At 47.8% G+C, this 288,358-nt stretch overlaps 5 protein-coding genes across 13 annotated transcripts in view; 3 read left to right on the forward strand and 2 right to left on the reverse strand.

The window, feature by feature from the left end:
* The first annotated feature begins 6,592 nt into the window (after positions 1–6,592).
* LOC144125848 (lamin Dm0-like) lies at positions 6,593–36,938 on the forward strand. Its single transcript, XM_077659571.1, has 9 exons — positions 6,593–7,226; positions 10,064–10,175; positions 13,162–13,311; positions 16,641–16,937; positions 22,531–22,768; positions 26,734–26,930; positions 28,277–28,381; positions 29,854–30,081; positions 33,823–36,938. The coding sequence occupies exons 1-9, from the start codon at positions 6,763–6,765 to the stop codon at positions 33,859–33,861; spliced, it is 1,830 nt and encodes a 609-aa protein (XP_077515697.1). The 5' UTR covers positions 6,593–6,762; the 3' UTR covers positions 33,862–36,938.
* A 9,513-nt stretch (positions 36,939–46,451) lies between these two features.
* vap (RAS p21 protein activator vap) lies at positions 46,452–79,007 on the reverse strand. Its single transcript, XM_077659572.1, has 25 exons — positions 78,542–79,007; positions 77,579–77,728; positions 75,574–75,709; positions 74,937–75,007; positions 73,709–73,826; positions 72,314–72,398; positions 70,834–70,978; positions 67,378–67,453; positions 66,822–66,969; positions 65,538–65,620; positions 65,247–65,320; positions 63,457–63,544; positions 62,443–62,619; positions 59,472–59,539; positions 58,783–58,859; positions 58,492–58,664; positions 56,777–56,936; positions 53,653–53,795; positions 53,091–53,206; positions 52,426–52,512; positions 51,184–51,251; positions 50,371–50,459; positions 50,229–50,306; positions 49,128–49,250; positions 46,452–47,972 (listed from the first exon to the last, which is right to left on the reverse strand). The coding sequence occupies exons 1-25, from the start codon at positions 78,742–78,744 to the stop codon at positions 47,895–47,897; spliced, it is 2,814 nt and encodes a 937-aa protein (XP_077515698.1). The 5' UTR covers positions 78,745–79,007; the 3' UTR covers positions 46,452–47,894.
* A 224-nt stretch (positions 79,008–79,231) lies between these two features.
* Positions 79,232–117,418, forward strand: LOC144125850 (lon protease homolog, mitochondrial-like). The gene is given in 25 exon segments (XM_077659573.1): positions 79,232–79,886; positions 81,360–81,448; positions 84,126–84,245; positions 84,471–84,499; positions 84,590–84,801; positions 86,123–86,255; positions 88,155–88,213; positions 93,225–93,308; positions 94,649–94,780; positions 95,428–95,516; positions 96,309–96,447; positions 98,040–98,162; positions 99,422–99,477; positions 101,845–101,932; positions 102,020–102,142; positions 102,447–102,563; positions 103,334–103,474; positions 107,641–107,806; positions 109,966–109,994; positions 109,997–110,153; positions 110,156–110,181; positions 112,126–112,147; positions 112,150–112,188; positions 112,191–112,288; positions 117,122–117,418. Coding segments are annotated over 25 exon segments (3,042 nt in total). The 5' UTR covers positions 79,232–79,262; the 3' UTR covers positions 117,269–117,418.
* Positions 117,419–117,487: 69 nt separating this feature from the next.
* On the reverse strand, positions 117,488–215,343 carry LOC144125851 (arrestin domain-containing protein 3-like). The gene is made up of 8 exons (XM_077659574.1): positions 214,548–215,343; positions 129,921–129,993; positions 128,650–128,797; positions 126,187–126,289; positions 123,433–123,689; positions 122,418–122,607; positions 121,866–122,011; positions 117,488–119,902 (listed from the first exon to the last, which is right to left on the reverse strand). Exons 1-8 carry the CDS (start codon positions 214,804–214,806, stop codon positions 119,846–119,848), a joined length of 1,233 nt encoding a protein of 410 aa, XP_077515700.1. The 5' UTR covers positions 214,807–215,343; the 3' UTR covers positions 117,488–119,845.
* Positions 215,344–225,661: 10,318 nt separating this feature from the next.
* The window catches only part of Ndae1 (Na[+]-driven anion exchanger 1), a 217,230-nt gene continuing 154,533 nt past the window's right edge, over positions 225,662–288,358 (forward strand). For 2 of the 9 annotated variants that reach the window (XM_077659597.1, XM_077659600.1), the window contains exon 1: positions 225,671–226,201. Coding sequence is in view for 4 of the 9 variants with exons in the window: in XM_077659593.1 (XP_077515719.1) it covers positions 268,462–268,481 (20 nt within the window). In the remaining 5 variants the exon portion in view is untranslated. Of the gene's footprint in view, positions 226,202–267,487; positions 268,482–288,358 lie in introns of those variants that run through there. The other 7 variants (XM_077659586.1, XM_077659589.1, XM_077659583.1 and 4 more) reach the window with 5 other exon arrangements.

The following is a 288,358-nucleotide window of genomic DNA, read 5'->3' on the forward strand; positions in this document are numbered from 1 at the left end:
TGACCTTGACTTGTCGCGCTAGGAACTAAAAGCCATGATATATAAAACACGAAGCGTATAGCGAGGGGAGATGTGCGTTGCTTCGTTGACCAATCCCTTGTTGCCATGGTCGCTGAGGATGTGCAGACAGAAATGACCGAAGTGTGAATAAGTCGAAACATAGAAGCAGCTGCTCTTGGCACGATCCCGACTTCTCTTACCCTTTATTTTTTTTCGTTTTTCTCGTTTTTTTTCTCTTTCTTTTCTTCGGCAGCTTCTTTGACGCTCCGACAAGCGTGCTTGCGCAACACGAGTTTCGCGTTCTTCCCCTCCTCCTCTGCAAGGAGCCCTCGCACCCAACCCCTTGCCTTTACTTTGCTTTTTTTTACGCTTGCGCAGCTTTGAAGGCCACACCCCCCTTCGCGGTTCACTCGCGCTCTCGCTTCTCTCCTCCTCATTCGAACACACCGTCTGAGCGCATTTTTCTTCTCGAGTGCGCTCTACGACGGGTTTACGCGGCGATGGCATCATGCATCGTGCAGACAGCATGGCTGCGTTTCTGGCCGCATCTCTCGATTTTCCTCTTTCACGCATTACGCAATAGCAGCGTAGGTTGGTAAGGCAGTAAGTGTGTGCGACTACTGCAAGAAACGATACCGGTTTCGCATGGGCGACCAAGGCGCATAAGGTCAAGTGGCTACATATTTATTCCAGCACGCCTGCGCTGGGTTAGTGGGTCACATATATGTGTCAGTTCAGTATATATATGGTACACGCAAAATCTAGTATTGGGGCACATGTGTTTTTGCAAGATGTAAATTTCGGTTTTATCGGGTTATTTACATAGCGTGTGTTATGACTGAGGACTCCGATATGACGAAACCGCGATAAAAGGCGTCTCGGCACAGCAGAGACCATTCTGCTTAAGTGATCGCTGTGCGGGCGACCAGTTTTGCGCACGGATATAAGAACAGCCGAGGGTTCCTGCTATCAGACACGGACGTTCACCGCAAGTAACAATTTTAATGAAACGATGTCATGTCACGGACGACGTGCAGACGGCAGATGCGCAACCAACCAATTCATCATAGTCACGTGACTTGTCACGCTCGCCTGTTGGAGGCGCACGGGCACTCCCACCCACCTTAGACCTAGTGCTTGCTCCAGCGCTGCTATTTTTACTGTTGCGAGAGGGCACTTGTTACCGTAAGCGGTTTTCGGTTTATCAACGGTGCTTCGGCAGTGAACAGGCTAGATTCTGGTTGAAGAATCGAAAAAAAGATTGCTGTGGCGACGTGGATCATGCAATCTGAAATTCACTGCCCAACCCATGACTATTAGCTTGGTCCTGTAAGCGCACAAATTTATTAATATTGCAGAATAAAATTAACGCGTGGTCAGTAATGCGAATCTGCGTAAATAGCAGACGACGACTGGAGGAGAGTACTTGAAACCGGAATTTTAAAAATTGATCGAACAGCTTACTTTTTCAAGGTATTATACTGTATATTTGTGTAGCCGCAAACCAGTTGTGTGCATTTTCTTCGAAGAAGCATTCAGGTCCCTGGAAAAATAATAAAAACGAGAGACTGCTTTGTTTAAGCTAAATGAATTCCTGGCTACAGTAGGCTACAGACGGCAAATGCGCTCTCTATGGCGATCACCGAGAATACGGGCGTCGCAGAGGAAAGGGAGAAAGGCTGCGTGTGTTGGCAAGATCGCCAGATGCGCGGCGCGCTATCCTCCAATCAACGCTTTCAGAATTCCTGCTTCTACACGGACCAAACAACCCCGCGAAATAGCACGAGGTCTTTATTGCAGGCGGACTCGACCTAATCACGTGATAACAAAAGTGACGTCATTATTGCATATTGTCTTTTCCGTTATTTTTCCGGCTGTTCCTTTTTTCGCCGCGCATCATGGAGGAAAAAAAAAATTTTTTTTTTCCATGCCGCGCATCTTGCCGTTCTCCTCTCCCGTTTTCTTTCGCGCTGAAGTTGGAGCACGGCTGCATGCACGGGGAAACCCCATGCACGGCTGGGAATCGTCGGAGGCTGAGGAGGGACTCGGAGCAGCGAGCTGCTTGCTGGTGTTGCCATGCGGCGAAGTCGCGTTCAAGATCGCATCTATTCGAGCGCTACATACGGTGTGGTTGACCAATGGCATATGGTGCTCGTACAACGAAACTTCAAGTGTCTGGAAGCACGCGGACAGCGTCATGGAGTTAAGACGCACCTGACCGTCACACCCGTTTGCGAATTCTTGGAGTTTTTATTGTCCCGAAAATTTCCGTTCAGGACTATCGGAACGTACTGCCGATATCGACGCGGTTATTCATGTCTAACCACATTTCGGTTTGTCCTTTTTTTTTTCCCATGTTGGATAGCTTTGTTCGCGGTTCGAAATAGCAGTGGGCAGACTTTCTGACAGCCTGCTAGCTGCAGAATGTTTTATCAATATCATTTTGCATTTTAGAAACCTTGTGTGTTCCTTGTTATTGAAATGAAATTGGGCAACGTTGCCATGCTCCACTGGAACGTATCATTATTGATAAACTGCAACGACAACGAGAGAACACTTGTCTGTATTCCGTTGTTTCTTCTCAGCTGCAGTTTATTATTATGATTTATTATTAAAATGTTGTTTTCCTATACGTATGACACGACGGTTAGAGAGTAAATATATACTGCAGTGTTGGCGTCTTTTGACAGCTGCCGCTATTAGCACTTCGCAGTTTCGCACGATTGTTTTTATATGAATATTCGCAGAACGTATGTAAGGGATCGATGATGCGCGGGGTCATTAGGACCGGTCGCCCGGTCTCGGCGCCCCACCGTTGCAGCCTCCCTTTGAACCCCGGCGACGGGCGGCGGCGGGACGCGCTGAAAAGAATTAAGCGCCCGTCGGGTCAAGCACCCATGACAGCGGCGGCCGCGCGCTTTGTTCTCGCCGCCCAGGGCTGTTTCCCTCGTATTGACAGACACCAGACGCGACGCGACCTTGCGAGAAACGTCTTGTTTGGGAGATTTTGAAAAATGGCAGTCTTTTTGTCAGGGGCAATAAAAATGACGAATGGGCTGCGAGGGCCAGATTTGAGATAACCCCACCGATCGGGTATCTATGGGGCGTTTGCTAGCCGCTAGGCCTGGGGCAAGCCCGAGCGGGCAGTCGCGCACAGCCGAATTAAGCACCCCGCCTAATTGCGGGACGGCGCCAGGGTTGACGAGCTTCGACGAAACCGATTGCACGTGCGGGCACGATTGTGTGTTTGTTTTTGCTTTTCTTTTCTGCGGGAGGGAGTGTTTTGGTAATACTGAAGAGGCTGCCGGGCGGGGCAGGCAAACCAGTGAACCAATGGTTGTAGCGCCACCTGAGAAAATAGGGGTTTTCTTTTTTGGCCGTGAATTTGATGTCCATTTTTGTGTTGTTTACCTTAGGGAGAGGGTTATATATATACTGTGGGCGCTAGATGCGGCCCCACATTTATTGCCGATGGCCCCTACGAGCGGCGACGGCCAGCGAGCAACACGTCCGCTCCGCCACTCAGCCTTCAACGTTCTCCACGGCGCGTGCAGGCACCTCTTCCAGTCCATGTGGTGGCGCTACTATACATTACGGAAATTGGAGGGCCGGCCATACGCTTGTTTAACCAATCATGTTAATAGTTTGACGTGATTGGACGCTACCGAATATGGGTCGGGCGTTTAGGTTTTTAAAACCAGGGCCCGGGGCCCTTGAAAATTGTTCTGGGCCACGGTCAGATGTAATGCATCTTCGGCTACGCCGAGTAGGGGCCTCCCCTAGTGTTAGCCAGTTCCCCCTTTTTGTTTAACCTTTTTGCTGTTTTAATTGTCTCTTGTGCATCCACTTTTATTAATGTAATTTTTTGTATATATATGTAGCAAGACCGTCTCTAACGGGGTAACCCTGGTGGGAAGAAAGCCTTCGGTCAGTCAAATCAAGCAGCCGTCTCTGGCGGTGGGCACTTTTGGTGCAAGAAAGAAGATAACGAACCGAGTAAGCCTGCAAGCAACCAGCACACTTTACTGACGCAGTCAAGTAGGCCAGCGGAGACGGCACACTAACTACTTTACGACGTAATAGTCGTACAAATATTCGATTCGGTTCTGTCGCTATTCAATTCGCCAGCAAAGCTATGCTGTTTGCGTTCGTGTTACTGTCGAGCCTCGTTATAACGAAATGGTTTATAACGAAGGAATAGCTATACCCCTTGTATGGTCCTGCACATATCCGTGCATTTGATGTCTCGTTTTTACGAAGCAAATTTTTCCTACAACCGAATATTGCGAACTCCACGGGTCATTTCGCGCCGAGTATGTCATTTGTAGCAGTGCCCAACATTTCCCTGTCGATCCGGAGTGGAAAATTGCAGCTCCCCGTTCACCAACCACAACGCTGCGCACTGCCCACTGCGAGGAAAATGAAAATTGGTTTGGAAATGGCGCAGTATCTGTCTCCATATCGGCGGACACCTGAGCCGCGCCGTAAGGGAAGGGATAAAGGAGGGAGTGAAAGAAGAAAGGAACAAAGAGGTGCTGTAGTGGAGGGCTCCGGAATAATTTCGACCACCTGGGGATCTTTAACTGCACTGACATCGCACAGCACACGGGCGCCTTTGCGTTTAATTGGCCTCCATCGAAGCGCAGCCGCAGCGGTCGGGTTCGAACCCGGGAACTCCGGATCAGTAGCCGAGCGCCCTAACCACTGAGCCACCGCGGCGGGTGCGTTTTTGACCGGATTCTTCAGAACGCGTTCTTTCCTCTGAGGCAAGGACGCTGACAAGTATTGGCGCATTATTTTCTTTGTGCCTTTGATATGCTACTGGTAGGTCTACTAATAGACACCTTTAGCATATATCGTGTTGTTACCGGAGTACCGAAGCCCCCATACCGGCACTGCTCACGCTTTCATTGGTCCCGATGCGGCGTTCGCTTAGCTGCCGAGTACCTGGTGCCCTCAAGACGATCTGCGCATGCGCACTGATGGCGCACGAGCTTCCGGTACTCCGGTAGCGGTAACACGGTACGCTAAAGGTATCAATAATAAAAAAAAATGGTGAGCTTTTTAACAAACGGACAAATATCTCAAAAAAGTAGGTAAATCGCTCCTCCGCTCACCATCAAAGAAGAAAGGAGCACAACAAGGCGGTAAAGAGCGAGAAAGAACTGCGATCAACGATCATTATATCGTGACGGACGCCATGTCTATTTGCTCTTCATTATCCACACCCACTGAGTATCGGACATTACGCCTCTTTAACCCTCCATCTAAATTCGGTACGGTTGCTTTGGGTACCGAGACACATGGGCTCTCACTTCAATGAGGTTGCAGATTCCTTAGCAAGAGCCTCTCTCTCTGCGGCCCAATTATATTGCTGTCCTGCCAAGCTGTGCATATGCAGCTACGGTGGGGTTTCGAAGCTGCACAATATTTCAGGAATTTGCTGCCTCGGCTCTTACATCATCTCTCGAATATCAGCATCTTATGCATCCTTGGAGTAGCAAAGACTGGCGCTCGCGCAGACTGGAGATCTCTTTCACGCGTTTGCGTTGCCGGGTTCCTCTGCTAAATTTCTACCTTCACAGATTTGGTCTCGCTGTCTCCTCACTGTGCCCATTTGCTGAACCAGGCGCTGAACCTGAGACAACAGATCATTGCCTGTTGTTCTGCCGCCGATTCTCACCTTTGAGGAGGCGCTTATTACGAATTCCGTTTCACCAGTTGGGTCAGCCTGTGTCTACTGCGGTTTTTCTTTCGATTGGTGCTTCTTTGCTTGGTCGAAGCAACAGGAGTGTGCGCTCTGCTATGCAAAATTTCCTTCTGTAAACACAGCGACTCCCATTCTGAGTTTTTTAAATCTTTTTTCCTCCCCGCTCAGTCAATGCGAACTCGAATTTGCACATAAAGCCATTGTCCTGTCTTCGATCTCCTAGTTAACAGGTCCCCTGTCGTTGATTCGTCCAATCTTTCAGCTTGTACCCTATTATTACCCCCCCCCCCCCCCTCCGTTCCCCTAAACGCTCCTGCACCGCCTGTGTCTTGGCCACTCCACCGTAGCGGTTACATGTGCCATCTTTACTTGAGGCCAACCATTTTAGCCAGAGTCCTTCAATGGTTTTGTGCCTTGTGATTGGATTGCAAAACATTTATTTCGTCAGAAAATGCAAATGGAGATGATCCGTGGCTATCAGCCCACGGCTGACAGCGGCCTGAGTAGTCCGTTCAATGGCCCGATTTGAACGCCCAAGTCTGAGCTGACCAACACGGCCTCCCATTGCTCGGGAGTAGGAATTTGTATTTTAACAGATTCCGGTGGCGGCACCTCTTTACATTTCCGCAATATGTGATCGTAAGTGGCTATTTCGCCTCATAGTGTACGTACATTCCGAGTCGTAATCACCGGGACAGAATCGCGTCTGGATCGAGTTGCCTTGCGAAGCGACGCTTTTTTGAATAGGTTCAAATTAACCGCGCGTAGTGGAAAAGGTGAAGCGAGAAGGAACGGCAACAACGACGTCACCACGGTGGACGTCACAACGTCACCGCTACTCTCACGTGACAGAACCGAGTCGTACTGCGGATGAAGTTCTTTGGCTCTCCCGCGAAATCGAGCGAGCCATTCCCGTGGCGGCTGGGCGTTAGTTCGCCATCTTGATTTTGTCTGTGCCGGTATTCGGGCGAGGCAGTGGAACTAGGAACTTTGCGCACGGTCTACGGAACGCAAACCGCAGTGCTCTAGAGCCGTGATACCGGCCGGTGAAAATGTCGTCAAGGAGTGTTCGCAAGACTGTTGTCACCACGACGACGTCGAGTCACAGCGCGTCGACATCGCAGGACCGCGGCGACAACGAGGAGAACCCAGCCGGGTTTCAGACGCCTTCCGAAGGTGGGCGCAGCAGCTCACGCCACGACCGGCGTTCACGCTCGCCGTTGAGTCAGTCTCGTTACACCCGGATTCAAGAGAAGAATGAGCTGGCGAACCTCAACGACCGCCTCGCGGCGTACATCGACAGAGTCCGTGAGTTGGAAACGGAGAACAGCCGACTCACGCAACAAATCGAGACGAGCCAGGAGACGCGGACCCGTGAGGTGACCAGCGTCAAGAATCTCTACGAAAGGGAGCTGGCCGATGCCCGTCGTGCAGTTGACCTCACAGCTAACGAAAAAGCGAAGCTTCAACTCGAGGCCAAAAAGTGGCAGGCTGACGCCGAAGCGCTGCAAGCCAAGTGAGTCCCGCCGTTTTCGTTGACCATGTGTGGTCGGTACCTTTCTGTATTTTTGTATCACCGTTATTTTGGGACGCATCCAAGTAGGTCGGCCTCTGCGCCATCTTAACGACTTCAGTTATGTTTGAATAGTACGAGCTGACGCGTTAGCCTGATTTCGAAATAGACACGCTTGCGTGGGCGTTGGGCATCGTTTACTCCTTTCCAGGTTGAGCTAGCATTCCAAGCTCCGCTGATCGGGCATTCCGGTTGGCGTCCGGAGAAGCCGGCCCGGAAATGATATGACGCCAGCGACGCTGCCAGCGTCGCTTCCGGCGCTGCGCACGCTGCCTTCTTCGCTGTGCCTGTCAAATAAAGAAACTATAGCTGGCTATCTACCCGCTGATAACGTGTTAAGATACCGCCGTGGCGACTGAAATCGGGAAATGCTTCAGTGGGAGGCGTTACTGTCATGCCGCATGCGTCGATTTGGCTGTCGCGAATAAAAAGATCTGGTAGACATGTAGGTCCCGGCTACTCTTGGCAAATTCATCCTAATTCTTTTGATGTAACAAGTAGTTTACATATGGCTACACTGTTGTGAAGTTCCGATTCGGTGTAAATACGTGCCTACTTTTTGCCAGTCAAATGTGGGCGCTAAGTTTCTCTGTTTTCAATTTGTGCATGCAGTATTGTAGAAGCGCTGTATATTCGGTTATTTTTTTCCGAGGCTAGGATCTTTCGTAGAGGTTTTGCAATGCATGCTGAAGCACTTTTACTCATGATATTGACTTAAATGTTTGTTTTAGATTCTGAGATAAGTGTTCTTGTTCACTTTAGAATAGTTGTTTGCACTATCTGTTGGGACAGGCATTGAAAACACAGAATATAACAGACGGGATTTAAAAGTTAACGGAAAAATGCAGGCTTCTTGAAGGACACAAAACAAGTGTTAAGTGCTGTGGATATTAGCCCCTACTTCAGGAACAAATTTTTTTATGATGTAGTAGGAAAAGTACAGATGTGAGCAAGCTTTTCTAGAGCACTCAAGCGGCCCTCTGTAAAGCAACCAAATCTAAATTTTTAAGCAGATACTTGGAGTCAAGGACAGTTGCTTGCGCTCATGGGAAGCTGCAGAGACGTGCAAGTGATAAGAATGCTAGCATTGATCCCCTAAGAAAGCGGCTGCAATGTTTGTTCCACAGCACACCGCTCCAGACAAGCCTGCTCATGTCTGTACTTGCTGGTAGAAGTCTGCCGCTACAGCGTGACATGCTGGTCTAGGTGAAAATGAAATTAAAAAGGGGTTACTAGAGACAGTTGCCACCAACTTGTTTTCATTTGGTCCCAGCTCTGTCTATTCATTTTTCTACAAGGTTACTTCTCACATGCATGAATGTTATTTTCTGTGGCACTTAACAGTTCTTTAATCTCCATGGTGTCGCATTGCTGCATTTCACATTAGCCTATCCATAACAACGTGTGTGCTTAGTTGCTTAGTTCATCAAACTTAGCTGTCCATGTCTAATTTGGGGCAGGGATGTAATTGTGGCTAGTTGCTTGGTGAAATTAAAGGATGTGCCTTGTCCAAGTACTTATCTCTGACCTTAATTTGCCATGATAGCCTCTTCTTTATTGGTTACCTTGTTTGTGACCACCTTTCGCTATTATCGACAGGTACCATACTTTACGCGCAGCCACCGCTATGGCTGAGTGGTTATGGCGCTCGGCTGCTGGCCCGAAAGACGCGGGTTCGATCCCGGCCGCGGTGGTCGAATTTCGATGGAGGCGAAATTCTAGAGGCCCGTGTGCAGTGCGATGTCAGTGCACATAAAAGAACCCCAGGTGGTCGAAATTTCCGGAGCCCTTCACTACGGCGTCCCTCATAGCCTAAGTCGCTTTGGGACGTTAAACCCCCATAAACCAAACCAAACCATACTTGACGCGCACAGATTACACTACCTCTTCTAAGTTACCTGCCTGCTGCGAGAGTCATAGTACTAGAAGTGGTGGCATAGCACTGTCATAACTGATTACCGTTAAACGCAAAAAAATTTGCAAAAAATTTGCTCTGACCTGTTGCTGTTCTCGCACTTTTATACTCCCATGCTTTCTCCGGGTTAAGTGCACCACTGTTTTGATAGAAATCATTTGTGATTGATTACAAAATGCTGCCAGAATAAATGTAACTGCCAGTTTTAGTGCCTCAGAAAGGAAGGCATAGGAGTGACAGGTCATTTCTGACACAAATCAAGCATGCAGACTTTGCACAGTTCGAACTTGCATTCACACATTAGCTAGTTGTGTGAACATTTTTCTGCACTAATACTGACTGCAGTTGAAGCTTTTGTGCATGGGTTTGAAGCATGTTGCTCCATTTAGAGTGGCAAAAAGTGGTGAAAATTCTGAGTTGATTTTATCATAGCCAGTTGGTACATCAGCTGTCAGCTGAAGAAACTGGATGGATATGAGAGAAGCACACAGGACAATGCTGCCCTGTGGGATATCCTTGAGTCTGTCCTGTACCTTTGGTCGGCAGTTCAAAGGGAGATGTTCATGAAGGTTTTTTGATGTTATGGAGGTTTTGCTTTTAAATTATCCACCTCGAACGGCTCACGAACAAGTTAGCAGTGTCTCTTTAGCAGCATAATGGCAAGAGACAGTTGACGCATGTTATTTCATGGGAGTTTCTCTTGTACTTTGGAATTTTCCATAGTTCTTGATTTTGCTGCATTTTGGCTACACATAGGGTTAAAGAAATTTTCACAAAAATGACAACCTTTTTATGAGCAGTTTCAGCTGTGATTTTGTGCTGATTCATTGGGGTTGAGTCAAGGCTCAAATTTTTGTGTGTGCAGGCTAACCAAGCGTGACCGAGAGTGGTCGATTGCTGAGCGACGTGCAACAACCTTGGAGTCTCAGGTTGTCGACCTGCAGGGACGCCTGAACCAGGCACTTGCGCAACTCAAGGTGAGGAATCTCGAATGTTCCCTTTGAGGTGCTTTTTATTATTTTTTTTTACAAAGGGCTCAAGTTGCTGTAGCTTGACCTCATTGCTGATGTTGACAATATGAAAGTAGGAAGGATTGAAGGGTTGTGATTATTGCAAAACCCGTAGGGGCATGGGCTCTGCACTCCAGTTTTCAGCTGGTGTTTTAGGGCCACTTAGTATCCTGCTCTGTTGTATTGTGAAATGGGCAGCAGGAAGTGAGCATTTAGATGGCTTTTTTCTTAATGACAAAGTTACTTAATTTCATTGGATAGACGATGTTCTAGAAGATAGCAAAGCTATCGAAGAAGATGTTCTGTTTATGAGAAGAATAACATTAAACTAAACATTTATGATTACCCTCTCATTAATATAGTAATGAAATGCCTGAAACGAGCTGTTTGTTTTGCTCTTCTGATGTATTAATTAGCAGGTTTGCTAGGGAAAGGGATAGGTTCTGTCCTCAGTGCTTTAATAATTCTGGAAAATGAACATTTTCACAGAAATTTGTCTAATCGAGAGGTGAACTAGAAAGAAAAGAATGCAACACTGTTTCGCATTCTGTAATAATTCTATAGAGCAATGGCACTAGAGGTAGAAGGTTTGTTTCAGTTTTAAAAGGATTTGATTTTTAATGTCATAGTATTAAGAGGGCCAGGAGAAGATGTAAACTGTCCGTCGGCATGTATGAAGCCTCCACCTGCTAGGTATCGTTTAAGCGGACTTGCCTCTCGCTACCTATCATCTATCTCCCTCTCCTCTTGTAAGGGAGAGGATGCAGACGATGGACAAAAAATTACTCATAAAAGTGAATATAACTAAGAAGAAAATGACTGACAACAGCAGGCGTACATGCAAAATGTACAGCCTCCTGAAGAACTATGTGTGCAAAAATGAGGCTTGCGAAAGCAACTCCTTCTCGCATTGCTCATGAAGAGAAACCCGAGTCTCCCAAGCCCAACCGGCCACCTGCCAGTGCAGTGGCGCTTCGCTTAGCTCTTTCGCTACCTTGAAAAAAACGAGATTTTGATGGTTTTAAATTCAAAATTATTTTTTCAAGAAGTGCCAAATGCACTGCACATTGTAATGCATCAAACTGCAGCTTATAGATTATACTTGCGAACGAAAGAAGCACCAGTTTTGTGAGCAAAACTTTTGAATGATTATTAGTTCAATATGCTGTTAAGCAAAAACAAAACAAGAAAAACAAAAATAAGCCGCTGCACTGAGCCAAAAGCTGATTATCAAAAAAATTGAAATATACAAAATGTTGCACATGTTCATAGCTACCAATCTGTCATCTTCAGCTGCGTACATTATACACCGCACTTTCAAGCTAGGGAACATTACTGTTGTGCCAATAGAGAAAGCAGTCTCGTGAGAACTCGTGAGTGGAGATTTATCTGGAATATGCTGCACAATACACTTGTGCTGAGTTCTGTTCATGCTTTGATTGCAGTTTCTCCTTTTCTCCTTTCTATTTTCTTTTTGTGAGTTGGTAGGGAATTGGTTCTATGGGTGAAAGGGGGCTTGGCCTTCCTTGACATCATCACCATTGAAATTCTGCTGGCACATTTGGTGAAGTATCGTGGCAGTATGTTGAGGATACCCTAGAGCACCGAATAAAACGACCCTTATTATGTACAAATCAAGCGCACTAAATGAAATGAAACATGAACTGTAAAGCTAAACATGTGTGAGCATGCGCTGATCTCCCGCGCCTCCGAGACGATGTCTCGCTATTGGAACTGAAATCCGATCATTTCCTATCATTGTCTACCTCACCACTGCTGCTATGCACTTAGAAAATATGACTGCATCAGAGCTTACTAAAGTGTTCGTGTAGCCTTTAGCCTTTGAGGAGTGCGCGCATGGAGAAACGGATGTCATGATCTCCGACCTGCGGACTGCGTCCGGTCGAAGTTTCATTTTTGACATCACCTCCTCATGTTAGAAAATGAAAAAACAAAACTGAAACCAAATAGTTGTGTTTTAAAATAAACTAGGTGGCGCAGCTTGTCCAGGAGTGCAGAGTTTAATTTGTGGCAGCAGGTTCAAAATGTCAGTCATATGTGACCGATGGCCTATGGCATGGTAGCGAAAGAGTTAACCTCTGCGCCACTGCATGAGGATTCGCTGCAGTCTAACAGTGTGACACATTTTGCATAGTCTGAATTGGAATAGAATCAGATTTGGAGTAGATAGTGAAGTAGAAAACAATGGACCAAAATTGGAGTATAATCTTAATTGGATTAGAATCGGAACTGAAATAGATTGGCGAGTGAAAGAATGCTCTCATATTTCCTCCGCATTGATCCAATTGATCAATTTTTGCGTTGTACAGCTGAACTGAAGCACCCTGTACACATTTTTTTTTTTCTTCCTTCCTTTAATGAGTTTTGTGCACTCATAATAAAAACTAACGATAACAGTGTTTAAAGCTTGGCATGATATTGTTACGGAGGCTAAGAAGACGTTCTGTCGCTGCGCACTTGGATGAGGACGAGGACGCTGCGGCTAGTGCTTGGGTGACTGGTTTTGGTGTGCCTTGTAACTGTGGCCTGATGCGCTTGCTGCTGTGCTAACCCCCGTAATATTATTATTGGCCACGAGTACAACAAGCAGCTCTACTATTATTGTGTATCATGTAGAGATAGATGACTGGTTCTCTTTATACTTGACATCTATGGGTTCAAATTTTTGTTGAGTCATCGTAAAATTTTTTTCCACGCCATGCTTGTTATGTGACATAAAAATCGTCTGCCTCGTGGTAATGGTGAATAAGTCAGATGAAGGTTGAGTGTATTGCCTGTTGCAAAGGAAATTGCATACATTGCAGAAACTGATGTTCTGTGCTGTTTGCCTTGCAGCACTGCATTACAGAATCTCCCTATTATCTTTTTTGCCATATGAGTTGTTTTATGTTGCAATGTCTCACTAAGGAGGCAAGTTTGGATGTGTGTGCAGGATGCTGAAAACGATCGGGATGAGTTGGCAAAAGAGCTGGACAAGGTCAAGAAAGACCTGCAGAATCAGATCCTGCGTGTGACGGACCTGAGCAACCAAAACAAGACATTGAATGAGCAGTTGGACTTCCAGAAGTCTCTTTATGAAAAGGTATGTTTATTTCTGCATGGGCCTGGCTTTTTCATGAATACATGGTGTGAGCCAAATATTAAAAACTAGAATCCGACAGAACAGGGAGAAGTGGCACAAGTATCGCAGGCAGTTCGCCATGTAGCACATACAGAAGGGATTAAGATTTGTATGTAATGGTTGTGTCTGCATATATGCTTTTAAACTTTTGTATTTTTTGTATGTCGTCTTATATGTTTCAATTAACAAATTGATCAACTACTTTAAAATTTTCTTAATTACCATCATAAGCATTGGATTTTTCATTGTTTCATTGTTCGTTTTGTTCATTAATCAATTAATTAATTACAGTAATTTCATTAACTCATCAGCACTTATCATACAGCAATCAATCATCAATCACAAAAACCACAAATTACCATGATACGATTTTTTTTACGCAGCCCCCGATTATTTCCGACATGCGGCGCCGCCTGCTACTATGCCGACGCCTAGAGTCACTAAATAAAGACTTAGAGTACCGGCACTCTTTTCTCCTATTGTTCTGTGCCGCCGCCACGATCATTGGTCAGTTTGCATCACGTGATATTTGTTTACACTGCGACGGTTCATGGGGGGCTGCCATTTTGTGGCTTATGCTTTTTCAGTCGGGCAACTGTGGTAGTCCGGTGACCGACTCAGTGACCAGGGATTCCGCGCCTCGCAGCATTTCAGCTGCACAAGAGCATACGAGGATGCCGTTTTGCTGCGTTGTTGGCTGTTTCAACTCGCAGAATGATGGAAAACGCTTACCGTTTGCATCTGAGCGGCTCCATGCCGTACGGCTACGATCCCCGCTGCAGCGCAGGGTGGCTAACAGCGTTGTTTACAAAATGGCCAGGCCAAAGTTAGCGGCGAGGTCGCCGAAGCGGCAATCTGGCAACAATGATAAACAACAAAATGGCCGCCCCTGCTTACCGCCGTGCTGCAGTGACGGTACTCTAAGTCTTTATTTAGTGACTCTACCGACGCCTTTTCGACTGAACGAGCTGTATACGCTGTCACTAAAAAAAAATAAATAAAAACACGAGAAGCATCTTAGGCTGATGGTGTGCCACCTAGGTCATGTTACTTTGTGATGTCATTACAACCTGCCCACTAGGTTGTGAGCAAACTGCCCACTGTGGCAGGTGGCATTTAAATTGATTGGTTGTGAGAGTGAGAGGTTGCTTCTCAAGCCCCACAGGTGGCAGCCCCTGCCATTGCAGGGAAGTAGCACATCGCTTTAACTGCCGCACCAGGGATCTATGATTGTAAAGTGGAAAATGACCGATTCCGCATATATGGGCATTAACCCATTAGTGCTGTTGCCTTATACCGTTAAAGTGGATAATAATAAGGCTAAAACAGTCTACCTGCACAAGGACAAGGGAAGATGAGACAAGACACAGCGTTATGTCTTGTCTGATCTTACCTCGTCCTTTCTTTAGCCTTATTATGTCATACCAACTCGCCTAACGGCCTGCGTCTGCCTATCAAGATGTGAAAAAATCGTGAATAGATTGTTTTCTAAAAATCCCATTTTCGGCATGCTTATGCATTCACCCTTCTCTGTAAAAATATCAGTCCTACTCCATCTAAAAGTACAAAAAAAAAGAGGTACAAAGTTTTTTTGGGCCTGTGCCACTAAAAAATGATCGAGAATGGCGAGACGAAGCTGAACTTCATGGCGCTCGCTTTGGTCCTGCTCATCCGAATGCGATCATTTTGGTGTTGTTCAAAAGCTCGCTTCCTCCGCTACGTTTCTTCCTCCTCCAAAAGGACACGCGTCAAGCAGTGTGCGTGCCCATCGCTGCCGCTGCGTGGTTGCTCGTGTTATTCCGACACCGACAGCTTTCGCGCGTCGGGAAAGGCGATGCAACGAGAAGACTCCGTTCCTTGGTGGCGGGCAGGCAGAGAGAGTGTACATGTGGGAAGAAGCAGGTGCCTCCGTGGCTGTGCGTGCTCTCCTCTAGCCCAGCTGTGTTACCTCACTCCCCCACTCTCTCGAAGTGGTGGCAGCTGCTGCTGCAGTCGCGCTATGAGCCAGTGCGATCGGGATGCATTCTGGGTATTTACTGTGAACATTTGCAAGGTTATTTCACATACATATTTATTTCTTATTTTGGTTTCTGTTGTGCACTGACATATTGAGTCTTCACACAAAAGCTGCATGTAACAAAAGCCTGGATGTAACGAAAAATTGTGGACTTGTTTCAGTTTCGTTTTATCCAGGCCAAACTGTATTAATATAGTACTGCTATTGCATTGGCTAGATTTGAAATCCCAAATTTTCCTGAATTCCTCATGGTATACACTATCTTGTCCTCAGGTAGCCTGTGTTATCTTCAGTCTTCGTTGACATATTCAGAATCCAAAGACAGTTTTGACAATTGGAAGGACATGTCATCATTACTGGGAAATATCACAATGAGGCTTCCAATTGTTCATCTTTTAACATATGGTCAAACTTCAAATGCAATCATTCTTCGTTGACATATTCAGAATCCAAAGACATTTTTGACAATTGGAAGGACATGTCATCATTACTGGGAAATATCACAATGAGGCTTCCAATTGTTCATCTTTTAACATATGGTCAAACTTCAAATGCAATCTTTGCAGCCTTTTTCCCTTTTGTGAAATGTTTGCCTTACGGACGTTTTGATAATGTTTGCGTGAACAGATTTTAGTGAACTTGGTTTCATGTTTTGAGCAAGCAAGATGTTAGCTACATCCTAAAGCTTTTCTTTAAATCTGGTAGACTAGCAGTTAGGCCAAATGCAAGCTAATTACTGCCACCTTTTTTTTTAAACTTTGTTATTCATTCATAATCTCTATGATGACTTCCTAAGGATTTCCTTAGCTTCAGGATGCGCTGTGGACCTTTGCATATGACTGCATATTTTTAAAACTAGCTTTTTCAATTATGAAGTTACCATAATGGCGTAAGAAAGAACTTATGTAGGATATATTATTTTGCCGTATCTTCAGTTCCAGATGAAATATTTAAATTCTGGGTGTATATTTCGAATCAACATTCAAAGGTATACCTGCATGCAAGTTTCAGCAAGGTATAACGAAAAATTGAAACTTTCAAGGCCCTCACACCCTCCTTAGCTTTAGTGTGCCCTACAGTTTTTGTGTTTTGTACTTTATACTGTTTTGCTTGAAATCTTTAAGGTGGTGTTAGCATTTTCTCGCATGGACGAAATTTTTAAATTTCCAGTTTGATATGTCTGCGTGACTTGGCTAGTCTGCATCTGTGGTGTGCTGCAAAGCGCCGTGGAAAATGTTCATTTTTCGACATGATGTTTTTATTGTTCCAACAGGAGCTGGAGGAAGTGCGGGTGGTGAAGCAGACGGAAATAACAGAAATTGATGGGCGACTCAAGGAGAACTACGAGCGCAAACTAGCCGACACACTGCAAGAGCTCCGCGAGCAGTACGAGTCACAGATGCGGCTGAACCGGGAGGAAATGCAGAGCATCTATGAAACCAAGATGCATGACCTGCAGGACCTGCTTGATCGGCGCTCCTCAGATTCCTCTGTTACTCTGGATGAACTGCACACCTACAAGACACGCCTGGAGGGTGTCAACTCACGCATAGCAGAGCTCGAGTCCCTGGTAAGCTGCTGAAGCACACCTTATGCTGGCATAATTCTTCCAGCACAAGTGCTAAGTGTCGTTACAGCACACGTACTAAAGCCCATAAACTAAGGGTAAGGGCCCTAGTTTCCTGCAGCTGCACGAAAAATCGCGAATTTAAGCATTTTTTGCCGAATTATTGTTAACAGCCGCATTATTCTTTTTCAACACTATTGTCGTCACAGACAACAGTGAGACAACAATATGATGGAAAATAACTATTTTACCTTACTTCAACGAATTACAGGTAAATCTGGATGTAATGAACCTCTATATAGTGAATTCCTTGATACAGTAGCCGACCAATTTTTCGGACCCAAATAATCCGGACTTGCGTGATATTTTGGACTTTGTTGAGGAACCGTCGCGCACCTCATAGGAACGTGTACATTTTCTTGACCAATATTTTGGACATTGGCGGGTCTAAAAGTTCAATTTTTTGTACTAAGCCAACAATACTGTGGAGATAGTAAAATTCGTTATGTCGGCCTAATATAGACGCAAGCGGGCATCGCTGTCATAACCAACCCGTTCTCCACCGCCGTGAAAGGCGCAACCTTGGATTTAAACGGAATCAGCAAGGCGGCGGTCGCTGACGGAGTGAATCGGATGGACTGGCTTGGATAGGCTTCGCTGTTTGTTCGTCATCCCCATCTAGATGACCTACAAAGAGTGCACGATCGCATTGAGAACAGTGCAATGGCACAGTGGGACAGCTGCACCATCCGCTGTGGCTTGGACGATGCCGCCCGCGGTGCGGGGCAGCAAATGCGGCAGAGGGTGGGGAGTGCATTCGGAGGTCTTCCTGTGGGTTACCTCTCGGTCTTCGCGAGCGTCATTGCCCTGCGCAGACTGACTGTGGTTCGAGCGGCAGGTGCATTCGTTCGTGGCATGACTTGCGGCCGCGTCCCACTGGTATCTGCGGAGATGACGAAAGCATGCCTGTGGCTCAGATACAGTCTAATATTATCGCTTGTAGGTGGAACATGGGGAGCGGCGATTTTCGAGATTTTGAAAGCCAGTTTTTCGCAGAAAAGTTTTTTTTTTTAAGTTCACGGGATTTTTCGACTATTCAGACCATTTTCCGGGTCTCATCACGAGTCCGAAAAATCGGCTGGCAACTGTATTACGAAATTCCTCAATTCACCTCACACTGCCCCCATTGGAGCACGTGTATTTCAGACCCCCATGTAACAAAGGTGTTGCGACGGTTGACCTTGTTATAACGAATTCGCTACGCTGACTATCAGTTTGCTTGTGCTGAGTTACGGAATCTGAAAAAGTTTCATGACGATAATAAAGCACAAACTGACATAGAGGAACGCCTACGATTGCAACGAGTGACTGCAGTTGACACAAATGTGCTGTGCACCAGCGCTGTCGTTCCATCTCCACTGCTTTCGCTTTTGGAAAATCATACCATGTGGCACTACAACAGTTCATGCTCAAAAGCAACGAAAAATAATAGAACATAGAAAAGCAGACACGGCACAAGCAGTGTGTGCCAATTGCCTCCATGCAGTTGCTCGCGTGATTCCGGCGCTGATAGCTCTCGTGCATTAGGAGTAGGGACGGCGGTGTGCCCCAGCGATGCAAAGTGTAGTCCGTTTCCTGGGGCAAGAGTAGCGGGCAGGCCTAGAGAGGGAACATGTGGTAAGACGCAGGTACCTCCATGGTCGGTCTGGCAGCGGCGCAATCGTGCGTGATCTCCTCTTGCTTGGAGCGGTGCACTGCCTCCCCTCTCTCCACCCTACTTGTAACGGCGCTTTGCAAGCCGCGGTGGAGGCGTTGGCAACTGCTGCTGCAGCCGCGCTATCATCATGATCGCAAAACATTTTTCCACGTTTATCACTTCGAGTATCAGGAATTTACTGTAAACATTTTCAAGGTGACTTCACCTACATTCATTTCTTATTTTGGTTTCCAGTCTGCATTGTCCTTTCTAGTGTTATTGTGAAAACTGCATGCAATGAAAACCTCCATATAACGAAAAATCCCGAACTTTTGTTAGTTTCGTTATATTCAAATTTAACTAACGCACGAGGGGGATTCGGGAACACGTTTAAGAATGTTAAAAGAAATATTATGAATGTAATGCAATCTCGTACTGTTCAGGCCGGCCGTAGCCGAGGGTGCGCATGCATGTGTGCGTGCACCTGCATGCACCCGCACAGACATGCACACACAATAAAAATTGACAGGTGATCATTGAAAGTTGTGTGGCAAAGCCACTTTCCCCTTTTCACTTCTATGTCGCACGCGATGCCCCAAGGTCATTAAAAAGCTGGCTTCTAGCAGCTCTCAAGCCTGGTTGCAGTGCCGAATGCCTCTTAACTAACCTGGAAAGCTTGTAAAAAAAAATTGCATTCTATATACACACACCTTGGTTCTGAATATAACAGTGTGTGTATTCTGAAGCATTATTTGATACAGTCAAACCCGAATATATCGAACCCGCAAAAAAAACGGAATTAGTTCGATATATCGTAAATCGATATAGAACGTTTAAAGAAATTGACAATGTACAAAATGCACCTCATCAAGAAGCGTTCTTTAATTCCTAAAGACATGTACGCCGTGCATATTAGCGCGAGAAATAGTAGCCGGTCGTCTTCTGCTTTTTCGCTTTCAAAGAATTGTTTAGCATGCACTTTTCATTGTTGTCGAGTGACTGGGAACAGCCGAGTCCACAGCCTTCTATGGACGCGCAGTGGCGACAAACAACGCTCAGCGCATGAAGTGCTTCAGAACACGTGGGCGGGTGGGAACTCGTTGGGTCCTCGCAATTACCGTCGCCGGCGAGATCCCTAGCCAGATCGGCAACAATATCTTCGTCAGCGAACTCTCCGGTAGTTGCAACATCGTTGTCAACGGAGACAGTTTGTAGCTGCAGTCTTATCACAAACGGCACCTGGGAACTCTGACAGCTATGGTAACAAATCGTCAGGTTCCTCGAGTGGTTCGTCGATGTCGAGGGGTGTTGAGCTGGCGCCAAGCCTCGCCCGAAGCAGAGTCCACAGTGGCGGAAACAATTTCGAATTGTTTCTTTTTTGACGTCGTTTCATGATGCATTCAACATTGTTATTGCACCCAGGAGGTCAATTTTCATCTCCCGGCCAGTGCGGAGATTTAGCAATAATCGTTGCACAAGGCGCTTTCTGTAGCCTGCCTTCAGTGTACGAATGACACTTTGATCCAAAGGCTGCAGCACCGACGTTGGGTTCGGTGGCAGGAAGCGAAGCTCTATGTTGCTGACGTTGACCTTACAATGGTGAGCAGAACAATTATCAATGAGTAAGCAGACCTTTCTGCCTTTGCTTACCAGGTCGTCGTCCCAGGACTTCAGCTACTTGCCAAAAACTTCGCTTGTCATCCAAGCTTTTCCGTTGGACATGTAGGTCACCGGAAGAGAGAGTGCATTCTTCAGGCACCGCGGCGATTTGCTTTTGCCAATCACAAGTGGTCGAAGCTTGCTCGATCCATCGACGTTGGTGGCGAGCAAAACCGATATTCGGGCTTTGTTAACTTTCCCGCCGTGGGACTTATCATGACACGCCAGCGTTTTGTTGGACAGCATTCACCAGAACAAGGCTGTCTCATTGGCATTAAATATATCGCGGGGATGATATCTTGTCGTGATGTCGCTCCAGTTTCCGTTTATTCATTTCTGCACGCTGCTGACGTCCACCGCGCAGCTTTCACCGGTGACAGCCCGGTCGACAATGCTGTGGCGCTCTTTGAAGCGCTGCAGCCAACCTGAACCGTCTTTGAAGTCGGGTCTGTTCAGCATGAAAGCAAGATCCTTCGCTTTCTGCTCAATTATGGGGCCAGAAACAGGGATGTTCCGCGACCTGACATCAAGGAACCACTTGTACACTGCTGCCTCCACGTCTTCATATGCAGCCATGCATACGCGGCGGGCGCTGGTAGCACCAGGCCTCTTGTCCGCCTTAGCCCTAATGTCGGCCTTATTTTTCAAGATTGTGCTTCTTGGGATGCTCAGCGTGCTTCTTGGGATGCTGTATGCTGCGGCGACATCCGACTTCTTTTCTCCACGTTCAGCTATTCTGATAATCTCTATCTTTGCGGATATTGTCTGCCGTTTCACGGCAGCCATCTCGTTAAACAGCGAACGAGCACTACGTTCCGAGTACGCAACTTACAACTGAACTGTGTGCAAGTGCACGTGCCACGTGTTTGTGACAGAGCGAGAGATGGGCCGAACCACTTTTTCTAGGGGGTGGCTGTCTGAGGGAGGGAGAGCTGTGCCACACACACGCAGTTGGGCTAAACCACTTTGGGGGGGGGGGGGGGGGGGGGGGGGGGGGGTGTCGGCAGCTGGCACGGCTACCGCGCGGGAAAGCCAACTTCTGGGGAAATTTTGCGGTGTTGAAGTTCGATATGTCGCGTGCGGCTGCTATTTTGTTCGATTTAACCGTAGTTTTTCCTATATGTTCTCATTGTAACATTACGGTGTTCAGAAATTGTTCGATATACGGGGTAATTCGATATAAACGAGTTCGATATAGTCGGGTTGGACTGTATCTCCCATGGAATTTCTTGAATAATTTCTTCTCGTTTCACGGAATTAAAATTTTACATTGCTTAAACTTAGGGTCCTTAATCATGGGCTAGCGCCTTCATCTTCAAAATTGTGCGAAAAAACAAGGGCAAAAAATTGGCTGTGGTTTAGCTCTGGTTAAACCTGATTGAATTGTGAAAGACGTTTGGCCCGTTGTTCTTCTGTTTCCTCGGCACGTCATTGTCTCAGTTTCATTCCGTCTAGCACGACTAGACTCGCCTTCTAAAGTGGCTCGCTTAGCTGCTTCGGCTTCCCGTCGTTTTTGCAATCGTTCTTCTCGTTCTTCTGTTTCCTGGGCACGTTGCAACCTCTTTCTCTCATTCTTCCTAGCTTGCTTAGCTTTTGCCTTAGAACTTAACTGTTTTGACGCACTAGAGCAACTAGATTCAGATATAGACTCTTCGTTGGTAACTTCCATGGCGAGACTGATCAGCCAACGCGTAGCGCACCGCTATATATCCCAGTGAAGCCGCCACGGAGCGAGCGCAAGGCGAGGAGGTCGTCATGTCAACGGAGAGACCACCTGTTAGGTGCGGCGCCGGCTCGAGGGCCACGGCACACGCGATGAGCGGCTCTCTTCTAGCTGCGGCAGGGAGCAAGCTGACGTCACGCGTCGTCATAGCAATGGAGAGAGCTGACGTCGCACCCCTGCGAAGCGCAGCGCCGGCTCTGGAGAGGCCACGGCATACGCGACAAGCAGTTAGACCTGGCGTAGTATTGCTTTCGCAATAAAAGGAAGGACACGTAGGAGCGCTTGCTTCTGCAGAACTAGTTAAGACACCTTTTCTGATAGTTTTTCTTTTTTTGTTGTTGAAGGCGCAGTCTTGTACAAGGGGTTTTTTGGTGAACGCCCGCTTGCTAGCTTTCCTTTTAAGATGGTATAGCCTTTGTAAGCACTATTGGAGTTGCGGGTGCCTGAAGTGCGAATGTGCGTTTAATGCATATTTAGTCGGACCAGTTCCTAATGCACCTGACTGTCCATGTGTGCAGAACCAGTCGCTGTCTTCGCGCGTCCGAGATTTGGAGCGGCTGCTGGAGCAGGAACGTGACTGGCACACGAGAGCGCTGGGCGCCAAGGAAGAAGAGATCCAGCGACTGCGAGCTGAGATGGAGCAGCAACTGGTTGAGTACCGGGATCTTCTGGACATCAAGGTGGCCTTGGACCTCGAGATTGCTGCCTACCGCAAGCTGTTGGAGGGCGAAGAAACACGCCTGAACATCACTCCATGTACGTGCTGTTTCTCACCATTTTAATGAGTTAGCATTAGAATGCCCATTATTGCGAAGTGTCTGGCATTGTTGTTGGTGTTTGGCCATGAGGCCTCGGTCGGCAGTAAGCAATGTGGAGAGGGGTTAGAATTTGTTTTCCCATTTATGTCATTGTGGCTGGCTATTTTCTTTTAAAGGGGCTTATGCAATTCATTTTGCAGCCTATATTAAGCAGTCATGACTGTAGACAAATCTGTAGAGCGGAATATAGGCTTGACAAGGGGAGCTGGTCTTGGGAAAAAGATTTTTATTAATGAAGTCAGAATGCTGAAATTTTCAGTAAACATGTATTTGTGTGTGCTGATTCTAAATGTCATTTAACTTCATGTAAAATATTTCCTTGTGCACTTATATGTTATGTTAGGCAAGTTTTTTGCTGATAGCTTTCAAGAAACTTTGCTCCAGGGAACTTGCTGAAACGCATGCCATTAGTTTGTCTTGACATCAAGGAATGCATTAAGGGTAAAATTATCATCCTGCCTACTATAGAAGTTGAGTTGTGGTGTTCTGAATTTGCTGCTTCAGGAATGGGGAAAAACATTTGTACAGTAAAACCTCGTTAATTCGAACTCGAGGGGGACCGGAAAATTGTTCGAATTAAGCGGAGTTTGAATTAACGAGCGGGCGCTAAAAAAAGCGACCATCACGCCCGGCAGCACGGGCCGAAGCTAAAACAGGCATATCTGAGATCGTTATCTCTTACTACGCGCTACTACACATTTGCGGCGGGTGATTGCGCGAATTAAAATCATAGAGCCCGAATGTCGAAGGAAATAAAGTTAATTTGTTTATGCGGTTGGAGCTAACATCAAAATGCATTCGCGTAAGCAGCAAGCTTAATGATTAAATATGACACTATGCTTCAAAAACATGTTTATTAACAGCAGATTGGCAAAGCATATCAAAGAGAAAAATAATCGGTGATGCGCATTTGTTTTGTTTTCTTTGCCGTGACTCGACAAGCATCGTCTGCAACTTGCCCAACAGCTCCAACGCAGCGTCCAAATTATCATCGGCGGAGAAGTAGCGCGCAGCCAGATCGAGTGCTGACGCTGTTTCACATGCACTCGGGGGTGGCAATGGATCGTCGCCTCCGTCGGACTCGTCGTCGCTGTCAGCTGTGCTCGCCGCGCCCGAGTTGTGCGGCATCTGGTCACCGCAGGCCGCTTCAATAATCTCGGCATCGCTTAACGGCCCCGATGTCTCCACGCCGCTGTCAACGTCTACGAAGCTCTGGAAGTCAACACCCTCCGATAAAGCAGCGCAGGCAGGGTGCAGCGCGACGGAGTCATCACACTGAGCATCCAGCTCTGCCGTGCTGCAGGCTTCTGGGCCTTCAATGAAGCCGCACTTTCGATAACAGTTCGCGACTGTGTCCGCCTTGACAGCATTCCACGATGTTGCCAGCATGTGGCAGGCTCCGAGGAGATTGACGTCGTACGATTTGCCGCTGTCCATACACACAAGAATCCGCTCTAGGAGGTGGCGCCTGTACAGTGTTTTGAGGTTTTTAATAACCCCAAGGTCCATAGGCTGCAGCACAGCCGTAGTGTTTTTCGGCAGAAATGCCAGACGGATCGCCTTCAGTCCGCTGATGTCACAATGGGCTGAACAGTTGTCGACGAACAACAGAACATTCCTGTTCTGTGCCGTGAACTTCCTGTCGAGTGTGCGCAGCCAATCCGTGAAAATTGCTCGCGTCATCCACGACTTTCTGTTGAAAGTATAATCAACAGGGAGAGTTTTTAGCCCTTTAAAGCAGCGAGGCTTCGCTGCTTTGCCTATAACTAGCAAGCGGCACCGTTCCGTGCCAGTCGCGTTTGCGCACACCAACACCGTCACTCTTTCCTTGCTTCTCTTGCCGCCTGAACACGTGTCGCCTTTGTAACTGACAGTCTTGTTCGGCGGCAACTTAAAATAAAGCGCGGTTTCATCTGCATTGAACACATCTCTGAGCGAGTAATCGGCAAGGTAGTCCTTTAGTTGACCTGAGATCCAATTTTGACACGTTTCTTCATTGACTGCGGCTACCTCTCCACAAACGCTTTTAAACGTAAGTCCGTGACGGGCCTTGAAACGCGACAACCAGCCTTCCGACGCGCTGAAGTCACTTATGCCCATCTGGCTGGCGAAGTCCACTGCCTTTGCGGCAATTATTGGTCCACTTAGCGGAATGTTCCTGCTGCGAACGTCCTTAATCCATGCCATTACAGCATCCTCCATCTCTGGATGAGCCGATGTTCTTAGTCGTTTCCGCGAGCGCTCCATCTCCTTTTGATACGCATTGAAGATTGAGTCCTTGTTCTTGAGGTATGTGGACAGCGTGCATTTCTTGACTGCAAACTTCTCTGCGATCGCTGTCTTTGTTAGGAGATTACGTTCGACCTCCTGTAATATCTCCACCTTCGTCTTCAAATCCTTTGCGGAGTACTTTCCTCAGTTTGCCATGATTGGCACAGTCGATGAGACGTCACCAGCGAGACACCAAACAAACGAGGAATATCACGCAACACAAACTTCGCTAGACACCGTGGCAACAAAGACTAGGCGCAAGAGGGGCCGGGTGCTGCGTGCAGGATGAAGGAAAGGAAAGAGTCTTCGCTTCCCGAGCTGCACAAAAAACGGGTACCGGAAGTCACGCGTTCTCGCAAGGGCTACTGGGAGAGTTTAGCCGACGGCGCAGCCAATAGAATGCTGGGCGCAGCGGCGTCGTCTGCTGCATGGGCAGGCGCGCTGGGACGGCGCCCAAGTAGAGGGAAGCGGGGGAACGGGGAGGGGAGGCCCGCTTGATTGAAACGTTTATTTCCATCAGAAAAAAAGCGCGACTTCAAAAAAATGTGACGTAACTGCCTCTCCCGGGTACTTCCTTCCTCCATGGTCGCGTGCGTCTCCAATGGTCACGACCGCCTCGGCACAGCGGAAACCTGCAACGGCTTGCGCCGGAGCCACCGTGGCCGGAGCATAGGCGGCGCCCGCGGTAGGGTGGCTACCCGCGTGTCCGCGCGTCAGCCAAAAATAGACAAGCCAATGCTTCGACGCTCCGGCAGCGAAAACCTGCTACGGCATGCACCGGAGGGTTGGTTCGGGCAACGAAATTCACGTCTCACCTCGTGCGTGCTGACATGCATGCTGGCTTATTTTTTTCTCATCATTCTGCATTTTTTTTTTAATTTTCAGCGCATTGTATTTGCTACGAGGTGACTTCTATATGCGAGGAGCAATGCCAGCCATCGGCGCCTAGTTCGAATTAACCGACGTGGATACCGGCATATTCGAATTATCGGGAGTTTTGACCCATTGAAATACACAGGGCTTTGCCGGGACCAGCCGTCAGTTCGAATTAACCGGAAGTTCGAATTAAGCGATTTCGAATTAACGAGGTTTTACTGTATTCCTGTTTCTGGAGTGTCAGCCTCAAAACTGTAAAACTCTAGTTCTAGAATAGGCAGAATGATAACTTTACCTTTTATCATTCCTTGATGTCGTGAAAAAAGCTATATGCACTTGAGCAAGTTCCTGATCGGAAAATTTCTTGGAAGGCTCGCAGAAAAAAAGTTGCGTAGGTGCGTAAGCGCTAGCTTCACATTGAATTTAATAGCATATTTGGGATCAGCACGCAAAATCTCAAGTTCCCTCAAAATTTTGTCGTTGTGAGTATATTAAAAGACAAGATTACCCCCTTAGTGTGGTTTCTATGTTCCTTGCATATGTCCATGCATACAGTTCCTTTTATGTTTTACATTAGCCTTTGCAACAGCTGTCAGCTATGCAGCACTTTCTCTGTTTACAGTGCTGTGGAGTAAAAAATAAAAATTAGGAGAGGCGTAAAGTTTGTTTTGTGTAGAGTTATTGACATGCTTTGCTGTCTACTCAGCTGGCAGTGTTTTTGACATCGTCTGTGCGCTACTTTCCTTCTGTACCCAGCTTCCAGCCCTGCAGGCAGCACAGAGATGTTCGTGACACCGCTTCGAGGCACCAAGCGTAAGCGCACCTTTATGTCACACCACGAAGAACAGAGCAACACTGATGCCCAAGTGACTGCATCTGCAAAAGGAGACATTGAAGTGTCAGACCACTGCATTGATGGCAGATACGTTACCGTCCACAACAAGGGAACAAAGGTCAGTGTTTCCGCCTTTCTGCGCTATTTTCCAATTTAGATATCTCTCTCGCCCCCCCCCCCCCCCCCCCCCCCCCCCCCCCCCCCCCCCCCCCATAATCTTTCTATGCATGGATGGAACTTGCATTAGTTTCACAAGCCTTTTATTGCTTTTTCTCATCTCTATAGGACTATTAAAAGTTGGAGTGCAAAAAATTGCTGAATGCTTAACTCTTTCCTTATCGCAAAAAAATGACCAATTTTGAGTTTTAAAATAAAAATTATTACTTCAAGAAGTGGTAAATGCACTGCGCTCTGTAATCCATAAACTCATATTTCCGAACAGAGTGGCAGAGTTTTGTGCAATACTTTTCGAAAATTTATTGCATAAATATGCTGGTAGCACAATAAAAGAATACAAACAAAACAATACTAAGCCACTGCACTGAGTCAGAAATTGATTACAAAAAAATTTAAATATTAAATATACAAAGTGTTGCACATCTTCTTGGCTACCTTTCTTGCGATCTTCAGCTGCGTAAATAATACACCGCACTTTTTGTGGCCTTTCAAGTTAGGCAGTGTGACTGCTGTGCCACTATGGAAAGCAGTTGCATGGGGACATGAAGTGGCGGTAGGTGTGGGATGAATGTGCATGTTACATTTGTTCTGAGTTCTGTTCGTTTTTTTATAGCAGAGCTTGCAGTTCCTACTTTTCTATCTTTTTTTTTTTTTTTCGGTTGGTATAGTCTGATATAACTAAAAAACGCTGTGGCTTTTCCTCATCAAAGGACCCCTTTCCAGCCAATGGCATCGGTCGATTCTCATGGCCTTGCTAGCATGACAGTGCAGGGAGCAGTGCCACAAGAGAGGGCCCTATCCAGGACCGTAAAGAGAAAGGATTATCCCCTTTTATCTACCACTTCCTTCTTTGTCGCACTAGCAGGGTCATGAGATTCGGCTGACGCCATTGGCTGGAAGGGGTTTTTTGACTGGGATAAGCCACTGCATTCTTAAGTTATATCTGACTGTAGTGAATGGGTTCTATGAATGAAAAGGGGGCGTGGCCTTCCTTGACATCATCATAATCAAAAATCTGCTGGTGCATTTTGTAAAATATCTTGGCAGTATGTCGCAAACACACTAAAGCAACAAGTAAAACCATTCTCACCATTTACAAATCAAGTGCACTGCATAAAAAGCAACGTGAACGGCAAAACGAAACGCGCGAGCACGGCGTCCCTCATAGCCTGAGTCGCTGTGGGACCTTGCGAAACCAAACACACTCGCTTTTCTTCATGCCATGCCACCTAGTGCATCTCCCACATGAGTAATTTTTTTCCCCTTTCTTTTGGGAAAACTACTCAGGAGGTGCCTCTGGGCGGTTGGAAGGTTCACAGCAAAGCGGGCAATGACGAGTTCACGTTCAAGTTTCAGCGCACCTACACGATCAAGCCGGGTGCCTCCATCACGGTATGTACGCCTATTGTCAGAATCTCCTTGTCATTTTTTCATTCCTTATTATACGATGGGAATGACTAGCACGGAGAACCACTGCTGTGCCTAGCCATCTTAACATGTTCACTGCAGCAGCAATTTTCGAGGTTTTAATTTCTGTATGTCGTGGCTGGCCCCACCAGTGGGTCACCCTTTATTTTCAAAATGTATGAGTGACAAGGGCACAAATTGTGCGCTGTTTACCTGGCTCGCTCGTGCTGGCGGTCACTTTCCCAGACAAACAGTTGTGTCCAAATCCAAAACTACCGAACCGTTCGCTGTTTGGTTGGCCACTAGTCAGTTGGGCCGCACGCGAGGCCACCGTTTTATCGCACATTATCTCCTTTGCCTCCCACTGCTGGCTTCACGATTGTATCGTTGTGTGTTGATTGCTTTGAGCTAGCACACGTCATGCCATCCCGCGGGGAGCTACATAGCGTGGGGTGGGAGGGGGTATGTGTTTTATATTTGGTGTCAAATTTTTTTTGGCCAGCGAGGGGTGCGAGGGGGGGGGTGTCTATGTAAAGGCGGCAATATACAGTATATATTGTGCATAGGTATTTTAGGACATGTTCAGAAGATTTTCGCTTAATTTGTGAACCCCCTTTTTAAAGCCTTAATTTAAAGAAAAAAATGTGCTGATTGTGCGAGTAAATACAGTGTTACGCAGTTCTGCGTGCACTGGGTCGTGATATTATCCATGGTTCGGTCAAAACTACATTTTACTGCACACATAGGTCAACTTTGAGTCAGTGTATAGGTCGACTGTGATTATAAGTCGACTCCCCACCTTTGCAAAGTCATTTTTTGGTGTGTGTGTGTGCGTGTGCGTGCGTGCGTGTGTGTGTGTGTGTGTGTGTCGAGGATATTCTATTGCACTTTACCTTTGTGTGCTAGGAACCATACTGCGGGTTCACATTGACCAGGTTTACATTGCAGATTGGTGATGCGGTATGATTTGTGCAGTGCTTGTTTCTGAGCCTAAATAGAGGTTACTATGAGAAGCTATTTAAAGTGAACAGAAGTCTCATTCATGGCAAATTTTAAATGCATTTCATGGCCTGTCAAATCAGCATAAGTCTATTGATGTGTAGTTTGCGCTATGTTGTATGGTTGCTTATGACGTTTGTTATGCTGTCTGAATTGAGAGTTTGTTGACTTCACTCTGGTAGCTACACTCCGGTAACTGCACTCCGGTAACTACACTCCGGTAACTTGTCCAGGCTCTGTTTTGGTGTTTTGGCAGGACAAGTTGCCGCACCAAGTTATCATCAAAGACTTAGCTGCATTTTGCTTTTTTGTAAGATGTCATGTATTTCACTGAAAGTGTTGTAGGTGTGCTCTTTCTACTTGCTTGACTTTTTTTTTTTTACTTAGTAAAGTGGGCCATTAAATGCATGAAACATTTGCTTTGGCTTGCATGACGAACTGCCTTCATGCTGATGCAGATCTGGAGCTCCGACTGTGGTGTCACGCACAATCCTCCAGGAGAGCTGGTCATGCGCAATACAAAGTGGCCCAAGGGAGAGCAGAAGCGCACAACCTTGATCAACACAGATGGCCAGGAAGTGGCCCATCGGGAGAGCCGTCGGCACCAGTTCAGCCGCCTCACAGAGCGCAGCTCGGGCATTGGGGGTGCACCAGGCTTCCGCAGTGACCACATCTTCCACGACAATGTAAGCCTTCGTTCCGGGGTGTCTGGTTTTGGTGGTCTATCCTTGAAAAGTTGTGTGTGCTAAGCTGCTACATTCGTGAGCGATCGTCTAGCATTGGAAAGCTTCAAAATTTCATTTTTCATGTGATGAGGGCTCAGTCCTCCTGGAAAAAAAATTATTCTCTGGATTAGACTTTACTGAGATTCTGTTGATTCGTCACATGTACATGTCATAATAGACTGAATCCCATTATTGTATTCGCAGCTGTTTTAGCAGTTTCAACAAGGCAGGCAGAGTTGAGCCAACTGAAATGGTCATACGCTTATTATTAAAATGAGTGGTGCTACTTTCGAAATATAATACATGAAACAAACAGTGGCTGCCAAGAGTGGCTGCCATAAATTCACCTCTGCGGTTGAAGAGACTTGTGCCTCCTGCAAACATGGAGAGCAAAGAGCACCTCTCAGCCCACTCCTGCCCTGAAAGAGTATGGCACCAAAAAAACAATGAAAGAGGATGGCATTCAGGACTGGGGATATGCGTTGGCCAGGTGTGCATGGATATGCTACGGGGTCATTTGGCCTCCGTGTGTGCTGCGGCTGGAAACTGAAAGGAGAGGTGAGCGAGAGTGCCGGAGATCAAAACAACAAACTGCACACAATCTGCAATTCCCTAATGAGTGAGGTGCATTCCTGGAGACAACTCAGATTCATTGGCAAATTGTCTGTTAATTACTTCTTTCTGGTTTCTTAGCAGTGGCTTTGCATGCTGGCTTCATTTATTGACTAATTTATTTGTGCTACCACATGTGATTGCACTGTGTCACAAGACCAGCGCGTGTTGCGTATTTGCATGACGTGAGCGCAGAAATGATAATCCTGAAAGGTAAGCTTGCACTCTCTCATGGTTAATATGCTGGCGTAGGCTGGCCATTGCGCACATGTGCTGCGAGCAGTTTCATGTGTGTTTGAACCAATTTGACATGTGCCATCATATACAGTAAAAATTCGTTAATATGACAGCAGGACGCCGAAGCAGTTTGAATTAACCGAAGTTCAAACTAATGAAAAATAACAATAAATGAGGTACACTGGGATCGGCAAGCAGTTGGATGGTGAGACTGTCCTATTTTGTTCTAAAAAATTTCATGATTGCCTTCTGCTGTTTTTGCTGGAAAGCAGCTGCCAACATCTTCTGTTCTAGGTGCTTTGGCATGTACCATAAAAACCGGACTATAGGTTGGACCGGAATATAGGTCGACCCTCCAACTAAGCAATTCTAAAAATGAAAAAAATCTTTTTCAATGGAAAAAGTACCAAAAGACACCCTTATCTTGAAACAAATGCGACTCGACAGGTTGCACAATGGCGACAGCATTTATTTTCATTTAAATGCTGCTCATATGTACACCTGGCCAATTTTTTAACAGTATCGCACGCACATCGACCCACGTGTTTGTTTCTGGCACACAGAAGTACGGCGCCGTAGAGCAAAGCCTTTCCTCTTCATGAATTGCCGCGCCCAGGATGGCGAGCCCTTGAATTGCGCCCTCGTGAGTCTAGAGGCATGCGCGATCTCTACCGCTTTCATGCGTATGCATTCGGCAGTCACAGGCAGCGATCTTGCACGCAGCGCTGCATTTCCTTCCAATTCTGGATACGCTGCGGTCCGCCCACGAAATGATGTTTTCTTCTGGTTGCTGCAAGTTGTAATACACAGCTTCTGCCTACGCCAGTACTGAATGCTCTTTTCGGATACTCCAAATTCGCGCTGTGCTGCCAGGTTGCCGTGAGCTTCCGCGTAGCCAATCGCGTTTTTCTTGAAGGCGACGGTGAATTGTCGCCGGCTTCTGCTCATTTTGAAACAAAATGTGAAAAGGCAGCCTTTAACCAAACAACGGAAGCTCAAAATGGCGGTGCAACGACGTCACCATGCCACACTGCTGCTGATGGCGATGGTGATAGAGGCTCTTGACTTCAGCCGCCCATTGTTGCAAGACTTCCGTAGTTTTTCCGTCAATGACCGGTACATAAGACGGGGGTCGACTTTTAGTCAAAGTTCGACCTATATTCCGGTTTTTACGGTAGGCACGGAGGCACGCAGTTCGAATTATGGATGGCAAAACCAATTCACGTTTGAACTAACAGGCTATATTTTAGACAGACTGTATTGGAGCATGGACCGACCTAGTCGCAAAGTTAGAATTATCTAGAATTTCAAATTCAAGTTTGCAATAATGAGGTTTCATTGTATTTGTTTTTGTGCTGTCCCACGAAGTGATGAAACATGTACAGTTGAGCAGACGATGGATGTATTTTCCTCATAGCGTAAAAAGCTGTCAGTGGGCTTGTAAAACTGACCAATGCGTGCTGCTAAGTTCATCGCATGTCTGAACACATGAGTGATGTGCGCATAGAAAGCCTCATTCCACTTTTATTTTGGTTGCACTACAGCTTGCATTTCATTTGTGAGCATACCTCAAAGCAGAGTCGACGTCGCGTTGATCTTTAGATGACTCAGTACAACCAATGATGTTGCAGCACAAGTAAATTATTACATTAGCCGATTTTAACACAGCGACTGCGATGAAACAGTTGGAGAAAGTTACTATGAACCTTGGATACAGCAGATGGAGTCCACGCGACCATCAGGTTCGTTATAGGCGAGCTCGACTGTAGTTGTATCATGCCGTTAAAGCAGCTCGTCAGCAGCAAGGGCCTTGGTGAGGAGCACATAAATGCTCTGGAAAGCGCTGCCAAAAATTATGAAAAGCGCTGTCATAGGGTCTGCTTTGACGAAGCAGACATGCATAAGGGGCGTTTTTTTATTATTAAAGAAACTCCGCTTATGTTTGACATATTTTTGTGTTATATGGGAAGTCCACTTACTACATTGTTTGTATGCAGTGGATAAACCCATATGACTGTCAGGCTTGTGATAAGTATCTGACTGTGTTTTGTCAAAATGGCACTTCTGCTTCAAGGCTACCATGATCTATTGTCATTGGCGAAAAAAATTCTCTTCAGGACCTCTTGTAAAGCATGAAAGCGCTCACTGTATTTACTGCAGTGCTCCCTTTGTTTAGATCCACGCCTCAGTGGCTCAGTGGGTTTGGCATTCAGCTGCTGATCCCAAGGTCGTGGGATCGATCCCGGCCGTGGCAGCCACATTTTGATGGAGGCAAACATGCAAAAATGCCCGTGTGCTGTGCGATGGCCCGTGTTAAAGAATGCCCGGCAGTCTAAATTAATTCAGAGCTCTCCACTACGGCATCTCTCATATCACATCAGGACATTAAGCCTCGCATAGTACACCACCTTTGTTCAGAGTTGTTTTGGACAAAGGTAATTGCACCTCCTGAGCACCGTAATATTTCCAGACAAATCTCACACCATTCGTTGTTCACTGCTGTGCACTGCAGAAGTAACGTAAGATACATTGACTTTGTTGACACTTGAAGTGATCCATCCTCCTCACCGTTGTACTACTTGTGAGCAAACATATGCAGAGGCGCTGTTTGCCTGTCAAATCCCGATGTGAAGGCAGTATGAGGCAGTTTTAGATTTCCCAAGGCCACTTATGGCAAAGATTATTATGTCTACGAAGTCATCAGATGCCAGTTTTTGTCTGCGATGTTGGTGTCTGACATGTTGCCTTTGCCATGTGGTCAAATTGTTTCTGTTGTTACCCTTTTATTGGGATGAGAATTTTTCCAGTGCCTGGAGCGGAACTCCTCACTCACTGTGTGTATTACTCTTGTAGGTGGACCCAAATGACCCAAATCGGTGCAGCATCATGTGAACTGGCCGCTTTTGGAGGAGTATGTCATCGCATCCAGACAACAAAACTGTGCCATCAGTTTCATCACTGCTTTTCTTATCCTTTCTCCTGTTGCTTTTCCTTTCCTTTCTCAAGTGTGTCCATCATGGGATTGCCGAGTGCATGTCTCATTTTACTTGTTTTCACTCTAAGCATTTGTTGCTTGTGGAACTGTTTCTTGTCTAGTTTTAACTACATGTGTCCCTGGTCTTTTATCTTGAGGAGAAACCACACTGAAATGGCTTGGCATACTCGAACTTTTGCATTTTGATTTTTAAAAATTTGGAAAAAAAAAATTGGGATTTCTTACTGTTCTCTTCTGGCTCTCTCCTCTGTGCTGCTATTTTCTTTGTCCTCTTGAATTTTTCCGAATTGGTGCCACCTGTACAAAATCATATTTGTTTACTATTTGTTGACATCAGCACAACTTTCTTATTTCGTTGCATTAATATGTATTTTTTTTTTTTGCAACCAAAAAGATCATATCACATATATCCTGCCTTATTTTGTCTACTGCTTTTTGTTGTAGCATTTGCTGCTTGTTTTTGTACTTGTGAAGAAAAAACGAATACATATAAATATTTTCTTTGCTGATAGCTGGGAGAGCTTTATATACTGTTTGATATGACAGTAATTTCCGGCCTTTTAGCTGTTTTTGCGTAGCCATTGCTTGCATTTATAGAACAAAAGATATGCTATGGTAGAGAATAATGGAAGCCTCCTATCTTTGTTGCTAATTATTGACTTGTGCACATACATGCTGCTATGTTGAACCATCCTTGTTTGTGTGTGTTAAATCCGTGACAATTGAATCCACTGTTTTTATGAAAGAAAGCTTACATTATGCTCTTCTTGTCAGCTGTCTTCAGCGCGCTTTTAATTGGCTATGCTTATTTATGTGAACATCCCAGTCCCGGTGTTCTGTCCCCCTGTTTACCTTATGTGGTAGTGGAATTTCTCTTTTTTCTGTTTTTTTTTTGTTGTTGATTTCTTAATGACATCAGCAGTGTCCTACATGTGGTGCATAACTTCTTTATTGCCTGTTGTCAAGAGGGAAGAGCTCTTCACTTAAGTGTGGGTGGAAGCTAGAAAGGTGATGACAACCTTTCAACTAAAGTTTCATATCATTTGTGCACACAATCCTTCACAACTGGTCACATTCGTGTGTTGAAAACTATAGTTGAGAAAACTTGTAGTTCGTGGTTTGAGCATGAGCCATTTGTCACCACTGAAAATGAATACATTAGAAAACCCTTGTGTACCTCCTGCATATTTCTGTTTCATTACTATTCTTGCGAGTGTGTGCATGTGAGCACTTGTGTAATCTCCTTCCTGCATTATGGAGTGTTCTCTCCAAAAACCTGCCTTTCAACATTAATGCCTTGTTAACATTATGTGGTTTTAAATGGAGTCACTCATAGCCATAGATCAGCACACAGACATCGACGCACTTACTCTGATAATGGCAGTAGTACTTTCATTTAGCACATGAACATGGCAGTGTTGTTGGTAAACCCCTTGCACCTGCTGCATCTGCAGCCCTTGTTCTTAGTCATGCTTGAAATTTCTTGTGTTCTGTGCATTGTGCTTGGTATTGGCAGTGTGTGTGGCTTAACATCTAGCGTAGTGTAATCCGACTAATGCTCCAAGTTGCCCAATTAAATTACAGATGAAATGGTGGTGCATAAAGCTGACAAAGTTGCAACATTGCGATTCATGTGAGCAGTCTGATGGGGTAATGCAAAAAATGTGCCGAAATTATGTTTGGCCACCAAACGAAACACTGTGTGCCAGGCGCTAGTATGTACCATGCTTGTTCCTGGGCATAAGAAGTGTTTCTGGCACTGTTATTGCTGTTTATATTAAACATCAAGCTGCTCTTAACAACCCGTTCCACCAACCACAAACTCAACAAATCTGTGTGCCTGGTAACAAGGTGAAGCTTTGTAACGTATTTCTACTTGGCTATAGGTCAGAGAAGGTTCACGTGGGGTTTTTTTTGTTTTGTTTGCTGAATGCTAGCAGCTGTGGAGGTAATTGTTGGCAGAACAGTTCTTTTTGCATGGACTGTTGTTGTTGTAATCAGTGCCATTCTTTCTGGCACTGACCTGTGGGCATTGTCAGCTGGCATTTGCTGACATTGTTGCAGTAGTTTCTGTGAGCTGCGTATTGTGTGAAGGCCAAAGTTTGTAATTACCACCGAAGGGAATGTTTCTTAGCGAGCACACAAATTACATTTTTGTAAAGCACTTGTGGTGCAAGTGGAACGTGCTTATCTCCGAAAGGCACATGAACTGCAGTGCTTTTGGAAATTTTAATGGGTGCAGGGTTTCCCGTTGAGTGCAAAGCATTCAAAAATTGCATAAATCAAACTTTATATTATGTTAACTAGGTGTCTGGGCGTCTTTTCTTGAGTTGTATGTAGCTGCTTGTTCTCTATGACAATGTTTTTATGTTATTTGTTCGTTTATGTTAGGTAGCATTTCTTTAAAGAAAGCTAAACCTACAGTGCCAGTGACCACTGCCATGTTTCATCCCAGAGTGCACGCTGTTAGCAAGTTGCATACTGCATATGCACTACTATTTAACCTCGTGCACAATGCTGCTGTTAACATTATAATAGGAAACAAGGTTATTTCTGTCATGAGGTGCCCATGCGGTGTTGAGCATGCGTTCACGCTGCATTCCACAAAAGTGCCTAGCTGCATATCCGTCGAGCATGCAGTTGCAGACTGCTAGCTATTTTGCTTTTTCACAGCAGCCAAGCCTGTTAACCTTTATGTGGCCCTACATTTTCTCACCTGTGCAGTGTATTAGTATAGTCGGTCCTGCTGCCACATTTATGTCCTTGGTACAAAGACACAAGATCACTTGATTGTGTGCTTGTATTCAGTAATACCATGCACCACGTAAACTTAAACGCATTATTTGAAGTTGCTTTACTTTTCAGGCCTTAGTTCTACAAGAATGGTCTCTTTCAATTTGGAGATTTCTTGCCTGGCTGTGGATTTGCATTTTTACGGTGTACAAAACATGATTAAAGGTTGAATCAATTTCTATGCTGGTTTGGTGTTTCTTATTTAAAACCACTGTGCTCAAATAAGAATTATGGGCACCACCTCAAAGCACTTCAAGGTGTTCCATGTCTGCAGTGCATGATGTGTGCATACCTGCAAACTCCGAATTTTCCATAAAATGTACGAATTTGGATCGATATTACGATTTTACGAATCTTGCCTCAGATTTTATGGAAAATAAACTTTATTTGCGAAAACTTGAGTTTTTGTAAAAAAAACTGCACCGTTGCCCGTGGTACCTTTCGCCGTCACGAGAGTGGAATATAAACCACCTGTGAAATTGGCAGCAGCAGCGGAAACATTGTACAGTTTTAGTACATTGTTAATTCGACCCAATTAAATGTTTATTCCTACTCCTCAGCCCCCTTTCATTCAGATAATCTGGACTGCTGCCATAGTCCCGCCAAACGCCCGTGTACGACTGGTCTCCGGAGCTCGTTTATTCGTACGCCTGGGGTCTGGCATCGGTCAATTTGGACCGGCTTCCTAAGTGGTGTCCATGTATTCGTCTCCAGGTCTGAACTGCTTGTTACATTGCTTCCGGCACCCCTCTGGCATGTGCACAACTGCAGGTGTTTGGTGATCGGTAGACCCCGGCGATAGGCCGATGGAGAGTCTGGCCGCGTAGTTTCGTTTTCGAAGCTTCGCCGCTAGCTCGGAGCGGCAGCGGCTATCGGCTGTGCTTATCAGTCAGCCAGCCAAGCTACACACGGTTTAGAAGCCGATTGCTTTGTCACGGACATTTTGTTTGTTGAAGGAAATTCTGTGCTTGTAACATGCTGTTTGTGCGTTTCTTCACGTGCGACGCCACATGTGAGGAAGCTCTAGCGCTATCGCGTCGTACACTGAAGCGATGCAACAAGACATTTTTCTAAAAACGTGTACTGGCTACACCCCCCAAACTCGGTTGAAAAGGTTTTACGAATTTGAAAGCCTTCATGTTGGCAGGTCTATGCGTGGCATTTCAGTAGTTAACAATATCATTAAACAGGTTGTCCATACCTACAGATGCGCAAACTGCAGCCTTTTGTTGCTCTGCTCAACATGCGTCTGTGAGCATAGCGATGCCAAAAGCTTAGATGACTGTGATTCCTTGCAAGTCCCCCAAATGGTGATGTGCCAAATATCGGACCTGAATCTGTTCAAGCTGGTGGAAAATGAATAGTGTGTCATTTGAGAATTTTGCTGGTTGAAAGCTGTGCTCGTGTCGAATGCTGAATATTGCTTTGCATGTCATTATGGGCAACAACCCAGAGCTAGAGAAAGTGAAACCCCCGCAGGGGCGTCTGCAACATACAGGTGTTGGAGAGTTGCGACACAACGGGTTCCTGAGCATCCGGAGGGACATCCCTGCAGGGGGATGTTGGTGAGCAATGCATCACCACGGACCCGAGCACCCGCGCTTAGCTGTGCGTGGCTCAGCCATGTCCGAGGAAAAGGGGTTCCTGGTGGCTGAGCTGATGTCGAGCGTTAGGACCTTTAAGGCCTTTTGGTGGAGGCAACGCACCACTTTGGCCCCAGCTTCCTGTGGACAGTACCTCCGGCCTGACCCGATCGGGGAAATTGGCAGTCACCTTTTCCTATCCTCCCCTCCATCTTTAACTTTTCTATCTTCTTTCTCACAACTCTCCTGTCTCCTACTCACTTCGTTTTACTGCGATAGCTGTTAGCCACCAGTCCCTGGCTTGAGCATCGTCGCTGTCGGCAGTGGGTGGATGTCATTAATGCACCCACCGGTCATTAACGCACTCCCCTTATATCACGGTCAACCTGGGCCGCATAAACCTACAGATGGCTCTGTTTGGAACAGCTGCCCGCCAGTGCAGGGGTGCATCACTTGCCCACTACACCAGCTATCGCTGAATCTGGCGTTACCTAGTCGAAACCGTCCTGTGATTTTTTTTTATTCTTTCCTGGCGGCGAGGGTTAACCTTGTGTGGCCAACTACCCCGAGTTCTGTCATATTGGGTTATAGTTGCGGTGTACAGCTGGCATGGGCAGGACTTGCCCGCAAGTTCCTGTCTTGTCCCCTTGTTGAGCTCCGTGCTGGGCGGCTAGCACCGTGGCCGAACAATACACATTTCATGGCTGCCCTTCCCAACAAACTGATCACCCTAAAAAAAAAAAAAAAGAGAGTGCGGAGCGATTTGACTGCTCAGTTCTTAGAAGGAAACTTTCCTGGAATTCCATGTTCTACACAATGAAGAGACAGAAAAAAAATTGCCCGAACAGTATCCCCATTCTTGGTAGCAAAAAGCCTGACCGATGCCTTGGGTACAGGTTACAAACTAGAAAAAAATGCCCAGTAGCGACCTCCTACTGGAGCTCAAAGACAATGTCCAACATTCCACACTCTTGCACCATAGTGTAAATTGGAGAAACTCCAGTCTCAATAACTGCACACCTATCCCTGAACACCGTCCATGGTGTCATTTCCAAAACAGACTTAATCCACCTCACTGAGGAAGAGATCCGTGAGGGTGTCCGAGACCAGAATGTCATAAATGTGCATCGCATCAAAATAAGGAAAGATGACAAATACCTACAAAGCGTCTAGTACTGACTTTCAACTCGAGCACACTCCCGGTGTCCATAGAAGCAGGGTACTTGAAAATAAATATGGTCGTGGGTCACAAAGCTGCCGTGGCCACAAAACTTGTGCTAAATGCACCTCAAAAGAGCTTGCTTATGAAAACTGAAGTAGGAGCACTCCGTGCGCAAACTGTGAAGGTGATCACCCCATATATTCAAGGTCATGTCCCTCATGGAAGAGCGAGAAAGAGAATTACAGCGAAGACAACACATAATCACTTTCAAGGAAGCGAAACGACTCTTCCACACGAAGAACATTTCACCTTCTCCGCAAAAACAAACTTCACTGATGTGGTGTGCAGGGGCGGTGCACAACATAGCACTCCGGCATCTACCCAGGCCACTTTCATTGAGCCTATGACAGGGCCATCCACACCCCAGGCAGAGACAGTGAAGGCTGCTCTGCGATCTCCAAAGCAGGGAGCACCGGCCTACGGGTCGGCACCTCGCAGGACTTCCCCCGCTGCAGTACTTCCCCCGCTGCAGTAGGCCTGAAACTCGCGCATCCGCGAGTTCGTGGTCCTCCAGCACCTCTGGCAAGTTGATGGGTGCAACTCCCAGTCTTCCTGCTTTGCAGGGGCGGAACAGCTATCTGGAGCGAAGAAAAGACGGAGCCCTGATAACGGGCCCAGAAAAGAAGTAAATCCCTTCCCTTCCATTCCCACCCAAAAACACAAACATTACTTTTGCGGTTCAATGGAACTGTAGAGGACTGCTGAGGAATTACAGTGACTTACAACATATTCTAGAGTCAATGTTGCCTCTAGCTTTGTATCTTCAGGAGACCAATATTGGTCCACATCTTAAAACAAAACTTTTCGATGCGATCACGAGCAGGCAAATACTCTCGGGAGGCGTCGCAATTGTTATTCAAAGCGGTGTCCCTGCTCAAGAAATCAAACGCAGAACTTGAGGCAGTTGCAGTTAGCGACGTTACCTACAAAACAATAACAATATGTTCTGTATATCTTCCCCCACACATCACATTAACAATCCAAGATTTAGAAGGCCTGATCGATGAACTGCCGGAGCCATATCTGGTAGTTGGCGATTTTAACGCTCACCCCTGTTTTGGGGAAGCAAACGCTGCTACTTTAGGGGCCAAATATTCAAAGACTTTATCCTCTCAAATAATGTCTCTTTTAAATACGGGAAAAGCCACATATTGTTGCCCAAGCTCCGCAAAAACGAGCTTCAATTTAGCTTTCGCATCACCATCTCTAACGATTTTAAATGGGATGTGTTAAATGACCCGGTGGGAAATGATCACCTACCTATTGTCATCAGGATCTCGTCATCTACTCCAGTGTTCCCCACAAGACCACAGTGCTGAAAGGTTCACCTCGCTGACTGGTCACGTTTTACAGCAACTGCCACTCTAGAAAAAGAATTTTGTCGGGACCTCATCATAGATGAAATTAATGAAAAGTTTACTACATGCATAATATCAACCGCTACACAAGCTATACCACAAACAACAGGACTCGTACAAAGAAAAAGTATGGTGGACACGAGTGCACATTGGCAAAAAAACGGCAAAATAAAGCCTGGGCACTCTGCATTGGTATCCGACTGCTGAGAACTTGCGTACTTTTAAGAGGGCCAAGGCCAGAGCGCAGTATGTTGAAGAAATGCAGAGGAATCCTCGTGGCAGAAGTATGTGTCCTGAATAAACAGCTCAATAACCTCGGAGAAAATGTATGAAAAAAGTTCGTAAATTCACTGGTGACCATACTCCTTTCACACTTCCACTGACAGCACCCGGTACACAAACATCATTAGAAGAACAGGCTAATATATTGGGCGAGCATTTTGCTGAAGTCTCAAGGTCGTCCAACTACACAAACACATTCCAGAAGTACAAAGCAATAGCAGAAAAACAAACTTTCATCTGGAGCAGCAAGCATGAGGACTGTAACCAGACTATTACAATGCAAGAATTAAATGAATGAATGAATGAGCTGTTTATTTAGAAAGGGAGGCTCAAGTCCATTTGTTGGGGAATTTTGTTCTTAAGGAAGGGAAAAGTAGGGGTCTTGATATATGAAGGGACGACATGGGTGGTCTAGGCACGCTTTACACTACTTTGTAGAGGCCACTTAAGAATTAAATACGGTATTATCTTCCGGTAAAAAGACAGTACCAGGCCCAGACAATGCGCATTGCACTATGCTTGCCCATATTTCTGATGCTGCCATAGAGGCACTGTTGAAATTTAAAAGAAATGTGGATAACTGGGAAAATACCTGAGTGGAAAAAAGCAGCCTTAGTAACTTTTCTGAAACTTGGAAAACCAACAAGTCCTAGCAGTTACAGACCAATAAGCCCTCACCAGGTGCATTGCTAAATCTTTCAAATGTGTAATAAACATGAGACTAACCTTCATACTTGAATTCCGGCAACTTTTATACATGCATCAATACGGATTTAAAAAAGCATGTTCAACCACTGATCACGTTGTCTGCCTAGAAAACACAAACCGGGAGGCGCTCATCCACAAGCAGCACTGTATCGGTGTCTTCGACCTGGAGAAGGCCTTTGCTACCACGTGGAAGTTCAGCATTGTCCGTGACCTAGCAAAGCTAGGTATCCACGGCAGGATGCTGAACTGCTTGAACGACTTCGTGGCTGACCACACATTCAGAGTCCGCCTAGAAGCAACTCTCTCCATGACTTTCATCAAGAGAATAACGTACGCCAGGGATGTATTCTGAGCACAACACTCTTCATAGTAAAAATGAATTCCTTAGCTAAAGTAATACCCCAGTCCATAATGTATTCAGTTTATGTAGATGACCTACAGATAGCATGCACTTCCTCCAGCATATCTACCTGTGAGTGACCACTATAGATGACACCAGATAAACTGGCTGCTTGGGTAGAGAGAAATGGATTCAGATTTTCACTTCATAAACAGTAACTGTTCTGTTCTCATTGAAACAGGGCCTACAGGTCGATCCTAATCTATACTTGAACCAAACTGTACTACCAGTTAAACAAGAAAATAAATTTTCAGGGATCACTTTTGACAAGAAACTCACATTTCTACCACACACTAACAACCAAAAAAAGAAAGCTTCTCAAGCCCTCAATGTCCTAAAAGTGCTCTCACGAAAACGGGGGCGGTTCTGATAGAGCATGCCTTTTACAAATCTATCGCTCTCTCGTACGCTCTAAGCTGGACTATGGGTGCGTAGTCTATGGATCAGCAAGAGCATCCTACCTTAAATGATTAGACCCTGTTCATAACCTTGGTCTGTGCCCATCATCTGGAGCATACAGAGCACCCCCAGTAACCAGCCGTTACGTTGAAGCTAATGAGCCGCTCTAGAGGATTGAATAATTGCGTTCACATGCACATGCCTTAAAAATCCATTCTTTACCGAAGCATCTCTGCCATCCCATTGTCACCAAGTGCTCATCCAGAAGATTATTCAGCAACAAACCACATTTTATCAGGCCAATATTGGTGCATTTTGCAGATAAATGCAAAGAGTTAGCTGTACTATCAGGCCAATATTACTGCGCTTTGAAGATAAATGCAGAGTTAGCTATACTAGACACTCTAGAAAACATACTGAACAAGTTGGCACGGAAAAATGAGGGCAAGCGTAGACAAAGACGAGTGCTACTCACAACTGATGGTTTGTTCCAGACATATGCTCGAATAAATAGGAAAACCAACAAGAACAGAACAATAATGTCATAAACATCACATGTTACTCCCTATCAGAGAAGCAGACGGAAGTCTGACTAATGCACTCATCTCCACTGATGCGCATATGGAAGGCTTCCACGAGCTCACGTGTGAGTTGATCCCTGTGCCTGAATAGGATGGTCGGATGTCATTGAAAGATTAGGAGAACACTGAAGCGGGGGAGATTCCCTTGAAAATCTCCCTAAACATTGCCGCACGTGTAGCACAAACGAAAAGGAAAAGAAAATCCAGTGTAAACCGCTTTTCGACAAAACGACCATCCTATTCAGGCACAGGGATCAACTCTCATGTGGTCTCGTGGAAGCCTTCCATATGCGCATCAGTGGAGGTAAGTGCGTTAGTCACGACTTCTGTCCGCTTCTCTGATAGGGAGTACCTGTTCTTGACCAAATCATTGGGATTCACGGAGTAACATGTGATGATCATGACGGTACTGTTTTGTTCTTGTTGGTTTTCCTATTTATTTGAGCATATGTCTGGAATAAACCGTCAGTTGTGAGTCTTTGTCTACGCTTGTCCTCGTTTTTCCGTGCCAGCTTCTTCAGTACGTATATCAACCAACTAGCCCAACTTTCTGCACTCTAGTAAACATTACATCAAGACAAGATCATCTGCCGCCATGGTACAGCCTCCCCACAGTATGTGACTTCACACCGATACGTTTAGATAAAAAGCAAACTCTACACGAGCACAAGAATACTTTGCACTGCAAGAAAAATATGACGCCTATACTGAATTCTACACTGATGGCTCAAAAACAGTCATGTTGGAAGTGCAGTAATGCAACGAAACATGGAAAAAATAATATGACTGCCACAGTGTGCATCGGTTTTTAATGCCGAGTGTTATGCCATCTTCGTAGCTGTAGAACAAATAGTAAGAGAGAACATCCAAAACAGCATCATTTACACTGACTCCCTTGTATGCTCAAAGCACTGCACTCTAGAAATGCTGCTGAACCCATAATAGGAAACATCGTACATAATATAGTTAGTCACAACACAAAAACATAACATTAAATTCTGCTGGGTCCCCAGCGGTGTCAGAATAGTTGGTAATGAAAAAGCAGATGCATGAGCAGCACAGGCACAATTTGGTCAAATAAAACATGTGAACATACCACACAGAGACTGTTTGAAATTAATATACAGTAAATTGAGAAATAAGTGCCAGGATACATGGAAGGAGCAAGTAAACAACAAACTGCATTCTGTAAAGCCCATTTTGGGAGAATGGAAATCGTGTGGACACCAGGAATGTTTTACAGAAGTTGTTTTATATTGTCTACGCATTGGACACATGCCTTACACACAACTTCTTACCAAAACAGGACAAACCTCTCTGCAAAATGTGTGGTGGTGAACTCACTGTAAACCATATTTTAATTTCATGTAAAATGCTTGAACAACTAAGAAAGAAATATTTTACAACATTTTACAATGAATGCATTCTGCTAAGTCCCATGTTGCTTTTAGGTGATCAAGGAATTGTAGATTTGTCATGTATTTTTAAGTTTCTCAAGGAACCCAGTGTTTTGAACAAACTCTATGTATAAAAAGCTTCAACTTTAACAGAAAACTCTAACCTTGTGTTTGGCGCATCGTAGCCACAGTTGCTTTTGCTTAATTAAACTCAATATAACTAATTAAAAAGTGAAACCACCAAGCTTGATTATGGCAGTTGCACTGATGCCATCGGAAGTGCAGTGCCAATATTCTTGGATTGATGCCACCTCACCGTGTGAAGATTGTTACTGTTTGCTCTTTGTATTAGCACCCATGTGCAATCAAAGGCAAAATTGCCAGGGGGCAATGCTGAAAGCCACCCCGAAGTAGGCATAACACTTTCTGGCACTTCGTACACAACTGTTATACAGAGCGAACTCATTTCCGTGTGTGCTGCACTTAGCAGCAATTTATGTTTCAGGTGAATTTAACATCCCTGTGTCGCAAATAAGCTGCTTTTTGATAGCATATATTGAAGACATTAAATATTTCACAGAACAGTTAGTGGGGTAGCATGTCATCGTGCCATTTTTATGCACAGATTTTGGAGTGAATACTATTTGTATTGTTTTCGGAATTTCAAATGTCATTTTGCACACCTCTGTAAAACATTACCGGTTGGTATTTTGCGCTGCCAAACTAGCCAGTTGTCCTTGAGGGCTATATATGCTATCTAAATGAAAAACTAGTAGTTTTCAATGGGAACAAAAAAATGGCACCTGAAAGTGTAACTGAAGCTGACTTAACTGCGCTTGTTACTGTAAAAACTGCAGTAACCTCCTCGCGAGAGAAAAGCTAGCTAGCTAGTGGCCCAAATAACCGAGCTCGCAGCTACTGCGTCCCTTGCACCTTGGGGATAGAAAACTAACCACACACACACACAAAAAAAAATGTCAGCCAACTTTGCCCTTTGTGCAAAGGATGTTTTCGCTGTAGCGGCCTTTGCGGCCAAGTGCCATTCAGCCTGCAACAGTTCCTATTAGAGCAGAGTGTTGTAAACACAAAGCAATTTGCTTGGCGTTTTCTTCACTGCATGCAACTCGCCACGAACGCTGCACTTTGAGCCGAAATTAATTTTCGCAACCGTCCATGCTTTTCATTCACTTTGGTGACATACTATGTGATCATTGACACTACATATTCCATTCTTGATCCCTGTGGTAGGGTCTAAATGCAGCCATTGCACCCCAGGCTTTGCACACATTCAGCACAACTGCCATCGAACCATAGCCACACTTGTTTGCAGAGCACCACCTTGACACAACTGAAAAATAAAAAAGGCCATTTATGATGCCGAAACATTGCTTGTCCTCTGCTAGCAGGGGCAAATTTTTTTGCTAAGCTAACTTGCATCTATCAAAGACTTGTCTTGAAACTAAAGTAATCAAAATACTATCAAACTTGCCCATTACTGCAAATATAATGTGAAATTTTTAGTGCAGGATGCTCACTGAACACCAATTGGCGACTCCTGTGCAGAACTCCAAATCTGCAAAGGAGCACAAAATCTGTCTCAGCCAATAAGAACTTGGGACTTGAGTTCAAATTACCCATTCAAACACTTTTTCCGGTTCGCAGAGCAAGAAAACATGGTCTGGATCACCCATTAGAATACGCCATTAGTGTCACCTTGTGAAACTCCTGCACATGTTGAGCCAAAAGAGTACCAAACAGACAATATAGTTGTAGGGAAGTGCATACGAATGCAATTTATTTACAGGCATTACAAGCACCATCAAAATGTAAGCATGACTTATCTCTGCAGCATCTGTCTTACTGCATGAGTGACACTAAGGATAACTTTATTTTCAAATGCAATAGCTCCAGGTAAAGGCAGGCACAGCGAGCACTACATTCATACAGTAATAATATGGAGCAGCAAAACTTAGGCAGCATCAAGCACCTAGGCATGTTGCATATTCAAAAAATTGGGGTTGAGAATCGAGCCTACATGAGCTTGGATATGCACATATACAGTGAACAAGAGGCAAGGGTTAACAATTCAGCATACTGGGGGAAATAGTGAACAATTAGACATGAGAGGACCAGCAGTGAATAAAGTTCTTTCCAAATGACAAATTTTTTTACATGTTTAGTGCAAGCAATGCGATTTTCTTGAACAAGGTTTTCATTTGTCCCAAATTAGATCACCAGCTGGCACGTAAAAAAGCTAGAATTCACTTTCCACTAATCTCTGACAAAACCCTCTCCTTCAGTGTAGGCTAGAAAAAAAAAAATGTGCACTAGACTTCATCTTGAGCAAAGTATAGGGCCCATAGAAATTTGGCCCTGTTAATACCATAAGAAAAAGGATTAGTACAAAATTATAATACAAAAAAAGTAAATTTACTTTTTTTCTCCTTAAAATCAAAACTGCACACTTACAATAAAGCAATCTTTACTACTCGTTCACAGTTCACTACTCTGTACTGTTATGTACGTAAACATGGCAGCTTTTGCTGTTTCTAAGAGCATGAATAATACTTCCGGCACGACATGGCAAACAGCGGCACTCTGGATAGCACACTTATCACAGTGATCTTTTCTGTAGCACAGCATTTGCAAGGACAGGGATCGGTAAATATTCCTAATCACAAAATGCCTCGAGGTGCAAAATGAAGAGATGGGAAAATGAAAACAACACAGGAGAGGTTAGGTTCAGGTACATTGGCACTTTGGTAAATGGTTTACGGCTACAATTTATTTTTGGCAATTAGCATCAAAACTTACTAGATAAATGTGCCATGAGCAACAGTGTTATGCAGACACTACACTGGTGCAACTACATTATGGGGGCTTTAAATTAACTGAAAAGTATTCAGTCCACTTCACAGAATGCCATAATCTGGCGTCTGTGAGGTCCCGAAGAAAAACTGCTGGCATTTTAAATCTCGCGGAAAGGTGCTCGCCAGTGTTTATTCACACACTTACTGTTCCAGTGGCTGCTTCATACCATACAAGAGGAAAAGTGACAAAACGGAGGCAAGGATGTGAAAAACGGACTGCTGACATAATGATTCCTTTGCTGAAACAAGGAAGGGTCCCAGAGGAGGCATGCCACTGTAGCACGAACGGAAAGACTGGGCAGTAAACCTTGGATGCACAGACGTTGCTGACCCATGGCTACCTTGCAGCATCCATGTAGTGCTGGCGGTGCTTGGAGAGCATATCAGTGACCATGATCACCTTCTTTAATATAGGCTAGAAAAAGAAAAAGAGCTCTATGTACCGTTGTCCACAAGAAGAAGATGACGAGCACAACTTTTGTGTGTGTGGCATTCTGCAGTGACAAAGACTACGAAAGAGGTCAGGTTGGAGATCGAATTTTAGAAAACATCAGGTTTTGTGTCTGTAAGACCTTTATAATTATATCCAAAGAACATTTACCCCCAAAACAGCCCACAGATGACTTTAAAACGTGTTTTTTGTGACTGTAGGTAGCAAAAAATTGGCTGATATCTCTGTGAAAAGACAGTTTCCTCGAAAGTGTTTTTTGACCTCACTGCCCTGCTAGCAGAAAGCACAGCATGACAATGGCTTCATAGATTTCCATGCAGTTTGCTTCACTGTGTTATAAGTAGTAAGCACATATCAGCTCTTTACAGTCTATGTTTTGAGAGAAACAATAAAGTAAGTGCAGCTTAAGTTTTTTTTTACATTTTTTCTGTTGTTTTTCTTTGTCCATGAGATATTTAATATACTATATGATACACAAATCAAGCTATCTTTGGCTATCTAGCAAAGTCGAAATTCCAGTGATTCTATGGAATTTTCAACGCAATACTGTCAACCCCACTCTGCTGAAAATCCGGTGTGCGATTGTCGGCACTGTGAGCGAAAAATCCGCACCCTAGGTTGGCCACCCAGGTCACGTGACCTTGTGACATCACACGTCTCCAATGGATCATGAGCTAAGTGCCCACCATGGCAGGTGGCAGTTACATTAATGACTGGTTGTGAAAGGTTGCTCGGGAAGAGCGACCTGGGTCTCTAAAGCCCCGCCACTGGCAGCACCTGCCGTCACCGGGCAACAGTGCATCGCTTAACCGCTGCATCACCGCACCGGGTTCGGTATGACGGGTCTATGTAAAGTCAAGTATGACCAATTCCACACACTATATGATCATTAACCACTTAACGCTATTGCGGTGGAGCTTAAGTGCCCCCTCCCATTTTTTTTTCGTTATATCCGGTTTACTGCATATTATGAAAAAAAGAACCTAGGGAGCACCTAATGCAGGGACCACATACACAAACACTCAAGCATGGCCTTATTTTTTCTGAAAACTGCATTGAGCTTATGCACAGCATTACACCAGCATAGTTCAGACCCTTTCTAGAGCAGGTGTTAAGTACCTTTTCATTGCTCTGTGCAAGCAGATCTTCCTTGTGCATAACACATATGTGGTGCAGCGTTGCCAAGTCGCGGGCAGGGTCCCCAGCAAACGTGTCATCGGGTTCTGGCTTTTCAGGAACATTCTGCAAGCATATGATGCACACATGCAGCTATGCACCTTGCCATGCAAGAGACTACGACAACCATCCCATTGTGTGCAACCCCTGCTAGAGTGCCTGCAGTCTACAGGTGTCTCACAAAAATTCTGAGGGCAGTTAAGCCTGGTTACGTGCAGGAATGCGAAAGCATGGAACTTTCTAGAACACGGATTTTTTCACGACAGCAGTACGCGTTGTATTTAAAAAAAAATCTGTTGCTATTTTAATTTTTTTATTTTGTATTTCTTATTTTCTATTTTTATTTTAATTTTGTTTTTATTTTCATTCATTCTTAATGTTTTTTTATGCAACCCCCGCTCTCTTTGGAAAAGAATGTGGCAATTCTACAAAGTAGTAATAAAGGCGGAATGTAAACAATGCAGAAGAAGCTATTTACCAGATGCAGCCGTCAAAATGCACGAGTTGGAAGGTGACGCTTGCGCTGGTGTTGAGCGCAGCAAGCCTTGCATTACCGTCCTTCTGTACTTAAGCATGGATGGCTGTCATTTCTTTCCCCTTTACCCCACTCTACAAAGTACTAGTTCCAATGTCAGCAGCTTTTACAGGACGATTACTATGCATGTAGCACATTTCAAGTTTCTTAAGGTTTATAGGGGTTTAACGTCCCAAAGCGAGTCGAGTCAGGCTATGAGGGACAACACAGTGAAGCAAGTGCCTCACTTCTATAATCATTATCACACTTACTGTTTCTTGTGCGAGTTTGCCTGCCACTACTTATACTTGTTGACCTGTGCTAAGTGTGAACCAAAGAGTCTGCACTACTACTCATGATCAGATCCCAGAAAGGAAAAGTGATCAGTGCGGCCAAATCTTCCGTATTCTGCTTGCTCATCATGAAGTAGATCAATGTAGGCCACTGCTGGGAGCGTGCAAGATAAGGCAGCACATCCCTGTGATCACTATTCAGTTGCACTAACAAGAAATAAGCTCACCAGTACTTACAGCTATTTCATCCAGGAAGCGAATCATTCGATTTTTGTTCTTCAGTATGAAAGGGTTCACAACTTCCATCCATGGCTCCTGTTTAAACGAAACCAGAGCAAAAATGTAGGCACATCCCAGTGCTGCCATCTTTCAGGCTCACCTTTGCCCCAAATTCAACAAGGTTGGCCAGATTCTGCAGGCACTTGGCCACCAGTATGAGGCTGCGTGACGCCGTCTCTGATGGAGTATCTATAGAAAGACAAATTTTCACAAGACTGCTCCGAATGGTGCATGAGCAATTCCTCATTTTACATCCCACCAGAGGCACTCAGTTTCTCCTGCCACAGTTGTTCTTTGTACTGCTGACTCGTATCAACTGTGTCAGCTGCATGAGACATGAACACCATCCAACACCGTAATTTATATAGATGTGCTGAGCTAGATTCAACCCTTTGACATGGCAACAGATAGAGTTACACTGATGTTACTGTGCAGAGCTCCCAAAACTTGCAACTGAGCTAAGTTTCAGCAGAAGAAATTAAAGCACGTACCTATGTTTTACACTTACAATTTGAACTGTTTATAACTAATAACAATAAAAAAGCCTACCAATTTTATTCCAAAGTTTTGAGTGAAAAGCATCTGATGTCATGCATTAGCCACCACATGTCTTGCAAATTGTCTTGCAATTGGTGGTATTGTCTTGCAATTTGTGCAAATTGTCTTGCGATTCATGCAATTGGTGGATGTCTTGCAATTGGTTGCATAAAAAAAGCTAAACAATGCTTAATTAAGAACTCCCTTTGCATAATAACAAGAAATATAGCCAGAAATGTAAGCACCATAAAAAGAAAACCTTGTAAAGGAAAGAATGAATTTCATTGTAATTTGATACTCGGTCACAGCACACACTTCTTGGTTTCACGCCACTCATCTGCAGATTCACAGCAATGTCTAAGAAAGTTGAACACACCACTGATAAGGTTGAACTGTCTTGGATTCAATATGGCAGGGCACAAGAGCCGGAGGAAAATGAATCCGCTGCAAAGCAAGCAGAAAACCATGACAGGCAGATTATACATGAAAATTACATGCACACATTACATAAAATTTTTAGAAAGTCTTAATTGGTAAGCACTGTAATTTTGTCATGTAGAAATGATTAACACAGACCACAGTGAGCCACCATTATCTATTACAACATATCTTAACAGGCTCGTAATTAAAAAAACTTGAAAGGACTTCAATAGTTCAGAAATGATGACCTGAAGAGACAGTCTGCTGTCAGAGATGAGTTACCGTATAAGGATATTGGAATATTCTTGTAACCTTTCCCTGCGATGACAATAATGAAGGCAGAACTCATGGTTTTGGCAGGAATTTATATTTTTATTTGGCAAGGCAGTCAGGCCAGAGCCGACAGTGGCGCCGTACTGTGTTCACACTTTGTGACTCTGCATGCAGTCAGGCACAGTACACTTTACAAGTAGGGCGGAGTGCAACACATACGGTTATTTTTCCTGGAATAAACCTCAGATGCATTACTTTTTTTCTCTTGCTATGAGCCACTATTTCTAGGACAGTTTAACTATAACACTGCCTTTTCATCACCTCTCGAGACATTCCGAAAAAGCAGACTTCCAATGTGCTGTAGTGACAGTGGAGGAGCGATTAACAGTGCTGCTACCCGGAAAAAGCTGTATCTGGTATAGATATCACCAGTTTTTTTTATTAGTAATTTAAAACCACCTCGGTGCTTTAAACTATGCATGTAATAATACCTATGCCTCTCACTTAATATCCGCTGACTAGGCAACGGGCAGTCATCACGTAAGCAATGTCAGGATTTACAGACGCTAACTAGCACTAGAATGTGACATGCCCATATTGAAAAAATTACATTTTAAAATGTTCTGCTATGATTCTCTTCCCCACAGCCGGGTATACATTTACGTTTATTTTGGCACGGAACTTTCTAAAGCTGCAAAGAAAACATCATTGAGAAAAGTCAGCAGACAGTTCCTTTAAGCTTAAATTTACGCACTTTCTAGGGGCTGGTGATTATGCGATTATGACTGCTGCACTTGCAATCTGTCCTACTTTAAGATGTTAATAAAATATCAAGCTCTCCTCTGTGGTTTATCACTTTCTGCAGTGTAAGCCCTTGATTGCTTCAAAGCACACAATGCACCCTTCTGACATTATTTAACCTTACCTGACTACTCTGGTCTTCACCATGGGATCATGTGGCCATTTGGATGCCACCTTCTTCTGAAGACAGTAACAAATGTACCTCAATGTACTGGAATAAATATTAAAAAAAAATCTATACATATGCACCAAACAGCAAAGCAGGGGAGCACTGCAAATTGAGAACAGCATGCTATTGGCCTCGGCACAGAGTTAGGCAGAAGGGCTTTAGCGTGAAACAGACAACAAGAGAGAAGGTGACAAGAACTTTCTATTTGAAATTTTATGCTTTGAATGGGTAACCACTATGGCAGCGCAGAATGTAGGGCTAGTTGGCAGTTGGTCATCATGTAATACAGCGCACAAGACACGACACTGAGAAAAAAGCGCTCAAGCTCATGTTCGTCCCGTTTTCTTCTTATTGTCCTGTCTTGTGTGCTGTATTACACGATAAGCACTACAAACTCAGCACGTCTGTGTGTTATTTGTAGCCGAGTAAGGAAAAAAGCACGCAAAGGTTAATAACTGCAACCACATGCCACACTGAACTTTGCCCCAAGCCCAAGAAGGAAACAAGAGAGAAAAAACTGTGTCTAAATGCTCCTGGCCCAAGAAAGGAGCTGTTAGCAAGGCCACTAAAGGTGCAGTTCATAGCATTGCCATTGCAAAAGAGAAAGAATATGCACTCACCGGCAGCAATATTCCACAGATGAAAAGATGGATTCAACAATTGAATCAAGAACAGAGAGCAAGTGTTCAGCATTGGCACAGGCTTCTGAGGGGCTGTCAAGTTTGCTAGGATTCAGCTGGCAACAAGAAAAATAATGAAAAAATGATCAAACTGGGGCTGCAAACAAAGAGAATGGTCATTTGATCATGTTGCCTTTTGACCCCTAACATCTGCTAACAATAGCAAAAGAATTTGATATAGCAAGCTGCATTTGTTCAAGCAACAATGAACCAGCAGATCAGTGCAAATACTCTAATAAAGTGAACAATACACAAACAATTTGTAATAGTTCGGGTCTGGGGGTGCTTAAACCAGTTCATGTTAGCGTGGCTAGTGTACAAATTATTAGAAAACAGCGATATAGCACACTTTTTTTCATTACCATGCTTTTTTAATTCCATTCGCACTTTCAGATTCATGCACTCTTTACTGAATATACCGAACTTCTTAAATTTACATTCACTCAATTTACACCACACATGTCATGCTTCACACACTGAGATACAGGCAGAGCTCATTCACCTCACAGGACTGCCTCCCATCCATGACACGAATGATGGAGTCATAAACAGTGTGCTTTAGAAACTCATGGCCTGTTGAGCGCATGTACTGGTCCATCAGCGTCGTCGTCAAAGACGTCGTGCGAAACAACGTTGATGTCTCCTCTGCGTTACGCAATAAAAGATGCCTCAGTAAAAAAGAAACTAGCACACTTTGCAGATGAAAACCTCATAACACTGGAAAACTTCCAGACTTTCCATTCCATCCCTCAATGGAAAAGCTACAGCATTAACAGTACTACACACTGCTAGGCAAACTGCATGACATTTATTGGTTCAATGTATAATCTGCATTCTCATAATCAGGATGCACATATCTATTCCAAGCTGCATGCAAAGATGGTAATGATATAGTCACCATCATCATCATCATCCTGACTATACCTACTGTAGAACGAAGGCCTCTCCGATATCTCTCCAACCGACCCTGTCCTGTGCCAGCTGCAGCAAGCCTGTCCCCACAAACTTTTTAACCTTAATAGTATTGCATTCCATAAAACTTGATTGTGGGAAAATGTATGGCTCACAGAAATTGACCTTTCCAAGGTACCCAGAAAAGAGATTTCTTTGAGGCAGTTACACATTGGTTTGTAATCAGTTTCTTCACTATATAATCATTTCATAACTGGCTACATGATGAGCAAGCCAACTCTAGAAATGCACAACTACTCCAAACTGCTCCAAGATGCCAGTATAGCTGCTCCAAAGTGCCACAAAACTAAAGTCTTTTGCGCTCCAAAAATTGCTCTGAAACCATGGTCAGGCAGAAGAAATACTGTAAAAGTCGAAAACTTCAAAACAAAATATGATGCCAGAGGTCTTGGAGGATTAATTATGTCAGACTGTGAACCATGAATTATTCTGCTTGTTTTGCCTCCTTACATAAAAATAATCCCTCAGTTTTTTTCTCGGCTAAGAGGTTCTACACCAGTGAACCACATATAAGCCAATGCAAAGCATGATCAACGACTTATGCAGGCAAAGCAGAATGGCGGGTCTAAAAATTAATATGCAGAGAACCAAAGCAACGTTCAACAGTCTGATGCCATTGCCTTGCTATATCACTCAGGGGATGAATTGCAAGGCATGATCAATGCCAGACAGGCAGCGCAGAACAGTGGGTCTTAAAATTAATATGTAGAAAACCAAAGTGATGGTCAACAGTCCCAGAAGGGAACAGCAGTTTACAATTGCTATTGAGGAGCTGGTAATGGTAAGGCAATGCATCTACTTAGGGCAGCTAGTGACCACGAAACTGGATCATGAGACTGAAATAACTAGAAGATTAAGAACAAACTGGAGTGCATTTGGCAGGTCCTCTCAGATCATGAACAGCAGTTTACCAATATCCCTCAAGAGAAAAGTACATAACAGCTGCATCTCACTGGTACTCACCTACGGGGCAGAAACATGGAGACTAATGAAAAGGGTGCAACCTAAATTGAGAATAACACAGCGAGCTATGCAAAGGAAAATTATAGGTGTAACATTAAGAGAAAGGAAGAGGGCAGAGTGGGTCAGGGAAAAAACGGGGGTTAATGACATCCTAGTCGAAATCAAGAAGAAATGGGCTTGGGCAGGGCATGTAATGTGAAGGCAAGATAACCGATGGTCGTTAAGGGCAATAGACAGGATTCCAAGAGAAGGCAAGCATAGCAGGAGGTGACAGAAAGTTAGGTGGGAGGAATGAGATTAAGAAGTTTGTGTGCATAGGCTGGCCACAGCTGGCACAGGACAGGGTTAATTGGAGAGATATATACAGTCGACGACCGATTTTTCGGACTCTCTAGGGACAGTGAAAACGACCGAAAAATCATGCAGTCCGGAAAATCAAATTTCACAGAAAAAAATCACGATCGTATTATCAATATGCCAGAGGAAGGAGTCAGTTGTGTTGCACACATTCTAAAGCTCCTCATGACTAAATTTCGCCGCGCGACATGTGCACAAACGACGGGCGGCAACTGCTTTCACGAGCTTGGCCTGGCTGTGCTGCCCTCTGCAAGTCGCCGATGAACGCACAGGTTGGGACAAAGTTTAATTGGGAGAGCGAACATGCCGCTGCGGGAACTGCGCTGCGCCTGCAGTTCGGTGGGCCCGGAACGAGAACACGAAGACGGCGAAACAATGAAAACCGAGAAACAGCCGAAGCAAGTAGCGTTAGCCTTCGTCATTAGACCTTGCGACTAGAGCCAAAATCGGCACCGTATTCGGCGATATGCACTCTGCAGTGGCTTGCGTATAATGAGAGGCGTCTTGCTTGTCATCGAAACGGCAGTTGTTTATGGTTTTACGATAGAAAAATCAAGGTTGCGATGCGTTTTGCCGCGGGTACGCTGACCTCACTTTGAAATGCACCACCGTTTCCTCCCGCGCTCGCCATCTCCGTGAAACCGTATGCCTCCCACGCGCTTCGCTGCTACCTCTTTCTGTATTCAGGACGAAAGACTTGGCAGAGATGAGTTACGTGAACTCTGACTACTGTTCAAGTTCTCTCCTGCAGTTAGAATTAATGAGGTTCCACTGTACACATTATATGGTGGCTTGGGTAATGGCGGCGAGTGCAATCGAGGTCCGAAAAATCGAGCAGTCAGTTGCGGTGCGTCCGAAATTCCAGGCGCTCTTATACATTGGCTTTATGGGTCATGTCGCGGTGCCACGAAAAAGTCCGAATAATCAAGCATGTCCGAAGAATCAGGCGTCTGAATTTTCGGTTGTTGATTATACAGGATATGGGAGAGGTCTCTGTACTGCTGTGGGTGTAGTCAGGCTGCTGCTGATGATGATGAAGCCAATGCAATGTGCCAGCATTCAGCGAGCGAAATGTGCTTTTGTATTGCAGAAAACTCAGGCACTTGAAAGTGTGCCGATGTGTGTGGCAGTGCTGCTTCAAATAGCTAATACGGCTCAGACCTAATAAAAGGAATGTACACTGAACTTCTGGGCATTTCTTTAGTGGGGCCAAATAACTGGGTGCCATGCAATCATCTTGCTGCTTTTTTGGCATGAAAAGCTGTGATCCACCAAGGAAAGCACGGGGCGAGAATGGAATGCAAACAAGAGAAGCAAAGAAAAATCCAGCGCACCCTCGAGGTCGATCTCCCGGTTGTTCATGTCCCTGAGCAGGAGCGCCTCCTTTCTCTCGTAGCGGAACACCCGGAGCACGGCACTGGCCAGGGGAGTGCGGTCCTTGTGGCACAAGTCTGCCAGAACGCTCACCAGGTGGAGCTCCTCGTCTACCACCAGCTGCCAAACACACACACAGAGAGCAAGGGTTAAGAAGCCAGGCTGCTCCACTGCCAACGTGGACACCACATGACGTGTACATCTTGGCCCTATTAAACAGCAGGTATGTACAGCACATAATATGCAACTTCATTCATTAATGAAGCTCCCAAGCAGTCACTTGACAGAGGTAAGTGACAGGCATCATGAGCAACAAGCTGTTAATGCTGCTGCGATCTTGTTGCTGACACAGTAGCAACTACCAGCACACCACATGCAGCTAGGTACATGCTTCAGAAGCATTGCTTGCATTTACACGGGGCAAAGTACATCAAACTGAACAGTTCAGTCATGTTGCTAGACTATTTACAAAGCACCCCTCTCAAATGCATAGCCATAATTTTCAACAGTTCAGGCGGACACAGAGATTCTCCACTCCAAGAGTTTCTTCTGTCCAATTTCTCACCCCACAAATGCCACTGGGGCCCATGGCTAGAGGCTCCACCCAGTTTTTTTTACGTTGTCATGAGATAAGACGATGAAGTGGGCAGTGGCAACGGGCAAAGCACTTGTGGTGTGCCTTCCAGCCATTAAATTATTTTTTTCACCTTCAGTCGTATACTCATTTCCTGCAGCTTGCCACCACGTAAAAATATCAACAAATATCAACAATATCAACAGCCCCACAGGCATTGTTCATAGGCCACTGAATTCTCTGTTGATGTCGTGACCATTTGAACTCGTGTTTAGGCTAGTTCGTGATTCATATTTAGAGCCCTTTGTTTTCGTGTTTCATTTTTTTTCTTCTGAAATTTGGAAGGCAATAATCGATCAAAATTTTGTGACCTCAAATTCAGGTACAAATCGAGTTACTCAGAAAAAAAATTCCATAATTTTGGTTTTATCGTGCTGTGTTTTGTAGCACAAGGCAATTTGCTATAAACGCTCATTTTCGTGTGGGACATAAACGCTTAATTTTTGCACATTGTTTTGTAAACAATATGAGAATACATACATAGCAGGTTGCACTGCAATTCTATTAAATCAGATATTTTTTTTTTTCTCATTTATTATAACCATTTCGCCATGCACACTATCATCTAGTGCAATAGCACTTCTGTGACAGTGAAATACCTATCCGACTTTGTACACTGTGGCAACATTTATTCAATGTCAATGTGATCACTTTAAACGCAGAAGAGCGCAGGTGTAGGGCGTCGTTAGCATGGGTGACTCTTGATACAGTGATGGCAATGAAACATCTTGTCAGTACCCATGCTTTTGCTTCTTGCTTCTGAAACATATTGCTCGAACTTGGGCTCAAATTAAGCACCATCATAAATAAAGAGCCTGATAAAAGCCTTAAAAAGGAAGTTTAAAATGATCCTTTGAATGAAAACACACCTCTGGATGTCCATATCAGAAACTGACAGATATTGTGTTTTGCTGTGTAGTTGTTCCTCTGAACCTTGAAAACCCTGCCCCTAAGCATTTCATACTAAGAATCAGTGTTGGCTTTCTATCTTTGATGCTCAACCAGCATTACTTCCAGATGATGATCGACCAGTTAGCATACCTCCTTGAATGCCGTGTACTCAGCCAGTGGCATGATGACCTCATGTACGTAGCGGATGCGTACACGGAGGGACCCCCAATCTTCACGTATGGGTGGTGTCAACCCCCCCAAGGAGAACCACTCTTCGGTTTCTTCACAGTTAACCAGGCTGTCCAACTCGACTGTAACTTCCGCTGGAACGAAAGAAGTAGAAGACCAGGCCTGTGGTTCGCACTGTTCCGAATGATGGCTGGCCACCAAAATAACACTGTTAAATGTCAGGCAAGTATGAGAGAACATTGTGGCACTCACCCATTTCCATGTCTTTTGACCTTTTCCCTTTAGTGTAAAGAGTAATGGTGAAAGATGTGACGTCTGACGGAAGGTCCCTGTGGAGGCACAACATGTGGTGACTACACAGATATTTGGAAATGAACAGACTTGTTGAGGATAACAGCAAGATCTCCAGTGCTCAAGCCTTGCACTGTGGTCACGTCTCATAGCACACGGTGTTGAAAGTGTGATTAAAAATAACACCCCTTTCGCTTCATAGATCTACACTGCATTTTAAAGCGATTGAACAGTTTTTTAAAATTACTGTGAAAAACCCATCACTTGTGCTAGAAAATGTTGATAAAAGAGAAAAACACTGGCTTTTTGATTAAGACCACCAGCCAATCAGTAACGAGGGATCGGGCCATGGAAGGAAATCTAGATGATGACAATGCAAGCCGGCAAGCTTGGACATAATGAATTTTCAAACCCTCCTAAATATAACACAGATGTGCATCAAGTAACATCTCAGGATCAAGCATCTGTCACAGGAAATGAGTCGCGACTTCTGCGTGTTCATGTTTTCACCACTCTGCTGCGAGGCCTTTACAAGTTTCCACGTTAGGCTGAACTTCACAAGAACGCTGCAATCAGTAGACTGAGGAGAACAGCAAAAGAAAGGAAACAGCATTAACAATGGAACAGGGAGATATGCAAACGATGCTCACTCGAGCAGAAAGTCCTCTTCCCAGATTGGATCAGGTGGGCACTTGACCTGAGTGCGGCACACCTTCACCTAATGCCAACAGGAGATTGGGACAGAGGGTGTCAAAGAAAAAAAAAAAGACGAAATGGGAATCAAGTGTGATGAACCATCAGCCAATCAGATTGTACAGGTAGTGGGGACCAATATTCGGCGTAAATGCACGCTTGCACAAAGTAAAAGATGTTACTGGTGGATGAGAAAACAGACAGAAAGCTGTCACTGAAATGGCAGGTCTGGCATTCGTGAGATGGTAGGGCCATTTCAGGGGGATAGAGAATATAGTATGATTCAGCAATGTGAATACAAAAGCAGTGAATGTGCATTCAACCCAGTTTTTTCATGTCAAAGCAAGCCAATGAAGTGCTGCCGTAAACATGATAAGTAACAGTCTTTTCATCTCAAGGCCAGTGAACTAAGCTATAAATGACAAAAGGGAACAAAAGAATGCTGCAGCAGAAAATGATGATAGCACAGCAGAACATGTTATACAGCCAGAAAAGCAGACCATGCAAGGCACGTGAAGGAAAAAGTCCACGAATATCAAGCACCAGCTCTTGCTTAACTAAACAGGACAGAAAAATGGTGCAAGACAAGCAATCAAGGAGGAAGAGGCACTGACGGCGTAAAATTCTCTGCGAAACGACCTAGCAAACATTGAAATCATAGGAACATGTGCTGTGGATAGAAACAGCTGCCAGGCCAGAGCCAAACAAGCAAGCAGAACATCCGAGCCCTGTGCAGAGGAACAACTGTGCTGGCTACGCACAGCTGCTGGATCAGAGTCAGTCAAGCAAACAGAATGGGCTCCATATGATGGAATCAGGCATGCGTGTCTTTCATGCATGCTGCCTTCATGGCCATGCAGCTCAGCCATTTATTTGCTTGATGTGTTCTAAAGGCCCTTTCAGGCATTAAATAGGAGAGGACCAAAATTGCGCTTTGCCGCACATGCATACCTATGAAGAGAGCATAACACAATATACAGAACAGAGAGAGAGAGAGATAAAAAAAAGAAACAAAGCAGAACAATTCCACAGAACCTCCTGTAACAAGTCTGTGGGCTCTTTGAGGTGGCAACATATTCAAGGTTTATGGTTTATGGGGGTTTAACGTCCCAAAGCGACTCAGGCTATGAGGGACGCCGTAGTGAAGGGCTCGTGAAATTTCGACCATTCTGGGTTCTTAACGTGCAGTGACATCGCATAGTACACAGGCCTCTAGAATTTCACCTCCATCAAAATTCAACTGCCGCTGCCAGGATCTAGCCCACGTCTTTCGGGCCAGCATCCAAGCGCCATAACCACTGAGGCACTGCGGTGGCTCCACACATTAAAGCAACACTGAAGACAAACTGAAGTTGCCTTGTATTGATAGTTAACCGCGTTCCAATCCCAAAGAGACCACTCTCACCGAAAATGTCATTCGCTTCAAAATAATAATCATAGGAGTCATTTTCGGTGCAGATGTAACAAGTTTGAATTAATAGGAAAAATTTTAAATCTAATTTTCTCTGCTATAAACAGCTCTTCTGCAGCCAGGCAAATATCAACACAGCCAGAAAGAGCCACAGAATCCATCTTTAGCGAGAACAAAAATTGGATGGAGCTGTCCTCAGCATCCCTTCAAGGCAGAGATGAATCAGGATCAAGCAGGATCCAAATTCATCCCTACCATCATATGTTGCAAGGCAGGATCATCACTGATGGAACACATTGCAGATCACTTTACTGTCAGATAACAGAGAGTACCTAAACATGTTTGCTTGTATGTATATGGGGCTCATATACATGCGAGGTATGTGCTGAAATGGTTGAAAAAGGTGTGCTCTGATGGGGAGGGAGCTACGTCAAAACAGTGTATTAAACTGGTTATGCTAGCAAATTATGCCATCACGTCAGCAAGATGAGCTTGGTCAGAGTGGTCAGAGACACTAAATTATACTCATGCTCCGTTACTTCACTAGTGCAGTGTAGGCTAGCTTTGCATCTTAGTAAGTCTGAAAAAGTCTTCGTTTCAGGAAGAGAAGTTAACACTCTGGACCCGAAGGTTTCATGTAAGGTCAACGGTTAGGTGAATCCCTGTCTGGAATATTTTCAATGAGGTCGACCTTCGGAATATGAAGTATATGCAGGAATCAGATGCTTTTCAATGAAGCCTGCAGCTTTTCAAATTTTTTGATCCTAACCCTCATCAATCAAACAGAGATAAATCTGCGCCTAGTCTCAATGAGCCTCACTTAGAGCATGGTTCACACGAGCACACCAGAGATACAGGGTAGTGCAAAGTGCAATCCAAAAGTGCAAAGAAAAGCAGCACTGCCTGAAGGAATAGTCAGCTGCTTAGCCTTTTTAAAGCTGATACGTAGGCAATAAGTGAATTAACTGAAAAGAAAAAAAAAATGATACTACTAAGCAAAACTAGGGCATGCAGTCCTTATAAATGCCAGTATGCAATGTGTGCATTACAATATGCATCACCACACATGCACGAGATGCATCACAAGTGGCGATAACCCTAGATGCATGTGCATCTGATCTAGCCAAAAGTACGTACCTAGGTACCGAAGCAGAGAATCGGCTACAGGCTTTCGCTGAGGAAGTGAATTGGCACAGAAAAACTAACCAGACCTCCGCTTTTCTTTTGCGCTTGCAACCTTCCCCATTCGAAGGTTACAAATGGAAGTACACAAAGAAGCAGGGTGCACGTTTAAATCACTCATGAAGGTATATGCTGGCTCCGATGAAATGTAGATTTTTTCATGGTGTTGGAGCTCTGAGAACTCTTGTAACCATTCCCACGGTTGACAGCCAACACTCAGTGCTTTACACGGGCCATACCAACCCACCACTGTGCTTATGTGCAGTCAACATGGCATGGAAACTTTGCATGAAGGCACTATGAGAGAGAGACAAAATATGCGGAAGGGGGATCACCTGGTTGAGGGAGATGATGCAGAAGGGATGTGGAGCGAGACGCACAGGAAGCCTGTGGGCCTCGAGTAGGGTGAGGCTGAGCGAGCGCACCTGAGAGACGGCTGGAGGGGGGCCTCGGCCGGCCGCCCCCTTGGCCAGCTGTGGCACACACAGCGGGCCCACCGCACTCATCCACTCCTGTGCCAGGAGCGGAATGGGAGCGCCGTCACTTAGCTGCTCCCCATACGTGAAACTTCACCCAGCGGCTATTTGAAGACATGCTCAACATATTACAAACTGTCCAACACACCTCCTACACAGGATTATGAATCACACTGGTAGATGCAAAAGCTTTAAGGTGCTTTACCTCCAAAGCGACAAACTATACAGCTTGTATACAAGCAGCCAACACCTAACACTAATGTTGCATAGGATACTTGAAGTGACATTTACGTCCATGAAACCGAGCAATATGAGAGGCTCGCTAAATGAAAAAACCACAAAGCTGCAAGTTACTGAAAAAAAACCACGGGGGCATTCTAGCACTCTAACTGCAACTGGGATGTGACAGACTATAGGTAAAATTAACCCCTTAACAGCCTGCATTTCCATCTAAAAATGGTACCAGAATGGTCATTGAGATTTAGGGCTTTAGGCCATCTTAATGCCTCCTATGCAGGCAGTCCCATGTTCAACGGGTATATGTGCATGCCAGAATATATACGACCATCTATTGTATGCAATGGGAACTATTAAACTGTTCTATACTCTCAATTCCTCAAAAACCCTGTTAACAGCTTCAAAATATACTTGACGAGGCAGGACTGTCAAAGCGCAAACAAGCGAAAATAACTGAGAATGCCTAAGTCTTTTAAGGCATTAAACAATGAGTAAGAAAGGACAGCACACAACGAGTAGTGACAGAACCAACATCATCTGCATGCTACAAATGGTGCTCTATTAAATAAGCAATGGCACAGCCTATACTAGTAAATGAAGTGCTCAACTCACTTCTCATTCAAATTATGCACTTACCCGAACCAGATCCGAGGAACTGGCACAGAGATAGTATACAGTGCTGATACATGGAAGAGCCCTCTCAACTATCTGAAAGCAGTTGGACCTGAAGAATGAAGAAGACAAAACTTTCACACAGTGGGTTTTGCCTCCAATAAGCTAACATGACTGTTACTGTCATGTCAAAGCTTAAGAGCAAGTGCGAATATAATTGTACGTACACCCGGCCAAATCTTTGACTGGCGTGTTTTTTCATCCCTGATTGCACCTTGTAAAAGGCTTCTCTCACCTAAACCGCTGGCTTAATCATGCTGTAATTTTACGTGTGCGGTGGCATTTAGTGGCCCATTTTTTTTTCATGTCATGCTTAAGTAGAGTAATTGCCTGATTAAATCAGAAATATTAGTAATCTTCGTCATCTGCTGCTACGAAGAGTCAAAACAAGGGGAATACCTAGCAATGGTCGTGGTGGCGCAATTGCGCTTACTCTGGGTAAACGACTTGTCTAGCACAGGGGAGAGGCAGTTTACCCAGAGGAGGAAGCGAGATGAACCAGAACCATTGCTGCAGGGATGATGCTAGGCTGAAGAGTCAACTTCTGAACTTCTGTCAGCTTGGGAAAACTAATTTCAAAAATAATGAAGATATACTGACTGTTTCTGATTAGACAACTTCTAGTTGGTTTATAGTGAAGGATAAGGCAAGTTGCATTTTTGTCATTTCTATAAAGCTCTCATCACTTTAACAACCAAGTTCTTTGTTGTTGTTGTCATTATACATCACGCACCAGATAATTTTTTTGTTATAAAAAATTTAAGGATCTAAAAAGTACCTCATCCTGTTCCTGACAAAATTTCAATCTAGAAAGTACCTTGAAAGCAGGTTTTTGCAAAGCACTTTAGAAATGACAGTTTTCCTAACAGCTTTGTTTTCCCAAAAACTGTAAACTGAGAAAAATAGGTTCAAAGATTTTGGAACATGCTAGTATTTAATTTTATGGTAAAAAATAATTAAAGTGCCCTGCTGCATAGCCTGGACTATCCACTCTCAACACAAGGCTGGTAACTGCTTCAAGTTTACTCTTTTTTTTTCCAGCTTTAGAGCTGTCCAGTGCCTTTGTCTGCGCTTGTGAATTGCTTTCCTTGGTTGCTTGGTTGGTTGGTAAGATAATCAAACAACCAGCGTCAAACAGCCAAAACCAGGTCTGGCTTAGCGAGACTCCGAGTGGCGCGAAAACAGCGTCAGAAGGTCATGTGCTGTATTTCTGATAATCCAAACTTCTGTTTCAGTTTGCTGGCCAATCCGCAGTTGCCATGGCCAGAAATATGCTTTTCTTTGTGGGCATTCAGTTTGCGTTCATTTTCTTGCCCGCTCTGCGGCTGCGTCTTGAAAATAGCGTTCATAGGCGCTTTGATGCGTCTCATGAAAAGAATTCATGTTCTTCTTTTCTAAAGCGCAGACAACAACAAAATTTGGTGAGAAGTGAGAAGAAACAACAAAAATTAAAAACTTTGCTTGGTGAAAATCATGACTTTAGCCCCGCATCCTCCCTTAACACACTGTGCACTATAGCAAAATTCGAGAACAATGAATAAGCTATTTAGTTTTAACTATGCTTTCGAGCTTTTGAATGAAACTCATATGCATATTCTATGCATATATGAGCTAATAAATATTTAACTGAAAGGAAGAGACTGCACATGGTGTGAGCAAGATACATCAAACAAACAGTAGCACTTCGCAATAAGAGCAAATACAGTTTAACACACATACATCACAAAATAAGTAAGCTCAGAAAGAACTCTTACCTTTCTAAGAGGCTGTCGTGGACCATGTACAGGTAGGAGTAACTGAGATCGATCAAACCTTTCGGCTTCGTTCGCTACATGAACAAAAACATGCATGAGATCAGGAACATCATAAAACAGCTGTTTAAAAATAATGCACAGCATAAAAGATAAGTATAAGATGTAATACTATGGTGCCTTGCAACATATCATGAACATTTGGCTCACACTGTGCAAGAAGCTAAATACAAAATGTTGTGCAACCTTTTCTCAGTTTCCACTCATTGAATGTGCCATCAAAATATTACTCACCCTGGGGTTGTCAAAAAAATACAGGTGCAGTTCTTTGGCATTGAGGACAAAGTACAGGTTCTTCCATTTCTTGTTTCCCAAACCTGAGGAAAGCCAGGCCAAAACATTTAAGAACAGCCATGAAACCAACCGTCACACCCGAATCACTCTACAACCTGTAGTCAAACATTAAGTGATGAGTGAAGGGCACGCTACTGCCGCCACACAGTCCCAAACTACTCCCACGGATCGCAGCACAATCTTTTACCGGGACAATGGTTTGCATCTCTACTGCACTGAGCAGTACTTCCACAAAGTGCCAGGAAAGGCACCAAGTAATGGATTGGCGACATCTCCTTTGGACTTTGGGCAAGTGACTCCCTACTGATTGCAAAGCTGATGGTGCTGCCACAGCCAGCTGCTTCAGCACACCTCGACATCTATACGCGCCCACACAGGTTCCCTATGCTCGGACACCGACAAGGTTGCACCTGACATCCCACTAACAGCCAGCATGGTAATACACTGCGCTATGCACGCTTCCTGGCTACAGGTGGAACAACAGCTACTCGTGACAGATTTTCTATTCAGCAAGGAAGCAAGCAAAAAAATGTAGGTGGCCAAAGCAGTTTCTTGTCTCTGCTGCAGGAATGAGTAAAACTGTGGATGTATTCACATACATGCATCCGATCATTCAAATGTTGGACTAGACAGCAATAAAACACCAACCAGCAGATAACCGTGAGGGCTAACAACTGTTAAAGGGACACCGAGGACAAACAGAAGTTGACCTGTTTCGGTCAACTTCTGTTATAAGCAAGAAAATGACCAAAAAATGAAATACAGGTGTCCCTGTATTTCTGATTTTGAAAGTAAAGTGCGCATGTAGACATTGATTTTCGCGCAAAGATCATAGAGACTATGCTATACCGCCATTCACTGCAAAATGGTGAAAACCCATCGTTTTCGGTAAGGACTTCATGACTTTAAATCATCTGGTGGGAAGATTTTGAGGTCTAATTTTCTCGGCGATAAATGCGCATATTGCTGCCGGACAAATGTCAACATAACTGGCAAGAGCCAGAGAATTCATTTTTACTAGCCACGATAATTGGATGGAGTTCTCCTCAGCGTCCCTTTAAGTGACCAGCACCCAAACAACGTAGCTGTATTCCACCCAGCCAAGCACTGTCCCTGGTGCTGCAGTGAAAGTCTAGAACAGTGGGTACGTCACTGCAGCTCCAAGCAGTACACAGAAGGCAGCTGAGTATTTAAATTAAGCATCCGCACAGTAGTGAAGCATACTTTTTTTGGACAGGTAGCCCTGCATGCGAACACCCTTGTTGCGCTTTGCCATGCCAGTTTCCCGGCTCTCCCGTAAAGTGGCATAAATGTCGCGCGATCGATGCTGGAGCTCTTCAGCACGATTTGAGTGACAGGTCTCGTAAGGTGCCTGAAACAAAAGGCCCCAAGGCATCCTCAGCACACTTTGCATGCTTCAAGCTGTGTATGTCAACACATCGCAGCACTTCTTAAAAAAAATTCCAAAACAAAATACACTCACTTCAAGTAAAGCATTTTGTTCTGAGCAAAATGATAATGATAAACCTTGCAATGCTGCTACTCAAATGCAAAGCACAAACATGAACACAACACATGAAAATAATAAGAAAATAGATGTGCTTATTTGTTCCAGCATGAACAATTACAGTACAGTAGAAAAAAGGAAAACTCGACATTTACATCAAGAATGAGCCCTTATGCTAGTTCAATGCTACCTTTTTATCCCTGTGTGGAACCAATAATTATAACTGGTTAAGCCAACAAGTGCCAAAAACTTGTTAACAAGAGGGTTACAGACCTTTAGCACAGGATCTCCCAGCACATGACCTTCCACTATCTGCTCCACCTTGTAGCGGCTCACAACAGCCTCAAGGCTAAAACCATGGCAAATGAAAAGGGAAAGCGTGAGAATGTTGCAGCAGCAACACGAGAAAGCATAACAGGTCAATGCTCTTTGCATGCATAATGAAGGGAATGAAAACAAAGCCAACTGCTGACAACAAAAACCTATCAGGTACGCTGTTGAACCTTCATGTAGAACATGTTGTAGAGATAGCAAAATTATCTGATAAGAAAAGACACATAGTTATTGCCCATGTTTGTTTTGCAAAGAGTTACAATGACTGTAGCAAACCCACAAGCAAGAAATGATGCCTTTGCGACAAGTTTACACAAAGGGTTGACTTTTGCAGCATGTGACGACAACTTTGCAAACAAAGGTTGAGTGGTACAACATGGAGGAGGTACAGCCTTTGTCAAAAATAAACAGCCCACCAGGTATCCTTCTGGGCCATGCAGTTTGGCTTGGTTAGCATCATCAGCATTGCAAATCTTTCCAGTACTCATCCTTCTGGAGCTTTGGGTTTCCTACGGTGCCACAAGAGCCCCAATACAGTAGAACCCCTCGACAGTAAAGTGCCTTGGATTAGCAAAAATATTTACTATGTCAGGGTATTCACTATATCAGTTGTTGCGATGGCAAGGCTCTGAGGATGCTCTGTGCTGATGAACTGGCTACTACTTACTAAACACAATGCTGGTTCATAAAAGAAACATTCACAAATACCTCCCATCCTGCTCTTATTGTCCTTTTATGTGGTAATTAGCTATTTTCAGTTATCACATTTCATGTTATCATGTTTTCGATTTTGTTTACATTTTGAGGAAGCGCTGAATTTGCACGAATATAATGTGAGTTTGATGACATGTGAAAACAAAAGTTTTGCGTAAACATAACGTCATTTTCCGCAGCCTCAGCATCGTTTAAGAGCCAATAGTTAAACGTATGACACAGTTGATTCGCGGCAGTGCCGCTCACGCAGTCCCGCCGCACCTCCATTCGTTGCCGTGCTGCGAATGTTTGCCCTTTTCTTCCCTTCCCTACTCTTCAGTGCGTTTTTACTCTTTCCTTTCTCAGTGACCCGCGCCCCCTCCTTTCTGTGTTCATAGCCAGCTTTACTTTCTTTTTTTCTGTGTGCACCACGTGCATTGCCTCACGGCTCCAAGGACTTTAAGAAGTTGGCTTCTCCTTAATTTCTGAGCTTGGTGGTGAAGCTATCTCAAAGAGCACTATTTTGTTGTCGTCGGTATGTATTTACCTCCGAATGTCGTCCTCGCACTCCGTGTTGTCATCATTATGCGGGAGGTACGTCGCCACGGCCAGACACTCTTTACTATAGCCGTTTTTTTTTAAAGAAATCTTTACTATAACAGAAAAAAAAAAAATGTAGTCGTCTATGGGAGGTGAAATAGGACGCAGTATCATTTTACTATATCAAAGTTTTTACTATATCCAAGTTTACTATAGCGGGGTTCTACTGCACATGGCTTAGAAGCAGGGTTGTGGGAATACTTTAATTTTCGAATGTGAATTGAATATGAAGAAAAAATATCTTCAAATATGGGATTAATTATCTACCCAATATATAAAAAATTTTCAGGAACGAATAAATAGGCAAGTGTTGCTGTCTTTATTTTTTCCAAATATTGTACAGTCTTTGCAACTGAAATAAACAAAACTGTCTGCAGTGAAGCTCCGTCGAACGCTGCCACGCAGAATTCCTACATGACAAAAAAGTAGACCGTTATTAAAGTTTTTCTTGTGACCTAACAAGAAGCATATCTTAAAAATAAATTAAGGTCAAGAATTTTGATGCCTATGGCTCATTTAATACAGCCAAACAATAAAAAGCTGATTTCATTTAGTGTTGTGGTTGGCCAGTGGAGTAATACAGGACCCAGCGGGCCATGGCCCATCGATACCATTTGTACCATACTACAAACTGACTGAGCACCATATTTAAATAAACATGCAAAGGAACGTATACTGCTTGCTTAACACAACAGATACAACCTATAATTTGGTCAGGAAAAATGAGTAACATAATGAAATCCATGATTCACTCATGACTGGGAATTAAAAATGACATGGTGGGCAGTAAAACTTGACTAATTTAGATGTCAAGGGACTGGAACAAATACCAAAATTATCCAGTCAATGCTGCAAATGTGAAAAATGCAATGCAGCATTGTCGGAGGATCTAGTGCACAATTCGCAAAAAGTCCACAACGAGCCCGCAGTTTTGGTGTGCTGGAACAACAAGAACGTAAGGAAGAGGAGCAGTGCCGGTACTTCTACAAAGAAAGAAGAAGGAAGAAAAGACCAGTAACGTGCCGCTGGGTTCGGATGGCTGGTCGCTGTCGGATTGGCGGCGAAGCTCAGAAACTGAAACTATGCGGCCAGGCTGTTTTTAGCCTTGTGACAGGGGTGTCCTTCTGTCATCATGCCTACCGTAACACGCATGTCAGGGGTGCACGGGTTACAATACACCATGCAATAGACGGGATTTTTACACGATCGCTTGCCCAGCTGGCAAATTATCCTGACTGAGCTACCCTTCAGAGGCCGCATGTGAAATTCCGCAAGTGGGTTTTCCCACTTATCATAGCTGACCAAAACTAAATGGCGGAGCTCTCGCCAGAAAAGTTGTAAGGCGACAGGATGCATGGCACAAGCGTACACAATGTGTATGCAGCACATTATGGAAGGATCAACGAAAAAAATCACGTGCTTTCGCGTTGTTCAAAACGGATGGTCAGTCATCTTGTTCTCATCATGAGTGAGATGTAAGAAAGCCCACAAGCAGAATTTCGTTTGCAATCCAAGCCTAGCAGCATCCGAAAGTGATCAATCCACATTATAAACACCAAAGAAAAAAGTGAAGAGGATGCTTTTGTACTTTTTAAACTCTATCTGCAGATAATTTGCCCAGATACCGTGGTTTTGATACGGGCAGATTTATGAAAGTCAGTGTGGTATTTGATTGCTGCCAGACGTTCGGAAATTCTGGAATATAAATTTCTCGAATGAATAAAATGAATAACAACCACATTCTATTTGCATCCTAAATTTCGAATATTCGCACACCCCTACATAGAAGAAAACCCCGTGGGCTTTATACTTTCGACAAAGGCTGCACATGAATGGGATAAGGTTCCCTCCACAATAATTATTTTCACCATGAAGTGCATCATGAACCAAGTAAATAAACTATCCAGCACATGATAGTATTGCATTAGTTCAAGCAGTATGAATAAAATAAGACACCTTGCACATCGCCTTTCCACTCAACCTAAATTAAGAAGCAAAGAGTTCAGTAATAGGCTGCTGGGTTGCTACCCAAGGCAACTATATCCGACTAATTGCAAAAAACAGCAAGTCCTGCAATAAGTATGTAGATTCAAGTCACACTACCTGTCAAAGGTGCGACCACCCATGACGTAGCGGTTTCCCTTGCGCTCTATACGGAACCTTTGGATGGTGTTATTAATGTGGAAGAAGAGAGAAAAGTTCCCTGGTGAGTTGTCGCTTGGCCGCACCAGAAAGCTCCCTGGACCCACTGTACAGGCAAAGGAAGAAAAAAAAAATTGTACAACTTGTCAGCCTTTGAAACAGCAAGAAACCCCTGATAGGCTTGTGCTTTGTAGCTGCCCAATATAAAGAATGCAAAAAGAGCAAACTAGCAAACCTAGTAAGGTCGTTATTAGAAGGGTTAAAAGAATAGTAAGCTGAAGTTTATGGTGCAATGCCTATCATGGCTATATTGCACCAAGAGAAACCATAAGAAAAGTACCATTTTCTATGTACATAAAATAAGATGGGCTTCACTTAAGCCAGCAGTAAACACTGTGTACAACTTTCTTGCTTATAGTAGCAATTATTAACTAAACAACTTACACATGCTAAAGCAATAACATTTTGAAGGAAGAGTAGGAGGTTGGAAAGGAGGGAGAGAGAAACTGTCACATTAGTGGAAGACCATAGCTTAATTTTAACCACCTGAGGTTCTTTAATGTACACAAGCAGCTCCTTTACATTTCCCCTCCACCAAACTGCAGTTGTTGCAAACAGGCTTAACCCTTTCAGATCAAAATTAAGCCTTGGAATAAAAAATTGACACGCTAAGATTAGGGTGTTTAGAAAGAGGAAAATGCCCGAAAATGAGAAAATCAGGGCACAGCCTTATCTATTTTCTTGCATGACTCCAAATGGAATCAGTGGGACATAATGGGTAAGATATGTATAATCGGATGAGCTCAGTGAAGAAAATGTTTCTCCACAAAAAGCATTGGAACAATGCCAGTCTTTGTAGATGCAGAGGTGTGTGCCGCATTTCTCATGTTGACAATATAAGTATAACATGATACAAAGCTTGCGTTTCTGCTTTTCATCATAGCGTGTGGGCGAGTGCATGCTCTTGTCCAAGCGCTGCTTCTGCTGGGAGGCGGTGGTGTGTAAGAAGAAGGGCTACCACAATTTTTTGTTCCCAGTTTTAATGCCTCGAGGAGGGCCTTGACAATTTGAATTCGGAACTGACTGTATCCAACTTTCTGAATAGTGTAATTTTATAAAATGAAATTCTGAAGAACTGAGTCACCGTAGAATTTTTTAAGTATCGGTGTGTCAAAGGTGCATCTCCTTGTTTTTGGGGTTCACATTATTCTTTGTATTTTATCTCTGTAAGAGTTGCCCTGCTGCATTGCCGAGTGATTTTTTTTCTGACCAGTTTCTTGGTGGTTTTCACGATAAAAACATTCCTCTGACTGCAAAAGCCTCCTAGAGTGCATGCAGCACAGCAGCAACCTATGCACTCATTCACACAGTTTCATCATACTCTCTTCTTGTGTAGTGCCAAGAAACCAAGTCACAGTGCACACACATAACACAAAGTTACTTTTTGCAAGCTCGTCAACAGCAGCCTCCTTTGAGATGTCACCATGAAACCAGGGGTAGATCTCGTTCGGGTCTACGTTGTCATCCTGCAAAGCACAAAAAGAAGGGGGAAAAAATGGCTGGTGGTTTAGCATTTCTAAGCACAAAATATTGTGTGAAAGCATGGGTTTTTGCAAGTGGACACCACTGCCACATACCTCAAAGCGCGATTGAGGTGTCCATTGACCCAGGAAGCCAGTTATGCGCCTTTCCTTTCTTCAAAATCAACAGAGCCTAAGCCTTGCGCTGGTTTTGAGAAAAGGAAAAGCGCATAACTGCCTCAATTTGTAGGGGGACGCCAAGGACATACTCATAATGCAGTTGAGGTGTCCAGTGATCCAGTTGCACTTGCTACTCAGGGGCTTCACACAGATGGACAGTGTACGGGGAGTGCGGTTAGAAGTGCTTTCACACCAAAAAGGGAGGCTTGTTTACATCATGGTAAGCTTGTGAAGCCATAAATATAATCTGTCTACCTATTGACTAGGCACTGACAGGGCTAGTCTAATAGACTATTTGTATTTTATCTGAGCCCGACAATGTCTAAAGCACTTGCATGATTTTCCAGTGAGCGGTTATTGGAACAAATCAAACCAGCTCACACAAATTATTTTTTTCATTTTTGCCTTTGCAGTGGTGGGAACAGCCAAAAGCAATATGGAGTAGGCTATGTACCAGGCGATAATTCAATTTGAAGCAGCTTCCTTGTATATTGTAGCAGGAGCTCAATACTAAGAAATAAAGTAAAAATGCGAACATACAGGGCATTTCAGCTACCTCGGGCCAAAGTTCAAGAAATGACAAGACACTGCACGAAGATCTGAAAAGTGCAGGATTTTACACAGTCGTGGTCGAGTGGTCTAAAGCAGCCAGCGAAGCTGATCAGTTCGCGCTGCCATAAGTTTAAATGCCGCTCGAGGCCATAAGTATGGTAAGTTTTTATCTGTTTTCTTAGAAGCTGGTCACTGACAGACGGCCACTGTCGCGGCTGCAGCCCGGTTTTCGTTCGCAGAAGTATTCTAATGCTAACACATTAAAACCAGAATTGCGCCCATGCACATAAGGTGCTGGATCTTGCTCTTGGCTGCTGAAATAGTGTTTTGGTGTAGCACTGATGGCACTGCATCAAAAGCCACCTATTTGTAGCAGCATGTAGCAAGTTTAATGCAATGGCACAGGTTGGCACAGTTGGCGGCAGCATTCCTACCACTGCCTTCGGCTGAGAAATACATAAAACAAGATCAATAAAGCAAGTTGTTCAGGATTCCGGTGCAAAGTCTAACATGCAGGCAATTAGTTGACAGGTAAGGAAACAAGCAAAAATGTCAATGGTGGAATAGGGGCTCGTTCAGCTTACCAGCTCCTCTAAGAGCTCCTTGAAGACCAGGCCGCTTTCCTGAGTACGGTGCAAGGTGCACCAGAGCCAGCCATCACCCATGTCATTGTGCACCACAAAGATGTCCCCTTTCTGGAAGCTGTACAAAAAGAAAAGGAAGGAACGATCAGAGAAAAAAATGCAGCAGAGCTAGCAGATGCATTGCACTTCAGCTAAGTGAACTAATGTGATAGCATATGGATTGCCTGCTGTGGTGTCGACAAGGAGTGTCTAATGTTCTTCTTGCGATGATTTTCCCACCAAAACTCCGCGTGGAACCCGTTCCATTGCCTTTACATGGCATGCATGAATCAACACCTTCTAAAATGTTCGAGCGCCTTCCATTGGATTATCATATGGGATTATATTAATCCGACCCACTAATCCACCTTAATCCATTTTCTGGGATGGGCCTACATCAAAATTTTGGCACCCTTAGGAATTTTTGGGGGTCCATAAGGCAACTTTGGCAGTGCCCTATGGTTCGTCCACTGGTGATCACGTGGTGTACGAGGACACCCAGGGATCTATGAATGTTAGGCAGAGAAAGATCTATTCTGCATGTATGGGCATTGACCCACTAGCTGTCCCGTCATACCCTTAAGGTGGAGCGAGGGCCAGGGTACAATGGCAACTGCCTTCATGAATTTAGCACGCAGATCAGAAGGGCTGCGGCGGCTACGTACAGCCATGCAGAAGTAGAATTGCCAGCTGCGTGGCATCGGGTTACATCATGCCATAGCGTGCGGCGACTGCGCGCACAAAGTGAGGGGGTGGGCTTAACACAAGTAAGCAGTCTTAAAGTGTCTCTGCAGACTTTTTTCTCTCTTTTCTCTGACCAGGAGTCAATAGGCAACTCAGTAGGAAAATAATTACACTCATTTTGCTAGGCCCAGGGCACTTAAAGAAAATTACTTCTATTAGCCGATCCTGATAGGATTTCAGACCTTGTCATGCAATACAGTGGTCATTGGACCCGGCGCAAGGGCCTCTGTGAAACAGCAGTATGTGCCTATCACTGCTCATCCAGCCTGTAGCCCTTTCCTTTGGTCTCGCAACCTGGCAATCAATCTACTGTCAGACACAAGGCACTCATATTCAATCCAGAAACCGAATGCACGAAAGTTAAAAAAAAAAAGAATAACAAATTCTTAAAATAAAGGCCATACAAATATAGCCTACTAGGGATTAGCCTCTATGCTATGCTCACCTGAGTTCATCGGTGTCAGCCATCTTGACATAGGGGAGCACAGCAATAGCCCGTTTCTTGTCATTGACAGGCTGTTATAAAAGCAAAGGAACCGCATCATAAGCAGCAAAAATTTGCATAGCTAATAAAGGCCTCATTAGGCAATATAGCTAAGAAAGCTGTAAGGCATGAAAAACTCCATAAATTAACTTCTAACCTGTCACATGCTTTTTTTCTAGTCACTTCAAAAACCTTTGCCTTCAAATTTAGTTTCAGAATAATCTAATTTTCGGGCATCCTTTTCAACTCTTTCATCCCTATGGTAGCAGTTTGGGCCACTTGGTGGAACAGGCTGCCCTTGTGCCTCAACTTACTATGCTGTGTAACCTTGTTTTATCCCCGACTTTCACAATCATTCACAGCTACCTGCTCTGTACAATGAGTATGCAGCTTCTACACAAGATAAGAATCATGAATGGTCAAAGGACTTTATAAAACAGTAACAGATTCAATAAATCGCATAGCAAAAAAGGCAACAGTGCCTTGCTGCAAACAATCGACAGCTAAGGTTGGCCCACGAAAACAAGAAAAAGAATAATTTCATTGCTAACATGGTAAGGAAAAGAATGAAAGATTGCACGCCAAATTTGTTCCTTGCCTCAGGAGGAGGAACTGGCTGGATTAGGCGCTCCTTCTTGAGCAGATCTGACCAGCCAGTGTAGTAACCAATCAGGTCAGAGAGCGAGTCAAACTGACGGCCACCGATGTAGTAGTCGCCACAGACAGCAGTGACCCTGCACCAACGCAGATCAAGATGTTGTAATGTGCCGTCGCTTTGTCATTTTTTTTTTTGAAAATGGTTTTTCTAAGTACCTACCAGGTTTGAAAAAACTCTGCAGATTTCAATGACAAGTGCCTGTGCATATGTGTGTGCGTGAGGACACACCTTGCAAGGCATCAACAAATGACTGCAATTGGTCACAAGTTACAATGTAAAGTGGAAAATAATGTTTCACGGATGCAGAAATGAATATGGGAGAATTTCCCCACATATTTGGTGACACAATTGCACTCAGAAAGACTATTTACTGGTGAAGCCGATCACAGATCCAACCAGACTTGATCTGCACAGTTTTGAGGGCATGGGTGCACTGTCAACCCTCGCTCATGCAGTCTTCTTTTTGTAAACTGAACAGCCAGCTATTCAGCCAATACATTTTTACTTGAATGTCATGAAGTGACATTACAAAGTAACCCCAGTGGTTCTAATGACCAAATGCACCTAGACAAATAAAGAGGACAATTAACTGGCTTGCAGAAATGGGCCAGAGAATTTCTGCTCGGATAGGACAGATTGAGGCAACCTTTTAGGCAGCAGAGAAATGCAAGCAGCCGAGCGCAAACCAAGGAGTTGCCATGCCTCAGTTTTAGCAGCTAATTCCACATGAATGCTTTTGCCCTCGTTTTACAATCTTAAATCTTCCAACATAACTATATAATGTGAGAAATGCGGTGCATCAACAAGTAAAGCCTGAAGGAGACAGCCAGCAGGATGAAGTGTATGTGAAGCAAAAGCCACGAGTATTTTTTTGGTTTTGATAAGGAACAATTACAGCAGGTAATAAAACATTTCCATTCAGCTAGATTTCTGCAACAGTAATGTATCTGCTATGAGCTCTTGCATAGTTTGACACCATTACTATCCTGGCAACCTCTGGCTTACTTCTTTGTTTCCAAGAGAGTAACCCAATTCAAGTCACACAGTAGGGTTTATGCGGTTTAATGTCCCAAAGTGACCCAGGCTATGAGGGACGCTGTAGTGGAGAGTTCCAAATAATTTCGACCATCTGAGGTTTTTTAATGCTCATCGATATCGCACAGCATATGGGAGGCCACTAGCATTTTACCTCCATCAAAATGCAACCACCGTGGCTGGGTTCAGACCTCTGTCTTTCATGTCAGCAGCTGAGCATCATTACCTCTAGTTTTGACAGAAAGGCACACAGGAACAGAACAGAACAGAACAACAAAGGGTGACCCCAGCACTTGTTACTGTTCTTGAATTTTATACAGAAACCTGGGAAAAATGGTTTACAAATACATTTCCCTAGTTGCCACCCTAAACAAACTTGGAAGATGCGTGACACATACACTACACCAATTTTTATTGCAATTCACCTCGGCCTCATTTCAGTGCAATTATGCAAATTAAATAGCAAACTTTTATTCCCACAAATTTTTAGTTCCCACTTAAGAGAGTGGCAGTATTGGAGGTTGAAAAGAGAAGTGCTGTGCATACCACAAGGCACCAGGCAAGGCTGAATTTATGAGCAACTCTTGAAGAGGCAGTTCAGTGGAAGCCAGTCTTGTCTGCATAAAACATGCATTTCTTGTAACTTTGTTTTTTGGAAATAAAAGATGGGGCAGATGGCTCATGTGGTTTTGCCACAGAATATTTCTTGCTTGTGTGTAGGGGGGGTTCCACCATAACGTTGGTGCTGGCATCAACTGAGTGGCCTTCACAACCTCCCCTCCTGAGTTTCTGTAAATGAAGCTCCCCATCAAAACTGGACTACTGGCCAGACATGCAAGGACAAGGCAAGACTTGACACAAGCTAAAATAACACAGACACAAAGGTACATCAGTGGAAGGTTATGTAAACCTAAAGTGGTTGATGCCGGTGTGGCCGAGATAAGAGAGTACGTAAGAGCCTGGCTTGCGGTCACTCTCTCGAACCAGGTATCGGCCCAGCCCACCAGCGGCTTGGAGGCGCTGCTCTGCAGTGTACCGGTCCAGGCGGCCATGGTACCACCTGAATCGGATATTGAGTGGTACAATGAACAGCTGAGCAGTTTAAGTTAACAAACAAATGGATAGGATTTGTTGGTATAAGTCCATCCATTAAGTTAGCACATACTTACTCAAGAGTTGGAAATAGAACTCTGCTACTGTATACATCGTGTCTCTTTGTTCGCGTGTCTATTTAAGCGAACTCAATAAAAGGTCTAAATTGTCAGCTGCAACAGGTCTGCAGCGAACTCTCAGTGAAGCATGTGTTACTTTTCATCTTAAAATTACCATGCGCACCTTCATTTTACATAGCTGTGCGGCGTGAATTTGAAATAGAACTTAGTAACGTTCAACAGATTCCTTCCAAAACTTCGTGCTTTAAATTTCAACAAGGCGCAAAACGCACTGCAAACTCTTCGGATTCACAACAACGGCCGCGTTACAACAAGAAATATCTCCCACACGCAAAGCATTTAAATGGACAACAGCAGTTTCTTAGAATTCATAACCTCCGGATCCAGTAACACAAATGCACCCATTAAAAAAAGAACGGAAAAGAATAGGAATATCGAGCAAGAAGCCGCCAAAAGCGTCAGGCAGTCGTAAAGCGCGAACACACAGGTCTAACAAGTGTTGAGCACACGCGCTTTCAGTTAGCCGGATGTTACTCTCGCCACTCAAAAGGGCGCAAGCTAAAAAGGTTTTACTGCCCCTCCTGCGAAAGAACACATGATCGAGGATGCCTGCAAAAGCTGTACGTCAACGATGCCGCAACGTCGAAGGACAATACCACAAACGACTGGCACAAATACGTCGGCATTGACAAGCAACTCACTGCGATTGAGGAGGCGCCGTCAACGAGATGTTCGAGTCGTTCTCAATCAAATCGCCGTCACCAGCGAAAGGGTCGTATTCCTCCTGAAAGCAGCCTTCTCGGTCGTCATCCTGACTGACTGCATTACCGTGGAAGTGCTTTCGATGATGCCGCGGGTCAAAGTCGTGCTCTGCCATCTTATTGCACGACGCGGCTGCTTGCATAGGCTGCCGATCACATCTTGTTTACAGCATCGGCGTCCAGACGGCCCTTCAGGCCGCGTACGGCGCGCAGTCTTGCGCGCGGGTCTCCGTGACTTTCAGCTCCTCCTCGGTGCCTCAAGTGCACGGCCTGATCAAATTTAGGCCGCTAATCTAAATTAACAGCGCAGCAGAACTGCAAACATCGCCACTTTAGCAGTTGCAATCAAAATCCCTCATTGACAGACTGCATGAGTAACGCGCTGTACCGCCCAACACGAGATATCGCGAGAGTAGGTTTAGCGCCTTCATTTGTCTCAACGCTAGTGATTTTTTTGGAAAAATCAAAGCACAAATGTTTTGTACAGCTCAAAAAATTTATGTGAATGCGTTTTAAGTAAAAGCTATATTTCACACTTGTTTTGTTTTTCGGCCAGTGTTAACGTAGCAAGCGCCACTTAGTCCCCAAGTTACGCCCCTGGCGGTAAATAATCTCTCTGATTTGATAATGGTTTCACTACTGTGGCGATTTTAGGACTGTCATGGCGGCGCTCATGAAGGAGCCCATGCGGGCAACTGGACGAAACTTTTTAACTTCAGCGCTTATCGTAAGAACACATAGCTTCACCGGTGGAGCAAGGGCTACTGCAGCGACAACTAAGACAGCGCCATGCAAGTGGTTGTCACAGTGCTGTAGATATTCCCATTCGGTGACCTCGGCGTCGTCTGAAGCACGTAGAAGAAACTCCTGCTACCTGTTGACCATGGCTGGTTACTCGTCTCCTAGGAGATTACTACAAAGACTAGGAGTGTTCGGGAGTAACTGGAGGCACTACAGCAGTGCATCTGCAGTTTCCCGCCTTGGCGGCTGGCGATTCTATGAGAAGAATGCGGCTAACGGGGCGTCATGGCCTGCGCCGTCTGCTAACAAGCTGCAGAGTTTCGCGGGAACTGTTACGAATTGCGTAAGGGCGTACTGCGACCAACAGAAACCTGACGAGCTCCCCGACGATGATGGACCAAAGAACGAAGGAAGCGTAATTCACTACCCTAACCAAGGTGTCGGCGCAGTTGCTGCGCTTACTGTGCCTGACATTTGGCCCCAAGTTCCTGTGATCGCTGTTAGTCGAAACCCCGTGTTTCCAAGGTTTATAAAGATGGTGGAGGTAAGTTCTGTTATTATGTAAGCCAATACAAGCAACGGGATGTGCTGTTGAGGTTTAAACGTTGCCCATTGAACTCTGGTACACATGGGTAGAGTACTCGTTTGCCGATACAGGGTATATTCAAATTACGCATAGTATTTGTACTGCTACCCATTGATGCCTTGACTGTTCACAGTTTCCTAAACTGCGTCTGACCCAGGATTCCAGCGCTGAAAAATAAGCCAGCAATGTGTGAAAATTTTGGGTGTGTAATTTAATTTTTGATGCATGCTGTCGGTGACCAGCACTGTTCGCATCTGACTTATCACAGTTAGCAATGGTACCACTCACACACGCATTATGTAAAACCACATTGCGTAATGTAATACATAAAGGTACCTTTGGACAAGTAACTGGCAGGGAGATGCTAAAAGGTGTTGAGAGATGCGAGCCAAGCTTCGTGGGATATGTAAGCTTAGTCATATCTTTTTTTGTTTATTTAGTTGAAAGATACTGTCAGCCTTAATTCAAGGCCTTAGGCAGGAGTCGGCGATACAAAAAGATTCAAATAGAACAAAGTAAAACATTCTCAACACAGGTTGTGCATACAAAATGGAAAGAAATCAGTGCTACTTGTACACCATGGCTGTGATAAAAAAAAAATAGGACAACATAGTACTGTTTAACCATGGCGCAAAGATATTTCACATATTTGAGTTTTGCTTAAGTATGCTGCAAAATGACTCAACCGAGGGGCTTTCCACAGTGTCTGGATTTAGCGAGTTTGTATCTCTTGCTATTCGCGGGAAATGTGAATTTTCGAAAGCATCGGCTCTGCAACTGTAATCCTTTATTTTTTTTTTTAATGATGTGATCGTGTTGGACGTCTGATGACTCAATGAGTGTACATATTCTTGTCTATTCCAAATTTATTACTGTAGAGTAAATACATGAACTTCAACCTCTCTCTATAGTGTCTGATCTGTAATCTAAGTTTGCCTAATGATAAGATGTAACCTAATGATTCTAAGTTCGCCTGTTTGACAAGTATGCTTGGTGATGTGTGCCAGCTGTAGGAATTGAATATGAATCTTTTCTGATTCATATTCGATGTTTTTCTTAATGCTTTCCAAGTTTTTGATGCTACACTTGGTGTATGGATCCCATATAATAGAGCAGTATGGAAGAATGGGCCTAATGAATGTTTTATATGCTTAAAGTTTAATTCCTTTTTTCTAAAGTCTTTTTTAAAGGCATGCTTTTTCTTATGCACCACACTGTCACCTAAGTTCATTTTGCTTTGCAAAGAACCTGTGCACCTGCCATAGAGACCCATTAGCTATGGATGGAGGCAAAATGCAAGCATGGTTGAAATCTATGCACAGCCCTCCACAGTGGTGACCTTCATAGCCCAAGTGGAACCTGAGGCTCAGCATGCCCATTCTACTCTTTGTTCTCTCATGGTGCACTCTGTCTTCACTTTTAATCTTGCAGGTTTCAAACCCAGCACTTGTGGACCTGATAAGACGAAAGGTTCGCCTCAACCAACCTTATGCTGGTGTATTTCTAAAACGTGATGAAAGGTGAGCTTTTCCTGTAGAGCTCTGTAGCTGTAGGACTATTTTCAGAAGGCAAGAGTTATACTGTTCCATTGTTTTGATTGAAGACTGATAGCAGTGGCTGTGAAGATAGAGCAGCCCTTTTGGTCTGTGGCCACTGGTGGTTTAGCGTTGATGTTTCTAATGCCCTGCTGCGGGAATAAGAAAAGTACCAGGTGATGGCAGCAATGTTACAGATTGGTGCATGCTTTATGTTATTGAGAAGGCCATAGTTATCAGCAAATTGCTATGTCGTGCGGAAATGTGCAGTTGTCATCTTTTGTACATTGTAAAAAGGCCAACGAGGTTGAAAAAAATGCTGCTGTTTTAGACGAGAAAAAAATTATCTACATTCTGGTTTTAAAAAAAAATGCTTGTAAACAGTTGGTAAAATCTTGGTTATTTTTTGTGGCTGGAAAGGGCTTCAAATAGAAGACATCAGACTCCTGCCAGACATGTATCCAAGGGCCTCCCGCCTCCAAAATCGAGCCCCCCCTCTTCTCAAAGCTTCTCGTTAAGCATGCACCCCTTTCCCTTCTTTTTAGGGTACAATAAATTGCCTTGGGCTCGTCTTGAAAAAAAATTTATATCTATGTGCCTGGTTTCTGCTGAATGCTTCCTCAGCCAAATTCCAAACTGCCATGTGCTGCGTGCTTAGTTCTGGGTGCTTCAGAAAGTTCTCGTGGAGGTGTTTTTGAAAGCATCTTGTTTGACATAGTACCATGTAATTCTGCATGTTGATATTGCAAATTCAAGCTTTATGTGCAATGTGGGAAGGTATATAAGAAAGGTAACATTGAGATTGAAGTTTTACTGATAAGGAGTGAAACGTTTGCCAGGGGAAGGTGACTTTTTTGCCACTTGAGTCACGCCTAAGCTCCAAATAGCAAAAGTGCAGTTTATCAGCAAAGTGTGAACATTTAAATATCTTTTGAACTGAAAAGTTAATGAGGAGTATTAGTAAAGTCTTTACGTACAGGCAAATATGCATCTTATACACAGCTACCAAAGTGAATCCATCTACAATGCTACCTTATTTCTGCACTTTTTACATTGCAAAGAGCTTCAAATTTGGGTAGGCTGCTTTCTTTCTTGCTGCTTAGTACGCATGCCCGAAGTGAATGTATTGTGCTACTGGCTGGATTGTCAGGTCAATGAACTGAAATCAGTGTTCTTTTTTGTCAACACAATTGCTCTCAAATCACGAAACACTCAAGTGGTTGTGGTTTTGTGGCTCTGCAAACAGCTGCTCTTGCCTAGCCAAGTGCAGTGGCTATCAGCTACTCAAGCCAGCCTGGTGGCCATAACTAGGCCAGGAGCCAGAGGCCGGTACCAGCCTAAAGAAAAAAAATAGGAGGCACCATATAAAAAGTGGCCTATAAGGCATCAGTCACATTTGAAGATGGGGCTTCAGCCTGGTCCCTCCTCCTGTCTACGCCCCTAGTGAGAGATGTGGAGACCACTGCAGAAGATATGTGAGAGGGGAAGAAGGAACTGCAGATCAGTTATGCTAGGACTTTGTCTTCTTTATTGATGATATCCCCCACTAACCCTTTAAAGGGCAACTACAGGGTTTTTTTCTGACCGCCACGCATTTTAATGAAACTATCACAGCAGGTTCACTTAAGTCTTCTGACCATTTGTGCAAAATTTCACAGGCAGCATTTTGTTTGAACAGAAATAAATTATAAATTTTCCTGGTTCGTGTTGTTTACTCGCTGTTATTTGCTTTGCTTTGCATTGTTGAAGGAAAAAAGTTCTTGGTTGTTGTTGCTCATTTCAGGCAAATAATGATCGAAGCTGTCACTTACAGTAGTTGCCAGTTGAGCCAGTCAACGCTCACACGAGAGGTTTTGTGACAGTACCTGTGACACCATACTTTAGTCAAAACCTAGTTTCAGTTTTGGTTTTCTTTTTTTGCTGTTTTTATAGTTTATTTCCTCATTATTTTGAATAATGTTCAACAAAACTGAGATAGGGAAGTCTAAGAAATATAATGCAGTACTCAGCTCAGAATGTTTGAAAATCCTCCAGAGTGGCCCTCAGAGGCAAAATTACGGCTTTGTCTGAAAGTGTGCTGCACCTAGGCATGATTCTATTGTTTCAGATGAATTTAGCATGCTTCATTCCACCAGTAGGGTGTTTTTTTATGCCAGCTTGCAAGTGCATTAAATATTAATATTGCGGTGAGCTTAGCATGTCCTCTGTCATTCTCATGCAGAGATTTTTCCTCGAGTAACAGAACAATTGCTTTTCTCTGAATTTCAGCCATCATGTGTAACCTTGAAACATTAAAGTGATTCCACGATCCCTTGGGCACTTATTTGACAAATCCTGGCATTTCAGTATTACAATTTTCAACCATTGTAGCACTTTGTATGAAAGTTTTGTACATGCCTCTAAAAAATTACATGTTGATATTTTGCAGTGGAAAACTGAGGCTTTGGCTTTCTCGAGGCCTGGATGTACTTTTTAGGTTCAGAAAACTTGTCTTGAATCAAAATGACGAGTGGTGCAGTAGTTAGCTAAGCATTTGTTCATTTATTTTACTGCACTGTTTTAATGGGGACTTTTGAATATCGTGCTTTATCATTGTAAAAGGCCTTAGACATAATTTAGATGCAGATGGTATATATGGTTCGTTTTTTACGTCTTAATGTAGCAATGAAGCGGAAGTGGTGGACAAGCTGGATGACCTGTACAGTGTTGGAACCTTTGTTCAAATACATGAGCTTCAAGATCTTGGAGAGAAGCTGCGCATGATTGTGATGGCCCACAGAAGGTAAGGGGTTCTTTGCAGACATTACCGGTAGCTTGAACAACGGAAAAAAAAATATTGCTGTGACAGACAATGAAATGCTGACTTGAACTCCCGAGTTAATTAACTACTTTACTTCTCTTTATTTTCTTGCAATGGATTTACTAACAGAAATGTAGTTAGCCAGCATAATTTTGCAGTAGTGAGATGCTGATATTAATATTTTGAGTTGTATTCTTTTTCCTTCAGGGTCAAAATTATTCGTCAACTTGTTGAAGGTAAGTGACATGATTTTTTTTTACGTAGTTGCATGGAATGTAGTTTCTTATTCTAAATGTGGTTGAATGCATTTTTTTTTTTTTTGACAGAAGAGGAAGAGGTTAAAAAGTCAAATCGAAGACGTAGGAGGCCTAGCCCAAATGGGCGTGCCACAAATGCAACTTCAGAAGAGGTGGTTGAGGGTTCTTCCCCTGATAAGGAAGCGCCTTCACCAACTGTGTCGGTTCCCATGGGACCTGTTTTGATGGCAGAAGTTGAAAATGTGCCTCACGAAAAGTTTGCCATCAATGAGGAAATGAAAGTAAGCAGGGCACCTTTTCTTTCTGTGTAGTTAAAGTGTTTAAGTTCTTTCAAATTGAATTGAATTTAAAAAGTTTTTTCATCATGTCAGTTTTCGCACTTTTTATGGCTATTACATAAATATTTCACACACCTGTGCTTTGTAGCGAAATTACTGCTGGTATTGTGAATGCTTCTGCACACGGAACTCATCATTTAACTGATCATTTGGAGCTTGCCATTTGTGTTTTTTTCTTCTATTTTTATTCCCGAGTCAATATTACAGCTTGTAGACGAATGTTCTAGATGCTTCAATATATTACAGCTTTACCACAGGGTGTCACAATCTGGGTAAACATTCAGCTGGCAGTAATTGTTCTCGAAATTCCCATTCAATCGTGTATCTATGGTGCCTTCTACATAAATTTCTCTGCATGGTCTTTTTATGTTTTGCTTTGAAGCGTGTTCATGGCAAAAGGGATGCAATGCATGCCTTGGCAAGCAGAGAATAGCAAAGCCAGCAATACCACGAATCGCTGGTTGGTGCCACAAGGCATGTGCACAAAACGTAGGCATAGCCAAAGCTATCTGAAATAAGACTAGAGTGGTTGCAGGAGCTTAGAAGCCTGTCAGTGATGTGTGTATCTGCACATATGTGAATGACAAGATTCTTGCCATGATGAGCAGCCGTGTTTCCATAACCATTTAGTATGGTGCCCACCTGTGCAGTTCAACTTGCCCATCACTGGATATTTCTGTCACATCCTTGGTAGACTTGCACACCTTCATATGCAAATTGACATTGTGGAGCAGAACTTGGGACTTTTACATCAGTGCTCATGCCAGTGACCCATCATTCCTGGCTGGGCCTAGCCGTCCTGATGATCGCAAACAGTAACAGCTTTCTGTTGTCGTTAATGTGTACACATCAAAATGTGGAGAGGAGTGGGAGGCTGTACACATACAGACAAATGTCTAACTCCTCTGCTGAATAATACTCCCTTTTTTTTCTCCCGCTGCGCCCATTCCCTTCTGTCGGTGGCCACATTTGTGTTTGCTCTTTTAAAACCACCTTTCTTTCACTATTATGCAGACCACATTATAAATGGAGAGCCTGACATGGTTTAATGTCAACATTTTCCTGTGTGACAAAGTGGTTGGAAAGTAGGCTAAATTTTGGCAATCGGAAACTGGGAATGTAAACTGCGGAGATTTAATACTGATGTTTTATGATGCTAGAAGGGCTAGAGCGACTTGTCATTATCTTTAGCCCCATCCCTTCTCATAGACATTGATGCAATGTGCATCTTGCTTACTTCATTTATTTAAAATCTTTGTGTTAGGCCGTTACTCAGGAAATAGTGAAGACCATCCGTGACATCATTGCCCTCAATCCTCTGTACCGAGAGTCCATCCAGCAGATGATCCAGGCTGGGCAACGTGTTGTGGACAATCCTGTTTACCTTTCTGACCTTGGTGAGTCTGTGTGCTTGCGCATGCTGGCACTTACACATGCAGTCCTGTAGCAGTAACTTCTCCAGTTTAGAGCCATTAAAGTTATCTTTGTCCCACATCCTAGGGGAATCCCTCAAGGTGGAGTAGATTTGTAATAATAGAGTAATTACTCATTAGCATCCACCCAAGCGCAGCCATATGGCTACAAAGGAAAGCTACACAGCTTTCAATGAAATGTCTTGCTTGAAGAAAAATTCATCCTGATCCGGGATTTGAACCGGGGATCACTACCTGCCCAGTCCAGTCTTTAACAAATGAGCTAACCAGGATGGCTAGCAGATGGTAGCTCGAAGTAATGTTAGTGCAATGTTTTTGGGGAGTCCCCCAGGATGGAGCAGATTGGGGGATTCTCCTAAACATTGGACCAAAACCGTTCCCACTTTGAGTTATTGATCAGTTTGCTCTCACCCTACCATCTGCTAGCCATCCTGGTTAGCTTAGTTGGTAGAGCGACTGCCCCCGACCAGGACAAATTTTTCTTTAACTATGAAGTTTCTGTGAAAGCTGTATATATTGCTTCTCTGTAGCTGTGGTTGTACTTCATTGAATGCTAATAAGTAATTACTCCTTTATTATTAAAGTTCGTCTTGAGTTTACTTTCTTCTGCTCATCATTATTGATAGTTATGTGATATGATTTGCTAGCCGCTGTCTTCGCTGACAAAGTGGTGATGGCATGCATTCCCCACTTAAAGTGCTCTGTGTGCTGGAGCATCACATTGCTCTCACTTGGTACTGATGAGGTGCAACACAAAGTCAAGTCTACTCTGGCTATACTTCTAATTAAAAAATTTTCATTGGCATCCTCTGAAAATATAAAGTAATGATCAGGAGGGTTTTATAGTCACATCAAAATTTGAAAGTTTTATTTGACTTTATGTCCATTGCTTTTTTTTTTTGTGGTTAATGTAATGTAGAAAGGGTTATTTTGCATTTTTTTTTTTATGGGACCACTGCATATGCACACACTACACAACAAGAGCTAAGCATGCCAATGTTCAGATTTTATTTAAGAGCTTGCTTTTGTAACTGTACAGTCCATCTCAATATAACCTGCAACACATTCACATTTATGAGAGCTCATCTCACATGGCTGTGCTGGTTTGGAAATGATTATGGTTGATGAACCATGGGATAAGCTGCAGCAAGAGGGTTCCCTGCAATGTTCTTGCTTGTTTGGTGCAGCCTAGTAAGTACACTGTGTTGCTTTGAACAGCACTATGCTCTATGCCGAGTATTGTTGCACTACTAGTAATATCTTTTAAATCTCTTTTTAAATGTCTGTGTGTTTAGAAGGAGACAGAGAAAGAATTGCTGCAAATGATATTCGTTTCATGATGAGCGCTGAACTTGTCACCCTTGATTGGATCTTTGAATGTTCAGCAGTTTCATTTACTGTAATAGCTGCACTTCTCACGCTCAGTGTTACTTAGTGTTTTAGGTTTCATCGCAAACTAAGTAATGCTTGCAAAAAAGACAAGGAAAAAAAACTGCTATAAGCTGCAAAGCTTGGAAGTGATGTTTTTACTTTTGGGAACAGTGCCAGAGGTTCAATTTATTTTTCCTTAATACTTTTTTTATATACTTCAAAGCTTTTAGCTGTTATTCAGTGAAAGACATTGACAGCTGAAGAGGGTCTTACTATCAAACTCTGTGCTCTTACTTCTTGTTATCAATTATTTTCTTTCTCGTATTGAAAAGTGCTTCATGACATTTGTTTTTGTAAACTAAGTTCTTGTACAATGCTGTCTTAATAATGTTTTTTTTGTAGAAACTAAATTCAGCAAGAGCCATTTAGAGGTCCTGGAAATGTAGTTTGTGTTTAGTTGCATGTACTTAGCATCCTTGTTCAACATTTTAGGTGCGGCATTGACTGGTGCTGAGTCTCATGAGCTTCAGCAGATCCTTGAAGAGGCTGATGTAAGCATTTTCCACATTTATTTTTGTGATGATGATGTTTTTGTCAATGATGTCGAATAGCCAATACTGAAACCTTTTATTCTATCTAGCATGCATGTAGAGACGCTCTTAACTTGTAGGAAGCTGCAATGCGACCATTCTGAAAAATTTGTCATGCTTGTTTTACTGAGTGGTACAAGCTGGCATTCAAGGAATCTTCCTTTGCACCAATGTGCCTAGGAAGGGCATTTTGCACGTCTACTGCCATTTCACATGTGCCTGGGTCACATGAAGGCTGCGGAGGGAGAAGGGACTAGTAATATGGCTTTTTTCTAGCACCAAACATTCACAGTTTGAACATTGAGTTGGTATGCGGGCGTGTTAGGTTACATTTATTGCAGCATATCTTTTTCTCAGTGTGCTGCCCTCAAGGACGCAGCATCAAATACCAACTGTGTAGCCACATTTTGATGGAGGCAAAATGCAAAAGCACCCATGGACTGTGCAATGTCTGTGTACATTATGTATACTAATGTCTTCAATATTATTACTGAGAATACAACATGAAACCAAAAATGTAGTGTCTGTACTTATTTAAAGTACCCCCAAGTGATCAAAATTATTCTGGAGCACTCCTCTACAGTGTTTCTCATAGCCCATGTGCAGGATTGGAACATTGAATGCTGAATCCCTATTTTTTCTTAGTCAAGGCTGGTCTTTGAGGTCTAGCTAGTTTTGGTTTGCAAACATGGTTATTAAACTAATTTGTAGTGGTCGAAACCAAGTAAGCTCAACTGAGCCTGAAACATGAATGAGTTGAAACTAATATCTTTCTTTTACTGGATGAGTATCTTCTAGGGATATGCGAATATTCGAAATTTTTAATACGAATACTAATATATTTGATATTTGGCTCATATTCGATTCGACAAATTGATATTCAATAATTTTCGAATATTGAAAACTCCCAAATGTGTATCCGAAAATCTCTGAATATCTCTGATGACATTGTGTGGGCAAATCAGCTGAAGATACAATTTAAAGTGCCAGGGAAAACAGTACAAAGGCGTCCTCTTTGCTTTCATCACCGTTGTTTATCGTGTGGACCAATCACATTTGGACGCTGCTAGGCTTGAATGCTATGCGAAATTTTACACGCAAGGTTTTCCACATATGACATCTGATGAGAACAAGGTGGCCAGTCGGCCGGTTTGGACAATCACAATGCAAAAGCGATTTTTTTTATCTCTCCATGATGCGTTACCATATCCATGGCACTCATTGTGTTAGCTCCACAGCTCTTCTGGCGTGAGCTCCGCCATCGCGTTTTGATCAACCATGATATGCGGGAAAGCCCACTTGCGAAATTTTGCACGAGGCTCCCCCAAAGGGGCGAGTAGAGGTTGTGGGGTTGACTTTGGGAGATAAATAGTTTCTCCCCGCTTACTCGCGGCTGACACGGTTCAAAGCTGCCCGGACCCCACCCCGTGATTGTGTACGCTACCGAGCGCACGCCAACCATGGCGAGCCTTGCTCTGAGGGAACAAAGGAACGACACATTGGCTGACACAAAGAGGCATTTATTGCTACAGCAACAATAACGCCAGCTAGCAACACGGTACACTAATGAATCGAGGTCGTCTGACTCACCAACAAGGTTCCGAGCGAATGTTCGCCCACGCTAGGGCAAGGGATACTTCGAAGGGCCTCCCGATCACTTCCTTGCCCCGCCAGCGAAGAGCGGAGCCGCGAGTGGACGTGTCGCTCGCGCCGACGATCCCCGCCGAAGAGCCTGGTGCCCTCTCTCCTGCGCGCGGGCTTCAGCAGTCTCCTGCGCAGCGACACTGGCGCCCTCTCTTGCCGGTTAAGGTAACTGACAAGGGAATGCGTTCCTCCTCGAGTTGAGACTGCTGCTGCACGATGCCTCGCGGGAAAGCAAACACAGGGGGCTGCAGGGCAGGTCCCCACATCCCCCCAAACTTAAATAGACCCACGCACCTGAAAGTACATGCTATGGAGGAGTCTCCTGGTCTTCACGTCCTTGAGGCACGTCTTGCAGTGGAGGTCATGCCGACTTCCGCGGTGTTCAGAAGGCGGCGTGAAGGTCTCCGCTGGGATGACTCGCATGGCCCGCGGACTACCGTGTCCGCAGGCCCGCGAATAGAAGGCTGGTGGGAAAACTGCAGGCCAGGATCCTGCAGTAGTCGCCAGGGTAGCAGCAGCCGGAGGTGACTGCTGACTGGTCTTGCCACAGCTGCCCCGGATGGATGCGGCGAACAGGATACAGGCCGCTCCATCGCAGCAGGTGGCAGCGAGACGATGTGCACCGGACAGCAAGCCACGGTGGCTCCACCGGATCTGCAAAATTGCCGAAACGCTCTCGGCGTGCCTTTAACGTAGGTCACGAGAGGGAAAACGGCATCCGCAAGGGCCTCGTGGCACAATGCCTAACTCGCTAGCAAAACGTGTCGGCGGCTGTGCAAACGCAAAGTTCGAGTGAACAAAGCCCTTTCTTGAGTTGAACAAGGCTGCTCAGTTCGTGCGAGGTTACAAAAAAAAAAACGGGCGGGCAGCAAAGTGCGACCCCTCTCAACACCACGGTCCGGTGGTCGTGCCTCTTCTGACGGGGTGTAGGCAGCTCCGAAAAGCATTAGGCCTAACTACCACTCCGACAACGACCGTGAACACAACAAAGACACGAAACGGGTTACGTGCGCGCAGCCGCAAGGAGACATCAGCTTTGTAGGGTGGTCCTACCCCACTCACTGCACAAAGCAGCTTCTGAGTGGTCGGCGCCCACCGTATCAGACGGTGTCGGAGCACCCGTGGCCCCAGGCCACCCGGCTCCCGGAGCCGCGTTTCCCAGAGTCGAAAAAGAGACAGTAGAGAAAATATATACAGAAACTTGGACCACCCACGCGGCTTCCGTACTCACTCGCTTCGGGCTCGGCAACTCCGCGGGCGCTAGGCCTCGCGCTCCCTCGATGCGGACCAAGTGATTCTTGCGAAGAAACTCCAGGGAAAAAATGTGCTGAGCATGTCGAAAAGTTCAAACATGCTGCAGCGCTATACACCTCGCACTCAAGAAAGCATGCCGCAGGTCCTAGCGATCAAAATTCACTCTAGGCCTAGCACTTGTCAAGTCCGGACAAAGAGCGTTCCTTGAAACGAACCGACAGTCGTCCAATGTTCCAAGAGCGGGCCCCACGTTGGGCTGCCAGATGTGGGGTTGACTTTGGGAGATAAATAGTTTCTCCCCGCTTACTCGCGGCTGACACGGTTCAAAGCCGCCCGGACCCCACCCAGTGATCGCGTACGCTACCGAGCACACACCAACCACGGCGGGCCTTGCTCTGAGGGAACAAAGGAACGACACATTGGCTGCCACATAGAGGCATTTATTGCTACAGCAACAATAACGCCAGCTGGCAACAAGGTACGCTAATGAATCGAGGTCGTTCGACTCACCAACAAGGTTCCGAGCGAATGTTCGCCCACGCTAGGGCAAGGGATACTCCGAAGGCCGGACGGGACGAGTACGGAAGCGGGTCTCCCGATCACTTCCTCGCCCCGTCGGCGAAGAGCGGAGCCGCGAGCGACACGTCCGCTCGCGCCGACGATCCCCGCCGAAGAGCCTGGTGCCCCCTCTCCTGCGCGTGGGCTTCAGCAGTCTCCTGTGCAGCGACGCTTGCGCCCTCTCTTGCCAGTTAAGGTAACTGACAAGGGAATGCGTTCCTCCTCGAGGTGAGACTGCTGCTTCACGGTGCCTCGCGGGAAAGCAAACATGGGGCTGCAGGGCAGGTCCCCACAAGGTGTCGAAGCGGGGTAAGCGATCGTAAGAAATCCCGCCTTTTGCATGGTGCAATACAACTCGCTGACCTCTTTCAGTGTGCGTAACGGCAGGCGTGACGATGAAGGGAGGGTTTCTGTCACTAGGCCAAAAAAATAACCTGCCTGTTTCGTTTCAGTTTCTGAGCTTCGCTGCTAGCCCACGTTTTCACTGATCTTCCGAACGCAGCTGCGCTCTGCTTCCTGGTGCCGGCTGTATGTCGCTAGTCATTTCTTACGTTCTAAAAGCAGTCTTGCCATACTGTGACGCCTATGTGCATTTCCCTGACTTACATCCACGTTGTTCTTCCAGCATGCCGAAACTGCACGCTCGTCGCAGGCTTTTCGGTGTCCGTGCAATGGAGCCTCGCCATAAAGCTTCACCACATTTTATTATTTTTTGGCAGTTTTTGGGGATGGAGGGATTTTACGAATCTGCCTTCGCATAATTCGAGCATTCTGATCTCATGAAATCCGAATTAGCGAGGTTTTAGTGACATCATGTTATTTTTAGTCGACAGTCATGTGCCATTTCACAGATTTCATTTTTTTACTCTTTTTGAAAGACCACATAAAAAGTTGCATACTGTTATGCTGCCTGATCAAGATGTATACATTTCCATGCACAAAGTTTATTTTTATGATGCTGACTCGGTGCTTTAGTTGCAAAGACCGTACACTAGTTTTGAAAATATAATGGCAATAACGTGTGGCTGTTCATCTTTTCTTTTAAATATTTTTTTAATACTGAACAGATATTTGATATTCGAAGCCATTTTCTCTTCATATTTGTATTCAATTCATGTTTGAAGATCTCAATATTCGCACGCCCCTAGTATCTGCGCATTTCTGCAGTCAGGAATTCAGGTTATATTGTGTCGCTTACTGCAGTACACCTTGTTCTCAATGTAGCTCTTCCCTGTACTTGTACCACTTGACCTAATTCTAATGAGAATGCTGTTATGTGTGAGCCCTTGAGTATGTAGTGCAACATCAATTTGTAAGGCAGTGAAGAATATGTGCTTCAGAGGACCCTTTACATGGAAATATAAATCAGATTAATTGCTTACTGTAGCTAACGTAAATGGGCAAAAGATTGTATTCTCCTCATAGGAGTGTTCACATTTTATTTTAGCCTTATAACCTTATGTTACGTGGTTTAATCTCCTGCTTGTACATAGTTCCGTTTTTATTTCTTTTTCAGATATCAAAACGTCTACTGTTGGCCCTCTCTCTCCTGAAGAAAGAGTATGAACTTAGCAAACTCCAGCAGAAAATTGGCAAGGAGGTTGTGACCTTTCTAAATTGCCTTCTTTCCTTATTCTTGCATAACAGTAACAGTGCATTGCATAGCCTTGCCTCCAAGGCTGTGCAATGCCTTACAAGCTATTTCTAGCATGTGTGTAGCCTAGTATATTCATGCTGAGAAGAGCTAATATGCAGTGCTTGAAAGCAGTGGGTGCATAAAAATGGTGCCAAGAGGGCAGCAGAATTGTTACTTTTCTTTTTCTTCTTTAGGAGTGGTACTTGTAACAGTAGAGATTAGCTTAGATATTTTGAAGTAGCTCTGAATTCTTCACTAGGCTTTTTCTATCAAGTGGTTTTGAGCTTTGATCACTAAAACTAGGGAGTTGAATGCGATATCAGAGGCATTTGGTGTGGTAGCAGCTACGATATTAACACTGTTTCAGAAAGAAAACAAAAAGTGGCTTTAAAACTGTTCAGTGCCTTGTGTTCTCCATGTTAGGGTGCATGCATTTTTGCTTGGCATTGAAGGGGCATGTTTTGAAGATGTGATTTTCAAACTCCAGCAAGTTCAATGCCTTCAAGTTTGAGGAAATTATGATAGCAGAGCCTGTGAACCACTTTGCTTTTGATCTGCTTGCAAATTTGAGCTACTCACTCTAGAGCTACAGCAACTGCTGAATAACCCTTTGCATAGATTACATGTTAACATGAAAGATTGCAACATGTTAACATGGTCGTGCGCTAAAAGTTTGAAGACATCATTAAATTTCTGTATGTGCATCATGATGTCGTAATGGGGCTGTCATTTGCTCAAAAACCAGTTTAAGAAACTAAAATTTCGACATTAAAAAAAGCCTACATTGCATATTGTCAAATTCTTTGTTGTGACATGTTATGAATGACTACTTTTGCAGCATTCTAAAGATGAAAACCTAATGCTTGATTTGTCTGCACTTATAAACTGCAATCAGTCTGAGTGCTCAGCACTCAGCTGTTGTTGACTGCCTGTGGATGGTTCTTACTGATCTGAACTTGCTTCATTTTTTGTGAGTTGGTCTTAATGTCCAAAAAAGGCTAATATAACCATCATGACCTGTTAGGGGATGAAGCATATCTTTATGTGTTTTGCTGCTAATGTATAACCTTGGATGTGACTTGAAGTTGTAAAATACTAACTGAAGTGTACAAACTATCTGTACTATTATATCTGTCACTTGAGAAGTTCCTGTGGCCAGTCTTCCATGTGTGGCACAAGGTGGAGCATTCCAGAGTTGTTGTAATGGGCAGCATTGACAGAGGAGAAACAAAAGAAAAAAAAAAGGCATGAGAGCCACTGTTTGTGGCCTGCATTGTATAAAAGCCTTTGTTTTGTCTGGGCAGGTTGAGGAGAAAGTGAAGAGCCAGCACCGGCGGTACATGCTGCAGGAGCAACTCAAGGCTATCAAGAAGGAGCTGGGCCTTGAGAAGGACGACAAAGATGCCATTGAGGAAAAGTTCAAGCAGAGGCTGCAGGTACATAGGCGACATCATTAAAAGTGTCGACAGAAATCTCTGTGCAAGGCGTTCTTATGTGTATAGGAATTAAGTGGCCAGGCACTCATTGATGTCCAGCCAATTTTCTTAATTTGCATTTATGGTGCATTTAAAATGAGCTCATCAAGTAGCGTTGCATTATCATATGTAGCTTGAATGCCCTGCATCTTTTCTATAGTTTGGAGTGTGTCTAGAGGCAGATATCTCAGTATTGCAGCAGTTAGTTTTTTGCAACCAGAATGAGCACATGGTCATCAACACGCCTGCAGCTTATTGTGAACTGATGCAGGGTGGGTGCACCGGTACGAGAATGAAGAACTTGATTAAGAAACTGACTGCCGGAAAGATCACTTCTATACTAGTCCAGAGGGGTTGAAATAGAAAATAAGCCATAAACTATGTGCAATAAGCTTATTTCTTAGGCTCATTGCTATGATGACCTCAAATAAGGGCAAGGACTGATGGCTCTGGCAAACATCCTGCAGGTACCATCACTTTCTCATCCAACACTTGTTGTCAGTTTTTTTTTGCTTCTAACAGCTGGAGGAGAAGTATTTCATTTTTGTGCTTCATTTTCCTGTGGCTTGTGGTGCACATTCTACTGTTTTTTTATCTCTGATAAACAGGATCTTGTTGTTCCAAAGCAAGTCATGGATGTGATAGACGAAGAGTTGAACAAGCTTTCATTTTTGGACAATCATTCATCAGAGTTCAGGTATGTGCTCACTGCATCATTTTTCTTTGTGTAGCATGTAAATATTTACTGTGAGGGAGCGGCGCTAGAAGGCCATGTGTGTGTATATGCGCCCTCGCATGCACAGAATGGCCCACGTGATGCTTATGCACACGTGAGGCAATGTGTCTGTGCTTGCGCGCGAGACATTGCATGTTGCACGACCGCCCGCTCCCTAGGCAAGTGCGCCCCTGCGCACACGCGCTGAGAACTTTCGACAGACGCGTGGGCGCCACACTCTGCTTGAACCCATGCATATACTTTTATATATTGTACACAGTGTCACCGTACCCCTGTTCTTTCTTTCTGTCGCTTCCTCTTTCTTTCCCCCTCCTTGTCCTCTCCCTGACTCTTTTATTTCCTCTAGCTGCAGCTCAGGCGCGTCAGGCTTCAATAGCAGATGCCGATGCTGGCAACATCTTTTCCTTCCAATTTTGTTTTATTATGAATAAACCACTAATAATAATAATTCACTTCACAGCTTTGGCTTGAGAATGCAAGTTTTTTTAGTTTTACGGTTTTACTGATGTCTGACCAGTACTTACGTTCACACTCGCTTCCACATGTACTCTGTGTCAGTCACTTGTATTCACGCTCTTCTCCAGTTGCCTGCCTACCTTTACTCACACATTTGTATTCACTTGTTCTGACCAGCAGTTGCTCATGTGTATCTGTGAATTGAATGCGAGTGAATGTTCGTATTTTCGTGAGTGAGTGTGTTGTTAACCTATGGTTTCCATAGGTAGAAAGCTGTTGTTGCTGCTTTTCATGCAGTGTTACACGTAACTACCTCGACTGGCTGACAAGCCTCCCCTGGGGTAAGACAAGCGAAGAGAACCTAGATCTGGCTAGAGCAAAAGAGGTGCTCGAGGAGGACCACTATGGTATGGATGATGTGAAGAAACGCATCTTGGTGAGTTGTGCTGCCACCTACCTTGTAATAGTACAGGCCGCACGTCTGTGAGGACTTGATGCTATAGCATAAAGGTTGTATGTGTTGGTGCAGTTTTTCTTTGTAACATTTACCATGTGCTGTGTGCTGCCCTTTTTCATGGTACTCACTCTGCGGCTGTTTGTTGACTACTGTGGTAATTACTGTTTTTGTGCATCCATTGAAATCTGCTGATGAATTCAGCTCCCTTTTTTCCCCACTTTCTCCTTATCATGAATAATATTCTCGAGCTAGTATCTTCTCAAAGACAGCATTGTTGGTACTTCAAATGTTAGCCCTTTACTCCACTTTTCACCTTTGTGCACTTCATTTTCCTCTTCTTTCTATTCCCCAATTTTATGACAATTTAACTCTGAACTTTTTTTACATAGACGTGTTTTGCTTGTTCACACATCTTGAACAAACATATGACTAGAAGTATATAGCCACACATTGTGTAGGATAGCAGTTTCTGTTATTCTGTTGCACTGAAATAAAAAAATCTGCAGTTGCTGTAGCTGTATTCTTAAGTGATGTTTGTTAGATCATAATTAAGCACAGTGAAGTGGACAGCCAAACTATTCCATGCTAACCAAAGTGCTCACTGGGAAGAGCATCACATGATGGAAGATGAACATCTAAATCTGGATTTGGTCAAATTTCATTTTATTCTCTTGCGTTCAGCGCGCAGAAAAGCAAGAAAATTTTGTTAGTGTCAGCTTCCTATCAAGTAGCAAATTGTTTATTGATAATTTTCATTTAGATGATGCACCTCTACTGTATTTTTATTCTGAATGGCGCCATTTCGGCTGACACTTCTGACATACTCTCGGCTTGTGAGCTGACACTACTGGCTGACACGCAAGTTTGAGGCCACTTTTTCGGCTTGACAACCAAGAACAGAGGCATTTTGTGCAGAATAATTTGTATGTTACATTTGGACAACTTTCCCAAAATTTTATGCTCATTTGCACTGTTTATATTTGACTCGCTTGCAGGCCTTATCACGGCGTATGTGTAATGACATTAAATCTGGACGTGTAGCATGAACTCCAAAAATAATGGCATTAATAAACTTAAGGCATTAATCATTTACTGGCATTTTTCATGCGCGTGTGACACGGTCACAAGACATGGTGCAGTAAGTTGAATGCTTTTGACATAAAATGCGGTTTATTTGAATTCATTTGTATCAAACTCTCACAGAATAGCTATGAGCTTGATGTTGCCTAATTGGCTGTATAAGTCTGCAGCAACAGTAGAAAAGTGTCCAGAAGTTCACAAACCACACATTTAATTGTCATTGTTAGTTAGTTCAGAAATATTGTAGCTTATTTTCATTTTCATGGAAATCTGTTGATGAAAATTTAATTTAGTTAAAATGTCACAGTTCTGTGCAGGCAGCCCATTGTGTTAAGTTTTAATTAAATTGGGTACTATGGCTTTAGATAAAACAGTTGTGCTTCTGTACCAAAAGTAATTTTTATATTGCATTTGTACTGAAGGGTTGTTTTAAAAATATTACAAGAGTTGCAGAGCTGTCCATATCTAAAGAAGTCCCTCGTTCTTTGCAGGAGTTCATCGCTGTGAGTCAGCTGAAGGGAACAACACAGGGAAAGATTCTCTGCTTCTATGGTCCACCTGGCGTAGGGAAGACTAGCATTGCGAGATCTATTGCACGAGCTCTGAATAGAGAGGTGAGGTCATCGCTGTTCTGTGGCCATTACTAGCAATGTTCAGCTTACTGGGGTTGAAACTTGCTCTTTCATTCTCTGGTTAAATGGCAGGTGGTGGGCAGTGGGCAAAAAACACCTTCCCCTTGGTAGGTGTTTCATTTCTGTTCACACATCTGGCAGCTAGTCCAAGATGCATTCTGGCACTTAGCATAATGTTGTGCAGTGTATTTTGTATTCAGCACAGCTGTTTGTTTATATGCATGGTTGCTGCATCAATTTTGAGATGCTTTGAGAACCAAATTTGAAAATTGGTTCTATTTATTTATAATGTTGAGACCTTGTGGTTTACTGTTTGTTCATTTTTTTTGCATATCAGGGTTGTGATGCACATACAGTTGTGTTCATTAACTGTGTGATAGAATTAGAAGTTGGGGGCAGTGCCCCCTGCATGGCACTTGGGAGCCCTTCCCGTGTAGGGAGGGCCCTCTCACAAAGCAAAGGATAGCCCTTGGAGGGCTATCTTAGAGAGAGCATTAGTAATGGCCTTGCGCTGGTCCCGATCAGGAGTTTTTGGTGTGTACACGCTTCCAGTAATCTAGGGCCACCTCTGGTGTGGGAGGATGTGGGAATAAGGGGCAGGTGAGTAGTATGTGTAGAAAGTCTCCAGGTTTCCCACAGAGGTTGCATACAGGTGGAGGGAAATTGATCAGGAAAGCGGGCGTGGAGGAGGATGGGGTACGGGGTTGTGCGCACTTGTAGCCTGTGCCAGTGGGTGGCTTGTGTGATTGTGAGAGTCGGGGCAGAGGGAGCGTATGTTCTCCTATTTTCAGTGAACTGGGTGTGGCACTTTTGAAGCCGTATGCCAACATCATATGGGATGCGACCGCCCAGTCGCATCCCTGTCCCCTTCGTTCAGCAATGATCGTTCTTCAGCTTACCACCTCTGTGTAGATAGTAGTTAGGTGTTCTTCGAAAGCACTTAAAGCACATTGTGGGCATGTCTATACAGCTAACACACTCTGTTACTTTCACAGACCTGTGACAGCAATTGTGCTGAGACAGGATAAGTTCCCTCACATATCATAACATGAAACAAGCTAGAATGTGTTTCAATAACCTAAAGCAAAATGTGCTGGGAAAATTTTTTTTGTATTTTTGAAATAGACTGTCAACTTGGCCTTCATAAAGGCAGTCTGCAGGGATATCAACTGTTGTCTTTTGCATGACAAAGTGCCAGAATTTTTCATGAAATTACTTTTCTGTTACTTTTTTTTCTGCAGTACTTCCGCTTCAGTGTTGGTGGCATGACTGATGTGGCAGAGATAAAAGGCCACCGGTAAGTACCGTCTCATTAAAAAATTGCTGTGCACCGCCTGCCTTGATGGAGTGCCTTTTTCTTTACAAATTTGTATGGTTTTAAATGTTACTTGCTTACATATTTAATTTAATACTGGATTCGGGCGTCTTTCCTGAAAAAATGAAATGTGCCAGGGTTTCTGTAATCTTCAAGGGCGGCGACCCAAACTTGGCAACAAACTATCGCCCAATTTCAGTCCTCCCTGTATTTTCTAAGGCACTAGAAAAAATCATTTTTGCTCGTATAACTAACTTCTTTAACAAAGAAAACATAATAACAAATGCACAGTTCGGTTTTAGGAAGGACAGATCGACGGAAACTGCTTTACTAACATTAAAAGAAAATATTTTACGAAACATAGAAAGTAATTTGTTCTCGTTGGCTGTTTTTATAGATTTCAGCAAGGCTTTTGACTGTCTGGAACATAACATTCTTCTATCCAAAATACAAGCTTACGGGATCTGTGGCACGTGTCTAGCTTTGCTGAAATGCTACCTCAGCAACAGGTTTCAGAGAGTGTTTGTCAAAAACTGCAGCTCATCCCTTTTTCCGATAAAGAGTGGCGTACCCCAGGGAAGTGTGTTAGGTCCGCTGTTGTTCAATACATACGTTAATGACTTGGTGAATATTGATAATACAGTAAAACTAGTGATATATGCTGATGATAGTACTATTCTTATTTCTGGCCCAAATGCTGATGGCCCAAATGCAAATATTGAGCCCATGGAAACTACAAAGGGTGCATTTGAATCATTCAATATCATAAGTGTAGACAAGTTGTATGAATTTTGCCTATTACAGTCAATCTACTTTTCCTCCCCTGAAGTTACTAACCTTCTAAAGTCCTTGGCATCCTTAGAGCGACGAATTATTAGCGTGCAAACAAGAAATGTTGATGCGTGGGCAGTTCCTCATTTTCGTACATTTTATAAATATCAGTCACTTACCCATAACCTCCCTACAATACTAAACAAATATAGACACACAGTGGGCTTGAACAAAAAACAATTACATTCCTGTTTTGTGCAGTTGTGATCCATTAATTTTTGTTTGTTGTTTCCGCGTATGTGCTTTTCAGTTGTTTTATTTTGGTTTCAGTTCATTACTGGTAGCTTTATGTGAGTGACATCATTATTACCTGTCACAGTAACTGTTTTATTATTTCCCTCTTACTGTCTACCTATGTACTATTCATCTATTATGTTTCTATTCTTTACGCTGCTGCCTTGTAATGGTCTCTTGGGCCTCGTCAAGTTTTTGTGTAGCTTTTAGCCCAAGAGACCATCCAGTTGTCTTCTGGAAATAAAGATGTACTGTACTGTACTGTACCTCAGTTGTTGAATATGTTTATATTGGCAGGGTTATATTGGCAGCCTGAGTTCTAAGTATCAGAGGGTAGGCCTTGGGCTCAAAAGCTAAGTGTGTTGTGTATGTCGTCGAAGGCTGGCATGCTTGTGTGCACAAATGCATGAAGTTGGCTCTCAGCAATCCCGTCAATGTGGCGTACCAGCATTAAGATGGCTATTGCATTTGGCACACTTTGGATGCATATCAGAGGAGTTCCCGTTCTCGAGCGCTTTCATTTCTCACATATACTTATGCAGCCTTGTATATTGTATATATTGGAAGAAGTTCTCAGCCTAATCGTAGCAGAGTAAGAGGGAATAGGAATAAGGGAAATGAGGCAGTTATTAGGGCATATGAGAAAGAAGGCAACAGTCATTGGAACCAACAAAAGCATAGGGGAGGATTTCCTCATTCATTCAGAGAAGGAAAGTAACTGAGGAATGAAAGGACTACATGCTACCGATGGACACTGAACCCACAACCTCTGCATGTAGCATTCTCGCATCAGGACACACTCTTACGCAAGGGGTAACCCTCACATGGGTTCCTGGTTATGCCTCGATCCCTGGTAATCAGTGCGTAAACATGCCAGTGGTCAGAGCTCTCCGTGAAGCCCAGGCCCATGGACTCTTGAACAAGTAGGAGCCCACCCTTGAGGAATTTTTGTTCTTTTGTAAAAATAGAGTCGTTCTTTCTCCTCCCCTTCTGCATGTAGTGTGCAGGGCTCTATCTACGGTATGATGACGCTATTTTTTCTTCTATACTTTCGAGGGCGATATTTTAATCTTTATTTAGCTACCTGCAGCCTAACCTTTCCTTCTGCAAACAAAAAAAAAAATATTCCACTATGCTTTCCTTGGTTCCAAAGGCTGCTGACGTCTTTTATACATTAGTAGAGTACATCAGGGAAAGTATGATTCCAAATTAATGGTGATTGGAACGGCTTGTTTACTATTTCTAATTACCGTTCCCTTACCGACATTTGTCTCTTTTATAAAGCCGCACATATGTTGGAGCCATGCCTGGAAAGCTGATCCAGTGCTTGAAAAAGACAAAAACAGAGAATCCTTTGGTGCTCATAGATGAGGTAGGTTCTGCTCTGTGGTATAATTTTCACCCTGTTAGCATTATTTGCTTGCTGTTTTGTGAGTTGGCTCTTTTTCATTTTCTGTAGGTAGACAAAATTGGGAGGGGCTATCAAGGTGACCCTTCGTCTGCGCTTCTGGAGGTTCTCGATCCTGAACAGAATTGCAGCTTTTTGGATCATTACCTTGATGTCAACGTTGACCTCTCAAAGGTGATTCAAGCGTAATGTGTGTTTTTTACTGGCTCACTCTGTTTTTGTTTATGTCTGCTGTTCTTTATAAAATCTTAAATAGTGTCTGTTTTTCTGATCTGCAGTTTGTGCAAGTTTGCTGCTGTCTTTTGAAAGTTACTTGTTCACCATCTTTAATTTTTTTTATTGCACTTTGCTCACTTGGTGAAATCTACTCTTTATAATTAGGCCTCCTCTGCAAATAGAAGCCTTGCTGAAAACTGAGCAGAAAAAAAAAAATTGAACTTTGTTATTTACTTGTCATTGTGTTTTTACTCTTACGCAGATTTTGTTCATCTGCACTGCAAATGTTACAGACACAATACCTGAGCCACTTAAGGATCGAATGGAGATGATCGAGTTGTCTGGCTATGTTGCCGAAGAAAAGATGGCTATTGCGCAGGTGAGTTCACCTGCTGCCTGCAAGACAGGATGCATTCCTGCGAGTTCAGATTTGCCCGGCAACACCCAGGGATCCTTGGCTAGGCATATGCCCTGCTGTGCAGCTGTGAAGACAGCCCTCATCACCTACCTTGGGTGATCATTTTGAAAAACTTTCAGTGCATAGTAGTTGGCTGGAGCAGCTAGGTTGGACTTCACAAAGCAATTGAGCAGACAGGTGCACTTCATGTCGGCTTCAGTTTGATGCTGTGTACCATCAAGTACATAAATGTTTTGCTGGTAAAAGCATTGTGATGCCACTTTGGAGGCCAGAGTGGGACTAAGATAAAGTTTCATGATGGTTTCATTGTGTTTGACATTTGACAGAAGATGCAAGCTAACACACGATGACATCCATCGATCCTTCTCGCCCATCCATCGATGCGCCTTCTTAGCCAGCAGCGATTGTACAGACATTAATCCTTGCGATTAGGAGTGCTTCACAAGCCAGAGCATGCTAATCTCTGAGCACATCTCTGACTTTAGCCGATGTTCATCTTGGTAGTTGTCATGTTCATTGCTTTTGAACACTGAACACTTACAGCAGTGTTACTTACAACATTTCAGAAGTATACAGGTAGCAGTGATAGTATGATCCACTATTTTCTTCAGAGTGTGAAGACACCATGGGTAGCAAGCAGTGATGACATAGAGCATGATACCTTCATTTGACTTGCTCAAAAGGTTATGGTGCTTTCTGAAACTGACTTATTTTTATCCACAACCTTGCAGCGTTACCTGATTCCACAAGCGAGAGCCCTTTCTGGCATTTCAGAGAATCAGGTGGATGTGAAACAGGAGTCTCTGCAGCAGCTCATCAAGTACTACTGTCGAGAGAGCGGAGTACGAAACTTGCAGAAACACATTGAAAAGGTCAGTGTCTGGAACTTGTTGGGTTATAACATTCTTGCAGTTCTATATCTTTCTTTGGTGTATAACAACATCACGTCATATGTAATGTTGTACTGTTGTTAGTAGCATGTACAGGAAAAGGAACCAGTATAAAAACTAAAACAGTTAGTTGCCAACTTCACCAGCAAAAGTGCGATTGCAAATGTTTTGTGTGCTGTGTCATGCATCTGGTATTGGGCGTTTCCTGATCTCTTCTTGCTGCTGGTCTTTTCATACAGTTACCTAAAGAAGATTAGTTACCTAGAGAGTTTCATACAGTTACGTAGAGGGAAAACTGGCACTGCGATCATTCACCCACGGTGAAAATGCTGGGAAGCATAAACTTTGTATTTGCCTTAGCTTGTGCTTCACTTAAATGGTGGAATAACCTGCAGAAAGTGACCTTGTGTCAACCCCTCTGCAGATTACCCCTCTGCCTAGGCGGTGGGCAGAGGTTGGTTTTATTAAAACTACAGTTAAAGCATTGAGATAGTTTTAAAAACACTACGTAAAGTACGACTGATGATGATCACAGATACCAGCAACCATATGTTTTTCAATTGCAGTGCCACTGTCTGCATAATGGCTATCATTTAAAAACATTTCAAGAAATGATGATCTAGTAAGGTTATACCTTGTAAGGAATGATAAATAGTAGCAAAAGAAAAAACAGTGACATCTGTATATTCCAGCAATAGCCGTCTGTATGGCACTCAGTCCTATTCATGGAGTGTAGTATGTCTACTCCAAGCAACTACATGGAGAGCTGCAAAGTTCGAACGCAGTATGGTGCTGCCGTGGGCTCTGACCTGATTTGCTTTGCCTATTTAATATATAAATTCCTGCCAAAACCACGAGTTCAGTCCTCATTATTGTCATTGCAGAGAAAGATTACAAGATTATGCCAATATTTTTTATATTCGTCCCCCAGAGTACACTGTTCCTTTAAGGGACACTCAGGGCAACTTCGTCCAATTGTTCTCTGTAAAAATTGATGACGTTCGTCTGGTAGCAAAAGACGCATTTATGCCGAGAAAATTGTATGTAAAAATCTTTCTACCATTTGTTTCAAACTCATTACGTTGTTGCCGAATAGGATGGGGTGCCACGATTTTGTAGTGAATGGTGGTATAGTGTAATTTCTGGGATCTGCATTCAAAAATCAGTGTTGACGTATGCATCTTTCATGTGAAATCTGCTGGGTACAGGAACACCTGTATTTCGTTTTTTGGCTTTTTCTAGTTTGTAACAGGTTTGGTTTCGGTGAGAGTGGTCTCTTTGTGATTAGAAGGCGGTACACTATCAATACAGGCCAATTTCTATTTGTGCTCAGTGTCCCTTTAAGAAATTTATATAGACAATGGTGCCTCCTTTCCCTCCAGGTAATTTGTAAAGACTTTGACTTTGGGTATGCAAATATTTGGAATTTGGATGCAAATCAAATATGTTTATTCGGTTATTCATTCAAGCAGTTGACAATCGAGAATTTTAGAATATTTGAAAACTTTTTAGTATTCGGCAGCGATCGAATGATGTGCCGATTCTCATGAATCCAACCATGGGAAAACCATATTATTAGGTCAGTTTATTCAAAGGTCAAGTTTAAAGTCTCAGGAAAGCAGTACTAAGGTGTCCTCTTTGCTTTCTTCTCCTATATTGGACACGTGGACCGATCACATTTGGACATTGCTAGGCTTGGACCTCATGCGAAATTCCGCAGGTGGGCTTTCAACATATCCCCGATGATGAAAACAAGATGGCCGACTTACCGCTTGAAACAGTCACATCAAGAAAGGGCACGGTTTTTTTTTTGCTTGATCCTTCCGTAATGTGTTCCATACTTAATGCCTACTCCCATGGCACTCACACTGTTGCCTTCATAACTCTTCTAACATGAGCTCTGCCATCTCGTTTTGATCTGTTATGATGTGCGGGAAAGCCAACTTCTGGAATTTCGTATGGGGATTCCAGTGCCCGAGTTGCGATGTCACCGGCAGGGCAAGCAGTCGTGTAAGAATCCCACCAATTGCATTGTGCATTGTAATCTGCACACTTCTAACGTGCGCGTAACGGCATCCGTGACGACTATAAAAGGGCCCGTGTCGGTAGGTCATAGCCTGGCTGCATAGTTTCGGTTTCTGAGCTTCGCCACCAGCTGGCAGCAACGGCTGCTATCAGCTGCGCATTCACCAGCCGTCTGAACCCAGCTGCACACTGCTTTCGGGCACCGACTAGGGCATCGCTGGTCTTTTTTTTTTTTTTAAGCAGTTTCGTTCGCCGTATCGATGCCAATGTGTGTTCCATCACTTGCGTCCGCGTTCTTCCAGCGCGCCGAAACTGAGCTCCCATCACAGGCCTTTCGCTGTTCGTGCGCTTCATTTTCACATTTTCGGCAGTTTCTCTTTTTTTTTTTATCAGGGCGGGGGGTGACGATCGTATTTCAGAACTTTACTTTCGGATATAATTCGGGCATTTCTTCCATTCCCTTCAAGTCCAGATTAATTAAGTTTTGCCACTCTTAATATCATTTTTAGCTGCCAGTTATATGTGAATTCAGGAATATCATTTTATTACTCACTTTCCATGACCATATTACAAGTTGCATGTTGTTATGTTGTCCAAACAAGTAGTATATATTCCGGCCGCCGCGGTGGTCGAGTGGTTATGGCGCTCGGCTGCTAGCCCGAAACACGCGGGTTCGATCCTGGCCGCTGCAGTCGAATTTCGATGGAGGCGAAATTCTAGAGGCCCGTGTTCTGTGCGATGTCAGTGCACGTTAAAGAACACCAGGTGGTCAAAATTTCCGGAGCCCTTCACTACAGCGTCTCTCATAGCCTGAGTCGCTTTGGGACGTTAAACCCGCATAAACTAGCATATATTCCTTTGAATGTCATGTTTTTTGTATGGTGATAAATCGATTTAGTTTTGTTTACTTCATTTGCAAAGATCATATACTATTCAAAAATTTTGGGCAACATTTGCATACTTTTCTGAAATTGTTTTTTCATACTGAACATATATTCAGTATTTGATTTGATATTTGAAAGCATTTTTTCTTCATATTTTCATTCGATTCATATTCGAAGATTTTGTATTCACCCACTCTTATTAGAGAGTTTTAGTTTCACGTACGTAGAGGCTTCACGTACGTAGAGCTCTTACGGGTAGCCAGTGCGCATGCGCAGAACGCAAAGGGTATGCGCGAGTCTCACGTACGTACGTGAGATTCGGATTTTTACGTCGCGGTCTTTGCGTTGCCTGCATACGTAGCGTTGACAAACATGGCGGCGCCCTGCCCGCCGCTTCACAGCGATAACAGCTTTGTCGCTAATCCCTCGACGCGATATCATGTTCTAACCTGTTGTATTCGCCTTCGATTTGCCCATTCTTACCCTCGCATAAGGTTTCAAGCGACAAATAGCTTTTGTTTTTCAGACAGAAGGGCGATTTTTGAGCTGTTAAGCCTGACGAAGTAGCGTTGGTCGTCGTCATAGCAACAGTCTCGCTATGGATGGCTTGGCTTAAAGTCTTGTCTTGGATGATTTAGGCTACAACCAGTGTCTGTGTTTCTTAGTAGATGGCGCTAGGCGTAACGCGCGGCGTGCTTCGCGTACGTGCAACTATAAGGGTTTCAAACGACCTGCGTGCAGGCTACGTACACTTCTCACGTTTGCGTATGTGAACCCTCTACGTACGTGAAACTAAAACTCTCTATTAGTGACACATGCTACTCCTGCTGCAGATGTTGAGATGCAGAATGAAGCTTGACAGATATTAGGCAATTCTTACTGCACTCTGTTCTGATGACAGTTTAAATTGGCAGAAGGTTTACTTCCTGCCCAACAATCTTCCTTTCAGTTCTGTGTACCGTTTGCATTTCCTTTCTTTCTCCTGCCTTGCTCTGTAGCACTGTGTGTGTGGTTGTGTATCAGAGAGAGGGAGTGAGAGTTTGAGTGCTATGACTATAAAAATCTTATGGCACTAGAGTAATAGCACATAGCGGCACTGTCTGCAGCGGCGTAAAGTTTTATGTAACGGTGTTGTGTGGCTAGAATCCCATAGCAGCAGGCCTGAGCTGTACGATGTGTAAACAGCTGTGGTAAAAAGTGGCCCAATAATGTTGTGTACTCCTGATGTATTTGGTGCAGATCTTCCGCAAGGCTGCTTTCAAGATAGTGAGCAACGAGTGCGAAGTTGTGGAGGTGCAGCCAGAAAACCTTAATGACTTTGTTGGGAAACCATTGTTCACACATGATAAGATGTATGATGAAACGCCCCCCGGTGTGGTCATGGGACTTGCCTGGACTGCTATGGGTGAGCTATGGACCGCAGCCTTTATTTTCTTTCTGAGAGTCCATGAGGAGACTGAGGGAGTTTCTGTGACAAACTGGAAACTCGTTTTTGCGTAAAGGGGTACAGATACAAAGCTTTGAATGCAAAAAAATGGTATGATTTATTTCATAGGCCTAAAGAGATGCCTTCTAGCAAGTTTGAGTCACATGCATTGAGTACAACGTAATTTGATATCATTTTGAATGTTGTTCTAGGAGCCACTCGGCATTTCCTCCCATATTAACTGACATCAAGATGCATTTGCTCCAATTGTTGTGGCTTCACCAAACCCAGTGGTTGTTCACAGGAACAACCGACGCTTGCCGGTGACGCCAACGTCATCAGGAATGTAGTAGCCTAGGTTAGGCGGTCAATCGTGGTGCCATGGTGCACTTCAATGCTGGCATCGTCCAAGACTGGAACTGCCAGTACAAAATTGTTTGTAGGTAATTATTCATGATGCGCATTGATATCTTGAACTCATTTCCATGATTACTAGGCCCATAGGCCTCTTTCAAGGTAAGGAATCGGACACCCTCTCTCATCGGACACCCCTTTTCAATGCCATTGGTGGTTTTTCATTGAATCTGGGCATATTCTTTTATGTATATACCCCTTAAGGCATGCGATTCGGGTTATTTGTTGAGGAACTAGCTTTTTACCTTGATCTCTGGTTATACTTGTACAGTTGAACCTCGCTACAACGAAACTGACAGGGTGCGCGAAAAATTTCGTTGAAGCGTAAATTTCGTTGTGGCGGAATCAGCCCAAAAACACTTGTCAGGTCGGACAACATAGTCCCAAAACATCATTTATTTCCAAAGAACTCTGCCAGCTTCTCCTGTTTTTTTTTTTTTTTTTGCCACAAGTGTTTTGCCGCGACTTATGCACTCGGTGAGCAGTTGCATCGCGACGTCGTCATTGTGAGCAATAATAAATCTGCGGAGCACATCAAATGCTTCCATCACTTTTAGTGCAGATGGTGGTGCTAAATATTCTGCGTCACTGTCATCATCCGATGATGCGTCGCTGTGGCGAATGCCCTCAATTATGGCTTCATCACTCAGCTCCTCAGAAGAAAGGAACTTCCGCTTCCTAGACAAAGTCGCCATGCTTGTGTCGATTGCAGCGCACAAGCACGAGTGAAAAAACTAGGGGAAACGCGCTGCTCCTGTTGCCAGGCTGCTGCGTCCTTTGGCGACGGATTGGTTGCAGCTCTGGCTTGGAAGAAAACGGGAGCTTGCACCCGCGCCTTGTCGCAAGGCAGCCAGCCAGATTGTCATCACTACCAAGCAATGGCGGTCTTCATGTGCGTTTGAATGCGTAGATCAATTGGTTCCAGCGAAAGTTTAGAGAAACAAAGCAGCGTGGACTTACGGAAGTACACATATGGGCGGCGATATGCTTGTTTTATAGTAAGATAGATTCTCAAACCCAGCTTTGCATAGCAAAAATTTCGTTGAACCGGAAACGCACGCCAAAAATGGTTCGTTGTGATGAGAAATTTGTTCCATTACTTTCTATGGTGAGCTGACGGGGAACTGGAAATATTTCGTTGAGGCGACATTCGTTGTAGCGGGGTTCGACTGTATTTATTTCCTGTTTGTTTAGGTTGTTTTTTTTTCAGCATTATTGGTGCCTATCTTTTTGGACCTCTGTGCAGTGCACATTGCTAAGCTTTGCAGGTACCATTCAGAAATGCCTAGGCATAGCTTTGGCTGACTTGCTTTTTACTGAATTGTGAGGCGCCTCTTTGTACTAGATCACAGGACACTTTTTTTCTTCAGATTTACTTAAGCATAAGGCTTTGCAAGCTTGAGAAAGGGTGCTTTATAGCTTCTCTGTGTATTTAACAATATTACTTTGCCCATATATGGGGAATATGAGCAAGACCTCCCAGTTTGTGATTAGAGAAACGTGGTGGCCCGCAAGAAGTGGCCAAGCACAACTCCTCTCTAGGTGTGTGCTGAGTGCTAAAGTGAAACCAGCCTGAGTCACATGAACTAGTTGGAGAGAGGTCAGGCATATAAATATCATTGACAGTTGTGCATCAGCATGTTCATTTCAATGCCATTGGTGGTTTTTCATTGAATCTGGGCATTAGTACACCATTGCTTAATTTTCATGGGTATTTTTCCTAGGTGGGTCCACACTGTACATAGAGACAGCGATGCACGACCTCTGGAACCTGGTGGGGACAAGAAACCTGAGGGCTCGCTACAGCTGACTGGGCACCTTGGTGATGTGATGAAAGAGAGTGCCAATATTGCCTACACCTTTGCAAAGGCCTTCCTGCTGGCTCAGGCGCCTGACAATGACTTTCTCCAGAAGCACACATCCACCTGCATGTACCGGAGGCAAGTTTCTCGGTGCTCTTGGGTGATATATATGATAGATTCCATAAAATCAGTTACGACTACCACAACATATTCTTCTTGCCTTTGGAAATACATAGTTTAACACTACAGCTCTTTTAAAGGCAGGCACTGGTGAAAGCGCATTCAGTGTGCTAAACGTTTCTTGTTTGTTTTGTTTGTTTTCCTGCTCCGCATTTGCATCTTCATTATGCAGTGCTGTTTCATCTATAGCTTACCCGTCATTTTCCAGAAGTAGCGCCCTTTTTGATTTTCTTTTCTCACACATGTTCAAGCAGGGCCTGGGCTGTACATATGAAACCTCCTAGTTGTGAGCATAGCACATGGAACAGTTGCTTGGGTGAATAGAAGGTAGGGCTGGTTAAACATAACTCTGCACTGTTCCATAAAATTGGAATGATAGCTCACTGAACTGAACCCACTTCTGGAGTTGTCCTTTTGTGTGTTGCCTATGCACCTGCAGGTGCATAGGTAATACATATAGAAAGTTTTCCTTTAAAATTACTTTGCGGCGTTCACTCGCTGCCTGGAACCAGAAGTTCATCGGCAAGGCACGACGTTCTCCGTGTGCCTGCCGCAGAAGGTGACCGAGAGCGTGCGGCTGCAACCGCTCGTGACGCTGCCAGATCCCGAAGAGACTCTCAACGGTTCCGCGGAGCTCCGCTTAGCCTTCGAGGTGTCGCTCCCATCTCTGTTTCCGCTTCCCCCATGAGGGAGACTTCCCTCCTCGCCCAGCCGGTGCTGTCCTGACGCCCGACGATGAAGATGGACCGCGTCGAAATGGAGGGGGGAAACAGGTTCTCCACAACTGTGGGAATGCTGCCACCATTGTAGTACCCTCCCCCCTCCTCATGGGAGGCCGCTCTGCGAGTTTTTCAACCAGCTGGCCAAACGTGGCTAGTGAACAGAGCTCTCCGCAAAGCCCAGGCCCGTGGACTCTTGGACAGTAGAGCCCACCCTTGAGGACCTTCTTTAATTTTTTGCTTCAAAATAAAGTTGTTACCACCACCCGTACAAACCCATGCAATTCTACTGTAGCTACAGCTACAGTAATGCGACAATTGTGGCTGCGTTCCCACATAGTAACACCGGCGAATTCCACCTCGCTGTAGTTCATTACCTTGTGCCGACATTTTGACAGCCTAGTTTAGTGGCATCTCGTGTGCTGCGTTCATGCCGACTATCATGCTTGCTGGCGGCATGTCTTACTGCAGCCGTTGGAGGCAATTCCATCACTGCTACGACTCAAGCGCGAATGACCGAAGGCACAAGAACGATGCCATATTGCGGCAGGCGGCGAGCAGCAGCGCTATACGGGGTGCATTTGCATGGGTTGGCACTGAGGCTATTGTTTCTGTCATCCACATTTTTCTTATCACCTGCAGCTTAAAGGATGCAATTCTAGATTCCGATAGACAGGTATCGTGTAGGATTAAAGTGGCCGCCTCAAAAACAGCAAAGGTGTACCTCAACCTCACCCACTGTTGCTCACGCTGCCTTCCGCTACTGCCTCCTTTCTACTGACAGCTGGTCAGAGAGACAAATAGCCATCAAAGAGCATTTCAGGTGTTCCGCGCATGCACAACACAAGAGCTGTAAAGCCTTGCGAATTCTATAGAAGCGTGTGCTCTTGCACATTTTTTTTTCCCTCATTCCTGTGAAAAAGCTTAACAACGGGGCTGCAATGTATTTACTCAGTTCAGCCTTTTCTAGAACGGTTGCAACAGCCAAAGGCCTGCAGTGTCTGCAGCTATGCCACGCGAGGGCATGTGTTGGGTGACTTAACCTTGTATGCATGTTTTGGCAGGGTTCAAAAATTATATAAAGCGCACTTAGGGACAACAGACAAGAGAGACCAAGTGCGCTTTATATAATTTTTGAAAATGGAAAACCAACTAGCTCAGATGTCAATTCTGCTTTTGGCAGGGTGCTGTGCCAAAAGATGGCCCAGTGCAGGGATAACCATGGTGACGGCAATGTTGTCACTGGCCTGAACAAGCCGGTGAAGCCTGGTGTGGCTATGACAGGAGAGGTGTCCCTCACCGGTAAGGTCCTCCCCGTGGGCGGAATCAAGGAGAAGACAATAGCGGTGAGTGATTTTGCCTGTCCTAAGCTATAAAAAAAATTTGTGTTTTTACCCATCTTCACTAGGTCTCACTAGGTCATAAAAACTAGGCCTCAAGAATGTTCGTTTTAAAAAATTGTTTTTCTTTACTTTGCATTGCAACAGGCAGCAAGAAACATGGATGCAGACAATTTTTTATACAATTTTAGCCCCGCAATTTCAGTGCAAAATACACCATTTTCGCAATTGAAAAAAAATGTAGGCTTCTGTAATGGTCATTTTGAAAATTTCTGCAGATTGTCTGGGACCTTTACGACATGTTAAAATGTTTCAGAAAAAAAGTCCCAAAGTTGCAAACAAGTGCATTTCGCAGCTTATTTGGCTTTAAATTTCACATTGAGATGGTTCAGGTCGAAATGCAAAAGATGATGCGTCAGATTTCTAATGCTACTGGCATCTTGCTCAGCAATTTTTGTTTTCGGTGAGAAAATTTTTAATTTGAGTACCTTTATTGTTCCTCTCTGTTATGTTTTTCTTACTGTTTTGTGGTTTATTATTCAACAGGTTTTAAGCATTTAAACATGGTGGTGCCCATCCAGTTTTGTGTTAAACAACAAATTTTCCTTAATTTACTTACCTTTCTGCCGCTGATGTGTATATATACTAATGAAGCGTTTTTCAGCCTTTGCAGAAACATTGTCCATAAAATATGGCAGCTAACCATAGCCTCCCAAGTTTTTGTTATGCCCGGTCATAGGTGCTAAGATCAAAATATGCCACCCTTCGAGCGTAGTTCTGGTGCTCACTCCAATGAGGCGCTGCCATCCCATACTGCTTGCCCCGCGCCGAGGCCGAGGCCAGCTGTTCTGAGGTGTGTGCACTTTATCAAGACCAGAAATAATAGCCTGGGGCACCGACATGAGAATGTGCACAAAGATGGTGCAGGTACCTGCAAAGGAACACATTTCGCTGGCGGGCAGCGTTTAGAAAAAAAATGACGGAAGCTGTAGATATTTGTGGCTGTAAAGGAGCACAAAAGGAGCATCATGCAAGGTAAAGCGGAAAGTAATCACCTGGCCAGGAACCAAAGTGACCCAAGTGCAACTCTGCTCACCATTCATGGTCTTCATCTGCCTGAGGTGAATTATGAGAGATGCACGGCCAGATGGATGGATCTGATTCCTTGGAGGGACGGGTAGAGGACGGGGCGATGAAGAGAAGTCGTTTTTAAGGGACTAGCTTAACACGAGCACAGCTAGCTCACCAGCACTGTTTTCCATTCTAGAGGCCATACATACATCAGTCCAAAAGGAAAGAAGTGTGGTCAGAATATTCTCACCGCGTCCTTGTAGCTTGCAGAAAGGCACTTGGAGGGCATGCAGGAGTGACCACATAAATATGGCCACAAATGAACTCGGAAGACCTGAACAAAGAAACCTCTAATTCTGATTGTGGCACGGCATTACGCAGAAGCGAAACGGAAATAATTTATTGTTTGATACTTGCCAGTATGCTCAGATCGACCTAGCTTCAGCACCTTTCAGTAAATTGGGTTCATGTCGCCAGGTCATTTTATTCGGTCACCTTCACTTCAAGTTGTTTTGAAGATTGCGCGAGAAAAATCCACTGAAGGCATCTCCAAAGAGCCCTTCGTAATGCTCCTGTATGTTTTGCTGTCTCATGCTATTGTAAAGCTTCAGCATCCTTCAGGATGCTTCAGATTTCACTCATGCACCATAAAACCCAACACAGTGCAACACAACGCACTTCAGATTTGTGTTTTCTCTAGGATAATTTCAGTGCACCCAGTCAGTAGTTTTGGCAGCAGAGGGCGAAGGAGAATTTTTAACCTGCCCTTCAATGAATTAGCAATGCAGTGGAAAGACACAATTGCTGGTGTGAAAGAACATGGACAGGGACAGAAAATGACAGGGCTCCATTGATATTTTAATGTGAAAGCATTAGATGGCTCAATCTCTAGGTCATGTCCGCAAGAAACGGCACCATGTGATATATATATATATATATATATATATATATATATATATATATATATATATATATATATATATATATATATATATATATTATATATATATATATATATATGCGCTATGTAATATAATTATGCACCACCAATGCTAATTAGCATAATTGGTGATGACATCACATGAGTATGACATTATACCAAGTCACATGACAATGGTGTAATGTGGTGTCATACCATGTCACAGGTCACAGGATAACCCATCACCACCCCCTAATCCATAAAGGTGTAGATCAAATCCCAGCGATATCACCGGCTGACTTCAGTGTGCTGGCAGCATTGCAGACTACATTTGCATAAAAATTTTGAGCAACCATTCTGTCGTAGTGTTCCGAGTAGTGTCATAGCATTTCTCTTTGCATATAGTTTACATGTTTTAGTCAAGTTAGAGGCTAGCTTGTGACAGGGGTTCAGACCGATGACATATGCACCTCCAGTTGCATGCTTTGAGGTGCAGGTGAGATGTCCACTAAGATGTCCAGATGTGAGCTACTGCGCCCTTTTCTTTCCTCAAAACACATGCTTAAGCAGACTTAAGTGCCCTCAGAATTTCTTTGCTAGCAATTATGTCCTCCTGTTCGAAATACTATCTAGCTCTGTATGATTTGCTTTTTAGGCTTTTTTTGTCTGCCCGTTGCAAGTTTTGCATTAAACGTAATAAAAAGCATTACCTGCCTAAGACATCTGCCACGAGACCGCTGTCCTGGAAGGTACTGAAACTTTGGGCATGCTATAAAATTATAAAACAAATTATTTCTCATTGACGTCTGTGTAATGATGTGCCTGCCGTAATGTATGTGCATTTGAATCAGAATTAAGAACCTCTTTCATCTAGACTTTTGAGACCGTTTAAGATCAAATTTATGTGTTCATTACTTCACACTCTCCTAATGAGGAATGCCTCTTATTGCATGATGCTGAACACCGTACAGAATTTCCTGATCCAATTTCTTCAGTTATGAGCCAATGCATGTGCAACCCTCAAAATGGCAAGAAAGCTGGTGGTGACATGTGTGTCTCATCAAGCCAGTCCCACTAAAACAACCGACCGCACCCCTTCCACCTCTACCATATAGTGTTAATTGAGAATCATCTGCTTGTTCTTTTAATACGAAAGCATTTCTTGCCTCATCAGTGGCGTGGACAGGATGTGTCACGCTTTCACCAATCCATAGCCAATGCACAGCCATCTAGCAAGCCAGTCCATAATAAAATTCATAATCTAACAAGCCAAACCATAATCCACAATTAAATCCGGAATCCAACTAGGCACGAACTGTCAGTGAAGAACCCTCATGGATGATGCTACCCTCCTTCTCACAAGAAAGGAACACCTCCGGCGCCGCAGACGTGCTCTCGTCCCTCCATTTGCAATAAACCTCCCCGCGGTCTTGCCCGTGCAGAGGAGGTTGTGCTTTGGAGGATCGGGGTCAGAGTTGCCCTCACTCCTGCCATCACTTGGACGTGGCCTCACTTTCACCACTTATATTCCCACTCAGGGCATCCTGTCTGCAACTTGCAAAATACGGAGGCTGATATTCAGCACTTGTTGTGGGTTTGCCCGGCGCTGAAGCCAGCGAGAATTCGGCACCTGGCAGCTGCGGTCTTTCGCTGAAAAATCTGTCCTCATATATTACTTGGATGCAGGGGCCACATCACCACTCCTTCCTCGCCTTCATTAGATCGGCCCATCTTTTCTCATTCCTTTAACACCCTCTCTTTTTTTTTTCTTTCTACCTTCCTAACTACCTTTATGCCCTGAGGAACGTTATCAAAAAAAGCAGCAAAGAAAATTGGGGTCTAGGCGGGAATCGAACCCGGGCCTGCGGCGTGTGAGACGGGACGATTCCACTGCGCCACGACTGGTTGACGTTCACAGCTGAATAATGACGCGTCTAGTGAATGCAGAGTTGTCTTAGAAACGTATCTTTTTGGTATCTAATGAGGCGTACATGTAATTATGAGCAGATAAATTACTGATGTTGCAATTAACCTGAGTACGAAAGTATGTTTCCAGTAAATTTACTTCTTGCTTGCCGTGTTGTAGCGCCATCATGCAGCACCTACTCAAAACCCCGCTCGCAATGTACGACACTGGCCTATTAGATGGCGTGCGTGTAGTAACGCAGCGGACGCCAGTTCGGCCACTTAGCCATGCCCCAAGATGCAAATACGGATGGCAGACCGCACACAGTTTTCGCATTTCCGCTCATAAGGAGATTTAAGTACACCTCATAATTTTTTTCATTCCACCTTTGACACTGTATGGACCATGACTGGTGCCTTACAATAAGTTGCACACAGGTCATTTTGCTTTCTGCTGAGCGGTTGTTTCCCCGCATCAGCATACAAGTTGCACTTCCCACATCTGCTCATAGGTCACGGCACCGCACGTTTTAGAGCTCCCTTCATTTTACTCTTCTTTTTTTCCTGCACACTCCGCTAGCGAAACACACTAACGAAAGCTTTCACGGAATCTTTTTCAGTTAACTTCCTTATAGTGGAGCATATGTCCGGGTAAAGCACTCGAAATGCGGCTGCCTCAGCACATGCACCACCCTTTTTTGCTGGTTCCTTTGTATGCGCATCACTTAAAGAGGTTCTCTGGTGTGAACACCCCTCATGGTCATGGTAGGATAAGTTAGGAGGGTGTGCTGAATGGCCGCGCAGAAGCTATAGCTAAGCTGTAGGAGGCTATAGCTGAGCTCATGGCACACACAGTCAGGTTCATTTCAACAGCTGTCGGGCTGGTGCTCAGCCGTGCCAGTTGCTCACTAACCTTTGTTCTCACCTTCTTCTTGTATGCAAAGGCCAAGAGAGTTGGAGTCACCTGCCTCATCCTCCCTGAAGAGAACAAAAAGGATTTTGCCGAGTTGCAGGACTACATTACAGAAGGCCTGGAAGTCCACTTTGTTGATCACTATTGTAAGGTGTTCGACTTTGTACTGAAAGGCTGAGAAGTTTTTAAATGTGTACAATTGTTTAGTTATGATCAGTTTGCATAAATGCAGAATTATCACCCTTTACGTTCATATGATGCATTATTTTCATTGTAGATTTGCAGGTTGTCCAGAGCTCGGTAGCAAATAAATGGCTTTGATTATTAATTTCTCATCACCATTCTTCAATCCATGAAAATGTAATCAGTTGTCTTTTTTTGCAGTATGCTCAGAAACTTTTTGAAAGTGTTTGACGGTCATTTATTAGTTGTCTTGAAATATTTTGTAGAGCATTGGCATGCATGCAGCTACAAAGCTGTCTACTTATGTAGATGTAACAAACTTTGTTCCACTTATGCATAAAGCTGGCTGTTATGGCAAGAAACAGCAAACAGCTGGGGTCACATGGTTCACAGAACATTAGAGCCAGGTGAAGACGCTTCCATGCTATTGCGAACATGCTCTGCAGAAAGCACAGGAACAATACAGGAGACAGGTATGTATACACAATAACAAAGCAACTGTTCGGTGTGGTACTTATGAAGATAGTCCACACTACCACAACAACATTTATGTGCCATCCTTTTATGCTGGTTCCTCAAACTCGGCCATCCTCTGAAGGCAGGTTTAGCAATTCAAGATTGCTTGCCCAACATGTCATATCTGTTACTCGTTAACCCTGCCAAGCTCCCAGGCACACTGCAGCAGATGATGCATAACTAAGTAGGAGTTGTCACAGGAAATGGTTATACAGTCTCTACTTGCTGCATGGTTGAAGTTTTAATAACAGAATAGCTTACAAAATTCCAAATAAACCTTAAGGTTTGTTTCAGTGACGCACATCTCTACAGCAGTTTTAACATAGTACTTATCACTTCATATGAATAAAACTTGTGGAGTGTCACAACCAACAGCTAGTGCTATAATTTCTGAAACACGTTGTCATTCCTGTAGTTTTCTGCTTATTCTCTTGCCCAGAAAGATATGGGCAAAAGCTTGAAAGTGGTCTAGCTTGCTCCCATGTGCACCGGGGCGCACCTTAGCGACAGTGGGCATACATACCATGTATGTGACAGTGAGATATGGCATTCGTATTGAGGACGTACTGAATTTTACACACTTCTTTTCTATTGCAGCTCACAAAAATTTAACGTTTAACAAAATTTAAGCGTTATGATATTCTGCCGTCATTTCATAACAAAATGGCTAATAGTTTTTGTTATACTTTCCAGGCATGGTGTATGTTATATGGGACACTTCACAGCAAAAGACTAAACATACCTCGGGAATGAGAGTTTCGTTATTGCAAAGTTATGTTCTGGCATGGCTATCTTTTATGGAAACAATTGTGAATGTCCTGATGTTCATTTTTTTTGTTTTAGATAAGGTACAGTAAGTTAAGGTAAGGTAAGTCCTCAGGTCCTCATGAAGCCATTACAAATGAGGAGAGTGCATTGAATAGTCTGCCTTTTAAAACAAGATAACCACCATCATTAGCCTGACTACACCCACTGCAGGACAATTTGGAGAGCACACTGTAATGCATAATTCAGAGTGCAAGAAGCTGTGAAATATGTATTCATTATTTAGCATCGCAGCAAACAAAGCACTAGTCAAAGGGTATCTTTTTATGTACAGGAACACGGTGTTCCTAAAGAATAGCTGTTTGTCAGCTAAACATTTATGAGTCACTTGCAGAAGCTGTGTAGGCTGAAGCAATTATTTTGTCTTCAATTAAAGACACACTCATTGTCAATGCAGTCAATTATCATTTACAATAAAAGCAAGAGTGAAAAAAAATTGCTGGTCCACTATACCACATTCAAGCATGCTTCAAAAGTCGAGTGTACACTGTAATGAAGCCGTTTCTTGAACTTTCTGGCTCTGATGAACCATTACACACACCAGCAAACATTACTGACAGGACAAAGGACAGAACACTCATGAAACAGAGGAATTAAAGCGCTTGCCATTTCCATACCACACAGAATGGAAGCCACCATTTTGTGCAGCGGAACATGCGTCACTGTTTTGTCCTGCGAGCAGGCAGCAGCCTGTGGAAGCGTACTTGTTGACGGTGCCCTGCACCAGCCAATCTGTCAACAGGGCTTGTTGTGAGCAGTTGCCCTGGTTTTACACTTTCACACTGAACACCCTGTTGGCATAGTCATTACAGATCCCATTCATAAAAGATTCAGACGTTCTCCAACGCACAACATGCCACAGACGAAAAATAATGTCCTTGTGGCTTGCGCTGCAATCGAACCCATGGCAGACCAGGCACATCAGCACTTGGCAACGCTGGCAGTGCTGCAAAGAGTGGCACCTTGTTTGAGGGCTAGGTGCATCTATGGTGATGTACTTTACATTTTCCACTGGCATCGTCCACAACTGTCTTTTCAGCTGGGAGCACAGTAGCAGAAAGTGACGAGAGCCACTGCAGGTGCGGGATGAGAACATGAAGCTGTAGCACTGTTGAATCGAGGCACTGCGCTCTTCTCTGCCCGTTTGCCACTCTGCTTGGTCATCTAGCATGGCACGCACAGAATTGTCTCACACAGTCTGCACTCGAATCATGTTTGCCGAGCACAGGCCTCAGTTGGAAACACCGGATGCTGCTCCCTCTGCCTGAGGCGATGGGTGTGGGTCCACCTGCAGAGGAGCCATCCAGAATGGTGAAAATGTGAAAGAAGGCTTAAGTTCTTCATGTGACTTCCAAGGCAGTTTGCATTCTCTTAACTGGGCTACAAAATAAAAATTACCAGAGAGAAGATTGGGAGGTGGTGAGTTACCATGCATGTTACAGGTGCTTGTCATAGCCATTGCAAAAAAAAAAAGAAAACAAAATGTCAATGCAATATGAGGCTTAGTCATAATTTTCAGATAATGTTTTATGCAAGGCTTTCAGTTTTGCATATACAGAAGGGCTGCTTGAAGTATGAAGCCTTAGGAGCTGTTAAGGTGTATACCTGTACACAGACATGCTACTTATATCAGTTATATTTAATTTTGTACCTTTCAAGTGGGAAAGCACCATGCAGAAAAATTTGTGTATTTCTGTTTTATTAAATAAACTTATGATGATTTTAATGCAGAATAACCTGTATAGCTTTGAAATTCTGTTAGTTAGCCCTCACTGATATCTCGCCCTTTTATAGCCCTTCGGCTTGACACACTTGGCTTCACTATAAGCTTTCACTTTCACACAGACTTTTTTAATCAGCATACGAAGATGCGCGCAATAAAGTGAGGCCAATGGTTGGCGTTTGTCCGAAATGGACAAGAAAGGTCACTTTGAGCAGAATACCTTTGTCATCACAAATACTTGTGCTCATTGCTGGTGCCGCATACATTATATGCGCTGTTAGTGCTACAGCTATAGTATGAAGCACTCTTCAGTAATGTAAGAACGTGCACCCAGCTTCTTAAGTGACGACTTGGAACACTTTTAAAAGCAGATGATGGTTTGAGAGCAATGAAATGAAGCTTCTTGTCACCCCTATCTCTTTTCATAAATCAGTCACTAATGTAAGCCTCCTTGCAGTTACTCCCACACTTCATTAGATGCACAGTACAAAGCAGTAAGTAAAACGCTTTAGCATGCTACCACCAGGGAGTCATGCACATGCAGTGGCTATCTGCAGAAAGCACAGGCAAGCATGATCCTGAAATGTCTCTCGTTGAGAGTTGTGGGAAGCAGGCAACACAAGTGGAAGCAAGAAGAAGCATAGTGCGGTACCTTTTTTTTACTCAAGTAGTGTGTACTGTCGTGCACGAAGCGGACATACAACACGCAACACAGTGGATAGCTAGTGGCCTTGCCTCACCTACATGGTGTGGGGTGTAGGGTCACAGGGCGAGGTACAATGGCATTAAGAGCAAGCACTGCAATCGTAGATTCTTAAAAAAAAAAAAGAATGTGCACAGGACGGCCTTCCGCAGAACATTAGCTGTACAAGCTTTTTTGGTCTTATGGGTGCCCATATAAGTGTCCACCCATGGCCTCTGGCCATCGAAGCAAGAAAGCGAGGAAGTTCAGCACTATATTGAACATTCATTAAAAGTATAAGTAATAAAAATATTGTCGCCCGTGGTGCCTACAAATAAGCATGTGCATTACTAGAAGACAGCAGATGCCTCTAGCATGTTTTCAAAGTTGGAAAAAAGAGTCAGAGGGTCAGAAAGCATACGTCTGAAGGTAACAAAGGTATATTCTGTGAGAATGGCAAACATCACTTTGTCCATAGTAGTAGTATAATCAACAGTTTATCAATTGACCATGCAAGTGCAAACCAAATTTGAGCAGTACATATAACAGAACTAAGAACTCATTGGAGGTCCTCTTTACATCAGTGTTATCGCATGACAACCAGTAAGGCAGCATTTTTGACAAGTTGTTGGCAAGAGATGAATAGATATCAGAGTTCAGGATTATTTATTCATTAATCACTTACGAATGTTGAAAATCAGTTGAAAAATCAGCTAAACAGCAGTGTCTAATATGACTAAGAAACTATTGCGTTGCAACACTTTTGATCCAAGATTTCTAAACCTCATTATCATTCAAAAAGGCATGGAAACAGGCCCTTTAGGAACATTTTTGATGTGGACGTACCTCGGAATATGCAGGAGGCGGATGGTACAGGTAGTCTTGTACATAAGCGTACATAGGTGTAAACCGTGTGTCTCCGAGTATCTCACCGTCTTCATCATCACCAATGTCCACTGAACCTTCTATACACTCGGCGTATGTCGGTGGAGCTGTAGCAAAAGAAGACAGTTTTTTTTTCTGTTAAACATATCATACTTTGTCCCACACGGTGCAGGCACAATACGGACATAAACACCATACAAAATGGTCAAGCACATGATAAGCAATGTGTTTAATGTGAACAACCACCTGTAAACAGGCTGAAACTAAACACTGAAACAAACGCCTATCTTTAGCTGCAAGCCTGTGGTTACTCATTGCATCAAAGTGGTTAAACACTTTTGAATTATGCCAGGAGACAAAATGGCACAAAACCTATCGTATAACTGCTATAAAGCACATTCTTTTCTATAATCTAATCAACAAGAAGCTAATACATTGATTATGACTAAAATGCACTGTCTCTGGTAGTGACCTCTCCCTTAGCAGGCTAAGGAGAACACAGAAGCTCCTCACGTTCAACAGGCAATGGGTCATCTGTGTCGGCTTCAGAGTATGGAGGAGCAGCTGGGTAGAAGTGGATCTGGGGCTGACTAGGCAGCCCTACTGTACGATAGTGTGGAGGCCGGGCTCTGAGGGGCACTGTTCCAATGACAATGGGCAGGTCCACAAACAGATTGTATGCTCCTGGAATCTGCAGGGTGATCTGCAAGAGAGAAGTACTTCAGTGGTTGTACGAGAAGTCAATACAAAGAGTGCAAGCATACTGTAATAGCCCATGGACAATGCAACCATCAGTGACAGCTGTGTGCCTCTCAGTACCGACTTCCTTTCTGTCTTGTGCCAGCTGCAGTCAGCCTATCCCCGCGAACTTTCAATATCATCTGCTCACCTAATTCTCTGCCGCCTGCTATGTTTATCTTCTCGTCAATGCGTTCCATTATTCTTAATCGGTTATCTGTCCTCCGCATTACATGTCCGGCCCAAGTCCATTTCCTGTTCCCAATTTCAGGTAGAATATCACTAACTCAGGCTTGTTCCCTAATCCACTCTGCCTTTATCCTCTCTGTCCTGAGCACAGTTAACTGTTATTGATTTAAGGATCTCTACTTGTCTAAATAATACTGTGGGCATGCCCTAGTGGAGATTAATAGAACCACTTGGGATTTTATAATGAGCACCAAAACCTCAGCACACAGGAACATCTTGAAAAATGTGGTGGACAGGCAGTAGCCCTGCGATTTTGTACCTTCAAAAAAGTTGAGTTCTCCTGAAATGTAATCGTACGTCATTTCATGTGCAGAGCTGCTATGGGGAGGGTGTGCATGCACAGCATTTATCTTCTTCTTCTGTGCTTGTAGGAAGAATGAAAAGTGGGAAGACACGGGCTTGTCTACTGGAGGGCTAGCCTCCACGCCCACTGCCTGCGTGTCAGCATTTATGTGCAGTCGAACACTATTTATAGTGCTCAAGGTATGGCAGCTGTGCATGGTATGGACTGACACATCTACACATCCATATAGCTCCTCACCCGAACAGCATACTCGACATGAATCAGACAGCAGTTGGTGATGGATGGTGAGACAGCGGGAATCTTGAGCAGTTGGGCATCCCAATTGGCTGAGCGGCCAGGCTGGAGTGCCACACCAGTGACTGTGGTGAACTTGCAGTGGCGTGACCGTGACTTTCCACCAGCCAAGAACGTCTGCGTCTGGTGGAGTGTTGCGTGTGGAACCACTGTGCGCCCCGACAGGTTCTCAAAGTCAGCTGTGATGGCGATAGACTCACCTGCACAGCATGTACTGCATTAGTACTTGTGCCTTCCCATTCAGATATACTGAGACATATCAAGATAATGCCACCAAAGTTGCCGTCATTGAATGACATAAGTAGAAATCAGTATTTGCACTATGAGATGAAGGATGTGCAGTTTTAGCACTCAATACTCCGGTTGTAAGTGTGAATGGACAGAGCTTCATGCATTTCCACAAGAAGGAGACAATAATAATTATTGTTATCAAGGATAAAAAGCCAGGGGATGCAAAGTTAGCACATCAGCCGTAGGTTAAAACTAGTGCATCACATGAATGATATACCGGGTGGCCCACGTGTGGCTACCAACAGGAACTAGTTCATTGTATGCAGAGTTCAAAACAGCTAAAATTTTTTTAATAAACAGCTTAGTGAATGCAAAAATGAATTGAGGCAGGCCTTCCTTGCACATTTTCGTAGAATTAGACCTCTTTCGATGATGCCTCTTTTCCAACAAGAAAGCAGGGCTGGGAGATGGGTGAGATCAAATACACTTGAATCTTCAAGTGCATTCAGCACAATATTTTCAGAAAATGTTGGTTACAGCTTGTTATTAAACTAAATAAAATGCCTGCATAACAGAGTTCAGGCTTTCCTGGTGCAAACAGTAGTTTGCATCAATGTGCATGCAGCTATGCATTAGAAATGTCTTGTTTATGTGTATGTAGTATAACATGTGTAGCCAGAACACATGGACAGAGTTGAAAGCCCTGTCTCATGCCACAGCAATACAGCTCCAGTATAATCACTTACAACTCAATAAATGCAAAATGTTGCCTAATAGTTGTCTGAGTAGGCTTAATGTTAGTCCATAACATTGTCAAAACATTGCCAGTGTCACCTTTCTATATCACCAGGTAATGAATTACACACTAACTTTAGAATAACATTTGAGTAACATTGATGACATTATCCTGACATACGTTATAGTGACAAGAAGTCCATAAAAAAGTTCGGCAGAGATTGCTTATATGTGGGAACGCAAAAGCATTATTGTCTTTGGGTGCATAGTTTACGCATAATGTTTGTACATGCATTAAAGTTCATTTCTACGAGTTTATGTGTTTGCGTACTGGTTGCGCACGACGTTCGGACCCTCTCGCTGCATGGCAATGAGGTTGGCCGAGTTTGCACATCATGGACGCAAGATGAAGACATTTGGTTGTTTGGGATGCCCACACACACACACGCACATGCAGCCAGAATGCTGTACAACGAACGGTTGCGTCATACTTTTAATACGAATGTCTGGGAAGGCATACAATTGAAGGTGCACATGTCAACGGTTTGAATCCTTGTCGCAAGCTAGCCTCCAACTTGACTAGCACATGTAATCTATATGCAACGAGAAATCATATGACACCACCAGCAGTTGGGCAAACACACACACATCCTGTATATGAAAAAAAATAATGACCCTCTGCATACTCTGTAAACGTGAGGCACAAAGAACTTTCAAAGCCATTATATAGTTGCAAGGTGCCAATTTTTTTACAGTGCATTAATGCATGTAATTAACACAACAAGCATTTCCACGGCAATCAAGTCAAACAATCAATCCATGCATAAAACACTGCACCACAGATAGATTACGAACCAGAATATGCCAACGCACTGTGCACACACACATGACAGAAGCTTTCAGCAAGCTTATATATCCCCTATGTGAGGCCCTCGTTTTAGAGCCAGTGAAACTCGCCAGTCAAGCCAAGTTATCTGTGCATTTCTGAATTTGTAATGGCAAAAATTACAAACACAAGTGAGCATGACCACGTTGCTAATACCTTTTATTAAAAAAGTCATATTGGTCCGCGCTGCCATCTTTGTATGAACATTTTGCAAATGCGTTCAGTCAAAACGCACATACTGATTCTCAACAAGGTGCCTTTCCGAGCCGTATTCACACGTCGCTTCTCCAGTTGCATTGCATTCACTTCACGAGGAGCAGCAGGATTCAATAAACTACATTACCTGTGCATTATTATAGCCCTGTCAATTAATGTTCACAAATTTTGTCTAAACATGGTTTGGTTTATGGTTCATGGGGGTTTAACGTCCCAAAGCGACTCAAGCTATCAGGGACGTCTAGACATGTACTCAGAAACGTTGGCAAAATGTTAGTAAACAACATTGGTGCTTAGTGTACCAATGAACGTTACTGTGGTATAATTCTGTAACGTCATTCTAAATATACCTAGGACAACAATGGGAGAAACATTTTGTTGCCCACTGTTGGCAATGTTGAGGCAATATTCTGTGTTTCTTGGGAATAACCAGTGATCTGCCTCCGCTAAGTACCATGTAATCACTGTAATCAACCGAGTGCCATGCACAGAACATTTTTTTTTGTATGGTTGAAATTTCAATGAGTGCTCTGTGCAGCAAAGGATGGACCCAAACAATTACATTTCAAGGGTCCAAAAGGCCTGTCTTTTGCCATCCTTTGCAAGCTCAAAAAACAGGGGTGCTTTACCAGGGCAGTATCCCTTGCGGTCTGTCCTGGCATACAATGAGATGGGTCCAGATGTGCAGCACCAGCAGCACAGCGTCTTCTCCACACTGCTCTCCACCGCCGTCTGAAGCACAGAAACGGGCCGGCACTCAGGTCCCCCATACAATGTACAGTGTAACAAATCATTATGAAGACAAGGTCTGTCTAGTACAATTTCTAATGCCTAGAGTGCAGAAGCAGGCAGATTTAAAAGATGCACTTTTAAGACGTTGTTCAGAATTCAAGTCAGAAAAAATGGTTTGGTTTATAGGGAAGAAGGATGGAAAGTTGGGCTAGTTGGTAACAGTTCATGGTGGGTGGAACAGCGCGGGTGGAACAGGTTTATAGGGGTTTAACGTCCCAAAGCGACTAAGGCTATGAGGGACGCCGTAGTGAAGGGCTCCGGAAATTTCCACCACCTGGGGTTCTTTTACGCGCACTGACATCGCACAGCACACGGGCCTCTAGAATTTCGCCTCCATCGAAATTCGACCGCCACGGCCGGGATCGAACCCGCGCCTTTCGGGCCGGCAGCCGAGCGCCATAACCACTCAGCCACCGCAGCGGCTAGAGAGGAAAAAAAATGCTTCTGGGCGTTGTCTTGCAGAGGTAGGAGCAAATTTTTGCTACTGGTGGATGTTGGTATATCAAACAAAAGTGGAATTTTTCACTTCGGTGTAGGTGAAAACTTTATTTTTTCTTTATTTTGCTGTCATGCTGACCAAACATGGGGGATGCACAGTCGTAAAAAAAATAGAGATATTATTAAGCAATTGTAGCTCTAAACAGGCCACAGTGACGAGCAATGGAAATACAAATAGCAACACACCTATGCGCAGAACACTGGAAGATTTATTGGCACTTTTTATGGAAAGTGCATCTGATAGTGGCCCTGCCTCATCTTGTTCTCAGTTTCAGTGCATGGTGCCAAGCACAGATTTATATTGCATGCTCATGGTATAGATGGTGCCTATGTAGGGTCGGATGTTCTTTTTTTTTACATTTTTAGGCGCGCGCACCACCTGCCACGGTGCGCAGTTTGTGATGATGCCACAACTGTTATGCTACCTATACGTTATCCACCCGCCTCCTAGGCTGCTCCTCCGGGGATTTTTCGTGGATTTTTTGCTTAAGGTCAACGACGCCGGTTTTTCTACTCCTTAACGCTATCGCGTTAAAAAAAGGCATTTCCGGTTTTCCCTGCGAGTCGGCGGGATGTTTTCTTGGGGTATGAGCTGGCGAAGCTGGCAAGAAACCGGAAATTGCTCAGCCCGGTGTCGCAACTTTCAGCTGCGACACAGGGACCGCTACCATCACCGAGAAAGCGTCGATGCGCACTCATGTAAACGATGCCATATGACGCGCTTCTGTCGCAGACATGTAAATGCCGTTTGCGAGTCTCCAGTACCCTGTTCTTTGCTCCATTCTTTGTTCACCGTAGGCCGCCGTGGTGGCTGAGTGGTTATGGCGCTCGGCTGCTGGCCCGAAAGACGCGGGCTCGATCCCGGCCGCCGCGGCGGTCAAATTTCGATGGAGGCGAAATTTTGGAGGCCCGTGTACTGTGCGATGTCAGTGCACGTTAAAGAAGCCCAGGTGGTCGAAATTTCCGGAGCCCTTCACTACGGCGTCCCTCATAGCCAGAGTCGCTTTGGGACGTTTATAAACCAAACCTATTCTTTGTTCACCGTCTTCTTCCGCTGGACTGGTTTCCTTTCTCTCTCGTTTCCCTTTCCTGCGCCTTCTCTCTCACGCGCGGAGGAAGGGAGAGGGATCGGTCGGTTGCCATAAAGCAGCGCCGGCGCGTCTTCTCGGTTAACTACAAATTTTGCTGTCGGTTTTGTCCGGCATCCCAAGCGTCGCGCTTTGCTCCGTTTTCTCAATATTCTTTCGTTCTCCCTGCTCCTTTCCTGGGCAGCTGTAGGCATTGTAGTGACACTTGGTTATTGGCCCGCTCCCTTTATTCTTGTTCCCTCTAGTCTGTCTACATGTTTCTACGGTGAATAACAATAATACAATATAATTTCGTTCATCTCAGCTTGCTTATAACGAACTTCCGGTTTATCCGAAGTGACGCTTTGGTTCCGTGAATATCAGGTGTATAAAAAAAGGCTCTCCTTAACTCCGCAAAACTGGAACAAATTTTCGGTCCCCTTCGAGTCCGAACGACGAGATGACGACCGTAATAATATTATCAGTAAAAACTGTTATTTGTGTTTTTAGCGATTAGCTGCCTCGGCCGTTCAGTACACCCGCGACGACTTAAACATGGTGAACTATAGAACCACCATAACTTGAAGCAATGCGCTACGGTTTCGTGCAAGCACAACGTACTGTTTGCCTGCAGACAGTGACAGTACCGGCAAGCTCTCGTTTCTTCTTTAGTGCAACTAATAAGTCATGCGCCGGCCTCCAAGGCAGCGTTAATTGGCCGGAACGTGTACGCACCAGGTATTCGTTGCGATTTATGTCGATGGGGCTGATGACTGTGAAGGCCTTCTTGGTCTTGTGGTTGAAGGACCAGGGTTTCTCCACCTCGGCCTTAAGCCAGTAGCGGACGCTGCCGTACTTGCCTTCGAAGGAGGTGGTCACACCGCTGCGCAAATGCGAGGAACGGGCGAAGCTCGCGCGCGCTCTTACGACATGCGTGCAAAAAGAGGCGGTCGCGATTTTCACTGAGCTTTTGAGGAGAGGACAGGGAGGCATAAACGCGGTTGCATCGTAGCATACTCAGAGATACCCATGAAGCAGCGACAACGAAATCGCAGCCGCTAGCTTCGCTAATCTTTATTTTATACTTCACCGGCACTTCACGGTTATTTTTATTTATTTTATTTTTTAAATACCCTAAAGGCCCAATTAAGTGGGCATTACATACCGGGTGGGGGGGGGGGGATGAAACAGCACAATAACTTTTACAAACGTTAGCTAACAAATGCAGTAAAGAAGTATACAAACAAATGGTAAGTACACGGCACTGCATTCGCTGAGGGATACATAGGTTGATTACACAGCACATAAATCTTTAAAAAAAAAAAGTGAAGGCAATATTACGGTGAGTTTAGCAACCAAGGTGCGCTGAATGTTTTGTGTGAAAATGGGACAAATCAGTTTCATTAGTTATGTCAGCCGGCAACGAGTTGCACTCTTCTATAGATAGTAGTCTGCTAATGGCGTGCTGGTCTTCCACTAACTGTTCAAAAAGAGCGTATCTTCACGTGCTTAAACAAGATTCGAGCAAGCAAAAAAGGCAGCAAACCTATTCGATGTACTCGAACGCCGAGTTAGGCTCCTGATGGAAGAGTTTAGTTCGAGGTTCCGGAAATGGTTTCATGCGCAGACCAACACGAAACTAACCTTTATCGCTACAGTACTCTTCTCCGAATGGAAAAACTCTGCTTGCTTTTTGTCACTCCCGCTTTCGGTAGTTTAAATCTACGTGTCGGGGCCAAAATGCGCTTCGGCTAACTCCGCCTCTTTCGACCCTTCAGCCGGCAAGGATCAAGCGTAAAAGATTGGTAGGGTATTAAGGCACCACTTCTAATGCTAAATCCACAGGCAGCCGGCCATTCGATGCCGCAAAAATAACCAAGCGCAAAGTCCGCTCCTGTATCGCTTCCTTGTAGTAGTATTAAATTTGTTGTGCCTCTCTATATTGTTTCCACGCTTTCAACGTGACCCGAAATCAACGCACTGAGTACAGTTAAGACGCAACTCACGTTGCTGGAAGAACGAAGGTGAAGTTGAATTCATGGTGGCCTTCGGCGAGTACGTCCCTGCCGTCCCCCGACTCTGTCAAGGAAAACGAGAAGAAGAGACAAATATATCACGCTGTAGAACTGCCTGGCCAAAATAACATAAAGAACGTCCGTCACTCTGTTGCCTTCGCGATAATCATAGAGCAGCAAACCACAAAGCTATGTGCAAGCAGAAGGGAATAAAATATGAACAGTCAGTGAGAAAACAACACACCGCAACGGTTTTTGAGCACACTGTATAGCAATCTATGGCCGCAACGTACATTTCGCGAACAAAGGTCACAAAGTAAGCGAAACAAATTATTTCGCGGCAATGTAGTGAAACTCGTCGGTTTACTTCGGTCGGCAAACGCGCGCTCTGCAAAGCTGTCTTCTCCTGATGGTAACCTTGTTATGCGGTGAAAACAAGAGCAAACTGAAAGCGCGGGCGGGGACGTGCACGATTACGTGCGTTACGGAAGGGGGCCGCTCAAATGCTCGAGTACAGTTGAAGCTCAATATTAAAAAACCTTATTCTACCAATTTCTCGATATTACTAATAGAAACTGTAGCATTGCCCAGATCGCCTTGTAAAATGCTTCTCTTGGCTAAGTCGCTAGCTTGTTCGCCCCAAAATTTCGCACACAAGTGACATTTGGCGGTGATTTTTGTTTTATGCTACGCTTGTATAGGGTACTTGCACGATTCGGTGATACGTAATCAGAAGTCCACAACGTCAGTAGCGGCGACGAACAACAACAATAACTAAACTTTCGCAACAGCCGTACCAGCAGCGCCACCCCTCGCCCTCAGGAACGTGGGGGGGGGGGGGGGGGGGGGGGGGGGGTAGGCACTTGTGTCGCGTCTCGCCCCATGACCAGACTGCAGCGTCGCCGCCGCTACAGTCCGGACTTTCTGGCTCTCGATTGCTTTATTTATTCTTCCGTCGTCGAGAGATGGCGCTGCCAGTACAGCTGACGCGAAAGCCTTTTCCTTTTTTTGTTTGTTTGTCATGCACCACCGCATGTGGTGTGGAGTTTCCATTAATTCTCATCGACTTAAGCAAGTACCGGACCCAAACACAGTATAAAATTAAAATTACTAACAAATTACACCATCTGTGCGAAATTTGATCGCGAACAAGCAAATGGTTTAGCCGAGAGAAGCATTTTACGAGGCGCTCTGAGCGACGACGCAACTGTCTGTATATGTTTTGGGCTTTCTTTCTTTTTTTCTTTCTTTTGCCGTTTGCAGGTGCATTCAATGCGCCTATTATGCTTTTCCGTTGAAACAACTTTAATTAGAATGTATGAAAGCACCGTTCACTCAATTTCCTGCTGCAAGGCTCTGTGCAACGCGATTTTCATCGGCGGAAATTCGAACGCATATACCTATATGAGTTGCCCGTGCTTCCCTTCTCCTCGCGTCATTCCCACTGCGCCGTAAGATACGCATCTATTCCTGCGCTAGGAGCGGCCCTCGACCTTCCGCCCCGTGACACGCTGCCCTGTATAGTATATTTCATACGTTTCCTCGCGCGCGCACCTAAATTAACCGTTTAGTATCGGTTAAGGCACGCGAACTGCTGAATAAATCCGGTCAGCACCTGTTGCCTACCCGCAGCGACGTGCAAGAGGTGGCGTTTAAGAAACCCTATAAATATGTGGGGGAGGGGGACTTTCGTGCACTTTCGAAGAGCCTGCAGGCTCCTCTAAAGTGCGCGTATTTGGGTGCGGTATAGCCAGAATTTGCTGGACCACAGGGCCGAGGGTAACTGCGTTATCGAAAGTGTTGCTTACGGTGGGCTACAAGCCTCTCAATAAATAGGAGCCTAACAGTAATAGTTATAAAGTTAGCTATTCAATACTAATTCACCAGCTTGCTAGGAAGCACGTCTTAGCTCTCTATTCTGATACGCTACACCGCTGACAACATGCTATGCCGAAGCAAGCGGTCTCTAACTCAAAAAGCCTATTCTATAAAATTGCAGAACAGCTCAGGTGAAACACCCGATATGCGGCATTGCTCATTCTCTATTTTAAATTCATAGATATCTGAGTGGTATGAAGACCCAGATACCTGGGTCTTCATATACCACTCCTGGCAGTGGCTATGCACCACTGCCCTGCGATGACAGGTGCTGTCACCGGTGAGGCTTGTGAGACCCAGGTTGCTATTCCCGAACAACTTCTCGGAGCGAATCATTAATTTAGCTGCCAACCGCCACGGTGGTCCGGTTGCGATGGCGTCACAAGACCACGTGACCGAGGATTCCCAACTTCCGCCTATAGGTTGCCTCTCTGGGGATCATGTGAATGTTTCGCTCACGGGCGAAGTCGCGACAACAACGACGCTTGCCTTTCTGCGATACGGGGTCCTTCACGATAACGCGTTAAAAACTTCCAGGCTACCGTTAAGCCTCACGAGCCGGCTTCAGCATAGTGGACTGCATAACTGCCGCCGACGTGCGCTTCTTGCAAGCGTAAGCCAGGTAACAGAAACAGCTTAACCGACACACGTCACGTCAATGCACACAACGAGACACCGTTCGAAATACACGCTCTCCACGACAACTCAGTTAAAAGCGCCAAATACAAGGTGCAAAGCATTTCACCCTCACCGTAATGGCACGCAAGTATACTGCAGCCGCAAGCATATAAGCATCGGCACAAGCCACCGCTGCAGCTGATTACCGGACCCGCCCGCACTGCTTATCCGGTAATCAACCGTGAGCGGCATTATGCAGCGGCCAGTCTCCATTTGCTGCCAAGGCTCAGGAGACAACAACACGGGAGAGAGATAGTGGGGGGGGGGGGGGGGGGGGAGAGGCGGGACCTGCTTTCCGCTTGACCGCGAGACCACCAGAGCTCACGCGTACCATCTTCCTCGAAGTGAAAAAAAAAAGAAATAAAACGATGGAAGTAGAAGTAGTATCACAGTCGGGAAAGCGCGGCCCGCTAAGTGCGGGGCCAGGCACGCGCGTAGCTCGTGCGCGCGCGAGAGAGTTAATGGAAGCCGAAGTTCACGAGAGCGCGGCCAATCCTCCAAACTAATCGAGGCGACCGCCACCTGGGACCCGCTCATTAACGAGAGTTTCCCCCCTCCAGCCTCGGCTAAATCTCGGAGGCGAAAGGCGGCGTTCGAAATTTGCCCGGCGCGATCGAAAGACACCAACCGCCGCCTCTCCTTCGGTGCAGGCGCGCTCTGCTCTGCAGTGCCCGATCGAAATCGGCCGCGGTAGCAGCGGCTTGAATGCCACTCTGCTCGGGGCGCCGTGCTTGCCTCGTCCGTCGGCTTCGTCGTCGTCTTTTTTTGCCTGACCCGGATAGTGTATTCGCCGCTCGCTGTATCGATCTCGTTCGGCTCCGGCGGCTCGTCATTACAGAGGCCGCGGGCTTACTTTCATATTTGCTTGCGACGTGCGCCGCCCCCCTGCCCTCCAACAATGCGCCGCCGCCGCTCTTCGAGCTCTTGCGCTTGTTTTGGCCGCACTGTTCTCCGCGGGCGCCCACCTTTCTTCTTCTACTCGACCGGACGCTTATCGTCGCTCCCATAACTCCGTTCTTGCTCCAAAATAGAAGCGTGCAGCGAGGCGCCGAGGCTCGAGCTGCGAAGTCCGTTCCAAGTTCAGCGCTCAATTCGCGAAACTGAACCGAGCGAACTTGCACGCAACAAAGCAAGACCGAGCGGCGTGTGCGCCTCGTTATCACGCCGCAGCACAGCCGATCACGAACAGCTGTGTGACGCGCAAACAACCTCGTAGTGCGTGCACTCGGCTCCTCACTGGCTGCGGAAAGCTTCAGCTCCGACAGCGCTGCGTGGCTTTAGCGAGGCGCAGTATCGTTTTATTCCTCTTTTCGCGGGAGCTTTTCCGGTCATAGCAGATCGAATGATCGCTCGAACCCCCCCCCCCCCCCCCCCCCCCCCTTCCCTGCTATTCCGCCTTCGATGTGCGCGCTCCCGTGGCTGCGTGAGCAGAGCTTTCTTTAAAAGCCCGCGTTTGACCTCCGACGAAACAGTTCCTGATCTTTAACCTTTTTTGTTTCTTCGGGAATAAAACGAAGAGCAAACGCGAGGGAATTTGTTCTCATAAATGGGACCAACAAGAAAGGAGGAGAAAGCTTATCAGGGGAGAAAAAAAAAAGAAACGAAATAAACTGAGGATAAGGAAAAGCAAATAAGCCCCTCTCTCTCTCTCTCTCTCTCTCTCTCGCGACGGAAAGAAACTGCAGCTGCTCCACGTTTTTCCACGAGCACGCGCCAAACAAAAGTAAAACGCACGCGCGCATACGTCGCGAGGGGAAACAAAGCCCAGATGCGCGGGAGAATTGCTCGTTCGGCCGGGCAAAGGCTGTGCCGCCGATATCGCTTTGGAACGAAAGGCCGATGGGAAAGAGCCGGACGAACGCCGCGGATAAAACGAAAGACAGCTCTTGCTTTACTTTTCTTCTTCCTTTTTCTGTTTGCACGGCGACGGTAAACGCCGCTATCTGTTTTGTGGAGTGTTCGGAAGAAGACTCGCGCGCTTCGGATAGTCATGGTTATGCACCACTTTGTCTGGCTGCAAATCTGATCGCGTTGCTTTTAGAGCGCAGCTCTTAGGCGCTCGTTCGTGGCTTCCGCGTCGTCGAAGTAGTCGGCGTAACACGGCACCTGACAACCGTGGCAGGTGGTAGCAGAGCGAAACGTCACCTGCCACGGAGAGAACACACAAACCTGCCACCAGTGGTTGGCAGTGGTGGCAGGTTGCATGTGAAGAACAACGCTGAAATTTCACATTTCCGACTATCGTAACGGTATGTCATTTTTTTTTGCTTTGCTTTGTTAATGCACTGCTATCGCTGTCACGTATCATTCGGCCCAATTGGTCAAGACTCAAGACAGGCGTCGTTGCACAAGTCCTGCGCTATATGCTGTGAACATTTTCTAGAGAGGGCTACTGCCACGTACGACTCGCATGCGCAGATCCAGAGAGGCACTTAGCGAGCCCGCAGAGACCCAAGGAGATGGTATTAAACGACGGGGCCACCGATGTTCTGGTTCATACCACGCCCCGGGTGGCCGAACTGGCAGCGTAAATACTGAGGCTTGTAACGTGATTTTTTTTTCTCGGAAGAATCTTGAGCAGTTTCAACACCTCGCCGCGACAAGAACGAGTTGTTTAAGTTGAGGTGAACAACTGTGTGCAACAAAATACCCGGCAAGAAAGCAATGCCCTTGCACCGAACAGGAACAAAGTTACGCCGCCTGTTTCATCACTGTCGTTATCTGTAGACTATGTTCACTGCGGGACAAAGGCCTTTCTCTACGACCTCCAATAGGTCCTGACCTGTGCCAGACGTGGTCCCATATCCCAGCAGATACATTCTGCTACCTTGAGGGAGGTTGCCTGCTCTGCGCATTACATGTAAGCCCCCCTCACCATCACCCCATTTTCAATCCGATTTCTCCTGTAAATCTGCGCTATGATATCACCAATTCAAGATTATTCCTGGTTGAGGTTGCGTTCTTCCTGCCTCTGGATTTTATCTCTATTATTTTCCTTTCGGTAGCCCGTTGCGTTGTGTTCGAAGTAAACGTAAAGCATTTTTGTTAGCCTACATGGCTCCGCCCGCAGGATAGAACTCTTGTATAATATTCTTTTCAGGGACATCGTCGAGTTGTTCACAACATGACAGTTCCTGCCAAATAATGCCCTGTCTGCCCAGTGTTGCCTGTCTATACTTGCCGCGGTTCCTCTTCTATAATTGTTTCGCGCGCTCTCGCTACGCAGAGAACAGTTGGCGCGAGCCGAAAATATCACTGCGCTCGACCGATGGTATTTCCGCGAGGCAGCTGGATGCGCCACACGTATAGGCTTGCATGCGAACTTGACAAACAGGCGCTCCGACACGAAACGTAATGGGAAAAGGACGCACGCGCCAGGCGCGAACCAAAATGCGATGTGCCTGTATGCTAGTCGTGCACAATAACAAAGCAAACAGAAATTCCAGGGGTCACTTAAGCTCCGCCTTAAGGGTATGACTCGATAGCGTTAATGGGTTAATACTCATTTATACGGAATTGGTCATTCTCTACTCTACATTCATGGATTCCTGGGAGTCGTCATACCGTTCCTGGCGCGGAGGTGCAGCTGTTAATGTGCCACTGCCCTGCGATGGCAGGTGCTGCCACCGGTGGGCATTGTGAGACCCAGGTTGATGATAATAATAATAATAATAATAATAATAATGATAATAATTATTATTATTATTATTATTATTATTATTATTATTATTATTATTATTATTATTATTATTATTATTATTATTATTATTATTTGTTTTTTGGGGAAAGGAAGTGGCGCAGTATCTGTCTCATATATCGTTGGACACCTGAACCACGCCGTAAGGGAAGGGATAAAGGGGCAAGTGAAAGAAGAAAGGAAGAGAGAGGTGCCGTAGTGGAGGGCTCCGGATTGATTTCGACCACCAGGGGATCTTTAACGTGCACTGACATCGCACAGCACACGGGCGCCTTAGCGTTTTGCCTCCATAAAAACCAGGTTGATCTTCCCGAGTAACTTCTCGCGACCTATCATTGATTTAACTGCCACCTGCCAGGGTGGGCAGTTTGCTCACAATCAGGTGGGCAGGTTGTGATGACGCCGCAAGGTCACGTGACCTATGTGGCCCACCTAGGTTGCTTCTCCGGGAATATTTCGCTCGAAGTCAGCGACGCAGACGGCGGCTTTCCTGCGACGCGAGCTCCTTAACGCTATTGCGTTAGAACTCTGCCATCCCGAATGACAGTGCGATATGTCGAAGCTGAAACCGACAGCCATCAGTATATCGTAGAATGGCAAGGACTGCTGTGTTTTTGTCCGCATTTCACCCAGGAAAGATTGCAGCGAAGCTCGCTACGTGCGTGTGTGTGGTAATCGCGAATTGATTCAGCGCCACACAGCGCTATAGGAAAAGCGTTGGCCCCAAACTTGGCGCTCGGACGTACTGCTGCGAACATATGGCGCGTCGGCCGAGAACGAGAGAATATTTGTGGCGTACACTTGGCAAGCCGAGTCCGGTAGCCTTGCAGTTAAGCATCTACCGTTACCACACTATAACATCAGCGCGGCCGCTAATTGCGTTTTTCTGCGTTAGCGAGGGAAGTTGCACAGGAACCTTGGAGCACGCGAAGCAGGTCGGAAGTCGAATGAAACAGCAAGCTGGCGTTAGGCAGGGTGTAATCGAAAATTGCCGGGTAGCATTTCAGTTAGCCTACAGAGAAAAGATTCCTGGCCCTTTTCACGTGCACGAAAAAAAAAAAAAACCGTCGGGACACACCACCGATGACGTGTGAAGTGGAGCAATATAGGCTGGTAGTAATGTCGAGCGCAGTGCTCAGTTCAAATTTTATTTACAAGTATTCCCACAGCGTACGCGGCCTGAAAAATCTTCATTCTAGGGACGAAGGCAGTCGTCGATGGCGTGCATTTCTCGTCCACTCTATTTTTTTTCTCCTCTTTCGCAACAGACTTTTTTATTTATATTTATTTATTTAACGTTATGTATAGTACCGCTCTGTTCCAACACCCGAACCGCGCAGTGGCGCAAGAATGCCCTCCACTCAGAGGCGCGTCACAAGCCCGTCGAATAATTTTTCGTGATTGAGCGATGAGCGGCGATCGACGCTAGTTTGTTTCAGCGCAGTCTGGCCTGCAGCCAAGGGCATACGCGTGGGAGCTGTTTACCTGTCAGCGCTAGCCAGACAACTGAAGTAAGGGGAAGAACAGTTTGGTTCCATACGGGAATGTACTCGACGCCACTTGTATGCCACCTGCGTGAATTTCACGTGAGATGATTCACAGACAAAAAAGTTGAATGCTAAACCGAGTATACTGTGGAAGCGTGTGTTCACTCTTCGCCTCTTCTTCCTGGCATCTGCATGTGCACGCAACCGCGTTTCTCGCTCTTCATCTTCACACGCTCTCTCCACTCGGCTGCAGCTGGCGCGAAGCCCTGCTCTCATTGGCTACAGCTGGCACGACGCTGCTCCGAACTAACCCGGGTTTACCCGAGTTACACAGGACATAATAATAATAATTGGTTTTTGGAGGGAAAGGAAATGGCGCAGTATCTGTCTCATATATCGTTGGACACCTGAACCGCGCCGTAAGGGAAGGGTAAAGGAGGGAGTGAAAGAAGAAAGGAAGAGAGAGGTGCCGTAGTGGAGGGCTCCGGAATAATTTCGACCACCTGGGGATCTTTAACGTGCACTGACATCGCACAGCACACGTGCGCCTTAGCGTTTTTCCTCCATAAAAACGCAGCCGCCGCGGTCGGGTTCGAACCAGGGAACTCCGGATCAGTAGTCGAGCGCCCTAACCACTGAGCCACCGCGGCGGGGCACACGGGACAAGACAAGATTCTTTCTCGGGGTAGGTACGTCTGCAGTAGTGATTTGGCTCTGAAAGCAGCAAGTGCATGCCACTGCGCTTCCACACACGGCTCTCGCTGTGTGTGTCGATACTTCCTTCGAGAGTGGTCCTGGTCGCATGGCTGGTTAAGCGTATACGGCGACGAAGCTACATACAGAGGGTGCGCAGGGTGCGTCGTACGTTCCTTGCTCAAGCGGTGGACGCTGACAGGGATTCATCGAAATCGATGCCTGATCGAAGCTCCTGAACCGCCACACTGAGCTCCCGCTGCGTACGTTTCTCTCTGCAAGGAATGCGGGCAGAATCTCATGAGGAAAAGGAGCCATATCTCGCTGCATGACGACGGCGTACATCAGCGTAGGAAGTTCCTAGGACAATCGGGAACTGTGCAGGCCCAACGTCGAACGTCTGCGTCTAAGAAATACGCAACCGCGGTATTTACCTCTTTACTTCGTTGTGTGGACTTTCGTCATACAACAAATGCGCCGCGCACAACTACGACTGACTCGCGCGGGCGAGTGTTCGGCCGGCCCTTCTATATTTACACGAGATTATAACGGAGCAGCCGCTGCGTTTTTGCCGCCGCTGTGAGGACGGCGGTGGAGCTGCAGCACCTTTTACAATCGGCGCGTCGTCACCTCGTCGATCACCAGGGTGAGACCGGTGAATGGAACCTGGCCCAGGAGACCACGGAGAAAGCCCCGAAGTTGGATGGTGTGGGGAGGGGGGATATGTTGAGGCGGGGAGACAACTGTGCGGCGACGGCAAGACGCTATTGCGTAGACAGGGGGGGCCTCCACCACCCGATGGTTGCCCTCCTCATATAGAAGGAGAGGGAGACGCGTCCTTCCCTTTCTTTCCTGGGCGCATGCGCCCAGCTGCACGCTCGCCCACCGAGCTGCTATATTGGAAGCCCACGGGGACTCGGCCGTCGAATGATTGGGAGCTCGGCATGTGTGTTGTATGTTTGTGCGCTGAAGAAACCGCGCGCGCGGGCTGCGGCGGCGTTGCGGAAAATACCCTTCCAACGGCGGCGGACAAAACACGCCTGTCGTCGGAGCGCAGACGCTGCCGTAGTGCTCGTCCGCGGTCTCCTCTTCCTGACTAGTGCCCCGTCTGTGCGTGTCTCTCTCTCTCTCCCTCCGACAATCTAGCACCCCCTCTCTCCTAGTCACACGCGGCGGCGTGACGTCACTTTCCAAACAACCCCCGGGGGGTCAGAGTTGGCAGGCGTGCGAAGACGCTCCGTCGCACCTCACACGCGATTTGTGCTCTCCGCTGCCGTGCGTTGTGACGACCGACGGCAGAGAGGGGAAAAGCGGAGAAAGGGAAATGAAGCGTGCACGAACTGCCTTGTGTGTTGGTTAACTAATCTGTCGTTAGTTACCGACTAGCCTTATCTTAACTGGCACCTTCCACTCCGTATTTTGAGCTGCAAGATTTCGCCGCGAAATGTTTCGTTCACGACGTACGAAATACGTATGGGGCCAAAAGCACTGGAGCAAGAGTAGATATCTGAGTATTGCCCCGCCCGCTTAAAGCTCGCCGGGTAGGGCAACTGCCCTCGTCTGGACATGGTCTCGTGCTCATGTCCGCACAAGGACAAACCTTTTTTTCTGCTGCAAAGATTTGAAAAAGGTGTTTAGCTTTCCCGTGTAGCTCTCTGACTGCGCTTAGGTGTTTCATTCTTGCAACTGATTACGTGGTGTGGACTGCACTACTTGAGAAACGTAAGCAGTTAAAAAGTGGGCACAGGATAATGTACGGACGCACGAATGCTACTAACTACTAAGAGGCACGCTGTTAGCAAGGACAGTAATCTCTCATTCTTGCCGTGCCCCAACGGCTGCTCTCACCTATAGCGTAGTGGACGAATACGCTTTGACAAAGCACTGAAACGCAGACGCACGGATTTGGACGCACTGTCTTGACCAACAGACATGGATGACATAATAAGGGGGAAAAAAAGAGCAATCGCAGGACGACGTTTTAGGCGGCACGTTTAAAATCACTCCCAAAAAGGTGAGGGCGTAGGGGGTGGGTAAGAGCGGAGAAAGGTGTTTCTCTGTCCGCCTCTGCCCCGGGACAATAAACTTGGAGGACCGCTGCGCCACACGCTGGACTACCGCCAACCTAATGCTCACGCACACTCTGGCGTCGCTTAATTGTAAACATCGTTCCTTTCACGTCCGAGCGCAGTGCGAATAGGGAACGGTGACCGGATCGCGCGCGTCGCTTTTTGCGGGTTTAACCCTTCATAAGGTGTAGTTCTGTGCACGTTTTACATGCATACAAATGATAAAATGGTGGTGGGGGGGGGGGCTCGAGCGGGCCCCTGTTTTGATACGCCTCTGCCTCTAAAACTTTTACTCACAGTTCTCTGTCAATGGCAAGGACGACGAAGACAAGGCAAGAACTGAGTGCAAGCGTTTTTATTGTCGGTGATATGAAAGGCAACAAGAAATATATATATATATATATATATATATATATATATATATATATATATATATATATATATATATATATATATATATATATATATATATATATAGGTCTCGCCCACAAACACGAATTAGCAGCAGGTCGGCGAAGTTGCGGGCCAGTTGGTTCGAGGGTGAAAAAAAGAAACGCGACAGGAATAGGACTTCCCACGTCCTGCTCCTGTCGAGGTTCTTTTTATCCTTGAACGAATCAGCAAGCGCGTTTTGAACATATAATGCTGAAGGCGTCGCTGCAGCTGCAGAGGCCAAATAGTCTTGTCGTCCACGCAGCATCGATCGCCGCATTGTCCAGGCGTCCACCCCCTTGGCGAGAAAAGACGCGCCTCTCCCAACAACTCTCATTACGATCCGCGTACGCACGCCTATACACCTGCCTGCCTCTAGGCGGCTGCAGGCGCTCCAGAGAAGGCCTCCGTTCTCAGCAAGCAACAGCGAGCTGCGCACAGCGAAAGCAGCCGTAAAACTCCATCATAGCCGGCACGTGGCGCTGCGTTAGCGTTCTCCTCTTTTTTTTCTTTTTCACAAGGTCTCCGCAAGCGTCGGGTCATCCCCGACCTCGGTACTCGTCCAGTAGTAAATCATTCCACCCATCTGCCAGACCAGGCAATCACTAAACCGAGGGCCTTAATAAGTAAATGAGACTTTTACAGCGATTGCTGTTAGGCGCCCGTCCCTGGGTTTCGCGTCGTAGTCGCCGTCGGCGTAACCGGTCAACCTGGGTCGCATACGGGTGGCTCTGTTTGCAACGGCCGCCTGCCAGCGGAGGGGTGCACTGCACTACCACTACACGAGCGGTCACGTGACTAAACGCCTAAACAGCTATCGCCGAATCTCGCGTTGCACAGTTATAACCGTCCTGTGAGTTTGTATAAAGGGGATGCTCATTCCCAATCACAACTCCCCGCAGCGGCGTTTGCAGCTTGTGAGATTCTTGGTACGCTGCATGCGACACCAGACACGGGCACATACTGGATGGACCCAAAAACATGGTCATGCCCCACAGGGCTGCGCGTCTTAGCCATGTCTGATTTAGAAACGCTTCCGCGGCTAACTAAACGGTGCTCATATCAACCTTACACAAACGGAATCTAGCACCGCGAAAGACAAGCAGTTGTCATGTGCCCTTTTACTTCATCTTGTCTTCAGCGCTCTTATAGGTTACAGTCTGTCAGCAGCTTGCTTGTACCGCCATTTTTTCAGGCCTTACACATATTCTGCCTCTTTCTCTCCCAACAGCCACGCGGCTGGACAGTTCAGCGCTGCGGTAATGACAGCTACCCGTACGGGTAGCGGATTTCCCAAGTCGCGCAGCTGTGAACCCTCGCAGTTCAATATACCTCCGAAATTGGAAACGCAGATTAAATTTCGAAACGCGCTAGCCGCAAGCGAATACCCTACACTGGAGAAGCGAGGCTGCGACAAGAAATAACATGAGCACGAATCGAAATTGACTCTTAAGTTCCCCTTGGGCGATGCCGCCAACTTCTGAAATCGTCACGAAGATCGATTTCTTTTTTCTTTAGATTAGCGTTTGCGGGTAACGCCGAAGGACTTCAAAGGGAGCGGACCAATTTCGCGCAGCTAACCCTCGGGGCGATGGCCCCGAGCGGCTCGTGCGACCACTTAAACGGCCGGGAGAAAAAGTCGCCCACGTCAGCATCCACGGGAGGTCGGATAAAAGCCAAGCGCGCGTGAAATCCGAGTATATAACGTGTGGACCCGTCTTGCGGGTCGAAATGAAAACACTGCCGAGCATCGCAAGATGCGAGCTCAGCGTTTAGCCCCCCTCCTCCTCCTCCTCTTCTCACTGCCTGCAGGACGGAGCGAAACACTAGCGGCACGTAAAGCGAGAGCCGGACTGCCGCCGCCACCGCTTGAGTTCGGCCATGCTAAGGCAAACCGCTGCACGCACGCACACAAAGGCCGGGCCCAGCCATGTTCGGTGTACTGCCGAGCGAAGTCCCCGAGAGACTCGTGCCCTGGAAGCAACGCGCTCCCTCGGACTACGACGAAGACAAGAAGCGCCCCGCAGTAAATAAAAAAAAAGAAAAAGTAAGGAGACTCGGGCCTTTACAGCGCCTGCGAACGTCTCACGGGGAAAGTTCGTGCGGCGAGCTGCAAAGCAGGTGCCCGAGTTCATCTTTTCCCTCGGGGTCAGCGCGTGCCGCCCGCTGTTTGCTCGAGCGCTTCTGACAGGCGCGGGGCTATGCGAACGGTTGAGTCGCGGGTGCACATTACGATCGTGCTCAATCGCACGTCGGCTCCCTATCTATGCTGGCGGGCGAAAACTTTATAGACTAACGGCGAACAAACAAATACGCGTATCGGGCGGAGCGTGAGAGCTTCCTCTCTGCCACAGTGTTACAATGTGGCCGGAGGATTCTAGACGAATGGGCGCTGCCGTGCTCCCCGAGCGCACAAAAGGGCTTTACAGGATCGTGCTGGACTTAAGAACGTGTACACGCTGCGGAAAAATATATGTACTGGCTCCTACGTCCCTCGGCGCGCGCTCTCACACGGACGCACTTTAGAGGGGCGTTACAACAATTGCCGGCTCCCGGGCCGCCCGTTTCCCAAACAATGTTCCCCTCTTTGCTACAACAATACGCCACTCAAGAGTGCTCCAAGAAATGGTCCATCCCGGAACATTGTCTTCAAGCTTTTCGGAAAAGGCTCCGCTAATGGCAACAGCGCTCGACGAGCTGTTAGCAACGGGGAAGCAAAAAGAAATGATAGAAGGACACAGAAAGAACGCGGCGAGTGGGACTGAACTCGCTCTCTGCTTGCCCCCTCCCCCTTTTTTTTCCGCGTTCGTCTCGAGCGCCCGCGTACCTCGTTATCGGTCCATTCGTCGCCAACGTAGAGGTGGTAAACACCGTGCGGGCAGAACGCGCAGCCTACTACTGCCGCTTCATCCAGCCGGGAAGCGAAGAGAGGGAGAGAGAAAGAAAGAGAGAGAGAGAGGGAGGACATGTTTGCGAGCGGGTGCGCGTCCCGATAGAGTCATTAGAGTCCCATTCAACTCCTCCAACGACGCAGGATGCGGCGCAAGGCGGGAATGCAATCATCTCATCTACTGTCAACTCGCACACGCGGCGATTGAGGCGATGAGATGAAGAAGTAACTAAAAATAAAGTTACGCCTAGTCTCTTCGTGGAAAGTATAGGGGAAACGCGCGAAACGTTTGCAAACGGAAGTTTTTTACAAGCGCTCGCAGCCACGCGATTCACAGAAAGCGATGTCATTACAGGTTCGAACGAACCGTTCACTGGGAGAGAGCAATGCGATGCAGTGCCAGATAAACGGGAAATTTCCGCGGAAAGCGGTTAAAAGCGTGTCTTTTTTTTGTGCGAATTGCAACGTGCATAAACTGCACTGTTTTGACGCTGGCTGGAAACCGATGCGCACGAACAGCTTACGAAGAAAACTTTTCGACGCGAAAGTCGCAGCGGGACGTAAAGGTCACGGTTCGACAAGGATAAACAGCCTGGCTCTTCTCTCCGTAGGAACCCGACTCAGATATGAGGAGCGACCACACCGCGACGTAGAAGCGCGAAAGCTTCACGTTCTCAGCAAATACGTGATCAAGATCACCGTAAGCTGTAACAGCTATTACAGGTTTGGCGACAATGAAAACAGCTTAGTTAAGGTAGTTTTTATCGTGCACGTGTTCGTTCGTTTGTTTGTTTTTTCGTCAAATACAGCCTCTCTCCGATACCTATAGCTGTGCCACTGCGCTATTGAGCGGTTCAAATTTCGACCATTGTTCGCAGGTTAAATAACATTCGGGAAGAGAATGTTCAGGCATCGGGGGCTAATCAGGTGCTAATCAGGGCTAATCAGTATCGAAGTGCTAGCGAGCGTACCTCCACTCCCCTCCCCCCCTCCCCCCTAGCGCGTGGGGGCCCCTTAATGACGTCATTTTTCACTCTATCTCTCTACCCCCCAGCAGCCGCGATTGCAGCGAGAGGCTGTCCCGTTCCAGCGATTGGTACAACGTTCCCCGCTATTCTCTCTCTCTCTCTGTATCTCTCCCTCTTCCGGTCTCTCTCTCTCTCTCTCTCTCTCTCAGAAAGTCCTCACCGCTCCCGCAGCGCGAGCATGCTTCAGACGGTTTTTCGTTTGCACTAAATTGAATGAGCTTAAATTCTCGGGCGACAGAGGACTGCACGTGCTAGCTAAATCAGTACTCTTCCAAAAAACCGAAAAACTATCCCAAACTTGGAAAAACTGTTCTCAAAGACTATTCACGGAATGTCTTGCGAGTTGAGCCAAGTTAGAAGGCGAATTAATACGCACGTCTGCCATCATGGGCGACAGAGGCATCAACGTATAGCGGTGAACAAGCTTGCTCATCTTGACAGTACCGCAGCGCAGTTACCAAAACTCGCCGTGCAAAACTATGTTACAACTAACGTTCGCTTACGTGTTTGAGCATAGGGGGTGTTTCTTTTTTTTAATTTGTAGTGTTAATCAACGGGAGATTAATAGTGCAATTATTATATTTATTGAGTGGTCCGCCGCTATGGACGAGGGTGGCGCTGGTGAACACTCTCAAGGTTCGGTTACACTACACTTAAATACCCCCGAAAGTAGAAGATTGGACAGCCGTCGCCACAGCTCAGTTGATAGAGCACCGGGCGCGAAATTCGGATGATCGCAGACTCGCATTAACACTATAAATTTAAAAAAAAAGAAACATACCCTATGCTCTTTGGTTTAGGTGACTTATATATAGCCACATTTATATGACTGGATCGCTTAAGCACGCACAACAACGCACAGCTCAGCCCAACACCAAAAGGAACTCACTGCGAGGCTAATACTATTCCGCTTTGTTCTAAATACAGCTTAAAAGCTTTTTTTTTTAACAGAAAAGCTGATTCAGACCCGCTCACAACCAATGTTCGAATTTGTTTTTGGAGGGCAATCTTCAGCTAAACACGATTTAGTTCCTCTCTTTGATGCTTGTCTCGCAGTACAGGTACGACCAGTATAGGGGGCATTCGCGTGACGCCATTAGTCTCGTACGCCGTACTGCAAGTTAGAGGCCCGTGTACTGACTGTGCGATGTCAGTGCACGTTGAAGAACCCCATGTGATCGAAATTTCCGGAGTCCTCCACTACGGCGTCCCTCATAGCCTGAGTCGCTTTGGGACGGTAAACCCCCATGAACCATAAAACAAGAGAGAATGAAGACCGCAATGAAGAATGCACTACTGGCGCCGTTTCCATAGCAACAGTTGTTGTTTGATGATGATCCCTATTGGTTCGTTGACTCGGCGACACGTTGAAACGAGCGGAGAAGAGACTCTTCCTTCAACCTGCACGCGCATGGTCGTCAGTTGCGACAAAGATATACACAGAAACTCGCTAAGAGTTAACAGCCATAACACCGCGGAACTAGGTCAGTGCCTGCATCAAGCTCCAAGTGTAGGCCGGAGCCCTCACCAAAAGGGGCCACCTCAGGCTCAGAACAATCGTGAGCACGCGGAATCAAGCCAGAACCCGCGCGGTGCGAAGTATCTGCATCCCGCTCTCAAACAGGCCGGGGGTCGGCACCAAGCGGGACCAGCCTCCGAGTCAGGACGTCATTGAGTCAGCTCACTGACAGCCTTCGAGCAGCGCAGCCTTGGCCATGCCCCACCCAACAGAGCTATCATCACAAGATGGAGTAGGCCCTATGTAAAACAAAATCTAGCTCAGACTCGAGAATATTTTTTTTTTGTGCCTCGAAATTGAATTGAGAGGATCGCTCGTTTAACGAACAAAATTTAGAAGGTACACTCGGGGTAGTAATCGACGATCCTTGCCGACAAGTTTTTCCCTTTGAAGCTACTTCGGCCTGTGCAACGTATACGTTAGGCACGACACGCGCTTCGCCCTCCCAGGCCGACGCGGCCGCAGGAATGCTGAGCGCGGCCCGCCCGCGCGACCCCAGCCCAGCCGCCGCGTCATAAATAATAGAGACGTCACGCAGCCCGCCACAGCGAGGCCACACAGAGCGCGCGTCGGCGGAGAAGCGACTCGTAGTACATTCCCGTCACGGCGGAGAGAAGCCGCCGACCGTACCGACGAAAGCTCAGCGCCAAAGTTTTTCGCCCTCTTCAGCTGGAGTGCAACGTTCCGCTCTTTCTCATCTTTTTTCTCCCGTTTAGGGGCACGATGGAAACTGAAGGAAAGACACCATGACGGCCCCTTCGAAGGCAAGGCACAGCCGTCATCCGTTTTGCTAGCGCCGAAATGCGATGACACACTTTGGATTATTCCCGGACTCGGCGGATGCATCTCGGCGTTGCTGCAGCGTAATAAAAACAACTTGTATACGCATTCGCCACTGAACGCGAATCATTCTGACTGCGGAGAAGACCGCCATAAGTCGCGGTTATGCGCTGGAATTGCATTTATCTTTTTTTGTTTTTTGACACCTCGAGCTGCAATGAAGAATGTGGAAAACTGGGCCGATAGGAGTATGCATACTGCCACGTTCTGCGTGCTTTGCATCCGCTCCTTCCCTGTCCCAGGAGTCAGTCTGGTTTATGGTTTATGGGGGTTTAACGTCCCAAAGCGACTCAGGCTATGAGGGACGCCGTAGTGAAGGGCTCCGGAAATTTCGACCACCTGGGGTTCTTTTACGTGCACTGACATCGCACAGCCCACGGGCCTCTAGAATTTCGCCTCCATCGGAATTCGACCGCCGCGGCCGGGATCGAACCCGCGTCTTTCAGGTCAGCAGCAGAGCGCCATAACCATTCAGCCACCGCGGCGGCCAGGAGTAAATCTGGAGTAACGCAATTGTGTCGAAGCGACGAGTCGAAATAATAATAATAATAATAATAATAATAATAATAATAATAATAATAATAATAATAATAATAATAATAATAATAATAATCCCGAGTTCGTTTCGATGACGCTACTCATTAGCAGTAAAATTGCCACCTTTATAACGGCTTGTTCAGACTAAACAAAAACAACGCATTTCAAATTCGTCGGCCGCCGTGGTGGCTCAGTGGTTATGGCGCTCGGCTGCTTACCCGAAGGACGCGGGTTCGATCCCGGCCGCGGCGGTCGAATTCCAATGGAGGCGAAATTCTAGAGGCCCGTGTACTGTGCGATGTCAGTGCACGTTAGAGAACTCCAGGTGGTCGAGATTTCCGGAGCCCTCCACTACGGCATCTGTCACAGCCTGAGTCGCCTTTGGGACGTTAAACTCCCATAAACCGAACCAAACCAAGCATTTCAAATTCGCGGCGTTTCCTTTTCCTCCAAAACGATCAGTGTTCTCGAAATAGCGCAAGCAGCCTGCATGCAGTGAGTGGCCGCTCCCCATTCTGAAAGCTTAATGGCATATCCCACACATGTATCATCCGGAAAACGTTCTACGCGTTCATCAGTTTTTACCATCCAAACGAACGTCATTCTGCTCTGGTACTAGGGTTAGGTTAAGTTAGGTTAGGTTAGGCTAGGTTAGGTGTGTGCCGATCGTCACACAGTTCGCAGCTGCAGCGTGCATGTACGTGCCAAGCTGAAATACCGCATTCGCACCGTTGTCTTAAGCGCCAACTCCAAAGGCCCTTCCTGGGCATACGCGCTCAGCGTCGGCGCTCTTGGCGTATGCCAAGCGCGGTCTACGCATGCGCACTGCAGAAGACGCCAGCGAGCCTCGGACAGCACGGACAGAACTCGGCGTCAGCGCACGGGCGCTCGCGTACGCGTCGGAAGAGGGGTCCGGCTTATCACAATGGGAGGATCGCGGGGCTCTCGGTGACTCTTTTCTTCATGGCTTGAAGCTCAGGTTTCCCGAACTATTCGCGGTTTAAGTCGTCCTTTCATCGTCCCCCAACCACTTATCTTCACGGCTTGAAATTCTCTCCGTCGGCTCGAGAGGGGAAGCGAGCCAGCGCCAGGAACATTCCCCTTTTCGGCGCCCGTTCCGACGTACGCCAAAAGCGCCGACGCTGGACGCGTACGCCCAGGAAGGGTCCTTGGAGTCGGCTCTTTAGGCGTTCCTTTCTTTCCTTTTTTTTTTTTTCGACGTCAGGCGTGCTTATACCAGTACACGGAAGATTCAAAGCGCGTTATTCCCTTCGGTTGTTCGTTCTTCCTTCTGTTCCCTTTTAGTGTGCCGACGTATGTGCCCCCCCCCCCCCTCGCCTCTTTTCATCTTTCTTCCGCCCTTGCATTCAGTTCGGCTCGAGAGAGCGCGCACAGCCTCGCCCAGCACAGCGACAGCAGGCGCGATGGCGCCATGCCAGCAGAAGCGCGTGCTGGCGACGAGAGCGCGATATGCGCAGCGAGCGAACGCCACGCGGGCGCGAAAACTTGCGAGCGTCCTCCTTACCCTCTTTTTAATTCTCTCCCCCACCGACGTCGCCCGTCGTCCTCGCGCGCGTACAATAACTGCGCGCGCCGCGCTCGAACGAGTTGCGCGCCGGCGGAGCTAGCGGTTCCTCTCTATATGGACTCGCTGGCGTGTTTATAATAAACACGCCGCGCGCGAACGGCGCGTCTTCGCGCCGACGCGAGGGAGCGAATGAAGCAATAGTGCGAGTGCGTTCGTGCGTACTTGTGTATGTGCGCGGGCGCATGCATGACAGCAAACGAGTTTCGCATGAGAGTCACGGAGCCGTGCCCCTATGGCAGGCAGCCCTGAGCGCCACTCGCGAGCTGCACTTGTGTGGAGGAAATGAAAGCGGTGCAGAATAGGAAGGCGAGCAAAGGGGGGTCAGGGAGAAACAGCGATACAGTGGTACAGAAGGCCGTCCCGTTGGCGGGAACATGTCAGTTGACGTTAGAATCCGTCGCACTCCCTCTCGTTGGCGACGCCGCTGAAAGGAAGGCCGCCGCGCGCTTCTTCGATTCCGGCGGCGCGGACGAGAAGGGAGCGACTCGTCAAGTTGGCATGGGCCCCGCGTATACGCGTGCGACATCAATTCTTTTTCGACACTCGCTGCCAGAGCGGTTCACGCAAGCGTGTAGAAGGCTGCCAGAGCATTCTCCACTGTCTTTCCTCGCGCGTGATGCTCCGTCCAAAGTGGGGATGAAAAAGAGAGATATATGGGATGCGGGGCGCGAAAGCGGCGAACGAAGCCACCGAGCGCGCATCGTCCGAAGTGTTGAGTGCACGCGCGTTTCTGCCAGCGTGATGGAGATACAGCGAGGAGCAGACGCTGCTCGTTAATAATAACTTCTCGTTTTCAGTCGCTTCCAACGCGCATTCCTGCCGCCCGTGTTAATAGCGTGCAGCGTTGCGGAAGCCACCGGCTGGCGTCGGCAGATCAGTGTGTGTGTGTGTGTGTGCGGGGGGGGGGGGGGTGGGGAGGGGATGATGCGTCGAAACTGACCTCACTCGTAAGAATGACTTTTGTTGTTAGGCACCTTGGCTGTCGATAGAGCTGCCGCGAACGGTCAGTGCACCGGCGACTCTTAAGCGCCAGTAGATTCTCGAAACGCTCCATGGTTAGAAAACGCTATATCTACGGCTTCCACAGTGCGCACGGCTTTACACAGAGTAAGAATGTAACTATAATGACGCCCGCAAATAAATAAACAAATAAATAAATAAATAAAGAGGCCCCGCCGCTGTACGCCATTGTGTGGTTCTGGAACGAGGGGTATCAGTCTACTTCAACTTACCCTGTCTTCACTGCTAACTTCTCCGTCTATGCTTTCAGATATGGTACCAAGACGTGCGAGATGAGAAACAGTGATTTCAGAAAAAAATCAAAGCAATTAACTAGGAGAAGTGTTAATGACTCAAGATATACCAAAGCCGGCTGTTCGATGAGGAAGGAACGCCGCAGCAAATAAATGGGTAACATCCAGTACAGAGACCAAAACGTAGATGTGAGCATTGATTCCTCTCTTGTCAACACCGAAACGAAAACATTGCATCTCAGCGTGCGCTGTCTCCCACGTCATCACTTTGAATCTAATGGCTGACTATCAAGGTACAATCAAAAGCAGTTGTTGGTGTTTTCCTCAAACCAAAAATCGCACACACGCGCTGACGAGAAAAAAAAAAGAAAAGGAAAGCGCGCAATTAAGCACGCTGTGAATATCTCTTTATCAACAGCAGATCATTTAGACGCTGGGGTGTAAACACATATCCTAAAGATGAGGCAATCACTCGATGTGCGCGTCCCGCGGCGTCCGCTTGCGTGATTTGTTGCCAGCACGTTTTGTTTGCACCCATGACATTAATGACAATCGCGGCGCTTCGGAGGAAAGTGTAAACGGCGCACCGCGTTGCGTCGTGTTTCTAACCTGCGTTGGGGGCTACGCAATGCCTCGTTGGGGGAATTCCGATTTAATTTGAGAAAGCTGGGGAATCCCGGACCACCTGTACTACGAGAAGGGGAGTCCCTGCGCTAACTTAAGACCAACTGCAAAGGCAGCAAAGAGAGCGAGAGAGCCGAGCTATTTACCTAAAAATATACAGGGGGCTAATCCACGAAGGAAACGAAAAAACAACCAACCACCTTTAGCCCTCAACGAGCGAAGAAGTGGCAGGGACAGCTGTAGTACGACACGAATCACGGCGTCACTGAGACGTTGTAATATCGTCAGATTGTGGGCTTCAGAAAGAACTTGCTAGTCCCCTCTATCTACCGATTAGGGTGGCCCATCAGGTCAGGGTGTGATGACGTCGCAAGGTCATGTGACCTCTCTCGACCAATTAGGACAGGTTGTGATGACGTCGCATGGTCACGTGGCCTGTCTCGATCAATCAGCGAACTTTGTGACACCGGACATCGGTGGGGTGTCGGCGCGACGAGAGCTCTAATGCTAACGCATTGATAAATAAACAAAACAAAGAAAGCCGGCCTGACCTCCAGTCAGTTTCTTGAAATTAGTGGACAAGGACGGCACCTACGAACTGGACAGAAAGCTTGTTCGCGGCGCCCTCTCTCCATTATATCCATAGAGTAGCAATGTTAACTTTCACCCCCCCCCCCCCCCCCCCCCCGCTAAACGTTCCATGCTGTATAACTAACTATACCGCCCCTTTGCGGCTCAGTCAAGTTCTGCATGCTATAAGCGTTCTGAAAAAAAAAAATTCTCCAGAACTCAATTTATTTTTGTAGTAACAGATTACTGAATGTGAACATGAATTAAACCACGAAGGAAATGCGGAAATGCGATGCTCGTCAACGTGGCCGTGCCTCGAACCCTGCAGACTCTGGTGCCGACTGTTTCCCAAGCCTGGCCCCCTAGAGCGGGGGCGTGCTTTCGAGTGGCCAGATGAGGGCGACCAGCGTAGGAAGAACCGTCGGCCAACGGCGAAAAGGGGTATCCTCTCTCGGCGCTCTTCCGCCGCGCACGCCAAGATCAGATCGATAGCCCGCGCCATCCCGCGGCCGCAGCTGTTCGGAGCGCGTAACCGACGGCAGCTGTTCCGACCGCGCTTTGTTGCGTCCTCTACTCCCGTCCCCTTCCTCCAGAGCAGCGGTGGTCTGGGAAGAGCTGGCGCGCTTCGGATACGCACACACGCGGCAGGCCGGTCCCTTTCACGATCTCAGCACACACTCGTCTCCGCTGCACAAAAGGGCGCCGGCCAGAACCCGAGCTCCCATCGACCTGGTCAGGCCGCTAACGAAGACGACCAGTGCGAGCACCCGATAGACCTGCTGCTGCTTCACTCGTCCCGCTTTCACCCCAACCGCGGTACTCTCTCCCTCTCACTCTTCTACTTATTTCCCTCCCCTGCTGGCGTTTCGGGTGGCTGTCTTTGTTTCACTGGAAAGTTCGCCATTCGGCGTGGAACAAGTGCAGAACCGCTTGATCTTGATAAAAGGGACGGACGGAGGGTTCTCGATCGCTCCCCGGCGGCTGAAAGTTCCAGCCGCATTTGAATCGGAGCTGAAAGCAGAGACTTCCAATTAGAGCGGCGCGCGCACGTCAAAGTACCCTATCGGGTCGCAATTAATCACCGGTCCTTCACCTTCGTAAATGCGGTTCCATTGTTTCACTAACAGACAGCCTACATACTGATTCAAACTGATTCAGAAGGAAAGTTGAGATGAATGAAAGCTCGGACTCCTGACCGAATAATTGCGAGCGGAGCTTTCAAAGCCGGGGCCGCATACTGTGAAGATTATCTTCCCTGTACATTCTTTTTTGTTCTTTTTTGCCTCGTTGTCAGCGGAGTGGTGGTGTTATGTGCGGTTTTTGATTTCCCCAAGCTGCACCGATGGACAGTGAGAGTCGCCGTAGTGGGGGGCCCCGGAATAATTTAGATCGCCTGGAATTTTTCAGCACGCACCGACAACACACAGCACTCGGCCGTCTTTCACATTTCGCCTCCATGGAAATACGGCCCCGTGGTCAACAGCTGAACACTCCATAACCGTAACCACTGATCCACAGCAGCGAACCGCCATGCACAGAAATCGTCAAAAGAATACGGCTTCTGGCGTCAGTGCGCAAATCGACGCGGCACTGAGACAGCGGAGGCTTAAAAGCCATAAACGCGGACACACTAAGGTGGCTATCAGACGCCTATGTTTTTGCCGGAGCGCTCCGAAAATGCAGCTCGCTTCAGTACGCACAAACGAAACGAAAACCTCTAAAAATAAAGTCTTAAAAGACAGGCAACGTATATGTGAGTACAGCCCCATAAGCGATGATGGGTCTGTCCGTCTCTCCTAGCACGGGAGAGAAATAGGTACATTGAGTGCGTCTCAGAGCCCCGAAAGAGTTCCAGGTCCACTTTTATACACGCACGACCAGATTTGGGCGCCTTTACGCGTGTGTGCTCTCGCATTTATATGAAAATGGCGTCGCCGCAGCGGCAATATACGTATATACAGAGAGCGCATCGCAGTGCCTCTGGCGGTTTGTATAAGCACTCCCTATTTGGAAGGCAAATGCACCTCACCGTGCCTTCCGTTCTATCCCTTCGCTACATCTGCTTATTCACCTCGCTGCTGACCAGTTTTGCCCGAACGCCGCGAAAAGCAAAGCGACTCGCCAGCGGCCACTCAGGAACTGTAGCCACTCGCTGCCACGCACAGACTCCAGTGCACACACGCGAAGCCCCGCTTGCTTGCCGGAGGGAGGGAGGGAGGGAGGAAGGGAGGAGGAATGCGCCGAGCGGGCCAGGTGCAAGGTGTGCGGAAACGCAGCCCGTCATCTCCCGAGTGGCGCTAGATGAAAAATGGGGCCCTGGCCCGCTCCCCGCCGTCTTCACAGATGACCAGCCGCGTCACACCGAGGCACCCTCTCATCGAGAGAGAGAGGCGCAGAAAGGCGGGAAAAAATAATAAAAAAAAAACGTGCAGGAGAGAAGGACGGCATACTCTAGACATGTACAAGATAAAAAAATACAAAAGGTAAAACACTGAACTTCCACAGGGCGGAAAATCCATAAAAAGGCAGCACTGGGGTAAGTAAGAGACGCGGGCAGTAAAACAAAAAGAGTACACAACTGGGCGACGTATATATTAAGGCCCCGGCAGCAGAAGGGGGGGGGGGGGGGGGAGGGCATCAGCCACGGTCTGGGAAACCTTGCGCTGATGTGTCCGTCTTCTATACGCCGCTGTCGCGTTTACTGTTTATTGCCCGGCCGTTACGAGCATGACTGCACTTTTATCGTGTCGCAAGGGAGCAGCTCTCTTTGGCGCAGCCACTGCATCTGCGCGCCGCTCACACAGGGGTCTCCCCCTAACCTGGCCCCGAGGGGTGAACACGGTACACTCCGGTACAACCCCCCTCGGGCCGGTGTGTATACTTCTTGTATGCCGCTTCATTTCCAAGGGATTTATGGTCGCCCCCCTGGCGTCTGTTCTTGTAGCTGCAACCTTTATGTTCTCATCAGTGGACAGCTTCATATGTGTGGCGTATGTGCTCCGCTCCCTTTATTTACCCTCCTTGGCGGCAGCACCGCGTTCATGTCTCCATCCTGAGCAGCCATACGTCCTGGATAACAGCGCCACCGTTGGTTCGCAAGGACGAAACACCCATCTTATTTTTTTTTTTGAGCTTTTAAGCAGGCAGCCCTCTTCTCTCTGTATCGTGTCTGGTCAAAAGCACCAACGTATATAGCGTTCGCGGGCAGACGTGGGTTTACACTGTGACGTTACCTGTTTTCGTAATGGACTTCCCACGTCCGGGCATTGCAACAGTGATTCTCCTGGTTAACGATATTTCTCGGCAAAGAAAACCGCCGTGTTATGGAAACGGCTCACATATATCAAGAAGCTGTTTGCTTAGCGCCTAGAAGCAAACCGAGTAAGAATGTACAGAAGTCGAGCAGAGAAGAAAACGCAGTTTCTTTAGCTTCTCAGGGAAAGAAAAAAAAAAGCACTACACAGACGTTACAAAGGTGAAGTGTTCTTTTTTTCTGTACTTATTACTTTTCAATCAACAGAAAAAAGGGGCATCCTTGTCCGTAATAGGATCTGTGTCTCTCGCACACTTTTCCAAATTGAGCGGGACCAAAATTTTGCTGAAAGCGCAACGTGAGTCAGCGGTTGAGGATCGCGAAGCGCTGAAACCTTACCTCGCTACACGAGTGATTAAAATTGCTTCCCAGCTCGTCACTCTGACGCAGTGACATAAAAAAAGGATAAAAAAATAATCGGCTTCTGCAAACAGATATCACGCCTCTTGAGATAGGAAAAAAAAAAGTTGAATCGCTTATGCGCAGGAAGGGGCTACTAACTGTGCCATACCCTTTGACGGCTCGATCGACTTGTATTAGACGAATAACTACAAAACAAGGAGGTGCATTTTGACCTTTGCACAAACAGCGGCGTGCCCGTTCTCAAGTGTTGGAAGTTCATTTAAAACAGGTCTGAAGAAAAAGCGGTCACTGCGGCGGCTTCTATGCGCCCGTAAACGGCCCGCGGCTACTGCGGATGATCATCATCTCCGAAGATGAGGAACGAAGGCAGACGAAGAGATGTTTATATTTGGAGATACACATCTCCCTTACAGAAATGGTCCATAGACAGTCTATGGACTTCTTGTAGTCTCTTGCCTATAGATATTTATTTTTGTCTATTCATAGTCTATAGAATGTCTATAGACAGAAGTCTACTAAAAGACTATGGCCATAAATCTATAGATTCTCTATAGACTGTCTATGGATTTGTGTTGCCCATAGACTGTTCTTTAGAATTTGCCTAGAGAGAGTTCATAGACCTTACAGACAGAAGTATACGGCCAGTCTATAGACTGTCTGAAGAAATTTTTGTAACGGCTACAAGAGACGATGACAAGCGCAGCGGTATACACGTGCTCGACGATAAAAGGAGGAAAAAAGAGCGCTTCGCTGGACAACAGCAGCTGCTTTCGACGACCAACCCTGACCGGTCATTCTTTGTGCACGTATACATGTCTGCGTCGTTGAGGGGACGACGCGACAAAATCAGCAGCGAGATGAAGCTGCCGTATCGTTTTCCCGTCTCTCTCTCTCTCTCTCTCTCTCTCTCTCTCTCTCTCTCTCTCTCTCTCTCTCTCTCTCTCTCTCTCTGTGTGTGTGTGTGTGTGTGAGAGAGAGAGAGAGAGAGAGAGAGAGAGAGGGGGGGGGGGGGGGCAACTTTCCGAAGGGCAGCAGCCCCCTGTATGGCGCAAGCAGCTTTGTACTTGCCCGAACGAAGTTCTTTGGTAACGAGTGGACGAACAAGTCGGAGTGGACGTCCTCGCTAGGGGGCCACAGCTACAAAAAAAGTACCGGCGGGCTTTGCAAAGACTCCATGTTTACGAGTTCTCAGCGCTCTGACTAAAGATGATACATCGAAATGGACGGTGTTCAGAAAAAGAGAGAGAGAGTGAAACTGCGTTGCGCCGCATAGAAAAGACGACTGCGTCCTGTCACTGTGTCATGGAAGGCGGAGTTATAAAAGTGAAAAGAAGAGAAAAACAAAGCTTTCGCGCGAAGCTTCCAAGACAACGACATATAAGGGCCTGTATGAACAATGAGTCTGACTCGGCCGACATCTGATCAGGCACCTGCTAGAGTAAGTGCGAAGCAGGCTATACGATCTGGTCGGCTTTCTCCTGCCTGAGAAAATTCTGCTGCAGGTTGACGCATGCAACTTCGTACTGCTGCGGTCGCCAAACTGCCGAAACTTGGCGCAAAACCAGCTCTGATCGCTTTCGATTCTTGGTCACGATATTCACCGTTTTGCTTCGCCTCCGGCGAAATAACTTGCCGAACTTCTGTCTGTGTAGTTCACAATGATGGTTTATGGTTTATGGGGGTTTAGCGTCCCAAAGCGACTCAGGCTATGAGGGACGCCGTAGTGAAGGGCTCCGGATATTTCGACCATGCACCTGGGCTTCTTTAACGTGCACTGACATCGCACAGTGCACGGGCCTCTACAATTTCGATGGAGGCGATATTTAATGACTGTGCCAATGATTATGATCACATTGTTATTACCGTCATTAAAACAGCGGTTCAGCTCGCATTACAGTCTTCGGACAGGGGAATAATGTACCGGAAGGTACATCAGGCGTGTAACGCGAGCCAAAGGGTGCCGTTTCGAGACGGAGTGGACTACGGAAACGCTTCGGCATTCCCAACCAATACTTATTCGGCAGGGTCACATCAGTAGAGTTCAATAACCAATATTTAAGCCCGAGAAGAGTGTGTACGCCATTTCGTTGTGCAAAAGTCGCGCTGGCGTTGTGATGCTAGCGGCTCTATTATATATAGTTGAGGAAAGAATAAAAAAACTGCGAGCTTTTTCCTTGTCCGTGGCATCGCGCTGCTCGCAGACCCATGTGGTCGACGTCCTATAGTCGGGGCAGGCCGAAGGGCTGACGTCACACTTCATGTTGGGCAAAAGGGGGAGGGGTGTTTACGCTGTCCACAGGCAGCGTCGACTCTTCGCTGGACTTGAAGGTGGCAAGGCCAGGGCAGACCGACAGCGAGGGGCGCTGATTTACGGCCCCCGCGGTGGGACAAGAGTCGCGCAAAGGAATGCCAGGTCGTCCCGCGCCGATGTGTGCGCAAGGCGGAGCCCGGGGCGACAGCGGTCGGTAAATAACCGCGCAACCTCCAGACCCCACGTCGCAAGAAGCGCCTCGATTACACAACTGCTAGTTCGCGGCGAGACGTCCACAGTGGACTGCATCCCAAGGGCCCTCGGCTTTCGGGTACACAGCGCTCGAATGTTTTACAGCCTGTTACGACGGATGCTGGGCAGATAACGCTCGGAGTTGAAAGCGGTGAACGGCGACGCAGGGACGGTGAAGGGAGACGCCGGTGTGACGCGACGACGGCCACAAGGAAAGGAACGCGAGGAGCGGCACGGGGCCCCAATTTTGAGCCAAGCACGCGCTTTTTCGGAGAGCCACAGCGCGGTTAGGACGGACCGCGATGCGCCTGGCGAGCGCCCAGCGCCGAAACGCAGCGCAGCGGGAGATGGCCCTGCCGCGAACATTTCAAAGCTGGAGTGCGCGAGGGAGTGCGGAATTGAAATACACATTGCTGCTGCTGCCTGTCGACGAGGGACCCGCCAACGACAGAGCGGGGGGACAAGATGCGGGCTCTTGACACAGACGCCTTTTCCCCAGTCTAAAGGCTGGCTTTCCTTCGCACATATGCTAAAGGATGCTCGAAGTTTGGCAGCAGTGAAAGTCGCGCCTTATACCATGTACTGGTATGCACGTTTTCACTCTTTGCACCTTGACTGAACGAATGTGTATTTTGGGCTGTGTCGCGCATGCGTAGTAAGGACCCCTCAATCGGAACGCTGCTGCCACAGACTACAGGCAATAATGCCAAGGACAATTTTGAAAGAGGCGGATAGAGGCCAAACACGGCACTGCATTAATGGTCATGCAGGAAAACATTTACCACTGTTTAAGAATAAAAGGTGGAGCGCATTTATGTGCGCATTTTGCCGACTGCATGCTTGAGCCGTGGTTGCACGATGAATAAGATTCTAAGCAGAAGCTATGACGCAACAGCGCGAAACGTGTTAGAGCTTATCATACTAAAAGAAAAAAAAAAGCTAGCGAATGTGTCACCGATACGTCTGTGGAGCTCTTTAGGCCGGATATGATGTTTCTGGAGCGCTTCGCGTGACTGGCAGTGCGTTTACTGTGACTATTTTTTATAGACATGCCTTAATATCCCTCCCCCCCCCCTCCCAATTTCCTTATCATTGGTGGTCTGGACCACAGGTAAAGCGAGATGAAAGTTAGCTATTTCTCAGTGTCCTTCCACTTCTGAGTTATTCTTTCTTCCAATGCGCTTTACCACTTTTCAAAACCACCGTAAGAAGCACGATGGCGAAGCTTATAGCAAGAATGGCTGCCACTGCAGAATTGCTGCTGTTTCTTTCCCGTATAACATGAATCATTTCGTACATATACTGCGAAATGTTAGATATGTTCAGAATGTGCATTTATAACGCGTAAAACAACTACAAAACACAAATGCCGGTTCAAGGATACATTTGCACACTGCTTTGAAAAGGGGAGGGGGGGGGATAACTAGTGACAAATTCACTCTACCACACCTGGCACATATTCAAGAAGGAGGAGGAGGGGGTGGGTGGGATACCCCCATCTTTCGATGCTAGACATTGCCCTGGGCCCTCACTGAAAAAAAAAAAAAATCGTAGCTACGTGCCTTTTCCACACAGAAGCTTATAGAAGACGGCTGGTTCGAGGGGCACAATTTCTACAAAAAGAACTGCCGGTGGAATATCGCCTATGTATGAAGGGAATTGTTTCGCATTACTGCCCCCCCCCCCCCTTCCTCCCTCCTTTTGCGCCTCTGCTTCACTGTCTTTTCAGACTCTAGTTTTTGTTTTGCATTTCAATGTGACTGATATAACGCTCTTGCAAGCAGCATCATTCCATCCTAGTGGGGCGAAACATGTCCTCGATGCCGATGCTCGAATCAGGTAGAGGGGCCGCATGCAGGGGTTTAACACGGAACCCTGCTCCGCAAACCATTCGGCAGGCTCGTCACGGCATCTTACGACGGCATCCAATTTTTCAACGGGGAATTCGATTTCCAAACCGAGCATCGCGCTCTACACTACAGCCCAGGGACCCTTTCGGGAGACCTAACCTATGGCCTGTCAGGCTGGTAAGCCTGTAGTACGCTTCGAAGCTGTAATGCTCAAATTTTTTTCCCCGATTCTGCAAAGAGGCGCTTCACGGCTGCGTTTTCATCTGCGTGACGCATGAATTCGTGCTGGCTATGAGTTCGTCCTGGCGATCTGTCTGACTTTTCCTTCCTTCACCAACTGCCTGGATACTGATATATATATATTTTTTTTGTTTTCTCATCTCAATTGAAACTGACACCCATCACACGGGCGGATCTATACGGTCGGTGTGGTATTACGAATTCTTTTGTGCCACTTCGTTCCGTTCACATGATTCACCGCACCCTGCTATGAACGCCGCGAGTCGCGTCTGTTGAGCAAATGACGCGGGACGACAACGCTCGGCGTGGGAAAACGAACCGCATGCATTATTCCGTCCAGAAACGAAGAAAAAATAGAAGATTGACCGGTGTTTGTGATTTCATAAACGAGAAAAGGACGAGAGAAAGAGAAAACAAAAAAGAGAACAATTAACGTATGATGAGGTAAAGGAGAAACAGATGTGTCTGTCGTGTCAAGACATTGAAGGCCATTCCAGTGTCAGATAGCCGTTGTTAGTTCTGCGACTTCGACGTGATTTGCGGGCACATCGAACCGGAATGCCATTGCCGGCGGTGGTTTATTGCTCTATACAGCGGTTGTGACTTGATGAAAAATCAGTAACGCTCATCGAAATATGTGGTATGCAGCAAACTAGTATGCCACCGTGATTCTTGTAGCTGTGTTTCGCTTATCACTAATACATCTGTACAGTTAGCAGCGCCCGCGGAGGAGGTCGTCATTGCGTTGGCTGCATCTCATCCCACTTCCAAAGCAATTCCTGCTTGGGCCAAGCAGTGGCCTGCAGTGTTCTGAAATAAATTTCCGACTCGCGAGGGGCCTGTCGGAACGTCGAGCAGGGCTAGGTACCATACCTAGCTTACCGCCTTCTCCAAAATAGCGTCTACACTGGGTACCCCGCTCACCGGAATATCGTTCGAGCTCCTGCTCACATCAGCCTCGAGGGAAATGAGGCAGCTGACGCCGCCGCCGCCCGCGCTCTCTCTCACCGGGCATTCCCCTCCGACCCCGACGATCAGCAACTCGAATTCACTCCAGCTTACTCCTTCAAAGACATTGGTTTACTCTATCAATCTGGCCAAGGCCTTTATCTCCGCCCGTGTAAAGGCCTCTCAGAGGCGGAGAAGCGGCTTCTGCTCCGCCTGTATACTAAGCAGTGCCCGGCAGCTCTCAAACACTTTGACCCTTCTTTCTCGGTCAGCTGTCCGCAGTACGCGGAGAAGCCTTCGGACATCTATCACATGGGGTGGGCGCTCCAACGATGCTATCCCCCCACACCCCACCCGGGAGGACTGGGGGGCGACCCTGCTCGGCTGCTCTGACCTATACTCCGTTTCATACATAGCTGTCTACACAGCCAAAGGTACGGAAGTAGTCCGTCAAAAAAAAAACTAACAAAATGTGTCACTCCGCCTCGCGTCGTGGCTGAGTGGTACGAAGCGCGGGCATGTTTGTTCATTTTGTGAGGGGGCCCAGGTTCGATCCTCAGCGTAGGTTTGTTCTTTTTTTTATCTTTTTTCGGCGAATCTCTAGATAGAAAGTCTAAATGCGAGCCATATATAAGTGGCCTTTTTTGTTATCAAAATGAAATGACTTCTTTAATAAGAAGCGTGCTGTTAACTTTTTCCGCAGGGAAACGAAAGTGAAGTGAGAGTTGGCAACGGACGTGCTGAGAGGCGCTGTTTTTCGGTGTTCACGGATTTTTTCGCATGCTGCACACAATGAATCATTAATTGTGGGGTGATAGAATTCAGTGTGGCTTCAATTATTTTACTCCGCCAGAAAGACCTTCTTTCTTAAACCTCACAACTGTCCGAGGGCTCACTCCGGTCATCTCGCCCACAATTGCGAGAACGTCACGCACAGTCTTCTCGGGGTGGAGCTTCCTTATGCTTGCGTAGACATTAACTATCACCGCCTTGCAGTCTTTAGAAAACTTTGGAGACTTCACCTTGGAAAAGAGGCGAACAGGAGATGTTTTCGAAGTCGAAGGGGGGGGAAGAAAACAAGCGAGCAGGTGACAGCGACGCCATTTTCACAAACAGACCTGCCGGCTCAGCTGCGAAAACCTGATACAGCCGGCGCCTGAGAAAACGAAAAATCTGCGTCACTCGGTTCTGGAAAACATAAAAGAAAAATCAATCTATTTGCAAAATAAAACACTTCCATCGGTCTACTATAATATCAACTACTGTTCACTTTGCTTGTCAATTCATTTCTATTTTTATTTTTGACGCACTATATTATGATGCGGACGAGGATCGCAAACAGGCACCATAGCCTTGGCTGCGTAGACAGCTAAGTATGAAACGGAGTATACAAGCCCAAAAGGCCCTGGTTGAGCGCACCCGGGCAGCGGCCGACGCCAGTGGGGTCCCGTACTTGGGGCCCCACCTAGTGTTCGTGAGGGCCGGCCAGTCCAATCATACCTCCCTGCACGTACTCTTTTCGAGGCAATAAAAGTCTTTCGCCGCCACCACCAGCACCACCCACCGACGCCACAACGCGGTGACGCTCAGTTCGGCGCTTCCAGACGGTGCCTTGGTGCCAGCTGCGCAATGCTGCACAAGGTGAAGATAAGGTAGAGCGGCGCGTGCCCGGGGCGCAAGCCGGGCCCGGGCAGTTCGGTCCTAGAAGCCTGCAACGCTGCAGCTCTATAGTAGTTTTGGCGCTCCGCTGTAACCCCGCGATTTCCCGACAAGTTCATGCGGCAGTGATCTGCCAAGGTAACTGCACAAGGGGCACAACCAAGACGGACTTTGTTGGCAGTAAGCGTCACGTCTTCACAGACGCTTGAAAACAGTCCCTTAGACACAACAACGACAGGAACGAGGTCAAATCAAACTTTACCTGCGCTCGAGGTATTCCTGTGACTGTAACATTTCTCGTTGTGCATCGTGGCGATGCTTATAGGCGTGGTAGAAAGAAGTACCTAGCGGCGTTCTGTGAATCTGGCCTCTCCCGTCAAATTACCTGTGCTTCCCAAGGATAAGCGTTAAGCAAGGCCAAGCAGCTTTAGCCATTACACGAGAACATGTAAGCGTATCGGGACTGAGATGTCACAAAGGCGATCCCACCGAGGAATCAAAGAGCCGACGCGCACTGGGATAGAACACTATGCACTACTACACTATATATATGCAGGGGCATGATTAGATTCGAGAGAATGGCACTCGGCGGCGGGGGGATCATGTCCAGCGGCTTATTGGCGCGGATGCAGTGCGGGCGTTGGCGGGTGTAGCGTGGTCACGTGAGGAGGCGGCATTGTCAAGGATGTCTTGCTTGTCGAGAGCGGTGCGTTCCAAAACCGATGGCACTGACATGAGGTCGACAGCACTGAGCGAACATGTGTCGGTGACCACGAGAGGTACCACACTACTTCAAGCGTGCACTATATGTGGATTTTGGTTTCTGGGGAAATGGAAGGCGCAGTAACTTCCTCACTTCTATAGGTGTGGACACCTCAACCGCGCCGTGAGGGAAGGGAGGAAGGTGGGAGCGAAAGAAGAAATAGAGAAAAAAAGTGCCTTAGTGGCGGGCTCCGGAATAATTTCGACCACTTGGGGGTCTTCAACATACGCTGATATCGCGCAGCACACGGGCGCCTTTATTCAATTTGTGGACAAATGGTGCTTGCTGCGCACAGTGCTACTGTTCATACTTCTCTCCATGCCCCTTTTCCCCATCCCGCGGTCTATGTCCCCCTTTCTATATCTGCTGCAGCTCGTCCTCCGTTGACGCTGCTGATTTCAGAGTCCCAGTACGCGCTTCTAACGTGCTTCGTGAAACATGGTGGAAAACCTTTTACCGCGGTCGAGGGTGACAAACACTCCTATCTCTCTTTCAGCGCCACGAGCAACGAGAAAGCGGCTAGTCCATCCAAGGCACGTCCGGCGCGAGGCGCAGGCGACCCCGAACGGGACGGGACCAAACGGGCGGGCAGTGCCGTGCAGCACTGAAGAGCGCCGCCGTGGTCAAAGCGCAGCTGTTTACCCAGCCCCGGTTTTCCACGCGCGTTTCAGCAGGACCCAGCGGGGGCGCGCGCACTGTGGCATGCGAAACAAGTCGTGCAGTCGCAACACGTGGGACGCGCGCGCGAGCGTCACGAAAACGCGCCTGGATGGAGGGGTCACTATGCAAAGTGCTATTCCCGGCCGGTCGACGGCGCGCGAGCGCCTATATTTGCGTGTTTCTCTCGCCCTCTTCTTCAGTTTCCTTTTGCTTATTTCTCTTGCCAGTTTCGCTACTGTCGCTTCGCGACGCTCGCCTACGGCGCGCGTTCCAGCTCCGACAGCGCTTCACGGTGCGAGCGCTGAAGTTCGGGCCGCGTGGACGTCGCGTTCTCGAGGCGGGCTTGTTGCTTCGCAGCGGTCGTGACAGCGTCCCTAGAAAGAAAAGGGGGGGGGGGGGGGGGTGAGGAAAGGGAAGACGATAGCGACGAACCGAGCGAAGAAGCACTTGGATGTTTGGACAGGCTTCGCGCCTCGCCGAGGGATTCCCGCGCCTTTGACGCAGATAACGACGCGATTTTCGCGCCCGCACTACAGACCGATTTCTCCTCCGAAACCGCCCGGCAACAATCTATACGGAGAGAAAAAGTCCAACCGCGTCTATCTATATATATGTTTTTGTTCTTGTTTTCGAGTGAGTAGACGCGGTAGCGGCTGGAGGAAGGCAGAGGGGAGGAAAATACGAGGGGATTGACTCCTTTTTTGCTCCGATCGCGGCCAAATGTGCGGGCAGGTCACTTTTTATCGGAGAAGACGCGGGGGCCGCGCGTCGACTGTCGTCTATTTACGACGAAGCGCGGCAGAGGCCAAGAAAAGCCGGTTGGTGCCGCTGACGCTCCCTCTCCATTTATAACATCTCGGATACTTACGAAACGCAACGCAGGACGCTGGCCAAGAGTGCGTTCTTTATTACTGACTATAGCGGAGTATCGCGACCTTATACAAGCAGTGTACACACACGTCAACGCCAGTCAAAATCAGCGACCGTAAGGGCCGCTTGCGCAGTGCTGCTTTTAATGCCGAAACGTTCAGCGACCCGAGGCCGGTTCGATGCAGACTTGGCGACGTACCAGCCTGGTATGAAGTGTGATCAGTCTGGTATTGTGCTCGAGCATGATGCGTCCGGTGTCGTTTTAAAACTCAATTTGCGCAAGCCGGTCGTCGACTTCGCAAGGTCATCATCGCTATATGTTCATCGGAGTGTTATACTATAGCGACAACGACAGCACGGCCAACGTAAAAGGACAGCTCAAAGTGAACCGTGCAACGACCCGCTCCAGCCACACAAGCGCAGTGTGTAGCTACGACAAGCTGAGTCGAGCAAAATAGCTCGACAAAAAACATTGACGAGCCGAGTCAACGTAAGCACGTACATGTACGCGTTGCCGCGACATCTGACAATGCGCTGCAGTGACGAGAACCCTGGTAAGGGAGCGTGTGTGATGTGTCCATCACAGGCTTCAGTGCGATTTCTAGATGCCGGTAGTGAAAAAAATAAAAAAAGATATATGTGAAGAATGGTCGCGCGTTCACAATGCTTCGTGTACCAAATAAAGCGAACACTGCCCTCATATGCCATCTCGTTCACAAAACTCTTCCCGCACTCAGACGGCCAAAAGAACTTTAGCTGCAGCACACATGCAGGTTCCATTGAAAAAAAAAACGACAGGGGGCAGCGCATGCTGCCTTGTGGCAACAGTCTTCCGGGCACTGTGGGACGTGCCCAGTAACTAAGTCTGCCTACGTGCTATGAAAGCAAAAGCATTCTGCACTACTGCGGTTTCCGCTGGTGCGCTTGTGTTTTGTGTAACTTAGTTCTCGTTGGCCACCAATCCGCACTCCATTCGGAGCTCAGTAGGTTAATGCCCATATATGCAGAATTGGACATTCTCTACTTAATATTCACAGATGGCGGCGAGTCCTCATACCTCTACCATAGCAGTGGGGCAGCTGTTAAGCGATGCGCCACTGCGCCGGCAGGTGGCTGTTCCTGTCACAGCCACCCGTAGGGATTGTGCGACCCATAGTGCTCTTACCGAGCTGCATCTCGCACAGCTGGCGCGACGATCCTCCGAACTTACCCGAGTTACCACCGTATTAGTAACTCGGGTAAGCTCGGATAATAATAATAATTGTTTTTTTGGGGGAAAGGAAATGGCGCAGTATCTGTCTCATATATCGTTGGACACCTGAACTGCGCCGTAAGGGAAGGGATAAAGGAGGGAGTGAAAGAAGAAAGGAAGAAGAGGTGCCGTAGTGGAGGGCTCCGGAATAATTTCGACCACCTGGGGATCTTTAACGTGCACTGACATCGCACAGCACACGGGCGCCTTAGCGTTTTTCCTCCATAAAAACGCAGCCGCCGCGGTTGGGTTCGAACCCGGGAACTCCGGATCAGTAGTCGAGCGCCCTAACCACTGAGCCACCGCGGCGGGGCTGTAAGCTCGGATAAGTGTCTACTTTCTGCTAACAACTTCTACACACGTTCTGTACACACTGTACAAATGACATCGCCGGATGTACTTACACTTGGCACAACGTACGGGACAGAAGGCATGACACTCTTTGCGCGACGCTCGGTTACAGCGAGTGTATATAATGTAGTGCGAGTGAGCGCCCGCGACTGAAGAAGCTTCAGCACACACCGACGCCATTAGCGCCGCGGTCTCGCAAGGCGACGCAATTTTGCAGCCTCTGATTTTTTTTTTTTAACAACGCGTAGAAATGCCGTGCCACCATCTGAAGAAGCACTGATTTGGCGCGTGCCCGAGAAGACGAGCGGTTGGTGAAATTGAAGCGTCTCGTTAGTTTCTCCAGTCGGCGTTCCTGGCGTGGTGCTGCCTTTTGTCGACTATACTCCGCTCTTTCAGCTAATAGAGGCATTGAGAATAGGAGGCCCCTTTCGATTAGGGTCATTGTTCTGCGCATGCGCACTGGCGCTCCGCTAAGCCTCTAATCGATAGGGTCCCCTTATTCTAAATGTCTCTAATAACGAAACATACCCTTGTCGACAGACAGCTCGTCAATGGAGCACCATCCACTCAGTACCCCTTCCCGATGCAACGACGCAAGTAATACACAGGGCGGTGAAAATAAGTGATACCTTGCTCCCAGGACGAATGTATACAGGTGCCCGAAGAAGTTTTAGAAACGTAACACCAAATGAAATCTTAATTTCTTCGGTGTTAAATGGAGCCGCATACTGACACTGCAACGGGTAAAGCGGGTCCCTTAGGGAAATGCACCAGGCTCAGAGTGATGCCCGCATGGCACCCGCAGCCGGCGACATCCCCTTCTACACATGCGGGGTCGCTCAAAGCCACCGTGCCCCTGCGATGATCGCAGATCATTTCGGTATATTCCTTGCAATGCTCGCATTATAAGCGTTACCGGCTCAACTCTCCAATTTCCAGAGGACTTATAAAAGGGCACAGGTAATGCTTACAAATCACCGACTTTGACGAATGAATCGCTCCTTTTATTCCTTAACCCACCGGTCCTGAACCCTACCACCCAGCACCGCACACGCAACGGCCCTTCTGAACTTCTCCAACTTCTAAAGCGGTTCCAAAGGACGCAGTTCAACCTCGTACATCACTGCGTTTGATGAATGAATTGCAAGCTTTTGTATACGCCCCCCGGGAAACCTCTTTTACCTATACCGCGTACTTGGAGTGACAAATCTTCCCCTTCCTTCCCTCCTCCTCCTTCTCGGCTCCCCTTCTTCCTTCCCTCCTCCTCCTCCTCGGCTCCCTTTCAGCGAAGCCCAGAATGCTAATGAGCCGGCGCGGGGAGACGACACCCGCGGCTCGGCCGTCTTCTCGGTTTTCCTTTTACTGCCTCCCTCCCCATCCTCTGTTCTGTTCCCTTCTCCGCGCGGCGCATTTATTCATTCGCTACGCAGCTGCAATTCATTAGTGGCTGCTTCGCATTGTCTCCCCCTCTTCCCGCCTCCCGCGCTCGCGGGATGCTGCGCACCATCAATTCGCGCGACGTCGTCGGCGCCTTTACGAGGCGGCGGCGCTCGCTCCAATTTCGGCGGCGACGCGTCGGTTGTTTGGAGCGCGCGGATCGGACACTGCGCGATTGATGGCCTCCGAAGCAGAGCGGGCGTAGGCGGTTTTTCACGAAGATACACGAGGCGGCGATAAATAAACCGGTATATGCCCTGTCTGCCGCCCCCCCCCCCCCCCCCCCGACTTCGCGGCTGCCCACTGCGCGCCATCAATAAACAGCGGGTCAGCGAAGGGCGCGTCTCGCTAGCGGCGACGCCTTGCAAGGTCGCCTGCGCTGCGCGAGTTATAAGCGCGTAAACGTTGGTTGACTAATGGGCTTTCTTCGCAGGAATGCAACGCTGTGGTCTCTTAGACGCGGCGTACCATTAATGAAGGGCTGTGGATTAATTTCGTCCATCTGTGGTTCCTTATAGTATAGTCGGCAACAAGTGTTTACGGGATGCGGGCGCACGCGAAGAAAACAACTTTATTCCGATGAAGTGACGCGATCCACTCGCCTGAAATCGCTGCAAGAACGGAAGGGTGTGCATTCTTCATACTTTGGTATCAATACCAAACCGACGTTTCAGAACGTAAGTGAAATGCCCCGTTACTTGCTGAATCCCGAACGACCGGTCGGTGCTACCGCGTTATGTGAGTATAGTAAATCGGAGCCGCATGAACCAGCACCAGCGACGTAACGTGTATAATGTCGGGACCCTACTTTAAATCTTTCCCCTCGTAAAGTGACGAACTACAGCGGATATTTTTGCGCAGCCATTTTACAACATCCGCACCAGTGGTGAAATATCAGTCCGCGTCTGGCAGTGTTCTTCACGCTTTCACATCCATTCCGTGTTCGATCACGTATACCTTTTGCTCTGTTGAGACATGATTACAGATTTCTGTCGTGTAGAGACTTTCTTTCAATGCGCTTTTTTTTTTCCTCTCTCTTCAAAATACCTTCATTACGCCTCTATTTCATTTACCTTGCGGAGCAAATCAACGAGCGGACCCAGCCGGGCCACTCTGCAGAATGCTCTAAAGGCCGTGGAGTTACAGCGCTTGCATACGACCTCTGCGCTTGATGCGCGCATCCGTTTTCCACAAAACCGACAAACGACTGTCAAGTGTCGTTTCGTACACACCTCGGGCGCTCAAGGCTGGCTAGGCCTGCATACATGCTGCGTCCAGATATCGCCCGGTTCTCCATAGTTATGCTCAGTTTCCCGATATTTAGCTCGCGTTGCCTCTCAGATGTATACCTCCTCGCCAAAAGCCACCAAGATCAGAAGCCCCCATCAACTCTTCACTGGCATTGCTGTGCGTCGCATCCTGGCGGCGTGCGCAACAACCACGCTTCCCCGGGCAGTTTCCTTCCTTTGTTTATTTTTTTTTTCCACAGCCAACTTCCCAGAGCGTGCCCGTCGAGCGCATGCGGGAGGCAAAGTCAACGGCCCCTCGGCAGCGCTGCAGACTTTTCTTTCCTGCCTTCGCTGTGTGCAGGCGCCGCGATGATGACTTCGCTCGCCGGGCCGTCCTCCGCCTCGCTGGGATTTCGGTCCGCTATATATCCGCGTGCCTTCCGTCGCTCGGTGAGTTTTACGAGCTCCTCTCGACAGCGCGGCCCTTTGGCCCCGTCTCCTTCTCCCCACCCCTCTCGCTCGGAACTCGGCGCAGTCCAGCGGCCAGTAATAATGTGCTCGCGAGCTTCCCCCTCTGAATAGAGGGCACAACCTGCCGAAACTTCATTTTGTTTTTTTTCCCTCGTTCTTCCTCTTTTCCCGGCTGTTTTATTTTCGCCTTCTCTCTCGCTCGTCTCTTTTTCTCTCCGCCCGCCGTATTGCCGAAAGCTTTGCGTTCATTACGTATGCAGCGCCGTTGTTATTTACGTACGCGGGGCGCGAGTGACGAAGACTGTATTCGCGGCAGAGTGCGCCCCCTCGCGTTGCTATAGGCAAGTAGCCCGGCCTCACCCAGATGGGTGTATAAGTACACGTGATTTGGGTCGGCGCCAGGGGTTCAGCCTCGCGGCGCTTATATCTGTTGTGTGTGCTCCTGTACGCCTCGTCGTCGAGGAAGCGATCAACCGGAGATTAGAAGCACCCACAGCAGGCGGCCGACGAGCCCTTACAGAAATTCCTTCAGCACGCGTATACTCCACGGACAGTCTTGCTTGTCTACGAAGTCTCGGCAGCCTGTTTTTACACTGCCTGTGGATTTTGCGCAGCCTTTCCACTTCAGCGAACTTTTGTCTATAGCGTATGAATACTCAGTTGCCACTGACTGTCCATAAGCATCCTACATAACGAGGCCCTTCGGATCACCAGCAGAAAGATATCTCTAGGTAGCCGTAAACTTTTAAAGCCTGCCTACAGGCAACCCGCGGACTCACGGCTTTACAGTTCTTGTAGATATCTGTCTTTAGGCTGTCTATAGTCATGCCTGCATATATGGACGCTAAATATACAAGCGCACGTGCACACGCTTGTTCGGAGCGGGCGAGGGCGTCCTGCGCAGTTCGCGACACATATCTTTGGCCCCTGGATTCGAAACGGCCTACACGCTGTGGAAATATATTAGGTATATGGAAAACGTTGAAAAATTACCACTGAATTATGAAACACAAGTTAAAATCATAAATTCGCTACAGAGGTGCGTCCCTTGGACGAAAGTGGCATTCTGCCGTTCAGTTTTCCAACTTTATTCCGGGGTAACCATATTTTGGTGCCATAGAATCTGACGCAGTATACCTGGCGCCTAACTGCAGGTACCATCACGTGCGTTCACCGCTGTTGCTGTGGCCGCTGCTCGGATCCTCGCCACCCTCGTAAATGAAGTCACCTTCGGCTCCACCCTCTGAATTCTGGACTCCTGTTATTGTAAAACTTTTACCAATGTCCAGGGACACAGCGCGCCGCGTATTCAGAAATGCGCAAGCAGACGAGCTGCAGTGATGCTCGTCCAGTCACTTCGCGTCGCTTTGTGGTCGGCCGCTGTCATCCACTAAGAGTGCAGGCGTCTCAATTCTGCTTTAAATGACACACAGCTGCACAGCGGTGCATGATGGGAGATGACAGCAATGATAACAAAAGGCAGCTGTCGTTATATGGAAAACCCCACGCAAGGAAATGCGCACACAGAAGAAACGCAGCAGCTCCTTGAGGCATTTTTCGTTTTTATAATATACGAGCGCGGCCCTTACCCTTATAAAAATTTATTTAGACAGTCTATACACTGCCCATATACTTCTGTCTATATAGACTGTCATAGACTTCTGTCTAATAGTCTATGCTCTCTATAGACAAACCCTAGAGAACAGTATAGGCAATACAAATCCTATAGACAGTCTATAGACAATCTATAGAATTATGGCCACACACTTTTAGTAGACTTTTGTCTGTAGACAGTCTATAGACAATGAATAGACAAAAATAAATATCTACAGGAAGGCAATTATAGACTGTCTATAGACCATTATTATAAGGGTTAGTCGAGTGTGTGCGGCACTCTCACCAGCCAGCGGTTGAGTCTAATAGCTTCACTCCGTTCCTTTCAGAGTGCGTGGACAAGTAATGCAAGAAAAAAAGTGAGATTTAAAAAAAAAATGGAAACAGAGGAGAACGCAACAGTCATGTTCTCAACGGTTCGCGTTCTAATGAAATTTACCCTAGTCTTTCGAACTCAGCGTTATTTTTCTTTTATGAAAACAAAATACGCATTATGTAAAACGATGCATATCAGTATACAGTCAGTTAACAGCACCTAAGTGAGCTCTGCACGAATTAAACAGATGTTGACGTAGTAGACTGAAGCAACAAGAGGGGCTGAACATATCATTAAAGCGGCAGTACACCTGCAAGTGGCATTTCAGCAGCGAATGACACATCGCCGCAAAGCCGTTCAACAGTGCACGACATTTCAATATTGCACAGTGCATGCACCATCGGGGGCAAAAGTAAGACCCCCCTCCCGTACAAGTTCTGAACCATGTCACTCTGCGGGCCCACTGCGCCGCGGTCTTGACACCAGAAGTGTTTTGTCAGGTGGCGCCCCCACACAGAGTGGCACGGGCCAGAACTTGGATAGGGGGTCTGTTACTTTTGCCCCCGATAGTACGCATATGGCACAAACCTTGAGCGAAATTAAAAACCGCCTCCTCTCCCTTCGAAATTGACTAGCGGTCCAGCTGAGGAACCTCTTGATGCTCCTTTTTAGTCTAGTTCTTAACCTGCGTAGTTCTAACGTCATACCCCAGACAACAAAATGACGATAAAAGTTGCGTCATTTCAGCGGAAAAGTATACGCACACGGTTCAACGCAAGCAAGGGCCGGTGTCTCCAATACTTGTGTTCCGTATACACATACCGACGCGCGCACCGATTATGAATAGCCCGCTCCCGGCTCAGGCGACCCGTATATAGCGGACGGCTTAATCGGCAAAGCCCCAGCGACGATCGCGACTCTCCGCCTGGATGCGCCACCAGCAGCAGAGTTTTAAACGCTGCCGGCCCACGCGGCCCGCGTGCGGGCACTCATTCAAGCTGTCGCCCGCATTCCCCCCCGGGCGACGACAGCGCCAGCTCCCGTTAATCCCGGGGCTGCGGTCCCCCTTCCCTCCACTCTGCCCGGTCGGTACAATCCCGCCCCCGCAGAGCGCGCACGCCAGGAGTCATCTATATTGGCCGCACGACATCAATTGTCGGCCGCGGAATATACGAGCACGTCCGAACCAGGCGCACGAAAGCATGGCGCATATACATATGAGCCAGCGGATGAGCCGGCCGGTGCGCTGAGCTCCGGTGACGTATGGAGGCCGTAACACAATGAGCCACTGAAAGTGCGTTAGCGCCGAGGCCGTGGTTCGCATATCACGATGTGCTACACGCAGCAAAGGCCTGCGCGGTGTTTTGGGCGCTTAGGGATATTGCTTCGCAGTTTAAATTGGGGAGGGGGGACCGGACACGACCGCGCACGCGCGTACTGGGGCGGCAGGCCCTTGGGTTTCATTCCGATGAGCTATACGACGGTGCGGGCACGACCGAACCTATATATTATATATATATACCGTTTTAGCTCGGTAAGCTTCTTGAGTGGTGTACAGCTGGGCGTATATGGTGCACCCACACGCCACCCATACACGAGGATCCAATTCTGGGACTTGCCGGCTCGATCGATGGCCGTCGTCCGAGATGGGGAAATGGGGCCGCGTAATGTCTTTCGGAAGGCGGCTAGCCGCCACATAAATAACCTCGGAATTACGCGCGACCCGAACCGTTATAAGATGCGGAGACGAACGAGCGCAGCAGATGCGCGTGCAACGACGAGTTTGAGTTCGGCACGGAGTCACGTAGTATACGTATGCGAAGACGCACTAGCGGGCACGTCCATGCGGGAGCACGCAGTCCGGACGGGTATGCAGTGGCGCGGCGGGAAAGTGATGTACCCACGAATGCGTCCCACGAAGGAACGGCCTTGAGAAAGGGTTGTCGATGGAGGCGCGAGTAGAGGCTACACATACGCGGTGACCTTGCCAAGTAACGCTCGAAGCCAGCGCCTCAACTTCGAGACGAAAGGAGCGAGAGCTTTCCAAAGGCTGAGAGCAGAGCTTAGCGCTGCTGAACCTCCCACGTACGACGATATCGCGATGTTGTGAGAACTATACAGCACTTGACGACAGTTCTACAATACAGTTTTCTCTATTAAATATCTAGAAGCACTTCCCGGATTTTGTAGCCAACTGTTCTTTGTAGGCCATGTAGCTTCGAAAGTGCCTGCACACCTGTCCTCTAACTGGGTCCCGGGCCGACAGCAGTTACTCGAGCTTTCCAAATTCGGGCCAAGCCAAGCTGCTCGATCTGAGGATAGCTGAGGGACACGCCGAAAATATACGTCACCTATCGCAATTTTAAGAAAATCTTCTCACGAACGCAATTTTTTCTCATACATCCGCAGATCTCCCCTCGAGAAGCTTGCAATTTTTTTGCTATTAACGTTTTCGGTATCGTCAAAAACGTTTCCCACTGGTTTTCTATGGCAATCTTAACTACTGGATGTGGGTTGTGGAAAAACTTTAAAAGAAAGATTTTGCTACCCATAGTAAGAATGGACCGGTACCTTCAATATTTCAATAATAGTATCAATATTCCACAATCGCCTCAAAATTGAAATTGATGTCCAAGGATCCGGAGCAGCTTCCAGTGCTAGTTAGCTTGTCTTTTACACACGTGGCTATTTGTCACGTTTATTTAAATGTGTATCCTGCCGCGCATGCATGTTAAACTAAACACCCGTCATAGGGCGTCGTTGTACCACGTTTATGAAACCGTAGAGACCCGCAGCACGCAGCATGGAGCAAAGCCAGACAAAGAACCGTCGAACTTACGGCTGCATTTAAAAAAGAAGGAAATTTGCGTGCGTTGCCGGGAACAATACCCAGGCGAGAGAAATATATTTTGCTTAACGCTGACGGACCGAACATTTAATTTCTCGGGTCTGAACAGGGCACGCTGGAAACACCTGGTAATTCCGCTCACTACGGAGAAAGTCGCACACGCAATTATCGCCTTACATGAAAAAGACAAAATAGAAAATGGGAAGGGGCAGAGAGAAATTTCGGGACTGCCAGCTCCAGTGTGCGTGAAACTCGGGCAGCGTTGAAAAAGCCGGAAGAGGCAGAACAAATACGAGGCGGAAGCAACGCAGGCTGGGTCGCACGATGAGTGAACATTGGGATCACTGGGAGAAGCGGCGACTGGACGGTGCTGCTACTTACCGAAGCAGACTCTTGCATGCATGCACCTGCTAACTTATGGGAGCGGTGCGCCTGCCCGAGTCACTGCCATGGAACAATACACCTCGCGTCAAGCGTTTTCAAATTAAACGCGCGCCTCCGGAAAGGCGGCCAACCTTGAACGACCAGCGCCATCTCCCCCGGATGCGCGCGTGAAAGACGCGCTCAATGCGCACACGTGAGGAAGAGAGGCCTACACGCCGCTGAAATAGCAGGGCGGAACACTAGACGCGCCGCCAAGCGCTCCGTCCAGAAGGTAAGAAAACACGAGGCTTGGAAAGACAGCCGCGGAATCAACAACCGCGTTTGGATTCGGCACGCGGAAAAAAAAAAAGCGTGATAGTAGCGCAAGGGTGCAGCTTTGCTTCTGCGAGATGAGGTCGACGGAGCAAACAAAACCGGCCGCTTTTACGCTCTCTTCTGGTCGCTTCCTCGAGCGAGTGAGGAGCCGCCCCGGCGCGTATTCGTGCCTTCCGCACGACGCGACGCCCACGCCCCGACTCGCGTGTCCGTCCACAAGACGAGGCACGTGTGCAGACTCGCGCAGCGAGTGTTCTACTTGCGAAGGGAAAATAAATAAACTAACAAATAAAACAAAGTAGAAACAGCAGTACAAACGAACACGCCGAAGGAGGGGAGAGGTGCCGCTGTGTACCGTTCCCCCATCTGTTTGTAGACAGACACGATGGCAACGCATCCCTCTTCTTCTCTCCCCCCCCCCCCCCCCCCATTTTGACGACGGCTTGTATTCAGTAACAGTTCTTTCCTACTCATTCTCCTGACCGGAAGATTCAACTCGGGCACTGGAGCTCACCGCGAGTTCCACGCACAAATCTTTGCCGCCGCCGCCGCCTCCTGGCTGAGATGTGTTGAGAAATGGGGAAAGGCAAAGCGGGGCGACGGAGTGAGGGAGAGGGAGTTTGTCTGCGTCGTAAAAATGTTCCCGGCAGCCAAATGCCTGCAGATGACGCAGCGAGGCCACCTCGCAGCTCCCGCCGCAGCAGACGACTGAAATCTCTCGGAGAGTAGAGCCACGCGCGGGTTCAAAACAAGCACGGGGCTGATGAAAAACATGACTCTTGGATTCCGCGCTCCGCTGCTCACCCCTCCTCCCCCGCTCCTCCGCCCTCGCCGGCTCTTCTCCGTCGCCCCCTTTCATAGAGTTCATAAAGACTGCGTTTCGTTCTTCCTTTGGTTTTGGTTGTTTGCTTCGGTGCCCTAGTCCGCAGTTCCTGGAAAACGTATACGCATACAAAAAGATAACTTTCGCCCGCCCTTTTTGTCTGTCTTTCGTTTCTCGTTTTCCTCTCCCCGTCTCTTGCTTTCCCTGCTCCTCGCCCCGTCCCGGCCCGCTTTCCTAAAAGCAGCGACCAGCAGCGGCAGAGCGCCGTGACAGGCGTTGATAGTTCGGAAGCACGCAGCGGTGTTAATACGGGAGCCTAACGGAGAAAATTTAGTCTCCACAGTCTCGTGCGAGTCAGGTGAGGGAGCCTGACGCGACCCGCACTGTTACCGAGCCTTCGCGCGGTGAAGAAACGGAAAAGGAACTGCTCCTCTCACACAAGTAGAGGTGACATCAACGGTGAAGCGTACAACGCTGAGGCACTGCGCTGTCCGCTTGAAAAAATTTCTTTAGACAGTCTGTAGACTGTCCATAGACTTCTGTCTAAATCCTAGAGACAAATCCTAGAGAACAGTCTATAGGTAATACAAATCCTATAGACAGCCTATAGACAAGCTATAGATTTATGGCCACACACATTTAGTAGACGCTTGTCAATAGACAGTCTACAGACTATTAATAGACATAAAAGAAATATCTATAGGAAGGCAACAGAGTTAATAAGAAGTCTATATAGACGTGTCTATAGACCATTTTTGTAAGGGTCATCGTGGTTGTTCGTCCGGCATCCGCGGCTTCCGAGATTTTATAGCTACTATGTAATTGGGAAGACTATACCTATACCTGCTAAGTGCGCGAGTAACGGGCATCTGTCTACCATTTACAAACCCGCGGGGTGTCACCTACTAAAACAATACGCTTTACCTTTCTTACGCCACAGCACAGCACACCCTGCGCCGCACCACGTTGATGTAAACAGCGCGAACAGCAGAGCGGAAAATTTTATGCGTGTTCGTGCGCCTTTTGTGTCGGGTGTATTTCCTTGTTGGCAAAGAAACCTTAATCGAGAGCCGGCGCTCGTTTCATACATTTCCTTTTCCTCGCCGGTCGTCCGCGCGCGCTGTCTTGATTCAACGTGAACTCACAGAGACTCGAGCGAAATTTAGATTTTGTACCACTACGCCACAAACCACACACCGCACATCCACTCGTGCCTGCCCACTGCTCCAGCAGCATCTGTTCTTAATAGGCGATTCAGTGAAAAAGGCGGCAGAGCGCCGCACAGCTGAACACAGTTGCTGTCTTGTAAGGTGGCCCCTGGGCCGTCAAGTTGCTTAGTGCAACTTTTAGTCCAGGGGACCATTCAGAGTTTGTGTTTGTACCACTCTGAAAAATAAACGAATTGAATTGTGTATAAGTAAGTACCCTGCCGAACGATTAGCTCTCTGCGTACAGCCGTACTACAGGCGCGCTGCTTGGGACTCTTTTGCGAACAGGGCTCTAGCATGACCAGCTTTCTCGGGCAGAAAATTCGAAAATTGGACAATTGCAAGACACTGTTGTGGAAATATTAAAGGTAATGGCCCATTCTTCCGATATGTAGCTAAATCTTTCTTTTAAAGTGTTTCGATCGATCGCATCGAACAGTTAAGACTGCCACAGAAAACGTATGGGGAACGCTTTTGAGAATAGCAAAAACGTGAACAGAGAAAAAAAAAACACAAGACTGCCGTCGCGGGTGCTCTACGGATATATTGATCATTATAGTCAACACTTACATTATATGAAAAAAAAATTGCACTCGTAAACGGTTTCCCGTTCAAAAATGCGTTTGTCCAGAATCGCTGGGTATGCTACAGGTGGGCCTCCACCCTGCCCAATTCCATTCGTTTCCCCACCACTGAGCCGCGTGTGCACGCGTCGCGTACAGGTAGGTGTGCCACATTCGGCGGGCGTCGGTGCCGGTTACGAAAGGACTTCGATGCGGAGATTGGTGAGGCACGCCGAAAGGACGGACCTTGCCCCGTGCGCAAGATTGGGGCTTCAGATTCGGCAGATCCGCTTAGCGCCGGCCTGGACGCTCCCCGAGGAGCCGTAGCGATGAGTTCCCAGGGCACGCGATAAGCCCTCGCCCAGGCAGCAGCAGCATGCCAGCTCAGTGCAATGAGGCGACCCCGCTCAATCCTATATTGCAAAATGGAGTGTGTTACAAGCAGCCAACCCATACCAGCATCGCGGCCTCGTTCGCCGCAACCTTATACATATACGTCACCCGCTCAATCCTATATTGCAAAATGGAGTGTGTTACAAGCAGCCAACCCATACCAGCATCGCGGCCTCGTTCGCCGCAACCTTATACATATACGTCACTACGCCCTGCAGCATTCCCTACAGGCGGCGATTTAGTTCGTTTTTTTTTTCGTCGGTGTATTGGGCGAGTAGAACGCGCGATGGCATTCAATTCCCTCATGCGGGTCACGCTAAGCCTGTGCGATGATCCTATATTGTATACAGAGAGCACGCGTAGTCCGCTGGATAATTACGATGGATGCGAATTTCGCATCACGCGGGAATTCACGCTTGGTAACCGACTTCCTTCCACGCTCGGAGAACGGAGTCACTCGTTTCATGTGCAGTGGCGGGTAGATTCTTAAAGACCAACTGTCCAAGAGACTCCGAACGTCGCACGCAACTCTCTCTCTCTCTCTCTCTCTCTCTCTCTCTCTCTCTCTCTCTCTCTCTCTCTCTCTCTCTCTCTCTCTCTCTCTCTCTCTCCCCTCCCCCCGTCTCCTGAACGAATATTCACGTAGCGTGGTATGCCCTTGTCTTCTTTTTCATTGAGATGGTTTCAATTTGGGCTAGTTGGTTATTAATATGGTATTACATAATTGCGCTTTTGAAATGACTTGCAACCACAGAGGAACGACACAAACACTGGTGCACAAACTGTCGACTGAAGTTTACTGCGGTGTGCACGCATATACAAGCTTTACAAGTCAACAAGTCAAAAACAGAAATAACGAAAAACACGGTTAAAGAAGCAATTTTGCTATCATATCAACAAGCATCAATAGTATACTTTGCCCCAGAAGATCAGGTTTCATTTGTTTTTAGTTTTCCAAGAATTGCTTGTCTTGTTCGGAAAGCAGAACTAAGGGGTCACTTACACAAGTTCCTTCTTTTCCTGATTCCATGCAATGTACTCGTGTGTGGCGCTATAGTTACCTTTTAAGAATAATACAGCAATATGCCTCACAAGGCTCGCTTCTTTAAAGGCCAGCTCTCGCGGCTGCCACGGGCTCTGCCTCCCGCCGCTATAGAACATTCGGCAAACATCACAACTTACTTTTGTAAGCCTAATCATGGCAAAGTCAATCTACAAACCTCTTCGGGAGACCAACACACAAAGCGCAAGTGTCGGCTCGCAGCGTAAGGAAGCGTGATCTTTCCTCGTCCTGAAGGGCGCAAATGGAGACATCCAGGGCGTGGACAAACTTAAGTGTGTCTCCTTGGCGCATGCCTGCGCCTATATATAGCCTGCAATTATGTTAAGGCGACTAGCCCATCAACAAGTCTTTTCGAAGCATCCTTCCAAAGCATGTCTTTGTCGCTGCTCCAGCTGAACGGTCCGTGCCCACTGAAATGCCATGAGGCGCCGGACAAAGCCCAGGCAGCGCCAGTCTTGCATGCCGAAGGCCGCGCGCGGGCATTTGACGTTTTAGCATATCCGCCTTGCTGTACGTATACATCGTCATTCTCTCGCTATATATATATATATATGTCCCATAAATTCTTTGTGATGGCACGCTGCGCCCTCCGTTCCGTTTTTGTAACTTGCCGTTCGTGGATGTGTGTGCCTGCAGCCAGTTTCGCGGTCATGACCGGCCCAAGACCGAGAAGCACTCCTCATCATGGTGGTCGTAATGAAAAACGCTTCGCTTCAATGCACAAGTCCCACTGCTGCACGGTGAAGGAAGAACCGGATAGGTAAATCGCGTGAGGTGGTGTATAAAGAAAAAAAAAAGCTGAAGCCCAGGCTGACGCCGCTGCCTTGATGAGCTGATTTTGTCTAGAAGGAGGAATGTCCTGCAGTCCTGCACTGCCTCATACACACACACACACCCAAGGGAGGTTTCCTGGCGGATGGCGATAGCATCGTCAACAACCGGCTTACGTAGACTGCAGGACAAATGCCTCTACCAGTGATACGCGGTTACACCTGTCCAGCTGTGCGCCAGTCGCAGTCCCCTTACATGCCTGACGGCGGTTTATAATTTTTATCATTATTTCTGCCCCTCGTTCTTAGCTCACGGCGTCGATAGGAGCAACACTTATCGCTATCGATGCTTCGATCGGAAACAAGTTTTCTGTCCTGGCTCTCCTTGGGTCTTTTTTGTCGTTGTTGTTCTACCTCTCTCTCTCTCTCTGCTTCTGCGTGCATTTCCGCCAGTGGTCCACTGTCCCCGATCGCGGCGAGCGCCGGCCTCTTCGGGATTCCTTCAGCCGCCCCGAGCATAGCCTTGACTCGGGTGGCTGCGCGTTTGTTTTTGTTTTCCCCGGTGAGTCACGTGACCCGCTGGACGTAACGGCGCTTTGCTCGACGTGGACTTATACGGCTCCCTACATCGAAGGCACGGTCGTCGGGTGCTGCCCGTGCAGCAGGTATGATTTTGGGCAAGCGCGAAGCATTCTTCTGGGCATGCGCAAAGAGGTGAAGAAGGCACACAAATGGCGTTCAGTGCTGCTATACGGTCCTTTGTTGTTCATCGTCCGGGGACCACAACACAAGTTATGTTCCGTGCAGTAAAAAGACAGCCGCGAATCAGGGATGCCATTCAGCACGTGAGCTCTTCCATAACTGCAGCTACGGGCACACCTTCGGTGGCCGGCGTCAAAATGAACAGTACCACTAGTTACGGTGGGCACTTAAGATCCTTACCTGCTAAAGGCATTTGAGCCACAACCCGGCGGGCAGGTGGGTAGGTTGCCACAAAGCAGGCTTCAGACATCTGGCTTTTGCGAGAATGCGGGCAGTAGTGCTACGGCCATAAATCATAAACGCCTTTGGCCAAATGCCTTTACCCGGAAGGAATTTACCTTGAAGGCATTCACCAAGGTGTACCCTTTACCCAGGTGAAAGCCCGCCAGGTGTACACACCGGACAGGTTACCCACAACCCGGTGTCGGGTGGACCGCCAGCTACAAAGCAGGCTTCAGGGACGCAATCGAAAATTGCGCCTAAATGCGATACCGAACTAAAACGTAATTGGCTGCTAGAGACGTGAGTGAGTGTGAAGCTTGAAAACGCTTCTTTAGGTAAGGACTTATATTTAGTCAACGTTTCGGACTGAAGAAGGCCAGTTTCTTAAAGACATATACGTGGCATAAGACGGTTCTCGCACAGCTTCCGCCATCACCGTTCGATAACGTTCCACCGACACTCACGGTAATACAGGTCAGTCTATGTCCGCCGCTACGGACGAGGGTGGCGCTGGTGAGCACCCTCAAGGTTAGGTTACACGCAACATAAATACCCCCGGAAGTAGAATACTGGACAGCCTCCGTTATAGCTTAGTTGGTACAGCACTGTACGCGACATACGAAGGCCGTGAGTTCGGATCCCACTAGCGGCACGCCTTTGTGTTTTCTTCTATTTTATAATCAATTATCTTTCAGCCATAAAATGATTACGCTATTAATGCTTCATTGATCAACATCAGAACTGAAAAAAAAAACAACGTAGAAACAGAAGGGTTGAAATGCGGGCCAGTTGGTTCATAGTAACTTGAAAAAAACCAGTCACAAAAGACAAGGGACAAGAGACCTAATAAATCTCAGTTGACAGTCCAGTCGTGGTGGCGTGAGCACTCCTTCTCTTGTCCCTTGTCTTTTGTGACTGTTTTTTTTTTTCAAGTAACGTAGAAACACATTCTCCTAAGCCTTTCTTTGGCTTCGGTGACTGTTGGCTTCCTTAACACGTACACGTGTATATTGCCAAAAAGCGTCCGTGGAGCCGAGCGAGGCCCCGATGGAAGAGGGCCGGGTGCACTCGCACGGGATGACGCACCCCGGGGGTGCGATCACTTTCCCGTTCCGCGCAGGTAGCTCACGGTTTGCGCCTCGTGCTAACTTTCCCAAAACAAACAGGGCGAAGCTCACCGGGAAAGCCGTGTTTGTGTCCGTACTCATTCACCGTCCGGGCAGCAGAGCGTGAGCGGCGAGCAGTGGGGCTGGTACCTCGCACGGACTGCATTTCTGCGCGCAGTCATCGTCGCATGCCAGCTAGCGCTGGTTTTCCGCACTACCAATTTGCGCGATCGCCATTCAACTTTTTTTTTTTTGAGACAATTAAGCTCGAATTATCGAACAGTTTGCTGGCGATCTTTGATCACACAAGGAGCGCTAGCGAATGCACCAGGTCACAAAGTCCTCTCCCAAATAAAAAGAGAGCTCGCAGGAAACGGAGTAATGACGGGCCATCTGGCGGTACCGGGCGCGTTTACGATATGTACAGTCTTTGCCAAAAGTAACTAGGCTAGATGGTTTGCTTCTCAGTCGTATATTCAAGCTATTATGCCAGGCCTCAAGCTTTAAATCTCTGTATGGCAAGGAGAACCCTTGTCCTCACCTTCCAAGAACATTGTGACCTTTAGGGAAGCCGTGAGGGATCTGCTATACGAATGAGAAGCAAACGATTCAGCCTGGTTACTTTCGGCAAAGGTTGTACAGTCGGGGACAAAAGTCTCTAGACCACGTGCTCCGTAAACGAAGCCGACAGCTCTATTATTAGCCGGCGGCTGGAGACCACTCTTGTGGAGATGAAAGAGACTTTTGTCCCCGACTGTACAGTCATGATCGAATATCAGAGCGCGACCGGAAAGACCCGGGCAGCATCGATAGCGAGCAGCAGCAACAGAAAGAGGCTGTTTTCGGAACTGCACAGCTGTTTGTTGCTTCAGCCCCATTATACTGCCACAGTAGTGGTGAGAAACGCCTCCGTGTGAAGCGGAAGTGTTCGAAGAGGTGAACACGTGCGCCCAAAAGAAAGCAAACAACACGGCCGCTGCAGTACACAGGCGCGCGTTAGGGCAGCCAGCGCATACATGCGTAACACCGCGCAGCGAGGACCAAACGCACCGTTTTATACGGGCGGTCATGTCGTAACATACGTCATAAGTTACGGTCGGCTCGCAGTGATTCATAATCTCTTCTCAATCGCACTTTCGGATCATTCGAAGAAAAAAAAAACTTCAAAATTTCCGTTGGCCTGCCATGTTTTTACCGGACATCCTAACCGGCTGATTTAAAAATTCCTCACTTTGCTTTCCTGCTCATGCGAAGTGCAATGCCTGGAAAAAAAAAAAAAAGGTCACCCGCGGCCAAAACCGATTAATCACGGACATTCACGGACGGTCGGATAATTGAAATGCGATTAAGTTCAACCTTCAAACAGTTGAAACAAAGAACCGTTCCCAAGATTGTATACAACAGCGACCACTCTAACTACGCGCTGCTCAGTTTATCACGCACAGGTCGCGCAGGACGGCATGCAGGGGAGACAATAGTCAGTGCTCTGAGCATTTAGTTTTTTTTCTGTCACGTCTGCGCGCTGCGTACTAATTCCGCAGTAGCCATTTGCGATTGCCTGCAAACATTACAAGCCGCACGCACTACATACATCAACATATCCTGCCCTCCCCCTCTAGCTTTTTCCACCGCGATCTCCAATGAAATTTCGAGAAAGAAGCTGTCTTATAGACGAACAATCATAAGGCGCGAAAGGCGGACGAGGACTGAACGTGCGCTCGGGGTAGTACTATGTATATCCAAGAGTACACCTTTTATACCACCTTAATCCAAATTAACAATCGCCCCCCCCCCCCCCCCCCCCCTAAGCCTTCAGTATTAGTAGCGCTAGCACCGTTGATTGCAGTGGAAGTCTAGACTCATTGGACCATGTTTCCCTAATATAGGCCACTTTGTTATAGTTGTTGATTGTTAAGGCTGTTTAACGCAGCCAGCTACGCTGCGCGCGATGAAAGAAAAATAAGAACAGCCCTAACCGCGTGGTCAACGCGGACGCAAATGCGACTCGAAAGAGGAGCGCACCTTTCGAGCGAGCACTCTCGCTGATGTGTGGTAATATATGCGACATGGAACGAGTTTGTCTCGGATCACAGTTCGTTCCGTTTCAAGTAACTTAAACTCGCTATAATTCAGACGAAGATCGGGGGCACCGACGATTTTTCGCGCTTCAGAGCGCGAGTTTGTTGGCCAGTAATGAGAATTTTGTTGAAATTTTATACAGTCGCTCCATCTCAGCGAAAATGAGCGAACTCTATACACCTGCGCACGCGCACAAACGGCGGGAGCGACGGGCACATATGTGCGGCGGCAGCAAAGCAGGGCTGACAAGTCAGGCTCGGGAATAACAGCCGGGCGTCATGTCTCCCTCTCCTGCGTCAGTCAGGCCACGCATCGCACGCGGGTGCCCAGAACGCCAACAACAAACTCATAACTCTTGACGAAAGAGAGCTATAGCGAAGCAGCGCCTCCACGTGGGACACTCCACGCGCCAAAATTTTTCGCGGGCTCTGGATCCCGGCCCACTTTCAGGCATTCTGGACAGGGCTGCTAGCTCAAAGAAAAAGAAAAGGCAATTAAAACGCGTATACGTTGTATTCTTGCACACGCCAAGGATATATGTGAGCGTACTTTGTTGAGAATGGCGTCGGCCGCCGGCGCATTTTTGAAGCATAAATTGCAGCTACTCGCAAAACTTGCCGAGCGCTGGCGGCTGTCGGTACACAAAGCTCTTCACAGAGCGTTTTTGCAACCTGCGCAGTTTCTTTCTAACTTTTTCTTCATGCGTCTCTAAGTCCTCCGAGCTGACCTTTCTTTGTGTTAGCGCTTTGCGAGCTCGTGCTCGCACCTCTGATACAAAATTCCTCCCCCCCCCCCCCCCACCTTCCGTTGTGTATCTTAATTGATCTGGCTGCCTTCCGTGAGCGCACGATACGTCGGAGAAAGAGTGTTATTCCCAAAATAACTGCCCGGCTTTATCCTGCGATGTTGCGCAATGTGCACATACATAGGATTTGTCTGGGGTAGTGAAGCATTACACACTGGCCGCAAGATAAATTAACAACACTCAGACGAAGACAAAAATATTCAAAGCGCACGGCTTCGGCAGTACAACACAGGCGCACGCGGCAATGTGTCAAGTTATCCGCTCCATCAGTCGCGACTACAGGGGGCGCATTTATTATTTTTTTTTTTGCCAAGTGCGGCGCGCTCAGTCTGCGACTTTGTGCGCGTCACACGTACGGGCGGAAACGCACGCACATCACCGCGTGATCGTGCTCATGTCAAGTGCTACACGCGGGACGAAGCCATGGGCATTGCAACATTCGCGCGCGTCCTGGACACTGCCGCCACTGACGCTCGCAGCAAAGTTCGGCAAATTCTCGCAACTTCGGTGTACACACCGGAGGACAACTCTCAATCGACACAAGTCTCGCGCGGAAAGCTAATTCAATGGATGGATTTGTGCTCCAAGCCGGTGGATATTAGAAAGCGCATACATTCCTGCAGCGTAGAGAGAGTCACAGCGCCTTTTATTTTTTTAATTTCACATCACCAGTCGGCTTCCGTATCACAACCGCATTTCGCTTACTCCTGGCACCATTTTGTGCGTTACGTGTGCACGCGAAGTTCACGCCCGATAAAACAACCAGCCTCCAGGAAAAAAAAAAAAAAACATTTCGAGATGAGCGCGTTTTCCGGGCTGCAACGCCTTTCCTGGGCTGCGTTCAAGGGCATCGCGCGAGCTCTGTAATCACCGCCCTTGCTTCCGCCTTTGATCGAGAATAAGTGAGCGAACGACGCGGTTAGTATCCGCAATTAAGTGTGCACGAACCGAGCGACAGGCACCAGCTGGTGAACACCACGGAGCGCGTAAATGCGAAGAAGAGATCGTGCGGGTTTTCTATGCGGAGCAGACACAAGAATTGGAAGAAAGGAGGTCTTGCGCGACGTCCTCGGTTGTCGTGCAAAAGTATAGCGTGAAGACCAGCGCCATCTCGGGGATGAATAGAAACAGAGATAGCGAGCAAGGACACCGCGGCTCGGAACAGAAGCTTTCAAATCCGCCTCTCCTTCAGGCGTTAAGTAGGTACATAAGCGGCACGGCAAATGCGAGGCCATGCCGCCGGCACTCCGCGCCATGCATCCCATCTATAGTACAGTCTCGAACCGCCTTTTCCGTATATGTATACACACAAACCAGCTGCAACGTGCCATTTCCAAGCCGCACTACAATATATGCGCCGCCACTTGCGCTGGCTGAGCCGGGCGCGACACGGCGCGGTTATACTTTATTTTCGCGTCCGCATCCGACGGCCACCATGGAGGGTATGAAAATACGGAAGAGAAATCGAGACGTCTCGGAGTGCGATAAATCAACAAACAAGTGGGAACCCGGAAACGCGGAGGGTTCTGCCAGGAGAGAGAGAGGGGGGTAGATCCCCCCAACCCTGCGACTCCCGGAGAAGAAGTAAGGTCGGAGATGAAGGACGACGTGGGAATATTTAAAACGGTGCCGCCAACAGCTCCGCCTCGGGCCTTGGGGGGATGCTGCCGCCACCCTATACATAAACGCCTGGCAGCCACAGCGCCCAGCGAAATAAATAACGGGTCCGGTGCGGCTGCAGAGCGGCCGTTAATACGGCGCTATACGGGGTGCGTCGGCGCACGACAAAGGAGGCCCCGTTCGTTCGCCCTTTCTCGAATCCGACGAAATTTTGTTTCTTTTTTTCTTTAATGCACAAATGCACTGGATGGCTTGCGTGCCATACATGTCAGTCAACACTTTCTAACCAGCACTGCACAGCTCATCGGGATATGAGAATAAAGAGCATCCTTGCCTTTATAAGTTACACGGCCACGTATAGCACAAACTGCACATACGGCAACACAGTTAGGAGACAAGGTTATATTTGTCAGTCAACACTTTCTAACCAGCACTGCACAGCTCATCGGGATATGAGAATAAAGAGCACCCTTGTCTTTATAAGTTACACGGCCACGTATAGCACAAACTGCACATACGGCAACACAGTTAGGAGACAAGGTTATATTTGTCAGTCAACACTTTCTAACCAGCACTGCACAGCTCATCGGGATATGAGAATAAAGAGCACCCTTGTCTTTATAAGTTACACGGCCACGTATAGCACAAACTGCACATACGGCAACACAGTTAGGAGACAAGGTTATTCCTGTCATTCAGGTTAGCTTTGAAGATGGGGAAGAGGTCACCATCATCATCATCACCAGCCCAACTTCTCTAATTACAGGACAGAAGCCTCTCCCATTGGCCTCCACGTGACCCTGTCCCGTGTCAGCTGCGGCCATCGCATCCCTGCACACTACCTAATCTCATCTATAGTCATCCGAGGAGTTTCTGCCGCGCCCTGCTGCGTATGCCTTTCTTTGGAATCCGTCCCGTTACCCTAAGTGACCATCGGTTATCCTCCCTTTGCATTAAATGTCCTGCCCCAGTCAATTTCCTATTCTTGATCATCGGCTAGGAGGATATCTCCACTGTGCTCTCTAATTCCTATATCTGGACATTGCGCCTGTCATTCGATTTCGAGCCTTTTCAATTGCCTCTTAAGTTTCTGCACCACAAGTGAGTGGCAAGGTACACCTGTTATTCGCTTTACTATCGAGGCGGGCCTTGAGGCGTACTTTACACTTGGAGCAAAGCAATTGTCGACATCATCAACGTAAGGCAAACCCCGCCTGCTCCTTAACGTAGCCACCTCCGCTATCTACTATTCACGACCTCAGAATGCTTGCCCAATGCACCCCACCCCGTTCTTATTCTTCTATAGCCTTTTGGCTATCGTGGTCCGTATCTCCGGCCATTATTTGTCCTAGATCACCGTGCCTTAGATATATGCGCATTCCCTAATTACTTCCAGTGTTAAGGCGATAGCCTTTAATGGCTCATACTCGCGGTGACCGTCCGTCCGTCCGTTACATCGCCACCTAGGTCACGGGGCGCCACGCTCGCGCCAGCTGCTGTTCTCCTCTGTCGTGAAATGAATTCGAGCGCGGTAAATTCAAATCAGTGCAATGAGTCGCAAACGGCTTTCGCCTTCCCGCAGTTAAGAGATATCTAAGTGCCTCCAACGAATTTTTTTTTTTTCGCCCCGTATCGCAGACTGTTGTTCCCTTATCCAGGCTGCCAAACATCACCTTAGTTTTCATCCCACTTTTTAAGCCTTGCCGCTCCGCTTCGAGTTGTCCTCAATAAAGCGCTGCGATTCCTCCCCTGAGTTAATTAGCAAGAGAGTGTCGTTAACAAAGAGGCGGTTACTGAGGTGTATTCCGCTTGTTTTTAACCCACTTCGGCCGAACCGTGATTACAATAGGTACTGAGGCAGTTAGATCGGGGAAGAAGTGGTATATACTTAAAATATCAATTATAGCTTTGATAGAAATTACGATTTCTTTCTTTCTCTCTTTCCTTCTTTCTTTATTTTCCTTCTTTCTTGTCCCCTTCAATAGAGGCGTGCCCAAAGTGTAGGCAGAAAAATGGACGCTTCTCCCTTTTTCCTGAGTGCGCTGTGCTGGGCGTATGAAGAAGACGAGCGCACCTGACGGGCCTCCGGCAGGGAGCTTGACATAACCGGGCGTGCCGGCAATTAGCGAGCACCGACGATCGAGGAAGCGCCGCCTATGTAACGACCACCAATGCGTCACCGGCACTCGTCCCCGGAACAGCCTCGCCACCTGCCGGTGACGCTTCTGCGTGGCCGATAATTAAGGCTAAGAGCGACGTCATCGATTGACGTGCGCGCGCGTGACTTTCAACGACCTCTTCGCGCAAAGCGTGCCCGGGATACGTAGCGACGGAGACTCGAGGTCCCTTCGAGAGAGATAATGGGACGGAGCGCTGACGAGGGTGGTTTTGTACGCGTAAAAAAAAACAAACAACGGCGTCCTCCTCTCACATTATTCGGGCGCGAACCCTGCCACTATACAGGCCGGCATAACACCATAGTCGTGACGTGCTGAGTATCACGTGACACTTCGCCCGGCGTCAAAGGCACAAGAAGGAATTGGAAAATCGTGTATGTAACGATCGCGCCCGAGCGCCCAACAAATGTGCCGCCTGTCATCTCAACTCTTGGTTTACTCATATCGTAATATCACCTGCGTAAAGCACAAGTTCAACACTTCCTATACACCATTTAGTTTTTACGGCAGACCTTCCATGGTGACATTAAAAAGAACAGGTGACAGCTCCCAATGGCGTACCCACACTGGCCAACATAACCGGTTTCGACGACCGCAACGCAGTCGATCTTCCTTCAAAAACGGTACGGATTAGCCAACAATCTTTATATGGATGCCTCATCATATACGTAAACGGCAAAATGCCTGTGGTAGTAGTAAACAACTGACTAAATGTTATTACATATATGCCTCAATAGACAAGAATGACCCTGACGGAGCAGAAGAAATTGCCACCGCGCATTGCTTTGTAGCCGCATTCTTGAGCAGTTAATTAAGGCACCCCTAAAGGTACAAAAGGCCAGAGAGGAGTGAGGATAAGCCCCTCCAATTGTTTGGGCATTGGGGTGTACCACAGCTGACAAAATACACGATTTAACAGAAAATTCCACGTCCCCAAGACGTTTCATTGAGGCTATGTGCACACACTTCGATAATTCATGGTGGTAGAGAGGCCTGGCTTGTATACTCCACATTGGCCGAAGGCGAAACACGCGCGCATACGCAACACGAACTAAAAACGCACTCGAATCTATTTACAAATAATAATAATAATAATAATAATAATAATAATAATAATAATAATAATAATAATAATAATAATAATAATAATAATAATAATAATAATAATAATAATAATTGGTTTGGGGGGAAAGGAAATGGCGCAGTATCTGTCTCATATATCTTTGGACACCTGAACCACCCCGTAAGGAAAGGGATAAAGGAGGGAGTGAAAGAAGAAAGGAAGAAGAGTTGCCGTAGTGGAGGGCTCCGGTATAATTTCGACCACCTGGGGATCTTTAACGTGCACTGACATCGCACAGCACACGGGCGCCTTAGCGTTTTGCCTCCATAAAAGCGCAGCCGCCGCGGTGTATGTACTAAGCCCGGTTGAGTTCTCCGAAGAGACCTTCCTTGCACCGCGCGAAGCGGATGCGGGGCTTCCCCGCGGGCCGAGAAAGAATTCGGTTCTCGTGAGAAAACGGCGGCCCGCTAGGCCGTGCTGCATACGCTGCGTTTCTTTCTCAGCGAAGCGTTGACGCAGCACCCGAAATGAGCGACAATGCGAGGCCCGCAAAACTGTGAAAAGCTCAACACGCTGTGTTCATACATGCAGTGACATGCTGTATGCAGGTTTGGGCAAGCTGGTGCGATATATGCTCAGGGAGGAATTATGACGCGGCGGGGAAAGCGTTTTGTTTATTTCGTTCACATCTTTCTCTGCCGCGCCATTCCTCCCAGAGCATGCTGTGTGCAACGGTGCTGTCAACATTTTTTTTCTCTCTTTCTTGGGCCAGAGGATGTGATGCGATACTATATGCAAATACATGTACCGTCAAATCACAACCACTTGCTGCACTGATGACTGATTTTGGGAGCATAAGAAAAAAAAAACGTACGCCTGCAGTCAGAAGTTTACGGAACGCAATGTAAGCTAAAAAAAAATAATTTATCACCGCACACGCAATGCACGCATACTTTATAGGCATACGTAGCCTGGTGTTGAGGGTGTGAATTGTGAAGTGCGCCATTAAACTACTGCAAGCAGTGAGCTCCCGATAAAGAGAAACATTTTCTTCGCTAAAGTCGCCTTACATAAACCTATATGACAAGTGTACGTTTACGGAAAATGTTGACAATAACGCCTTCGAGCGCTACATTTACGCTCAAGTGGACGGTGACCCGAGGTAGTCTATACTGAGGCCATGCTTACCGAGTCGAACCCATGTGTCATAATCTCCAATTCGGGCTATGCGGGCCTGTTTACATTCATCACGGAGCCACCGCTTTCTTAAGACAGATGTGTTACACAAGAATCGACAACCTTTCTCTCAACATACTTGTCAATCGAAAAGGTATGGAAATGAATCTGGATGAATTTGCACGTCCACTTGATACAAAAAACAGAAAACTCACGTGCCAATAGTGTTCTCGTACAAGGAATCTCCGCAGTTTTGAGCGTCTGCCGACGTTATAACTAAAAAAATAATAGTCAACAAAACGCTTACGCAGTCACACATCAAACCAGAGCTCGCTAAAATTTAAAGGCGCCATTGCAACACGGTACTAACCGTATATACGTGCTAACGCCGGAGAGGTGCACGCAACACGAAATAAGAACAATGAGGATATAAGATCCCTTCAAGCACGCAAAACCACGGCTAACGCACGAGAATGTCTACTTTAGCAAGACTCAAGAGGGCCGTCGTAAGAGGGCGAAGTCATGGCACAAAGCTGGCTGCTACCCGTTATGAGCGCATTACTGAGGCTTAGAGAGGATTTTGTCTTGCGCAGCAGCGAAGCGAAGTATAGCGGGAATTATCTTCCTGCAGAATACTAACGCACAGCGCTATCTCAAATATTCGCAGCACAGCGCAGGCGACCGGTACCGGGCGCTTAGCCCCGAAGCACGCGAAGCCCGCACTGTGCTCCAGGCGCTAAGACCTTTCCAATAAGGGCTCTCCGGAGCTCTGGAGTGTTGTGTGCGCCTGGCGATCGTATGGTGGAAGCGGCATCGGAATCAAACCGCAACAGTCCAGAGAGGAGGTGTTTCGACGTCTCCCTCGCTCTTTGCAAAGGTATACCTCTTTTTTAACCCGTATGCCTCGGGCGCCAGGTACAACCTCAGCTTCCATGGACATTAGGGCGTCTCTGAATAAATGTCTTAATCTCCCCCCCCCCCCTCTCCCGCCGTTATGGAGATCAACTAACTCCATCTGTCGGCCGCCAGTAGCGAACCCCACGTAAGTTCGTCGGTTATTTTCGCTAGAAGCACCGCAGCGGTGGCCTAGTGGTCCGAGCATCCGCCTCGCATGCGGGAGGTGCGGGGTTTGATCCCCAGTGCCGCCGGGTGCCCACCGGTGATACAATGGGTACAAACTTTCCCCTGGTCTGGTGCTCGGCTTCTTTAGGGTGAAATTCTTGAGAAATGGGTCTTTGACCCATCCTTGTGCAATGAAAACTACCTTGTTGCATGGCGCTCTTTGGCCAGAGCTGCCATTGCGCCACAAAAATTCATCATCATCATTTTCGCTAGTAATTGTGAGAAAACAAAAGAGTGCGCTGCTGAACCTTACGAAACGGTTTCCGAGCTCCCACGGCCACCGACTGGTTTCGGCAGCCTTAGAAATTCAGTGAGGTGTAGCAAGCATCCAAAATTCCGTCGGTGACATTGGATGTTTAGTGACACGCGGTGCAGCCGTGCAAACTAAGCGCGTTCGTCACAAATTTTTCTGGGACTTGAAGTGGCAGCAGAGAGCCAAGAGCTCCACAGAAGAAGCTGCGCCACACATCTGTGAAGCTCCGGGGGCTTTTGAAGAACACTGGGCAGGGCACGAATTCGGCGGAGAGGTCGGGCATGCCAGGAGAAACTGCAAACCGAATCAGCGAGCCACGAAAAGGAGGTCCACGCGCCAAGCAAGGAGGAGAAAGCAAAAAGCTGGCTGACAGCGGTGTTGGTCGAGCTGGAAAGCGAGAAAAAAAAATGCGAATCTGTGTCAAGCATGCCAGTGCAATGCAAGCCGAGACACTGCATTGCAGTGCATGCAGCACGCCCGAGAGGAAGAGGGCGAGAGCTCGACGCGGCACGCTTTCGCTCGACCCCATGACGGGTGTCTCGCCGGGGCGGAGAAAACGGCTTTCGGGGCAGACGTGAGAGCATTCCGCGTAGCTGCCGTTGCTAACGGGGCTGTCATGCGTGGCGCTCCGTTCTATGACAGCTTTGAACGAGTTTGGCAAGAAACGGCGCGCATGCGCACAGGGGAGTGGATGGAGAGTAACTGAGTAAAGCCTGGACTCCATTTACGCGAAAACTCACGCGAACGCGAAGGCGACGGCGGCGGCGACGGCTGGCGTTCGCTCCTTCGCTTGTGGGCAACCTCCATGCAAGCGAAGGCGGCAGGCGACGCGCACCCGCGACGTGCGCAGCGGATTCCGTGCTTTGCGCACTCGAGCTTAGAAACACGCCCGTAACCTGTTCTCTCTCTTTAAACTTTGTGAGTGTGCCTCATAGTCAGGGCCAAAGGAATATTTCCTCCACGGCAGCGGTGTAGCGGCAGTGGAGATAACCAACGGCGTGCTTGCGGAGACGAAGTCACATCACGGGTTCACGGGGGAGGTGTGCTTTCGTTCGGTGCCTGTGCACTCCGGCTTAGTAAGAACACTCCCGCAAACTGTCACCGCAGTCTGATTGTAAGTGAGCAAACTATAATATACCACTGAGAATGCGCGCCGCGAGTGTTTCTGCACAGTTGGAGCGCAGCGGCACGGTGGATCGAGCGCCGGTACCCGCGGCTCGACACGCATCTCTCCCTGCAGTACGCCCGCTCGCGTAGCCCGCTCCAAATGCTGTTAGCCCTCCGCACCCAACAAAAAGATTGTTTTAATTATTTAAATCGTGCGGGTCTGCTTCTCAGCTACAAAACCAAATATTTTCTCGACGGTGGCGATGACCAAGACGACGGGCTGGTTTCGTGAGATGTGCCCGTGAGAAACCGTGGACAAACCGGAAACGGCTTTGGGGGGCTCTGATTGGCCAGTCGCGTGGGGGACTTCCGGGCGACGAGCGAAATTTTCTGTGGGTGCAGATCCGAGCGACACGGCAAGCGACACATGCATTTTGCTTCGCGCGACGGCGTCGCTCGTCGCTTGCCGCCGTCGCCTTCGCGTTCGCGTGAGTTTTCGCGTACATGGAGTCCAGGCTTAAGCAAGCGAGTGAACTACATGTTGCCATCGCTTGTATTCTCTCGACCGAACAGATTACGCGACGAGGTATAAACGTCGCGTTTATTGAAGTGTGATGAGCAAACAAGTTCGACAACGCCTGCACGACTGATAGGCAGGATAAAAAAAAAAAAAATGTCCGCGGTTGACGCGACGCATCGAGAAGTGTGGCCACCAGCAGTTCACTTGAGGAAAGGGAAGAAAGAAGAAAAAGAAACTAATAAATACGCTTGATGAACTGGTCAACCAGCGTCGCCAAGCTCGGTGCATAAAGTGCCATACTATCCCTGAAGGCGTAGCTCTTGCAAAGTGTATGAAAGACGCGTTTCTGCGTCGCCTGCCAATTCCAGCCCGCCACGATCACTGTGGCTTCAATCGGCAAGTCAAGGACGATCGGCCTATATGACCCGCACGATCCGTTGGGCACCTGAGTCAGTGTGGTGGCGGATGGCGCCTCATCTGCGAGTGAAAACTCTCTCCGGCGACTCGTGGCGTATGCTGATGCTAGTGTGAGCGAAGATCACGTGAACACGGCTAACGCTTGTCCTGAAATATTGACAGAAATAGCAACCTGATCATACGTTTGCTCCCTGCTTGGCCGTCGACACAGGCGAAGCTGACGGCCACTGTTCGGGACGCATTATGCACCCTCTGACTGACATCATCACGGACTCCTCAGGCGCCATCCGCAGCCTGCCGTTCGTTCTTATAATTATAATTGATTTTTGGGGATAGTAAATGGCACAGTATCTGTCTCATATATCGATGGACACCTGAACCGCGCCGTAAGGGAAGGGATAAAGGAGGGAGTGAAAGAAGAATGGAAGGAAGAGGCGCCGTAGTGGAGGGCTCCGGAATAATTTCGACCACCTGGGGATCTTTAACGTGCACTGACATCGCACAGCACACGGGCACCTTAGCGTTTTGCCTCCATAAAAACGCAGCCGCCGTTCATTCTTCACTCCCGACTTTTTGGCACAGCAAACTCGGGACATGCTTGACAAATTCTCCGTCACGGTACGTGTATACGATGCATCCGTCGGAACGCGCACCCCGCGCAAGCGTTAGTGATGGAGCAAGTCCCAGCTCAACACCTCCACGTCCCCTTCAATCGACCCCGACCTCTCCGGAGACAAGGCTCCTCATAAAAAAAAAACGAAAATCTTCGGCGCGCCACGCGAGCGTTTCTCCCACCGCGTGGCACCGACCTCCCAGGCGGCCTTGCGCGCTGGGAAGCGGTCTTGCTTCGAAGGTTACGCCTCCCCTCACCCCAGCGGTATAACCTGGTCGTGGCCGGCACGGTTTGATGCCCCCCTTGGAGCCTCCTGCCCCTTCTGTACAGCTCCCGTCAGCGAGTTAGTAATGTTACGTCTCGCCTACAGCGCGCGGTATAGCCGGCGCGGATGCACCGGATGCCGCGGCTTCGTTCATCGCTGCCGCAACGCCTCCCGCCAAGCGCGTCCAGGCATGTTTCAGTGCCACGTGTCGTCGTGCGTGCGTGTGTGTGTGTGTGCTTGTTTTGCCCACGCTTGTCAAAGCGCGGCAGCCGGGGAGAGGAGCTCCTCAACTGGGAGGCGAGGAGGTCTGACCGGCGCCGGCCTGGCGGACGCGCCCGTCACGCCTGAACATGTTCAAGCGTCGCCGTATCGGATGACTCTTCCCAAGCCGTTCCCTCTTGCCCTCGACTCCGAGGGTATAAAAAAAAGACAGCTGCGCCGGACGCGAGGGAGAGCCTTCGATTCCTTCCTTCGAGTAACGTGGTCGCCCTGACCGGCTGCTCTTTTGCGATGCCAGAATAAACTAGTTGTTCTGTTGCCAGTCGACTCTTCCTTTGCCGGGACCTTCGGATGTTTCCAGCTTTGCCCCAGGCCGCCAGGCCAACGCTACCCTTGGGGCTTGCAACCCAAATGCAACAACTGGTTGCCAGCGGTGGGATCCCGACAACGGAGGCCAGCAGCGAAGATATGCGTTCAACTGTATGCTGAGCAGCACAACGACCATCCGGGAGCAGTGCAACGAGCCCTGTGTGATGACTGGTTGCCTGCAGCGGAACGACTGCGCTGAATTCTTGGCTGCGAGGTTTGGTGAGTGCGGGACTTTCTTCTTCTGAGTTTTGCCAGGCTTTTGTTAGTGTCAGAAACAGAGCTGGTAATTGTGTTGTCGTTGCTGCCGGGTTAGTTTGCGGCAAGACAATAGTAGGCAGTAGAGAAAGCAGCATTCGGAGCAGCCATGGATTTGAAGTCGTTGCGCAAACCGAAATTGCTGGAGCTTGCAAGAGAGTTGGGTCTTGATGTCTCAGACAAACTCAGAAAACCAGAACTGCTAAGGGCTATTCTTGAGTTGGAGGCTGAGGATGACGAGCTGTCGGAATGCCTTGAGACCATTGAGGAGAGGGAACAAAAAGAGAAAGAGGAGCGCGAACGTAAAGAACAAAAAGAGAAAGACGAGCGCGAACGTAAAGAACAAAAAGAGAAAGACGAGCGCGAACGTAAAGAACAAAAAGAGAAAGAGGAGCGCGAACGTAAAGAGCAAAAAGAGAAAGAAGAGCGCGACCACGCTTTAGAAATGAAGCGTCTCGAGGTAGAGATGGAACGCGCTCGTAATGGAAGTCAGGCACACGGTGCAGGAGAACGGGTATCGTTCAAAATGACTGACCTGATGCGGCCGTTTAAGCTTGGAGAGGACATTGGTTTGTTCCTGGTTAACTTTGAGCGAACGTGCGAGAAGCAGGGGTTCTCTCGGGAAACGTGGCCACAGCGCTTGCTCACTTTGTTACCCGGCGAGGCGGCCGACGTAGTCGCTCGCTTGAAGAGAGAGGAGGCAGAGGATTTCGACCAAGTGAAATCGAGTCTGCTAAAAAAGTACAGGCTGTCAGCGGAGGCGTTCCGTCGGAAGTTTCGGGAAAATGAAAAAGGCAGAAATGAGTCATATACAGAGTTTGCCTACAGGCTTATGTCAAACATGCAGGAGTGGCTCAAAGAAGAGAAAGCGTTTGGTGACCACGAGAAAATTCTGCAGTGTTTCGGGCTGGAACAGTTTTATAGTCGGTTACCTGAGAACGTGCGGTATTGGGTCTTGGATAGGCCAGACGTTAGTACAGTGGCTAAAGCCGCCGAGCTAGCCGAGGAGTTTGTGACGCGTCGGGCTCGCGGAGCTAAGGACGGTCAAAAGGGTGAATTTGGCTCCAAGTCTGAGAGGCCGAAGTTCACACCCATGAGAGCAAGGGGGGACACACGTAGTGCGGATGCGAGTGAAAGCAGTCCGACCGAACGTAAGGAGACGGCGGCAGCCGAAGCCGAACGCAGAAAGCGGTTCGAGGCGAGGCAAGCGCGCGTGTGTTATACGTGCCAGAAGCCGGGTCACTTTTCGGCGCAGTGTCCAGAAACAAAAACAAAAGTCGTTTTTTTGTCATTATGCAGCACTGACGAGAACATGAAGCTTCTCGAGCCTTACATGCGAGACTTCCTCGTGAACGGGAAAGAGTGCCGAGTGCTTCGTGATTCCGCAGCTACAATGGATGTAGTTCACCCCTCTTACGTAGAACCCGATATGTTCACGGGCGAGTGCGCATGGATCAAGCAAGCCGTGGAAGCTCACAGCGTGTGTCTGCCCGTAGCAAAAGTGCTCATTGAAGGACCTTTCGGAGCAATTGAGACGGAGGCAGCAGTGTCATCTATGCTGCCCCCCCAGTACCCGTACCTATTTTCGAACCGGTCCGATCACCTCCTGCGCGAGAAGGGTCTTTTGTTTGGTGAGGCTAGCGTTCAGGCCTTAACCAGATCGAGATTTCGGGAGCTCGCTGCAAAGGCGGTAGTTGCGGGGCCGACGTTGTCGAGCAATGAGAAAGGGTCGGAGGCGCAGCAAGCTGATATTCAGAGCACGTCCGAACTGAATAAAATTGAGCCTGTAGCGCTGAAGGCACCAGGTACTGGAGAGGAAATGCCCGACACGGGAAAATTAGAAGAGCTATCTACAGATTTGCTCATCGCGCCTACGTCCGATGGACTTAATAGGTTGCTAAAAGTCAGCCGGTCGGCTTTGATAGCAGAGCAAAAAAAGGATGGCAGCCTAGAAAACATGCGCTGCAATGTCAAAGAAGGTATCGCCAAGAAAAATGTTCGTTTTGTGGAAAGAGGTGGGGTCCTGTACCGGAAGTATCTAGACCGCAGAGGAGTCGAGTTCGATCAGCTGATCGTGCCTCAGTGCTACCGTCAGGATCTGTTGCGCTTGTCGCATGGCGGTTCGTGGTCCGGTCACCTAGGAGTTAAGAAGACTAAGGACCGTCTCTTGCAAGAGTACTATTGGCCAGGGTGTTTTCGTGACGTAGAACACTTTGTGAGGACATGTGACACCTGTCAGCGGGTTGGCAAACCAGGGGACAAATCGAGGGCGCCGTTGAAGTTGGTACCTATCATTACGGAGCCTTTTAGACGGCTCGTTATTGATACAGTGGGACCTCTGCCGGTAACAGCCACGGGGTACAGACACATTTTGACTGTGATCTGCCCAGCGACAAAGTTCCCTGAAGCAGTGCCGCTTAAAGAACTCAGCTCAGTTGAGATAGTCAATGCACTACTGTCCATATTTGCGCGAGTTGGTTTTCCTGCGGAAATCCAGTCAGATCAGGGCACAGTGTTTACCAGCGCTTTGACGACAGCCTTTCTCGAAAGGTGTGGGGTAAAGCTGTTACACAGCTCAGTGTACCACCCACAGTCGAATTCCGTTGAGAAGCTCCACTCCGTCATGAAGCGCGTGTTGAGAGCATTGTGTTTTGAGCAACAAAGTGATTGGGAGCTGTGTCTGCCTGGGGTGATGTTTGCATTAAGGACCGCGCCGCATGCGGCTACGGGGTTTTCGCCAGCTGAGCTGGTGTACGGTCGCTCGCTGCGGTCTCCGCTTCGCATGCTTCGAGACTCGTGGGAAGGCAGGGGCGACGACCCAGTCGTGGTCGAGTACGTGCTTAGTCTCCTCGAACGCTTAAGAAGGGCACAGGAGTTGTCAGGTGAAGCAATGGCAAAGGCCCAGCAGAGGGCCAAGGTTTATTATGATCGGACAGCCAGGGCCTGTCGTTTTGAGGTGGGCGATGAGGTAATGGTATTGCGCACATCGCTAAAAAACAAACTCGACGTGCAGTGGGAGGGCCCAGCACGGATTGTTCAAAAACTGTCGGATGTTAACTACGTGGTGAGTCTGCCAGGAAAACGGAAAGCACAGCAAGTTTACCACTGTAATCTGCTCAAACCCTATAGACAACGGGAAGCAGTGGTGTGTATGATGGTAAACGTTCCCGAAGAGCTTCCGGTCGAGCTTCCGGGACTAGGCTCAGTGACGAACAGGGAAGACACTGATCAGGTCATTAGTGACTTAATCATTAAAGCACCGCTGTCAGCTGAGCAGAGAACCGAACTACACCAACTCTTACAAGAGTTTCAAGGTCAGTTCTCTGAGAGGCCTGGTAGGACTTCTGTCCTTACTCATGATATAGAACTTACCTCGCCAGAGCCAGTACGATCCAAGGCGTACCGGGTGTCACCCCGCCAGCGCGATATTATGGAGGCTGAGGTAAAGAAAATGCTACAGCTCGGTGTTATTGAGGCGGGTGAGAGTGATTATACCTCCCCTTTGATTTTAGTTGAGGTACCGGGCAAGGAACCTCGTCCTTGCGTCGACTACCGCAGGCTCAATTCCATCACTAAGGATCAAATTTATCCGATCCCTAACATCGAGGAGCGCCTTGAGAAAGTTAGTAGCGCTCAGTTTATTTCCACCCTAGATCTTGTCAGGGGTTATTGGCAGGTTCCACTTACAGAAGAGGCTAGTAGGTATGCGGCGTTCATTTCACCAATGGGAACATTCCGTCCTAAAGTTTTGAGTTTTGGTTTGAAGAACGCGCCATACTGCTTTTCAAGCCTCATGGACAAAGTGTTGCGGGGACAGGAAGAATTTGCTTTACCGTATTTAGACGACGTAGCGATATTCTCCGCATCCTGGTCTGAGCATATGGCACACTTGCGGGCAGTGCTAACCCGCCTGCGCGAAGCGGGCTTGACAGTCAAGGCTCCCAAGTGCCAATTAGCACAGGCCGAGGTTGTCTACCTCGGTCACGTGATTGGACAGGGTCGTCGCCGCCCCTCTGAAATAAAGGTGGCCGCTGTGCGAGACTTCCCGCAACCGCGCACGAAGACCGATATTCGGTCGTTCTTGGGTGTCGCCGGCTACTATCAGAGGTACATCCCCAGGTACTCCGATATCGCGGCTCCCCTGACGGATGCTCTAAGAAAAACAGAGCCCCAAACAGTCGTCTGGAGCGAGACAAAGGAGAGAGCTTTTAGCGCCCTAAAGAGCGCCCTAACAAGCCAGCCTGTGCTACGATCGCCAGACTATACCAAAGGGTTCGTTGTTCAGTGCGATGCTAGTGAGCGAGGCATGGGCGTTGTACTGTGCCAAAGGGACAATGGAGAAGTGGAACACCCCGTCCTGTATGCTAGTCGTAAGCTGACCTGTCGTGAGCAGGCGTACAGCGCCACCGAGAAAGAGTGTGCGTGTCTCGTGTGGGCCGTTCAGAAATTGTCATGCTACCTAGCCGGCTCGAGGTTTATCATTGAGACGGATCACTGCCCTCTCCAATGGCTGCAGAACATCTCTCCCAAAAATGGCCGCCTCCTGCGCTGGAGCCTCGCTTTGCAACAATATTCCTTTGAGGTGCGTTACAAAAAGGGGAGTCTCAACGGTAACGCCGATGGCTTAAGTCGAAGCCCCTAACGTAGGAATCCGCCTCAAAGTTGTTGGTTACTGATGTTTTCTTCCTGAGGCAGGATTTTTAACATATTGCTTTTGTTTAGTGTTTCAAAGTGATTATGTGCTTTCTAGTGCAATTTTCCAATTTGTGGACGCGTTCTGAGTGCTGCTTGACTACTGTAAGGAACTAGGCAGTAGTATAAAAGGGGAAAGAGCCTGGCAGAGCTTAGTGAGGGTTGTCTCGTGCTTGCTGACTGAGCGGTTGCGTTTCGGCGTAGTTCTAACGCTTGCTGGGAACGAGCACAAAAATGGCAACTCTCCTGAAGTGACTTTGCAGTGCCCTGTGTGATCCTGAACCTGAGAACGAGGCCTTCTCTGTGCGCTGCGCTCAAGCAACGTCGAGGGACGACCGGTTTCGTTTACGAGCATCATCGAGCGACATCCCTCTGGACAGCGGATGCAGTCCCCTGACCATCGGGATCTCCTTCTCCCGGCGGGGCGGTCTGTTACGTCTCGCCTACAGCGCGCGGTATAGCCGGCGCGGATGCACCGGATGCCGCGGCTTCGTTCATCGCTGCCGCAACGCCTCCCGCCAAGCGCGTCCAGGCATGTTTCAGTGCCACGTGTCGTCGTGCGTGCGTGTGTGTGTGTGTGCTTGTTTTGCCCACGCTTGTCAAAGCGCGGCAGCCGGGGAGAGGAGCTCCTCAACTGGGAGGCGAGGAGGTCTGACCGGCGCCGGCCTGGCGGACGCGCCCGTCACGCCTGAACATGTTCAAGCGTCGCCGTATCGGATGACTCTTCCCAAGCCGTTCCCTCTTGCCCTCGACTCCGAGGGTATAAAAAAAAGACAGCTGCGCCGGACGCGAGGGAGAGCCTTCGATTCCTTCCTTCGAGTAACGTGGTCGCCCTGACCGGCTGCTCTTTTGCGATGCCAGAATAAACTAGTTGTTCTGTTGCCAGTCGACTCTTCCTTTGCCGGGACCTTCGGATGTTTCCAGCTTTGCCCCAGGCCGCCAGGCCAACGCTACCCTTGGGGCTTGCAACCCTTTTGCAACAGTAACTGGACACCTGCTCTGGACCTGCTCTGGACCTCAGGCAGAAACACTTGTTCCGATGCCAAACGTCCCCTGCAGGTCGCCCGCCGGATGTTGAAGATTGCATCTTGGGGCCGCATGACCGGACCTTCCTGGACTGCGTTCCGGAACCCGGGGTGTGTTTTTATCTGGAAATTACTATTTTATGCCGAAAGGCATTCGGCCGTAGTAATAATAATTAAAAAAGAAACCTTCGGTTCACCTTTTCACAGGAATTGTGAGTACGCGAGAGGAAGGAACACCACACACCTCCCAAGTTTCAACCTCCAAGCTCTGTAATTAGAAGCGATAGGACCACAGAACGCGTAAGTAGCCAACATGCCAAGGCCGCTGTTCCGTTAGGCCATCTCTCAATACGAATAATTCACCCATTCAGTTCATACCGGCCGAACATTGTCTAGATTGGTTTAATGCGAATATTTTGAGAATTCTCGTTACCCAAGGTAAACCCGACTCTATGTCTGTAGTATCTGCATGGTCAGGGTAACAAGTCGTCCTTAAGAACAAAGAAAGAAAGACACGCACAAACAGTACAGCACGCACCTGGGCCAAAAGCGTTTACGCCGTTCAGAATCCACGAGCTCAATAGTTTGCAAGAATTTGTGAGAGCGCTTTCTTGTCTCCACACAGAGTGACAGACGCGCCACTCGCGTTACCGCTGGCATGCAGCCTATAACTCGGTGATGTAACCTCTTTTCTGCCCGGTTTCAATTCACGTGTACACATTCAGACGTAGGTAGATGCTCACCGAATATACATATGCTCCTTTTTTACATGTCGCAATAAGCAAGGAGCGCACAGTGGGCTGACGCCTACTCAAACAACCGGTGGACGTGACGCGTCGTGCAAGCCGGAGAAATACAAGTTCTTCCAGCGCAATGTTCCTGAAACGGTGACTTAGAAGGGCGACGGTTCGGACTAGTGGAGAATTCACATGAGGTTCCACAGCGCAAAACAACGAAGGGACAAGGCGCAAGCGCTTGCGTCTTGTCCCTTCGTTGTTTTGCGCTATGGGACCTCATGTTATAATGTGAGGCTGTATATAGAATCAATGCGAGAGCTTTGATAGCATTAAAACCATTCTCAGCGCCCGCAGCTTGACGTGAAAATTTAGCCTCTTCAGACACCGCTTGCCATTTCCGTAAAAAATAAAAAAAAATCTTTTAGCCTTGGTATTTCCTCAGCCTAGATATTTCCTCACCCACAAAATATAGTTTAGTCAACAAGCTGCATGCATGTTTCGTCTTGATTCATCGTCTTTTAAGCAAAGATTTAAGCGAAGTGTTTAAGAAAAAAAAAGCGATAACAGGGTGAGCGATAACATGAATTTTCTTCGCGTTCACGTTTGTCGGTTTTGTTTTTCTTTGCGTGCGTGTAAAGGGGGCGGGGAGGTCCAGCGACTCAACTCGGACCTGTTCTTCATATGCACGTATAACATATGTGCCGCAATCTCGTTAATTCGAGCTCGCTTAATTAGAACTTTCAGCTTATTCAAACTCGCGTATGCTTTCGTCCCTTCAGCATCAAGTGCGTGTTGAAAAAACCAAATCTTCCACTCCTCATTCAGCTCGAATCTGAGAGAGCAGACCCTCTCCACGGGATCCAGACATCGGATCGCCCGGTCGGGTGAAAAGCCCACAACGGCCCTTATCGTGCATTTCCCTCGGGCCTGGCCCGGAGTCCCTCGAGCAACCACTCCCGACAACGGCGAGCCCGGTTGTCGAAGCGCGCCATTAGACAAGACTGTCCGCGCGCCACAGGGCATGGCTCCGAGTGCCGGAGACGCGGAAGCTGCTCGAGCTACAACTCCGTTCGTGCAGGACGGCTCCGAGCTCCGGGCTCCTTTCAAGTGTTCCGCGCACAGCCTCGGAGGCACGCAGGCACGGACGCTGCCCTTATCAACAGCGGGCCATGACAGCTCGGGCCCCACTCAGAGTCCGAGTGACAGCCGAGGGGCTCCCACGCCCTAGCAGCGATTCCGCCTTTTTTTACTTTACTTTGCCGAGCTCCAATCTGACGCAGGCACGATTAGGGCGGCACTCACGACGGCCTCTCCTGAGTGGCGCCACGTCGAGCGGAGCAGTCGGCAAAAGTGGATTAGTCTCGAGCAGCGAGCAAAATTAATGGAGAACGACTGGCGCCACGCGTGAGCTCGTACTGGTCTGGCGCGCTTCCCCCTTTCCCCTCCCTCACGCCTCCTCTCCACGCGATAGCTCGTGCGCCGGCAGCAGCGCGAGTGTTCAACGGAGGCCTCAAGACCGAAGGGATTGCGCCAAGGTGCAAGTCCGGGCGGGTTGATTAAACATTTTTGGACAAACAGTAGAGGCTTTTAGCATAGCGAAGACGTACCAGCGGAGACGTGCACCGGTTTTCCGGACTCTGGCTATGCACGCTGTTGGGATTCGGGTAGCGTGGTCGGGCCAGAGAAGGGACGAGGAAGTCGGAAACGTGGTTGTGAAGAAAAACCCGGAAAAAAACTTTATACAGGCTATTTACATAATGTACAAGTAAGGAGCAACTGAGAGTGCCTCTCAGTGAAAGGGAGCTTCTTAGCAAAACGGGGGTCTCTCGGCCGCACTCGCTGCCGAGTTCTATTGTGTCTCATTTCCATAAAATCCCCGGATGTAGGCCGGGACTGCCGAAGAAGGCGTGTCCCGAAGAGTTCACTTTAGTACTTTGGTACTAATCACACACTCTCTCACCGCTGGGCGCACACCCTCATCACGTGTTGAGCTCGAGGATGAGGCGAGGTACGTGCCCGCTATGCTAAAAGCCTATAATAACGCGCAAGACAACGCATCGCCCCTCTTTCTCTCGTTGCTTCCTTTATTTCCCGTTCTCGCGTCGTCGTTTCGTGCGTTATTAGTCCGAAAACTGGTACAGTATGCACAGTTTAACGTCGCAGAGTTGCACGTGGACTATGAGGGATGTCGTAGTGTAGGGGCTCCTGATTAATGTGTACCGCCCGTGGACATTGCGAAACACACAGACGTTTTAGTGTTTTGCTTTCACCGCCATTGAAATGCGGCCGCTTAGTCCGGGATCCAACTGCGCTAATGGGGGGATCTGGCAGCAACAGCGGACGTAGTAATTGAGAACGATCGCGCATGCGTCGCTTCTTAGCACGAATTATGTCGCGCGAATGACGAGTTATACAGCGCTAGCTGTCAGTGCGACGCTCCGACGGTTCGCGTCGTCCGAAGCCGTCAGCATCACGTGACTCGTGGCGCTCGCCACCATTGAACAGAAGACAGGTCGCCCGAACCAGTGCTCTGAATACCACGAATGCACTACGTGAAGGTCCGGAGTCGAGAGTCCGCGAAGCGAAGCGGATTCGTCAGCGGGGAGAGGACCCACACGTGCGAGCTCGCGATGCCGAGAATACGAGACAACGGCGCCAGGATCAGTAAATGTGCACAGACGAAACCGAACCCACCGGACGCAAGAGGCTGGCGAACCACGGCGGTGCCACTCGGGCGCTTGAGAGTCAGTTTAATATTGTGACCACACGACACGATGAACTGAACCTGACGCAAGGACCCAACCCCACCGACCCGAGACGCTGCCCTCACGTGACGACACCATTTTCCTGCCCATGCCGTTCGGAGCGCCCTGGGGCCCCGGCCGTCGGCTCCTGGTGACGTATACGGCCAGGAAGCTTCGCGGGCCAGAAATCATTCAGCCACCTCCTTCATCGTGGCGGCCAGCACCTCACCACTTTCTGCTTTCTGTCCCGCCGTCCTCTGAAGACCATCACCACTTCGCGCGTCCCTTTGTCACCGATCGGGACGATCGCTCGGTGGCCCCGAGTAGTGTGACGAAGAAGACGAAGTTGGCAGTGGCCCGAGACGGCGCGCTCGCGCTAGGCCAGCGGCCGTTAAACCATCTCATTGCCATCAGTCATCTCGTCTCATTCTTCGACTGGCCGTCACGTTACAATATCAACCCATTCGGATTTAACTGCGTAATGTGCGTTGTGGGGCCATCTTTTGACAGGCTAACAACAACAACAACAACAACTCTTAGAATATAGCTCCGTGTTCGGTCGGCGACACACTCTCAAAGATGCTGAGAATTTCTTTGGTGGCTGTAAGCTATTTGTCAGTAATAACATCACAAGGAGGCGGGACTAAATAGCGACCGGCTATAACTGCTGGTTATTAAGGGTAACGGAGTGGATTCCAAGAGAAGGCAGGCGTAGCAGGGGGCTGTAGAAAGTTAGGCGGGCGGATGAGTTTGTTTGCGGGCATACGGTGGGCGCAGCTGGCAAAGGACAGGGTTGATTGGAGAGACATGGGAGAGGAATTTGCCCTGCAGTGGGCGTAGTCAGGGTGATGATGATGATGATGAGAGCCCTAAAATTGGCCGCCTGGCAATTTTTTTTTATTGCAGTCACAAACAATACAAACTACTGCACATGACAGTATGTGTTACAGGTGAAAATACGTTGCATAAATCGTACACCGGCTCACACCAAACGCCCCGAGATTCCGTCCCATCTCGGCGAAAGGCCACAGCAGACGCGGACGACGTTCTCACGAGCGTCTTTAACACATATAGCTTTCAAATTGGCTCCTCACTCCGTTACCGAACAGAGGGCACTTTTACACAGTCACTCGACAGCCCCGAACCTGGCGGAGAGATTTCGCCGCGTGAGGGAAGGAGGGGTCAAGTAGCAGCGCTTCCTCGCAGTTGCGCGTAACGTGTTTACACTTAGCTCCAGCGATGATGCGATTAGGAAGCCCAGGGTCGCACGTGACCAGGCTGCGCTGCGAAGCACTCCAATCGCATCAGCCGCGCTCTCGCGAAGAGCCAAGGCGGCAGCTACCCGGCGCCGAGGGGGATCCAATTAGAAAGCGCCCGCCACGCGTGCTCCGCGTCTGGAGCAGCTCACGCGTCGCTCGCCTCCGGCACCCCGGCCGTACACGCGTCGTCAGGGTAATTCTGTTTGGATTGACATCTCCGCCGCCGGGGAAGGAACACACAACGCCGGAGGATAAGCAGAGACGCTGCAGTGCCGTCGCTGTTGGCGAACACACACACGCAGCCGGGAACGGGGAACGAATAAGACAGCCTCGCCTCAACTACTGGCGATGGTGAATGTACGAACATTATACGCCGACAGATCATCTTCTGCGTTGAAAGGGTCAGCTCTCGCTCCGACACGTTCAAAACGGAGCCTGAGTTATGACACCCGGAAACTTAAGGCAATTAATTGATACAACAGCTGTATCTTACCAGTACTCACCTGCGGGGCAGAAACGTGGAGGCTAACGAAAAGGGTACAGCTCAAGTTAAGGACAACGCAACGAGCTATGAAAAGAAAAATGATAGGTGTAACGTTAAGAGACCGGAAGCGGGAAGAATGGGCGAGGGAACAAACGCGGATTAACGACATCCTAGTCGAAGTCAAGAGGAAGAAATGGGCTTGGGCAGGGCATGTGATGCGAAGGCAAGATAACCGCTGATCCTTTGGGGTAACGGAGTGGATTGCAACAGAAGGCAAGCCTAGCAGGTGGCGGCAGAAAGTGAGGTGGGCAGATGAGATTAATAACTTTGCAGGCATAGGGTGGGCGCAGCTGGCAAAGGACAGGGTTAATTGGAGAGACATGGGAGTGGCATTTGCCCTGCAGTGGGCATAGTCAGGCTGATGATGGTGGTGATGATGCGAAAGCTGCACCTTGAGGCTGTAAGTGCTGCGGAGGGCTGCAGGCATTAATTCCAATCATCCACGGTGTTCTTTAACACGCACGGAAATTCCCGTATACGCACGGGCTCAGTCGCATTCGGCCACGTGCAAAATGCGACCGCCATGACTTGGTTCGAACCCAGGAGACCTCGTCGTATACTCAACGGCAGAGCACCATATAGCCATTCGACCGTCGCAGCAGGTCGTATATTGATTTTCAAAATTGTTTTCCCTTGTTTATGTTGTTTATCTCTATTTTTTTTCCTCCAAACATTCATTTTGCTACGGTAGAAAGAAGACTTGTGAGTGAACTCGCCACTCGTTTCAAGAGCGAGTCAGCCATTTCGGGTATAGTTCCGGAATGCCGAGATTGTTTCGTTCCACCTCATAACGCTCTTTTATTTATTCTTTGAACGAATCACTGTTGCGGAAGAGTAGGCGGCAATCGGTGTCAGTGCTGTTCATTCCATCTCAACGGGACACTCAAGAAAACTCAATTCAATTTTTGTTCAGTAAAAATCGATTCCACGTCACTTTCTATGGAAAAAAATCGCATTTACTCCCGATACAATTGGATTTAGAAACGAAACATTTTTTTTTTCTCGTCGCGACTTGATTCGTCAAACTCGCAACGCCAAGGCATGAGACTTCGTCCTCGCCATTTGGAAATAAATGGCGATGCAGCCCAGCCTCAGCGGTTCACGAAAAAAAGCGTCCTTTATGCACCGCAGCTTGCTTGTGTGAACGGCCCTGCACTACGTTGTTTTGCCTTGTCTAGCTCATTAAAGCTCCGCTTTTATTGAAAGTAGCATCTCTGTCATTAGAACGCGCTCGCACAAATGAAAGAAAGTGGCGGATAAGTTCCAAACGAACTGAGAACGGTCCCTGCTTCCTTGAAATTTAACAAGAAAGATAATGGCACAACCAAGGATGGATGCCGCGTGCGTCACAGCACACAGTACCTTAAGTGCGCTGGTTGGAGTGGTATACCGAATTCCGCTCTCGTGTCGCCATGTATACATGTGGGCTAAACAGGAAGATGCCAGAACGAACGCTTGTCGGAACATGACAAGTCGTTGGATGGCTCAGCTTCGTCAGATTTGGTTACACATCGTCGAACCTACGATTTCACTCCATATCTGGACAATACAGTTGTGTTGTATAACCACAAACATCATTTCATGCGGGAGATCATAGAGGTATTCCATACCTAACACGAAGTAGACACTTGTGTGAGCAAGGCATCCGTGGCATTAACTAAACGTGAGATGGGTCATTTGGGCATCGCACAGCACGCGGGCGCCTTTTGCGTTTCGCCTCCATCGAAACGCGGCCGGCGCGGTCGGATTCGAACTCGGGTACTCCGGCTCAGTAGACGAGCGGTCAGTGCACACTAATCTGTCTGTCTGTCTGTTGTTGCCAGGAAGAAAGAAAAGCAAAGTGCACAGGCCTGCTCACTGGCTCAAGCCGAGCCACAATCGCTACCACGTGCAGATAGTAGGAGAGTTGAAAGATGGGATAGAAAGACAGGATAGTAAAGACGCGCTAAAGACAAGGCCGATCCCGGAGGCAGTGCAATACCGGGCCAACCGGTGGCGGGAGTGAAGCAACCTTCAAACTATCCGCCACATTTCCAAAAATAAGTCCAATTGGACCCGTAACAGATATTCTACGGGGTCCGGACATTCGCATGCCACGCACGTGGCATGGATTGCTGGTGGTTGGTATGCACGTTAATGATTCCCAGGTGGTCGAAATTACTCCGGAGACCTCCAAAAGGGTGCCTCTTTCTTCCTTTCTTCTTTCACTCCCTCCTTTATCCCTTCCCTTACGGCGCGGTTCAGGTGTCCAACGATATATGAGACAGATACTGCGCCATTTCTTTTCTCCAAAAAGCCAGTTATTATTATTATTATTATTATTATTATTATTATTATTATTATTATTATTATTATTATTATTATTATTATTATTATTATTATTGGGACGGGTACAAGCTTGTAGAAGTTTCGCAGTGCTCCAATTGATATATGCTATTTCTCTTAACATGAGCGTGCCAGCGCGACGGAAGGGTATTTAAGTGTATGTTTATGAATAAAAAAGCCACTTTTAAGTTCAGCGCCTGCCTGCCTCTCTCTTCACCTGGTATTGCACTGTTCCTCTCTTTCAGTATGCATTACCAACTCGCCCAATTATCTGTGTTTCAACGCGGTAACCTATCGATATATGTCAACTTCAATTCGCCCTCAGTGCCATTTAAAGGTCACTGTCGGCATGCAGAAACAAGATTTGTGCGACGCCGTTGCAACTACAAGTTACATCGAACAGGACGTACTATCGGCAGGAAAAGACATTGCATCATGAAAGTGACATCAAAGTTTCATTGCCGGTCAGCCTAACACCGCAGTTATAATATGACAAGCGCGACAAGCGCAGCATGCTTAGCACCTATCGACAGGGTAAACCGTTACCGCTATGCCATGCTTCAAGAAATATTTTTTTTTTGTTTAATCCGCTTCCATGGTCCATTTACTTTTCCCGAGGATAGTACATAGTATATGTTTAGTCGTGCAAAACGCAGCTGACGAAGCAAAATATAAGCAAGCAACCAATGCTTTTTTCCGAAGCGATAAGAGATCCTTGTGTTGGGGCGTAAACGCATCGCCTTAACAGACAACTATTCGTACTACAAGCTGTTAATTAATGCACGGGAACGTAACCGGAGCACTCAGCATGACATAACATATTACGGTTGTGTAATCTGTAAAAGAAGCGACAGTCCCGCCGAAACATTTCAGGAGCTACACGAGCAGCTGTACAGCTTATTCACATGTCCTTCGGAGATATATTTTCATTGCGACATTATTAAAATTATTACTTTTTATTAGAGCAAGGCGCTGTGCTTATGTTCCTGAATTTTTTAATAGGTTCCGAGACGAAGTGTCAGCGGCTACATCATTGAGTGCATTGAAGCATCTGTTAAGAACTTCCTGTTAAAACTGAATGTTTCTTCTTATTTCGCTGCAAAATTAAGACCACAATAATTCGTTAATTTGGTAAGGCTCTGAAAGTGTGCAATGCAGTAGAGCCCACTAATAACGAAACTGACGGTCACGTTGAATGCTTTCGTTGTATCCGAGATTCGTAGTATGTGGACTTCCCAAGTTTTTTCCAAAAACACTAAGCCGCACAGTGTAAGATGCCTTTGCGTGCCTGCTTATTCAAACCAGGCCCTATCACGGCGCTTTCCAAGCTTCCAAGAGAAATCATGTTCTCCTTGCCGATTTCCTTGCTACCAACAAGCTGGTTCATCATGAACGCGATATAACTAATCGCGGTAGAAGCGCTCTCAGTATAGCGGGTTGGCTTCCTCATCATTGTCCTAGTCAGATTCCTGGATGTGCGAGAGTTTCCGTACTTCGCGTACTGTGTGTTCTTCGGTGCATGGCTTTACGATGTCGACTTCGTCATCCGCACCGGCGAAGTATCCCCATGCGACATCGGGTCGGGCAACTGCGCATTAACGACGCCTCGCCACAAATCACAATGCGTCCGATAACGCGGCGTTCGATAGCGTGCGTTCCTGTGTTCTCAAACGATGCCTAACTGAATTGATTCTGGATGCAGTCAGTTCCATCCACGGGATCTTATTCTACGGCGGGGAGTAGAGAAATTAGAGCTGCTCTTACAAACATGGTCTATATACAGACCTCATCATCATCATCAGCTTTACTACACCCACTGCAGGGCAAAGGCCTCTCCCGTGTCTCTCCAATTAACCCTGTCCTTTGCCAGCTGCATCCACCCTTTGCCTGCAAACCTCGTGATCTCATCCGCCCACCTAACCTTCTGCCGCCCCCTGCTACGCTTACTTTCTCTTGGAATCCACTCCGTTACCCTCAAGGAGCAGCGGTTATCTTGCCTTCGCATTACATGCCCTGCCCAAGCCCATTTCTTTCTCTTGATTTCGACTAGGATGTCATTAACCCGTGTTTGTTCCCTCACCCACTCTGCCCGCTTCCGATCTCTTAACGTTACACCTATCATTTTTCTTTCCATGGCTCGCTGCGTTGTCCTTAACTTAAGCTGAACTCTTTTCGTTAGCCTCCACGTTTCTGCCCCGTAGGTGAGTACCGGTAAGATACAGAGACAGACTTCATATAGACTCTATTGACTTCCTATAGATCTTTATTTTTGTCTATTCATAGTCTATAGACAATAGTCTACTAAAAGTGTATGGCTATAAATCTATAGGTTGTCTTTAGACTATCTATAGGATTTCTATTGCCTACAGACTGTTCTCTAGCGTTTGCCTATAGAGAGTCTATAGACTTTATAGACATAAGTCTATGAACAGTCTACAGACTGTCTAAATAAAATTTTCTAAGGACGTCGCGACACCTGGTCCGTCAGTTGCTATCATTATGTACTGGTGGCGCGCCGCCGACAAGATGTCAATATGGCTGGCCTTGCTCGTCGCGTTCGGTATAGCAGAGGAACGTGGTCACCGCAGTGAGGGGACACAGCACGTGATGCGCCGCACTTTTGGCGCCGGTCATTCCCATGCCACCTATAAGCTTACGCTTACAGTGACGCACTCGCCGAATAATAAAAAAAAGTCTTGCATGTAGCTTCCAAAGCACTGCGCCTTGCGAGTCTTCCCGATGACAAATGGCGACCGCCGGCCACTGCTGCATATATTGATGGTTCGTAATAAGTGAGAGTTTGTTATAATTACTGCGGCCGTTATAAGTAGGATCGACTGTATACTGCTGTGAATTAACAAGAAATTTTGCAGTAAGTGCTCGTGAACATTTTCTAACCGCGTAGCCAACGTACCAGCAAATCTTTGGCGTTACCGGGCCTAGTCGCGCATGCCCTAGTAGGCTTTGACTGGCCCGCAATATTTTGTATTTCTATCCTCTCTTGCCAATAGACACAATTATTATTATTATTATTATTGATTTGTTGAGGTTTAACGTCCCAAAGCGACTCAGGCTATGAGGGACGCCGTAGTGAAGGGCTCCGGAATTTCGACCACCTGGGGTTCTTTAACGTGCTCTGACATCGCAGAGTACACGGACCTCTAGAATTTCGCCTCCATCGAAATTCGACCGCCGCGGCCGGGATCGAACCCGCGTCTTTCCGGGGTTTATTATTATTATTATTATTATTATTATTATTATTATTATTATTATTATTATTATTATTATTATTGTTATTACTTTATTGCGGCTGTTACTGCTGCTGTTGTTGTCGTTACTCGACCTGGCTGTTTTCCGTGGCCCACGTCATTTCCTTGGTCATATCCTCGAGGCCTCTCCGCACTACAAGTATGGTGCTGCTTTCCTGCTTGCTAGAATGAGTTAACAGTAACATCAAGGTCGCCCAGTTTATCCCCTTCCATTGGTTTTGTTTTTCAAGGTCCCTAGCTGAAGCGCCTCTTTCAGGCAGATCACGCTAAGCCTCCTCAGTGCGTTTCCAGCTGTACTATAAAGCAGTTGAGCTCAATGAGCTCAAAGAGAGCTTAGTACTTGCTATATACTTTACTTTTTCGGCGTAGGGTTGTCCCGCACCTCAACTGCTTGAATAGTTCGGACGCTTGACTTAAAACCCTGGAAGGTTGACTGTCCACAAATACGAATTGCAGTGACCGTTCGGCAACTGCGGGACTTTGCTGAGATGCTCGTTCAGTAGTGCTAAGAGTACTTTACGGCGAGCGGCTGTACACTGCGCCAACGCAGCACTGGATAAATATGTTTAACTCATGTCTGTATTCTCCGGTCAGCCGGCCGGTTTCGAGCGTTACATCGCTTCTCTAAAAAAAAGGAAAATAAAAAAGAAAGTGGAATAGGTATAGGCCGACTGCTGCCTGTCGAAATCTTCACACATGACACTAATTCTGACGCTCTTCTATTTGACAAATCCCTTCCCTAGACAATGTTCGACAGCAGGAAGCTCTCGCACAGAGCAAACTATGCCACTTTGCAGGACATTCATGCGCTCTGTTTAAAAGTAAAAAAAATAATAATAATAAAGAAAACCTCGAAGCCTCCCACGCACGCGAGTCGTTTCAAATCGGGACCGGAGGAGGTTGCTGAAATGACAAATGATCCCACTCGTCGCTTTGGAGTAAAGCTAAACTTAGGCGTCGCCGCACACACAAGCGGCGAGTTCGTGGAGAGTCATCTCCGCGAAGAGGCCGCTTTGTGAACGGAGGTGCGCAAATTACTTCAGCGATCCGTCCAAGTTCAGCGGAACCGCAGCGGGTGTCCATCATGCATCATCGGTCGCGTTCTTCAGTGAGGGCACATCTTGCAAAGCTGTAGTCCGCAGTAAATTCAGGGAATGTTTGTTGATACCCGTGGCTCGCTTCTTTTCTTTCAGTCATTTCTCTCTCTCTCTCGCTCCTAGTGCCCTGGCCTGGTATCTGGCCAACAAAAACAAACAGCGTGCCGACGAAAGGCAAGTCAGTCCACTAGCACGCTCCTTGGAAACCGCGAAGACCGCGGCCGCAGAAGTGGCCACTTTATGGCAACCGGCACTCAACACTCGCTGCACCGAACCTGAATCCGTTTCTTATGTAGAGACAGCATGACAGAAAGCCCGCGACTATTAGTCACAATTAAGTGCTGAGAACAGTGTACAGTGACAGTTAAAAAGACATGCACAAATGATTAGTAGTTGTAGAGGTCCCGTTTTCGGCAGTGCAGACCTCACCTCAGTCGCTTCAAAGAATCGACTTTGTCCGACGCAAGTACATTTAGAACGTTCTAAAGCGCAATTTATTAAAGGAGCGCACTGGAAAGTGATGCCGAGCTCAAAATGGAAAAGGACGCGAAGGAGGGGTTTCGCGAAGCGCGCGGTTTAAAATTCGATACAGTCCGGAACGCACCATACGTCGGCGGCGGACGCGACTCCTTGCATGCGCGAAGAGGCTCCGCGACAAGTCGTGACCGATTAAATGACAGAGACGCACCACAAACAGGATGACATGCGTGTGTACTGAAAAGCACCGGCCTGCCACTCACAGCAGATATATGACCACTGCACGGGCACAACGAGCCAGCTCACCCACCGGAGCCGAAGAGCGTCTGTCCCTGGAAAAAGTACTCCAGCTCGGCGTTGTAGTGCTCAGTGTAGGCGCCCAGCCGGTTGCCCGTGCTGCGCGACTCAGTCCAGTGCACCTTGGCCAGTCCGCGCATGAACACGCGCACCGCCTTCAGTCGCATGTCACCCTTGAGTTCGAGCACGCACTTGCCGCGCACCGCCTGGCCAGGGTGGTACACGTTGCGGTAGCCGTCCAGCACGATGTCGAACGCCTTCAGCTTGCCCATGGCTCGGCTGCAGCAGCCTCGTGGCCTCGTCGTCGTCGCAGCAACGTCTTCCCTCGCAGCGCATCGGAGAGGGCTCGGCGACGCCGTGTAGTCAGCCCGCGCCGGGCTTGCGGCCGCTGCGCTCGCTGTCGAGCGCGTGCTGCGTCGACCGCGGACGCTGCCGGCCCGCGACGGTCACGGCACGCATCGCAGTGGTCGCCGACGCTGATATAACACCCCGCAGGCCGTGCTACCCGCTTTTCCGCGGCGGCTACGTTCTCCGATCGAAGAAGGCACACGGAGGAGGGGCACCGGAGGAGAGAGCACGGCCAAGCGCCTCGGGAATGCGCTCGTGCTCTCGCGCTGTCCCGTTTAGGCGAGATCCGGAGCGAGACCAAAGCACGGAACCGAAACCAACTCGCAGCAGACGGAGCGGGTGCGAAGTACACGCGTGCGCCCGTGCGCCGGTTGAACTGAGCCTTATATTGAAAGTAGTACGCCAGCGCTATGCCACTGAATGGGCAGTCGTGCCTCGCGAACAGCTGGAGATGATCTAACGGCCCTGGCGCGCAAAGAATGCGCTTTTTGGGCCCCCCGCGACGCGTAGGAGGTGCTTTGCATGACAATTCATTCAAGAAGTTCGACGGGAAGCAGAGATGGTGCTGTCACCTTGCGGCGAAGTGAAGAAACTCAACTCCGGCCAACCGAGTCGTGTTAAATTCAGAGGCTAGGTAGCGCTAGATGCGCAAGCACTCGCATGACGATGCTTTCAGTGGCAACTATGGTTCAAACGAAATATTTTTGCTACGCTAAGACGCTACAAAAAAATAGGAAAAAGAAAAGCAGACATTAGCGTGTTTTATATGAGCACATCAAGAGCTAACTATGCCACAGGCAACCTAAAAAGGCTCACAAGAAATTTTAAGTAATGTAATTATTTACAACTTTCACTGCATATATGCCTTGCGATTAGTAGTTATAGATTGGAGTGTGTAATGAAAGTCATACAACATATGAGCGTAAAATTCATCCAAGAAAATAGGAAACACTCTTTAATGTTGACTGGAGATGTCCGCCTGGTTGTACGACAGTTCAGGCGAGGATATGATGAAACGTCATGCGGCTCATCATATTCATCCATCCGTTCTGTAGGGCCAGGATTAAGGGCTTCTTCAATTGCTTGTTTAGATGTCACACAAGAACAGCGATTTTGTGAAACCAAAGGAATATAGGTGTAATGTATACTAGTGGCTTAATTATATTGAAATGTGACGTATGGGTCTGAAATCAAAGTGCACTGGCGCGCGATCTTACCTTGCGAACGCCTCAGTATCGTGTGCGCGCGACGCAAACTACGTGACTTGCATCCCCATTAGCTCGTACGCCAGCGTAACTATACCACAGAGCCTTGTCCCATTCGCTCCTCACCGCACTAGTCGTCATCGTCATCAGTCTGACTGCGCCCATTGCAGGACAAGGTCTCACCCGTATCTCTCCGATTAATCCTGTCCACCCCGCTAGTACTGTTAAGTAAATACGAAATAACCTTTTAAATTGCTTGACTGGATCCCTTCCCTTACGGCGCGGTTCAGGTGTCCAACGATATATAAGACAGATACTGTGTCATTTCCTTTCCCCAAAAACCAATTATTATTATTATTATTATTCGTAAAGAAAAAAAGGGCAGGGGGAAGGGTGTGTTCATTAGTGTAGAATATACCCAAAAGGAATGTTCAGAAGATTAAATCAACGTTGCGTTAACTTGCCACCGTAATATTGGTGGGTTTTCCTGTCGTAGACAGCAAGTTTCCGACCAACGATGGTTTTATGCTTCACTCAGCTATTCAGAGCTCCCTTAATCCGGAAGCTTACTCACGCACGCAGGGTAGACATTTGGGAACCAAGGAAACCTCTCTCTATTTCTTTTCTCTTGTAATAGTTTGTAGCATGATGCCAAGCAAGCTCGTGTAAATATTTCTTATTCTGCTTGGTTTTACATCTCGGGAGCCTCAACTGGAAACTCTCCGAAACAAAAATCTTCATCCGTGCTGTTACCGTTTTTCTTTCCATTTACGATACGAACATTAACTATGTCATTATAGCATGGGGAAACACTTACCACTGCATTTTGCACTCGATCCAACATATCCAAGTCAGGCTATGCTCATCATAACCAGCGGTTCATACCCTCCTAATGCTATGCCTTTGATGCGTTAGCACAATATCTTACCCGTTAATAATTTGTTCAGTACTATCTAGTAGTTCATGTTTTTTTTTGTTTTTTGGTAACTGTACAACAAACTATCTTTTGAATTTTTTGAAAACAGTTTTTTTTCCAGAGTACTTAAAACCTCAGTTTCCAGTTTAAAAAAATGTTTTTCTACGCCAACTTTTTACTAATTATGGAAAAAGGAGCTCGTATTTCGCCTGTGTTTCTGCATGAAGCAATCTACTCCTTATTGTAATATATCGCTTACGTCCTTGTCTATGTTTAAATCAACTCTGAATTTTTTTGCGAACAATAGAAGACTTGATAGCTTTTTTTCCTCTTCTGAAATTCCTATTTTTGATTATTTTTTGAAAACTTTCTATCGGATACAGTTTTGACAGCCCTGCCCTTAAATTCTTGGTTCACTTGTGCTTTTCTATGTTTGCCTTTTATTAATATTTTTATTGTTTGCACAGCGCTGTATCTGGTTTTTGTATTTCGTTCAGTATCATATATATATAACGACTGTTACCTATTTTTGTTCTGCATATCTCTATTACGCCCTGGTAGTCTATTTAATTGTTTCATTAGCATCACATGTAAAGTTTTTTCGTGTTTATTGCCATTATTGCAATTTTATAAGTGTCTATGTGTTTTGCTGCTTGTTTGTAATTTAGTTTAGTAATTAATCTACCGAGAATGCGACGACAGAGTCTCCTGACTGCGGAACCTTCGCCTGCATATTAATGTCAAACTCATCCCGCATGTGCTATATGAATTCTTGTTTGATTCGATTTTATTAAATGCGTTTATTTAAAGTTAGCTGGTCTGCAGAAGTTGTCCCTGCACAGTCAGCCAGTGTGTGGTGGCCGACAAACAACCAGAAAAACTTCAGCTCTTTATTTCCTCGAATTCGCAAGCTTTAATTTATTGTTAAGTGTACTCACCGTTTTCTGAATAGAGGCAGCTGAAGAGTTTAGATAACATCGCCAGAATGTTTTTTTTTCTTTTATTTTCTGGCCCAAGCGCGGGTCGCGACGTGTGGGCTTGGTGTTTTCCGCCCGTTTTCTGGACACTTGTCAACTTTCGCAAGAGAACAGCTCTGGCTGATTCCCGGGTAAGGTTTCTCGTTTTACGATCTGCTCCGGAATGCCACCGCGCTGAGTGCGATACCATCTCGAAGTGAAGTGCGCATGCACGCGCGTGCAGCACATAATGTATCGAGTATATGCACATCTTCCTTGTATAATAGCGTACGCGCCGCAGATTCGACACAAGGCTCCGAAGAACAGCGCATACAAAGCGGGCGGGAATGATTTCGGAGGTCAGGAAGGCACGCGCCCTGCATATATCTCACGCATCTTTTCATTAGCGGAACATCTATAGAGGGCTGTGTTGCAATGACGACTCTGAGCTCGTGATCCTTGTTTACGAATCCGTTCAAGTTCATGAAGAACGTAGTTGACTAAGAAACTCGTGTGGCCGACGTTCATTTTAATTTTCTCACCTATCTGTCTATCCCTGTCTATCTCTTGGTCTCGATCTTACGAAACTAGGGCTTCAAGTGCGTAAGCGTATACCAAATAAGGATGAATGTCGAACCGGAATCGATGAGCTCATAAAGTGTCCTGATTCGTTCTTTTTTGTTGTCTCTCTTTTCTGGCGCCCTCTAGAAAGAATGCGAGAATTCACATTAGAGAAACACGTGGTTATCGTGTAATGTGGACAGACTCCTTCGTATACGTCGCGTGCGGGTGGGCTGCGGCGTAGACCGATAACCGCGCCGTTATGTCACACTTAAAAGGCTCTCAAGTGTGACAGAGTGGGCAAATAAAAAGAAGTTAACAACCCTTTCACTCGTTTTATGTATACAAATCAGGGCACGCTATGACGTCAAAGTGCCTCATGCTGTAAACAGTTTGTTGTATAAAAATGCAGACTACGTTGCAAGCATGGCGCCTTGCATATTTGTATCCTAGGTCGGAAAATTTTCTCGACTTCTGCGCAGATGTTCCCGGTAAAAGGGGTCGAGGTAATTGCGCGCAGTCAACTCGTCTTGGTTCTTGCGCCGCGCAGAATTAACGTTGCAGTCAGTAACCTCATAGTCCTGGTCGAAGAAGACCGATAAATATGTGCATGGGTACTTCGATGTATACGGTAGTTCGTTATAGCTTACAGTCAAATTGGCGTCAGTCTCACTTCTGTTGACAGCCTGTTATGCGCTGGGTGATAGTTAGTAGTGCCGAAGAAGTGAAGAAGAAGTGAAGCAAAGAAAAGCGTACGCTGGTAAGCTTGCGCTCAGTTCGTGCTTTTAATAATAATAATAATTGGTTTTGGGGGAAAGGAAATGGCGCAGTATCTGTCTCATATATCGTTGGACACCTGAACCGCGCCGTAAGGGAAGGGATAAAGGAGGGAGTGAAAGAAGAAAGATGTGCCGTACTGGAGGGCTCCGGAATAATTTCCACCACCTGGGGATCTTTAACGTGCACTGACATCGCACAGCACACGGACGCCTTAGCGTCTTTCGTCCATGAAAACGCAGCCGCCGCGGTCGGGTTCGAACCCGGGTGCTTTTAGGTCCAGATGGCATGCGACGCCAGACGTAGAATTGCGTCAAAAGGAATCGGTTAGAAAGTTTTAAAGATAAATAATAACAAAGAAAAAGAGTCGTTTCCAGCGCAGGGTGTGGAACGCAAGGGGCATTTTAGCGGACTTCTATAAGGCGTGGGTGGCCTTTTGCCTCCAGCGATGTGAACTCGACCGTTTGCAGAGTTGGCGCAGACGTGGCGCAGACGTGCGCAATCCCGTGACCTGCGCTTAAAACAACCAGGACGTGTGCGACGTTGGTGAAGGTCAGTAACGACGCCATTAAGCGCTGCTCCTTCTCGTTTAGTGCGGATTGTCAGGAGACCTGTACATACTGACCATAGTAAAACTTCTGTTCAGTTTGTTGGCTTACATCGACATGATAACCCGTTATATGACAGGCGGCGATGCATACTCCACGCAGGAAGAATGAGGCCATTACCTCTCGATTGTGGAAGCATTAGTCTTTTAGACGTTACAGAAACGAGGTAACCGTTTACAATTACAATCACTTCATCTGAAATGTAACTGATTTCAGTGCTCAATTACACCCCCCCCCCAAAGTAATTCAGCAATTATAAGAGTAATCGATTGCAATTGGATTATTTTCCTTTCCACCTTTAATAGCGTAAGGCAAATATACATGGACTAGAATGAGCTAGAGCGGCTTTGCGGCAATTCATGCAACTTCCTTTCACTATATACCTTTCGTATTTTTTCTTGGAACATAAAAGCAATTTCTTCAAAGTTTAGAAAGTTTTTTTTTTTTTTGCTGACGTGGCTTACATTCCATACATTCATTCAGAAGTATTTTTATCGGATTCTTTTAGTTTTGCAGCATGTAAGAAGATAGTTGGAATGACTTGTGTGAGACCATAAAATTGTTTAAATAATTCAAAATACCATGTTATCGGTATTTCGTATTTCAGGGAAAATGACATATTAATTTCAAGTCATTGCATATAAAACGACATCCCGTTGTATTCAAATGAAAAAAAAAGATTTCATCGTCACGCGTGATGAATGTATTTGTTTATTAATTTTTTGTTCGACTATGTTTTGATATCATCTGCGAACTTAAGATGGCGGCTACAGCATGAATCTTTTTTTTCCCCAGAAACCTCTTTCTCTTCCCTTACGGCGCGGTTCAGGTGTCCAACGATATATGAGACAGATACTGCGCGATTTCCTTTCCCCCAAAACCAATTATTATTATTATTATTATTATTATTATTATTATTATTATTATTATTATTATTATTATTATTATTATTATTATTATTGTTATTGTTGTTGTTGTTGTTGTTGTTGTTGTTGTTGTTGTTGTAGTTGTTATCCAGAAACCACCTGGGGGAGTGTTTATCCCAGTTACGCCATATTACACCACAGTAGTTACTCCATATTAGCAACTTTGGGACGTGAAACTCGGTAAACCAAACCAAGCCAAACAAAAGCATTATCTTTTTTTAAATAAATCGGGTCATTGAGCGTGGACTGATCCTGCACTGGATAGACGAGTTGGCACCGAGGCCGCAGATGATGGTGATGGTAGTGGTGTTGCAATGGTGACGGTGAAGATGAACTTCATTTGAGATGTCTTTGCGAATTGTGGTGTATAACGTCCCGAAGCGACATATATGGGCTACGAGGGACGCCGTAGTGGAGGGCTCCGGATTAATTTGGGCCACCTGGCGTTCCTCAACGTGCACTGACATCGCACAGCACACGGGCGCCTTTTTGCGTTTCACCTCCATCGAAAGATGGCTGCCGCTGCCGGGATCGAACCCGCGCCCTTGGGATCAGCAGCCAAACGCCGAAGCCACTGATCGAGCCACCGCGGCGGGTTTCATTTGCAGTTTCTTAAAAAAAAACTACTGGAGCCAAGCTGCCCGCTTCTTCAGTTGTTCAATTAGTCATCTAGTTGTCATCTAGTCTAGTCAATTAGTTGTGCCCTGGACCGCCTCGATCCTCGTCCATTAACAGAGCAAAAGATCCTCGGTCCGGGGCCACAACAGTCGACTGCCCTCAAGGCATACAAGGCACTCTTTGGACTGAGTGACAAATTGTGACAGCGTTGTGCGTGTGTGTGTGTGTGTTATGCGTTTTTCCCCCTTCTCTCTTCCTCATTTTAGCCCCCTAATCCCTCTTCCCCAGTGCAGGGTAGCCAACCGGAACCCCTTTCTGGTTAGCATCCCTGCCTTTCCCTCCTCCTCTTTATCTATCTATCTAGTCATCTATCTCTCACAATGAAAATCTCAGTTTGCTTTAATAAATCCGTCCCCTGCTTTAAATTTCAGCATTGTAGGGTATTTCTGAACATTATAGACATCGCACCGCCAGAGTCATGGAAAGTCCTATACACTTTGGGTATTTGCCATTTCCGTTCTGACGATAACAAGCAACAACTTGTGCGTCGGTTACTTGTTCACAGCACAACTAAATGGCGCTCAATTCGCTGGCATTGAAGGATCGCTGTAATTTTCTTCTCGCTTTTATAAGGCTCGAGTAGGACGGTGGCGCAAAATAATGCTGGGATATAACGTCCGAGGAAGTCCGGAAACGATGGCAAACACGAATTTCGGGCATCTCAGCGCTTTCGCCTTGAGGCTCATATAGTTGGATAGAGGATAGCTCTTGAATTTAGTTCAGCAGCGTAGACCCGGAGATTACCTTGAGATCCCTTTTTAACCTTCGCTGACTATGCAGTATGCCACGTCCATTAACAAGCAGTTTTTCACCATTCGCACGCAAACTCCCACTTCGATAAGAGGCGCAACAGGATGCGTGCCCTATAGCTTTATTATAAATACTTCCATAACCGGGCCGCGGATGAAGGGAAGACACGAAGTAAAGCCATCCCTTAATACTCCGCACGTATCTCCCGATCATATCTCGACAGCCATTTGGCTGCAGTGCGCGTCACACACACACCGCGTGCGACTGAATATACCGGAACCGGCATCTGTGCGAGGGCAGCTTGAGTTGGCACCCGCACAGGACGCCAGAAGAAGAATTGACATTCCCACCGCGCAAGCCCTATCTGTCAGGAGGAACGGGAATCGCCTTCGTGCCAAGAGGCGATCGGCGGATTTTTGATTTGCGCAATATTCCTATATATCATACAGGTATACAGAGGACGGATAGGCGCAGCTATAGCGGTGCAGTCCCGTCGAATAAGTCCCTCCAGCGACGGTTGATCCGGAAACTGCCACGGCAGAGCGCGGCGATAACCTCGCTTGCGCAGCGCGCGAGTGCCAAGCCTCGTCGTATGCACCACCTCATGAATACGCTCACAATCGCCTCGGCCCGTTTATCGTGGCCCGCTCCGCACGGCGTGAGGGGAAGGCGGATCTTCTTCGACCTGTGTGTATAGCGTATGCGTGCATATCTGCCCCGAAGGCCGCGTAACATTGCAGCCTTGCTGACAATTGCGAGTGCAATCATATTTCGCATGTCTGCGGCGTACACACTCGATAGCGTCGCTCGCTCGGATCTTCCAAGGTGAGAGGCGCATACGGCTTCAATCGATGCTTCTCGTCGATGCTGTAACGACCGACGTCACACTCGTGGAATTGGCGGCATAGCTCTCGTCTGTGTTTGCTCTCGCATGTCAGGTTGTTTTCTGTTGTTTTGTTTTGTTTTTCCGGGGGCAAGACACGCAGCAACAACAAAACGAAGGAACAGAGAAAAGGAGAACACGCGATAATCATGCTCTCGATAAGAGATTTTCGGATTAGAGCTTTTACAGAAGACCCCGTAAGTTATAATTTGGCGCGTCTACTGAATGAGAAAACTCGCTTTTCGAAAGGATGACGCACAGATTTCAGCTTTCGTTGTTGCTTCTTTTTTTTTTTTGAAAATGTATTTTTTTGCTGTTTTGCATCCTGTGCAAGCACTGGCATAAGCGTCGCACTCTTGAAGCTCGAAAAGTCGAACACAGAGCTGAAATTTGCCTCAGCGGCTTGTAAATTCTGCAAAACCTCGCTGCAACAACAACAACAACGACGACGTCGACGACGACGACGACGACGACGACGACGACGACGACAACAACAACAACAACAACAACAACAACAACAAAAACAACGACGACGACAACAACAACAACAATGACGACGACGACAACAACGACGACGACGACGACGACGACAACAACAACGACGACGACGACGACGACAACAACAACAACAACAACGACGACGACGACGACGACGACGACGACGACGACGACGACAACAACAACAACAACAACAACAACAACAACGACGACGACGACGACGACGACGACGACAACAACAACAACAACAACAACAACTACTACTACTACTACTACTACTACTACTACTACTACTACTACTACTACTACTACTACTACTACAACAAAGTCTTGAAAGCCTACCCACAAACAGTTACGCTCAGTGCGTTATTTTGAGCAAGTAAACAATTCTTGCACATCACCGCAGTGACATCTGTCCGGATGACAGCTAGAAGTATAGGAGCTGAGAATAATGTGAGGCTTTGTAACCGTCATAAATACAAGAAGAAATAATCTCACGGAGAACCATGCCAGCTTTCCTAATGCGTTGTAAATGAAGCGAGTTCAGTCAAGAGATTCATTCTTCATTCGCAGTCCACCTGAGTGCATTTTTACGGCTAGAAACGAAAGCTGTTGCTAACGTCAAAACTAGAAGATCTATAAACATCCGAAAGCCCTGCCCAGATACAGCCGGTCGAAACGACAGACAGAGCCCTTGTGGAAGTGGCAGAACATCGCAACGGCCAAGGTAGACGCCGCCAAGCGCGGAATGTTCATTACCCGTTTTCGTGCTACGGTAGATTTTCACGTGGAGAATTTTCTTTTTCTCGTTGTTCAAAAAATAACGCTCCCGGCCGTTATTGCGTCACCAGGTTTACAATTATTTAATTCAGTGTGTTCTTGCATATCTGCAGGAGTTGAAGAAGTTTATTAATCACACGCATAATTCGTTTCTTATCCCACGTGCTCGAGGCGACCTCTAATACCGACGTTTCCTGATTTGAAAGTATTGCACAATGAGTGTCAGAGTTTCAAATGTTTGGCGGGACGCCGCGCTCACATGAAAAAAACCTCTATCTTCCGCATGCCATGATATATTTATTTTACCCAATTCTCTGTTCCTCTAGTGTATTACTATCGAAATTCAGTGTTAGCCAAGTGTTCATCTTGAGTTCGTGTTTTATTATTATTATTACTATTCCTCTTATTGGTATTAATAGTTTTAGCATTTTTATTATAACGGTGGTAAAATCGCTGTTTAGTGACTACATTTTTCAGTATTATATAATGTATTCACTCTTGAAAGGAAGAAACTATACATGTGAGTTGCTAACCGCCAGCTATGTTTAACCGGGGCAAGTTGGTAACATTCGCAATGTAAGTCATTGTAAGTCTTTGGTTACCTAGGCTTTGATCCATGGCAAGCACTATATTTCACTTTTGTTTTCACAGTCCTCGTTATAAGCCTCTGTCTCTCACACCCTCAAAATTATCGTCGAACTAAGTGGTACGAACCAAAGCGTCATCGCACGACGGAGTGTAGCGTGTTATAAGAGCTTCTAGAACACATACACAAAGATAAACGGGCGAGCATGCACGCTGCTTGCGTTTAGATGACCTCCCAAGACATGCAGCTCACGTGCTTTCAGATATCTCGGGGGCCATTCGCTGACCTGCTTTCTTTCACGGCTAATTCGGGTCGTCGTAAGCGGATCTCAGCTTATCGTGGAAGAACCCGGGCCGAGCAAGTGCCCTGTCGCTTGTGCGGAAACGCCGCCGAGCGTTCACTTTCACGGGGAGCCCCTATCACTCGAGCTGGCGCAGCAGCCTACCCGAGACGCGATAGCCAAGGTCCCTTCGCCGCTTTTCTCTCGTCTCCCATTCTATTCCCACGGAACCACCCAGCCCTGCGGCCGGAAGCATCCGGTAGCAGACGACGCGGAGCTCGTGGCGGGAAGGATCACGTGACGCCTGACGTCGTCGAGGGCCTAGCCTCGGCCTAGGCGGCCGGCTAAACGTCAGCGGAAAGCAGCGCCGCCATTGGCCGGAGCGGCGCAAGCGTCGATCGCTGGCGAGCCGACCGCCTTCTGCACTGCGGAGAAACCAGCACCTTCCGCCGGAGCCGTTGTAGGGTTTGAAACGAGGATAACCTCCCCACAAAAGAAAGACGAAAGGACGCTTTGCCTCCCTCGAAGCAGGCAAGCAGCCCTTCAACTGGTCACGCTGACGGACAGTCTACGCGACGTTCTGATCGTACCGCTGTCTATTCCCGCGGACCGAGTGCTGCTGCGACAGTGGCGTAGTGCACAGCGCAGCGCTTCGCTACTGTGTTCACGTGTGTTGCAGTCGCCGCTGCCGCATCGTCACAGATCGGACGTCTGTCTGGCGGCATCTGTTGTGTCCGCTTGACCGTGTGCTCCCGTTAGCGTGACTTGGTGAACACTCCACACGCGAATGAAGTTCGGAAGCCGCCGGTACCTCGGCGATCCTCGGCCCAGTGGAAGCTGAGTGACGCTTGCCGTTGCCGCTGCCGCCAGCACTTCCCAACACCGTTGCGCTCGTTGCCGTCTCTAAAACAAGCTGTGAGTACCCGGCAGAGCGCATTGTAACGGCTGCCCCACATTCTTTCCCCCAATCCCTTGTCCCTCGCCGGTGATTGCGACGGTGCACGAACTCGAAGCGCGTCTGCCGCGAAACTTGTTTCGTCGCCGTCTCAGAACGGTCGCCGGCGACATTTTCAATCGATCCCCAGCCAACTCCCGAAGTGACGGACGATGCGAAACGGTGTGCGAGCCCAGGTTCATTCAACCGTGGGCGTACAGGTTGGATGCTGGTCTCTTCGTCCGGGCCGGTCTCGGGGCCTGGCAACAAGCGATGCCCAGCTGCGCGGTGTCGTTGCGCGTTCCCCCTCCTCTTTCGCGCGTACGATGCCATTCCGCGCGCGCAGCCTTGCTGGCGAGTGAATCGCGCTTCCCGGCAACGTTTTTTCCTACGGCGGCCGCGTCGGAAATGTCAAGTGCTCTTGAGGAGCCGCCAAAAACCTTGGGCGCGGGCGTTTCTCGAGCCTGGTCATTTATAGCTCCGGCGGCCGCAGCCTCCTGTGGCGGTGGAGTTTCAGCCGTGCTGTTGCTACTGCTGCGGTGGCTTTTTTTTTTTTCCTTTAGGCTGGCGCCGCTTCTTTTCGCCTTCCTCTTCCCGCCATCCGTCTGGCCGGGCGCGCGCGCCAAGGCTTCAGTGTGGGGAAGCTCCCTCCGCATACTCGGGTCTGGCGCGGTTGGCGTTCAAGTAACGTCACATGACGCGGCCGTCAGATGCGCGCGCACTACGCCAGTGACATCATTACATGTGCGTAGCACCGCCAGATGCGTCGGTGCGCGTGCGACTTTGGCCGCGCAGTTTCAAGCTGCGCACTTGTTTGACTCATCTCGGGTGATCCTTCATCGCCCGTAACGTGTGACGCATCATGTTCTTGCGCGAGCTGCTAAAACTTGAAAGCGTAGTGCGATTCAATTGTAACCGCCCTGTACTTAGAGGGATTTTGCGGCGAGTAGAGTACTTTCGGACATCAACCTGTGCTGCCCCGCATAGGGGGCTGAAATTAATTGCGCGCGGCACTGGTTGTGCACGTCTGTCAAGGTGCGTGGATAAGCATCTAACTATGTCACTCAGATACTGACTGGCATTTTGTGAGGTTATTTGATTAAATAATATTTGCTAGTCAGTTGAAATAGCTTGAACTTCCGTTGTACGTACCGCGACCATGCTGTCATTCACCCGCCGCGGTGGCTCAGTGGCTCTGGCCTTCACCTCCTGATCCCAAGGTCGCGGGTTCGATCCTGCCCTCTGCGGCCGTATATCGATGATAATAATAATAATAATAATAATTGGTTTTTGGTGGAAAGGAAATGGCGCAGTATCTGTCTCATATATCGTTGGACACCTGAACCGCGCCGTAAAGGAAGGTATAAAGGAGGGAGTGATAGAAAAAAAGGAAGAAAGAGGTGCCGTAGTGGAGGGCTCCGGAATAATTTCGACCACCTGGGGATCTTTAACGTGCACTGACATCGCACAGCCCACGGGCGCCTTAGCGTTTTTCCTCCATAAAAACGCAGCCGCCGCGGTCGAGTCGAAATTCAAAAATTGCCTCGTGCTGTGCGATGTCAGCACACTTAAAAAAAACCACAGGTGGCCTAAACTAATCCGGAGCCCTCCATTACGTCGTCCCTCACAGCCTAAATCGCTTGTGGTCGTTAAAACCGCACAATCAATAATCCATAGTGTGATTCGTGCAACCAGATATGCGAGAAGCAATCTGCTGTCGTTTGCCCTAGTTTGCTTCGTAAGAACAGCGAAGAACTTGGCGCGCATAATTAAATGCGTGAACACGTTTGCTGGCGCAGGAGAGGATCGAATAGCGTACTGCTAGAGCGAGCTGTAGCTGCTGTTGTGTTGAGTTGTATGGCTCATAAGCGACTGAGGCTATCATGCGCCAAACAAGCTGTGGCTACATTTGTGCAAGCAGGGTTGTACAGTACAAGCAAAGTCCACTCTGTCATTGCGCCTGCGTATCCACCCTACGCTGCAATTCTATCTAGGTGGTGGTGGTAGTGGTTTCTTTTAAAATAATAGTAAAAAGGAAGGAAAATATTTTTGCTAGCCCCGGCATCTGCCATCGATACTGAAGCACCTGAGCTGGGGCAGCGGAAATAAAGGATAGCAGGCAGAATGGAGAAATGAAATGAAAGAGGTGAGGGGACAGGAAGAGAGGATAGGGGGAGATGTAATATGTACAAACTATTTAATCTAGGAAAAACTGTTCTCAGGAACGTGTAAAACAAGAGCTGAGAGGCGATGCCCGACACCATTTCCGCAGATAAGTCTGGCGGTAAATCCTGCGTCTGCCTTTCTGCACATTACAGAAATGTGCATTCCCACCTGCGCGGTTATAACGTTAATAAAGGTAGTAACTGGCGATTCTTATTTTATTTTATTTTTTGCTAATTAATGCCGTGAAACATCTAATGACCAAATCTGAACGTGTTCTCTTTCAGAGACTGTATTTCCTCAGACGAAGGTAAAAAAAAAGTCAAGCGTAATTAAAAATAATGGTAGGCTAATTCCGTAGCTTAAGGAGCCAATCGGACCTGTTTTTGCTCAGGGTATTTTCGAAGGCGTGATCCCCTGACGTCAGGTGCTTCTTTCGAGCCACGCCTCCTTTCTCTGAGCATCGATCGGTGCGTATGACGCACTGCGAGCCTCCGAGAAGCAGGTACAAACTATAGGGAAAGAGCGAGCGAGAGGGAGGTGCTTATTTGATCTGACAGTGGGAAATCCCCTTTCGTCACGGCGTTCCGCCGGTGTGACGCAAGAAGAAGGATATCTTCTGCGCCGCTCTAGTCGTGTTATGCTGCCGTACAAACAACCCTCTAAGATCTCGCACAGTTTGGGATATATCGGTCTAGCTTGTGCAACGTATGGCAACGATGGTGTTTGTTTTATCTGCTCTTGTAGTCGCTGCGGTGTGGATGTTTGCTGCCTCCATTGTCTTGTGATGTTTGGTGGACCGTAAGCAGACGGATGGATTTAACATTTTCTTTCTCAATACAAGCACCGAGGTGAGGTGAGGAGGAGGGCGGTGCGGAGGGACTTCTACAGCAGAGAGACGTGTCTGTGAGATATAGTGGTCATGCTTTGCTTTCAATCGCTTCCCTTACTGGGTTTGCTGTTAACCTTCATTCTTTTCTTTTCTTCTGTCTCTCTCCTGTTAACCAGACAGGCAGACGTCGAAGTTACAAATGTGCCCATTCAAGAACTGAATTTCTCTGCGCATCTCCTTGTCATGCAACCACTGGAGTTTGGTATATCAGTATATCAGAGTGAAACGTTTCTGAAGGTCACAAAATGTCCTTCTTTCTCAAAGACGCCCCGCACGAAAGTTGTTGAGGTGTGTTAAGATGTGAGATGTGCCCCCCCCCCCCCCTCCCCCCCGGCCTTTCTTATATATCAGGCACAGGCTGTTAGAAAATACGGTTTGGGAAGGATACCGCCAACACACGCACGGATAAGGCGCGCCTAGCTACAGGGGGGGGGGGGGGGGGGGACTTGGTACTGGTGAAAAGGGCATGTGCTTGAAATGAACTGGTTCCAGTACCAATCGTAAACAGCTTTAGTCAAAACTGCGCTTACAACTTATGTGCACGGCCAGTGCTGCCAGCGAGTCTTGCTGTAGCCGGCGTCTGAGCTCCTCCTGTGTCCCAAACTTTCCCTCGCTCTCCAAGATACAGGGACGTTCGCCTCGTCGCTGTCTAGATCTTCGCATTACAACACGCGTTGCCGAATAAGGACTGAACGCCAGGCACCAGCAGCCTAAACTTTGTGAAAGTGCAACGGTTCGCTAGGTGGCTATAGGGTCTGCTGGTTATTTTTGACAATGCCCGCGCGTATCTGCATCACTTCCCTGTTAAGATGACGGTAACTTTAGACCCAATCATCTGATGCACACAACAGCCCAGCGAGCAATATGGTCTGTTACGTCTTGCATGCATGCGCGCGCAGGTTTCCAGTGCATTAGTTCCCGCAGTGCGTCTGATCGCTGTGGGATCGAATCCCGCAACGATTAGTCACAAAGGCTAAAGGCGCCGGTATGCTGTGCGACGTCAGTACACGTTAGAGGGGCACTGAGGGCACATTGAAGCGGCCTGTATCGATACATTGCCACAAAGACACTGCCTTCACTGAAAACGGAGTTTCCATAAATAGGAGCCCCGCCGCGGTGGCTCAGTGGTTAGGGCGCTCGACTACTGATCCGGAGTTCCCGGGTTCGAACCCGACCGCGGCGGCTGCGTTTTTGTGGAGGAAAAACGCTAAGGCGCCCGTGTGCTGTGCGATGTCAGTGCACGTTAAAGATCCCCAGGTGGTCGAAATTATTCCGGAGCCCTCCACTACGGCACCTCTTCTTCCTTTCTTCTTTCACTCCCTCCTTTATCCCTTCCCTTACGGCGCGGTTCAGGTGTCCAACGATATATGAGACAGATACTGCGCCATTTCCTTTCCCCAAAAACCAATTAAATTAAAAAAACAATATGGTCTGTTACGTCTTGCATGTATGCGCGCGCAGGTTTCCAGTGCATTAGTTCCCGCAATGCGTCTGATCGCTGTGGGATCGAATCCCGCAACGATTAGTCACGAAGGCTAAAGGCGCCGGTGTGCTGTGCGACGTCAATAGACGTTAGAGGGGCACTGAGGGCACATTGAAGCGGCCTGTATCGATACATTGCCACAAAGACACTGCCTTCACTGAAAACGGAGTTTCCATAAATAGGAAAAGGGAACCAAGTAAAGTACGGGTGTCGCCATCTCGCGCTGATTTCGCAAGTAAACTATATGCGTAGACGGCACGGATCTCTGGGGCTAGGCTCCACCGCCATTCATAATAATAATTGGTTTTTTGGGGAAAGGAAATGACGCAGTATCTGTCTCATATATCGTTGGACACCTGAACCGCACCGTAAGGGAAGGGATAAAGGAGGGAGGGAAAGAGGAAAGGAAGAAGAGGTGCCGTAGTGGAGGGCTCCGGAATAATTTCGACCGCCTGGGGATCTTTAACGTGCACTGACATTGCACAGCACACGGGCGCTTTAGCGTTTTTCCTCCATAAAAACGCAGCCGCCGCGGTCGGGTTCGAACCCGGGAATTCCGGATCAGTAGTCGAGCGCCCTAACCACTGAGCCACCGCGGCGGGTGCCATTCACTCAAGGAATCTTTTTCGGTGTAGATGTCACGAGTTGTTACGAGTTTGAATCGAGTGGCGGGAAACATTTTTCCTGCAGGGCAGATATACACCCTAAACGCCACGAGGTGGGGGAGGTGTGCACTGTAAGCTAGAGTCACTACTGTAAGCGAGACAGTTACTGCGCCTTTTCTTTCCGATAATCAATAATTATGTAACATTTCAAAGACGTCCACGGAGGCTCAGGTAGCGTATACTGAACCATCCCCTTTGAAAAGGTTTTTGTCGCCGTGCTCGCACGTTCCTGCACGCCGCCTCCGTTGCACGCACGCGGCCTTGCGGGCGCTCTCGCCTTTGTCTCTGCCGCGTACGCAGCGCCGCAGAGTCGCATACGTGATCCATCACGGCAGCGCCTCCGTGCGTGGGCGCCGCGGATCACGTACCCTCCACGTGCGCCGCAATCCCCCGGGGCTGACCGCGGGCTTTGTGTGCCCGCTCGACAGCGAACGAGAAACGACGCTGCATCCCGGATACCCCCGCCAGCGGAGCAGGTTGTCTCTGTGTCATTTCCGCAGTTCCCAGCGTCGGCCTATGGGGCTTCCGTGCGTTCGTATTCCACCGCGGACATCTTTTTCTGCTGCTCTCTGCAGAATCACCTGCTTTCCAAAACAATTACGCGATCGCTGTCCTGTTCCGATCAACACCACGCACCACGAAGAAGTAACGTTCCCCTCTGCATTCCTTGGTTTCCAGTGGCTGTTCGCTTCTTTCGATTGCATGTATTCCCTTGCGGAACAGATATTCGGGTCCACTTACAGCGTATGCATCTTGTGTACACAGGCAGCCGTCTTAAGTGCCCTCAGCAATGTTCGTCGGATTAGGGGGGGGGGGGGGGGGGGGGAAGCTACCTGCAATTCATTTCAGTCATTGTTTCAGCTTTAAGCTATGCCTCCTTGCCTGTTCTTGCGCGCCTCTTTGAGCCAAGCTCGTGAAAAGAGGCTTTGAACAACCAGCGTTACTCTCGCACCAGAGACGTCGAAGGAACAAATGTCTTCTTTACGGACAGAACTGGGCGCTCCTGCTGGCTGCAGTTATTCGCGCGCGATGATAAAAATTTCGCGCACATGAGCTTCCTTATGCTGGCGGGCGGCTACTTAGAACGCTGTGGGGCGTAATTACGATATACGGAGGCGGAAAATCGAAGGCGGCGAAAACCAGGAACCATATCCCTGTGCTGAGGTCTCGGTGTAATTCGGTGAACCACGGTCAGGAAAAACTGGGAGCCGTCACAAGCGTGAAGCTCGAGTTGTAAGCTTGGGGCCGTCGGAAGTCATTAATTTTCAGCTGTTATTATTGCCGTCTAAACAGCAGCTACGAGCGAAAGGGCTTCGGAGCATGGAATTTCCAACTGGGTCGTCATGGCGACGGTCCTTGCAATAAGAAACACTCAAGCACAAGTTGGGCCGCTTCGCGTTTCCATGCACAACAATATTGACCATGGTGGACCACTGCCTGCGGTCGCTTTTGCCGGCATAATGTATACGAAATCGTTGATCTCCAGTTAGTGACGTCGCGTCTGCTTTTAGCAGTTCACCTAGGGGCTCTTTGCTGTCGCATTATGGAAAAATTTGTCATTTTTCCAGTGGGAACATTGACGCAGCCTGTTGTGTGAGTGAGGTTGCCGGGTATGCAACAGACAACCCGTGCCGCCTTGTCAACGTTGAGTACAAATTTTGCTTTTATAGCGCGGTAATTGATCTTTGCTGGCGTTAAAACAAGTTCAAGTGTATGGAGGTTTCACAAACTGGGGGTACGCTAGTGAGGGCATCAGCAGACATGTCCCCCTCAGGCGCTGCCGCCACATCTGTGGGCGCGACCTCGTCACTGTCAAATTCCTAGCGTACAAGGCGTAATGTATTCATGTACGTGGACGCACTAAAACAAACCTTGACCTGCAAAAATTGTGTATGGACCTCTTCGTGTTCTATGGTAGCTCTACATTTGTCATGGCTCCAGTGAGAGTGCGATTTCGTTTACTTGTTTTGCGAGCATGAGTGCTTTAAAGTGCCTAAAATGTGCTGATTTATTCACGTAACCACTTCGTGTGACTGGAGTCTGTCAAAAGAAGCATAACTGACATCTTGAAAGGAGCTTTGTGTCGCAACCTGAATATATGAGGACCCGACAGTAATCGCAAGTAATTATTTTTCGCAGAAGGTTTGAATCCTTTCTGTGTGTTTTCGGTATGCTTTCTAAAATAACCCAAAAACTTAATAATTTTCCTCCCCCTGGGCAGTAGTAATTTGCGCGCGAAGGGGATATTCTAAACGCAAGGGAAGGGACGAAGAGCGCAGAAGGCGACAAACAGCGCTCATCATGCATCAGTGTTACATTGAGTAAGGCAGAAACTTGGGCTAGTTGGATATTGTTTGAGCTCATATTTTCTAGCGCTTAGTGAACACAAGGGACGTACGTACGTCTAGCGTACGTCCTGTGTATTTGTGTTCTTGTCCCTTGTGTTCACTAAGCGCTAGAAAATATGAGTGTTACATTGAACTTAACCGGCGGGGTTCTCCGCGTGATGCCAGCTGCAGCGGCCCGCGTTCAAAGGAGCTCGATCGCAGCGCCGTCAAAAACCGGCGATTTCACCGCAGCGTCATTTTTTTTTTTTCACCTAAATCACTGTCGGACCACTGTCTGCGTAACAGGAAAGAACATATCGTCTCTTTACGCACCAGGCACTGAAGCTCGGCAAGCCTAGAAACGCGTTCAAGAGTAGGCGACCACAGCGCCACCGCTTCGTACTCGTGTAGAGTAGTCGGCCATTAGAGGAGTGCTTCGTCTTGCACTGCCTCTTCTATAGAGTACACTGTAACAGAGTCCCGTCGTATAAGCGTTAGTCTTGCCCTGTTGCACCGAGCTTCTCTGCTGGCTCGGTGACGGAGCTCGCTCTGGCTAGCAATAAGGAAGAACAGAGAAGTTGATTGGCCCCTCTGTTTACGCATTTCGCCCCATTAGTGCGTGTTGTGCCGGGCATACGTCGCGCGACGAGCGTCGGAGCAGAGAGCAACAGATCCCTCGTCGGCTCAGTCGAAATCGAGCGAATGGTCTCCCCCGTGCCCTGGGCTTCACTGACAGGCAATGAAGATGGTCTCTCGCTTTGACAGCCGCCGCCGTGTCGCGGGCCGCACACTTGCAGAGGCGAGTCATTTCCCCCGGGAAGAGGACGAGTGCTCGATACGGGTCCCCGATTCAGGAAGTGATTTCCGTTCTGCCTTGTCACGGTCACCGGCGACGATCACGAGGAGGAAGGGGGTTGAGCACGAAATTGCCCCGAAGCGCGCCGAGGCGCGGCTTTCGAAAGTGCACTCGGGATTGACCCTTCTCTGAGCATATTCCTCGCTTCGAAGAGCCCGCCGTATAGTGCGCCGTTGCCCGTGCTAGTTGTCGTCGTAAATCCTGTCTTGATCGCCAAAGAGGGCCTCTGAACTCCCCCTTCTTCTCCCTTGTTTTTCTGTGGTCTTGTTCACGTGCCTCTTGTTTATATATATGCGCAGATATAAATGCGCGTGTAATACATCGAGTGGACCCTGCAGCTCGCGATCTAAATGCGGCCCCGTCGTCGTCGTCTTATTTCTTGTACCACTGCTTTCGGACATATATATATATATATATATATATATATATATATATATATATATATATATATATATATATATATATATATATATATATATATATAGACGTATATGACATACATATGGACATATATGACATATATATATGGACGTATATGACATTTATATGGACATATATATGTCCGAGTTCATAACCCGTGAACGACAGTAAAACGGGAGTCTTTGCGACAGTTTTTGCCAGGAGCTTTGAAGTGATGTGCAGTTTCGATGTACCCCCCGTGTGCACGGCGTATGCTGTTGCTCAAGCTCCAAGATATAGTGTAGTCGTTGGGTCGTCGGAACGCAGTGCTGCCTTTCCGCTCGTATCTGTTGTCCATCAGTCAGTTTGCTAGTGATTTCTTATCTGCTTCTCTAAAGGGTTAACAGGACTGCATGGAAGCTTACTGGATGTATGCTATATATGCTCTATAGCAGCCTCGATAGACGTCCGTCGTTGCTTATTCTGTCACTGTCAATCACGTGCGAATTTGTGTGCCGCAGCAGTTTTACAATACACTGTAAGGCAGTCTGTAGTGTTCTGGATGAGCACAGGTAGGCTCAGCCAACGGTTGCGACTATGCATGGCTCGCTAGTGCTATGTCACACGCGGTGGCACGCGTCTGCGTACTCTTTTCGGCGCATCGACTTAAAGATGACGTTCTTCGCGAACAAAGTGAAGTCAGTTATTCCCACTCAAATGTAAAAGAAGCCGAACTTGGTGAAATAAATTCTGTCGAGGCTTATTCGCGACACTGCGCTACAGTATTCCAGCCACTGTAACTGCGCATTAAAAGGTTAAGGCGCCCATGCCCGAGTGATGCAGTTACAGCGGCTTTATTTTATCAACAACCTCTCCTTACCTGCTTCAAATTAAATAATATGGTTGAAATTAAACTGTAATAATATACAAGATATGAAAACGTCGAATAAAGGCTATACATTTCTAACCTTTCGTCGTTAGCGGTGTGTGCGTTGCAAATATGTAAAGAACTGGTTGATTTATTAATAAGACCAAGACTTCTGCAGAATCGAAAGTATGGAATTGTGGCAATTTCTGCGCGTCTAATAACAATAAAACTGCGTGCAAATATCCATGTGCATACAATAAATCAACAGCTTGCTGGGAGGTACATTCTAGCAGGCGCCCTCCGTCCTTGGCTGCTGACAGTTTGACGGAGCTTTGATAGATTTGAGGGAAAAAGTAGTTTCTACAGTAATCGATCTACTTCTGCGAGCACATATACTAAAACTATTCACACGTCTACAGTGAGTACAGTAGTACGTGATACGCCTGTCATTGCACGCATGCGCAGAAATTGTGAACAAACGTTTTTTTTTTTTCAGCGGGAAGTTGTTCATGGACGCAATTTTTTCTCTTGTCTTGAGATTGCGCGGCAACAATAAATTTCTCTGCAGGTTCCCCCCTAGAGACGCTTGTAGTTTTTTGCTGTTTGTTGTCAAAAACGCGTCCCATTGGTTTTCTATGGCGCTCTTTACTCCGCGCGATCGCAGGGGCTTTAAAAGGAAGATTTTCTACGCATAGAAAGATTAGACCATTGCCGTCAGTATGTTCATAACAGTATCTTTCAATATTCCACTGCCGCCTCTCCAATAAAATCGATGTCCAGGAAACTGGACCTGTGTTAACCGGGAGCTGTCCACTGTACGGCGTCGCCTATAGCGCGTGGGCAGCTTCTGGACGTTAAACCCGACAAACAACATGGGCGAGGGAGAGGCAGATATAATTTTGTATTGAAAAACAGTTATTTTAGCGCTAAAAGCTAAGGGAGCATTTAGGGGCCGCGCCGTAACTCATGCAAAATGTACCCATCGCAATACAGGGACACCTGTCCGTGGTGCGGAGCCATACCCACACTCTACCACATCACATGGGAATGCGAACGTAACGAGGCATTTCACAAACACAAACACCCGAGTGCGGAGCAATGGGAGAGCCGTCTCACCAGCAGCGAGCTCACGGCCCAGAGGGCCTTTATAGAGCACGCGACCGGTGCAGCACGACTCAGTGGAGCCTTGGAATAGGGGCCCACCCTTGCTGAAAGAAGACTCTAGTCGCCGGCGCAAGCAGGAAGACGACGGAGCCTTCGATCCGCGAATCCCTTTGGAAATCAATAAATGTTTTCACTCACTCACTCACTCACTCACTCACTCACCGAATTAATTTCGACCACCTTATAGGTTCTTCAACGCGCATTGAAATTCGCGTTACGCGAATCTACATTTCGCTCTCACGGCAGTGCGGGCGCCGCAACCAGGATCGAACCCGCGACCTCGTAGTGCTCGGTATACAACAGAACGCCTTAATAGCTGGTCCACCGTGACGAGCGCGCGTTACTTCTGGGAAGGCTGTGTAACGCGTAGCTTGGCAGCCGTGCAAGTTAGCGCTCTGTGCACGCTCGGCTTCTGCCGTATAGTAACATTAAAGCAAAATACGATAGCGAATGTGTGTGTGTGTGGGGGGGGGGGGGTAAGCGGAGGGGAGGCTGTCGTATAGTGCTTGCCAAGAAGAGCACTTGTCACGTGCCATTATGCACTTCTCTGACCTTGCGTCTGTGTGTGTGCAGACTCTGTCGCATATTGCCTTGTTCGCACGTATAAGCGCTTAACACGCATGGACGTGAAAGAGAGAGAGAGAGATTTCCACGGACGCCTTGGGAAACGTGTATGCGTTAAGGTGCGCTTCGCTTTCCAGCCACAAACCACCGGCGCTGCGATGCGACCTTCGCTGTCTCGCGTGTGCGGGAAAGGGTGTGCGGGGAGAAAAGCTGGCGAGCATAGCGCAACAACCGCCACCACGCCGCTCTCGGCGATGTTTGTGAAGGCGACGCGGCTGTCGACTGCATTATCGTGCCTGATCAGTTCTGTTATGCGCGGTTCCTCGTCAACATTGTGCATGCGGGCTGCCTACGGCTGTCACGCGGAGTGCAGCCGGAACTTGTAAACACGCGTGCGCTGTTTCCTCCTTCGAGTGTTACGTGCTTCCCGCGCCATTTTGGTGGACGACGGTGTTTACGAAATGTGCAGCAGCTCCGGGTATGGAGCACGCGCCTGATGTGCGTTTTTCGGAACGCGCGCTTGTCGGGTTGTCACACGTCCGTCTTGCTCCTTTAATGCGCATCTTTTATTCTTTTTTTTTTTTTCTCTTTTTGAAAGGAAGAGAAGCGCCTACCTTTCTCTCCTCCTTCGTGAGGAATCGCAACTAGCGCCTCACTTGATTTGGCCGGAAAGCTCCTTGTATAGCGAAGTATAAATTGTCGCAGTCTTGTGCTTCTCAGCATCGCATGCCTTTGTGTCTGTTTTATATTTTGTCCGGCAACGGCCAGTTGTGGAGGCTTCTACGGGATATAATACACGGGTGTTGTCAATGTGTCTTGGCTCTGTGTGACAGCTACAGAAAGCTCGGAATAAGCGTGGCTCTTCCTCTGATATCTCCGACTACGTCCGATCGACTACGTGTGGGCTACGCCGTGGTTCTGTCATTAGAGAGCTTTAGTACGACGTTAACCTATGCGGCTACTTCCAGCCGCCAACAGTGCATGCGCTGTTGTTGGCTGACGGTATACAGCAGTGGTGTATACGGTACAACGCTATGCTGACGCTATCAGCAGTCAAACCCCGATATGTCGGCCTCGAAGGTGATAGCGAAATAGTTCGATATATCGATAATTCGGCGAATAAAAAACGCGATAGATGAGCGGTGTGTAACATAGAAGCAGTGATACTCTGCACCCAGGCAAGTGACGCAATTCCTGCCGAAATATGCCGCTTGCCGGCGTGCTAGAGCGCACCCCTCGCTAGGCGTCGCTAGGCACAGCCTGCGTCGCGTCGAAGATAGAGGACTGGGGTTTGTCCACTGCCTGTCGTATGACGTGTAATCCTACACTATAATAATGCAATAGTACACGATAAGTAAAATATTCTCATTAAAACTAAAGGTACAGTTGGTTTCCGTAACCCCTTTGGAAGAAATGCGAGGACCGCCACTAGGTAAACTTAGTAGGCTGGCTTCACCACATGGCAGCGATGTAGTGTGGAAGATGAGCACAAGAGGACGAAGGCCGCCCCCAGCAACACCCAACGTTCACCCCGTCACGTGATTTTACAGCGGTGACGGTGCCAGCAGATGCGCCAGGCATCGCAGCCGACGCGCTTCCGCGCGCGAAAATCGAAGAGTGCTGTGAGGAGAAGCGCCATTTGCAGGAGCGTTGCGAGCGGTTCGACGTGCCGAACGACCGGCGAAATTAGAGTTCGATATACCGCTCGACTTTCCTATACTTTTACACAGGATTTTCAAGGGGCTAATCAGAGCGTTCGATATATATATAGCCAATAATTCGAAATATTTGGATTCGATATATCCGGACTGGTAAGCGCACCCTTGACCTTGCGATCCCATCCGCTCAGCGGCACATCCGTTGCGCAGGGCCGCGCAGGGCTCCGCATTGTTTGCTTAGATTGATGCAGAGAAAACATGAACGAAAAGAAAGAAAATAAAGCGCACTTTCTTGCACGGGCCACCATAATTAGAGTCAACGTTAGTCGGTTTCGAAAGGCCCCGCGAACGCTCGGTACCGCGAGGCGTTTTCTTTTCCCGGCCAGCCGGCTGGCGCCGCCAAGAATGTGCGACGCCTACTTCCCGCCTCACTTTGTGGACGCCAGAGGTGTCGTACTGCTGCGCAAACAGGGAGAGGCGGAGTGCAGAATAGGAAGGTGTCGGTGCGCGGAGTGGCCGCCGGTTGCGTGCAAAGCGACGTTCGAAATGCGCAGCGGGTTGGGTGTCCTTCTCTGTCTAACGCGCATCCGCTTTCTATTAGCTGGACGCTTGGAAAAATGCAAAAATTCGGTCACCGCTGTATGCGTCTTTTTTTAAAATTTTTCTTTTTGCCTTCTTCGGAGGCGTCAACGGTTCTTGCGTGGTCTGTTGTGTTAGAAGAGAGGGAGAGAAGGTGAGAAACGAGGCTCATGCTCACGGTCAGAGGAAGTCGGCGCGTTGCCATGGATGGCCGCGTGGCGGCGCTTTCTGCGAAAAGCGACTGCGGGCCCTTTTGTGTGCTGCAGGTGCAGTGCAAGAGATGACGGATCGCGGACGCGGAGGCCCCATTGATTCGGCCGGGGACAAAAGCTAGGACAAAGAAAAGCCATCGTCAGAAGCGCTTCGAGCCTCTTTCACGGTGGTGGACGCGACGCGTTGGTGTATATAACCTTGCGCTGCCATTCGGGGGGATTTTTATTCGCCGCTATTGAAAAGTGAAGCTGTACATGTATGAAAGAAGGGAGAAAAGGAATGGCGTTGGGGTTGCTTCATTCGCGTAGGCGTTGTCGTGCATCGATGCGGTTGCATGCTATACGCACTTGTCTTCACGTCACGAGAGAGTGGGTGTGCGTGTTTGTTAACGCCGGCACCCCACAATGCGTGGTTTCGTGGCTTAATTTTTTTTAGGCATGTGTTTCTCGCTTCCGCTTTGGTTAAATTGAGGACCTTGTGGAGCTCGGGCTTGCGCAAGAGAAATTCACGCAGTGAGCTATAGTGTCCCGAGTGTCTAAAGGAAGAATTTGCCTGTGTAGCGCGGGGTTGGAGTGAGAGGGAGGCAGGTTGTAAAGACACCGAGTGGAGATCCCAACATCGCCCCGAGAGAATTGGTCGAAAGAGGAGAGGGAAGAGGGGAGAGCGAGAACAGTATCACACGGCTAAAACGCCACCAGAGCTAGGGACACCGCGAATTGGCTAGTGAGGATTACGACGAAGTAGCCACCAGCAACAAAATAGATACCGTTTTACCTTCATTTTGTTTTTAAAGTACGCTTGCCATGTAAACGGAATATGACCGATAATGTCAGTCAAGTGGACATGCATAGACAAGCTGATTCAGAAGCTGTACGGCTGGCGCCAGTATAAAATATGGGGGGGTGAAGGGGGGGGGGGGGGGGTTTGCTTGAGAGTACTGTTGTGGCTGGCTCGCGCCCATGTGTTCGCGCATTGTGATCGCCAGGCGTAGGACACCTCTAAGGCGCCGCTGCTAATCTCAGGACTGGTCTAATGCTCGAACAGCGTTGAGCATTAGGCGCCTGATTTGCTTGCTCCAACACCACTTGAGTGTGAGCAGTTAGCGAGGCAAGACCTTTTCATAAAGAGGTCAATGGGCGTCTACATATTGGGCAAAAAATTGAGGGTTAAGCTTCTCCACGCTATCCCCTTTGCCCAAAACGGTTTCCCCGAGCGCCGTGGAAAGGTGTACAGGTGGCGCATTGCACCACACTGCAGAGGTGGCTCTGAATGTGGTGGGCAGTCGTCCGGTACTGAACAGCCCACTCGTCCCTATCCGCTATTTTTTCCCTTTTGTGGCGAAAGCTACACTGGCCACGAACTCACAGTTTCGCCGTGCTGGCATTCCTACCGTGGTCGCACCGCACTACGTGACCAACCACATGACTGGTCACGTGACCAACCGCGTGACGAACCACGTGACAACAGCTAGCCTGGCAGCCAGACTAAGCTGGACTCGCAATCAAGATTAACCAAGGCTAACCAAGCTATGCCTTAGCTTGCGCTACGTATGCCCTGACATAGCCGAGCTAAGCCACTGCCAATTTTAGCGCTGCCTCTTTCATCTCTTTCAATTTCTTCCAGCTAGGGCAAAGGGCTTCTGCACCTGCCCCATGTAAAGGATACCGGCACAGTTCATCATCATCAGCGCAACAGCACGTCTGCGTCTCCTGGTTTTAGAACTGATGTAGACGAACTAAGGAATCTTACTAGTTTTTTTTATTCGTTTATTTTTTATTTTGTGCCTATGGGGTTCCTTTCGCGTGGCGGCTGCCAGCACGCGTGTCCACTTTTTTTTCTTCTTCTAGCACGCCGTTTATTGCATCCCCTCGACGACACCACAGCCTCTACTGGGGCAGACCTTCTTCAGCGTTGGACAGAGCAGGAAAGAATTCGCGCCCGTGCAAGAAATGCAAAGAACAGCGCCAGTCTGAAGAGGACAGAAACCGACCACCGCGCGAACGCTGAAAGAAAGAAAGAAAGAAAGAAAGAAAGAAAGAAAGAAAGAAAGAAAGAAAGAAAGAAAGAAAGAAAGAAAGAAAGGAAGAAAGAAAGAAAGAAAGAAAGAGAGGGAATAACCAACAAAGCAGAGATGAAATTTCAGGCGCGTGTAAAACAGAGCGTTTGTGTATGCATGCAGGGTATTGCCTCGCTGTCCGGAACGCGGAAAGGCAGAGCTATACATTCCTCAGAGGCCTCTTGACTGTGTCGGCTTTCAGACGTTGCACTGAGATGCCGGCTGACGACACGTTCGCCGCCTTACTTTCCCGATTCCCTCACAGTAAATAAACGCCACTGTCATCCTCGGAGATTGCCCCTCATGAAGCGGAATGTGTACACGTCGCTCGAGCCTCCAGATTTCATTTATTTGTTTAATCCCCCCCCCCCCCCCCCCCCCCCTTTGTGGCGTTTGGTTTGGAAAGGCCAGCCGTGGCGTATTCGCTGGCCATGTTTAAGCAGAAGCAAATGCGGGGTTTTTGCGACACAGTTTTCTCCTTTTTTTTTTTCGCTACTCGAAGGCCGATGTTGAGTCTCGCTATGCGCTACAGGCTATAATCGTGACGGCTTCGGTGACGTTCAAACCTACGCGTGTGAGTCGGGGTTTTATTTAGATGTATTTTTTTTCGTTGTGGCAAACACATTCGTCTTGTCGGATTTTGGTTCAAGGACATTTCTATGCCAGGGCAACGCTATGGGCTACGTTGCGCGGTGGGGTAACACAGGGCTGCAGAGTAATTTTCACCATCTTTAGGGTGGCAGAATGCGTGCTGATCTTTATAATAATAATTGGTTTCTGTTGGGAAAGGAAATGGCGCAGTATCTGTCTCATATATCGGCGGACACCTGAACCGCGCCGTAAGGGAAGGGATAAAGGAGGGAGTGAAAGAAGAAAGGAAGAATTAGGTGCCGTAGTGGAGGGCTCCGGAATAATTTCTACCACCTGGGGATCTTTAACGTGCACTGACATCGCACAGCACACGGGCGCCTTAGCGTTTTTCCTCCATAAAAACGCAGCTGCGTGTGTCTCTGACACATCTGAACATCGATCGCTCTCACTCAGCTGATCTTTAGGGGAATCTACCTATGTGCGTGGAGTAGATTTGAAATAAAGGAGTGTTTAGTCATTAGCGTCCACCCAAGCGTAGCTATGCGGCTACGGATGAAAGCTGTACAACTTTCTCGTCCTAAATTGTCGTAGCCCTTTTGAATGGCAGAGAGTAGTGACTTATATCAAATCTAATCTGCCTTGAGTGATTACCCTAAGCGAATTTGACGAACACCCGCCGCGGTGTGTCAGTGCTGAGGGTGCTCCGGCTGCTGAGCCCGAGGGCCCGGACGAAAATTTTCTACAACTGCGAAGTTTCTGAGAAATCGATTGTAACTCTTCGTTCTTACCGCATGGCCGAGCTTGTGTGAATGCTGTGTGAATACATGGAGTTGGCATACAGAGTTTGATGTCAACATGTTCTTTCCGGTCAGAATGTTCGTCGCCATTGTGACCGAACTGTGTGAAGAACAAAAGAGCGCTAATGCGAGACTTCCAGCCAGCATCCAACAGTTCTGTCATTTCGCGACAACTTTTGCGTGACAGATTGGAAGACATCTGTTGGATAAAAAATGTTGATTGCCTATTGCCTCTTGGCCTTCGGGTTGGTTCCAGTCACTCGGTTTGGTGATTCCTACAACTCGGAATATCTGAAAAAAAAAAGAATCCAGCCCACCAATTATTGAACGCTGTACGCTACTGAACACATTTAAGCGGACGTTGGGACGCTGAGGTATTCGAGAAAGCGCACAGCTGATGTACATCATAGAGACTAGTGAAGGCAAAACTTTATAGTGCGAAATCGAATCACCTTCTGAAGGTAGCTCCCAAGCTATTTAACCGTCGCTGGTGTAGGGGCGGGCTAACATGGCGCTGATTGCATTCTGTCCGATAACGCATTAAACACTTGTCGCCATGCCTTTTACACTTGTATATTTTTCGACCCGTGACTCTTCGTGTATTCCACTTTACAACGCTGGCGTCAGTGCTATGGGTTTTCAAACATCAATATATGACGACGCAGCGTCGCGTTTTATCGCGCGCTTTGCTCTACTGACGTATCAAAGGCAACCATGCATAAAGAAGGGAGAATAAAAAAGCAGCCCTTTCTTCCCCGTCCAGCGCATCGTAATGGCCGTATACCTGAAAGCGGCAACGCTTCGGTAGGCAGCGATACGACGTCGAACACGCTCGTTACACACGCCGCGTGTACTAAAGGGGCACGGCGGCCGCGTGCATGTCTGCCCGGCCGTCCCTTTGTTGATGGCGTCAGACCGGAGCAGCGGACAGCTGGGCCCATCCCCGGCCGAAGACGCAGTCGTCGCGCCACCGACGCAAGGAAGCGGCGATTGGTCGGTCGCGTGCGGCGCACGCGCCACAACTTGGATGAAAGGGGGCGGTTGCGGAAGACGGCCGCGGGGTGTCGCAGCAGCTGCCTTTGCCAGTGCCGTCGATGCCGAAGGTGTCGCCAGCGTCAAATGGAACGCGAACACAACGGTGGCTCAGTGGTTAAGGCGCTCGGCTACTGATCCGGAGTACCCGGGTTCGAACCCCCCGACCGCGGCGGCCGCGTTTCGATGGCGGCGAAACGCTAAGGCGCCCGTGTGCTGTGCGATGTCAGTGCACGTTAAAGATCCCCAGGTGTTCGAAATTATTCCGGAGACCTCCACTACGTCACCTCTTTCTTCCTTTCTTCTTTCACTCCTTCCTTTAACCCTTCCCTTACGTCGCGCTTCAGGTGTCCGCCGAGATGTGAGACAGATACTGCGCCATTTCCTTTCCCAAACGACCGATTTTCAACACAAGAACGGAAAAATAGCCGTTGGAGTGGAAATATAGGCTGGTCGTATTATCACCTCCACACAGCAGTCTTCGCGCCTTCGGAGTGAAAATTAATCGCGCTAATATTTATTCTCCGTCCACTGAGATCTTTAAGTTTTCCTGTTTTCCTCGTTTCAGTGTTGTTTTCGTGTTTAAAATGACGTTCAAAGATGGATGCTGGCGCTGTACCACTCTATATTCGGTGCCGCGAACTAGAATTCTTCTGGGCAAAGATGACTGACGCACGTGATGACATCTGCACTTTTGAAACGTTGAATGGTTGCATAGTACTAACCTCAAGTAAAAGTGGTTGCTTCGCCCTTACTTGTGGAGTAACCATTGCTTGAATGCTCACGGTGTGTTCCCTTTTCACGTTGTCGTTCGCCCTTACTCGTGGAGTAACCATTGCTTGAATGCTCACGGTGTGTTCCCTTTTCACGTTGTCGTTACCTATACCTAATCATCACGGTGAACGAAACGATGAAGGAATGGAGTAAGGAGCAGACACTTTTCTTTTTTTCGGAATAGTTTTCTTCGGGATGAATAACAACCACAAGACACTCTCAGTGCAGTGCAGGAACAGCTGCTAAAGGCGTTCTTTTGGTGAAACGAACTGTTCACTTCGGTAATGCAGCTGCCCGCATACATACGCTATTGTACTCGCCTAAAAAAAAGTAAAAAAAATGCTTGCAGGCTTTCTGTCTTTCTCAATTGCGAAGTACAGGTGACAGCTGCTTCTCCTCCGCCCTCTTCCCCCCCCCCCCTTTCCGCGCCCCCATCAAGGTGTCCAGGGCGCCCACTCGGACAACAGCGTGTTATACTACCGCGTACTTATATGGAGAGCACACGACCTCGGAGGGCCAACTGTCGAGAGCACTTGCTGCCCGATAACATCCCTAGTCAGCATTTTCACCTGGCAGCAGGTGTGGACACTCAGTTTTTGGTTACAACATACTACAACATATTTATCCAGGAGATCCAAGTTTACAGTGTGTCTTGCAGTCGCAAGTATCACTGCACGTGGAGAAACTAAAAGCTGTTCTCCGTCATCAGTGTCCTCACTGCATACTTTTACGGTCGTCATTCTTGCTTTCCTCCCTGACAGATTTAGAACACCCTCTCCCATTTACCTGCATGCATTTAGAGCACCCATTTACCTGCGCTCGGCCGGCAGCGTGGACTCGATTCCACGAGCACTTGCTGACACTCGTTGCTTGAATGCGACTAGGAGGAAACAGGGGAATTTCAACTGCGGTGCAACGCGCGGGTTTTACCTCAGGCGAAATGTACGACCAAAACTGCGGCTTTTTTTATCGCTTGTTTCTCTTATCACTTGTTTCTCCTTATACCACCATTATAGTGCGCAGTACTGGCTACGTGTTTCTCTCAGGCGCAGCAGTTAGCTGTCCCTCCGTGGTCGTTTTGTCAATAGTTGCTGCAAGCAACGCCATTTCACTGCAACAAATTCCGTGCTGCGGAAAAGAAAAAATGAAGTGAGCTTAAGGCATGCACGTACAGTCTGCGTCACCCTTGTGTATAGTGAGCTGGTGCAGGGTGCTCCGCGCAATAAAAGCTAAAATTAGAAAGGAGTCCATGGTTTCCAAGCAAAGTGCACGTGATCACCTCGCTTGCAAGTCTATTGCGCTCTGCTTGCACACAAACGCTGCCTCTAAATCGTGTGAAGTGCGACAAGGTGACGGTCCTTATGCAAGAAAGTGCGTGGGCTGTATACGTGGCTTACAGTCTATGGCTCGTATGGCATAATCAGAAAGGCTGCAGGTCTTTAAACAAAATAATCGACAGTTCGACTGGGAGCTCGACTAGTGTTGCTAGTCTTTCGTCTGTTTGTTTCTTCTGTCTGTTGACCAGCGACGGAGTTCTGGTCAGACTGTCTGAGAGCTTTGCTAACCCGGCTGATGCCATTAATTGGCATCTCACGGTTAATAGCTAAACGTATCGGCGCAATAAGCGCACCGTTTTCCCGAAAAAGGCTCGGGCTCTGTTCTGCAACTGCTATAGAAAGCGGAAGTAAAGCAAGCACGGCTCAGCTGTTTTTGTTACTTCCCTCCTCGTGGCCCTTATCTCGGGTCCTTCGATTGAGTGCCAAGAAGAAGCACGGTCGTTTGCAGAGCTCGTAAAAACAATGTCCACGGACGACTCGGTGTTAGTGCTACAGGCACTAGGGGCAAATGACTTTCCATCTCGTGGCTAGGCCTAGCTACCCGAAGAACTGACCATTTCCGCCCGGAAGAGGACGAATTAGAGAACGCGCGTGCGCGTTATACGGGCCTGCCGCGCTCGTTTTCGTACGTGTTTACGCACTGTAGTGCACTTGCGAGAGGCAGGTCTTGTTGGAACTGTGCTGCATCTAGAATGGAGCTCTGTTGAACTTTCGATTCTTTTATACCAAGTAACGTTTCTACGGAACTTAGCATCTCAAGCAAAACGAAAGATTTCAGCTTACTATAGCTCTGCCTTTTATATTTATTTATACAAATACCTCACAGGTTCCACACTTGGAACATTGTGTGAGGGGAGGGGTTACAATATTTAGCAGACAAAAGATGGTACAAAGTGGAAAGAACAAAAAATAAACAATATTAAATACATTGGACTGCAAACAATGATTACACCGTACATGAAAAAAAAAACCGTAATATATTGACACAGAGGAAAAACAGCAAACAAATAGTGGCACTGCATGGATTTGACAACACATACGAAAACAATTTATGTACAATATCATGGATGCATGAAGGTGGTCAATTCGTTTTTGAAGATTAATGGGTCACGTATGGTAGCAATGCAATCCGGAAGGCCATTCCAACACTTGATAGCACGTGGCAAAGCAGAAGAATTAAACGCGAGTGTTCGGCGAGTTTCCGGGAGAAATTGTGACCTGAATGTCCAGAGTACTTTTTTCTCCCTATGCTTATTAAGATCTGCGCGCTTCCACAGAAAGACAGCGAGAAATTAGACATTCGAGAATTTTCTTTTCTTTTGCGTTTTTTTAGCATTTCTTGCATTAATTAGAACGGAGTGGATTGAACCGTGCACTCACTTCACTGCATCCATAACCAGAAATTCTTGAGCCTGCGCATTTTTTTCAACGGGAACTTGTTTATGAGCGCAGTTTTTTCGCATATCCTATGATTGCACTATATAACAACCAATATATCCTCAGATCCCTCCTCAGGACGCTTGTAATTTTCTGTTGTTTGTTGTCAAAATCGCACTCCATTGGTTTTCTAAGGCAGTCTACTATTCGGTGCCAGCTCAGGATAAACTTTATAAAGGAAGATTTTGTCACGCATTCGACTTATATCCATAACAGTATCTCACAATTAATGGCTCACAATTAAAAGTGATCTCCAAAAAAGCTGAACTTGGATTTGCATGTGACGTTGTTTTTGATGCTTTTGCGCTCAGTCTGACTCAGCATACAAGGGATCCTAATTTGGTTTTATGGTGGTTTAGCGTCCCAAAGCTACTCAGGCTATGAGAAACGCCGTAGTGGAGGGCTCCGGATAATTTCGACCACCTGGGGTTCTTTAATGTGCACTGACATCGGACAGTACATGGGCCTCTAACATTCCGCCTCCATCGAAATGCTACCGCTGCGGCGAGGATCGAACCCGTGTCTTTCGTGTCAGCTGCTGAACACCATAACCACTGAGCCACCGCGGCGGCAAAGGATCGCAATGAATTACTTTTTTATTTTGCCAGTGAAGAGATAGAGAGGAAGACGAAAAGGCGGGGAGGTTAACTAGGCAGCGCCCGGTATGCTACCCTACACGTGGGAGGGGGAACGGAGGGAGAGATAGAAAAGAGAGAGAACAAAGGGATATAATCACTTTTCCACGTGTCCGTCGGCCGTCACTTGTAGGGTACACAGGGCACACACTGATTGTTTGAAAAACTACCGGGCTCCTGAGCTCCGTAAAAAAAAAAAAAACCCCGCAGTTCGTTTTTACGCGCATGATATGAGGTTTTTCAATCGCCCTGAAAGCATATTAAACAAATTGCATCGTCGAAGCGCAGAACAAGGTGACGTCAGAACGTGTCCCGACATTTCCTCCGCACTGACGCCTTCACAGCTTCCCAAGTGGCGTCCATAAATCCATCCTTTCTGGGGGAAATTCCTCAGCGGCGCTTGCACATGATCCGGCGGCCGGGCTGCTTGACGTGCTCCGCCTGAACAGCCATTAGGCTGGGCGTTTCCGCGTTTCGGCCCCCCGGGATGGAAGAAGGGGGTGGCCAGGAGGCCATCATGCCTGGGCGCCCTTGGCCCACTGCGCTCAGCCCGGGCAGGTAACGAGGTGAGGGCGAGGGGGACGCGGCCGCCCCAGTGCACTTTGGGCGCTTCCCCGCACGGTGTCGAGACCGGGGCTCACGTCGCTATAACCTTCGGTGGCTTCCCCCGTCTCTGTCGCCGTTTTGAAGGCTGGACGTGCTGTTGCTTTCGATTTCTCTCTAGCTTATCGCGTGGTAACAAGCGTACTTACAAGCATCCCTGTATTGTTCAAAGAAAATCCAGATTTTTCTTTGAAAAGCCAGATTTTTTAAATTCTGTATCTTTTTTTAAACGAGATTTATTGTCTCAGAGCATCAACAGGGTATCAATATATGTTGAAGGATGCAGTAATGATTAAGGTAATGGAAAAGGGTGAGGTGATTTTATTAAGTCCAGTAGCGAGCGATGGTGTGCTCCTTGCGTCCAGGCTATATACCTGTATGAAGCAGGGTTGCTCGGTGAAAGACCCGCAACTTTTTCGGAACCCGAATTTAATGGGTTACGGAACACATTCTTAAAACCGCCGTGACTAGTACCATGGTAGAGGGTTTTCATCGCCGTCGTGCAGTGAATGCGCTAACTATTCTGTAACTACGACCACACGGCAAATTTGGTTAGGCGAGCATGGCAACGCTATACCGACACCAACGCGTCACCGTGTTGGCCGTACGGCTGAGCTAAAAATCTCTGTTATGTAATTACCTGAAACTTCATAATTTCGACACTGTTGCTCAGAAACCCAGCACAGGTGAATCACTGCGCACTGTTGCTATTTTTGTTACGCCTCTAACAAGAACGCGTCGCTGGAAAAGTCTAAAACAGTATTGCAAAACCCATACTTTTATTTGTAATCTGAAAACAGTATTAGAAGGAAAAACATGTTCCGGAGTGAAAACGGTTTTAACTGAACTTCAGAAATAATTGTTCGCACTTCGAACTAGTGCGCTTCGTGCTATATATAGAGCAGCCCACGGACCCGATGTGGACGTCCCTCATGCGGTCTTTTTTCGTCTGTATATGTACTCAACAATGCGGCCAATATCAATTACCTGTCATTGTTCGAAATGATTTCCTCTTCTTTTTTTTTATTTCGAACTGTTTATGACGATCCAATATCTGTTCTCACGCCTAAGCATATATACTGTGTTATCTTTCATTAGAAAAAAGCAAGGCTGAAATGCAACTGTGAATTCAGCGTCTGCCATGCAGGCGTCTGTGTTCTGCCGTGCAAGACAAGTAGAGGTGGCTTCTGCAGTCTCGGCATAATACCTTGTAATCAGTGAAGAACTAATGCAGATCGGTTGTTGTTATTGTTGTGTTGTTGTAGTAAAAATTATACAGTAATACTATATTGATTGCCTGACTGATTTGTTTACTTGTTTAATTTAATTAATCAATTGCTTAATTTATCCCAATGGAGCTCCGGCGACGAAGGCCCTGTTAACTGATTATCTTAAGGACACGTCCCTTATACGCACTGTTTGGAAATCCTACGTACAGTCGTCCACAGACCTGTCTAGAGCGCCCGAACTCCGTGCCGTCTGCACTTCGCAGCGTGCAGAGCGACGTCTGGCGGCAGCGCCTGGTTCGAGATGGCACATGATTGATGCTCAGACGACACTCAGAGAGAGAGATTGTGCGTGCGTGCGTGCGTGCGTGCGTGTGTGTGTGTGCGTGTGCGTGTGCGTGCGTGCGTGCGTGCGTGCGTGCGTGCGTGCGTGTTCGCTTCAAATTTGCCACCGTCACCTGGAGTAGCTTGCCAGCCAGGTGGGTAATCATTAAGAGTTCTCTTCCTCATGCTGCTTACAGAGAGGTGGTGCGAATAGCCGCATATATGGCCGCGTATATGGGCCCCACGTATGGCCCACATATATGGCCCGTACTTGTAATTTTTTTTTCTGTCAGCGGTGCGTTTCGCGCGCACACCTGAACCGAGGCGGTGAAAGACCTCGCTCTTTCGTTGCTATTGCGTGCGCCGGAGGCAGCGTTCGTGCCTCGACTGCTTTGCGCCGACTGGAGCCGTGACGTGAGCCGCTCACGCTAGCCCGCTGTCGCCTGCGACGGCCGTTTGTTAGACGCTATATGCTACTCTATACGCTTCGCCGCGGTATAGGCCAAAGCGGTGTGTCGAAAGACGCACTCTCGGCAACATCCACAGGCTGTTTGCTGTGTTGTAGGGGCAGAGCTCGGTCAGCGAAGAACGTCTGCGCTTGCGCAAGCGGCCATTCGTCGCCGAGCGTGACGACTCCGTTGCTTGAACCGCGTCCCCTGTCCGGCGTCTTTTCTCTTTGCGCGGCTTCTTCCACTCTGTATGCCTAGTGTTAGGCGCAAGCCGGACTGATTCCGCACACGGGCGTATGAGTTACGCTTGAGCAGGGCGGGAAGTGACCCATTCAGGTATATAGGATCGACTGTACAGGCGAAGAGGACGTGATTTGTGACAGGCAGCGCACGGGGAATCCTGGGGCAACGCCCTTTCGCGCAAATCTAGAAGTGAAGAAGAAATAAACTGTTGCACGCAGGGTGTTATGTTGCCGATGAGACTGGTTCTCCGGTTTCCTTCGCTGTCAACGGGTTCAGCGAGCGCAGCATGTGCGAATACTCTCTATAGACAAACCCTAGAGCAGTCTATGGGCAGTACAAATCCTATAGACAGTCAATAGACAATCCATAGATTTATGGCCATACACTTTTTGCAGACTTCTATCTATAGATAGCCTATAGACTATGAATAGACAAAACTAAATATCTATAGGAAGGCAATATAGTCTATATGAAGTATATAGACTGTCTACGGAGTATTTTTGTAACGGCTGCACCTTTTCTGCAGTGGAGTATAGGGCCTCTTCAGGCTGGCTGTTGCTGACTTTCACCGCTCCCGCGCCAAAGTCAACGCTTTACCTGAATATCCACAGCGAGAGCGGTTGTTATTGGGGATTTAGTTTTCGCGAACCGATTCGCTGATTTGGGTTGCGGACGGCGTATGCCACGTCACGGATTCTTGGCAATCGATTCGTGTCCCCATTCGAAGAGGACGAAAAGAAAGCAGGATTCACATGGCGGTGGATATAATCTGATTTGGATTTTTTTAAATGAAAAACTTGCATCTGACAAGAGGCGTTTTTTGTTTCGTAGGTACAATGTACTGGGCGTAGAATTTCACTACTGTGAACGATGATTTTCATGTGCACCAGAACATGGCAGATGCGCTCACTATTGCTGACGGTGCTGTTTCTTGCAGGGCCCTGCTGTTCCAGGGGGGGGGGGGGGGGGGGCAGACGCGCTCACTATTGCTGACGGTGCTGTTTCTTGCAGGGCCCTGCTGTTCCACGGGGGGGGGGGGGGAGGGGGGGGGGGCAGACGCGTTCACTATTGCTGATGGTGCTGTTTCTTGCAGGGCCCTGCTGTTCCAGGGGGGGGGGGGGGGGGGCTATTCCAATCTGTCGTCTGCTGTTCCCATCTGTCGTGTGGATGCTTTCAGCAGACGGACTGTCTGCGAACTTGACGCAACAACCGTCAGCGGGCGCGGGCAGGGCGCGAATCGATCCTCCTTATATTCACCTGAAGTTTTTATTTCTTTCTCTAACGGTGACTCGCACGTTAATCGCGACGCAATACCATTTATCTGGTCATATATCAATTCTGTATCAACTTAATTATGGCATACTCCACTCGAATTTTCCGATTGTTCGCTCCGAATCTCCAACGATGCACTTAAACCGCCACGGTGTCAAGAAGTCCAGATTGACGAATGGAACGAAAGAAGCACTCCTGGCTGCGTGGGAAAAACGTGGCGATCCGCTGCGGAGCGAGTTACACCTGATATCCACGATCGGAGCCCTCGATCTGAATCCAAATCGCCCATTGAAGCAGAGTTTCGGTTTGCGGAGTAAGTGCCCCTGATCTCCGGTTGGAATGCGCCGTTAATCTTCTTGTTTGTAAGGAACTTTGAGCAGGACTGGCATCTGTTCGCACGGGACGCTAAATGCTCGGCGCTATGTTTTATGTGATTCTGGCCGGGCGGACATGTTAGGGTTAGTTAGGATGTTACGTTGGTGTACAAAGCGCCGAACGTCGCCCCGATCCCTTTCCCTTTTTGGTCTTCTTTTACGCAGTGTCCCACCCCTTTGAGTTGCAGTCGATGGCTCGGCCTGGACTGCGTTACTTTGTGGCTGTTTTCTTTAACTTAGTTACGATGCCCGCGTAATTGAAGTCTCGGTGTAGGCCAAAGGTGCTTGTCGAAAGGGTTGCTTGCGATGGTCACGAACTGCGATCCTTGTATGAGGTGCTGCATTCTTTGTATAGGGACCATCTATAGCGCTTTCTGCCGGCTTTGTTATCTTGTCCGTTCGACCGAAAATAATCGCTTAGGTGTCTGTTTTCCAAAAGGATGGTAGTTTCTCAACCAATTCTAAGATTTAAAGCCGCTGTTTGCCCGCGACGCCGGCTCCTCGGTATCGACCCGGATCTAATGATTCCTCCCTTCGGGAAGAGGGAATTCGTACGAAAACAGAATCTGCTCCGCACAGCGCTGGTGGCATGTTTGGATTTTTGCTGGTCATTTTCTGTTCTTGTTTCTCGTGTATTCAATCCCCGGGGTGAAACGGCGATGCGAAGGAATCGTCAAAAACCGATGCAGTCTGAATGACGGACAGCAAGACGCCCTTGAAACGGGGCGGCGATGTTCGACAAGCACTCGCGAATGTCAGCTGGCTGTGACAGGAAAACATCTCCATTCAGCTCCGCCTGTTCCATCCGCCCCAAGGATGCCCCTCCACAAATTCATCCCCCAATTCGTCGTTTCCTCCTTCAGCGAGCAACTGACCACATCGTTAACGCGAAGCAAGATACGGCGAAGGCGGGAAATTTGAATTTAAAAGCGCGGGGAGAACTCGATGGGCAACGACACGCCGTGTGCGCATGCCGTATCAGAAATCGCTCGATGACAGGCGCCCGTTATGACGTCGTCATCGAGCGCACGGCGTGACAAGGTCGGACAAACCCTTTTTCCCGGAAATTCTCCCGCATAGCATTCCCAGAAAACGTCGACGCCGTCGCACGGACGAAGGCACTTTGGGCGATGCATGCTCGGAGCCTGTTCGCTGTTCGAGGGGACAGCACTCTGGAGTCGGTACTCATGTTTGCAGTGCATAGCGACCCAGCTCGCGATGCCTGCAGCCATATACTGTACTATATCGGGCGCTTAGCTCTCGCCGAGCTTGGGCCGGCGTCGGCCGCTTCATTTGCGCTTCATTTGCGTGATGCGCGCGTGCCGATGGCTGGCGCGTGGCCCCTTGACGTCCATTAAGGGGCCGTCGCGATGGCCAATGTGCGCTCGTTGACTGGGGCCAAAGAAGCCTCGCGTCCGCCCAATCAAATCATCTGGCGGCGGCCCGGGGCCGCTGGCCGCCGTCCAACTGTGCTGCGCGCCGCGGCTCCTCGCATCACGACCGGCGTTGGGTCGTCCTCGCGAGCCGAGCGCATAGCGCACCGCGCTTATTTCGTCCCGAATGCGCCGCGTGTGGCGCCGACCGCTCAGCGGCGCAGGGCGCGGATCTGTTCATACAAGGTGTTTATCATTTATGGGGTTTTTAACGTCCCAAAGCGACTCAGGCTGTGAGGGACGCCGTAGTGAAGGGCTCCGGAAATTTCGACCACCTGGGGTTCTTTAACGTGCACTGATATCCCGCAGCACACGGGCCTCCATCGAAATTCTGTTCAATACAACAAATATAACGATTTTTGCGATGTGTTGGACTTATTTAATTTGGAAAATAGCAAAACGATGGGATAAATTGAAAGAAGAAATAACAAAAGACAAAGGGTAGAGAGAGAAAAGAACTTGTAATCAATAGAAAAAGGAACGAAAAAAATGGCGGTGGTTTAGCTCTGTTAAGCTTTGAGTGACGCGATAGCTACAGCTGGCCCAGTGGAACTTGGTCACGTGATCAACCACGTGATCAGCCACGCGCTGTGCCGCCGGCAGCTGCTCCGCACCACGTGACCAACGACGTGACTGCGTGGCGACGCAGCCACGCTGAAGGCTCGACATGCTACCGTAATGTAGCTATCGCTACAAAAGTGGTTGGTGGCTGAACTCAGCTGAGCCAGGATATACAGAGCGAAAGCTCTTGTTAAGCGTGGTTAGACACGGTTAAGCTTTGGTTCATCTTTATTTTTTTCACGACTTCAGCGAGATCAAATCACGTGATGCATCACGTGCCATAAGTGCAAGAGCGAGTGTCCAGAGAGGCGATCGCGCAGCGGCGGCTGTGATTGCCAAGCACACAGCAATGGCGTCGATGAAGAAGATCGAAGCACCTGCCACGCGTGATTTTGCACATACGGCGCGCCTCCCGTTAGAGGTCAAATCCAAGAGCCAGATGACCTTCAGGCCCGGCATGAGAGAAGTAGAGCTTTTAGCTCTAAAAGGGAAAGATATAACATGACATGATTGAGTGAAAGAATGAATGAATGCGATCGGAACATCGTAAGTCGTGCATGACACTGAAGCGGAGTAGCAGGCGCTCTGCCGCATTCTTGGTTGTTTATCGCGCCGGATCTCTGGGAGACTGATTTAATTCAACATCCATAGCTCATAAAATGCAGAAATTAGTAAAGCGACAGGACACTCTTCTTTTCATCGTATGCGCAACTTGGCGTGCGATTATGACTCTCGCGTCCGGCGCAGTTCAGGGCGTTTCCTTGTTCGATTCTCGTTAAGGGAAAACTCGGAATGTTTTGAATCGTCGAACTGTAATCGCATCACTTTTATTCTTGTTTTGTTCATGGCGCATCGTTCTGACTCCGATGCTTTGTTTGTTCTCCAAGTGGACGTTGTTAAAACTGATGTGCCTTGCCTTTAGCTGTGGCACCCGTTGGCTCGGACCCTCGGCCGGCAGTATATATACTATGTAGGCGCGTCGAAGAAATGCCGCATGTGCGCAGGTCGACTTCTTTGTACGTTGCTCACCTATGTAATAAGTTGCATGTCGTGCACATCTGCCTTTGCGTCTCGGCTACTGAAATAATACTTTCCATCCGTGTTCATCCTTCTTGCTTCCTAGTACTTGTTTATTGTTCCGCATGACGTCACTGCAAAGCGCCATATCAGCACACCGTGAGGTCATGATCGACAGCATAGTGACGTCACGCGCACACTGCGAGAGACGGAAAATAGTAATGAATAAACGATATTGTAGACTCTTTACCGCAAACACCTGTTCCTGAATCTCGCGTTGAACGCTAAGGCGCCCGTGTGCTGTGCGATGTCAGTGCACGTTAAAGATCCCCAAGTGGTCGAAATTATTCCGGAGCCCTCCACTACGGCTCCTCTTTCTTCCTTTCTTTCTTTCACTCCCTCCTTTATCCCTTCCCTCACGGCGTGGTTCAGGTGTCCAACGATATTTAAGACAGATACTGCGCCATTTCCTTTCCCCCAAAGCCAATTATTATTAATATTATTATCACTGGTAACCGTCCTGTGAGGTTTTTTTTTTCAGTTTCTTTTTTCCTTTTCTTTAACTGATCGGCTGTACATACCCCCCCCCCCCCCCCCCCCAAACACACGCGTACAAACATACACGCAAACAAGCACGCACAGAGACGCGGCTAGCTGCAACTTGACGAACACGAGATTGGGCTTCGTGGAGGACGCGTTTGATAATTGGCCCTCTCCGATGCGGCCTCGATTTCGCGAGCAGCCCGACGCCGCTCGGAGGTGAAGGACGCTCCCTGCGACAGAGGGCAGGCACCTCGCCCGTCAGCGTGGTGCCAGCCGATTACATCGAGTCGAGCCAGTGCCAGGAAACTTGCGGTCTTGCCACGGCGCTTGGTGCGGGAAACTTCCTCGTCCACATCCCGTCGCGTCCGTCTCGGTGGCGGAACTTTTTCAGTCGCCGGTCGATTGCTGAAGAGAGAATACCATGTGTCAATTCTGTTGTCACGTCCTGCGCTTAAATGGCTTCGTTATTCGAGCAATAATTGATCTGCGGTGAAGTTCGAGCTGCTGGTTCCATCGAAGCAGCTGGTTTCAAAAAGCTTATCGCAGCGGTAAGTCGATACCCAAAGTTCTGCCCTTGGTTCTTTTCTTGCAACAGTTCAGTGTACAGTCGATAGACATAATAAAACTTAAAAAAGTAAATAAACCTTAAACTTAAAAACAAGAAAAAAAAACACGTTTAGGATACCGTACGGGCGTCTTGTTAATCATAATAAAACTTTAAAAAGGACGCCGACCAAAAGGAAAAACAAAAAAAAACAAAAAATCTAAAAACGACGTTTCGGCTCCCGTACGGGAGCCTTGTATTGTGTTTTCCATTGTTTCCCTTTTGGTCGGCGTTATGTTTTAAGTTTGGTAATGATAGTCCCCGACCAGACGAGATTTCGTCCAACTCTCGACTCCGCAGTCGATAGACAGTTCAATTTACAGCCCATATAGACTATTTCTGGACCATCCATTGAAATTTCTGCAAGGAATCAGCCAGCGAGTTCTTATACCGAGACGCGCCTCTTCTTGGGACTGGATCAAGTACCCCCTTTTCTCGTTGGCGCCGATCCTGCAAAGTGGTGCGATGGCAGTTTTGCAGACACGTGCTGTATGCGCTGTGCGGACTCGTCTTAAGCGCCACGTCGTTCACGTTGTTCCTCTTTGCGAGGCACCTCACGATCGGCTTCTTGCGTTCGCGTGGACACATACATACGCCCCCCCGACGTATCCCAAGAGTCTCGACATGGGTCATTATTCACGCCGTGTTTTCGCCGAGATACCCGACGTCCTTACGAAGAGCTTCCAGGCGGCACAGAGACTCCGCTTATTATCGCCAAAAGATCGCCCAGATTCGGCCGCTGCCAAGCCAGTCGCTGTGCCATTTGCCATCACCCCCTGCACCCTAATTTTTAGTGCCCTAGCGCTTATTTTTTTTCTCCCATTCCTGGTTTTCATTTTACTTTTCTCGTGACGCTTTGTTCGCTGCGAGAGAACGGTTTTTCCATGATAATGGCGGAATAACACGCTGTTTACGTCCCAGCAATGCGCTGTGCAGCCTGCCGCGCATTTTCGATAACGTATACGTATAGCCGTGCTTTCCTTGGCTGATACCCAATGGAGGGAAATTCGGAACGCAAATCAACCGACGTGCGTCGACTGCCGCGCACACAAATGATAGGTCGTCTATAGAAGAGTTTGCGCGGAACGGTATGTGTGTCGAGGTTTGCTCGTACGGCTTTGTTGCGTGTGAGCTGAAATGCCCGTGATTTGCAATTACGAAGACAAGAAATGTTTTTCCAATACCTTTGTTTCAATTTGGGCATGTCATATGGTACATCGAATCCTACATGAACTAGTGCTGAACTTCATGGAGCAAAACGCGAATCAAACGAAAAGGAAGGCGGCGTTGTGAGTGAGTGAGTGAGTGAGTGATTAACGAAATTCTTTCAAATTTCTGTTTAGTTTTTTTTTTATGCTTGCGAGCTACTGCGGGTTACTTCCGGAAATATCGAATGCGACTTCGTGCAAGTTTTAACGAAAATTCATGAAAATAACATAACTTGTGTATCCGCACACCAGCTGTAAGAAATTTTCTGTGCGCTCATTCACGTCGCAGTTGTCCTGGAAGCTAGTACTGTACCGTTAACTGTTGTAACATGTAACGCCACATGTTTTTACGGGGCGCATTGTAACTCTGAAATGCAATGGCCGATACGATGACACCGCGTGGCACCCGCACTCGCCCGCTATCAAGTGCACAACTTCTCGACTGCGTCGCTGTTTCGGCAGCGGAATTTTCCTGCCCCCCCAGGGGGGGTTGATAGCGCTCTCTGAAGAGAGAGAGAGAGACAGCCCTTTGTCGCGTAGTGGATGGATGGATGGCGACGCGCCGTCTGGACCGACGAGTGGCCGCCGCTTATTAGCGACAAATCTGTCGACAGTCGGTCTCTGGCGTCCCGCGCGCGAAGCCGGCCGCAGCGGCGTTACCGCTCGCCCTTGCCGGGTGTCGCTCCCACGCCCGCAGCCATGCCCGTGGCCGAGCGCGCCGATACTAGGCCGGCCCCGAGTGATTAGCCAGGCACGCTCGGGTGCAGCGCGCGTGGCCGTCGCGTGCCGCGGCCTGCGGGACTGCGTGAGCGCTCCAGCAGAGCGCGTGCTTGTGGTCCGTCACGGAGACCGGCGTCTTCCGTCCGCCGCTAGAGGGACGCGACCACGACGACGCGGCGTAACGTGGGGTCACCGCTGGCTGTGCGCATTCTGCGCAGGAGTGGGCAAAGAGGGGAAGGGGGTTGTTGCTAAGCGGACAGGCTGCTAGGCGAAGCCTAAGCGTGCGGCCCAGGGTCGCCTCGAAGCTGGGCTCTGACGCACTCTTTGGTCCTTAGCAGGTATTCGTAGCCTGGCTGCTTTTCATTCGTTTGCTATTCCGGAGCATGGCTAACTCCATCTATGAGGTCTCCCGGAATGTCCTACGCGTTTCGTGCGATGCACTTCGTGCTCGCATCCACAGTGGACGACGGGATGGAGTGCGAGCTTTTCTCGGAAGTAGTCGAAGAGAACGCGCCGATAGAATCTGGTTGCACTGCTCGGACTCTGCATCCCGAGCACACTTTGTGCTCCTGGTTGTTCCTCTCGGTCTCCTTTCCATACAACGGGGTCACCGGGCGATGCTGGGCACTCGCACAAAGGCGCGAGAACTCCCAGCGTGGTGTCCTAGTGACAGTGTGGGGGGGAAGGGTAGGGGTTGCCGACAGCGTCGGGGTTTGCTTTTTGTTGACCGCCGCTCCGCGTGCTCTGGGGAATTCTCCCGGACGTGTGAAAAAGGCCGGAATTTCCGTCGTTCGAGCTGGAGTTTGCTCGACGAGGGGGTCAAGAAAGGAGAGAAGTGAAGGGGGTTAGAAGGGTCAGAGAAATAGCGACCACCTGCGGACGAGTTGCGGACTGCGCACGTGCGAACATCGGCGGCTCGCCGTCGAAGCCTCTTCGGCGCACAGTTCGCGGCAGTGCGGGGTAAAGAGTGCCTCTTCGCTCAGTGTTGCCGGCGCCTCGACTGCTCAGGGGAGACTAGAGCTCGAAATGCATAGCGGAGCGACGTTCTCCGCATATGGTGAGAAGCCGATTCAAATGAAGCGAATTTCTCAACATCCTTTCCTGCGCGGGGCTGCTCTCCCGACGCAATGGCTCAGCGATTGGGAAGCGATTACGGCATCTTGGGGATATTATGGGACATCATAGAAGCCTCATTGGAGGGAAAACCCGGAGACCGCCGTTATCCTCACATCTGCCACCGCCCCCCCCCCCCCCCCCCCCGGGGTTGCACCCTCTCCCTCTCCACCCTTGGGAGATGGGAGACAGACGCCGGAATAAGAATGACTCAGCTCATATGAAAATGACCAAGACTGAGGCAGCAAAAATTAATGAAAGAAGCGATAAGAGGACAATAATCAAGAGTGGAATAGTATTCGAACTGGAATATAATCAGAGTGGGAATATGACTCGCGAGTGAAAGAAAAATGCTATCACATTTCCTCCGCATCAATCCGATTGGTCGTCTTTGAATTTTTTTTTAACCATAGGTTCTTTAACAAACAACGTTACAAAGACAAGAGTAAAACCAGTCAAAAGACGGGACACAGCGAAGAGACGAGGCACACACACGACGACTGGACTAGCAACTGTGCTTGTTAGAAGAAAACAGACTCCCAGGAAAAGTGGCAAAGTTTGCGCAGCTCAGTTAACAGCTACCCGCTATTTTCCAATGTTAGTATTGTCGGCAGAGGCAAGGGAAAAGTTGAGCGCGAAATCCTCGAAGCGTTCTTCATTAGTATTCAAGGAGATGATTGTATCAGCAGTCCTTCTATCTACCTCATGCAGAAGGAACTTAGCTTCCTTTCGCAACGGCGTTAGATTACAGCTTATCTTTTGATGTAGGTTGCTGTTAACTGAGCTGCGCAAACTTTGCCACTTTTCCTGGGAGTCTGTTTTCTTCTAACACGCACAGTTGCTAGTCCAGTCGTCGTGTGTGCCTCGTCTCTTCGCTGTGTCCCGTCTTTTGACTGGTTTTACTCCTGAACATGTACCAACTGACCCAGATTTCAACACTATTACAAAGACACGTGCAGTGGAAATAAAAAGGACGACTCTATTACTGAACAGGGTGTATTCACTGGACGCTCTGAATGTTGCTTCTGAGAAGTCGCTTGTACGCTGTCTCCCTCCCTTTCCTTCTTGCCGTCGGTGCGGCAGTCTTTTCAGGTCCCACCGTCTGGTTGCGTATTGTTTCGGACTCGACCGTGTACGACTGAGTGCTGTCATGCACAGGTGTCGTTTATCCGGCGTCTTCGCGGGCCTCGTCTCATTTCTGCGAGTGAATCTACGCTGTGGCCGAGACCTCCTCTGTAAATAGCCGCGATCTCGCCACCCTGGCACCCAGGAAGCAGTGGCGACGCGACTATAGGGCTGTGCGATCCCTTTCTATGTGGAGTTTTTCGCCCCGTTCCTTTGCTCGGCATTCGGCTTCTGAGCACGTGTTCGCAGACTCGAATCCCTGCTGCGGCGGCCGCATTTCGATGGAGACGAAATGAAAAAAAAAAAAAGGACCCCGTGTGTTGTGCGATGTCACTGTGGCGCAAAGAACACGAGGTGGTCAAAATTATTTGGGAGCACCCCGACATCGATGCCTCTGTCTCTCTTCCTCTTTCATTCCCGCCGTCGTCCTTTCATGATGCGAGGTTCGGGTGTTCTTTCCGCCCAGAGTACGAGTATCACTGCGCCTAGAGTCACTAAATAAAGACTTAAGAGTACCGTCACTGCAGCACGGCGGTAAGCAGGGGCGGCCATTTTGTTGTTTATCATTGTTGCCAGATTGCCGCTTCGGCGACCTCGCCGCTAACTTTGGCCCGGCCATTTTGTAAACAACGCTGTTAGCCACCCTGCGCTGCGGCGGGGATCGTAGCCGTACGGATGCAAACGGTACAGTTGTTGCCTTCAGTTTATGCTTTCGTCGTGCGGAGCTGAAATGCTGCGAGGCGCGGAATCCCTGGTCACTGAGTCGGTCACCGGCAGCACTCGCAGCGTCGCAGCCCTAGGACTACCACAGTTGCCCGACTGAAAACGCATAAGCCACAAAATGGCAGCCCCCATGAACCGTCGCAGTGTAAACAAATATCACGTGATGAAAACTGACCAATGATCGTGGCTGCGGCACAGAACAATAGGAGAAAAGAGTGCCGGTACTCTAAGTCTTTATTTAGTGACTCTAACTGCGCCTTTACTCCCCCAATATAACACACTGCCATTTTGGACGAAGCTTCCGAAGTCGCTTTACGAAACTGGCGCTCTTGAACCTGCGGTCTGCATGGTCGAACCTCAACAGAACTTCAATAGACGCCCAGAAGCGGGAGCTGCAATGCATAGCAGCACATAGCAGGGCTACGAGTGTCCTTGTGAGTCGCGCCGGGGAGCGGGTATTTAAATATTTTGTCAATTACAACCGAGGTAGCTTGGGAGATTTGTGGTCGGCTCCATGGAGTTTAACCCGCTCTTGTCCATGGTCACCTTCTTTGCCGATTCATTTATCGGTTCTTACCAGCCGATCGTGTTCAGTGGCCTCGAAACAAGCTTAAAATGCACTTCTTCACATTTAACTGCCTTGGTGGCAAAATCACCAATGAATATACAGTATGCTGGGAAAAAAAGTTTATACCCGTCGAAAAAAATAAATAAAAATGAGGTCGACTATTCGATCTTTTAAGGTAAATTTGCGGTTTGTGAAATCTTCTCGTGTGTGCTATAGAGCGCGCGTGTTTGCGCGGTGTGTGCAGCCTATAGGCACGCGCGGCCTGTGTCACTCTTGACGCGTCGGATTGACGGCAACGTAATTTGACCGAAGCGAAGCTGTGAAAACGCGCGCGATGGAAAGTCGTTAACGCGGCGCGCCGCTCGCCGCTGACCGAGAATTTTGTGCCTCGGAACGCGCTCGCTCGCGTCAGACCCGTTATTGGCGGCCGCGTCGAGCTCGCTCGCGCCTAAATGTTCGCGGTCGGGACGATAATTGGCCGCGCATAATTGACTAACGACTAAGTTTGCTGAGTGAGCTGGCATTCATTCACTCGACTGTGGCTGTGCACCGAGCCTCTCCTGTGTCACTGCCTGTCGACCAGAAGTGTCAGCGCTTATTACCCATCTGTTGACTTTTTTTTTTCTCTGTTCCTTGAGCTCACTTTCGAGGTCGGGAAACGAGGCGCTGAGAGAGATTAAAAAGGAGACAGAAAGAAGAAAGATGGAAGGAGATATAGAGAAAGGAAAAACAAAGAAGAAAGCGCTCGCATATTGGTATATGTCCTGGGGCACTTAGGTCGCGTATTTAAAAGCGAATATATATGTATATATGCACACGCAGAGGCGCGAGCGAATCGGTGCTCTCCTTCAGTGATACCATCTTTGCCCCCTCAAGGCACGGCAGGAGAGAGCCATCGCCTGAACGACCAGCCAAAAGCCCTCAGCGCCAGCTGTTATACTCGCCTACCACTCCGAGAGAGATTCAGGGACCCGAAAAATTGCTGAGTACGCATGTCCATGGCACGTGAACTCTGCACAAGCGGAAAAGCGTGCGTCGTTGCAGCTGTGGAATTCGTGAGCGGCGTTTTGGCCACTGAAAATCGCCGCAAGCATTTTCTTTTCTTTCTCGCCTTCTTTCATCTTCTCTCTCTCCTTTGTTGAGCGTGCACTGCACATCGCACAACACGCGGGCGTGTCTGCATTTCACGTGCACCGAAATGCGGTAGACGCTGCCAGGATTAAATCCCGCGACCTTGGGCCGAACGACAGAGCCGCTAGAGCCACTGAGCCACCGCGGCGGGCTAGGTTTATATAATTATAATTGGTTTTTGGGGAAAGGAAATGGCCCAGTATGTCTCGTATATCTTTGAACACCTGAACCGCGCCGTAAGGGAAGGGATAAAGGAGGGAGTGAAAGAAGAAAGGAAGAAAGAAGACCCGTAGTGGAGGGCTCCGGAATAATTTCGACCACCTGGGGATCGTTAACGTGCACTGACATAGCACAGCACACGGGCGCCTTAGCGCTTTTCCTCCATAAAAACGCAGCCGCCGCGGTCGGGTTCGAACCCGGGAACTCCGGATCAGTAGTCGAGCGCCCTAACCACTGAGCCACCGCGGCGGGTCGCGGCGGGCTAGGTTCAAACGCGTTCTGGACATAGCGCATCAGCCAGCGTCGGGGCACCATTAATTTCGCGGACGATTGGCGTTGGCACAGTGCTTCTGACTCCGATTCCCGCCTCGTTCCGCACCTGGAGGCGCTGTGTACGTGACGTTGTATGGCAGCTCTTGTTCCCTGCGTGGGTTTGATTTGATTTATTTTCACAAACAAGCAGGTACAAGGTTGTAGTGGAAAACAAGGGGGAAACGCTGCAAAGAAGGCACCGGAGTGAATATGAGCTCTGAATGCATGCCATTATACGGCGTCCGTGCTGCGCACTTTCTCGAGTCTCAGCCGCCGCTGGTTACTTTATTCGCAGCGTATTTGTTTAGTTTCGGCTCTCTCGAGGAGCCGTCTAAAGGAGGCACGTGTGCGCCTCGAAATAGACAGAGCGGCGGGTCGCGGCGCAGTTGCGCAAGCCGTGCCGCGGCGGCGCGCACTTCCACTGCGCCTGCGGGTCGCGGCTGCCACACGCGGGCTCCTCCTACTTTGATGACACGGAGGCGGGAATCGAAATTGCCCCGCAGGTTTGCTTCCATCTTAGGTGCTTACCTGTATATGCAGCAAGTCGGAGCGAGAGACAAACGGCTAAACAGTTTGAGTTGTGTGGTTAGGTTGACGTGTAGCTACAGCTTTACAAAAATGATCTATAGACAGTCTATATACTTCTTATAGGTTCTATTGCCTACCTATAGATATTTCTTTTTGTCTATTCATAGTCTATATAGTCAGTCCGTAGACAAGTCTACTAGAAGTGTATGGCCATAAATCTAAAGATTGTCTATAGACTGTCTGTAGGATTTGTATTGCCTATAGACTGCTCTCTGCGGTTTGTCTATAGAGAGTCGATTGACTTTATGGACAGAAGTCTATGGACAGTCTATAGACTGTCTAAAGAAACTTTTGTAAGGGAGCTGTGGCGTATACAGTTAAAGAGCATTTTAGCGCAAGCCTAGATAGGAGGTGCGTTTTCGCATCCCAAACGACTGGCGAGTGTTGCCTGTCAGGGTCAGGTAGTGCCTCGCATTCGTAGTGGGTGGGGATCAATTAGAGCGGGAGCTCTTTGCGCATATATATAGGCTGCTGAATTCTCCGTGTGACTCCCCATGTGTGAAGGAACAAAAATGACTAGTTTAAAAAAGGAGCTATAGGAAGAACGCCTGCTGGTGGGCCCTGAGATTTGGAGCTTTATCATAGGATCTCGTCACCTACGTGCAGACAGACTTCGAGCTTGTGAAGCTACTGAAGGGCTTGAAACGGAGAGCCACAACTCGTATCAGTGAACTCGGGCAGGAACGCGAACGACTTTCATAAAATCCTGGCCGAACGACTTGGTGTCGCGCGAATGAAATGCGAAATGCCTTATCAACTGTTAATGTTGGGCGATATGGATTGTTTGTGAATCATTAAAAACGCGTATCAGTTTAAGCTGCACGAGTTCCTTGCATTTTAAATCATTTGTCTAGTGGCCGCTGCGGTGAGAAGTTGACTGACTCGAGGGCAGGAACACTTCCCTCGAGGGACAGTACGTGGGACTTTATTCGCCTTGAAAGCCTGCAGATGACTCGCAATGACGTCGTTCTCCACTGCTTGACGATAAATGGGAATCCCAGTTTTCCATTTCGTTTCGTTTTGGTTCACGCGAGGCCCTTCGCTAAACGGCTATCGTGCATTCTTCCTTGTTTAAGCTCTGTCGCACATTTGTGTGGCCATGTAAAGACAGTAAAGGTGCGGGGAGCTTTTCTGCTGTGAAAAACTCCCGGAATTCCCGCTCGTTTGTGTTTCCAACCGCTGCGAGAGGAGTATTCAATTTGCGTCGGCGGTAATCTCGTTAGGCACCTTTGTATACGAACCTTTCAGATCTTTGCTTTCCGTGTTTTAGCGTTGTTGCCCATTGCCACATGCGAAGTCGCCGTCATACTGAGTGTTTTCTTCTTCACCGTTTCTCCCTGTCGCTGTACTCGCGAAACTGAGTAAGCTGGGCTGTTGCGTAAAACGTTAATGACGCGTGGCCGCGTTGCTAAGTCCGGGTACGTTCCCTTGACGAACCCGCAACCGGGAGAGCGCGATGCATTTCTTCGCGAAACTCCGTTTTAGGTCCCTAATGAACTCCTCGCGAGGCACCTGCATGCATGCGCAACCACTGCGGTTGCTGCTGCGCTGACGTCATCGCGGCGCCCGTTAATGCATTTCGAGACGGCCGCGAAGCCTGCATAGCCCTATTCATAGGAAGTGCGACTCGGTTCTAGTTTCGGTTTAGTCGACCTTCACCTTTTAAACGAAGAAGCGCTGGTTTTTCACGTAGCACCTTCAGGATAAAAACACGGTCGAAATGTGCCTCTTGGGAGACACGGTGCGTGTCTCGAATGGTATAATTCTGCGGCGCTTCGACCGCAGGCTTGTACAGTCTTTGCCAAAAGTAACCGGGCGCAGGTGGTTTGTTTCTTAGCCGCGTCGCGAAGCACTTATGGCAGCCCTTAAGCTCGGAATGTGTGCAAAGCAAGGGGGGCCTTGTCCTCACTTTTTGATACCTTTCGGTCTGTAGGGGTGTCGTAACGGCTCTGTTGCACGGTTGAGAAGCAAAAACCTGCTGCTCGGTTACTTTTGGCAAAATGGGTACGTGGTGGAGCTCGTTCCACGCTTTGCTGCTCGTTGACGAAACTCGTCTGAAAATATTCCGAGTGCTGGAACCGCATCATTTGCCGTCGTATACTATAGTGAGCCTGTTGAAATTAGTGGCTCAAGGTTACACACACTAAGGGGCCCTTTTTATCTTTGCTTTTCACACCGCCCTTCACACGGGGCTCTCCTTGTTCTCACCAGGGACACAGTCCCGTCTGGGGCCGTCTTTCTCTTCGGGCCATGCCAAACGCAGCGCGCGTGCTGATTGTTCGGCCCCCTCCGCCGCTTCTCCTACTATTGTGCTCCCGTCGGAGGATGCTGTCACCGCGTCCTCCTCCTCTTAGCCGTCGTCCCGTAAACAAGCGCTCTACGCATCTCCCTTTGTAAGCGCCATTGAGCGCTTCGACTGGTCGACCCCTGCCCACGCGGCCAAAGCGCATCGCCCGCCATGCCGCTCGCGCTGCACCAGCTGTGTCTGTCGAGCGCCGCCGCCGTTGTCACCAGGGCCGGCCGGGATTGCTCAACGAGGCGGCGGCCACCACCTCCTCCGGCTCTCCTCCAGCGCTGCTGGTGCCGCCGGAGAGGTTGGAGACTCCTCTCCCTTTTCTCCTCCTTTCCTCCTCCTCCTCCTCCTCTGGCTGCTCCCGCGTAACGCCGTGTGCGTGCGTGCGACGCGTGCCTGCGCGCCTCTCTTCGATTTCCCGCGGGTGCAACGAGGGGGGGCCAGGAGGGGGGTGGCGGTTGAAGGTGGCGCGTCGAGGGGGAAAGCCTTAATTCCTCCGCTCGAAGGCACGCCAGCGTCGCTTAGCGTAACGCGGACCGCGCAGCAGCCGCCGCTTTCAGACCACGACGACCGTCGCGCGCGCCGGGCCTCCTCATTCTCTCTCTCGTCTCGAGAGGTAGAGACACGCTCTGGGTGTAACTCGCCGCATCAGAGCAGCGCTGGGAGTCCTCCGCATCGGCTTCGCCGCCGTACATCCGCCCGTTCCCTGCCCCCAGTATTGCCGCTGATCTTACTTTTCCTGCTGAAGTGCTTGTGGTGGGCGGAACCCGACTCTGTGCGTGCGTGTGTGCCTCGCACAGTCCATCCCCGCGCGGACTTTGTGTCGCGTGGTGGATACCGGTGCTCGCTTTGCAGGCGGCCGACTGTCGCCGTGATTTCGCGTCGCCGCTGCCTTGAGAGCAGCAGTGTGAGCCGGTTCTGCGTCTTGTTATTCCCTTTCGCTTTTCTTTCGGTCTTCGCGAGTGGTGTGCGTGTGTGTGAGCGTGCCTGCGAGTGAACTGAATCTCGAAGGAATCCCGGCGAGCGCTGCAGAGACTCGTAGGAATACCACTGTCTCACCGGGTCTCGTCGAAGCTGTCGCCGCCGAGGCGAGACGACAGCCATGTCGCTACGTTTACCGAGGTTAGACATAAGTGTTCCTTTCTATTTTTCTTTGACACCTTTTGATCTTATTTTGTGGTATTTGTTATGCGTTAAGGCTGTTGTGAACAACCCCTGTTAAAGCAGTGGTCGAACTCTGTTACTATCTGGAAAGACAAATTTGCTTGGTTCATTGGGTAGAATTTGAATGCTTTCTGTGCAACTCTTGTACAATTTTCGAAGAACAGCGTCTAAGATTAGACTTGTTTTTCTCTCCGCGATATTGTGGATTGGTTGTGTGCATACTTCTTGTGGCACTGCCGTCAGCTAGAATGTTGCCATATGTCATATATCAGCTGCAGTTTGCATTTTATGAACCGGCAAATATGGTTTCTACTTTTTTGTTTTACCTTTCATTAGGTACAGTACTACAATAAGAGTCAGCTGTTTGGTGCATCGCAAAAGTCTCACGAAAGCGTTTTGGATTTGCTTGAGTGACAGAAACCAGACGCGTCCATTAGCGGACACGTTTTTTCGACTCGACAATAAACGACTCTTGTCTTGAGTTAGTTTGTAACATTAAACGATATTAATATACCTAGTAAACAGCGATCAATTGTGCAGCCTTTAATTGTGATATACTGCCGTGTATAAAGGGTCGGGCAGGCAAATACACGTTTTTACTTCGGGTCACGTCGATAAAGAGAAATAAATGAAAATTAACTAGCGTCTCCTGCTTTCGTGTTTAATAAGTTTGCAAATTACAGAGATTCTCAAAATATTCCCAGCTTCGTGAATCGCTCGTTCAAACGAGTCGCTTGGTGTACAACACTTTTGACAAAGCTCGATGTCTTTTTTGCGTTTCTAGCCTTGCGGTACGAACCACGTAAAAAAATAAAGAAAGCTTGAAACATAGCTACTAAAGAACGGATAATTTGGCGAATTGGTTGTCAATCATGTATGCGCAACCAGACGAAGTACGAATCTAAAAAAAATGGAGGGGTGGGGGCAAGAGCGCCTTTTGTCTCCTTCCTTCCTTCGTTCTTTATCTGGCTGCATTATGTACACTGCTCATTATTGAATGTATTGCTTGTCGTGACGCTATAGACGCCACTCTCACGTGTTGAGTCTTGACTGGCGCGAAGCGTCATCCAAAAAAACATTTTGCGGCGTTTTACAATGAGCACATACCTTTCCACCCAACATTGCTCTTAGGTGAAAGCGGTCTTGCTGTTTTGTCCTGTATCATTAGGCTTTTAAAGGAAGCAAACGTTTTGAACTAACTATAGATTGGATTTTTTTTTTCAAATTAACAGTCAAACAGATACTTAACCTCGTTTTTGGCGCATGATAGCCTCAGTCGCTCATGTGCCATAAAACCCAACACATCGCTTATCCTACTACTTCAAGCGAAACTGCTTGGATGTAACGCACGCTTCATCGGTCACGGTCGTCCGGACCCCCAGTGCACGCTTATTTGTTGATCTACCTCTCAGCTCCGTTTTATTCTATCCTTCAACGCCGCAAAACGCGTGATGAATCGCTCGAGCGCCGAAAACTGCCATTTCGTGCGGCCATCAATCTTTCAGTCTCAACGGGCCAACGGTAACGCCTTTTTCGTGACCGCCTACTTGGCAAAGTATCTCCCGCCGTTAGCTGTAGTCGTTCGTAGTTCTCTGCATATATGCGCCTCCTTCTCTCCTGCTGGCGCGCGTACGACGGTATGGCAACTCCTGTGTTCGCGCTTGCCACGAGGTCTTCACACGCGTCATGGTGGGTTCGAAGGAATCTCGGCGTTGCCATTTAGCTCCTCGCCTGTGTAAGTGAAAGTATGTAATAATAAAGGGGGGAGTTTTCATCCGGGGTAGGGGTTGATAAGAGGCTCACTGACAGCCCACCGTTCTCGATGATTAGCGTCAGCGGAGGCCGCGTTCACTACGCCTACGTTAGCAAGTATTTTTAGCCTCGTTCTCGGTAGCTAATGAGGCGGTGATGGAAGAAGAAGAATACAAGGCGGCTGTAATCACTCTGCCGTTACCGAAGCTTGCTCTTTTGATTTAATTCATCTCCTTTTTTAAAATTATTTGTTTTAATCGGTTGGTGCGGGTATGGTCCCGCGTGCACTTCCTTGTGTTTGCCCTTGTCTGAGAGCACTTCGCGAGGGCGAGGCTAATGCGTCATCGCTCGTCGGAGCTGGCCCTATCTGCCCTTCGTTGGCAACGGGAGTAATTAACCATGAAGTACCAACGGCCCTTTATTTAGGCACAGGAGTCTTGCTGTTTGCTTGCTCCCACTTGCGCGTTTCGAGGCGACAGTTTTGCGGCGTGCTGTCCCAGCACTCGAAGATGTGGCTTGGACGGTGAGGTGAGTTCATTCAGCGCGTGTGCCCGCCAAAGTTCTCTTTATTATTTATTTTTCAAATCCCTCGATCTAACTTGCTTTGATATTCCACGCTTTGTCACCGAGCTTCTGGGTATCGTAAAGGCCACAAGACAAACTCTGTGCACTGCTTTGAGCGTCCGTGTGCGTGTTCGGGTTACTTTTAATCCGAATTTACATTGGCTCTAGTTCGGAATCGGATACAGAGCTGAGAACGTTACATTTGAAATTGCATTCTATGTTCGTTTCGTGCCAGGCGAATTTCTCCCCTTGTGTTGACGTACGTAGCTGTTTGTATCACGTTTGAGTATACTGACTTCGCAGTGCTAGTATTCAGTGAGACTGAGCAGTGTGGTTGATCAGTGCAATGTCATCCGTTGCACCGATTCAGTGTGTACTGTGTTAATGCGCAAGCCGCGGGCTTGCTTCGCCTGTACGCTGTTCCGTCAAGCGCCTGACTGCACAAGCCGCAGGCCATAATGCTAGCGTCTTGTGCTGTAGTCCGCCGACGGTGTTTGTACTGCACAGTGTTGTACACGGTGATCGCGAGGCCATTCATTAATAAAGGGAGCAATTACTCATTGCGTCCACCCGAGCGCAGCCATACGGCAACGAAAGAAAGCTATACAGCTTTCTCGGAAACTTCGTAGGTAAGGAAAAATTCGTCCTGGTCCGGGGTTCGAACCCGGAGCCACCGCTTCACCGGAGCTGTCGCTCTACCAAATGAGCTAACCATAACGGCTAGCTTATGGTAGGGCGACAGCGAACTGATCAGCAACTCGAAGTGGGAACAGTGTTGGACAATCTACTCCATATTGGGGGATTCACCTAAACATTTGACGAGTCCGTTTATTGCGTCGTGTGAATTTTTCGCACGCCTTGAAGTTAACTGTATGTCGAAAGGGGAACATTTAAATGCGCGCAACGCAGCAGCAATAAGGCCTTTGTGCACGAACGAGCGCCGGCAATGTCAAAAAAAAAAAAGAAGGTACAAAGTTCGATATCTGCAACACCTGCTCCATTGCGTCATTCTCTGCGCTTTTGTCCCAAATGCGTCTGCATTCTGGAAACGTGATTCCGCCGCTCCGATCCTTGGAGAAATACTTCCCCCTCGCCTTTTTCTCGCTTCTAACGGCACTTGCCGTCTTTATTGGGGAACAGGCCGAACAGTTGCTATGCTCGTGATCTTGATCGGAACAATAAAATAAGTAGAGCAGACGAAGCAGTAGTCCGCCGTGGTAAACGCTGTGCCTATTTTATTTTATGGCGCAGCAGTGCTGGCGAAACTTTCCTCGGCTCAATGTTACAGCGGCAGCCAGGGCGTTGGCGGATCACGCGTTGCGTGACCTTTCCGCGCGGATTGCATCGATAATGCCATTTGCTCGTGTGAGGAGGGGGGGGGGGGGGGGGGGTAGCTGAGGTGTGCACCGTAGCTGGGATGCATGTATAATGCCCCCGGAGGGGTTGGTTTGAATTCGCGATTGGCTTTCGCTCGTTACGCAATCGTTTCTTTTTGTTATTATTGCTCGGTGGCGCTTGCATAAATGATTCATCGTTGCGCGCACTGCTGACAGGTCGGTGGGCGCCGCGAGAACAATCGGGCTGTTAAAAGATTTTTTCTTCTTTCTTGGAAACAGCCGCTTCTCGGGTTTACGGTCCTGGCAAGAGGGCGGATAAAACGATCGTGCTTGGCCGATGGGATCTCGCGCTTCATAAGTCGGCGCGCCTATTTAGTATGCCTCGGCTGCGGGAATCTGTCTTCAACCCGACGCTCGGGAATGCATTTGAAGCTCGCGCGAGGGCTCGTTCGTTTCTTGGATCGAAAAACAAAAATCGCGACGCAAAGAGAGAGGATGACTCGGAGCAGAGTTGAGGAGCTCGATCACCCGCAAGGACGCCCTTCTCCTGCAGCGGCTTTGCGCATTCAGGCAGAGCCGATGGCAGTACAGCGATCAGTCAGGCGGAAGGGAACGTGTGCGTCGTGAGATATTGAAAGAAATCGTGTCGACCGCCGGATGAGCGGATTGTTGTGGGGAAAAAAAAAGACAGCAAGCGTAAATAGTTGCGTATAGTTCATTAGTTTCACGTTCTTAGTCGCTGCACCTTTGATACCTGAGAATAGATTTTTTTTTCTACGGTTTATACCGTCGATCGTTTTACGCGCACCTTTGTACTAAAATTATCAGTGTTCAAAAACGTCATGGCCGTGCAGTCTGTTGGTCGATCAGTGGTCGAGTGGGTTCTGTGATAAAATTTCTGCCATATATACAGAAATTTTATAGTCCATGCAACGCCTGATTGCTGTACTCGGGCATTGCTCAGAGCTTGGCTTAACGCAACGCAATATCACTACGGAGCGACCCCCCCCCCCCCCCCTCACGCACACGCACGCACGCACGAACGCACGCACGCCCCCCCCCCCCCCCCCCCCCCCACACACTCACACAAAACACACAGTATGCATTCCTACCTGTGAGCGACTACCTTGGTGCCTAGATGAAGCTGACGACATAGGTTTGATCAAGTCGGGTAAATACCGTAATTTGCGGATTATAGTCCGCGGGCTATACATGTATAAAAGCTGGATTTTTGCACCACGCGAGCTATCTGTGTGTGCGAACTATGCATTTATTTTTTCAGATTGTTTGTCAAAGCCGGAGAAGCCTACCGGCGGCCATGAAAAAAAAAAAGAAATATGTGCTCTGAATGGGCGCCTAGCACATGTTACCGTGCTAAATAACATAGCAAAATCAGCTTCGATATGCTAGCAAATGCTGTCCCTGTAGCGAAGAGCGGCTGCTTTCGCCCTATGGACTATACTCCGGATGCGGACTATATAAGGAAGAAAATGTTACTTTTAGCCGAAATTTGCCCCTGCGGACTATACACTGGATGTGGACTATAGTCCGGAAACTACGGTCCTCTATAAAGGAACAAGCGCACAGGATGTAAATATTTGTTCTTTTCTCTTGTACCGTTTTGTTTGTGTCTCTGCGCAGCGCATATTGTACTTGTAGCGCTTTCCTACTCACCACTTTTTCCTCCTAGCCAGCCTTTCAAGCGATTGCAACGCTGCGCTGCCTAGCGAGCCAAAACAGTGTCTCTCGCCTTGCTTTAAACATGAGGCCTCTTTTTGTCGTCAACAGCTTTGTTAGCAGCAACAGAATGAAGTGACTGACGTAATTTTATCAAGCTGCACGTTTCTATCCTTAAGTCCGTACAGAAGGCTTTTTGCCTCAACAACGATGTGGTATACGCGCCGTCTGCGAGCTATGGCAGAAGAGAATAGTGAGAACGGATAAAAGAATAAAGAAATAGATAAAAAGAATCATTAGCGGTGTTGGCCACATAATGGGCGAGCGACGATGAGGACAAACACGGACTTATCCGGGTTCTTTCATTAACCACGCTTATAGTGTGTACTGTGTTCCCTTTCAATCCCCTGCAGCGTGATTGGTGTGGCAAGCGCTTTAGCCTTCACTTTTCTTCGCTCGGGATGAGGTGGCGAAATTGCATCTTTAGTGGCTTTTCCTGTTGAGCTGTTGTTTACTACGTAGCAAAAAGGAGCCGGTGATGCGGTCTCGAATCAGTATGATATAAGCTCGGAACAGGAAGTCCGCAGACTGGGCTGAACGAACGGGCGCTTCCGTTCGAACCCTGCGCGAGCTGGTTTCGGAGCTTTAATTGCAGTTCGCGTCAAGGTTATCTCGGCGTGCTTATCTGCGAAACAGAATGATACAAACTTATTATCGACGGCGCGGAGGCCACACGTCCTGGCTAAGTGCGCCGTATAACCAAACAAGTGGAGAAAACTCTCTCTCTCTGTCAGTTCGTGTCTGGCTGCCCGCTTCGTTCGTTGCTGTTTTTTTTATTATGCTGTTAATTGAAAGGAAAACTACTAGCCGGAGAGGAAAATGCGGGCACAATTTCTTGATAACCACGCGGGCAACCTGCCAGGTCGAGGTTGCGTTTAAGAACGCGCACCTATATCTCTCACATAATAATTAATAATAATTGGTTTTTGTGTGGAAGGAAATGGCGCAGTATCTGTCTCATATCTCGGCGGACACCTGAACCGCGCCGTAAGGGAAGGGATAAAGGAGGGAGTGAAAGAAGAAAGGAAGAAAGAGGTGCTGTAGTGGAGGGCTCCGGAATAATTTCGACCACCTGGGGATCTTTAACGTGCACTGGCATCGCACGGTCGCCTTAGCGTTTTTCCTCCATAAAAACGCAGCCGCCGCGGTCGGGTTCGAACCCGGGTATCTCCCACATACGCAGAGAGATATTTGAGGTCTCGTCGCGCGAAACTATACGGCAATGCCTTCGAACTTTCTAATTTTATTTGCTAGGGACAGAAAACGACACAAACGTCGGGGGAATCCAGAGGTGTTTCGAAAAGAAATATATATACACACACACAGATGAGAAATACGAAGGGACGGAAGACATATTGCGCCCGCCTGGCGCGCTGCGCTCGGGCATGAATCCCTGGGGAGTTTGGCAGCGCAGCTATTATGAGGAGAGAGCTCATTACAGCAACCTCGCTCGCACGCGGGTCGCTATTGGACCCGAAGCACCCTGCCTTCAGTATAAACTTCCAGTTGATGCGTATCGACAGTCGCCGAAGGTGATCCATTATTAGTTTTGCTGCGCCAAAGCGAAGACAAGCAAATAGATACGTACGTCTGGCCGCCGTCCTGCTCCACTGCGGTATGTGTGATGGGCGCCACAAGGGGCAGCGTCCGGTATTTCATTTTGCAAGTGGACGCACCTTGAATTGTGTGTTTCTTTTCGCCGCGTATATAAATGTGGTCGCCTCGGCTTCGTTCCCTGCAGCGCGGACTGCCCGCGTGACGGTGACGACGGCGGCTCTGTTGAAATCGTAAGGGCAAGGTTAACATCTCCGTAAGCTCGCGGGGATGAGCCAACTGTGAAATTGCGTTTCGAAACGGACGACAGCGACGGGGGAACCGTCGCACCTTCTGTTTGTGCTTGCGTCTCCGCTTCGGTCCCCGATGACGTCGACAGTCTGTTCGGTTTTTCGGCGCGGTTTAGCTTCTGTGTTAAAACTGGACAGAGATTGCACGTGTCCCTCTACAGAAGAGGGGGTGAAAGGAGACCGATAGAAGAAGACTCGAGGAAAAAGAGAGGAAAAGAGTAAGATGTGAAAGCGAGATCCACGCGATTATACGAAGCGTCTTCCAGCTACGTTTTTTATTATTTCGTTTTCTTTTTTTGAAAGCGTACGTTTTTAGCTGCTGCGACGCCGAGGCATGTCAATACGTGCCCATTCCGCCCGTGGAAGATTGCTCTTTAATTCGTATATTTTCACAACTTTTTTTTTAAATCACTTTTTAGCATTTCTCTCGCTCTCTCTCTTATTCCGTTGTGTGACCGACAAGCGTTGAAAAACAACGGATACATATCTCAGCGCTAAGTACCTCGAGCAGCGGCGCTTCCAAATTAAGTTTGTTGTTAGTTTTGTTAACAAGACTCATCTCCTATCGTCATCACATTGTTTTTCTTTCCACTCTCGAAACCAGTGTGCTCGATAGCGGTGTAAATATCTTGCGTCATTTCTTTTTTCGCAACCGTTGCCAACAGGCACCACGCCACACGACCGCCGAGTCGCCTAAACTATCCACACACTACATAACCTATTCAGGTAATGTGATCGCTGCCGCTCGCCACTTAAGTATTGCGCCATTTCGCTAACATGTGCCAGCCGCAAATCTCTCGAGATCGTTTCCCACTCCCGTGTCGTGACCTTTGGAAGAGGTGAAAAATACGTGTCGGCACATGTTTAGCGAGGGCTACTAGAGCGGCGACCGCCTTGGTGGCTTTGTTGAAGATTTACATAGTACACATGCGAAGGTTCATCGCGAATTCTCCGGACGCTTCGTTGCTTTGAATAAAATCTTCGCTACTTTTGAACTTATCGCAGAAGCGGAGCTGCAGCTAGGCACTTATATTGCATAGCGTTTGTTCTTACTCGTACTTGAACGGCTGTAGAGAAACATGCGGCGAATGGTGAAATTATTTCCGTGTTCTCGTAACTACGTAGGAGCGTATTGGTTCCTACACAGAAAAGTCAGCTGGAGGCTGTGTGCACTGCTAGGAAAATGACAATACTAATTCCGGAATAATTAGAAGATGTCACGATCACTATTGTTTAATGCCGAGCCTCAATTAGGAAAGTGCCTCTTTATTTTATTTATTTGTTACTCTCAGGGCCCGAGGGAATTGCAGAAGGGGGTGCTGACGAAGTTTTCCTTTTTCTTTCAGAGAAATTAGGTTTAGATTTACGGAGGTTTAACGTCCCAAAGCGACTCAGGCTATGAGGGACGCCGGAGTGAAGGGCTCCGAATAATTTCGACCACCTGGGGTTCTTTAACGTGCACTGACACCGCACAGTACACGGGCCTATAGAATTTCGCCTTCATCGAAATGCGATTCCCGCGGCCGGGATATTGAGCCCGCGTCTTTCGAGTCAGCAGCCGAGCGCCATAAATCAGGGGGGCACTTTGTTGACCTAAAGTACGGTGAGGCGAAAGCCTTTAGTGCGGTGTTGCTGCTTGTGTCACTGGTGTGTGGTGAAGATTTAGGTACACAATTGTTGTTTGTGAATCTTAAATGCTGCAGACACTGGAGGGCGTCTGGGAGGCATCCGTCTGATTCGGCGTCTTTCCGCAAACACTCTCCAGTGTCCTAGACAAGGAGAACTGCATGTGCGTTGGCAGGAAGTAGCTTAATCGTTAGCACGCTCGGCTTCGGAACGGAAGGATGGTGGTTCGAATCTCATCGTGTACAAAGATTTCTTTTCTTATCGAGTTGAAGAGCGTAATGGACGGACGGACGTACGGACGCGAGCATGAGCCGTTAAATGCTTTCGCCTTAATATGATGAGATGTCGAAGTATATGGCGGCAGGTGACAGGGAACAGTAACAAAAAAATAGATGCAATGACGCAGAAATGTGAAAATTGTTGATAAAGAGAGATTGATTGCGGCAGTCTGAAGAACGTTGTGGTATATAAGCAGTGTCTACAATGCGTCTGGCGAAATGGCTGCAACTTGCAAAGAGCTTTTTTTGTTTGTTTGTTTGTTTTTCTGGTCGCTCCCATGTGCATATACATGTGTCGTGCACACTGCCACACGTCTAGAAACGGCAGTGCCGATCTCCAGAAGAGGCAGATAAAACCGCGGGGCTAAGGAGGAGACTTTAAATTTGAAGGACGTTTGCGATGCGTCGCCAGAGCATCGCTCATGGAATTTAGCGCTTGTGTGCTGTAGGCGACCTCTCCTCGTTCGTATGTTCGTATGCTTAGCGCGCAACGTTTTTTTATTTTCGTGCAAATTTTACGCCTTTCAATTTTGCTGCCAAGTGGCTTTGCACATTCGCTCTCTCACAGATATTTGGCGGTGTACGAATCTTGTGCTGTTGCCTGACGAACTGATAAGCAACAAACAAATTCCTGGATGGGTGATCACGTGTTTTTCGCACGCTTGGAACATTTTGAGCTGCCGCCTGCGTGGTGTTGTTTAGGAAGAAGCCAGTTGGAGAAGCAATTGAAAACAATGAGCAAACATCAAGCGGTACAGTTTTCCTTCCCATCCCGTTAAGTAGCACAGCGCCCCCCTCCCTCACCACCCCCCCCCCCCCCCACCCCCACCCCCGCCCTCCAGCCGGTGGATCTGGATCTGCCCATAGTTCTGGCGCTGAGAGCCAGGTCATAGGTTCGATTCCGTGTTGCGGCTGCCGTATTTAGGTTGAAGTGAAATAAAATAACACCTGTGTGCCGGTGATTCCGATGCACCCTAAATGAAAAACGACGACCTGCCTCATATCCCCGTTGAATAGCTTCATCACCATCAACTTCCTTACATCCACTGTATGACAAAGGCCGCTCCCATATTCCTCCAATTAACCGTGCTGATTTAATTACTGGCGGGAAAAACCGATTTATATATAATGTGTGTATATTTCAAATTCGCAGGCCCGAATCTATTTTGTGACATATTTTTCATCCATGCGTGTAGACCATCTTTCAGCAATCGCTTGAATGAATGAATGAATGAATGAATGAATGAATGAATGAATGAATGAATGAATGAATGAATGAATGAATGAATGAATGAAAACTTTATTGGTCCTCCGAAAAGGAGCCCCCAAATCCCCGGTCCCGTCACGTAGGCCTGGGACGCGAGTTGGGGATGCTCCGCAGACTAAGGACTGGAGAAGTCACATTGTTTCTTCACGGCCTCGGCCGCCAGGCGGGGGGCTTGCATGCTGGGTGGCGGGGTCCTCGCTCCGCAGCGAAACTTCCCAGGCTTCTCTACCGTTTATGTTTAAGCCGGCGCCCGGGGAATCGGCGCATTCCCAAATTATGTGATGAAGAGCGCCCCTTTCACCGCAATTTTTACATTGAGAATCGCTTTCATCCCCGGTCTGTGTCAGGTAGACCCAGGCAGGGCAGATGCAATCTCAGCTTTGCAACCGCCATGGAGTACGTTTTGCGACATATTCCAGACGCAGCTTGTAACACGTCCCTTGCTTTCACGTGTCTCGTCGTGTCTCGTTTCACGGGAGCGGGATCGTTCGGCTTTCCCGCGCTTTTCACCCCACCTTCGCAGCTATGCGTCCAAGCTCGACAAGCTTTTTCCGCACTGCTTCTCATGCGCCGCGTAGCGTCCGCGCGAGATCTTCTAAAATTAAGCGCCCCACGACGGCCATCGGCAGCGTGGCGCAGCAGCAACAGCTGTTGCGTCAACGTGGCGCTAATCCGGCCTGGCGTCGAGCCCGGCCGGATTCGTGTTCGGCGTGTGTCGTTCGAGTGTATTTGATACACGAGGGGGAACCATGCCAACGCCACAAGCATGGCGCACCGCGGGGCTCGGGGGGCAAAGGTCAAAGCGAGGAAAAACCGAGTTGTATATGTACAGGCTTAAATGATGCATCGTCCCGATTAAGTATGCGTTCGGTTTCTTGCGCACGTACTTGCCGCGGCTAATATCTCGCTCTCGCTTTTTTATTCAGGCGTTTTTTTACATAGCTAGCAATACGTGAGACCCTTTCCGAGCTAATGCCGTCGGCGTAGTGTCGCAAACAGAAAGTTGAAGGGGCTTTCGCGTATAGTGACACGTCTTTCAGCGTGAGCTTAAGTGGAAAAGAAGGAGGTTGAACAGATAAATTGTTACTAGAGAATGCGTTCGGAAACATGGTTGGTTTTTAAAAGGTCGCAGGACCTTTTAATGCGAATACAGGATCACGTGACCTCGTTATGGGATGTCTCCATTTCACGACGACGAAGACATATCTCAGGCCAAGTGGTGGAGGGGGGGGGGGGGGGATATGGCTGCAAGATCAGCGGGTATGGCCGTTACCCTGCCGCTAGTCGCGTGACGATGACGTCATTTCGTGACGACAGGCGTTGAACAGCTGACACTTTCAAGCTCCCGCCTTCGTATGCCTTCTTTTGCCGGCTCATCGGCGCAGTTCAGGTGTCCACCCTGGCTGATACTTTTACTGCGCCTTTCTTTTTCTCACTACCCCCAGCCTGTCCTCAGCACCCCCCCCCCCCCCCTTTTTTTTTTTTTTCGCAGAGGTCACCTGTCGGCTACTGAGAATCGCTGTCCTGGCGGTCCCGGAAGCGGCCGTTCTTGAACATGTGCCACTCGTAGTAATGTGCATTGGTGTATGGGCATTGTGTCATAGGATGTGAATTGGGACGGGCGAGCCGTGCGGCTGTTGTCACCTCGTTGCCCCAGAAGGGAGTGAAAAGTCTGAAAAATTCTGTCTTTTTTTTCCGCTATGCGGATAATTTTTTTTGCCATCGTTTTTTTGGATTTTCTTCTTTTCGACGCGCACCTCTGAACTGTGCCAAAATGCACTTCTTGCGCATTCGAGGAACAGCACAAGCTCTCCGCTCAGCGCCCATGTCTCCGTTCCGATGTCATATTGAGAAACGCAAGTGTGCCGAGCAAGTGGCGGTGTAACAAGGAAATGGAAAGGTCCTCGTCCCGAGCGCGCTGTCGGCCCTGTTTTGCGACACAACGTGCGTGACCGCGGCCCTGTTTGTGAGCTCGCGTTCGTGTTGATTTCGTCAGCAGGGCCCGCATCCGTCCTCGTCCAAGCGTCAGCTGGTCGTTGACGGTTCGAACGTCGGGATACGTTCCGCGTAGCGCCTCGATGCTGACGCGCCGACGGTTGCTGGCTGACGACGGGCGAGCCGTGACCTTGCCCCGTATACCTATTGAGAGAGTGGCTTGGGCCCACAAGCTGAGGACCTCCGACACCTGCTCCTGCCTGTTATGATTCAGAACATTCACAGCGTGCTGCGTAGGAAAAGAGTTGTGTGAATATGTCAAGATGCTCAGAACTAAACATACCAGTGCGCAATACGTCGAAATTTGTCTAATAATAAAGTTCAACACAAATGTTTCAAGAAAAAGATTCCATAACCACAACGAGTCGTCGCTCGATAGTAAAAAAAAATCTATAACCTTCGTAATTGGAATAAACGGCGCAAGAAAACGGGGACTGGAACACGCAAAACATAGGACAGCCGCCAACTACCAACTGATTTTCATTATCTACAAAGAGCCGCTTATAACCACAGGAGAGGCACAAAAATATAAAGAAACACAGACGGCGTGGGAAAGGAGAAGCAGTTTTAACAATTTTGTTTGCCTTTTCATATGTATGACCGTCGGACACTATGTATCCCCCCCTTATGTATTGTCCCTACGCGACCCTTAAGGGTTAATAAATGATGATGATGGTGATGATGATGATGATGATAAAAAAACGGCGTAGAACCGCACTGGAAAGGAATCTCTTCGTCTGTTAAAGCACAGACAACAACCACCTCAATGGTTTAAATTTCTAGTCACTTCACGACCAATATCACAGCAGCCTCCAATGGGATCCTGAATGAAGGATTGCATCCGTTGTCGCCTGCTTCATTTCAACTCTGCGCCGACAAAAAAAAAAAGTTTTATCCTCTTCTTCCTCCAGGTTGAGTAGCCATCCTGTGAATTTTTTCTCTCTCACTCGTTCCTTCGCAGTGTCTGACGTCACCTTTCATGGACGCTGTTGCTGCAGTAATGTTCGCACAGTGCGGCTTCCAGGGTCACATTCGATCTCAGTGCGAGCAGGGGCTTATCGCGCGGGTTTTGTACCGTCGAAAGGAGAGGGCATTACCGACCGACGCAGCAGCGCGAGGCGGCCGAATTGCGGGGCTTTTCCGCGCGGAGAGCCGCCGATCGCGGAGGCGTGATTCACCTCTGCGGCAGCGAACTTTTTTGTATTCGGGCCGCAGCCGCGCTATCGCATCGTCCGTGGTGCCGCCGCCGACCGCCCTGGGTGGCGCCGTCGCAGAAAGCAATGATCGCTCCTCGGTGGAGCACGATTGTGCCCCCCCCCCCCCTCCACACACACACACACACATGCTGGTAATGGTCGGGTTGAGCCGCATGGCCGTGATTTTGAGCCTTCTGTTTCCCCTTCCCACGGTTCTTCGCGCAAGCTGTGTATAACCTGCCGCCTATAGAAACAGCAAACAGACCTGGCAGCATATACACACACTGCGCCGATAGCGGCCGGCCGGGAATTCAGGGGCTTCGCAGTGTTGCGGCGCGTTCGCATTGTTCGGCGCCTCCAACGGGCGTGCGCGCTGTGTAGCCTGCACCGCGATCGGACTGACGGAAATGAGTTTCTCGTACGTTGTTTGTAAACAGTGCGTTCCTAGGCACGTCCATTGTCGCTTACGGCGATTGCCGGTTTCATTCGTACAAGCTGCTGTGTTGGGGAAAAAAAAAAAAAACTCATTACGAGGTGGCGCAAAGTGTAGGTGTGCTCTGCGCCATCTAGTTGTACGGATAAATAGCCCGTCCGCTGCAGCGCTCATTATTCAACCTTTCGCACCACTGGAAAACGCTGTGTAACGTGATTGCATTCGCTGGCTCTGAGATCGATAATGCATGGAGCAGCAAGTCAACACCGCACGCACACTCAATTAAGCGGCGACGGGCCGCCCGCTTTCAGACCTGTGTTTTTTTTTTTTTTTTGTCGTGCATGGGGCACCTTGCGTGCGAGTGGTCGAGGATAAAGCGCTTGGAGAATCCGTCCCGCTTTCTGTGCGCTCCGCAGAGATTCGACAGTGCGGCTGGAAGCAGCGTGCCGTTGCTCGCGTGGGCGACGTGCCGTGCTTTTGCGCAAATGGCTCCTCAGAGCCCCGCATGCATGCAGCGGCTGGCACCGGAGCCCGGAGGCGTCGCGCAGCGGCTCTATACTTAGGCGCTGTTGTAAGTTGCCCCGTGTCTTACATCTTTCGTGGCCCCGAGTCCTGCTTCGAGCGCCAAGTCGCCCGCGCGCTGACGCCGCCTCCGCCGCGGTGTTTTCGCGGCAAAATTTAGGGAGTTTTAGCATATTGTTGTTGCGTATACAGCTACCGTCGGTTGCTTGCTGCACACGTGCAGCACACTCGAGGTCATTTTTGCAGGCTTGGCAACTGTAGAGGATGTGCGGTGGCGATAAAGTGTTCCACTGACGCGCAGTCTGCGCATGCGTGACTGCGATATAGCGGTCTTGAAGCGGACGAACACGAAGCGCTGCGCGCTTTGTCTCGCGTCGACGCAGTAGCTTTGACCCTGTCTCCGCGGCGTCTTATAATGGGCAGGTTGCATGTGTGAGGCCGCATCGACATTGGTATTCTGCGGCAGAGATTGTACTGGATAGGCAGTGCCCGGATGAGATGCGGGCGCGGCAGGCGTGCCGCCGATACGCTGCCTGATTCAAGGTCACTGAATCGAAACTGGGCTCGCTTGAGATGCTCGCGTCCTGGTCGTTTCGTCGACGGGTGCCTGGCCAGGGGCTTTGTATGCAAGGGTGCACGATGATGCCCGCGTCCTTCGCTTGTGACGGGGCTGCGTACCGGCGGCACTGTTGTTTCACAATGAAACGAAATAGCTGATTCCGGTGGTCCATAAGAGATTTTATTGCGGAGGTATGCCCAGACTAGCTACGCCTCTGTGACTCGTCCTTGAAACCTTCGGGCGCCCGTTGTTGAGGCTGTAGTGCGCGTTAACAAAATGCCGCGGTTTCCACAGCAAAGCTGGATTAAGAATCGACTAGAAAAGTGAGGATGCATGTTCCACGTGTTGTTGTTTATTTGTTCAGTCATAAACAGCAGACAGAAGAGACATCTTTACAGCGAGAACTGTTATAATTTTGGTTTAGCCATTGAGGCTTGCACTCTACCGTGGAATCTATTGCGTCAGTCATAAGATCCTAATTACTTAGTGCATTAACTTAATGTAGTTCACTTCAATGGCTGCTACCAGCTGCCACGGTTTGCAGGTAGCAAAGTGGAGTGAGGGAAATCTCCTCCACGTTTACAGGAAAGGGAAGAGGGAAGGTAGGAGGGTCGGGTTAATATAAATGGCTAAACAAAAGCTACAACAGCTTTCGCTTATTAATGAGCTAAGCCAGTATAGCTTAGATTTACAAGTTTCCTTTTAAGCTTGGTAGAATGGTTTTCAATGGTTTCGCTGATACGAGCATTCTCGCTGTTACCGAGAAAGTTATGTGTGGTGCTGTCGGAAAAGATTGGTTTATGGTTTGTGAGGATTTAACGTCCCAAAGCTACACAGACTATGAGGGACGCCGTGGTGGAGGGCTCCGTAAATTTCCACCACCTGGGGCTCTTTAACGTGCACTGACATCGCACAGTACACGGGCCTCTAGAATTTCGCCTCCATCGAAATTCGACCGCCGCGGCCGGGATCGAGCCCGCGTCTTTCGGGCCAGCAGCCGAGCGCCATAACCACTGAGCGAGCCACCGCGGCGGCTTATCGAAAAAGAGGAGGCAGAGCATAATACGTTTGCACGAATTAGGGCAGAGTTAACAGTTGTTGCAGACGCATTGGTGGAAACAAAGTTGCACGTCTTGTTCGGACTGATGGCCTGAAACGGGCCAGGAGGAGGAGCTTATGAGTAGAGAAAAGGCGCGGTATACCCGCCTCACCCCAGGTGGGTGCATGTGTCGCTTCGTGAGGGAAGGTTGCTGAGGAAGGGGAGAGAACGAGAGAGAGAGAGAGAGAGATGAGAGAGAGAGAGAGAGAGAGAGAGAGAGAGAGAGAGAGAGAAGTGCACGTGCATACCACTCTCCGCTAAGCATACCGGCAACATTGACCCCTTCAGCATTTCATTTGCAGACACGTTCTCCATTCGCCGGCTGTGTTTTTCTACAAGAGAGGGAGACATTCGAGGCACCTGATTTCTGCTTCGTTTTCAGTACTCGACGGTGCGGAAAAAATATGGCTTCTAAAACCGGCATTGGTGCGGTCCTTGTGTTTTTAGAGCAGCACTCCAACCGCGTGTCCTGACATACCGCCCTCAGCACCGCGCTTTGCCCATTATGGTTTCCCATATTTTTTTCCTTCCTTTTAATATACATTTTCTTCAAGTAAGGCCTAATCGACGACGAAGCCACGATGTCGAATTCAGAAAGCCCCTTCTCTTTTACGGCTGGTGTAACCCAGAAGATTTCTTGCAAAATTTATTTTGTTTATTTTTTTCGGCACAATCTTACTCTAATTTTTTTTTTTCCAGGCGACATTCGATCATCTGCTGTTTCACGCAGAGTAGAAAAATTCTCAGCATTTTTTTTCCCCGGAACTGGTTTTCAGAAATCCATTTTCCGAGCTCTCCTAAGATAGCATCTGACTACAGGTGGCTCCTAACGAACGAGTCTGTGCCCCCCCCCCCCCCCCCTCCTTCTCGATCTCCCCTCCACCTCTCTCACTTGAAGCGAAGGACGGCTGCTCGCAAGAGAGGAGCTTTAGCCTTTGCTCGGAGTAATCAGAGTTCCGTCAGCGAGGTGATTGCTTTAGCTCAGTAGTATCCACTTTATTTTTTAATTATTTATGTCCCTCGCCTGATAGCAAGGCGAGCTCGTGTTTCTTTTTATCCTTTTTCTGGCTCCGATTTCGCCATACGTTATTGGATTTGAAGGAAGCTCTAATCCCGGAGATTTATTCGTCTTTCGGGCGCTCGATGAAAACCTAAGAAGCAAACATAAAAACTTCGCGAACACTAGATAGTTTCGTGCGTGCGTGCGTGCGTGCGTGCGTGTGCGTGCGTGCGCCTCCAAGGTAGACCTTGGCATTTCTGACTAAACTTTGAAAAAAAAAATGCTTTCTTGCTGTCGTATATGCGACGTTTTCGACGCTACTTTATACCGCTTGACACGTGCTTCCCTTCTTTGTTATGTCTCGCATATCTTGCCTGCAACTGGATTCGTTCGTTAATTGTCTTCTGCCAGTGCGTTTTTTTTTTTCCTTTGAACGCAGTGCTGGGACATGGCTGTTATACATCGCCGAGGGTTGCTAGAGGCATGTCGCTGTTCGCATTTGAATGAAGAAACTTCCCCTCTTCTTTGCGCCTCGATTTATTCCGATGACTGAACTTCTGGCACTCACTTTTCGCGGTGAAGCAGCGGCTTGTTGAAACGAAGACGAGAAGGTGAAAATCATTGTGCTTTTGGCAAGACGCTTCTTCCTCATTGCAAATTCAGGTCATCATTGCTCTTATTCTTAATCTTTACTTGTTTGTTTGTTTGTTTCATTCTCATTGCCTAAATTTTACGTGACAATACCAGGCCAATCTGGGCCCACGTAGGTATGTGCCAACTCCAAGGGCACATCAACAACAAGGCCGCAGCGGCTGCAAGCTTGCTCTGCACTGTGGAGCGTGTCCAGCGCATTTTCCCATCGCGTGCTAATAATAGCGCTGTCTCCAGACGGCGCACCCGACATTAGCCGGCTGTTCCCTTCCGGGCAGACCACTATATAGTTCTACTACGAACAATTCAAATTTCAGCTTAAACGGGACCGAAGTTGTTTCGAAGCCTGAGCCGCGGGCCACGCGCTAGGGACTGCCGGGGGGGGGGGGGGGGGGGGGGGGGGGGGGGGGCTAAGACTCACTTCTTGTCTCTCCTTTGCTTTTACTCATTCTGTCTCTGCTACCGCGAACAAGTTCACTCGATATTTAAAGTTTACAGAAAGGAGCAGGTCGGCCCATGTGTCGAAAAAAAAAATCTTTTTGCTCCTTCGTGGGCAATGAGTATGTGGCGTGACGCTCTTTTTACTCGATGCTGTTTTCAGGGGTCACCGGAATCTCTACAAGCGCGCGAGGCAGATAAGACGAACCTTCTTTGTTTTCTTTTGTCGAAAACTATAAATAATGATAAGAAAGCAAGTCCACTGTTTCATTTCGAGGCGGCGCACAGAGCTTCGCAAAAGATTCGATAGACATTTTACAGGCTGTTTAAACAACTTTTCGTGAGGAGATTGCGTAGGGGGTTCTGAGCGGTGTTTCCGAGCGTCTTCGTTGGAATGGCGCCGCGCGTATCGCCTAGTTTCACTGACATTGAATCGAAATTGAAGTCAGCGATAAGGCTTTCTCTTTCGCGAGACCGATATCATCGGCAGTAATATATACTGTTCCCCTGAATAGCACGCGGCGCAGGAACCTTGATCGACCCGCTGCTACTTTCTGGAAGCTGCGCCATTTTGATGCGCAAGTAGCTAATCTTGTTCAGGCGATGTTGCTGTACATTACTGGCTGTTGCAACAAGCGTGTCATGTGAAGGGATTACCACACGCGCGTTGCGAAACCACAAGCTGCCGAACTGTTTACAATCTCAGCGACCTTCGGCACCGCTGTGGGAGAGTTGGTACCCTCGAACAGCTTCCTGGTCGCACTCCACGTAGCTCTCGCGGTTTTTCTCATCATATTCCACGTAATGCTTGCATTATGAAGCTAAAAAAAGAAGAAAAAAATACACATCGAAAGCCTTGCGCTGCTGTGATAACACCTGTGTTTGTGTTTGAGGCCAGCCTGTTATGCGCCACTTTTGTGCAACGCCCTTCCCGGTGGAGTGCAACTAATATCGGCAATATTGATTCTGGGAAGAATTTAATTTTGCTTTTTATGCTGACACATTTAAGCAGTTTTAGCTCTCTTAATACGTTACCATTCAAGAGGAACTCCAGCTATGTTAAAAGGTCCCTCTCTGGCCGGTTTTTAATCGCAGAAAACGAGAAGTCTGGGCGCAGACAATGCGGAAAAAAAAAGGGGGGGGGGGAATTAGTTAAGTTGCAACCACGGCTGCGACTCTACTCCTCTTTCACCCTAGCAACGTTCCTCTTCCCTCAAGTGAATAAATAAGAAGTCTGAAAGGAGAATGTGGACGACTGTATTATTCCATCCTTAGGGTCCCTTTGGTAGATTCTGGCGATAGTGCAGGCGTGGCGTCCCCTGAGCCGATTAGGAAGGACGAAAACGGGTCTCGATCGCTGGTTCGAAATAAAGCTGCTAATTTGACGTCGATGGGAAAGGCTGCGGAGGGGCGCAGTTCGTTCGAAGTGCTGTTACATGCTGATGTCGCGGTTCGTTATGCCTGCGAAAGGCTTCGAGTAAGGACCATGTGTGGGACAAAGCAGTAAAGGCGCTCTGATTAACGACCACGCGGCTAG

Source organism: Amblyomma americanum, chromosome 3 (assembly GCF_052857255.1).
Source record: "Amblyomma americanum isolate KBUSLIRL-KWMA chromosome 3, ASM5285725v1, whole genome shotgun sequence".
Lineage (NCBI taxonomy): Eukaryota > Metazoa > Arthropoda > Arachnida > Ixodida > Ixodidae > Amblyomma > Amblyomma americanum.

Coding starts and splice junctions, on each gene's coding strand:
- LOC144125848 (XM_077659571.1), top strand. CDS start 6,763: ATGTCGTCAAGGAGTGTTCGCAAGACTGTTGTCACCACGACGACGTCG. Junction 13,312..16,640: donor AGAAGTCTCTTTATGAAAAG/GTATGTTTATTT, acceptor TTGTTCCAACAG/GAGCTGGAGGAAGTGCGGGT. Junction 26,931..28,276: donor TCCACAACAAGGGAACAAAG/GTCAGTGTTTCC, acceptor AAAACTACTCAG/GAGGTGCCTCTGGGCGGTTG.
- vap (XM_077659572.1), bottom strand. CDS start 78,744: ATGCAAGCAGCCGCGTCGTGCAATAAGATGGCAGAGCACGACTTTGAC. Junction 59,540..62,442: donor GCATCATCTCCCTCAACCAG/GTGATCCCCCTT, acceptor TGTTGGCATTAG/GTGAAGGTGTGCCGCACTCA. Junction 49,251..50,228: donor GCTTCCTGGATGAAATAGCT/GTAAGTACTGGT, acceptor ATATGCTTGCAG/AATGTTCCTGAAAAGCCAGA.
- LOC144125851 (XM_077659574.1), bottom strand. CDS start 214,806: ATGGGCAAGCTGAAGGCGTTCGACATCGTGCTGGACGGCTACCGCAAC. Junction 126,290..128,649: donor TAAATCGCAACGAATACCTG/GTGCGTACACGT, acceptor TCTGTGCTTCAG/ACGGCGGTGGAGAGCAGTGT. Junction 123,690..126,186: donor CCGCAAGGGATACTGCCCTG/GTAAAGCACCCC, acceptor CATGCTGTGCAG/GTGAGTCTATCGCCATCACA.